General features: G+C 34.8%; 5 protein-coding genes across 9 annotated transcripts; 2 read left to right on the top strand and 3 right to left on the bottom strand.

Moving 5' to 3' along the window:
• Positions 1–27332: 27332 nt before the first annotated feature.
• On the bottom strand, positions 27333–204699 carry LOC125065878. The gene is made up of 7 exons (XM_047673734.1): positions 204532–204699; positions 128014–128381; positions 113482–113627; positions 75817–76021; positions 48115–48255; positions 32985–33166; positions 27333–27490 (listed from the first exon to the last, which is right to left on the bottom strand). Exons 2-7 carry the CDS (start codon positions 128130–128132, stop codon positions 27333–27335), a joined length of 951 nt encoding a protein of 316 aa, XP_047529690.1. The 5' UTR covers positions 128133–128381; positions 204532–204699.
• LOC125065604 lies at positions 121334–123795 on the bottom strand. The gene is made up of 5 exons (XM_047673317.1): positions 123748–123795; positions 123104–123250; positions 122403–122586; positions 122208–122324; positions 121334–121601 (listed from the first exon to the last, which is right to left on the bottom strand). The coding sequence occupies exons 1-5, from the start codon at positions 123778–123780 to the stop codon at positions 121348–121350; spliced, it is 735 nt and encodes a 244-aa protein (XP_047529273.1). The 5' UTR covers positions 123781–123795; the 3' UTR covers positions 121334–121347.
• LOC125065603 lies at positions 124510–125973 on the top strand. 4 transcript variants are annotated; one of them, XM_047673314.1, is made up of 3 exons: positions 124510–124625; positions 125014–125170; positions 125313–125973. In XM_047673314.1, the coding sequence occupies exons 2-3, from the start codon at positions 125017–125019 to the stop codon at positions 125936–125938; spliced, it is 780 nt and encodes a 259-aa protein (XP_047529270.1). In that variant the 5' UTR covers positions 124510–124625; positions 125014–125016; the 3' UTR covers positions 125939–125973. The 4 variants fall into 4 exon arrangements, with proteins under 4 accessions (XP_047529270.1, XP_047529272.1, XP_047529269.1 ...); XM_047673316.1 differs by lacking the exon at positions 124510–124625 and adding an exon at positions 124659–124821 and having other exon boundaries at positions 125340–125973; XM_047673313.1 differs by lacking the exon at positions 124510–124625 and adding an exon at positions 124661–124846.
• An 11279-nt stretch (positions 204700–215978) lies between the features above and the next one.
• On the bottom strand, positions 215979–221737 carry LOC125065744 (eukaryotic translation initiation factor 3 subunit B). Its single transcript, XM_047673539.1, has 10 exons — positions 221556–221737; positions 221040–221355; positions 220579–220765; positions 220020–220246; positions 219312–219488; positions 217921–218497; positions 217500–217618; positions 216690–216843; positions 216283–216391; positions 215979–216209 (listed from the first exon to the last, which is right to left on the bottom strand). The coding sequence occupies exons 1-10, from the start codon at positions 221680–221682 to the stop codon at positions 216115–216117; spliced, it is 2088 nt and encodes a 695-aa protein (XP_047529495.1). The 5' UTR covers positions 221683–221737; the 3' UTR covers positions 215979–216114.
• A 5203-nt stretch (positions 221738–226940) lies between these two features.
• On the top strand, positions 226941–239391 carry LOC125065873 (multiple inositol polyphosphate phosphatase 1-like). 2 transcript variants are annotated; one of them, XM_047673724.1, is made up of 10 exons: positions 226941–227080; positions 228107–228279; positions 235344–235489; positions 236717–236893; positions 237374–237493; positions 237569–237667; positions 237761–237889; positions 238339–238489; positions 238579–238790; positions 238939–239224. In XM_047673724.1, exons 2-10 carry the CDS (start codon positions 228117–228119, stop codon positions 239080–239082), a joined length of 1341 nt encoding a protein of 446 aa, XP_047529680.1. In that variant the 5' UTR covers positions 226941–227080; positions 228107–228116; the 3' UTR covers positions 239083–239224. The 2 variants fall into 2 exon arrangements, with proteins under 2 accessions (XP_047529680.1, XP_047529679.1); XM_047673723.1 differs by having other exon boundaries at positions 226942–227080; positions 238579–238777; positions 239009–239391.
• The last annotated feature ends 10775 nt before the right edge of the window (positions 239392–250166 follow it).

The following is a 250166-nucleotide window of genomic DNA, read 5'->3' as shown; positions in this document are numbered from 1 at the left end:
ACGTATTAGATTTTCAACAATTAAAATTGTAATAATAATTTTTTATTTAATTTTGTCTATTGTTATAAAATATGATGTGCAATTAAACAACTGACATTCCTATTTATTTTCGTACTAGATGAAAATGAAATGTCTGAAAAGTACATAAAATTGGTGAAAAGTTGTTGACGCTCGGAGCTGAGTTAATCCATCGTCCATTTCCAACTTACTGAATAAATTAATAATTATGTTGAAACTTTCTCCAGTTTAATTATTAATTTAGTTATAAAATAGTATAATTTTGAACTTAGAAAATAAAGAATCGGGCTAGTCAATTAATAAGCTTAATTATTTATTAATGTGTGCTAAAATAAATTAAAGCTTTTATTGAAAACGGTTATTTTATATCAATTACCTAATAAATTTCTTATATTCAGACACTAATATGGTGTGTATAAATGTCATAAGTGTCGAGTGGTTACAAATTTTCTTTTGGTTAGTATGAAACATTACATCAAAGCCGATAAAAAAAGATTCTACCGAGAAGAACCGGCAAGATACTTCGTCATTCGTCTTTTTCAAATATTAAAAAAAGTAATTTTAATAATATAATATATCCTGCCTAAAAATCAACAAGTACTGACTCCATGCTTTTATCAACTATGTAATCTTTGTTGAATAATGTGTTTTATGTATTAAAGTTTTTTGTAACAAAAGATTTTTGAATGAAAAAGTTTAAAATGTCTGCGGAATTTTAGTATAAAAGTAAATACCTTGCCCAAAGAAGGACTTATTGGCTCTACGAACGTGTTCGTTAACACTCATTTTTAACACAAACTCAGAAAACTTTGAACTTTGAAAAAACGATTACTTGTTGAAGTCTACTTAAGTATGAAGCAATGACAAGCTTTACATTTAACATCGTAATAGTTTAGTCTATATAAAAGTGTTTTCGTGTTCTAAACAATCAAATGCTTGACAAATCAATTGAAATTTAAATATTGTATTTTCTAATGCTACAATTTTAGGTTTAATTCTTAAGCTTTATAAACCAAGGCCGCATACAAAATAGACGAACCCACAAAGTCACATCTTATTAAAATATTTTCATTGTGCGTACGGGGGTTGGTACGTAATTTCATTGTGCGGAGGCGACAGTGAAAGTAACGCGGAAAAAGTGAAAAATATGTTATTAATTGAAAACAACAATGTAATTATATAATAACTATGAATATAATCATGATTCCACCAATGAAAATAAATAACAGTGAACTTCAAGATGTTGAAGAGTTGAATTCAGTTTAATAATAAAAGAAATATTATATTTATTCCCAGGCTATATATTTATATACTTATATAAAAGATTTTACATTCATCCCTAAAAACTTGTGTCATTTCCTTGTGTGTCTAAACTATTTCTTTTATATATATACATATAATACATATACATATATATAAGTATTTTTTGGAAAACACTTATATACATATATGTATATTATATATCGCAGCTTTAAATTGTACACACAAAAGGAAATCACACAAGTATTTAATACAATAAAAAAATTTGGTAAAGGTAATATTAACTCGGATCTTATGATGTTTTATCTTTAAAAAAGTGTCACGTTATCAAACACACGCGGCAATTTGCAAAGCAATTTTCCACGGCAAATGTACAGAGTTATGGGACAATTGTATTTCATTGTTGGAACAATACAGTAGGCCTAGGGTAGTGAATTACGATTACGCAATTTGGTCCTTTGTGCTGAGGTCTTCCGCGGAAATAATTTATCTGCAACACATAAACGACCCTTACGTGGCATTAGTAAAATAACAAAATAAAAAAAAATAAAGGGTCTTACAGTAGTCGCACATGATGTAATATTTGACACCTCACCTTGGTAATTAGCATCATTAACGTTATATCCTACCGGCAAACAGGTCGGCACCATCTGATGATCAGTTCGAACACCGTACGCAGTTCACTGGGTAAACCAAATAGGACACGCATTTCCGGTTTCCTGGTACAAACTTTGCACGAAATCACTCAAATTATTAGAAGGTTACATCACTTAATTTTTGTACATTTATAGATATATAAAAGTTACTTCTTAGTGACTTTTATATGGAACATTGCCGATGATGGATTGGATCGTTTTCACGTACTTATGTGTATTAATGAATGATCTTGTGCTCGTTGGTGACGGAGAACTTTGTGAAAATAACTGCATGCTTCCTATTAACTAATGCCACTAAGCCGGAGAGGAGCAATGTGGTGGAAAAAGTTCAAACATTTTCTTTAGCAGAAGAGAATATACGTAGAAGATAATATAAATTAAAAAATAATATACATACCATATAATACTAATAAGTAAATTGACATTTTTATTGTTATAATTGGCAGAAAGATCAACGGTGTATCGAGAGGATAATATTTCCTACACTGCACGTGTACAGCTCTTGGTTAATCAGTCAACTTACAATGGTTTACTAATTATTTTACTTAGAAAAATACTACGACAGGAATAAAGAAAACAATATAATTGAACTGAAACGGCTTCAAAATTGCTACCCCTACGCGATTCGTCGTAGAATTTAATTGTCTTAAATAACTGTAAGAAATTATTTGGATTCCGCTAATTTTTGTAGGCAAACTTTCTTAATTCCTTTAATGGGAACTATTGTACAAACCATATCATAATTATTCTATGTACATAACAATGATAGAAACTGTTCTTGTGTTTGTCACGTAATTAAGATTGTTTACGATTTTCTCTCAATTAATCGTCAGTTTGGTGAATTTATCTTTATGACTCGGCGCGTCTTAAGACGATATTACATTAAAGATTCGTCGCGGAAACGACGTCCCAACAGCGCCTACCTACTTTTCTATCATTACCACGTATTATTCGTGTTTTCGAAAACAATGCCTTGATGATAACGATTTCATCTTGATAATTATCAAAATGGTACTTTCGTAAAACGAAATTTCTTGTCAAAACATTTTCTTGTCTGTGTAATTTAATTATCTCACAAATGTTACTAAAAACGAGTACTAAAAAGTGTTATTACGGTAGCTGAAGAAAATCATGTAGTCGTCGTCGAAGAGAACGCGGAGCGGCTTTTCAGCTCCACGACAAGCGCAACGTTTGATATGTCGCACAAAATAATACATAAATAATAAAGATGGCGGTTAAACCCCGAATACAATATATTATATAACTCGCAAGAGTCAGAAGTGTACAATTTTCAACTCATCCTTCTAAAAGCGAAGCCTTCTTGAAGATAATATCTGCGATGACATATTCATAAATTTAATATTAGCTTTGAGATGAACCTTCACGAAAAGAAAATTAGCTATTTTTGTGTTGTTATTACGAGTTGGTAATATAAGCATACGGCTAAGGAATAGTCGGAATAATCGTCGGAATAGAAAGAGCTATTAACACTTTATTTCAACCAGCATGAGTCGTAAGAGCCGACTATGGAAACTTTTGGTCAGCATATCCAATGCGTCACGTATCAATCACACGTCACGTCACATCAGCAGCTGACAACCTCGGCCACTCGCATGGTGGAGACGAATCAATTAGCAAAGTAAAGCAGAACTTGTATTAATTTAAGGTGTCAACAAACATATGTTTGCCAAAAGTCGCGTTTCTTTTTTGGGCGTTAAATATATTATTCAAGCAATTTCAGTGTAAACGCACCTTTATACTAATACCATCTTATATCGTGTACTCGTAAAAGGTAAATTACCTGTTCTTTATAACAATGAGGTAGCTTGCCATATTACTGCAGTTTGAAAAATGTATATAACATGATTTTTTATTGATCGTATTATTGACATATATTTTAATAGTATCTTAATTTATACTAGTGGCGCCTGCAGATTTCGCTCCGTTAAAATTAGATAATAGAGTCTCTTGTTTCTATTGGAAATTTAATTCAACCTTTGAAATGTTGGTAGCAATGTGAAGTATTCACCTTAATTTATCTAATTAAAAGTATTGCTACAAGTCTTGATTTTGAGATGAACTTTATTATGTAACGAAACTAAACTGGATTAAACAACGTAGTCCCTGGGCGATGCAAGTTTCGGGTTCCCTTTTCTCAGTAGATCTTTAGGTAAGTTGATAGGCTAACGTCAAAGTCAAAGTCAAAATCTTTATTCAATATAGAAGCATTACTCTAGGCTATTTATAGTCAAAAACCTTCCAGCGGTTCAGAAGGTAAAACCTCACCCGAGAGAATCAATATACATATATTTTCCAATATTAATATTTTTATTTTAAAACGGTGTTGACGCACATTCTAGTTTTAGTGTGTTATCCTTTAGAAAGTCATTAGTTTTAAATGTACCTTCATCTCACGAACATTCATCAACATATTTAAACGTTTTCTATTGTCCTGCTGATAATTACAATAATAAAAATATAAATAAAGTTTTATAATCCTCGTGATTCAAAACCGGGACTTCTGGATCCGAAGCCGTAAAAGCTGATTACTACACCATTGAGGTAATATGTATTAGAGGTAGGTTAGTTGCGTAGGAAGATGAAATATTACTTGGTGATATACCAATTGCTTTGATTCTATATTTAAATATACAATATTTAAATTTAGAATTATTGTATTTAAAATGTCGTGTTTAAACCTTAATCATACCCTCGCGAGGCCAGAGGGTTGAGTAATAAAATATAAAGTGTATTTGCTATTATTTTGTAGCTTCATTCCGAAGCAAGGGTTATAAATTTCGGACTCGACAAAGTTGAACGGAGAGCTGTAGTGAGCAGTTATTTATATTATGTATACATCGTCCGCGGGGTCTGTTTCGGTTCGTTAGCGAGACCACTGTGGCCGTTTAAACGTAGCCTTTTCAAACAAACTGCAAATCGGATTTCTACTAATTAGCTTTGAATTAATGGCGAGAATTGATTAATTAATTGTTTACTTTTGCGTTTGCTGAGTCCGTTTGCTAAATTGATAATTACCAAACTAATATTATAAGGGCGTAAGTAGCACTGTCTGTTCGTATCACGATTGAACCTCTGAAACGATCGCAACGAAACTTGACCGTGAGGTAACCTGGGACTTAGCCCCTGAAGTACATGTACAATAATATGGGATATATTTTTCATGTATTCCTTATGCGTCACCGGGAACATCTGGTTGTTAACTTATTATTCAATTATTTATTTCATTTTATTTTTTTTATTTAAATAGGTAGGCTGTCGGACAAGTTTGCCACCTGATGGTGAGTGGTCGCATCATGGCCCATGGATATTGGTATTGCAAGATACCATTTCTTACTAACCCTATTTGAAAGATATATTTTCACCCACATTACTATTAATAATAACAAAACAGGTGCCTATACACACAAAAGGTGGCTGAGACTTCAAAACTTGTACGATTATAATCACAATACGGTCCCTCTCAGTCTCATCACAATGTACAAACTATTTCAGCGCTCTAACCTCGTCTTGTTTGGAACTATGCCCATTTCGCCTTTTATCGGCACCCTCATATTGCTCGAGATACTCTCGATATGTAGAAAGTATGGAGCCAAGGTCAAATGGTGTCGGTCGCTGAAACTTTAAGTATTATACTCGTGTTTATTATACATGTATCACAGACAGAGTTGGATGGAAAAGTGTTGTTTTCATTTATATCCAAATGGCTTTCAACAAATAATTACTTGTTTAAAATATAAAAAGTTTCAATCTATAAAAATTAAAAATCGATGTTGTTTTGTCTGCTTTAAATACGTTCCAAAGTCATTCATCTCTGCTTTGGTGGCTTCTGCGTACGGCCGACACTGTAGCCCAAAAGCAAGATTCTTTGTGTTTATCCAGAAATATAAACGTATGTATTGCTAATATTGTCTTAAGGTCAGGGTTGTTTTAGGGTTTGGTCGTCAGATGTTATGATAAAAACAAAAGTCTACATCTTCCTGAACTCCATCCAGCTTCTTTCATGCCATATTTTACAAAGTCGGTTCAGTAATTGGCCGTGAAACAGCAACAGTTTGTTTGTTGCTATTTAACAACATACAGAGTTACTTTCGCATTTATAATATTAGTAAAGATTATATTATTTTACTTATATTTGAAAGATTTGGGTCACAAGTAGATATATTACAGTCAATTTGTTTTATTTTAGTAAATGGATTAAATAAAAGCTTGATATTAAAAAGCTATCTTTAATTTTATTCGTGAACTCTAAAATCATAGGCCATATGCTTCTGTCATGTCATGCCGTATGTCATTTTGTGCATCGAACCGTGTCGGGCGAGGGGGTTCTTCCACATCACCTGTTTCTGTTTGGGAATGTGGTTTTCTACAATTTCTCACGTACGATAATAATATTGGACGTTAAACTATCTCGTAATATTTCACTCAACTGCATACTGCACTAACTACGAAATGTACATTCTGTGATTAGCATAAAATTAAAAAAAAAATTCAAATGACTATGAACAGTAATTTCGTATTGAACTTTAATATTATTGATTATAAATACACTGATGATTTTGTTTATGGGTGTTTTACTAAAACTAAGCTTGAACGTATTTTTCTCTCAAGCAACGCAAGAAAGCTCAAAATTAAATTGTCTTTAATAGCTTTAAAGATTTGCAGAATTCGATAAGTCCAAATTAAACAAAATGTGATAAAAATAATTCATAATAAAATGTACGCAGCCAGTGAGTGAGTGAGTTGAGATCAAAACAGGTGCAACCACCTGCATTAGTATATATGCAAGTTACAACACAAAGGAAAGCTGAAGGTAAAAAAAATATAGAAAAAGGCTACGCTCCCTGTTAAATTCCGAATATAAATAAACTAGAATATTTTTATCGTGAAAGTTTATCTACAGAATGTATCTAAAACGGATTCCGAATATCGTTATAATGGACTAGTATCACTAAACCGCAAGGACATTACATATTTGAATAAATTTCTTTGTTCAATAATTGTTTGAATGGCGTTAAGTTATCACACAGAACGTCATGTCGCCTGTCAGTTAGTTACATGTCAGCTATGACATTGAAATAGAACGGGAATTAAATAAGAGTATCCTATTATTGTTTATGAATCTTTAACTACCTTGTTGATGTAGTCGCTAAATTACAGACACTAGATTCTGAGGCAATATATAGTTTTCGTGGCTTGCGTTCAAGAAATTTTCAATTGCAGCCAAAAGTGGTAACCTTAGTGATAGTGTCACGTTGCATATACTCTCACCTCTGGGCGGGTGCTCCCCAGTATCAGCTCCTTCCATTTAACCGTATTCAATGCAAAGCGGCTCGAATTATCGACGATCAAACCTTTTACGACCTGCTTGATTCTATATGGCTTTGCGTAAAGATGTTGGATCACTCTGCATCTCCTAACACAGTTTTCACGGGGAATGTTCGGAGATATTGTATTTGAAGGGCCGCCTGACGATAAACCCTCTCGGGAATGCATTTGCCGACGGTATGAACTAAGGTCCTGATCGGTAAATGCATCTTATAAAAGTCCTCAGTAAACTTCACGAGAAACGTATCGTTTGAGACGGAATATTGTTATTCTGTTTCAGCAGGAGCACAATCCAACAAATATTAAAACATATCTAAGACACATGTAGTAAATTCATAATAATAATATTTTTAATGAACTTGTAATATATATTTATTTGGCCGTATAATTAAACAAGAAGCGCATGCTGTGTCTACGGATGACGATAGGGGTTAGGAAACGAACCTGCGACATTTACATCTCTAGGCTGCCCGTGAGTCGTTGCGATAGTTACGCCCAAATAATTGAAACAAATTAAGGATTAAGTTTTTGGTATTCGATTAGCTATAAATATAAATACGCAGACAAACCAATCAAACAATAGTTATAATTTTGTGCAAACAATTTAATTGTTGTTCGCGCACTGACAGGTCACGTAAATATTTCAATTAGTTTTACATAAAATTAATCACTATTTACTTTCCAAGGACAACAATAGCCGACAAGAAAATATATTGTTATGTTTTCTTCAAACACGAGCCTTACGAGTTTCATTTTTCAGATTAAAAGTTACATAATGGTTGGCTCAGTGTTTGGTTTCAAATGAATCCAGAAAACGGAATTCCTCGTCAGAAGAAAAATATTGTCATACAAAAATTAAAACATTCAATAAATAATTAGGTATATTATATTCCATAAACTCGGGGTTAAAGCTACGGTACAAGTGGCACGGTAGTTTATATTAAAACGTAATAATAATGTCAATAATGTTGTGCTATATTATTGCGTAACATGGTGGGTTATAAGTTCCAGATTTTTAAGAGATGCGTTGTGCTTTTTTGAAATATATAAGTAGAGTAGTATAGTAGGAAATTGGCAGTTTTACACTCTCGTGTCTTAAAAACGACGAAAAACCTGTATCCTGGTCCTGCCTGATTTCTGTCCGACTGTGTCTATGTTTCGTCTCGAATGGCCTTTGCGATAATAACAGCGAAAAAGTAGACGGTGTTCCTGTTTTTGCTTATACACTTGGGCACTAATTTGTTTCACAGTTGACTTGTCTCCTTAGGGAATAGTCAGTGTAGTTGAAGTCGGTTAGGAGGTCAGTATGATTACCATTAATAATTATTAACAACCAAACTTTTTCTTTCCGAAAACAAATGACTACGTACAATAAGAAACGTATTTACGCACACTTTTTTATTATTATGATATCGGTAGCTAAACCACCTGATAGTAAGTGGTCACCACTGTCCATGGACACGTAAAAAATATTAACCATTCCTTACATCGCCAATGCGCCACCAACCTGGAGATCCAAGATGTCCCTGTAGTTACACTGGCTCACTCACACTTCAAACCGGAACTCAACAATACTAAGTATTGCTGCCGCTTGCCAGACGCGCTTTCATAATCCCTACGACCAAGTAAACTTATTGGAGTTATAAAAATTTCGAATTCAAAACTGACTCATATAAAAATCTAAATAGATAAAAATATTCTCCACAATATACATAATGAGATTGGTTCGTTGTTACAATTTGTAGATATACATATAGTTCAATGGCCTTTGGAGCAATCCCAATGAGGTTATAGGATTTCGATAGCCGTATTTATCTCTACTAATATTAACGACCCACTAATAGCGACTATCGTTATCAAAGTAGAGCGAACCTGCTTTTGACGCCGTCGTTCGATTCGCTCTTCAACACGTATTTGTGATCTTATCGTCGACTTCGTGTGCGTTATTGACATATTTTCGCATTTCATTCTTTTATCTTAACTCGTAGTCGTAATTCATTGTTAATAAAAATATAAGGTACATCGATCCGAATGATAAAAAATAAGGCTCAGTTGGACGGTACCTTCACATTATTATAGTAAAAAAAAGAAAAAAATGCTTAAAAAGTCATTATTGATTTTTAAGTTTGACGTAAACTATGAATATTAATACTGTATATGTGTGTAGTATATTATACAGTTTTAATTTCCTTCTCTATATAAACTTTTATGTATCATTATGTTTATATTAAAAACATAATGACAATACTCAATATAGATTATTCATAAACATGATAAAAAAGTAGAATCAGTGTTTGTTGATTTCAAGACGGCAAATTTTAATTTTATTGCATTTTATTTAAATCAAATTAAAACGAATGTAATTTATTCAAGAAAACTTTACAGTAAAGCATTTTTGAATCGTCAATTTTTCCACCCTACTGCTCACTATCATACTTATGTCAGTTAATTGATGAACATGACATTAAACAGTAACTACTAACACTGTCATCGGTATTTTTGGGCTAAAGCTACCGAACCGGTGATGGTACATTTAATTCACTAAATCAACACAAACTTACATCCCCTGTTAAAGTCAAGGGCGAATGGTACTTGATACACGTATTTATGCTAGAATATCAATTTAAATATCAACTACGTATTTGTTGAAACGCAAGGAGACCGAATTATTTCTGACAGGACTAAGCACCGCTTAGCACCGCTCATTTGTTTTATGTGTCTTTACAATAAATCTCATGCTCGACTATGAAGGCGACCTGCAATTTGTTGCTCTGCTCACTGGAGCAGTATTATGTATTCCTCTTAATCCCAATAGTGGGGTCTTAAGCTGTTGTGTACCTTAATGACATTGATTTATTAATACGTTTGTAAATAATCATTGAGTCGTATGTACGCAGGCCGTTGCTTGTTTATTATTGGTTATTTAAATATTTATCGAAAACATTGAATATGCGGAACGTGTAGGAAATATACTAGGATTGAAATTTTAACATTCATATCTTTCATCCGTCGGTCAATCTGAATTGGGACTAATTTGAATGTTTTTTGTGAAGGACGTATTGGGATTGCTATTTATAAATTATGTTATTTATAACATTCCTACGAAATTTATCGTAAACGTTCAATCTATTATTCAAAATTAAATTTTTTTAATCATTATTAATCGTTAAAAAAAATGTGATATCGCGTGCACAAATTATTCTTTGAAATTGGCAGCCATGGTTGAAATTTGGTCAGAAGGATATTATTTTTACTTGGTGGTAGGGCTTTGTGCAGGCCCGCCTGGGTAGGTACCACCCACTCATTAGATATTCTGCCGCCAAATAGCAGTACTCAGTATTGTTGTGTTCCATTCAGGCACAAGGGACATAATATCTAAGTTCCCAAGGTTGGTGGCGAATTGGCGATGAAATGAATGGTTAATAATTCTTACAGCACCATTGTCTATGGGCGATGGTGACCACTTACATCATCAGGTGGTACCCATTTACTCGTCCGCCAACCTATATCATAAATATATATATATGTGAAATACTGTTAAATCGAACAATCGTTAACTATAATTGATAATTTATAACCTATATACATATATTATATCTATAACGCAGCTGTACGGAAAAATGATTTTTAATAAAAGAACGCATCCACTTCATCACCTCATTGAATAAAGTAAATTTTGTTTGTTTTCATAAATCACTAAACCTCGTTCGCGGCTTTACTCGCGTTTAGGGGTGGATTGTCAGGTATTATACACATAATATATTTATAAATTATAGCATATAGCTTATGTGTTATCCTAAGGTATGAGCTATATTATATTACTAAGTTTCATTAAAATATATTTAGTAGTTTTTTAGTTAAAGATTATCAAACATCCATATATAAAAACTTTTGCCTTGATAGTATTAGTAAGGAAGTAAGGATTGATTAGCGGTCGTAAGCGGTGGTAGGGAACCAGGCCCCCGGTAAAAGCATTTCTGACGAGAGTTATCTTCAGGCAGGCGATCAGCTATAATGTCTATCAAAAAGTCATGCAATTTAAATACCGGTCTTCGCAATGAACAGAGAGGCAAGTGAATAATGATGAATGATGAATGAATGATAGGCAAGGCCAATGTTTAATTTTCATATTAATTACAATTATAATGATTACGTGTGATTGAAATATTTACATTCAAATGTCCTCGTATTTCTTTATTCGATGGGACGTCATAATTGCCATCGTAGTCTACTCTCGATATTTATTATGTCACGTCATTATAATGAAACATTGTACGTGTCACGTGTGTTCGCACGCGAGCAAGTTTTGCGTCCGTTAGTTGACCCGAAAATCGCATCAAGCGGAGAAAGCGACCAATTCCAACTTGTACAGCGATGTCCAATGTGATGTGGTTCAACGCCTATTGATTATAATATGTATAAGGACGCTCCGGTCAACGTGGTGACTGCCGCCTACATAATTAGTGCCTGGAAATGAACAATAACCTCGTTAACCTACATATATGCGAAAGTGAGAATGTTTGTTTGTTACGATTTCACGACTTATCTACTAAACTGACTTAAATGTTATAGGGGTACAAATTAGGACATGTGGACAGGACAACTTACATTTAACACACGCGGGCTAAGCCTCAGGTGGAAACTATTATTTTAATTGGGTTCGTTTAAGAAGACAGATTTGAGATTTATTCTATAAAGGACGATTTTGATTTTTGGAAAAGACGAAAATTACGCTTTATAATTTAATCAAATTAAAATTATTGTGATGTTACTGTTGTCCTGAATTAATTAAGGTAACAGGCCATAACAATGAATGAATTGAATTGACTTCGAGTTCAAAGAGCGGGAATTTCATTCACTCATTCACAATGGATCTTGATAATGCGCTGTTCCTGTTTTTAATATTCTGATATTTTAACAAGAAACAGATTTAAAAACTTCATAATATCTGCGTGGATAATAATTAATTCATTTAAAAAAATGGATTTCTGATTTAGAAAAAAAATCCTTATGTATAAAATTTGAAAACAATCCTTAAGTGTAGACACACCTCCATCTTAGAATAATCTAGGATAATTACACATAATATTCACGTGTAGTTAAAGATTTGTGCAACCCGTCAGGGTGAGCACCAACCACTTATCATATTATTTTCTACCATCGAACAGTAGTATTTAGTATTGTTGTGTTGTGTACATCTCAGTTTCCAAGGTTGGAAAAAGGTTGGCGAATTGATAATATGCACGAAATTGTTAAAATTTTATACGGCGCCAATGTCTATGGACCTTATCATAGGACTACTTACCATCAGCTGACCGTAGTTAAGGCCGCAAATTTGTACAAGCGATAAGGTTATCGGTAATTGTGGTGATACCCGTCTAGGGTATATAAAGCGAAATTTTTATTCATAAATTATAGTTCGTGTTGAGCATTCACTCTAGCGTGAATGCTTTACTAAGTGAATTATTAAGTTCTACAGTAACTACAAAAATTTTAAAATCAGTTGAACTACGTGCATTCCGAGGACGAGGAAAGACCGTCATCGCCCCTTCCAAACAGTCAAGAATCCGAGAGTTCTATAGTCGAAGTCCGAGACTCGGCGCAGACGGATGACCATACGACAAATGAGGACATCATGGCGAATACGCAGGCAGTGCTGGACCTTCCCATGCAAAAAAAAAAGAAAAAGTAACGAAACCGAAAAACAAGGGAATAGGAAAGTCAAGCGTTCAAAGGCAAAAGAAACAGGTGCAAATGATGAGCTTTTTCACATGGTTGAAAAATTATTGGGACAATGACAGCACGATGCAGATAATGGGCAAGTTCATCGCAGCAATAAAGAGTCACGCTCTATCGACTCAGAATGCCAACCTGGGCCGTCTAATTCGTCCCCTCAACCAGATAATGAAAAAGTTCATCTTGGATACGCACAAGAGCTCAATTTAAAAAAGATCTCGTGGGACACTTTCGAGTCATGGGCCTTAAGTCAAGGATTATCCACGATGTATACGAACGGCCAAGCGATGGTATGGGAGGACGATTTCGATAATCTGTTATTCAAAATATACGGTCAAACTTATGCGGAATGGCAGACTATGATATATATATATATGACAGAACGTGTCAAGCGACGAGGAAGAGGATTGCTCTTCATTACGGAACACCACGATCACTTCCATGTCATCCATGATTGCACCTACAGTGGAGGAAGCTGTAGATGTCGATTTATGCGATACATTGCGGAATACACACAATGCGGTGTAAATACACAAAAAAGAAAATCCCGCTGAGTTTCTTTCGCCGGTTCTTTTCAGGTCCGAGGTGCTAAATTCCGATCTTGGAAATAGCTTTCGGTGCGTGTCGGTGTCCATAGAACTTGCTCCACCGCTCGAGCCAACCTTAGATGCACTCGGAGCATTTGGCAAATTATTTTGTATATCAGCCATGTCAGGACAAATATCGATAGGACTAGGAAAATCTGCCAAATATTCACCGATACTAATACTTTCTTGACTACCTCCGGATAAGGGGAAGAGTACTGACGATGGACTCGGAGTCGTCGGGTCGTACGGTGGGATCGGGGGCGGCACTGGGTCCTGAAGCTTGATCTCGTCGCGAAGATGTATCACCTAACCGCTGCCTCGTACCAGGGCCTACGTTTAGAAAACGGACCGTGGTTTCGCACAAATTCGCGAGTTGCGTGACCGCGTATCTTCTGCCCTTCTTCGGATTTTATCCAAGCGTGATAACCGCCCAAACGATGTTTCTCGTTCTTATGTTTCTCTTTCCAAGCCGCGGGAAATGCCGCCTCTACAGCTGCGTATAGCGATTGGCCTTTATGCTTGCTAGGCGGAGACATAATGATGAATTACTCGTAAAATCCCAATTTATACACAAAATGCGGGGAAGTGGGAGGATAATTGGGCAAACAAAGCGGCTTAAACTATTAGATAAGTTTCTGATTTTTCTTTCTTTGAGGGGCCTTACTTTGCCGTCGCCGCCGCCAAAAACACAATTAAAATGGTCGCTTGGACAATCAGCTGTGCCAAGCACATAGCTATGATTATGTCCATAAGCCATAAGCAATAACGATATCTCCTTCCTTATCTGTGGAACATCGTCTATGCTTCCATGGACTGACGCAAAATATTCAATTAAACTGTTTGAAGGTAAATGCGTTTATTCGACAGTGCTTTTGACAATACACGAGTAACAGGAAGTATTAGCCGATGAAATTGTGTCAGATAGTTCAGTAATGATTCATTAAAAACCATCTTAAGATTGTTGCTTGAGATAAACAATGATATAGAATTACACAAGCAAGTCTTGCAGACTTCATGTTTATAAACGGTGTTATGTATGTTTGTGTAAATGTTGAAATCTTGTACTTTTTACTAACTTTACATTTTCATTACTTTATATATGAATGGCTAGCAATAAATAATAAGGCAATATATACCTGTATGTAATATTTATGTTGAAAGATTATTTTTTAGTAAATTTAAGCGTGTTGAAAATACACGCTTGAACGAACTAAAAAAGTAAAATAATGTTTTATAATTACAAAAGGAAAATTATTTAAAAAGGTATTTTTACGTAATTCGAATGTCTATTTTTAATTTTAAAAATCAGTATTTCATATATCAACCGAAAATGTATACCCTTTAATAATCCATTTTTTCGATCCGCTAAAAAAAAACATTTTTTCTGACGGAGGGAAAATCTTCGAAAGACACCTGGACCCAAGGGTTGAAGCTGGTTAGCAACCGAGTAAATCCCCTGCGATGGCCATCCTCGACGTGAATTTGTGGGATCGCTCTCATACACGCATTACGCCTATGATGTCGTCGCCGTAAAACTATTGAAAATTCAGAGATTGCCCTAGGAGGGATGTCATATATTATAGGAGAACATATGTAGATATAAAATACAATGAGCTGCGAATGCTTATGTTTGTAACAGATATCTTCTGTTACAGATTCTCAGCCTTGAAGTTGGTTTTCTGTTACGCTGCTAATATTTCAACTTTGAATGTCACATTAAATAATATTTTTGTAACTCAATATTGTTTATAGTTTGTTGCCTCCCTTTGATTTAATGTTGACTCAAAGTTTTTCAAAGCATTTATACAGGATGGATTAATAAAATTCTTATTGGTTCTTAATATATAATATAGTAACTAGTTGATAAGTTGCACAAATATTACTTTTTGGTCTTTGTTGAAAACTACTCAGTAACATCCAGAGGTTTCCTCGGAAAGCATGTAAATAAATTGGTTCTGTGACTGAACTCTCTCTAATGGTGTCGGATTGTCATTGTGATTAGAAGGCCCCAGATAGGGTGACTATTTATAGATTCAAATTGTAAACATATTTTAATTATAATTAACATTTCTTGAAGTATTTTGAAATATGGCAAAATTTGAAGTTGTACATAAGTTCTTTGAATAGATAAGCTGTAAGAATGAGGAATGTGTCCACGTGATTATAATGCAGGACGCGGCGTCACCGGCAGACGCGACGACCGTTGGCAAAATATCAACCTGGGCGCACGACGATATCCATTTTACAAATATTATAATAAGCGTTGCAATATGTTTTGCTTTTGAATATTGAACGTATAACTTTATAATGAAAGTTACGTACTAAAGTAACTCTCAATCTAAGGTTCTTAGTCGGAAGGTTAAGATTTTTTTAAATGTTAGCATTTAATTTTACGTAGACGAACAGATCTTTACCGAAACGGAGTTAAGTAAACTCAACATATTTTGTTAAAAACATATGCTATTATGAAAGTATATTTATAATATGTTTGTATGTTTATATATATATATATATATATATAATTAAATATGTATATATATATATATATATATATATAATTAAATATGTATATATATATATATATATATATACATATTTAATTATATCTTGTAAAACTTGCCCGTACAGATACCGTCACATGCCATAAGGTTGCCTGGAAGAGATCGCTCTTTAGCGATGTTATGTCGTATCATAATATATTTTAATATATAATTTTCTCTCTTAGTGTGCAATAGATCATATTAATATTAGTTTTCTGAACACTTTATTCCAACTTAATATTAAAAAAGATTAAAGATTCACGCATTCGCGTACTCGTAAATCTTCTTGTAATTACTTGGTTTATTCATAAAATTAATCTGGAATAAATCTGTCTCGCTCGACTTGCGACATCCATATGGATATTATATTTGAATTTTAAATATGATCTGTCGCTTATGTAACTCGTTTCCACGGCATTGACCGCGGTGTATTCGATCAGTGATAAAAACATTACTCAAATAACTGTGAAATTCCAAGCGAAGGATATTTTAAGGAAAATGCCGAAACTAGTTACGAGTCGGCGTCTTTGATAGTATGTTCCAATGACATCAATTTAAATGCCAAATATAACATCGCACGATTTAAATATGCCATTAAATATACGATGAACATCATCATCAGGTCGCGTTCGTCCACCGTTAGACTTCAAGCTTCGTCCAAAGTGCGCACTCAGCCCGATCTTTATTTTTCAATCACTACTATTTTACACGCCACAATAATTAAACGTATGTCAAAGTTCGTTCAAATCGAAGCCCAATCGCTGGTTTAATGATATTTTAAGAATTCAGATGCTTGGGTAGTAATTGTTATTGATCACTATTGTCCAGACATTAACCTTTTTTCGCCTTGAAATGGTGGATTTCAAGTCACTTATAACTTTGTCGCACAACAAACGTTCTTCATTTCATCATTTCAAACCTCTATTCGACTTCGAAAGTTGGCTGATACGAGTATACACGTGTCAGACTCATTCGACACATGCAGCATTCCTTTCAATATTGTTCTTCTCTATCGAGCACATATTTATAAGTACGTGAAGACTTAGTGTTTCTGTTCCGGTTTGAACTTTAATTACCGGTTAAAATTCACATGTTCTAATGACGGGACAATCTCGGTTTTGAAATACTAACTATACCTTATACAGTAATTGCGAGACTGAGCATGGGAACTGAGATTCCCTTGTGTCTACGACTACTCTGTCTGACTCACTTTTCAAACAAGTAAACAGCAACACAAGTACTGTCTGTTTTGCGGGAGAATAACGACGAAGTGGACCTCCACGGAGTCCTTATTATTACATGGAATTTTTATGTTATAATTAATGTAATATTATAACTGTTTGTTTTATATTAAAATATAAAAGAAGTTTCTATTTTTAATATACGTATAAAATGAATGAAAAATAAATACAAAGTACTCCAATTAAAATTAAATACGTTTTATTTTATGAGCAATTTCTAATCGTAACTTAGATTCACTTTCTTCGTAAATAATGTTTTAACCTTTTTTGTAACAATACAATGGGTAATGGGATAAAACAATAGACTTTAATGTATCGTATATTTATGGTGTTTCACACTTATACACCATAAAATAGATTTCTTTGAAAGTTTGAAAAGTTAAACGACGTATGTTATATATTTATATATTCATTCGTATTTCATTACCACATTAATATTGAAAATTGTTAATTATTGTACCGTGCCAATGTTGTGCACAAAAATATAGAACTTACCAATCGAACACGCATACTTACACTAAACGATTTAAGTTGTAAACAAAGAAATTGCTTAGAAGAAGGTAAATTGTTTTCTGTTTTTTTTTTTTTGCAAGGCATGAAACTTGTATAATTTCTCAGATACGGTGCTCCAGATGTGCACAAAACATGTGAAATGGGCAAACATCAAATTATCGTTTGAATAAATAACCTGGTAGTATTTTAGCTTGTGATTTAGATGGCGTGATTGTTTTTTTTTACTATAATCATTAACGTACTTATTTTTATGTTTTTAAATATAGAATGAGACAATGCATGCGATTTTATTTTGCTGTTTACTTGACGCAACTAACTGTATCGAGACAAGGTTTTTATGTTATTGCTTAAATGATTATATTACTTATATGATTTTTTCAAACATTGACTTTTCACACAGTGTATTTAAAAAAGGTACTTTCCATGTATTATACCTTCCATTAACATGCATTAATAAATTCACAAATGTTATAAATATATCGATAAAATTGAGTATTTTATAATTCGTTGCTATCTAAATCAATTTATTAAATTATTTAAGAGCTCTTCCAGAAATGAAAATACAAAATGTCTACTGTAATTAAAAAGCTAATTAACTGCTAAATGGAAGTCAATTACTAAAATGTTTAAGATGAATAATAATTAGGTGACCTTTAAATTATTTAGTACACGATCGACTATAGTTTATGACTATTTAGATCTGTTTAAAATATTAAAATCATGTTAATTCATGTTATCGTAAAAAATAAATTAATTTTTAATCGTTTCAACAATTAATTTAAACTTTATTTTGTTATTGTTATTGAATTTACATAATTGTATTAGTTTTAATTGTTAAATAATGTTAAAACACTTCAAAAGAAAAAAAATATAGATATTTTTTTAAATAAAAAAACTACTATTAAATTAAAGTTAAGAGAATACAAATCTTTAGGTTCAGATTTATGAGTGTTGTTTATTTATGTTAGTCAAAACAAAGTAACATACGTTTTAGCTTTATCTTGATTCTGTTCTTCGGACTCCAAGTCAACAAACCAGTCAAGTCAATACCGCGAACATTCATTTACTGACACAAACACATATTTATATCTCACACACACTCACCACGAACACAAACATATGCGGAACAAACACTAAATCGATACGAATTATTAAATTTAATACAAATTTACCGAATACAAGTATAATAAGCACTGGCGAATACAATACAAAGACATGCGTGTAGGCAACTGTCATTAGGTTCTCGCACCGGCCGGTAGCTGGCGCTCCTACGTGAAAGTGAGACGGAATGAATTACACAATGTGCGTGAAAGGGATAGAATATTCGGAGCCTTAAAAGTTAAAAGCTCGTACACGCATAGCTATGTGTTGACGTATATGCACTGTGCACGCAGGTCGGCTCTGATTACTTGTAATATACGCTATACTTTTGTGCGACTTATTGTGTTCACATAACAGGTCGCGACTCAACTTCGGTGTATTTTATGATTAGATTAGAATAAGTGTTGTTTAGACTGCAATGCGCGTTTTCCACTTTCTATATCATGTTATTATAAATTCAGAAAATCTTTTCAATATAATTTGTTTAAAATGTTATATATTTTTGATATCAACCTTTTTTAGTATTTATATTATACGGAGTGTAGGTTTATTTTAGTACAAAGCTTTTGTTAAGTCTGCCTTAGACTTTATATTCAGTTTTGATTAATTTTAAATGAAGGTTTTGTGAAATATTTTTATAACACTTTCTTTGCTTTGGCGTTTCTTTATTTAGTATTAATAATTAATGAAGTAAAATGAAAATTATATCATACATACCTACATTTAATTTCAAATTCACGATCGCTTTGTGCTCGGTAATACTGCATTACTTAACAGCTAAGTATTAATATAAATTACAGATAATTATTATATTAGTCGTTATAATATGGAGCAATTTTACATCCTAAGTTGTGGGTTCAATTCCGGGCATTGAATAAATTAATTGTTTGTATATATTTGGTATTAAAAAAACTAATATGTGTACTTATGCAAAATAGTTCATTAATAGGTTAGTAGAATTGCATATAAATAATTTGTTAAAATAAAATAATAACAATCTACTTATTAATAATAAAATAATAATTATAATCATGATACCTAGATATATTTTATTATTTCAACAATACTATAATACTCACTAACAGATGATGCCCATTTCAAGTAACTTGACATTTAATTGGCGGTATAGCGAGCAACCTCATCACGTTGAAATTATCTTCGTGTATTAACTTATAGAATTAAAATATATAATTTACGCTAAATTATCGGCTTGCATAACTATGAATGACGCTAGCAAAAAACACAAATTAGATTATAAATTTGTACGCGCTCGGATAATTTAACAAAGAGGGGCGGGCCTTGTAACTGGATAGATGTATGTTTAATTCTCTTGGTCTGTGTGTCTGTGCATGATTCTTTCTCCTCGTATATCGTCAATTATTATTACGTCTGGGTTAAAGGGTAATTGTACAATGACTGCCGAATTGTATCTCGATTGAAAAGAAAATTCCATAATGTGAAACTATCGTCTTAAAATATATGTAGCCTTCAAAATTAAATTGGATCTGTAATCTTGACCAATCTCTATCGTGTCTTTTCCATCACACGTGACATTGACGAAATACTCTGTGGAACCTAAATCTTCTCGGCACAAATAAAAGCCAAATAAATATGTTTGAAGTTGATAAGGTTGCTAGCAACCAGACAGAGCTATTCTTTCATACTTTTTATTTACTACAGCTTCTATACATTATGTGTAATGATTATGACGTCACAACAGCAGTGGTCGCTTGGTGCTTACCAGTTTAAAAGCCTGTGACTACAATCTTATTTACAATACGGCGGCTGAGTAAGACCAGCGCTTTGTACATAATAACATACAAGGATCTTGCTTCCGCTCTTACTGCTCATACAATGGATGAATGCAGGCCACGCCTTTTGTCTGTTTGTATTTTTGTTTTCTCATGGTATAAAGGATTGAATAGATAAAGAAGTAGGTAAAAAAATATTTGTGGTACAAAACTTAAGGATTATTAATAAGAACTAATAATCTGTTAGGTCCTTATAATACAAGGTTTCTCATAAAAAGAAGGGATGAAGTTAGTGAGTTCAAATCCTAGTAAGCACCACTCATTTTATTCGTGTGCTAAATTTTTATTTATTATTCTTTTGATAATATAATTATGAAGGGAAGCAGAAAATCGCGGCATAAAACCTTCCCATTTATTATTTATGTTAAGCTCTTTGTAATAACAATTTATACTTAAAGAAAAAAAAAATCAACTAGAATTAGTAATAATAATATAGCAATGCTAAGCCTTAAAATGGCACGATGGCAGATTTTAAAGGATTTTCTCACAAACTGAATGCCACGCGGCCAAAGCTGGGTTCAGGTAGCAGCATTTATAGAAATGTTAGAGCGCAGTCGGCTTTACGACACCCGCGGGTTGAGATGAGGCTTCTCCATTCTGCCGCTCGAACTATATGGTGTATTCTTATTATACTTCGTATTATCTGTACCTAAATATACACAGATAATATAATTTTATCGACCTGTGCCTCTATTAAACGTTTTTAAATAATAATAAGTTTTTAAAGGCCGGCAACGCACCTGCAAGCCCCCCGGTGTTGCAGATGTCCATGGGCGGTGGTAGTCACTTTCCATCAGGTGAGCCTCCTGCTCGTTTGCCACCTTATGACATAAAAAATAAAAAAAAAAAAATCTGGAAGATACGTATGCGGAGTTTACTTTTGAGAAATTGTTACACAGTAACTAAGATCCTAAATAAATAAGTAGAGAGCTGTTTAAACCTTTCTAGGAAACTTCAAGTATTTCCTTAGCATTTTAATCCAGTTTTATTGCTGTCGTAAATCAATACTAATATGAATGAATAGTTTATTAGCTCTTTTTAGACCCGTGCTAATCTCACGTACATCATACAATTAGAAAAAATGTTTGTTAGATAGTCGATTCATTTATATAGTTTAGTGTTTTTTTTTAACATCGTGATAGGTTCAGGGAGGGGGAGACCAGCCAAGTCAGTAAGTGAGTGTAAGTCGAGTATCACCTCGCGGAGCAACTAGTCAATTAAATAAATATCTTGTCATCGGCTTCGCTTCATTGAGAGCACGTTACTTGTCGGTCGAGATAAAAAGTAGCCATTTCCGTATCAGTGAATCGATGCATCCGTGTGCTGAATTTCACGTCGGTCATTTGATGCATGGAAGCACTTTCAATTATAATAATTATAGTATCGCCTGCCTTGTCGGTGGTGACTAACTAATAAGGTCTCCGATCCTGATCATGAATTAGGTTTATATCCCAGGTACAAATCCTTGGCCCGGCACCTAAGCACTTTTCAGTCGTATCGGATATGACGTCATCGGTATTAAGAGAGAAGGGGAATAGAGAGTTCATATGTATTTGCGTACGCACTCGAAATCTTTTATGTATCCTGTGCTGTCTTGTCTCCCTTTTGTATGACCTATAATTATAATACCAGGCACCCGCTATTTAACTCGCGTATCGCATATCGCTTAAGACAGGCCGTACCTCAGATAAGCACCACAAATTTACCAGTTTTATAGTATAAATAGAAAGCACGAGAAGTACACGTCTTCTAATCCGGGCACAAACCACTGAATAATTATGTGCTTCTGGTGTTCGGCGGTGAAGGAAAGAAAAACATTGTGAGAAAACCCGCTTGTTTTGGATTCATTTCTGCGATATTTGGTCGTGGAAGTAAACCTATTCTTTGAGATGAGAATAATGGACATTTATCAATTCGAAATAAAACATTTGATTAAAAATCTGATCTGAATTTTATTTTAGGACTAAATAGTAATATACATTCAAATGGAGAAGTTACGAGTATAACGGTAGTTTAGGTCGTTAGATCTTACGGAATGTCAGCAAAACTGGCTGTCTCTAACTGCACTAAGCGCTGAGGATTAATAGCCAATAGCCAATGGCCGTGTATCTGTTTGACAAACTGGTTACGCGAGGTTTCCGTTTGCCAATACATAAATAAATATGTGGATCAGGTTTTATAATTACTATAATTCGTGTTGGATAATACGGATTATATTTCGATCTGCATATCATATTGTCTTGGAGAAATATGGAAGTTGTTTTTTTAGATTTACTACTACAAAATTGGATGGTTTAAATGTTATTATATTGAGGTAGGTACAGCGAATCCCATTTATTTGTCTTTGTTGTATTTGGCAGTGAGGGAAAACCATGTTTATTTAACAGATATCAACATATGATTTTCATGATTTTTCTTTTATCAAGTCGTGTATTGGATCTTCTTTAGATTAGTTTTATCCTCTCAAATTATCATTAGTCATGAATATCGACATTGTAAGGCGTCCTGTATATTTTATCAACGAAAGCGAAACACAAGCGCCACCAGGTGGCAGCTGTGCAGTCTGAGTGGCGAGTGGTCGGCGTGCTAAGCTGTTTTCTATAGAGACAGATTTGCCATTCAATCGGATTATAAGAGTTGTGTTTGAGTACACATTTACGCACTCCAATATGAAATCCTGCGTACTTGCTAAAATCTGATAGCAGATTCATCACTGTGAACATAACATAAAGTCAGTATCCTAAAAAGCCGGTTCATTTTAAGAAATAAATGGTTCCTTAGTTAGCATTTTTCGATAAAAGGAATGAACACTTGTTGGTGGAGTTAGTATATGAAAGGTCACAAGTCGTAAATTAAAAAAAAATCACAAACCATGACCGCGATGGGAGGAATACCTGACAACTTTGAATTTTTAAATTTTGTAAGATCATTGTGATTAGTTTGATAGTGCAGATTGAGTTGTTTTTTGCTAATGAATATTGAAATAGACGATAAAATAGTTACAATAGTTGTAGATTTAATGTCATTTTCTGTGCCGTTTGTATGTGGAGAAATCCAAATTTATTTTTTAAGTATGAATAGAATTGAAACGATGTTGGATATGATACAGACTGATTTTTTTTTGCATTTTAATGAAATAGATATTGCTTTCTGGGTTCAAATAAATACAAATATTGACGATCGCTTTTCCGTTCATATTTCAAATATCGAATTTTCTATAAATCGTCCAAAATTTCATGACCTATATAAAATAAAAAGCTATTTTGTTTGTTATTAGATTACAGCCTAAAAGATGCCTTACGAGCGGCAGATCGTTAAACAATCTGTGAATAATAAGAAAGAACATATATTATACGTGCGTCGCAAATGTTTCATTTTCAAACGTTACATATTGAAAAGTTGCACTCAAATCCTTCACCAAGTTTCAATCTCCTTATTTAGGTGCTTAAATCAGCATCAACAAAAAATAAAAACAAAATTTAACTTTACACTACATTTTCCTACAGATAGCTATTCATTATAAAATGGTATTGGAAATGCCAACGTTGACCGGTGTCATGGAAGTTAAGCGATCGTCTTCAAGACACACCCGATCGAAACTTATCCGCAATTATAGATCGTTGAAAAATAATGATTTTTTTAGTCGACAAATTTGTACATTGGCAAAATTCGTATAATCGAGATATTTCAATATTAAATTCTTGATATTTAATGACATGAAATTCAACGAGCGAACATTTTTGATGTTTTTCTGTGGTTCTTCTCAGGCCTAACGTATTTATTTCCAGCTGTAGATGTACGAACCAACGAGCGAGTGTAATGTTTCAAAAGATTTATTTATGACATTCCGTATAGTAGTAGTGAATTTTGTAGTTAATTTTTTTTTATGTTCACGACATTGTCTGTATGCCAAAAATAACGAGAAATAGGACCTCGATCCAATTAATCGTACTTTTATTTGAAGAACTAGGAACGCCAACGCGTATTAATTCAGGTCACCTTTCCCCGATTTGCGGTGAGACAAGGTAGGAAAGCCTTTCCAGACACATTTACATTTAAATAGAAACCACAAACAACATTTTATTCCAATTTTTAAATCAGCTACATTTATATGTACATATATTTTCATTAATACATTTATTCATTTGTTATTTCAAGTAACGTAAGAAATAAAACAAACCTTACCCTAATAATTGTCCTTAAAACGCTCCGCCGTGCCCTGACACGTAGAAAACCAACTTTATGTGTTATAATTATTATAGTAAGCATTTGACTACCTCGTTGGTCTTGTGGCTAGTATATGGGCGTAGACCCCCGATGTCCTGTGTTCAAACCTCTGGTCGGGCCGATAAAAATTAGCAGCCCGTAAATGTCCCACTGCTGGGATAAAGGCCTCCTCTTCCTTTGAGGAGAAGGTTTGGAGCATATTATAAATAAAAGATACAAATATATTGTGGTTTGTGTCAAAGCATATTCATTTACATCCCTGAGTCGGGAGCCAGAGCTTCAGAAAGCTAGTAAAGCCGTTAGTCCTCATCATGGCCATCAACATCGTCGTCATTACAGTCAAAGGCGCTAATCACTTTAAGTCATTTCTCGATTGGGTTACGGCCAGTTTCGAGTTTGTCCCAACAAAATACTTCGACTGGTTCTAAAATTTTGGAATGCCAAATGCGTATCCTATAATTTTTTATAATTTACTTGACTTCGTACTGGGACAGTTAAGGATAAATGTCAATTTTTATGTTATGATATGATTCCAAATGTCAATGGCAAGTCATATAAAGGGAAAATAAAATGAAAATGATTTTAGGAGATGGAATTTCAAGTAATTCCAAAAGTCAGCGGGGCTAAGGAAACAAATTAATCAGTTAAATTCAACGTTTCGCCACGAGTTGTCGAGTACACATCGGAGTGTCGGCTCTCCTAGCGAGAATTGTGTTTTGAGGTCTAAGTCACAACATTTTTGACGAAGGAAACTTTCAATAAATCATATAACTGACCACCACGTCACGACAGCTTATTATAGCGTATTATGTTTTTAAATAATAATGAGTTTTCCATACAGAAATTAGTCAAAGTTAAGCGTATTTTACAAGCGGTTGTCTGACTATGATATTGTAAGACTATGAGAAGGGAAAATAGATATGAAGTGCATCTGTAGTGGCCCGTACTGCATGCATTGTAATATATTTTATTTTATCGTATTAAAGTTATTTCCTGTGTAGTCGATTTCCCTAAACAGATTTCCTCTAATAGGTATACTCGATGAGGAAAAAAATAGTATTGTTTTTCAGTTTAAAGCGTCACGTATGAAGCATAAGCGTTAACGTTCGCTTGTGAACTGGAACCTTCGACGGAAATTAGTCCATATTGCTATAGTGATAACTTGATTTGCTCCATTTGCGAGAGCCCGATGGAGTTATGGCGGGTAGTTTGAGTTTCGTCCGGAAAAGTGCTTTAGGTTTGATCAAATTTAATCATATAATCCTAAAATAGATCCCGCACATTTCATTGAAATGCTATTATAACTTATTTATAGCCATGACATATAGATATTAGATGGGAAATACGAATACCATTTCTATTCCGTGTCCCACCCTGACATCTTTGATTCCACGTCAGGGGGTAGTCTATACAATAATTCTGGTTTCTTGTTCAGAGAATCTTTGTACGAGTTCAAAGTTTGAAAGCCGGTAGCATTTTTATTCACGTGCATTTATTAAGAGTGTCCGTAAGGCCAACGTGAACGTGCTTTCACGTAAAGCCGTCGGTCCTATTTCAGAACTCTTTCCGGTCTTATCGGATTATGAAAGTGCACCTGTGACTATTCACACTCTAATTTACTACAGAATCTTCTGCGCAAATGGTTAATATTCGAGATTAGTCTCTAAATTTGGCAATTAATTTTAATATCATAATTGTAAACATGTCTCGAGTTTGGACCAAACTAACCGCTAGAATATAAATGATTTAATTTTCGATTACGATCTCCTGAAATGACTACATAACAGCATATGTTTTCCTTTTATCAAATGGAAAATTACTTATCATCAGTAACTGTTTTTATTTTTTTTAGTCTTTAATATTACCTGTACTAAGTCAGGAGGGTAACTCGTAATACATTTTAGGTATTAGCAAGGGTTGGCACAGCTGCATTATATTCTATATTTTACCGTGGAATCCTGAATGTTAAATAGGTATTTTATATGAGCTGTCGTGTTCCGATGCTCTTTCAACATAATTACTCCATTTAATCAATTAAATATTAATGCAATTCCACGGTTAAATATGCTAAGTTAATATACGACCTCGTTACAACTGTGGCGAGTGATTTAAATTAGCAAATTGAACAATTTGTATAATTGCATTGTAAAGATAATTAAGATTTTTTTTTTTCATTTATTCATGGGACTTTAAAATTACCACCCCAGATCAGATTGCCGAACAAATTCATAAAGGTAAATCCTGGTTCGCGATTTTCGACGAGACTTTTCACTGCGAGTAATCGTGTCTGGGATGCTCAGCAGGGACTCAGCGGTAATGGCAAGCCTTCTTCAGTGAGATGGACTAGAAGGGGATGGTAGGCCGGAACCGGAAAAGAGCCGAACTCGCTCAGCGAAGGCGGGGAAGGAAACGATACAAATCTCTCCGTTTCGTGCCGAAGACGTGGTGTTTTACCTGGTCCGAAATATTACGAAATATATATATGAATTAAAATTTTTTTTATAGGAAATGGGAATTTTTACAGAAACCGAGTGTTCCAATGTTCATGTCCATCCAATGGAAGCGCGGTGGCATAAATACAGCGTCATCATGGTCTCGGTGGAGTAAGCTCCACATCTTCTCGTTTAGAGGCGACAAAACCTTCGTTAAGCGATCACTACTAAGTTTTCATGTTCTTATTTATGTTTAACAGTAAACTTTACCAACAATGAGATATATGCAATACTTAACTTAATACCTATTTACCTTCAATTTTTAGGTACCGTAGAGATTTTTTAACAACGTATCTCCTGGGCCTGTACCTCGCTGACTCGCTTAAAATATGCGAACGGACATAATTCAATCAGTAATTTAATTTGCCCTTTTTACATTAAAGCTTTTCAAACTCAATATAAGCAAAAAACGTTTTTTACTTTCTTGATCATTGAATGGACGGCTTAGCTCGAGAATATCAACAGGATTATCCTTTGAATTTTATAAAAGACAAGAAAACCCCGTAATGAAGAAATTAAATCTCTTTTGAGGAAGTAGTTGATAAGAACAATTAGGGGTTACTTCTTTAATAAGAGTTAGCGGAAAGTTTGTATTGATGCTTCAGTAAAAAACCCTTTTTTTATTGTTGTTTAGAACTGGAATTTATTTAACGTAGAACTATTACGATGTTTGCCGCCTCCTTGGTCTAGTAGTATTTACTACAAGCACAAGGGGCATAACATCTTAGATCCTAAAGTTAGTGGTGCATTGGCGATGTAGGGAATGGTTAATATTTCTTACAGTAAAAATGTCTATGTTAATTCCACTTACCACCATCATTAAAATCACATACCACAGATACGTAAAATTACGTACCATAGGTACATATGAAATGCCGGAACTCATGATATATTAAAGAACGATTAATTTCCGTGGAAAGCGTATTAGGTACAAACCATATTACAAAGTAACTTTTAAAAGAGTCACAGACAGAAGCGCGGTTTATTACGTTATCCTTTATAACTCGCCGGTAAAGTGAACGAGAAACCATTTAAAATATATTGTTAAATTTATTAAAGCTCCTTATTCAAATTGTTTTTATTTCAATATTCTTGTTCAAGTATAATTAAGTTCTTTTGTTTCACGTTATTATTAAAGTATGCCTATGTAAATTTCTCACAGCTCGGCTAATGGGTATTCTCCCTTTGAGGTGAAGGTTTGGAGCTTATTCCACCACGTAACATCAAAGCGAGTTGATGGATCCGATTTCATACAGGTTTCCTTTCGATGTATTCCTTCCTATTACTTGTATATGTTTTAGCCTTTAATGGTAGGATATACGATAAGATTCACGAGTTTTTACCCCTAGATAGTGTTGCCTATAGCATTACAACCAAAAATTCTATTATTTTGAGAGCTCGAATTCGGGTCGTGAAGAAAAATAATGATATAAACTTTGATAGAATTTTATGAAATTTTGATTTGAACGGAAATTGCCAAGAACGGAACCAGAGTACAAATGTGCTGGGATGTTAATATAAGTAACGAAGCCATTACCTTACAACGCCTGCACGAGTTTCGTCCAGAAGCAATGTTGCTTATTGCTATAGAAAAATGCACAGGCGATACATTATACATTTGTTAAAAATCTACTAATAATTCGGAAAGAAACACCTCAGACCTGAGGACGAACGACGTGTTATTTACACAGATACATATGTACTGTGTATAATAGAATGACATAATAGATTCTTACCTGTTTTTCTAAGTATAATTTACATTTCGATCCGGTTGTAGCGTGTCATTTAAAGCTTATTATAATGTATATTTGAATAATTTAAAAACCGTCATTAATTCTTCGTACTACCCGTAGTTTCCCAACTTACATATAATATGCACCCTGACTAAAACAGCCCCTTTAAGACACTTGAAAAAAATAAGGGCTTGCGGTGAAACTACGACGTTAGGGTAAGTCATATTGACTTGTTTCGTGATAATATAAGATTGAGATTTGTTTTTTTTTTCGCATGTTTTAAATATTTTATAGGCAAAGATTGACCAGTAGAGAATTTTGATGAAATGAAAACTAAAGAATTCCTTTCCCGGATTTTAACTCGCGAACTATGCTAATGTCATACAAATTTTCATTTAAAAATACCTACAATTGATTAATTGATTAGTTTTTATGCTGTTTTGTTTGTTATGTATGTCCTACATATTAATATAAGAGCTTAAGAAATAAAAAGAAATTTTAAAACGTTAGGAAATACTTATGAGGTACTCTTCTGGAGATAAATTATTCCAGAGAAAGCTAGTTTTAGTAGTAATTAAAAGGCAAGACGTATTATCGAATAATACGAATATGAATCGGCGTCGACAAGATCAAAGTGTGTGTCAGTGATCACAGAATGTATGCAACATGGTTTCAGCTTCTCGGAAAACATGTAAAGATTTAAGAAAAAGAGATTGCACTTGCGCACAACAATGTGCTGTGCAGTTAGTTCGGCTTAGTCTCCCTTAAAAATCGGTACATCACTATAAAAATTATAAAAAATGTTTTTATAAATAAGTCCATCAAAAAGTTTTTTTTAATTCTCGACAAAATTTTCGCTCATCATTTATAAACAAGCCTTTATAAGCCAAGTTGTACATAAATATAAAGCAGACCGCGACGACCAGGGGCAAGTCATTATCATATCAAAGAAGGTCACTGTTCTGGACGTGAAATACTTTTAGCTGGGCTTGTAAAACATAACACACGAGCTAAGGTTTATAGCCTACTCGTGGTTCTTTAACTCGCATATATAATTATGATAGATGTAAAGTTTTAAATGGGGTATAAGTTTTGATGTAACTTTTCACGAGTTGTGCTAAGTTTATTAAAGTCGAGATAGCTCAGTGGGTAGACCACGTGGATCCAAACCGAAGATTGGATTTAGTTTGTGTTTTAAATTCCTCTTGTGCTCAATAGTGAAAACATCAAGGGGAAACCTGTATGTGTGTCTGTCACCTTGTTGAGCAGCGCGGTTGAATAAGCTTCGAACCTTCAAGTGAGAGAGTGCTTCATTAGCAGAGCGACTTTCCAGCGCTAACTTTTTTACAAGCTTTTATTTTACTTGCTGTGTTTGTTACTTAATCATATCAGGTCATATCAGGTCATATCAGGCAATGAATTAAAGTGTATTTGACTTATCTTACAGACTTGAAATTTCACATGTTAGTTCAGTTCCGATGACAATGCGTGTTATGGTGGAACTCTAAGGATGTCTTTAGCGGTCAGCAGGAAATACCTATTTTTTTTTTCTCAGATTCTAAAATTAAAGGCAGATGGAACGCGCGATACTATATAATGTAGCCACAAAATAAATAAAATTCCGCGTTTTAGGAAACGATGCGTTTTTTGTTAATACTTCAATAATTAAAGTGATAACACTTTTGACAGACTAGTGAAACGGGAAACAGGAACGTACTACCGGGAATTTCCATTCGGTTTTGATGTTTTATTCGCTTTTGTGGCTTCACTATTAAGGTCCGCGCGTTTCATTAGCCATTCATTACAAAGGTTGAGGTTTTTTCTGTTATTCATTATTATGTCGATTAAAGTTCCGATAATTGTGATATAATAAAATTAAAATTAACGTATTGTCGGACATTCGCGCTATTTTGTATCGGTTATTGATTATTTGTTTGGAGAAAATGGAATTTCAATGCAATTCACACAACATGATCGAATTATATTTCAATTAATTTTAAAACCGAACACAGATATTGCTTGTTTTATAATTACAATATACTGTTAATTGTAATAGCTTGAATGACGTACTCGATTAAATATTAGTAAAATTGGCCAGATTACAATAGCAGATACATCATATATGTATATTATATAAACAGTAGACGTCAATTCAATTCGAAATGTTCAATAAAATTTAGTGAGTTCTTATTATTTTTTTAGCAATTCAGAAAAGTATGTGTCTGTACGTAACAGATCCCCATTTTCGCCTTGCTCTTCACACGTTTGTTGTATTTGCTCTCATCCCTCTGACTATGTTGGTTGATTGAAAAGGAAATATTTTATTAATAAAAGAAAAATCTATTCCAGTAAGTTACAAATATATATTGTATAGTGTAAAATTATAATATCGATCTTTTGTGACTCAATTTATATACAATCAATTTAAATTTGAAATTTTTTGCAATGATGTCACGAAAAAATAATTATTTATTTTGATTATATGAATAGCTATTTATATTTTACGAAAATTCACAATCCATCGCGAAGAAACAGCAAGAATCCCCGAGTTAATCTTCTTCGTATCCATATTTAACTAACAATCCTTACAAGTACAATAACATTCGTTCACCCTGCATGAAAATCAATGAATATTCATTCCACACTTTGTTTTCAACTTTCTAATACTGTACGGTAAGTTGGTAATACAGTTATAACGATATTATAATTTAATGATTTTTCAATGCAAACTTCTAATAACTTAAACAAAATATCTACGTTATAATTTGTTCCTACAAACTTAAAAATGACCCCAGAAGAAGGACGTAGTGTCAGAATGTGAATTAAATGTAAATGATATACCTACGCATCAAAATAACGTATTACCGAACGTCAGGATTTGTAATTTTACGAGTGAGATGAAGTGAGTTTTACAGAATAGCACTGCCGATATCAAAACGGACAATTCACTGAATTCGAAGATAATTCGTATTAGAACGGACGGGTCCTGATGTCGAGAACAAATTAAATTACCGAATAGTCGAACGTCTTACATTGTTTGTTCAAAACATTTCGAATCGAAATTTAGAAACGATCACTTTTACGACGAACAATAGCTAACTATCATAGCCTACTTATGAAATCCAAATAATCTTGAATAACCTTTTGTTATTCGTACTACTAGTTGTGCTGTTCAATTGAACGCTTCAACGTTGAAAATATTACAGTTAAACACTGTTGTGTGACTTAATTTTATTAATCGTTGAGCGATAGTAACTTTGAAAACAGAGAATTTGACAGTTACTGGGTGGTAATATCTTAGTTCCTGAGGTTGGTGGCGCATTGGGTATGTAAGAAATGATTACAGTTTCTAACGGCGCCAATGTTTATGTGTGGTAGTAATTACTTACTATAAGGTAAAAAAATCTAATTCGTCACCTAAAAGGGGAAAATTTTAAATCTTTAAGGCTCTTGCGCTCCGCTCACGTTATATTGGTCGGAGACATCCATGAACACAAAATATCATACACTCTACATCCCTTTGTAGCGTTTATTAATTAGATTGTACGAGTTTTGGCTGGATGTTATGGTATCAGTGTTAATTATAACATCAATTGTAAATAAAATCTGAAAAACAACTCGTATTGCAAAAAAAGAATACGTCACATTATAGAACATGTATCTCAAAAACTAAATACCAACAAAAAATATATTCAGTATGCTAATATTATTATTGCTACTTACCGGCTTGTCCTCTCTGAGATTTTGCTCGCCTGCCGACCGCAGGGGAGACAAGGCTCAAGGCTCGATCAGCTCTCGGCAGCTGTAGCGTGATAGGACTTGGCTCCGAGTGTCTTGCGCAAATCGCTGCTTCCACCATGGAGTCGATGCTGGCTGAACGAGGTAATTGACCTCCAGATTCACGTCTGCAACAATCAATAAAAGCTGGAATTTATATGTGAAATTCTTAAGAGTGTTAAATATTTGTAAGGTAAACTTTTTCAAACAACATGGCGTGCAAGATGTAACTATAACCTTAACAAAAAAATGCGATATCAATATATGTGTAAAGGCATCAGGCGTATCAGAAGATCGCGCCTTTACACAATCAATATATGCGTAAAGGCATCAGAAGATCCTGCCTCTACACATTCGCTTGACCTACAAGTTGAATGGGGCACGATTGCATAGAAGACGAACAATTATCGGATACGACTCCAGCGCCAACTATTGACTATTAAACGTTGATGGCGCCACTTGTGTGTCAGACACACTTATGCATGTGTCATTAACAACGAAGACTAAGCTTTAACTCAGTCGGGTACACGATCTGCGAGCGCATACAAACCGAATAAAGCAAGCAGTAAGTTGAACATTACTTAAGATATATTTATAATGTTAAAAGCTGCATTCCAACGGCTGACTCCGAGCTAAGATATTGAGACTTAAAGTAACTCTTGTTTGTAGTCTCTTTTTGCCATGTATTTTATTTTAATTTTATCCTGTAAATTTACTATTGAAAGCGGTTTGCACGAATTAAGTATATTTTGTTTATGTTTTTTGTAACGAAGATCTTCTACGCGGCTTACATGAGATTGAATTAGCAGAAATCGTCACGTGCGGATAGAGCGGTATCCAGTCAACATTGCCATCTCTTTCTCTCTTTCTCTTGTATACGGTTATAAACTTATTTTATTGCTTTGATTCACACGGGATTTTTAATAATATTTTTGTCATTTAATTATTTTCGAAGGTTTTATTTTTTATTTTAATGTGTTCGTTATTTAAAATGATTTGACAAACGCAGTATTGACCTTTGTATTTGTAATACCGTATCACGTTTTCGTGATACTGTATTTAATGCGACTAAATTTCCAAACGCGACGGAAATATGTTACAGGAAGTAGGGAGAAGTGCGCTATGTCATTTACAGTGACATAAATTAGATTAAATGTTACGTTACATTATTGGTGACCCGTATAAAGCTTGTGTATTTTTATTTTTTTATAGTTGAATGGGCCATTGCTTAAAAAAAACTGGAATACTTTGTATAGTATTCAGTTTGAAGTGTGAGTGAACCAGTATAATTCCAACCAATATTCCTATAGTGACAAGGACTTATAACAGCGACATAAGAAAGTCGATTTTTCTAGATTGAGTCACCACTGTTAGAAATGTTATAAGAGATGGTTGAAAAAAGGGGAAATGAGATAGTTAGGATTCAATTAATTGTAATGATTTCAAAAAGTTCGTAACGTTTTTGGTAAAATTAAGATTTCGTCAAATTTAACTTCAAAATTCACAACGAAACTTGAATTTTCAACAAATTCGTTTAATTTCGCACGCAGCTGTTACAATTATAAATTTTAAATAGTTCTTCAATTATGAAAGCTGTTTGAAAACAATTGCGGTTCCCGACTCAACGCGGCAGCACGGTTACCGTTTGTACTGCGCCGACCGGTAGATGTCGCTATTTGCATTTTAATTGAATTCAAACTTTGTTATACCTCGTTAGCGCTAAGCGTGAAAACTATTATGTGAGTTAATGCACGATTGATTTTATTTTTACAAGTTTTTATATTATTTTTTCAGGCTATAAGTATATACTGTAACCTATTTTTATTACTTTTCTCTGCAATATAGTATTTTGATTTTTTTCCGTTATTTTTGACAGTTTTTTATTTTTTATTCTTTAATGTCAAATAAGCATGTGGCTCATCCAAAGGTAAGTGACTACCACCGCCCATGGATATCTGCATCATGGTGGCTTGCAGGTGCAGGTGAGTTGTTTTTGAGTTATGAGTAGGCTTGAAGGTTTCTAAGTCATACCGGTCTGCAAAAACCGCCGGTAAGAGCTGTTTCCACAGAATGGACCACGCGCTGTTGAAGGGTGCCGGAGTTGAAATTCAGCGACTGGGATTATTAATGATTCATCGGAACATTCCCCGTGAAAAATAGTGTAGAAGATACAGAGTGATGCAACATCTCTACGCAAAGTCAAAATATTAAGCAGGTTAGTTATAGAGCTTGATCGTTGACCTTGATTATCGATCGTCGATCCGCCGCTCCACTAATCAAGTTTATATTTAAAGATTTTATTTGGTAGTGTCGTGGTCTCGTCCCATTAGGTCGTGAGTGTGAGGGGAAAGAGACTGCAATTGTATTTGGTCGCACAATTGCGTTTACATATTCTGCAATAGCTTAAAGTGACTCTGTAACAGTCGCTAGTTAACACTTCGATTTTAAATAAAAAAAATTAAAAGTTATTTATTTATCATTACGAAAATATAAGGAAAATAACAATTTCTCTCAAAAAGAGGTTATTAGGTAAAATTAATATTAAAATTGTGCTGCAAAATTGCAAGTGCTGTCGAAGAAGCGCTTAGTTGACGAATTTAAGTTGAATGTATGGAGGAACACGTAGTGTATCTACCTCTTTGCCCCGCTTTCCTCAATCCCCTCCAAGTGAAGTTTGAAGCGTCGTCATTCACTGTCATGAGTATGTTTTTTTTCTCTTGCTTAAACTTAAAATATTTCTTTTCTCTATTGCTTAATATGACACTGTGGTCATCACGTAATCCTTGAATTTTTGGTTATCTTGCTTTTTAATAATTTTTATCTTAACTTAATATTTCTTGTGATATCAAATCATTTTGCATTATATATTCTTGTCACCATGAAAGAATCGAATATTGAAACAAAATTGGCAGTAATGTCTGCTGTTCTGTAGAGTAGAATATACAAAATAGTCAAGAAGAATAAAACATTTATTAAATATATAATCTTACCGTTCTCGGTATCATTCGATGAGTGCTAATGTCTTTAGAAAAAGATGCAAGTAATATTTGCCAATAAATAATGGCAAAATATATTGATAAATTGAGGTTCTTAAAAAAAGATCTATCCAATAATGTATATATTTACGAATATCATAAAAATCAAAAAGAAAAGACTCGATCCAGAGCGAGACTTTTTATTTATCCGTGTAATTTTATATCGAAATGATTCTACGCACGACAGACTTTCACCAGGTTTGTCGCGCGTTTGTTTTGGATTAGCGCTAATGTCCGTAATGCATAAAGAATAAACAGTTACACAAATATTTAAATATGCATCTAAGGCTAAGCACGATGGTGACCTCAATAATGGATAAAAACTTGGGTTAGGATCAACTCGCGGTAGGTACGCGCTGATGTACAAGTAAGTCGACGAGCAAATTTAAATATTTATGCTTGAGGGCTCTTTGATCGTTGTAAGTTTTTACATTTTTGGTGTCTGTCTTAACTTTTAAAAGGAATGTCGTAAAACAATTTGAAATTTAAGATGCCTTCAAATGATTTTAGTACAAGACCGAAAGGTAAGTTGAAAAAAGCTCAACAATGCGTTTTTTTTTTTAAATAAATTTGTAAGCATCTTTGCCAACATAATGTCGATAAATTTGAGATTGAATTTGATCCAGCTTAAGTAGATAAAATTGTTATCTACTTAAGCTGGATATGGGGTTTGTACCCAGGACCTCGGGAGCTGCTTTTAAACTACCTACTGTAAATTAACGTCTTCCGAATTTGTCGACTATAATTGACTATCACAGATTAAACTTTAAACTACACACTACATAAAAATTACACAATTAAATTACTTTCTGCTTGGATACACTAACGACACTCATTCACAAAAACAAGTGACAGTATCGCGATAACACGTGATCTAAGTCAGAGCTAACGTTTGCTACGAGCAGCACCCGAAGAACTAGCCTCAAGTTATTTTTGAGGTCCTTTTTACACTTTTTTTTCATTTGTAAAAACGTAGGAGATCCAATTTTCTTACACTACTCAATTAACGAGTCTAATCAACTATTAGTTGTTTGTGGGATTATTTCTATATCCAGTAATAACTGTACGCAACACTGAAAGCTTAACTACTATTAATTAGAAAATTGTTATGTTCTGTCAAGACCATTACTGCAGAAAATTAAACAGTTTTCTCTTCATTCGTTCCGAATGCAACCTTAAACATTTGAGGCTAAATTATATAAACAAGCTAAGTTTAATCACTGGGTGATATTCCTCGCGTCATAGCAATGGATTAATAAAAAACATACCACCGCAGTCAAAACAAACACTAGAGACGGAAGAATAAATGGTTTACTTTATCCAAAGAATTAGTTTTTGCAAAAGTCATTAACAATGGACGTAAAGGAATGACTTTCTTTGTACTTCGCAAGAACACAACGATCTACGGCATTAACAATTTTTGTATTCACTGAGCACAATGACTTAATTGAACGAGACGGTTCGGTTTAAAAAATAGTATCACAAAATCAAAACCCGATAACAATTGGTTAGCGGTATATTTTATTACTCTTATATTCAGCGGGCGAAGCTTTCGTTTGCTCTGCTGGCTTTTGAATATAATTTATACTTTTCAAATTATTTGTCAAACGGTAAAGATATAACTTATATTTTTATTACCTTCCACAATTTTCACAATCACGAAATTAAGAGAAGGAATATAAAATAAAGTCGTACGCTTCCTCATTAATTCTATCTAAGGCTTGATTAATTTCTTACGTGTCGAGCTGTTTTTGAGCAGACTTATTTTATATTGGTCTCTTTGATTCGGAGACAAACCGCACGTAACGGATTAAAAATTCTGAATTTTTTACCATTGATAAAAAACATTTCGACAGCAAAAAGTATTTTCAAAATGCCATGAATTCGAATGAAAACATTCTTCTATTTCCCTCTCGGCATTGGCATTGAAAGATTTTAATTCATCTCTCCATCTCGCACAAAGACAAAGGTTTTTCGCGAACGAACTCGTAACTCGTAACTCAACACTCGTCTCTCTTCGGCTATTTGGGTCGACTATCTACGATGTGGACCAGTCTTTGGATTGTGCTTTTAGCGTGAGATTGATTATTAATTTTCTGCATACATTATATATGCTAACTTAGTAAGTCCATTAGCTAGCTCATAAAGTCGCAGATGAAGCTAGGCTCTGGTTTCGAGCCAACGGTTAATAGAAAATTATTGTTATCTGCCGTCCCATTGGAGTTGGAACATTGACGATTCAAATACACTTTATTGTAAATTTTACTTGATTGAAATATTTTTGTATTGATTTGATTTAATTCGAAGGAACTTGTGTTTTTACCACTGCGGCCGATATCGGTCAACGTCAAATAAATAAGTTGTACGGTAGAATGCAAGGTAGAAACTGTGAAGTTTGGTGAATAGAATTTGACTAGGTATATAAAGGCTTATTATTGAAATTATATAGTACTTGTAAACTTACGCGTTATAATAAGTAGTATATAATCGAAAATGTGTTAGATTTATTAGAAAAAAAAGTAATTCTGATCATATCAAGAGTTATTGTTGGGTACAGTGTGAGACGCCGTCACTTTTATATAATATTTATTATTCCAAAGGTCATATTGAAAGTGCCCGGCCGAGGGCTTTTTCAGAGCTAATGTAGTTTGGCCTGTTCCTTTTCAAATCAGCAAAATGTCTTTCGTTACTCACCGAAACTATTTCTTTTCTTCCTTGAATATTTCAATTAAATCTACGAATCCACTGACTCGGAATGTTGATTCTACGAGAAAAACCGGAGGAAAATATTATTAAATAATGTTTCTCTTAAATGTAGTTATTTAAAAACGTGTGTGTGCATGCTGCATGCAAATTGTCGACTGGGGTCGATGACTTCCACTTTTTTATTGTCTTTATTATTATTTATTTAGACTTTGCATTTGAAGTCAAACATTGTAATTTTATTATAAAATTGGAGGGCCATTTCTATAATAAAATACAGTCGGATAGTCTTGCCGTATATGTCGCCATATTATTTGACCCGCAGTCCTTATCTATATCTCCTCACATCGTATGCCAATTTTGAAATGTTGGCAATTCGGTATTACGGCGATACTCTTTTAGTCCATGTCGCAATTCATTTTTTCACATTTTATGAGCGTATTACCAAGTGAGCTTTAAATTTGTTCTTACAGAATAGCTCTACAGATACGTCATAAGAAATTAAGAAACGTTCGTAGTACGGCGGCTTTGTGTCCCAGCAAATTAAAATAATCTTGTCACAAAGCATTGAAATAAAGGTTGTAAATACGCAGGATATACTCGTTATTAATCTCTTCTTGAGAATAATTTAAATCCGGAGACTAATGAGTGATACATATGTACCAAGTAGTCAGTTTGAAAGTTAAAGCCGTTGCCGTTGGCCATATTATGATGATACGGTTGGCAAAACTTTATATATTTATATGTGACATGTAAGCCCGGAACGAAATCACGAATCTCGCATATGTTCAATGTTAGAGAGTTGTAGCATAAAAATAAATAAATATTGGACAACATCACATACATAATTCTGATCCCAATGTAAGTAGTAAAGCACTTGTGTTATGGAAAATTAGAAGTAACGACGGTACCACAAACACCCAGACTCAAGGCAACAAAGAAAACTAATGATCTTTTTCTACATCGACTCGGCCAGGAATCGAAACCGGGACCTTGGAGTGGCGTACCCATAAAAACCGGTGTATACACTACTCGACCACGGAGGTCGTATATATGTAGACAAACTAAAAATAGAGCATTTTTATTTTATATTTTCTTAATAAAACATTTTCATCGTAAATATGGCGATATATGAGGCAATACTATTGAAGTTTATCCGACTTCAAACCTTTCGTTTTGTAAACAAACAACCTTAAGAATTGTATATGAGAAGCCTCGGTTCGGTTAGGTCTTTGTTTACCAAATGTCCTATATTTATTATTCATACCAGCATCGCAGGTCCAAAGCTGTAGAATGATAATGCTATACTATATAGTTACGAATGTCGATAGATAAGACACAAAAATCTATAGCATTCATTAGCAGCTGAAGGATTGCGATAGCCACCTAATGCAACCTTTTATTTAAGACGCGTGTCTGAGTATAGGGTGTCTGAAACCATCCAGCTAAATTCGAATCGATGCTCGTAAATGTGATTCAGGGCTTATTAGTTCAGTCACGTTCTTAACTTAAGGTAAATAAATCACAGGTGCCAATAAAATACCATTTAAAATCTTGCACTTTAAACGTATAGTTTCAATTATTCATTTTTAGAGCAAAGCCGGGGTTATTTTTGAACAAACTCCTTATTATGAACATTGGCAATACCAGGAATTTATATAAAAAAAACCACTGAAACACATCTATGCGCTGCCTTAACACGAGGGATTTATTCCTCTGCAGCCTTTACACTGGCTCACTCACCAATCAAACACGTCAGTAGCCCAGTAATACAGAACATTCAATATTAGAGAGTATTTAGTTTGCAAATGTTATTAAATCACGACGCACACGAAGAAGTCTAGCGCTACGATTTCTAAGTAAGACTTGAATGTATCACGTAGAAGATGCTTCTAGATTAATTTAGTCAGCCCACGGCTAAGAGGCTCTTTCATTATACATGCTCCAGGACAAACTTCCGACGCTAAGTTAAATTTAAAAGTTAGAAACTTGGTTTCGAGAATTCGGGAGTGTTCGCTTGAGAATCATAAATATTATAATCTCTGTTTAGTTGGATCGATTCGTTTGACATAAATAAAAACATAATACGACTGAGGCGAGTGATAAGTAAGACAATTTATTTGTTTTAATTTAGATTTCAGGATTGAACCAATACCGTAAGGTTTCTAATGATTATTTTATTGAATGTAATAACAGCGTTAGTTTCCAAATTAAAAAGGATTACAATTTCGATTTAAAATATTTTTGACATTTATAAATTCCGGTTGGATAATATTACTAGATTAGACTAGGGTGCTGAAATAATGAGACTAAAATATAAGTCCGACTATGCCCGAGCTTAGACCTTTATAGTCGGAAATACGGCTCACACAGCTGTATTTGCGGGCTTAGTGGTGATCTATATCTGCATCCAAAATCAAATGCTGTATCCACGGTCCAATAATTTGTAAGCGTGAAACGGAACTACAAATTGGATGATATGCTTGTCAAGCCTCAGTTACCCTAAAAAATCGTCAACAACCAAATTAATGATCACACGCTTTGTTGATAACATGAAACTTTAATGTTGGTGATTAGGAGGATAATTTTCCTACTACTGACTTTATATTTTTATTCTAGCATGTGATGTATTATTCATAAACCCTCAAATTCTAACACTTACGATGACTAAGTGACCATTGTATATTCAATTTAGTCAAAAATATGTTTACCTTTATGTAAATTTAAATTAAATATTATAAAATTAAATATATACGTAGGTACGCGTTCAATGGAAAATAATAAAGGATTCTTTTTATAAATATACTCATATGTCCATACTAACGATAAAAATAAATATGAACAGAGATTTGATATGCTTTTGAGTTTTCGCTTAAAATATATCATAATATATAAATCGAGACAAATGAAGTATTTAATTTTGTTTTTAAAATATTGAAATAATTAACTTTTCGTCGCGTGGTTTCCAGAATAGCAGAAGAGACTCAATCTCAAATAGAGGGGAGTCATGACGATGATTTTTTTCAGACTGATTTCAGCTACGATAGTAATAAGGAAGACTAGCTGACAATCACAAGTAATTTTCCATCGCTCTTTTAATCTGATGTGGGATGGGAAATCCGACTGACCGCTTAGAATTCAATCGCAGGACTTTTATGTGTCCCTTGGAAACCCAATTATTTTTTAATAGTCCAACTCATAGTTTGAACCTAGGGCCAGATGCTATTACCATATGCTGCTCAGCAATAGTGTAGTAACACGAGAGAACAGCTATTTGATTTTAAAATATATTTTTCATACCTATCGTATCTGTTTTTCCATTTTATCTGCAACGGCGGCGATAAATCGTTGTGGATTCTGTGAAAGTGCTCTAAAATGCTGCAGGAAAATAGAGTTTATAACATTACAAAAATAATTTATACCTCAGTTGACAAAATTATTTTCTCAGTGGGTCGAATGAATCTATCTGTTCACATGAAATATCAATATAGCATTGATGATAGAAAGGTCTCGAGGCCCTGGGTCAAACGCCAGCTAGTCTAGCTGGTAAATAATATCAGGTTTTGCTGACGTTAAAATTTTAGTCTACCCCAGAGTCTGGTTAGCAGTGCTCACATCACGTGCCTCGAAGACCATGTTAAGCCTATTGCTCCCAAACTATTTCAAGTTCTATCGGGTCTGTCGGTCCATCGAATTATGAGAATAAAGTATTAGAAAGTACACTTGTGTTTGCACACACATGTGCACTATAATCCTACGTCCTGCGTAGTTATCTTATCTGTGGCAGCATTGGCAGATTTTATCATATTATTAATTTAAAAAAAAACTGAGCGTCCTTTTCTATTGAATCCTGTACCGCGGGAACTCAAGCGTGCTTATAGGATTCTTTTTTTTTTTGATGATATCGAGCAAATGGGCCACCTGATGGTAAGTTGTCACCACCGCCCATTGACAATGGCGTTGTAAGAAATATTAACCATTCTTTACATCACCAATGCCCCATCAACCTTGGGTACTAAGATGTTACGTCCCTTGTGCCTGAGTTACACTGGCTTGCTCATCCTTCAAACCGGAACACAACAACACTGAATACCACTAAGTAATTCTACTTACATAAAAAATATTTATATTTTATAGTTACGATAGGACATATTAGTGGTTATAAAACTAAAACACTGGAGCTTGTGATTCTATTTATTTTTGCTCTAGAATGTCCCAATACAGTCTATAATTGTTAAGTCAATCAAGAGCTACGCCTCAGCAACTAATTGAACACAATGCCTAATTGGCAATTAATATTATGTCTAGGGGTTTGGGTTCAAATCTAGTAACTTTTCAAATTCATTCCATAATTACACATCACGTTATCCTTAACATAAAGAGTAAAAATATATAATTTGACAAAGCAAATGACAAAATAAATAATTAAAATGGATACAAGTTATTCCGTAGACCTTTTTTAATTCTCGAATACATATGAAGTATTCATCATCGTTCATTATCATCATTCGTGTTTTTTATTCATGCATGGCTGTCCTCGACACTGATCGGAGGGTCAGTCGAGGATTATCTCTTCTCTAGATCGTCTACCGTGCTCTTCAGCAGTCTGAAAAAGGACATGCGAGGTTTCCACTTCACTATTCCACGACCTGAGAGCGCGCCCTACATGTTAAGCCCAGCTCATCGGGAATTTAGGTTTTAACCCTTCGAGTCGAAGCTGACTGTTAGTCGTACCAAGATAGAGCCACTTAAGGCAATTATAGCTCCTCATCAAGGAAAGTCGAGCACCTAATGATAAGTCACCTTTAGCTGCTATTTATACTGGGGACAGTAGTACCACTGCAATAATCTTTATATTGCAATGAGATCTAAGATGGTATATCTCTTGTGTTAATTATTCTGGTTCATTCGCCTTTCAAATCGGAGCACATCAATACAAGATTAAGCGGGAAAATGCATAATGAATAGCCGGTCCTAAAGGCGCACAAGCCACCGGTGGAGGTAAACATTAAGATAATAAATGTTTTTATCTAGACAAAGCATTTTTGCCCAAGACAGCCTGAATGATTTCGAGATCGTTAGCTTTAGGGATTACGGCATAGATTCCTATTTAGTGGTAATAAATGGAACGTATCTTGACTAAAAACCTTTTTACCCAGGGGCATTGATGGATCAGCTGCGTAAACGATTTCACTCCGGTTAAATGTGGTCGAACAAGTTACTTCAAGTTACATAAGTTGCTAAATTAGTAAATACAATTTCACCGTTACGATGTTTTCTAAGTCTTTATTAAACTTCAGGTGGTTGATAAGACGTCCCTGTTATTATCTATTCTTTTACAAATTATTAATGTTTCGGGGTAAATTGTCACATCAGGGTAAATTAACTAACTACAGTATAAGACAACTCTTATTCTTTGAAGTAGTTGGTTATACGAGTACATAGTAACTGTCACATCACGAAGCAATTTTTTGTGTTTATAATTCATGTTCTCTCGTGCTCCCTAGTGAAGGAAATCATGGAAAATAGGTGAATTTTATCCTCTAGGCAATGCTATATGTTTGTCTATTGAATCTCGTTATAGAATAAGTTGCAAAATCCCTTTTCAAGAGTGGTCGAGAAGTATTTCCAGCAGCAAGATTGACAAGATAAGTGTTACTGTATGATATAATTATGTGCATATTTTATCTAAAACAAATATCTAACTTCATTGCGACTCTGCGGGTCCTCTGCGACTAATTTTGTAGCTGTACAGCTAACAGATAAGTTAATGAAATATGTTTACAGCAAAGTTTCAATTGTTATAAGCATCCTGTGTATATTTAAACAGTCGGTTACGAGGCTGCGTTTCAACTAAGTAGTTGACTGAAGTTTGTACTTTGAGGGTGTTTTAAGACGTTTGAGGTTCCTCACATCTTTGTATATTAATATTATGCTAATATAAGTTTAATGTATACATCATGTCATTATTTTGGGGTAGCTTTAAGTATTCATACAACCCTGAGAACCATAAAGTCAACCTAAAATTTAACTTAGGAGGCGGGGTAAATATAATATTCTTAAAAAAGACTTGACAATCACGAGATGTCTGGTAGAGTATGAAATACTGAAATTTACTTTCACTCTCTCAGAGGCACAAAGTAAATAGTATACGCGTAACGCATTCAAAAGGGACATGACATAAAAGAACACGGCATACGATTCGGTTTTACCCCAAAAGTGTGTCCAATAGGTATTTCCATAAAAAAATTCTACGCTAGATTTATTTCAGTCAATAAGACTCCAAATTGCAGAAAACGCACACAATTAATTACTTTAAATATTTTCAATACGATGTAGTAAAACATGACGTCGTTACTTTGACTTATCTATTAAAAATAATATTTATCTTCCATTCCATTTATCCTAATCCTGTAAATTTATATATTGAAGATCTATAAAATCACTAAATATACCTATAATGTGATCTTCTAACCGAGCCGTTACAAACCATATTTCTTTCCGTTCATATAAGAACATTTTGTCGTGTCGTATCGAAAAGAATGAACATAAATAAATCTGGACTACTTTCCTTAAACTTAATCAGAAAATCGGATCTTCAATAATGTCATTAAGAAATCTTAATTCACGTAATGCGGAATACTGCATTGGACTCAGATCGCAAGTGAAAGCTTTGCACGAAAATATTTTGTTCGAAGAGAACTAGCTTCATCCCAACTCCTAACATTAATGCGCTTCGAAAATCACTTTAGGAGAATAGTGGGCTTACTCGTAGATACGTAGAATGCTTTCGATAGTTTCGCAGCCATTTTAAATTTTGTTTTCTTCAAGAGCTAAACGAATGGAATAAATGACGTAATCATCACCAATTCTTCGCAAGAGAAATCTTTTGTAAGAAACTTTATGCCGGCTTAACGAGGTGTACTGATTCCGCTGATTTATTTTAATTGTCCGAATAAGGTAACGCTTGCCTTACCCCTTCCACACATTTCAAATTTTTATTTAAGTTATCATCACCCTCCTGCTCTTATCCCAATTTTACTTGGGGTCGGCGCAGCAAGTCTTCTTCCATATTTTTCTGTCTGACGTCATCTCACAAGTAACATTCTTTTTAGCCATATCGTCTTTCACACAATCTACCCATCGCTTCTTTGGTTGTCCCTTACCTCTATATTTTTTATTTAAGCATCCGGGATGTCGTTTCAATGTGTCGTAGATTCTTGTGGTTTCTTTTCAGACTAAGACGAATTACGGTTAAAATGTATTATTAGAAAGCTGTTAAAGTATAATTTTTTGATAAACTGTCAAGTATAAAGAGAGAACAGTCATTTAAACTCCATATATGCACTTGAAAATCTTTCAAGTGAATGCGTTGGAAGGGCGGGCTCTTACGGAATGACGAATGTAAATAATCTGTGTACATTTTGGGATATTAAGAACACAATTATATGAACATCTATAAGTACGAAATTTTATTTAAATGAATTATTCCAGATATTTGATTCAATTAGAGCGCTGTTATTATGATTGCAACCTCGACATTTATGTATATTATCAATTCAACGCAGCAGTCCATTCTCCTCGCATACTTCATTAATGTTATCGTTGTACGTTTCGCGCGTCTAAGATAAATGGCGCGATATATTTCCAGTAGCCACGACCCCATTGTGTCAAGAGACGAAACTTATAGAATCCGGATAAACAACTTGATTACGGATACGTGCTTTATTGAAACTGTAAGGCGACCCCGGTACAAAATATCCGGTTACAATGTATTCAATACTTACTACATTAATTAGAAATAATGTGTGCGAACAAAAAGGCTATCATCCCTTTACTGGAAACATTGTAGGTGTTCTGTCATCGGGTATTCGATTATGTTTGAAGTTGCAACGGTGTATGAAATAAAAACTTTATTGCAGTTCGAAAATGGAATACGCTAACTGGTTTTAACGAGAAAAAAAAAATAGCTTGTTTAAAATTTAGAAGCGGTACTTTCGCGCCGTGATCGAACGCGACACCCGGGATTCAAATTACGCGTTCCAATTGTTGTTCGTTACAGCCTTCGAATAATAGGTGACTCCGGAAAATAGTTATCTGTAGCAAACTATGAATATATATAGTTAGTTAGTACTATATGTGCGGAAATTTAAGTAATTAACAATATTAGTTGTTATGTACTCTTATGTGTGTGCATTTGAATAGCAGGACATATTTTGTTTAGGTACGGTATTCAATCAAGAAAGACTGATAAAGATTCAACTGTGAAAATATTAGTATTCAGTGGCTTTTATTAAATTGTCTGGCACTGGCCCACTTATCCCTCAAACAACCATAACGTAATATCTTAAATCCGCCGGTTAGCCATTGCCATAATTAAATGAAGAATTGATGATGCAAGGAATTACTCTTTTTATAGTACCAGTCTATAGGCAAAGTGTCATTCATCATCAGATTTCCACAAAATAGATGGCTAAATAATATCGAATAAATGTCATTGAACGAGTTTATTTCAAACAACGAATATGTAAACAACACAATCACTGAAATTATGTTCAAACAGTAAACTAACCAGAGAGTTAGATCAGTTGTTACGTCACGTCTGTTGAAACATCTGCCGGTGCTGAGTGAGGATTAGGTGATGTGTGTTTGAATATACATGTACGACTCACAGGCATTCATTAAAAGTTGCTAATGAACAGCCTGAGGAATCTCATTCGATTCAATTGTATTAAAATATTGTATCTAACATTCCCTTGTAAACATTATCTATGAACTTGAGGCGAAACAAATTTTCTCATCACATTTTTTTTTTTTTTATGTCAAAAGGTGGCAAACGAGCAGGAGGCTCACCTGATGGAAAGTGACTACCACCGCCCATGGACATCTGCAACACCGGGGGGCTTGCAGGTGCGTTGCCGGCCTTTCAGTTTTCAACATCGTTACGAATTTGTAACTAAGGCGTAATCTTGAGTTCATTTTTATTAATTTCGATATTTTGTGATCGTTATAGTAATTGACGTGTGAACAAAACATCTTGAATAAGAAGATAACCTCGTCATATTATATTTAAATAAAAAAATAATAACCGCACTTTCTCGGCACTGACACAGTGACAAAAAATAGGTAATAACACGAAGGTTACCGGTAAACTCTGCCCATGTCTATGGGCAAAAATTGGGCAAAAATGGTGAAAAGGCGTTTTGCCTATAATTGGCTACGAAATATTTAATTATTTTTTATTAGGAAGAATATCAAAATCCAAACTGGTTTTCAAAGAATAGGATGTTCACTGGCCCAAGTCTCTGATGTAGATATGTCTGATATTATTACGATACCTTTCCCAACTGAGTCGGCGTGGTGTATCAGCGCCAGTTTCCTCCGTAGTACCACGCACGCCTTGAGTGAGCAGTCGCGCCAGTCGAGATCCCGTGCTGCTCCCGCCTGCGCTCGACACTGAGCCACGCGGTGTAGGTACTCTACAAGAATACATTTGAAATTGTAATTTTTAAGTTGGGATTCCGCTAGTTTTGATTCCAGCAAAACTTCGAAAGTCTAGGGATGTTCTTTAACAGCTTATCAACTTCGATTTCTGACGAGCAAATTATCGTATAAAAAAATATTTTACTTAATTTACTACATTTTATTACATATTACTAAACTGTTATGGATCATTGGAAACTAAGATCTTGATTCTTCAAAATTTTTCAGATTCTTTAGTGTAGGAATTCAATTTAAAGGTCACAGATGAAATGTTTCCGATATTTCACAGGTGCCACTTGTACTGAGTTCCAAGCGCTCTTTTAATATACCTACCTATTTGTACATCTTTCAACCGTGACTAAAATCTAGCTTAACTTTATACGAAAATAGATATCTTAAGGATTCGAAATGATAGAAAATCACATATTATTAATATTAGTAGATTATATCCCATCAAAAACATAAATGTAAAAATGAGAGCCAAGTTAAATATTATGATATATACCTTGGTTGTTGTCTTCAATGACAAAAGAAGTGAGATCTAAATTTGTGCCAAGTTAAATAGTCCTTTTTGAAATTTATTTATAACTACATAAAATATCATTTCTTCTTATAACTTGGGGTAATATATTGTTGCCTAAGGTCTGACTTGGCTAGTTCTTATATGTTTATAAACACAAATTGTAGTTTGTGTTTAGAATAACAAATTATAACTCAGAACATCTAAGAAGAATGGAGGACAGCTCAGTATTGCTTAGTTAGTATTAATGTACATTAAGAGCTGCGATGGTGCAGTCACTAGAAAACATGAATCTTAACCAAATATTGCGAGTGCATATCCAGACAAGTACCATTGAATATTTGCGTGCTTAATTTGTGTTTATAATTCATTTGTAACAGGCTTAGAACTTACGAAGGCTATAATATAATTTGTATATGAGAACTAGCCAAGTCAGACCTTAGGCAACAATATATTACCCCAAGTTATAAGAAGAAATGATATTTTATGTAGTTATAAATAAATTTCAAAAAGGACTATTTAACTTGGCACAAATTTAGATCTCACTTCTTTTGTCATTGAAGACAACAACCAAGGTATATATCATAATATTTAACTTGGCTCTCATTTTTACATTTATGTTTTTGATGGGATATCACTACTTTTTGTATATAAATTATTAGTAGGTACTTATTAATAACAAAATTAATACCAAATGGTTTTTGTTAAGCTATTCTATTTTCTTATGTTTACGGGGTATAATTGTCTTTTTTTTGATACGTTCTTATTTTTCTTGTAGGTACCTCTTAAATGTTCGAGTGAATTGCCCATTCAGTGTCCGGATATTTTTTACGCGTTTTCTGTTTATATTTAATTTGCCCAAGTAGGGGTGGTATAATGTGCGCAGACGGTTGTACTCTACAATGGAGCTCTCTTGTGTCTTGATTTGACTTGGACCTAAATTGATAAAATGTACTCCATCAAGTTTTTAACTCTAGAGAGGCCAACGTAAGCCTGCTCTTTACTTTATATAGAGGAGCCTATGTCGAAAAGAGCACCGTCAAGTGCTTGTGATTTGTATATAGTAGTAGAATATGCTAAGCAAATAGAGAATTGTTTCATTTGAACATATATGTACATTACTTAATATCTATAACTTGGTTTGGCTTCTAGTTCGCAAATTAAATTATGTTTAAATTGAATTGTTATTTTACATGCGCTATTGCTGTTGTCGACGTCCTCAATGTACTTTCTCTATTTTTCCATTGGACCCATTCACCAGTCCTTTGCTGACATCAGCTTGCTCGCTCGATACTGTTCTTCCAAGCAATAAGGATCCCCGTTTGTAGCGCTAGAGTACAAACTTAAATCATTCCTGTTACGATATACATACTCTACTACAGTCTCATGAAACCTATTTTATTGTTGTATACTCAAACAAAAAATATGCAGTCGAATAGACTAGGCAGCTTCCATCGGAAGGCATTGAAATAATTCTTATGAGCGCGGTTGCCACTCGCTCAGACACGTCCGCGTTAAGGTTTAATCACAACGCTTCTAACCCGCTGCTTCGGCGTCACATCGCGCGCCGTGTACCGAAATGCGTATTTTTTTTTTTTTAAAGTATATATATAGATTTTGCACCATTGATGTGCGCTAAATGCTAGTTAATAACGTAATAAATACCAAAGTCGGCTATACTATTAAGTAATAAAACGGAAATATTTGGATTTAAAAAACTTAAGGGTGGTATTCAACTTGTTATATATTCACGTGAAGACCTTAAAGTCCACACTAAGACCGGCTGTCATAAGTTTTGATTGCTGGTTCTTACATCATTTTTTTTATTACAGTTATTACAGGAACTAAGTATATAAGTGTTCCTATAGACCCAATAAAATGAAAAATTATAATATAATGATACAAAATTACCAGTTTCAGATTTTTTCCTTTATATTTGCCTAATTATCTACCTGCATGCCAAATTTCAACTTTCTAGGTCATCTGGAAGTAGGTTATAGTTTTGATCTATAGGTCAGTCAGTGATAAAAATGACGATTTTTAGACGTTAATATCTAAATAACCATTTGAGATGCGTTTATGAAATTTGGAACACATATGTATCTCGCGAGTCTCAATATATGAGCCAAATTTGACACATTTATGTCAAATAGTTTTTGAGTTATGAGGAGGTCAAAAGTGACTCCAAATGGTTCGTGTAATATTACACACGGTGCTGCACGCCAGTTCTGTTACTAGAACTTGGCTGACACGCTACCGCGTGTCTAGAACACTAACAGCGAGTGTAAATTTACTTGACTTCGTACACAGTCTTACAAAAACACTCCCCAGAGGACAATAGTGCCGAGAACAATGCACTCTTTGCACACTATTAACGTTAAATATAAAATAATGTTATCATAAAACTCATTTTACAAAGGAGTACTCTTCGACGCGTTAGGTTAGTAATGAATAAATTTACACTAAGTGGTTCAAAAGTAAATTATAAACTGAAGCGATGGCAGTATTATTCCCTTTGAAGCATTTTTTCGTGATAATCGTTTTTAAAGTATATATTTTTATTACTACGCATGTATATTAATAGGTAAAAACAAAATATGTTCTCTTTTTACGATAATTACTAAAACAAAAGAGACAAATTATACACGTATTGTTGTATCAGTTTTTATAAAAACTGACGTTGTAAAAATATTATTCTAAATTTAATACCAGAAATGAAACAAAGCTTGGGTTCAGCTGAACAGTGAACATTTATAAAGGTAGTACTCGTAACTGCTGTTTCACCGCTCAGTGTATACCTAGTAACTTTTTGTGATTAATTGTGACTTTTGTTGCTTGTTGGATATACAGTGATTTTGTACAGAGTCATTTTTCGCGTCACCCACGTACTGTCCACGTAATGTCGTCCGAAATTTATCCGGCTTTAATTAATTCTGACCAACAGCCCTACATAAATACAAGCTACAAAATTATAAGAAGAAATAATAAAATAAAATATTTAATTTGAAGGTATCTTACTAATCAAATCTGGACCTCACTTCACACCTCAACCCTAAGAAGAACAGGACAAATAACCTTTCTTGTGTTTCACTTTATTCTTCAAATGGTCCGTGTAGTTCAGCGGCGGACGTAAAAATCTGAGAGTTACTGAAAGGGTGAAATATTGCGGAAAGGTGCTCATCGTTTCAATAAAGGAAAAAGACTAGAATAGAAGCTTTTTATTCATCCTTGAATTTGTTTTCTTTATAATGGAAGATAATATATTTGGCATGGCATGACATTTCGCTGGTCTGAACTTCCTTACTCTCATAATTGGTTCCGTAAGCATTTCTCGACAAAAGAAAAGCCTATAATTTTTTTTTTTTTACTGAGTCCTAAGGCCTAAGTCCTCCTCTCTCGTTGAGGAGAAGGTTTTGAAGTATATTCCACCACGCTGCTCCAATGCGGGTTGGTGGATACACATGTGGCAGAATTTCATTGAAATTAGACACATGCAGTTTTCCTCGCGATGTTTTCCTTCACCGCCGAGCAGGAGATGAATTATAAACACAAATTAAGCACATGTAAATTCAGTGGTGCTTGCCTGGGTTTGAACCCGCAATCATCGGTTAAGATGCACGCGTTCTAACAACTAGGCAATCTCGGCTAAAATATTATTGGCTTTTTGTTATTAAACCCAGCGCCTCGCAATTTGCAGCATTGTAAGCTAGTTAATAATAAAATATTAATGTACACATCATTCATTATTTTACGAAGCAGTCAATAAGGCACAAGGGACTAAACATCCTATATCTCACGGTGGGTGATTCATTAACAGTGTAAGTGGATTGTAATTCTTCCAGCGCTAGTTTCCGCGAGCAAAGGTGAACACTTACTTTAATACACAGTGGACCCATTTACTCGTCTGCCGTTCTAAATTTAATAATCCATCCACCCCAACTCCGCCCCCGACGTTTGAAATAGAATTCGTCGCGATGATTTAACATTAATATTTATAATATCATTATGGACGCTCAAAACTCAATTACATTAGCGTTCCAATTTGAGGCTGTCACGACCACGTGGGCTTACTCGGATCATATTAATGATCCGAATATACTCCGGTTCCCTTATTACAGAACTTGAACGAATACTCGAAAGTTCAACTTTCTTCATTAACTTCCAAAAGCCTAGTCTCTCTGCTTGCATATAAATTTCTTCATAATATCACTTTAATATATTTTATATATTCTGACGTAGCCACAAGTATAAGGGACGTAATATTTAAGATCTCGGCTTAGAGCGGAGAAGGAGACTGGAGAATTGGAGTGATGAAAAGTGGTTTCTACTTCTGGAGGTTCAATCATCTTTAGTTAAAAGCGTTGTGTTGTATTTGCTGCCGTAAAATAATTAAAAATAATCAAGACCTATCAATAAAATTATACCCGTCTGGACAATACTTTTTTTTGTTCTTAAAGTAGTCTTTTTGCTTTTTGTTCTTAAAGTAGTAGAAAACCATTCACATCGTTAAAATCGCTGCAGTACTTACAGTTCGTTTCGTAAATCTCATCTCATATTTTTAATTGGGCAGTTGCGAGCTAAAGTAATTCAACTCCTAATAAATTTGAGCGTCTTTAAGATATTCTATATGACAACGAAAAATGACACCACCTACATTTTTTGAGAAAACTAAATATTCTCTCTTTTCTATGGTGTGTGGTGGTGTGTTGCCATTGCCTAAGCGCCCCGGTATACCTTCAAGTTCTCGCATACCAGCAAGTTGAGTACGTTAGAAAAATCGATATTTATAGGATTTGGTGACATTCTTTCTCCTATCATCATTCTTTTTCATCCATCATCATCTTCTGATCGTTAAAAGTAAATCATTTAACACAATGAACCATTAAATTTCTAACAGAGATCAAATTAGTTTTTACTATTTTTTCTTATACATACATACATATATATGCTGATTGCATGTATCTATTTTTTGTACTATTATATATTTCTGTGTGTTAGTGTGTGTGTAATAATGTATAAATAATAATATGCTTGAGCTTTTGTTTCATTATTAATATTAATATGTTTATTTTGAAAAAAATTATCCAATTTATAAATAAAGAGCGTATATAAAATCCTGGGTCGCCATTTATGAGCAGCATATATTGAACTCAGCAGCAACAGATTCAGATAACACCCCCCTTTATTGGCGTATGTAGCCTGACCTTATTCTTAGTATGTTCGTGTTGATACTAAATAATGCAGCACATGTTTTTGTTAGAAATTATGCTTTATGTTGTAGAGAACTTGACCTCAAATAAAAATATTGTAGTTTATTCATTAGCGTTGTTTAACGTTTCAGTAATTTATCATTTTATCATATTTACAATATTGCATGTAGCTTTTTACCAATCTTGAAGTTAAAAGAAAATAATAAAGCTGATTTAAAATGTTGTCAGAATTTATGTTAAATTAAAAGACGGCAAATAATAGTTTTGTAGTTAAAGATGAAGTAACCTTTATCTTTAATTTTATATTCATTATGGATGAAATGTGAATTGTAACGAATATAATGCGCGTGCGATCAGAACGAAACCTAACGTTTTGGAACAGAGACGCGTGCGCTCCGACAAGTAGTGCTAGTGGCAAACTCGCGTCGATGCTCGTAAAACGTGCAAGTTATTAATCATTATTAATATATTTTACATGGGCATTATTTTAAATATTTCTGATATCACGATAACTTTTCTTTTGAGAGCCGAGGTGGCCCAGTGGCTAGAACGCGTGCATCTTAACCGATGATTTCGGGTTCAAACCCAGGCAGGCACCACTGAAATTTCATGTGCTTAATTTGTGTTTATAATTCATCTCGTACTCGGCGGTGAAGGAAAACATCGTGAGGAAACCTGCATGTGTCTAATTTCAACGAAATTCTGCCACATGTGTATTCCGCCAACCCGCATTGGAGCAGCGTGGTGGAATATGCTTCAAACCTTCTCCTCAAAGGGAGAGGAGGCCTTTATCCCAGCAGTGGGACTTTACGGGCTGCTAATGATAATTTTTAGGATTAGATTAATAATGAGTAGAGAGCGAGGTAATATTGTTAAATATCAATCATGTGAAATATCTACATTGACATAATCCGCTTAAGACAAGTCTCTCTTTTTGGCTTTGGCTGAGTCTGATAGTTGTTCAGAAATTCTTTGCTAACGCTCCCTTGCTCGATAACTGTCATTTCCGATATACTTTGCCAAAGTTCCACCCCATTCCGACTTCGCGCACTACACACAAACTTTCCTCTTTTATTGTACAACTAGCTGATACCCCCCCACTTCGCGGGGCGTTTTAAAATTTATTTAAAATTAGTTATTTATCATAATAATAATAATTATTATAAATGGAAGCCATACTTTTTTATTTTGAATATATTTATTGAATGTATAAGATAATAAAACAATAATTATATAATATTGGGGCAATGTATACGTTTTTACAACAGGATCCCAGAAAACGTTCAAAATTATTCAATTATAAAATTCAAAAGAGTCGTTAAAGAGCGTTTGTGTGCTAAAGGATATTACAACACTAATGACTTTTTAGTTGACTGCACACCTTGGGAATGAAATGATCGCCTCCAGGCTGTTTCAAATAACTAAAATTGTACAAGAAAAAAGGTTAAAAAAAAAAAATATATCCCGCTGAGTTTCTTTCGCCGGTTCTTCTCAGGTCCGAGGTGCTAAATTCCGAACCGGTGGTAGATTTTTGACAATCAATAAGCAAGTGCAAACACTTCTTATTGATTGTCAAAAATTACACATGACCAGTAATATTGACAACTCGACCGAAAAATCTGTTTCAATTTTCAAATTCAAAAAATAATTTAAGTAATTACATGAAGATAGAAATAATAATTCAAGAAAACATTTACACATACGATGCTCCTTGCCGATAAAACGGAGGACGTTGCACGTTCAGCATGTTTTAAAATTATAAAATAAATTACAAAAGTAATGACGAATCAATTATAATTTTTTACGAATGGCAGATAAACAGATTGGACTGTTTTTTTTATAAAATAACTATATTCGTTTTACAAATAAAAACAAAGTATACTCTGCAATCGACTTCACAATAGTCGAATTTATCTTTGAGAATATTATTTGAGTTCCCGCTATGAAAATTAAGATTTTCAAATAAACAATTATGCAAACAATTTGATTTTATTAAATATTAATAAATAACTTTACCGAATATTCACTACTAACTATATTTCAATTTCGTCATAAAACTGTACAACACGCGCACGCACACACACTCATACAAACACACGCACACACACACATTAACTTAAAACAGGTGACTAATGCTTCTTAATTTATCTATAATTTACGCAATCACATGTTCTTACTGTCTACAAATTTTTATAAAGTTCGGTACAACCGTTCTTGAGGTATAGCGGGACAAACAGAGATAGAGACAAAAATTTCAAAAATGGTAAAGTTGATGTTACAAAAAATTGAGTTTACAGACTCTACAGATTTATATAGTAGTAAAGATAGATGTAGATATAGATAGATTAGGCGTCGATAATATACCTATATCGATCTATATACATATATAATTATATGTATAGAGATCACAACAATGAAGTCTTCGCATAATATAACTTCGACTTTATAACCTCCTTCTTTTTATAGTCAGATAAAATAAATGATAAAGAAATAAATTCATATCCCATTGTATTCGAAGTACCGTCTCAGGTCACAGTCGAAAGTTATCATAACGTGATCATTGTTAATACGCAGTCGGAGCTAAGGAAAAGGTATTATTGCGCTTCACGAACCTTTCCACGAGTCGGAAATCGCTAACGACAATTTATATAAAGGGGTTATTCTATAAATCATTACACCCATATTATTCTTTTGATCTTAATACAAATAAAAATCATTTATTTGTTTCGGTTAAAAGATAAGAAATATGGTTGGCAATATGATTCAACTTGGATGGCTCTAAATTACCATTCACGGACGATTCACACTCACACACCCAGACGTATACACACTGATAATTTTATTTACAAATCTGAATATTAATGCACTTAACGCTTAGATTTATTCAAATTTAATTATATTTGCTGAGTAGATTTAAAAAAAAATAATTATAACATAGGTGGTCAGATTGACTATAAAAAAACCTGCTCTGCCGCCATCGATTCATTGCGATTTCGATGTTCGTTGCGGTAAGTAGGAAGTATGTTGATTCATTGTTCGTTCAGTGTATTGTTGTTCTGAATAGTCTTTATGTGATTTGAAGTGTAAACGAAGTGATAATTTAAATTAGAACGTTATTTTGTTTCAATTGAGAAACAAATAATTGTAATTATGTAGGGTCCTTCTATATATATGTATATATATATATATATATATATATATATATATATATATATATATATATATATATAATATTTTTTTCGTTATTTTGAACCTAAATATATATGTCGGCGGAAAATTTAAGAAAAACACGTGCCCGGAAATTATTGTTTAATTATTTTTAATAATTGAAAAATGTTTGATTATTAAATTAATAATATTTAGTGAATTTTGAGATGTTAAATTAGTATGAAATAATATATAATTTTTTTTTTTATAATAATTCATAAATAGGTGTTATATTGAGTGAATAGTGCCCTATTTTTGTAATAAACGCCCGCCGGTATCGGGAGGCTTGTTCGAGTAGTCGAAGCGATCGGACTCTTAAGCTTAAAATAAATCAAAGAAGAATATTTCCTGCGCTTAATTTCATACATTCGAGGATGAATAGATAGCCAAACCCTGACATTCGTGACGTCAGCAATGCTGACGTCATGTTTTTAAAAATAGCCTGGGACAAGCTCCTGCGTCATACATAATACCTGCTTAAAAGGAGACCTCAACCGCAAACCTTGTTGTGTTAAATTTAGTATAGAAAATTAATAATTTGTATTGGATGTAGTATTAAATGCTATTACATTTAATACTACATCCGTCTATTAAAGCAATTCTACTGGTTGGATTGTTATTTATTTTACAATAATCTTTGTATAGATATTGTACACACAATCGTCAGTGCGCCTATTAGTGATCGTGTAACTGTTTACCGACTTGATTGATTGGAGTTATATATCATAATATCGAATATGTTTTGTTAATGGTTCATTTGTTCGTGTGTTGCAGTTATATCATTAGCAATACACAACACCAGAAACTAATAGAACGATTGGTTTCCTCGCGATTTATTCCACATAATATTTGGGTTAAAAATATCTATTATATTAAAAAATGTAAAAAGCTTACTTTTCAAATATCCCACAGCTGGGAAATGGCCTCCACATATCTATAGGAGCTTTGGATCCTATTACACTATGCTGAGTTTGGTGAGTGAACATGAGGCAGAAAATAATCCACTACAAGCAGGTTTCTGCCCGTTCACCACTGAACACAAGATTATGTCCTTATCGAGCTATCTATGATACGAGACTTGAGACTTTAAATTTGTATGGCCATAAAACTAGTGATGTCTCCAGAATATCAACTTCAGTTCCTCGTACTGTTCCTAGATATCTAATTAAAGAATCCTTTTGCGCTCCAACCTACAAAACGAATATAGGTAAATATGCAGCCCTTAGCAGACTCATGAATTCGTTGAACGAATTCACATCTAAAAGCGATGTTGACATAATTTATAATAATAAAAATATTTTTTGTTAAAAATTCCACAGATCTCATATTATTTTAATTTTCTAATTTGCTTTACATTCTCCATTTTATCTTTGTTATGTCTTAATTTCTAATATTATATAATTTAGTTATTAAAATTTGATTTTATATATGTTAGTTTGGTTTATATTTTAAAAGTTCCATGATGTTTACACCTGAAAAAACGATTCAATTCGAATGTTACCTATACTAGTGTTTAGTGATATATTGATGGTATAATTCATTCGATAAATAAGTACATGAAAGCTCCACAGAGCTTGCATCTCGATATATTATGTGCTTACATGTAGCCGTTACAGACTTATTATGTGTAAGTTCAGTGATAAAAACTGGCTAAAAGAATATATGTGGCTTTTGCCCTTTGCTCAGTCCTCGCAAATGTCTTGGAATTTCGCGTATTTTCCAATATAGCCCGCAGTGTTAGCTAATATTATTTTTATTAAAACCACTATAACATATTATAATTTAGTTATTGCGGAATTTGTAATAAGACGTTAGGCTGTTTTAACTAACTATTAGACTTTTTCGTTTTTAGTCATCCATTTTTTATAACGAATTCCGATACTAAATAAATTCCTTATTTATTATTCAAAATTTATAACTCTATGATTTCAATCGAGATTGTATGATTAAATTTGTAATGGATTTCATGTTTATACCAGCGTGGAGTAGCTAGCTGCGCAGAAGGAGTTATAGTCAACAAATGTCTTCAAAAACACTGTTTCACAAATCTATTTCGTCATTTTCATAGAACGGAAACTGCCACGACCATCGATAATTTACTGCGCTTCTATATGACCCAGTGGTACACATGCGTGCACCTTATATGTTTGAAACCACTGAATTTTATGTGCTTAATTTGTCTTGTACTCGGTAGTTAAGGAGAACATTGTGAGGAAATTCACATGTATCAGATGAAAATCTGACACATGTGTAATGCGTATACACTAACCCATTGGAACAGCGTGGTGTAGGGGGCTCCAATGATCCTTATTAATTCCCAAACTCCAGGCTGTATGTAATACTTTAATCTTAAGTAGAAAATTTCAATAATTAAGGTACTGATAATTGTTGGCAGAAAACCAAAACATCTTCTACAGCTCTACGCCCCTACGCGTACGCGGCTCTACGGCTACGGTATTCTACGGCTTTTTTTATAGTTAACCGCTAACAAACGCTAACAATTGTCAGTTTAACTAACTGTTATTATGTCAATATATGAATATATTTATAAACTTTGTTTTAAGATTTAATTATATACTTTTTTAATTCGTAACATAATAATTAGTACTGAGTTACATCCTATAAAAGCAAGTGTGACAAATTCCCATATCATTTTCGGTACACTATAATTTTACTGAATCGCTTACAAAGATAAAAAAAGCATTAAACGAAATTTTCAGTTTCATCTCGCAGCATCCGACGCAGGCAATTACAGAATTAAGTGAAACTTGCTGAGATGAATTTTCGTTTGTCTCATTTTGAGCCTTTGCTTTTCTTTTTCATATAACATTTAGTACTATTTAATAAACACCAAGTGTTTTATCGATTGTGGTTTCAGGCGAATTAGGATACAATAGAGCCTCCATTTTTACCGTGATTTTTTAAGGATTGGCTGACGGGTTATGTTTATGCTAAACGGAACTATCAATATTTTTTTATATTTAAATTGAAAGACTGCTGTGAAAATGGACCACGCAACGTTTGTCGCCGCCGTTTATAGACGTTGAAATTGTACGATACACATGTAAGTACATTTGTAAGTACATATAAATCATTTCCTATTAACGTTTAATGTGTTCACAAGCCATAGGACCTAGGTTTTTTAATAATACTAAAATGAATACTCCACGGATCGAACACCATTGTCTTTTTTAAAAGCATGTCTGTTAGTCTGCGTGGACATAAATGCACTGTATGATATTGATTTTACGAGTTTTAATTTCCGTCTTAAGTATTTAGCAGTTGATTTAATAAATAGCTTAACTTAAATTTGATTTTGAAACGGTAAGCGTACTGTGCATTGTTGATCTCAAAATGTTCGTACATTAATGTGTTAACAAACAGATTTACGTTTCCAGTGCGGTGCTCGGGAAGCGTAGTCTGCTTATGATAATTCATACTTGTGTTCACATACACTTCGCTATATTATATATTCTATTATGTAATGTATGACATTCTATTCAAAAAATAATACATAGTTAAAATAATAAAAATGATTTTGTCCTACTCCATGAAAAGATTAATACGTTAAACGCAATAACACATCCCTAAGCTTCTCCCTCTTTCTCCCAAAGTTGAGTTCCTATTTCGTCCTAAATATTTTTTTATGGTTAGGTTTAAGCTCGTACTTATTCACTGCGACACAAAAACATCTAATCGGACGCGGCCGTTAACTGGTCACAAATAAATACGGTCCACCGTACGGACATTTAAATTCCTTTTTTAATAAACGAAAATCCCTAGGTGTATGTTGTATATCATTACATTGATATGAATATACATACATACTGATATTTTTACGAAATTTTTTTTCGTAAATATAACTTTTATGTGATAAACGTGGGCGGATAGGCAAATAGACCACCAGATGGTAAGTGGTCACCATTGTCATACATTGACGCTGTGAGAAATATAAACCATTCCTCTCCTAGTCTAGAACTAAATGTTATGTCCCTTGTGTCTGTAGTTTCACTGGCTCACCCACCCGTTCAAACTAGAACACAACGTTACTAAGTATTGCTGTTTGGCAGTAGAATATCTGATGAGTGGGCTATACCTACCTAGACGCTCTTGCAAAAAGCCCTATTCCTAATAGTCTCGAAATCATACCAAAGATATTAGTATAATTTTATTTATAGCCCATTCAGTAAATAAAGATTGTAAGTATGATGTTAATTAATGGACTTGGCGAAGAATGTAAAAGTTTTGAACTTTCTTCAGTGATTAATAAGCGCACGATACAGTATCGATTGTATCAAAGCATCGACCCAGTCATCCATCAAAGTTAAACTTCCAAACTCGCGGCGAGCTATAATCACTGTAATAATATCATTTCCTTGCAATTTTATTTACAAATTATATATAATTTTATTTTTAAAGTTTTTATACATCTGCTGCTACATTACCTAATTCAATTTTCGTGTTAATAATAATAATAATAATGTATGTAAATTAGCATTAGATATTTTATATACAAAATATACTCTCTAATACCTGGGGAGCTTATTTTTAGAGTTCAATAATTAGTTCCGCAGATTGTCCTCTACAAACAAACAAACAGATGCTACATCTTTATAATATTAGTATAGTTATACATATTGCATGCGTCTATTTATAAAAATAATAAATTAAATGAATAGGTGATAATAGGTTATCACGCTTATTCATGCATTTTACTATGAAAGTGATCAAATCAGTCAGATTGGACGATATGAGTATAAAAGCACCACAGCGCTTGATTGTAGCAACTTACCAATAATTAAAAATAATACCTCTAGACCAAGTAGGCCTGGATCTTTGAGGTCTGTTTTATTTTATTAAATAGGAGGCCAACACCATAGACAACGTACATATGTCAGGTATATGTAGGTATATCTTGCAAAAATAACAATTTTAAATGTCGTTGCATTTGCTAATGTCGTACATCGCTATTATAAGCTAACTCAGCAAGCACTGGAATCAGCAAAACTAGATCTGTATAATATACAGATCTAGTTTTGCTGATTCCAGTTAAACATATTTCAGTCGAAACCATAAAATTACTTTTTTATATAAGCATGCAATAAAGTAAAATTTTATGTATAAAAGTAAATAAAAGAAGACATAAATTAAATTGAAAAAAGAATTAGGTTTATAATAACGTTTATAATGAGAAATGCAACAAAAACGAATTAGTCCAGCAGTGGGAAATTTACAGGCTGTTAATTTAAAAATGTAATGTTTATATAGTTATGTATATAAATGATCGTAATATTTAATAAATAAAATGTCTTAATAGCTCAGTTCTTAGTCTGATTTAAGCCAAAAAGGAAGACCCCCACTGCTCCTTCTTCAAGAAAAAATACATATTAAGTGCCAATGTTAACTGTGATCGGTCAAACGTTGTCGACGTCTGTTAAACTAAATGATAAGCATATACCAACGCCCCTACTTGTGTACACTTCAATCAATAACATTTTTAGACTGCTTGAACTCTGGAATCCCGCCAGCTAATTTATTAACGAGATGAAATTAACTCGCTGCTGGCTGAGCGCGAACGTATGTTAATATCAATTTCGTGTGAGTCGTCTCGGAGGTGCTTTTAAATTTAACATTACAATTACACGAAGCCCTAGTAAAGGTCACGAATTACGGCAGAAGCCATCATCTTGAATGTAGTACTAAGATAATACTTAAGTTAAATAAAACAGAGAATGTATACTAATTTGACCTTTACATCGAATTGATGAACAGCAGCAAGTGGGTAGGTTTGATTTTTAATTTACAAAACAATAACTTCTCCTCGTAGTTATTTCCACCTGTACGCTTACGCTTAGATCTTTTGAACTACGTAACGGATTTTAATAATAAACGGAGTGATTTAAGTGGAAGGTTTATGAGTCGTCTAGATTTGGAACGACCTGCCTGGTTCTATTTTTCCTGATAAATTGAACTCTGGTGGAGCCTTTAAGAGTAGAGTGAACAGGTTTCTTTTGGATGGGCGTGTGACCAACTTCGTCTTCATCTACAATTTTCATCAGGTGAGATGGAAGACAAAAGCCTATTCCATTACCACTATATAAAAAAATAGAAAATAATGCATGCATATTTTAATAGAGAAAGGTCGAGAATGTCAACTTAGCAAGCTGAAAAAAAACTTTTTATATTTGTGCTTCAATCTATACATTGTATATATGTTATATTATCTTATTGTATCCGTGAAGGCGGGACGGGTAGCCTTAATATAATATATAAACGACATATATATAAACTAACAAAATGTAACAAATACACAAAATTAAAATACACATTCAAATCTCACAAATTAAAAGTAACTTTCACAATGCGAGCGCATGGAAGAGTCGTACAATTGTACGAATGCATGTTTATTTGAATAGAACAATGAATTTTTCGGTACTTTAGAGGTTGCCAGAGGAAAAGCGAGGTTGGGCTTTCATCATTTGTTAAGCATAAAGGTTATTTTCTTTCGATATCACAGGTATCGCTACTCCCTTTTAACTAATACAATCACCTACAAATACAAAAACAATTACGTCATTTAACTCGCTTTAAAATCTGGTAAAGTAAAGTAATACTTATCTTTGTGCCATGAATATGTCACCGTTACTAAATGCGTTAGTTTGTTTGTTAATAATGGTAGGTTGTAATGTATATCCTGATTTTCTAAACGATTGAATAATTATGATCCGTAATATACTGCTTACAGTTTTACGCATTATTTTCTGTAGATTATAATATATCAAATTAATTTCAGTTAAATTATTGATATTCTAAACTAACATAACCGATGTATTACAGATCATCGCAATTTTATACGTTTTATTGTAAGTTGAATCACCGGTCACAATCTTTCGACAAATTTTAGTGCGACGTTTCAAGATAAAGTTTTAAACGTAAAAATGAGTTGAACACGCTGAATACAACGGTAACAGCAATATATGTTTTATAAGTATTGCTAATATTTCTATTTTCCACTCCAATGAAGCGAACAGCTTCTGTCAAGATAGAAGACAAGAGTTAATAGTCTACAGGATAAGATCAAACTTGCGAGATTCATGACATATCGACATAAGGGCTTTGTATCCAATTCTCTTTTGTATTTTTATTGTAGATAGCACACGGGCCACCCGATGTTTTGTGCTCACCACCTCCGATAATTACCACCACCTCCATAGAAATTGGTGCTGTTAGCCATAATTCATTCCTTTACATCACCAATGCGAAACTAAGATTTTGTATCCCTTTACCCTTTAAATCGGATACTAAGTGTTGCTATTCGACGGTAGAGTATTTGGAGAATGAGTGCTGCCCCTTGCCATCTTAAATGTACAGATGGTTAATATTTTCCATGTGTCCATCAGTGATATTGTATTGTGGTTATAATTCAAAACATGCCTGGTCAGACGAAAGTGTGTATCTAAATGACCTTCAAACCTTCTCTTCAAAAGGAGAGGAGGCCTTCGCCCACCACTGAGACATCATCATCAACAGGCTGTTACTTTATTATACTTACAAAAAGAGTACAGCGATGTTTTAATTTTCTCAATGCCAGCAGCAGTCACCGCAATCTCATGTCGGTCTCAATTAACGCGTCAATCAAAATGGCCGCAAGATATCCATTTGCTATGGCACTGTTTTCTGGAGTTTAATTAAGGTTAATGCCAGTCCCTTTCATTTAAAACCCTCTTGCGGTTACTTTGTGTAGACACAGACGGACAGACTGAGGTATAAATATATCTCCGAGTCAATAACATTATCGAGGACGAGTAAAGTAGAAATAAAAACAAAATCTAGTTTTGTATTTTATTATGCTAGATTCACCCAAAAGTGAAGTGAAGTCTGCGTTCGTAGCCATTAATAACAAGCTCTCATAAAACGTCTGTTGCTGTATTTAAAATATATGAACTTGCATTTTATGTGCTAGTACACATTCTTAAGGAAATCAATTTATATATATTCAATCAAATTCATCCACACAGGATGTAATTAACTCCTCATTAAACGTAGGACCGCTTTCGATGAAGTTTTTTGTATGTGTTTGATTAAAGACAAAAACAACCATTCTCAATGTATATAATGCAAACAATTTTCAATATATAATGATTATGTCCTGTATGATATTCGATTCGCCTTTATAAAGACATGGCCTTGATTTGAATCAAGACGGAATTTTCCTCGAAAATGTTTTTGTGTTTGTAACTTAGCTACTCGTTGTGTCGTAAAGGAAAAACTATAGATTTTTTTTGTATTAATTCAATAGTGATAATATATAAGGAAATATTGTAATACAATAAGGGTTCCGTGTGACTTTCCCGATTGTACTCTCCAACGTCTCTCATGCGGATATTTAAACCAGTGGTCGCCTATTGGTCGAAATTCGATCGTAATTGATTGGATTATCATTCATCGAAGTATGGGATTCGTCGTTTTGATTTGGCATTGAATTACATAAGTTTTTTATTTAAAACAAACAAATTAGACATCATAACCTGAAACATAGTCATTATTATAATAAAAAAATCCAAGAATAAGATAAAATGCACATTATTGGCATTTGAGCCAATTTTTGAATTAATTTAACGAAATTGTTGCAACGAAATAAAGTAACGAATGTTTTGGCTTAGTTAAAATTGTAATTCTTATGTAATGCCTCCACTAACCGGTAATTACTCCACTAAAAAAAAATAATGTTGTAAAGTTTGCACGACCGAGGCAACTGATCCAATCAGTTAATTTAGTTTTTTCAACATCTGTGTTTGTGATGGTGGTGTAAGGGCTTACGGGAGTCTGGTCACCTTATAAAAAATTTGGAAAATGTAAGTGAAAAGTAACTTAAAATTAATATCCCTTCCAAAATGTAATATTTGACATTTGTGAAGCGTATATCAGTTCAAAGGACTTCATATTTATTTATCAGACTTAAATTCTATGAATTTTGTTTTGCACAATACTTTAGCTTTGAATTTCGTTTTTAACTAAATTTATTACAGTAACTGTATTAATAATCGACCAATCAGCGAAAGCTTAGTATCGTCAATATATTCAATTTAGGATTAATTCACAAATCGAAAATAAATCCGAATTATTACCGTTACTAAGTTAGCGAAATTATATAAACGTTAAATTAATTTGTCAGTTATTTATTAGAAACTATAAAATCTATCATCGATGTTATATTGTTCGGAATTGAATGCAAGAGATTAATATAATCCAAACGATATAACTCAAACTTAGGAAACAGGAGACGGCGACGTTGCTAGTTACTTGTGACATTATATCCTATTATATATAACGTATATATAATGAATAAGAAAAAAGAATTTATATCTAGATATGCTGACTTAACTTTTAAAAGTTTGTGATACTTTTTCTCAATATAATTTGAAAATGACGTAACAATTAAATTATTGTTACGTCATTTTCAAATTATATTATAAATAATATAAAATAAAGATAGTATAATATGATAGTCTTGGCTTGGCTCGACTTGCCTACAATATCCACGTAATATCTTCACAAGGATTCGTTACTAAAAACTTAAAATGGACTAGATATACATGACCATATTAGGCACTGCAGTTATTTTGTATATTACATAATAGAACATATTTCTGTACAGAAACACTTATAAACTTTTTATTGATTTCATTGTAACCCCAATTAATTTTAAACCCAGGAACCCTGGAGTTGCGTTTGTTATTTATTATATATTTGTACCATTTTATTAAAACCCCGTTTAAATTAAATTAAAATAAATAACTATTCCCCGCTGTATCTCTCTGCCTCAATGCTATAAACTTAAAAACTACCGAAGGTATTATCATATGGTATTCACGTGGTTTTCACTAATGGGAGCAGTAGCTCATGATACAGGCTTAGGTAGTGTATTACTTATTCATGTTTTGTGGAAATTGGCTGAAATAGTGCTATGAAGGTGACGAAAAATAATCGCCCCAGCGTGAGCTTTACTGGCGCTACGTGAACCAATAGAGTTATATTTATTTTATTTTATTTAAACCCTTATTCTTATCGTGGGAACTCGTGACTGGTAGCTGGTATCGCATAAATATACAATATAATTATTTTTCTTGACGGTAGACACTATTAACATTTGTAATAATACCCACACGTGCATGTATACAAATCAATAACGATATATCGAAATCGTAAATTGAAATATTTCTATTTCCAACCTTTCTGTCGATAGATGTTCATGTATCGCTACTCAACGCAACACCGATATCTAACAAATGCGATACGAAAGTAAAATCATCCCGTGTTTCCGTTCATCCTCCACAATTGCCATTCAATTTCGAGTCGAACAAGACTCACGCGTATCCCGTGTAAATGTTCTCAACAATTCGTACGGCTGAGTGCTCGTGAAGCGGTCCGAGACTAGAGTTTGATGTAGTGCGGTATGCGGCGGCGATGATTTTACACCGGCCATAACCAATTCCATCAATCGCTCTATAACCGGCGGATACTCGCTCGGGAGCGTTGACCGATCAACTGGCTGATGGTATGTATGAATTTCGATTTATTTCATTGATTTCAAGGATACTGACAGCAAAGACACGAGATTTATTTTGCCAGCAATGTAAGTTAAGCAGATTTATACACGGGTGATGCTGTGGCTGAACTATTTTATTTATTTTATTTGGGAAACAAACAGTACAATTCATTCTTAAAGCTATGACATAAAAATTAGCACATATACCAGTAAAGTTTCCTCTTATAACTAAAAACATAATAAGAGCAGATTAATTATAATATCTAATATAATAATAAGAAAAACCTAACTATGAAAGAATTTAAAAAAAAAAAGATCTTGGTTTTATGGCTCTAACAAAGATTTCCTGAAGTTAGCAGCTGATTCTGTAAATATATCAATTCTGGAAAATTTAGTGTTGTTTTCATTACAGATTCTATATATAAACGACAAATGACAATAAGTATGACAATGAGCATAAAAGTGTAGAACAATAAGTTCAATGGAGACAGTCGAAACCTCTACTATTTTTTTATATTTGAAAGAAATTTGGCGTGAAACTGACGATCGACCCCTAAAATGCGAATGAAGCCGCAGTAGTAATATTATAATCAAAATAATATAAATGAAAAGGTAACAGCCCCTCTTACCGACTATTATTCTCTTTGTCATGTCATGTTCTTTCAAAATCCTGCTTATTCACAAAAATCTATTTGGAAATACAAGAAACATAAATAAAAAAGGCACAACGGAATAAAGAATAGGCCAAAGAGATGCCGTCTTTTCGACTAAAGCGGAACTAATAACGCAAACAAATCGACTCCTTTATAAAACTTTCCTCACGCTTGGAATATTTATATAATAAGAAAGTATTAAACGTTTCCTCGAAAAGGACCTGCTCATGGCGGCGAAATTGCTTTTATTATATTTCACCTTCGGAATGGTTCATACTTTATTGGAATCGAACACCAAGTTTTATCAATAACTGACGCCCGATAACGTCACGAAAACGAGTCTATGCTTTTTTAAAGTTGTTGTAAATTCGAGTTTAATTTATCTATAAAGGCAAAATCTTTCAAGCCTCTCTGAAATGGATGTTAAGTACAAACTAAGCACATGAATACTTGGTGGTGCTCACGATTTTATACGTGTGCTTGGACGCAGGTCTAACAATTGCAATTAAAAATAAAAACGCAGTGGTGCTCGGCTAGATTACAACCTGCAATTTTTGATTCCGATGCACGAACTTGTATGGTCACTGACGGCCACAATATATAAATAGATGGTAAAATATGTTTTTTTAATTAAAAGTATTGCAATCTTTACTTAAAAACATAACAAAGAATTTGCAGCTGATTGGCTCGCTGGCAGTTAATGGTCAAATAGATGAGTTACTATATCCATATTCTCCAATACTAATCACTGCATCGTACTTTATACATAAACTGGGGCGAAAGTAAAACTATAAAGTAGCAGTATAAGGGCTATAAGGTAGTTATTACTGTTATATCTAAAGTACACACAATAACAAAGTTTTAGCGTTCTGTAATCATCCCGTTGGCATCGGCGCGGATCATATGTACGTGGGCGGGTTGTTTTCTCATGACGGTAGTAAAATTGTGGACATTTCCGCAAACATTTCTGAAGCTGCATATCGCCCCTTAAAGTACTGTGAAAGCATTATTATTCTGAATGCGAATTATTTGTCCGCGAAGTGTGCTCAACTCGCAACCAACAAACCTCGTTCCTTGTCAGTTATATACACCGACATCACCTACGTATTGACGTATAATCGCGCAACGTTATTGTGTGGTGGGATCTTTTTTATTAGGATTCGATTGAGACGCACTTTAGTAGGTACACCTAAGTAGGTGTAGTTTGCAAAAATAACAAGTAAATAGCCCTTACTTGAGTTAGTAGTAATATTAGGTAATCAGTTCTGTTTTATCTATAATAAAGGTCCTTCTGTATGCGATACAACAGCAGACCGATGCTTAATTTAAACAGGTCATAGCTGTTGACGCATCGTTGGATCGCTGCGAGGGAGCTAAATTTACACGGCCTTGCTGGTTCTAAGAAAATGACAATTGCTTAACTAATTGCATGTCCAAATTTCCATGTCTAAAGTCTAAAGTCTATGTCTAAAGTGTATAATTCAATTGTTCTTGCAAAATGCTGCAAAGTGAGATAAAAATATAGTAACAAAGAACAGCAACAGTCTTGTAAGTACGGGTTAAAATATTGAAGGAACTCTAGGAATTACTTTTATTATCGTTTGTTATTTCCACGATTATAATCCGGCTTACAATAGTAATAAAAAACATACTGTTAAAAATTTGCGTGGCCTTACCCGCTTCTTTTGTTGATAACCGCCCTCTTTTTTTTCTTTTGTATATTGAAGCCTACAATACACAATCAACCGATTATTATAGAGAGGGTCTGTAAGGAAACATAATTTACATCCCGTAAATGAAACGTAATCGTACGAATCAATGGATTTAATGAAAACCAATATTCTATAATAATGCGAGTCTGTGAAAACATTGACATTCGTTCTTAGGATATTTAATGAGGATAAGTTAAATACGCGCGTGTATCGGCTCCCGAAGGACTGATTCCAATCGTATCGTATATTCTACAAATAAGTATAAATTTATTGGTGTGCTTCAATGCCGCCATTAAACAAATTTAGTGGTCCAGGAGAGCTATATGTAATAAATAATAAATAAATAAATAATAAATAAATGTTGGACAACATCACATACATTACTCTGATCCCAATGTAAGTAGCTAAAGCACTTGTGTTATGGAAATCAGAAGTAACGACGGTACCACAAACACCCAGACCCAAGACAACATAGAAAACTAATGAACTTTTTCTACATCGACTCGGCCGGGAATCGAACCCGGAACCTCAGAGTGGCGTACCCATGAAAACCAGTGTACACACTACTCGACCACGGAGGTCGTCAAATATGTAATAGATCTCGACTCTAGATTTAATCCTAATTCCATAGTCAACGTTGATGTATGTTTATATAACAATAGGTCATTGGTCTAGAAACTCTTTGGTGAGGCGGCATACATCGGGTCCAAATATCGAATTCGAATTATAAATTATGATTGATTTTTGTCCTTCTAACAACACAGCAGGGGGGAGTTGGCTGTGTAACACTAATGCGCTCTGAATATTTCTAATAATTACTTTATATAAAATTTAAATAAATATTCAATTTAGTAAAACGTACTCTTTTGTTAGAAATTTTACACTACAGAGTAGAGTTATTATTTCTTGTTTTTCTATCATCTGAATCTAAACTCCGAATACCTGTTTGGTTTTATTTAACATGTAGAATAACAATTAAAAATATCAGTACGATTTTATTATTTAAAGTATACTTTGGTTTTAATTTAAAAAAAAAAACCATTTTTTTCTGAATAAATTAGTTTTTTTTCCTACCTTATATGCTTTAAATTTTAGTGATGGTCAAATTTCTATGTGCATTATGCTACAACTGATTTACAAAGAACTTTAATTTCGTGTAACAATTATTTTAAATTTGCCGCAGCGTTAGTGTGAATAACAACATAGGTTTGTTCCAATTTTCACCTGTTGCAATATAATACACTCGTAAAAGATTTCGAGTATCATAGCTTTGCTCTGCTTCGTCACGCCGTGTTTGGAAAGAGCAGGATTATTTTGTCTCGTGTGCTTGTTCAATTAATATTTTTGAATTAATGTACTTTTTTATGGTATAATTTTCTTTTCGAGTTGGTTTTGACATTTTTAAATTACTAGCTCTATGTATAAAATAGCAATTTTCATAGAATGTTTCATTTTAAAAATTAACTCTCTGTCGGTCGTATGATATTAAAATAACGAACGCTTTGTATTTTCTCTTGAATTTCACAAACTACGATGCAATTTAATGCAATGCAATCATTTTTACTTATATTTTGGCAAGCTTAATATAAATTAAATTGTTATAAATATATATTCAAAGTGTATATGAGAAAATGTTATTGGAGAAGTCTACTTATGGCGTTAATCTTTTGAAGGCATGCAGTTGCAAAATTTATGACTAGAAGCACTCCCTTAACTTTTACCTGATTTTTTTGGGCTCGGCGCAGTATGTGCGCCACCTCCATTCCACGAGTCGGCCATACATATCATCCTGTATTCAATCTATCAATCTTTGTTTGGTCTCCACTTCCCTCTCACTTTCAATCCATCATTACTCATGTGTGACACTCTTTTAGTCAAATGTCATTCATTTACTATTACTTCTTTTATCTTCAAATATTTAGATATTTTGCATACATGTACATAATTAAAGATTATGAAAGAGATTTTATTATATATGAAAATGAAAATGTAATATGAACTAAAATATTTTTCCAACAACCGCTTATGAAAAGCTAAAACTGTTGCTATAATTTATCTCGGAGAAAACATTGAAGCGTGCAATTATTATAATAATAACAAGGTTTTAAATTAGCTTTTATTATACATCAGATTGCTGTCTAGATAATTTAATAACTTTATAACTAGCTCGGCAACATATAGTTTGTATTTAGTTCCTAGCGTCACTCGCCAGGTCGTTTAAGCCCCAATTAAAATGTGGACGGTCTCCGGGAAATAAAGCCGACCAGCCACTGGCGATGCACGTGCAACGCTATGTTGAAATGTTATATTTAACTAGTGTATTTTTTATAAATTACCTAACAATGACGGGATGAGAGTAAAGCTCCTCACGAATTACTACACTACACGAAAAGATTTCTCAGCCAGATAGTTACAGTCGCGCCGACCTCGTGCCAGGATATAATCAAAAGTTGAGGCGCGTTTAACTAAAACTCGTAAGTTTGTTATACATTTTATTAGAAAAATTTATCATTGTAATTACTTTACAGAGAATTTTCTGTATTGCATCGCGAAATTATGCGCATAAAAGTTTTAACTGGAATTCGTTTTTTTTTTTAGAATAATTATTTTCTTTGTATATGAAAAATATATGTTATCTAATGAAACAAGTGGTTAATTGATAGTAGGGCTCTTGTGAAGAAGGTGTCGTGGTATTTTTATACGAATTTACAGAGAAAGATATAAAAATAATAACCTCTGTATAACAATAAAATATATTAATGAAGAAAACACATGACGTCACATTCGACGCCATTGCGTAAAAATAATTGTGAGCTGAGAAGAGTAGAGAGTTTTAAAAACATGGTTCAGTAACAAAGTGAAAAAGTCAGGTCGCTAGAATACCTACTGGATCATTTGATTTCGTTGTTTTTTGTTTAGCTTACGTATACAGAAGACCAGTGTAGACTTTACTAGTATTTTTTTTCTCCGTAGGACTGTAAACACGAGGCTCAGTTCTATCGGTTAATAAGAGCAGCTATTGCTCGATTTTTGGATATTTCCTTTATAGATTTAATACTCTTAATTTTTTTTTAATATTTTTCAAAGATTACCAAATTAGAATTCACTTAGAGGTAAGGCCTTGTGACTGGATAGGGACCAACCACACATTTTATATATTACCGGCATACTTAGTAATGTGTACTGGTTTGAAGGGTGGGTTAGCCAGTGTGACTATAGGCACAAGGGACACAATATATTTTTTCCAATGGGTTATGGTGTAAATATATTACAATGTCTATGGGTAGTGGCGACCACTTAATATCAGGTGGTCCATTGCAAGTCTACTGATGATATAACGAATAAATCGTTTAGAATTCCACATACAAATAACATATTTATTCTTGAAGATTATATAATATAGGTTTAAATTTGTCATCGAATTTACTACCGCTAAAATTTAGAGGAAAATTCACAAAAAGTAATGCTCGCTACGATAATGTTTGCTGTTAAATCTTTACTTAAAAAAAAAAGAATAATAAAAGTAAGCCAAGCAACTGATGCACTATACTATACTAGGCGATGATCATGTAAAGAAAAAGGTTTACGGCTATGTATGTACAGAATATTAGTTCTAAAGCTAGCCCGACTTGAGACGTTAATCCTCTAAGTTCAAATAGGTATAGCGCTGAAATATGTATCTTTCGTCTAATAAATCTTTTCTGAAGATTAAACAAAGTTGCTACTTAATATTTGTTCATTCTCGAAGGCGACTAGATTACATTGCGAGATCTTTGTGGTCGGAGTCGGTCGGTCGCGGGGTCAGCTGGGGAATTCGCGTCGTGATTTTGATTATTTTTTATGCGGCCCCCACAAATGCGTCGTGAACGAGAATGTAGATTTTTGCGTCTATTCACGACTTTTATGCATGATAGTAACTTGTTCTCAGTAGATCTATGCGCTCATAAAGGCGCGCGTTAAATATAATCTAATTTGTTTATTTTTTTTGTTTAATTTATGTTTAACGCTTCACGCAGATTAATGCATCTTGGAAGCACGAATTTCAGTTGCTTCAGTATTACTGACACTAGGAATCATTTTAAATAATTATTTAACGAGGAGGGACGCTCCTTCGTGACTAGATCTGACCGGTATCAAAGGATTTTCTAGGAAGGACGTAAATATTTTAGCGTCCAAGCTCTTCGAACCCGTGTATTAAATGGAGCTAGAGGTAATGAATACCTTGGAACACACTGGTCGGTCGGTCGGTCGGTGTGGATGCCGCATTAAATAAAGCAATTTGACTAAAGTGACATGAAAATATCAAAACGTAATGTACGAGCTTGAGATTAAAATGTTATATCAAGAGCTCTGCTGTCTGTTGCGTAAATCTTGCCGGTGGCGCTACAGTTGCCGTACAACTTACTAGGAATCATTTTGTAAATATTCTACGTTTATATGAAGAATTCTTTCGAAAGACATAAAGCTCAGTGGTTAGAACACTACGTGTCCTTAGATTGGATTATTGAAAATTCTAATTTATCTAGATATTGTGTCGTAGATACATCAAAACTCTGCAAAAACTTATTACCTCTGTAACTTACCGACTAAACAAGCATACTAATTCTTACGTTCCAAAATTAAAAGTTGAAGTTGTAAACTTATAAGCATCTTTAGTAAATTTATTTTGCTTAATGGTTTTTGTTTTTTTTTTAAACTTGCATTTTTAGATGACAACACACCGGGAAAAAAGCGATGGTCAGGCCGGATCAGTTTTAAATTAAAATAGAATTAAATAGCTACACTGTAATAAAATATAAATAATCCCCGCTGAGATTCTGTCGCTGGTCGTTCTCAGGTCTGAGGTATTTATTTATTCGTTTATATTGAATAAAGAGTGACCTTGACATATCAAGTGACTAATGAGTTTTTCATGAGCCAACGGCGAAGGAAATACAGAGCATATTGTTCTAGATTAATGATAATATAGACAATAATGAAGCGTGGAATTAATATTCGTCATTTGCAATCGTTATACGGTAGTAGTTTTACCTTTAGATATAATTTTTAAAATTGTATGCTTGTGTAACTTTACTGTTGTCTGTATTAAACAATTTGTATGTCTGCGATAATGTCAGCTACTTGTTGAGTTTATTGAACTTCGGATTGATATATCGAAGAAATCTGTTCCAAGTGTAAATAATGCTTACCGTGCACAGACATAAATTCTTGCCACAAGATAAGGACATCTGGCACCGAGTCATTTCTAACCAATAAATGCATCAAATAATCAACATCATGAATTTCTTTACGCAAGTAGATGTCGTTGGCATGTTGAGTGATTATTCAATATGATAATTATGTGAAAATCTAGTGCGGGTTCGCAATGTAGATTTTCCCAAAAAGAACCAACAAGAAACTAAGTAGTTGTTATCCCCCTAATACATTAGTTATGGTACATACTAAGGTATGTTTATAGATATAAAGCATATTTAAAAAAAAAACGCAATTGTCTGACTAGATTTTTAACCTGGGATATTCACGTAATGTCCATATACAATTTCGGTTCAATACTTCATAACATACGCGAATTCAATTGAGTTCGTTCAATCATAAGTTTTAATAGTATTATATTATGCAAATATATATCAAGTTAACCAATCAGTCAAAAGTTATCTACATATTTGTGAAACATTGGCAACAAAAACGTCACAGCCTCTTACTTACCTAAGTACCAATCCATCAGCTCGGTCATCGCTCGCTATACTGGACCTTGGCGAGTTACCAAGTCGACTGGTAGCTGACTTGCGCCTAAGTTCATGAGGATCGGGTTCATCTTTGTTGATGAAAGAAATCCGGGGCGCATGAGGTCGTAGACCGCAGACTTTGTGCGTTGATACTCCTCGACAGAGAAGTTGACTTTGAGTAATTTCTGGAACAATATTGTAACGTTAAAATTATATCTAGAGATGAAACAACATTCGTTTTCATAAGATCCGACGCTTTAAAATGTTTGATGACAGTTATTTAAAATTGTATTTAATTAAATTTATATCATGACTGTTGATAACTTGCGAAGATTTACGAATAAGAAGGAATTATTATACAGCAGAACTATATGGTGAGAATGTGAACAACAGAGATATGAAATATCAGAGTGACATGATATGCGACATTGATTAAAATAATTATAGAATTGATAGGATTCACGTATCAAAATGGCGTATCACAGTAAGTTGTTCGTTATAATTTGACGAGTGAGATACGAAGTGAATTCTTATAAAGTCGTACTGAAGATAATAAATTTATCACTCGATCTAATATATTCATACAAAAAATATAAAAATAGTAGAGATTATATTTGTTTGATGACAATGACACCCATGAAAAATACACGAAAAAAACATATTTAAAGAATTGTACTTTTAGTTAACATTAATATAATGAACTTCGAACGCTATTTGTTAAATAAATAAAAACGATATGTACGGCGTAAGTCAAATTAAGAAGGAATCCCCATTCTTTATATAAAGAACAAAAGCTTAAATACCTAAAGAGTGGTAATATAAAAATTCCTCGTAAATTTTTGCGTCTTCACGCGGCGATGGCGGTTTTCGTAAATATTTGTCGATAGCTGCCGTGAAAGCTTTTTTATATTAAGTATATTATATGGATTTAGACTCATCCATCACTCTCATTAAAGATGCTTTTTTTTAATCTTTGACGTCACGAAATTTCTCGTCATGCGGTTATGATAAATTGACCCACATGAACTTAAAATGAACATTCAGCAGAATATATATCATTTATACGGAAACACTAGAATCAAAATTCTGTCATCGTAAGAGTTCTATTGGAAATTATTTATAGGTGTATAAATACCAAAAGGGCAAAGACAAAACAGCTCAGGACCTTTTTCTCCTGTGTTTGACAACCGATTATATTATTGACATTTCGGGAAAACTGTTGTTCCAGTCGACCTTTCCACGATACGTGATGAATGGCGATGCTCAAACCGACGCCTTTATAATAATAATACTGAATCTTAGTAATTATTGAATATATTTCTTAGTGAAATGTAATGTTATTAGAATTTCGTGTTAAAACAACGGGATTTTCTAGGTACACAATTATCTGGACAGAATGAACTGTCAGAAGATCCAAGGAAATGTCTCCAAGAGGAGTTCATTAAGTTAATGAGTGAAAACGAAGCGCTTCCGATTTCATCATGAACGACTAGCGCCAGCTCCGTAAACATCGGGTGCCCTATTTCAGTAATTTTTCTTTCCATTTCGCAAATGAAATGTTGGATTTTCTCGCTACGTAATGGCTGTGCTAGTTGACGCGGAACAAGTGAAACCAATCGGAGTTACCGATCATACGGCAAAAATCGACGAGTTTTTCTTGGTTCAAATTCACAATTTATCACGTTTTTTGGTTAGCGGCGTTATTGAATACGTTGAAGGATGGCTTTTTAAGTTTGGCTTGCGAGGAATTTGTGATAAACGATTGGAGGTGTTCTTGCTGACACTTTATGCTTGCTTCTATATTGAACAAAGATTTTATGATCTTTAGATCTTTACATTCATAGTAAAATAAAGACTGGAAATAAGAAAACCTAACTGGTGAGTATTTCTTCCTAGATAGGTTGTTAATGTTACCTTTCGGGTGTAAACATTTATTTAGTGAAGAGGTTAGTTATTAGCTCGGGTTGGGACTTTCAAATACTTAATTGCATATTTCATAATAATATTTTTTTTTATTTATAGACCAAGGTATAAACAATAGTGAGTTTTTATTTTATTTAAAAATCAAACGGTATTGTTACCATGGTCATCAATTTTTCAAGGCTGCAAGCCGACGTTAACGAAAACAATAAAATTAATATAAAATGCATAAAAAACAATTTATAATATTTCCTAATATTTGTTTAGTGTTAAAGATATAAACAGCGACGGTTTACAATACAAGAATAATAAGAAAATGATAAAAGTCGTGGAGTATCGATATGATTTATACTGAACAAATAAATTTAATATAAATTGTATATTTATTATTTTCTATATAGATTGGAATGTCCTGTATACCATTTATTTAATTTCAGAAAATTAAAGGAAATACCTGATATTCTTGTTAGTAAAATGTACATTCCGAACCGGTGGTACCAATTAATGGTGCTTAGATACTACATACTTGAATTAATGATATTTTGATTTTGTTCAAGAAGACATTACCACATGAGAGGAAATATCCAATACATTTAAAGTCTTATAAATTGTGCGAGGTTCGTGATACAAAACCGAGAAACTAAAAAAAAAAAAAAAATGACCTTTGATTTTTATTATATGAAATAAAGACAATTGTCGGGCTTTTGACAATAGCCCGCAACATACGAACGAACACATATATTATGTCGCTAACATATATTCTACGGCTTCGAAGTTGTACGTCCTTTACGAGCGGTCTATGAATAAGTGAATTTGAAATTCATCAGTTTCATTGACACATCCAATTGAGACATGATCGATTTAACTCTGGCGCGATAATTGAGACATTTCCTTGTTCGGATCTGATTCGAAACTAGCACAGCATACATATAGTAGATTAACCATCTATATTATTTATAAGTCACATTTAATTCAATTATCATTAAGTCCCGACAAGACATCTCAGTATACAACTAGTTTTGAAATTCTACGTTATAAACCATGTCAAGTTATAATTATTATTATTTGCAATTCGTTTTCGCTTACATTCTTGTCTGCGCCTTGTTTCCATCACGTCTGATGATGAGACCTGCAGTCTTCTCAAAATATCGAGCATTCCTAAATAAATAACGTAATTCAAATAACGGAGTTTTATCACTGATAGAGCGTTGTCAGTATTCAGTATTCACACAGGGAAATAAACAAAAAACGAGATAGAGACTTAGATAGCAGACAATTCCATGTACGGCACAGAATAGGCGTAAATAATAATTGTTATGGTTATGAAAAAGCCTATTTAGACGTAGCCTATTTTATCCATCTTACAAATATTCAAAAGTTTGCAATATCAAAACCATTTGATATTGCAAACTTTTGAAAAAATACCAATTTTAAACCATTTTACAAATGCTTCTAGGAAAATGGATTTTATTTAAAATATCTAAGTCCACATCGGTTGCACCCAATGCAACTTTGTACATTCCGTAATGTATTGTAAATATTTTATGAATTGTCGCACATAATAAATAAATAAGATGTATTTTCTCCTGCTGAAAGTAGCTCCAGTTTTGGTGAGGAATACAAGAAGTAGATTTTCAAAATATTATGTAATTTTTTCACGATGTTTTTCTTCACCGCCGAAAAAGATGTTTGGTGTCACAACAGTCGTTATACAACCTCCCTTGTGAAAGTGGCTTAGCGGATGATTGGTTAAAAACTGATTTATTGCTTCTCAGTGGTATTTTCTCCACGTCAAACCATTGATTTGATTTGAAATTAGAAAAATCAGTAATAGTCACTATATAATTAGAAATCTAATTTTACCGTTAACATAATATTAATATCTCAAAATATGTCACCAGCAAGCCGCCTGATAACGTGAAAGCCTCTTAGCGACTGATTAAATATTTAAGCGCATGCGACTCAACGTCTCCGTCAAAATGTTGGTACAAATCACGTAATTTATTTTTTACCTCAAATAATTCGAACTGAACATTACATGTAAAAGTGAAAAGTTTCAGCCTTTACATATGCCACTGATTGGCTAAGGGTATCCTCTAATTTGGTCGCGAAGCTTTGGAGTCTATTCCACTACTTTGCTCCAATGCGGGTTGATGGTTTTTCCTTAGAGACAAGTGTTCTTAACCACTGGGTCATCTTGGCTCTTTTATTCACTATCAACACCACTACAGATACAAAAGAGGAAACTTCTGTTCTCTTTTTAAGAATAAAGTTCGCAAACATTACGATCCAAAGTCTCTTTTCTAGAGTATTTTCTCGTCGCTTAATGTAACCTTTTAGTGTGTCACGGTGTATACCGTATCTGCATAGTAAACGCTCGTAGCCATTAGTCGTATATTCGTATTCGATGCATCGAAAATCGATGTCATTTTAGGTCTGGTCCGAATAATTTGTGTAGTAAATTCAATACGCGTGTAATTTCAATGCCTGTTAGGTATTAAATGTTAAGACTTAATAAAATAATGGTCGTAAGTTCGATATAGACCAGTTGAGTTATGTGGTTGCTTTACAATTAACCGGAGCGGAATTTAAATGTTGCTTGTATTGCTTACGTATTTATTCTTAAAGATATATCAACTGCAATGAAAATAAAACTTGCCTTAACAATTTCCTTTTCTGATTTGTGAAGTAATGAGATACATATATACACATAATTATATCAAAATAAAGACAAAAGTGGAGACAGTGGCGAAAAAGCATTTTTTTAAATGAGAAGCAATTGAGGAGAATCAGTGTAATGGACTATTTATTAAGATAACAAAGAATAAAGCGCAATCAAAATATTCTTTGAGGATAAACGCTAATGCTTTGCTAAATCACATATCACGGCTCGAGTCTACCTCGCGCGTTATTAAATTTATAGATTTATAACAAAAAACTAACTGGTACTAATTGCAAAGTATCAATTACAATTTTTATTTACAGAAAAAATAAACAAATAAAGTCAACTAAGGTTTTAATTTTTTTTCTTATATTTTGTAAATGGAAAAAACAATGAAAAGGCTACTGTGACTTAGCTTTAAAAGGCAAATGTATTATGTTGCCACGGACTTTTCTGTAGACATTTTGGAGACAAAATAATTTACGTACAAAGTTTCCGTATATATTTTCATATCTCACTTGAATATAAACAGTGTCACTATCAATATACATTATAGACATAGCACGCATATTAGTATTGCAATAAAGCGTATTCAACTACAAACTTACAAAGGATGGATATTTAAAAGGAAAGACTAAAGGTTATTATCAAAAATGGATACAAGTGTAGACAAAACAATGTTCAGCTTACGCATGTTCATGTGTTTTTACACCAATTTTTCAATAATGTATTTGGTCGAATTGCCGGAATTTTGGCCACTGGGCAACTAGTAAAATATTAAATAGCTTGATCAAGCCAAGTTGAATATGAGAGGTGTGATTCGCGTCTACCTTCAACGTCTACGTCCAATTAATGTTACCCAAATTGTATTATATAAATATAATATATCTCAACACACCAATTATAGTGGCGCCAGTCAGGTCAATGCCTTTTATACATTACTAGTCGTGCACCCGGTGGGATAACCCTGATGGGTTTTTTGATGAAAATTTTATACATAACGCCACAGAATTTATAAATGAGTTTTTTTGGTAACTTGCATTGCCATACTCTCATCTGATCTCGGTCACTGCTCTTTATCCACATTATCAACAAAAAAAATCATTCATTTTTCAATTTTTGAAAATTCATCCCTTAAGAGGTTAAGGGATGAATTTTCAAAAAAGCTTTACAACAATTTCCATATTTTTAACAACAAAAAGTTTAAGAAATTCCGTACTAATTTTCACAATTTTACCCTCTTAGGTGATGTATTTTCAAAGACGCTCTAGGAATATTCTCATCCTCATAAACAGAAACCTAAACACCTATTTTATTATTTCTAACTTAAAAAATGTCAAAATTTCCGAGCTGCATGTTGTCAGTCAGTCATTTTCAGATGTTATTATTAGTACAAGTAAAAGTAAAAGATCATATAAATATCTATATTGCAGGTTAATACAATTTTATTTATATTTGCAATCACCCGAGGCGGTCGTTTCATTCCAACATATGTCGTCATCTAAAAATTCAAAGGTTTTGTAATATCCTTTAGCACACAAACGATCCTTAACAATTCTTTAAAATTTTACAACTGAATATATTTGAACGTTTTCTCGGATCCTGTTGTAAAACCCTTTGTAATCGGCAATAGAAACATTTATGCTCGTTCCTCGTGTTAATAGAATATACATCCCCATTATCTTTTCGAGTACAGCCATAGTATTATCAAGTATATATGGAGACGGTCAATATTTGAATTTAATTTCATTTACTTCATTTAATTTTGTTATCCTCGACCTGAGTTGATTTATAATTTTAATTTTCATCCTCCGAAATTATGATCTTGTTTCTTTATTCCGCTCTAAGCTTAGAATGAATTCGCTAGTAAAGTAAAGTAATGTAAAATAGCTTTTTACTTTGTATTTTTATTCTTTACTCTATCTTATTTAACCCTCTCCTAAATTTATTTGTAAAGATTGGTACAAATACAACCAAAGATTGCGGATTCAAATCTGGACAAGGAGAAGCTGTTTAGTGATAATAATTGATATTTACACCTTTAAAGACGTATCACTTTGAATGATACTCATATTAAATAATAATTTTAAGTTCTTAGTGATAAGTTGATGGTGTAACTTTTGCAATAAATAAATAATTCATATTGGACTCGGTATTAAATTTATGGGTCGTCTTATGGTGAATGGTAACCTTCGCCCATAGATACCGGTACTGCAAGTAGTATAAGCTACCCTTACCGGTCCTGGTTAAAATGCAATTATTTGTTTCAATATAAGCTACATGCAACACATTTTTCAGCAAATGTAATAAATGGAATTCTTTCAAAGTATTGCTTAAGGTCTTTCGCTTCGGGACATCTCAAATTATATCGCTTTGAGGCACGTCGCGACTGTTTGAAATTACAAAAATGAAAAACGCTCAAGCATATTTAAATTTAATTAATTCCGCTACAAAACGTATCTAGAAATAGAAGTATCAAATAGAATAGTGCCTTAGATATAACTATTCTTTGTAGATTACATTATGCAAGTACAGCGAGTTTTAGTTATTCCGTCCGGATCCGTCTCACCATGCCTGCATCAAACTCACTTGCGTGGCATGGCTTGCTGAACGTGGTGGAAGCCCGTGTCGAATGCGAAGCCGCGTGGCAGGGTTCTATTTAAACTTATTATCATTATTACTGTACAGCAGGCAAGGGACAGATTAAAAATCTGCAGCTGTGAATAAACTCCAAATATTCACCTAGTAGAAAATGTCTTTTCCTAGCTTAGAGATAGTTACAGAATGTAATTTTATAACAGTTACTCTATATCTTTGACAAAAGTCTCATTTAACTTTTGGTCAGAATTTTTTGTTGCTATGGCAGCGAAAACGTTCGTTATATTAACAACATTAAGACGAGGGACAAAACTTATCACACCGGCATTTTCTCGACTTCATAGAGGTGGAACTCTTTTGTGGTTCATTTACACAGCTATATATAATGTTGCTGAAATAAAAATGATAAGTGGAATGAAGGCAAGTACTAAGTTTATATATAAACATCTATCCTCATTTTGGAAATTAACCGTTGGCCTCCTGGTCATATCGTTATGAATAAATAGGATAAGATAAATTAAAAGATGATGATGAATTTAAATTTAATTGGATCCAGTAACGCGGCCATTCAAAATACTTACAACAGCCTACTTGGATAAAGAATATTTTGATTCTGATTAGACTAAAATAGACTATCTAATAAGGCCGCCGTAATTTGATTACTGTTCAGTTCACCCTCGTAAATAACGCTGATCTTTTGTACAATATTTTTAATTCTATGAATATAAGCAAATATTATTATAAAGCTGTTTCCTTGTGTAATCGAATAATGAAGCTCAATTATGTAGTTATATTCGTTGTGTATTCGAGTTACCCTGAGCCAATTATATTAAGCACGTTATATTATAATTTAATTCTCTAGATTCAGGACGGAACAGAGATTAAAATTATGTTTTAATTGAAGACATGGCGCGTAATTCTTCATTAATAATGTAATTATTTTACATTAAAATTGTTAATATTATGAAATTTTGCACAATCTCATTTACTTGTGAAGATCATTATATAAAATTATTATAAAAAATATGTCCTTCTCTACAATATTTTTAACGTAGAACTGCTGCGCATAAAAATATTGTAATACTTATTACTTTGTAGAATAGTGAACGTCTGTAGACGTCAAAATAACTACTAACACTAGTTGTTGTGTCCGGTGTCAGTACAGTCTGCGTACACGCAGGCGCACTCTATGTTCCCCCATTGACCCGTGGGGTGACAATGTACCATGACTGGAGATATTGTTTTATAAATTGTAAATGATTAAAACGCAATTGTTTTAATCATTTACAATTACATATCAATACTTGATTTTTAAAAAAGAGCGAGAATTTAAAGGGGCGGCATAAATTTATATTATAGAATACCGATTCAAAAGTGCTTATAGAGTGCAACTCTAAATGTTCATTCAATAACAAATAATAATTTGTTTGTTTAATATTGACGCGTTTAAATTTCAATAACCATGAAATTTATTTCGTTTTTAAGTCTTGTCAATTATGAGTTACCAAAAAGTATAATACATATTATTATAAAGTATATTCCGCTCAAAAATTGACACGTGAAAAAAACTATATTCTATTACATGTATTTTGAAACATCAAATAGGTATACATACGACAGCGAGACGAATAGAGACCTCGACGCAATTACGACGCGACTAACCCACGGTTACAATGCTGTGTAAAAGGAAATCTCCTACACGTGAGACCATTTATAAGCGACGTGTTATGAAACTATTTTATCTACTATTTCATTTCATATTCCAGCACGTGATTCTAGAGATATAATAATAATAATAAAACATTTATTTTCAGACTATAATAAGTCCATTTTATTAGTAACAATTTTCTTATCCTAGTAGAGTAGAGCAGTAGAGTAGTTAGTACAATAAATAAGGCTAAAAAGAAAAACTATTAATTATCATTGTTGCGCCGTTCCGTAAGAAATTATATAAGAGTGATTGATATACAAGTAGTCAAGTCTGCTGGCGATCATGCAAGGGATCCTATTGGTGCTGCGACTGCGTTTTTGGTTGCGCATTTTTTACTATTCGTGGTATAAAAACTATATTTCCAATATTCCGCGAACATTTCCGATGCATTACAGAATCGCGGCAGTCCTATCAGCAGCCTGAACGCAGTTTTATATTGTACCCAAAGGGTGCTGTAGGATTTTTGGGTATAATGAGCCCACGGGCTGCACGATTAGAAAGAATTACAGTACGATCTGATCAGAGTAGTTTTAACATCTCTAGAGTATCGCGCAAACCTGCGGGCTATCATATCATATCAGCCCTTACTGCCAGCGCCTTTCGTTCGCGTTCTAAGTCATCATTGTCCCTGAGGTCAGAGGTCAATTAGGTGTCCTAAGTATTTAAATTTCTGTAACCTTCGCATTACCGTTCCATTTCATTTAACTTCCGGAAAGTTAACCGTACTCTTACCTCTGGCCTCAAAGATCATGAGTTTTATTTTAGTCCATGACGTTCTGCGAATACCCCACAGACGGCGACGAGTTTTTTTAATACCGCATATTGATGCACTCAACAGCACCATGTCATCAGCATAACATATATTGTTGACACTCACTCCATCTCTATATGACAAGCGATACGAGTGCTACTGAGCGCGACTATTAGGCCGTTGATATAAAGGTAAAACAGATTGGGGGGGGGCAATCCTCTCTGTCTTACCCCACATTCTAACCTATATGGCTGCTACATGGTTCCCGACCATTGCACGTGATTGATCTGATTTCCGTACTACTACTTAGAGATATTAATGAGGTCTTATGGTTTGATATTATACGTCCAGCGTCGAATGAGCAAAATGAACCAAGGTGTCCCAGTGGCTAGAACTCTTATCTTAATTGAAGACTACAGGTTCAAGTACGGGTTAGCACCACTAAGCAATACCACTACCCAATACAAATTGATGCCGTAAAAAAAACATTCCTTACATCGCCAATGCACCACTGACCTTGAGAACTGATATATTATGTCTGTTGTACTTGTTACACTGGCTGGCTGGTGGTACCACCAGCTGTGTGCTGTCGTGGTCAGAGTAAATCAAATAGATCAGTACGACAACATTGCGCTCAAAGATCTCTAGGGTGCCTCCAAGCTGGTATACCATCTTATCAAATTTCCTATCGAAATCTAGAAGCTATCTTTATTTGGCTGAGGTCCAAATAATAAGCTTGAGCGACTTCAAAATCTCGCCATCCGATTTATATTCCGCCTCTGCAAATACGACAATGTTTCAGAATTTCATCTAAATCTCAAGTGGCTTTCTACACCGTGTCACCGGAACTTGCATATTGTAACCCAGATTCAGCTACTTATTGGAAGGATAAGTTTGAATAATTTTGGTATTCATCCTGCTCAGGAAATCAAAGTAGCTTATGTTTAAAATTGAATTTCATGATTGTTCTTTTACTGATCAGGCAATCAAATCATAAAATGAACCTGCGCATATGAAATAATACAAACCCAAGAAGCTTACGACATTCAAACACTCTATTAAAAGTTACTATCTAATAACTATAAGTTTTATTAGTATAAATAGTTTGGAAATATTCGTTTTGCTACACAATAATGAGTCGTAACAGTCTTATTTTATCGATGTGTCGATTTATACGTTATAAATAAATATTTTGTATTTAAGTAGCTCTATACAAAAATACGAAAGTAATTATATATTTTGCTTACGGCGACGGAAGTGGAGATAGAAAACCGTCACCGAGCAAGCGGGTGCGCTATAGCTTTGATTTTATTAGTGCTTACGTGATTTCGAAATTGCCGATATTATTTATTTTGTTTACAAACGATATCACAGTTATTTAGTATAATTCGATGCTAAAATGGTCAAACTAATTAACCCGCCGCCAAATCTGAGCATCTTAACGTACGCACATGGACAGGCCGGTGGTGTGTAGTCATAACATATGTGTGTGTTCGCTCCCTTGACTCGCTTTGTTTGTCCTCACTAACTATGTTTGATTGCTTAATAGTATTAACGAAATTGTTTTCAACGAATCCAAAGCAAATACATAAGCAATGTCAAAGAAATTCGCAATGTAAACATTGCTCTCAATTTCATTAAAGATAGAGACACATCTGCGCTGGTCTTGACAAAGAAAATAAAGGTAAGTTCACACTTGTGACACAGTAGTACGATGTTGATTGTTTCTTATTGATTTTTCAAAGCATTTATATCTTAAATGTAATTATATAAATTAAGATATATAGCCAACATGGATATTTTTTAAAATTTTGATGATGATCATGTATGCAATATTAATTAAATAAGTGATCGCTGTCTTTAAATAAATAAATCGGTAGAGAAACAAATCAAACCTTGTGTCAGCTTCCGATACGATGCGTGTGTGTAACTTTAACGAAATTCTTTTATTTGACGTTCCGTGTCCTGACAATTTCAACTTCAAGTTTGAAAGTATGTGACAGTTTCATAACGGAGAAGTATTTCCACTGAGCTTGCAGCGAAATAAAAGTTTCCAGAGCGGAAGTGTTGGATATATTTCGAAAGGCGGCGTTTCAGCCTGCTAGTAAGTACTGTCCAGTATGTGATATCATACTTGCTGAAGAAATACGACATTTGTTTTTAGCTGGATAGTTTCAAAGTCAAAGATCAGGCACCAGTTTTTAAGGTTTAAATTCTATGAAGGACCAATTCAAATACTAATTGTTAGTCGAAATAAATATTCAACCATTCGGAAAAAAGTACCAGATCTGAAAGAATCGGCGAAAGAATTTCGGTGGGTTTTATGTGTCTTTTGTAATTATTTACAATTTTCAATGTATCAAAGAAATAGCCAGAAGGCGATTCGATCCTTGCGTTCTCAAAGTGTGCTTTCGTCCATGAACTCACTTTTTGTGTTAAGTCCTTTCCCACATAAAAGTTTCTTCATATTTTATTTTAATTTAACAACAGGAGTTCTATACTTTCTGGAATCTTATTTTGAACCATAAAATACATAACTTATTGGGTTTTTCTATCGAGATATCCTCAGTAGCAGCCCTGTTTGTGGCGCCAGTTGGTACCGAATTAAGATAATGAATATTTCCTACAGTGCCAATGTCCAAGCTGGCGTAACCATCGGGTATGTTTGCCAGTCTTATAAATAAATATATATTTCTAATTGAAATCAAATGTTGAAAAAATGAATATAATGGTTGACTCGGGGTAAGTTTGTAATAATATTAATGACTGGTCTCTATACGACCTTGTAAACCTCCTCATGGTGATACAGATTGTTTTAGTCATATTTTGTTGAATATCAATTATAAATGTTAATGTTACATTCATTATTTACAAAAATCATGATGTTTTTCGTTTTTTTTTCAAATTCGTAAATTAATTCGAATAGTAAACAGTAAATGCAATGTTCACCGAGGAAATAACGACCACAACGTAAAGCGAACGTACAATTTGTTTTAAAAGCGCTTCAGCTGCATTATTCCCTCTCCACGGCCAAGTTTCAGAAAACTCATACATTCTAAGTACAACTTACTATGATTAATTGCAACGGTTGTTTTGATAAAATAGTTTTAACGAATTACACAGAAGTTTATTTCGAAATATTGTGATTCATATTTGCGAATGAAAAATGAGTTTGCAACAGCAGAAATAATGACTATATAGGTATGTAATATCAGGAGAACGTGACGGGTACTCCTCGATACAGATTATTTTATAACTTTGCTAGAGTTCAACACTTCACCCGCCCATGAATAAAGTTTGTTAAATAATACTTAATATTTTTTTGTTTTACCGTTTGCAAACGTACACACGTATTCTTCTGCATTAATAAATGTGAACTCATCGGTGATTTTAGTAATAAACACGCCTTTTCCTTAATAAGTATTTTTCTATGTTGTTGTAAAACTAAAAGTAAGGTTTGGAGTTCCAATGGCCACCTACATTGGGAGAGCGGGCATTGGATAGACATGGGGCGGATTTGATTCGAAGCCTTCACAAGGGCTTTAGTCCTTTCCCATTTATATGCCGTTACTTATTTAATTTACGTAACATTGGTGTAAAACGTTGTTGACGTTTAATTTTTTTTTAATTATAATTTGATAATAAGCGCAATATGTTTTAAAATAAAGCGTGGTGTGTACATGCGACCTAATTAATTGATAAGATACACACTTATTATCATCTTGATAAGGTAACTTTCTCCTCAGAAGTTCATTGTTGTACCAGAAAACTTTCACAATTAAGTTGCCTACACGAATCAGTGACAACGAGGCCGTGGAGTCGAATGTTTCAGCTCACGCAGTACAGGTTTGCCAACCTTATATTTTCCTCAGACATGTTACGTTATTATTGTTATCTAGACATTTATATTTGTCGTTGTAAAAGTCAATTTAATCCATTTTATGATGTTTATTTCATTTTACACGAGTTCTTTATTATTATGTTATTTTGTTCCATGTTATGTTATTTTGTTTTTGTGCTATTTTTGTGATTATACTAGTTAAGTTTATGACAAAAAGGTTAAGTGGAAGAGATTATGGAGAGAGTATATCGATATGGCTGTATTTGTACGTGTTTACGTTATTTATATTCTGTATACTATTGTACACAGCATAAAAATAAATATAAAACATGATACCCTATTATTGCTACAAACAAAACTGTCACTGATATTTTATTCGCCAACCAAGTCGCTTATTTTACTGCGTCTAATTTCAATTGGAGAAGTATCTTCTTATCCCGCTTGCCGAAACTGATTGGTGACAACCCTAGAGTGAAGTAACGAAGTTTATAGACAGCTGCTTGTGTTGGACACAATCTAATCCACGAGTCTCTCTAAATTATTACGAAATATTCTTAGTAAAATCGAAGCTAACTTTTGCTTAAATATATAATTGGCTTTCCTCTATTTATTAAGAAATCTGTTTTTTTGATGAGATGAATTTGAGATTAGGTTTAGAACTTCTTATTATGGTGGTTATTGTACTTTTATCTCGAATGTCGAACATAATTTACAACTACTCTAGAGTTCTTAGCAGAGGTAATTAATGTAAGAGATAATTAATCTTAAATAATAAGGAACGTAAATAAGACCAGTTTATGAAAAAAAATAAACAAAAAGATAAGTCACGTAATTAAAAAATACTAAGATACTTGTTAGTATTTTTCAAATAATATCTTTACACCTCGCTTATATTATCAACGAATAGTTACAAAACCTCAAATCTTACATAATATTAAACACGAACGTTGCATTGCATGTTATTTGAAGGATTAGTATTTGACCTTGGGCAGTCGTGGAGGACGAGCTAGCAATATATTGGGTGAAAATAATCTTCCAATCTCGCGTTAACGACTATTTCTCGTGCTTTATTAAACTGGATCGATGGCGGTCAGACGTCCCACATGAACAGCGACGAGGGACATATCTTATACGTTAATACAGGTTTCTTTTCTAAAAGGAACTAAAATACGGGGATGTTGAATGGTCGTAGCCTGTCAATGGTGGGTGTTGTGTCGCTAGCATGTGTGGGTGGGTACCTTTCACTTATTTATTCTAGCACCAAACATAATTTTGTAGTGTGGTGATCTGGTTTAAAGGTTGAATCGTCCCGATCATCATCTAAGATTCTATGGTTCTGCTGGTTATAGTTCTGCTGGTTATCTTAAGATATTTTGTCAAAATATTCGTAGTATATATAAAAATTTCGATCATTTAACACTTCAGTTGTCGCGCTTCAAGTTTGAGAGTGACATTATAATACTAACGGAATGCTGGTTAAATAGTCACAAACCTATTCCTACTATTGATAACTATGATTATTATTACTCGGGTAATTGCCTTAATCAAAACGATGGTATAGTCATATACGTGAAAAAAGACATAAAATGTTCTATAACGGAACCCAAAGCAATAGGAGGCAACTTTTTACTTATTAAAATTGAACCAGACATATTCATTTTGGCTATTTATAGATCCCCGTCCATACAATGCACAGACAGTTTTTTAAACTCTATTGATAATATTATTCGTCCCATTAGCCCGAGAAATAACTTGATAATTGCCGGAGATATAAACATTGATATTAAAGCCTGTTCTATTGATAGGAACTGTGCAGCTTACCTAAATGTAACCGCTGAACTGGGGCTATTGCCTGGGCACACATATCCTACTAGGTTGCACAACTGTCTAGATCATATTATGCTAAAAACAGTATTTCGAGCATCGGTATTTGTAGTTGATTCTACCATAACGGACCATGCCTCAGTACTGCTCAGCATTGACCTCGCCCCCTGTAAGTCTAAAAAACCAATCACTTACAAAAGAATTAATTTTGATGCCTGCATTAAATACTTAGAGACAGTGGACTTCTCTTTTATCACACCATCTTGTGATGCTAATGAAGCAGCATCAAGGTTTGTTGATATACTGTCTGGTTCTGTTAAACTGAACTCTGAAATTAGCCGTATACCTAGTAAGAAAAGAACACTTAAACCATGGATAACCACTGGACTCCTACGCTGTATCCGGAATAGAGATAAACTACACAAAAAATACAAAAAAGAACCAAATAACGTAATGCTCGAGGTTACATATAAGCGATACCGGAACTTTTGTAACTCTCTGTTGAGAAAGCTTAAAATAAACTTTGAAAAAACGCTTTTACGTAATGCAAAAACTAATAAAGAATCTTGGAATGCAATCAAATCAATTATAGATTATACGAAACAGAAAACGTCAGCTGAAAATCTTTTAAGTCCTAACAATAATATCAATAATAGCATAGACTCTGTAAATAATTACTTTTCTAGTATAGGGAAGCAGCTTGCCGAAACTGCAACTGCGTATAATGAAAATAACACCAATTCATACAATTTTACGTTTCCTCCAGAGTGTAATTCCATAGTAATACTACCACCAGATGAGGCAGAGATAGAACTGTTAATAATGAACCTCAAAAATAATTGCGCTACAGGCTGGGACTTAGTACCAGCCCAGCTTCTAAAATTATCTAAGCATATAATAGTCCCAGCTCTTTCTAAGCTCTTTAACCTTTGCATAATTCAGGGAGTGTTCCCTGAGGTCTTTAAAAGATCGCTTATCACTCCTGTTCACAAGGGTGGGAAGCGAGACCAAGTTTCTAATTATAGACCTATATCAGTTCTGTCATCCCTTTCCAAAATATTAGAAAAACTACTAAATAACAGACTAATTAATTTTCTAGAACACAACAAAATTTTATCTGCCTCACAGTTTGGTTTTAGGTCTGGGAAAAGTACTGAAGACGCAGTCATCAAATTAACGAATTATGTTACTTCTCAGGTAGATAGAAAACAAAAGTGTTTAGGTATATTCCTTGACCTAGCCAAGGCGTTTGATACCGTCTCAATTCCCATTCTTGTGAACAAGTTGGAATGCCTCGGTATTCGTGGCAAACCGCTCCTGATATTTAAGGACTTTTTGGTTAATCGTTCACAACAAGTAAAAATTGGTGATCACGTCAGTTCTCAGGCACCTGTCATTTGTGGCGTCCCTCAGGGCAGTATTCTTGGCCCAACTCTCTTTTTGATCTATATTAATGACCTATGTGAACAAATTTTAAGAAATGGTAAAATTTTTACCTACGCGGATGATACTGCGCTTGTATTCCACGGAGAGACTTGGGACAAAGTACGGTATTATGCTCAATTAGGACTCCACAGAGTCAATCAATGGCTTAGTGTAAACCTGTTGACATTGAATCTCTCCAAAACCTCATTTATTCAGTTTTCTGTGGCCAAAACAAAACCAGATAACATTAGTCTTAAGGTTCACACATGTAACTACCCCAGTGATTCTCTTGCTTCCTGTTCATGCTTTGAGATAGCTAAATGTACGACCGTCAAATATCTAGGAGTTATTTTGGACGAAAAACTCAGCTGGCGCTCTCATATAGACATCACAACTACGCGCACCAGAAAACTTATTTGGGTTTTCAAGAAGTTGAGGCACGTTGCTGATTTAGATCTTCTGCGCACAATATATTACGCACTAGTTCAGTCAGTCATTGGATATTGTATAAAAGCTTGGGGTGGTGCTTGTAAAACCTTTATATTAGACTTGGAAAGAGCGCATAGATCTATCTTAAAAGTCATGACCTCTAGCCCATACAGATTTTCTACAACTAAGTTGTATGAAAAATGTCAACTCCTAACGGTTAGGCAACTATACGTCTATCAATTAGTTATCCAACAACATAGAATAACCCCCTATCATGCCGATGAATACAGTAAACAACGTGTCATTAAAAACGTATGTCCACCTGTTATATGTCGAACAGCTTCAGCCAAACGACAACATGATTATAAAGCAGTTTATTTGTATAACAAAATAAATAAAATAAAAAATATCCATCCCTTATGTAATCGTGAAGCTAAAGTATATATTAAAAATTGGCTACTAGGACTAGATTATGAACAAACTGAGCTGTTGTTGCTATAATATTTTGTGAAACAATTTACACATACACATACACACACACACACACACACACACACACACACACACACACACAGACACATACACATACACACACATACACACTCTACTATAGTGTACAGTAAGAAATAGTTATTTATCATTTATTTTTATTTACATAGAACGATATGACACTAAAATATGAGAGAGGACACTGATTTCTGTAATACAGGTCTTTGAGCCTAGCTCAGAAATCAGGGACTTTATTATACTTTGTAACTTTTTATGTGAATAAAGATTATTTATTATTATTATTATTATTATTATGGTTCCCGGCGACAGTGATAAGTAGAGATATATTATTCAACAGCGACATCTATAAATATGAAATACAAAAATAGTAAAATGTATTTATATTTTTTTGTATTGTTTTATTTGGTCTTTACTTTTCTTAATTTTATTTTTATTAAGAAATAAACTGTTTTAAATTAAAGAGGAAACTTTTGCCACTTATATTACATTCCTTAAATAAAATCGCATAGTGTTCGTACCACCATTAGCTTGGGATGTAGATTTTATCGAAAACAACTGGCAATAAGCTCAGTATTTAGATAGTGCCTCCTCTCTAGTGGCACTATTTCGAAACCTACTGACTTTTAGTTCAGCGACAAAATATTATTCTATTTTATATTTTAAAAGTTGTATTCTTTTGACATTGAACTCTGGCTGTCGCGAACTTGGAGTCCCAACAGAAATTCTTCTATTGCCAAGAGAATGCTTCATTTCCTTGTCGTGCGCGATAGAACATTATTATAATATTTTATCTGCTGGGAATGCTTTTTTCTTTAACAGTAATCTTTTATTAACATCTGAATCGAACAATTTCATTAATATTTCTTTTTAACATATTTTTATACGTTATTGTTGCTTGTAAGGCTCCGAATTTTTAAGTTCTGGTTTAAACACAGGTAAGGTCTAGTAGATAGCATTGGACTTGCATGGCAAGAAATTGTGAGTAGCAACCCGAAGTTTGGAAAGCACGTAAAGAGATTGGTCCTGCAGCTGAATTTGGGTATCCAGTTCTCTAATCCGGTCCTGTCAGAAATGGATGAATGGCAGAAATAAGTCAAGAGGACATCCCATCATTACATTTTAATTTTATGACATATATTATTATTGCATGTATAAAGTGGAAGGAACAACAAGAGTGCTACATATGAATGTGGCTTAATTAAATCGAAATGAATAGACTGTGTTAGGAATCAAAATCAACATATTCCTAATAGTCATATTTCCTAATAGGTAGGCTCGTAAAGGCACTTTTGAGTTGTCACGTTAAAGCGTTGAATTAAACGTAAAGCTACCACAGGTCCGGAAAGTAGATTCTACTGAGAAGAACCGGTAAGAAACTCACTAGTTACTCTTTTTCACGATTTAAATTACTTGGTTTATAAACATTCAACCTTAACAAACAAGAAAATGTTGTTTATGAATCATTTCCGAACAATAGACATAATTATAATTAAAATTATAATTTCTATAAATATATAATTTTTGTGAATAATCGTATAGTATAAATACATGTTTTTATTTTAAACTAAACCGATATATATTTTTTTACATTTGTTAGAATAAAAAAACATCTTACGTACTTTCACTGATCATGTTTCATTCAAGTATCGTTTTCAAGCATCTTTGATGTCTCAGTTACTTTACCAGATTCATCAAATTGATTCCCGTAAATTCGATATATAAACACTACCAAGAAGGACTGGCAACTAACTCAGCAGTTTGTTTCCGCCAGTTAAATTATCTAGTTATTGAAGTTGCTATCCATCTTTCAGAAAAATGTATTCATGATGTATGAAAAGATCGCTAAACGTGGAACGATCTCTTTGCCCAACTTACTACTTCTATTAAGTCGAACAAGAACTAAAACAGAACTTGGATCGTATACTGTTAAATCGAGACACTTGGAAGTCTTGTTCAGAATGTTAAACATCGATTCCTTCCCTATACCTTCTGGTGTAACTAATTTGATCAGTTAAGTTATCTGTTAATCTGGAAATTTTCATCAGAGATTTATATGACGTAGATAGGTGAACGCGTGAAAAGTCAAAGTGAAAATCTTCATTAATTATAGAAGCGTTACACTTGCTAATTGATTATCAAATCTTTATCAGCGTGTTGGAATTAAGTCAAATTATATTTTACAATACGGTTGATAGAATTAAATTTTTGTAATAGAAATTGCCTGGAGATTGTTTCATTTTAAAGGTCACTAATTCAAACCCTTTAAAAGGAAAGGAAGGAATTTAATTACCATTTACATTAATTCTTCCTTCCGAAGGGGACTTCGTCGTATTCAATGTGCGTTGCTAAGTTTGAATTGAAAAGTTGATGACATAGTGTTTGACTTCGTCTGAGAGCTCATTTTGAATTCACGATTTCCTCCGCACTTTAAGGTTAAAAGGGTGCTATGTGTGACTTTAGATTAAAATAAAAAGTAAGACAAATATAAATATCATCTAAATGCAAGTGAATACAATTGGTTGACACTGGAGTTAGGAGAAGTACAAATCCCTGGAGCTAAGATGTTTTGTTTCTCATACCCCTCATATACTAGGTTACTCGCCCTCTAAAGCAGAGCACTGCAAATCAACACAATTTGGCAATGGAACAACATCACCTCTTTCCATTCAAATTCGTTCATCATATAAAACTGTTTATAATTCATCTATAAGATGTAATTAGGTAAAAAAATGTAAATGAATGCACATTTTTTTATGATATAGGTAGGCGGACGAGAAAATGAGGCACCGAATTTTAAATGTTCACCACCACCCATAGACAATGTGGCTGTTAAATAGCAGAAATATTAACCATTCACCAACCCTGGAAACTAAAATGTCCTTTGTGTCTGTAGTTACACTGGCTCACTCATCTATTAGTCTGGAAAAAAAACAATACTTAGTATTAAAAAAACAATACTTAGTATTGTTTTTTTGCGTTAGAATATCGGACGAGTGAGACGAGACTCACTACCACCTACCACCAAATCTCGACAAACACAACCTTCCTCTTTGTAATATCAGTAATATTGAATTCGATCAATTGTTAATCAGAAAAAGTCTACTGAGCAAAGTGAAAGGCATGTAAAATAAAAATATAAAATACAATAACAAAACACCAAAAATAAATGCAAATTTCATTCATAAATATTAGAAATATACAGGGAACAAGAAACATTCGGCTCGACTGTTTCACGGTTGTTCTCTTGATTTTGGCCACAGCGACCACTGTCGAAATTCGACACAACCGGTAAAGAAAAGTCACAGGACCATAGGATTTATGTGGTTTTGGATTTATTTTGGCTTACACGGTAAATATTGCCACCTTGTTATTGGTCCGACCCGCATTATCGACCATGGACCTCGAGAATTGCACCCTTTTAGCCACTAGCCTAACGAGGGAGTGAAAAAATATTTGCAGAATAAAGATATATCTCCACCGAGTCACCGGTTCGGAACTAACCTACGACTAGGGAGCCTATTTCTTCTGCCTATAAATAAGTGTGATTTGTATGCGTGTGTGAACGCATGGTATTTTTTTACTTCTTTGTTTTAATAATGCTTTATTGGGTGGAAGTGGCACGTAGAGGTTTATCCAGTAAATATATAGGACCTTGATATTAGTCGATAGTAGATGAGTTCATCAAACACTCGGTTAAACTCTTGTTTAACTGCTCTTCCAAAAGAATGTAACAATACGAAAACATTTCTTATTTATGGTGTAATAAATAATGATTAATACCCACTTCTACCGTCAGTAAAAAATATATAAAAATATATTTTTTTTAAAAAATAAGTGTTCTCAATATTAGTTTCACTAACGTTATTTATTGATGAATGTCCCACATAATACGAGAAGACTACGGTGCCACGGAGTTGAAATTATGTCGTTCATTGCAGACCACCGCGCACGCTGCTCGTATTTTATATATTCGTATATTGGCGCTCGATAACTTCCCGTACCTTCCGAGATACCAAGACCTATTCCGACGACAGTAGAGAGTTCTTATCGAATCCGATGCTATGGCCCGCCCCTCTTTAGTCAGGTTCCACCATAGCGGACTTAATCCTTTGTAACTTCTTCAAACTTCGTATGTAATTGGTGACCGTAGTCGTTATACTACGTCTACGTATCATATTCTGCCTATCACAAAGACCCTGGTTTATTTTGAGGGCCCCGGTCTCTGGGGATCACAGCTTTCAATTCTGTCTAATAAAGGTAGTCTTGTAAAATTTATCTGATTCTCAATTTATGTATGTGTAAGTAGGCTGAAGATTTTTGTACTCTGAGCCCTCGTTGACGTTTACTATAAGCTATTCTCATTATTATTATATATAAGCTACTTCTCTATCTTTTTCACCAGTTACAACTATTGCCTTCTAACGCGGCTCTTAGACTTAGCTCGGAATTAATGCGTCTCGGATCACATAGCATAGTAAAGTCCGGTTAATTAGCGATGTTGGCAATTAAGACATCTCACTAGATGGATGATGGTCTGAGTCATCGTGTAAGTAGTAACAATTAAACTAAAATCCCACCACAATTATCATATTGGGTAATTATATATTAAGCCTTACATATGAAATTAGCGTTTTTCGTAATGACCACTTTGATCTGAAATATCTCCTCTTTGGTTAAGAATTCCAAATTCAAATTTATAAATTCATTCAGCTGGTACGTTTGAGTTTTGAAAACAGTCGTTATATATACATGTTTTTATATATATTTATATGTTACACAAATTTGCATATATTAAGACAAAATGATAGAATAACGATGCATATTTGACTAAAAACTGAGCGTTCTCTTTGAAAGACGATAGGGCCACCGTCTTTGGTATGAAGCCACGGAATGTCTATTAGGTGGCTTATCCTATGGAGCTTCGGAAAATTCCGTGATAGCATTTCTTTCTCTAAGCTAAATCTGGATTATTCATAATACAACGTAGGCACATGTCGTGGGGTCGTGTGACGCGTTTTGTCAATTTAAAAATAAGTCAAAAGAAATAATTTACTTTAGAGTGCTGAGATATTATAGTTAAGATTTTTCACTGTGGGCTAATAAAATACCTACTGTGCGAAACCTAATCAAAGGGAGGCCCCGAGATTTAACAATATTCAGTATTGTGCAACGACTATTAATTTTATACATGATGTGATGTATAAAGACGTTTATCAGCTAACAGACAGCAACTTTACAAAAATATAACGTGAAGTTATTTCTAGCTACGTCAAGCGACTGTAGAACAAATTGACAAAGTAACGCGTAGACTTAATCTAATTCCGTTTATTTGCCCAATATAAGTATAGACATTTTTTACTCGAGTGGAATTCTTATTTGACAAACACACGAAATATATTGAGGAGAGCTAAGAAATGCATGTCACTTTTCATTATGGTTTCGAGAAAATTCAAATAAATATAAGAAAATGTCATAGCTGTAATTTTTTAATTTAAACATCTTTTTAAAATTATGTATTTCCCTACTTGCTACCTTTTTAGTAATTAGTGTTATTAAAGAACCGAAATTATTCAGCGGCATACATTAGTACATTATATTAGCAGCCTGTAAATTTTCCCACTGCTGGGCTAAAGGCCTCCTCTCCCTTTGAGGAGAAGGTTTGGAGCATATTCCACCACGCTGCTCCAATGCGGGTTGGCGGAATACACATGTGGCAGAATTTCGTTGAAATTAGACACATGCAGGTTTCCTCACGATGTTTTCCTTCACCGCCGAGCACGAGATGAATTATAAACACAAATTAAGCACATGAAAATTCAGTGGTGCCTGCCTGGGTTTGAACCCGAAATCATCGGTTAAGATGGACGCGTTCTAACCATTGGGCCATCTCGGCTCACTCATATTCAGCGGCGAGAACACTATTTTTTTTGGTCCCCTCATGATTTGCCGCAGCAAACGAAACGTCGCGTCGACGCGAACGGGTCTGACGAAATTGCTTTTATTTCCAATTTTGTTTCGGAAAGGACCAAAAGTCTAAAAAGTAAAAAGTCATGAGAGACATATCAATATTAAAATACATTTATAAAAAATATATTAGCATGTCTTTCGGAAGTTTAATAATACATTCAAAAGAAAAGTAACAGTCTGAAATCAATTATAAACACGACGTGTGTCACGCGTTCTCGTAAACACAACTGTGTTGGTCCGGGTGTGAACGCGCAATATTCGGTTTAAATTCAACTGCTTCCAGTGGGCTACCTCAAACAATAATAAACTGTGAGCGAGTAATCATGTATTCAGCGATATGAAACAAACTTATATATACCGACGTAAGGCGGCATAGCAAGTATGAGTATATAAATTAACCGGCAACTAATAGTTTTCCAGACTTTGAGTGCACAGCCGGCTCAGAGGAAATATTCTCAAAGAACTATTCGAGAGTATGGTTCGGAAAGTTTTACTCTATAAATTTGATCATGTATAAAATAGACTAGATTCTTTCGAGAATTTTGCCCATAATCGCCAAGATTAATTTAAATATAACTATATGCAGTTTGATTCAATTAAGTACGCATAAAATGTCGTTTGTATTTATATTGAAAATAAATCTTAGACCAGAAAGAATGGAGGGAAAAAATTCAAATACTAATGTACTAATGTGAAAGTAAGCCAGTTCTTGAGACCTATCAAGAGTAATATCCCTTTACAAACTGCGGGAGTATATAAACTCGAATGTGAGTGTGGTTTATCTTACATAGGCCAAACAAAGAGAAGTATCGGTACTAGGGTCAAGGAACATATAGGAGATGTCAAAAATAGGCGTTCTTCAAAGTCTGCAGTCTGTGAACATGCTCTGGATAAACCTAACCATTTTATTCGATTTGATAAACCACAAATCCTCGCTAGAGAACACAGATTCATTCCTAGAATGATACGCGAGGCTATTGAAATTCAAAAACATCCGAACTTCAATAGAGAAGATGGTTGGAGACTTTCGAACACTTGGGATCCACTTATTAAAAATTTAAAATCCCAAATCCAACAGACTGCAAGACCTAAAGATACAGTTAGTGCCTTCTGCGTGCAACCGGAACACTACTCAAGATACCAATTAAGAAATCGTTAGCGGTAGTTGTAAATAATATTTCTTTTTAATTCGAACAGACAAATGTCACCTTAGTCTGCCCGTGACCACGAACACTACAAAGTGCTCGAAACGTCGGGATGTTAAAATAATTATTATACGCGATTAAATCCGTTAAAAACTAGTTTTATTTCAATTCAAATACTATCCTACTGCACAGGTTATACGTATTACAGTGCACCCGTAGAGTGCGAACAAACACAAGCATGCTCTTCTTCCTTAAAGAGTCCCCTGTTCCGCGCAGAGTACTTAAACTACGAGCTTACTGACTCCTGGGCTTAGCTGGGTGCGATTAGAAGTGTCAAGCTAGAAAAACACAATGAATTATATTTGTAAAATCATGAACCGTAAAAAACGTGTGTAGAAATATCAAAATAAATGACAAACAGAATTACTGAACCGTCAGCAACGTCTGCGCTTTTATTGCCGAGACCCTGTCTATTGTCCGCTGTCCGTCTCGTCCCTAGTGCGCCTTGGAGGTTGTAACCCTCAATAGCGTTTTATGTGATCTAATTGGGTATTAAGTTGCGTTCGAATAGAGGTTTCGAAAAAAGTATCTGATGTTATTGGCTGTCTGCGTCACGTCAATAGTTACATGGATAAACCATGGACACTTAGTAAAAGCGAAAAATATAGACAAATTTCTATAATTTATACTGTAACTATTTTTGTATTTATTGCTTTTCCCACAACAGTTAATTGTAACTTGTATCGAGAGTCGGTACGATCATAGTCAGGATCGAACTGACGACTTTCCCAGCCAAACTACAGTTGAGCTTTCGAGACGTTTATTAATTATAGAAATAGATTATCCCTATGAAGAAGTCTCAAATATATGATAAACGAATAAAATAATTCAATCTTGAGTCTAAAAATAATATATCCAATACATAGATGTACTTGGTTGTTGGTATTTGAAGTTTATTAGTGACTGTTTAAAATTATATCGACAGGACAAGACAATACTACATGTAGTAAGCCATCTGTGTTTATATAATTATCCCATGAATAAATTTTATCATATAATTATGTAACAATTAATCCTCGATTTAAAAAAATATTTTTAAAAAAAATAAAGGTCATTTACAAAAAAAAAGTATCATTGCACAAGCGTATGTAAATGCATGCATGCATGCAATGCAAAAGGCGTATCTCGAACGAATACGATATACATTTTGGAACGATTCACAACAAATTAAGGTGTAAATTGAAAATAAATACAAGTTCGAGCGTGCGAATTCGAAGTAATAAAAAATAAGTAAAGATTTCCTTTGAATTGTTTATAAATAACCCAATGAAAAAGTCTCCCAAGAATATGAGAATATAATGAGTTCAATGAACTCTACATGTAAAGGTGCACTTATTATATTTTTTATATATATATATCTAACCAGATTGTAATAATTTTTGTTATTCTAAAAATAAGTTCCTTATTTCCCTCAGAATCAATAACGAGTTAAACCTACCAGTGCAAATGGTAATCTATTATAAATATTTTTTAAGCCTGTCGGAAAGATTTATTCACATGAACTGGCACAACTGACAGGACAACAACTCAACATAACTGAAACACTGATTGTATCTAACCATAATTTTTATAGAAAATCTTGTAAGCGTGATTTAGGCTCATAGATTTTAATCAAAGTCACTTTCTGTATCTGTCTGTTGACACGGTCTTCACTAATAGAAAGAGCGATAAACGAGGAAGGTTTGTAAATATAATTGCAAATATTTTGGACAAAATGGCCCAACTATGGCGGTGTATTATTTGAAAAGTTGTTTCATTAATAATCCTTATTCAGAAAAATATGTTAACATTCGAATAAAAATTAGACGATAATATCGTCGTTTCCAAATTTCATGCAACGAAACGAAAAAAAAAAAAAAGTTCGCTGCGTAACGGGCGATCGGATAACTGCTCGGTCGCCTGTAACAATAGAATTTCGACCTTGGCCGTTAAAATTATCCAAATTTCAATCTCTAAGCCGTGGACATATTTTGATTTATGTTTCACATTAAAATTATAATTTATGATAACTATATAAAATACAGACATAAACTAGTAAATAAATAAACCTTATAAAATAAATATTAAATATTTCTTGCTGATGCCATCAATATTCACCCTTAGCTTATATATTGCACCCTTATTTAACAAATTCATATTAATGCATTTTCTATTAAATGTATAAAACCGGAGCTTAGTACACGTGGATGTTTTTTTATGTAAAAAAAACTGTTAATTTTTAGATAGGAAGTGATCGATAAACGCTTCAAATAAAACGAACGAAACGTCTTTCATAAAGTTTAGCTTTTATTTTATATATTATTAATTATCTCGAGAAATGACCACTGTTGAAGTTATTCATGTCATATTAATATGTAAATTGAAATAGAAATTAAGAATTCAGACTGATCGCAAAGTTGGTAATGATATAAAATATTTTTTTTTTCAATTTCCAAGGTATACAAATTTAGTTCTGTTCAATCAATCCGTAAAATTAATCTTGTTTCTTTAAATAAATCACATTTCGTTACACACTGAATCAAAGCTAAATTTACGTGAACTTTTAACAAAGGGTCAGTTCAACGTACAGATTCCATTTCATCCCCTCTAAATATATAAGTTCTCCCCTTTCATCTGTCCATTACAGGACTACCCTTTTATACTGACTTGTAATTAATTTATATAAACAAAAAATGCCCTTAGTCAAATAGCAGAACACATGGATCTTAATAGTAGACTGCGGGTTCAAATACCGTTCAACAGCATTGAGTTTTCAAGTACTTCAATTGTTTTTACTGGTAGTGCTGTCTGGGTTGGTACCATCTCATATATATTCATTCGACATTCTTCTGTCACTTAGTAATACTTATATGTTCCGATTTGAAGGGTGCACTCATCATGGCTCACTAGCTAGTGGAATTGCAAACTTAATCAGTGGTGGCGGCGGTGCGGTGTGATGTAGGGAATAGTTAATATTTAATACAGCGCAAATGTCTATGGGTAGTGAGCACTTACCATCAGGTGGACCGTTAGCCTGCCTCCCTACATATGAAATAATAAAAAACACATTAAAGTGCACAAGACTGCGCACACACATAAATGCACTCTCCATTTCCTCACTTTCATAATCCACCCGGTCGTATTGGAGTTTAAGTGCAGACTGTACATTCATCCAAATACCAGACTCCGCTGCTGCTAAAAAAAATTCGTTAGTATAACTCACTAACTTTTTATTTCTCGCCATGGGGTTGGGACCCAGGACATCGGAATCGGCCTTATATCTAGACCACTAGACCAAACAGACAATTCTTCTTTACGGAAAGTAGACATGTTATTTGACTCAATCGCATTTAAAGCAATCGCAAAGTTTTTTGAATATAGTATCCGGGTTTTAGCGTAAACAAGTCGTAGCCAATAAAAATTCTTTTTGTACTGCAGATATTTCAAATCCCACTATGCTCGCCGCATTCCTGAAGCAGCCGCCGTCGTTAGCTGACAACGAGAATTTTCGACGAGAATGCACTTTCTAAAAGTACTTTTATATTTTATATTTTATTTATGCATTCGGCGTCGTCCCGATCTCCTGGAAGACTGCTTTGGTGCATCCGATCCCTAAAAAGGGCAACCACTCAGACCCGTCCAATTATAGGCCTATAGCCATCACCTCCTTGTTCTCCAAGGTAATGGAGTCCATTATAAACTGCCAGCACCTGCGGTACCTAGAGGAGTACCAGCTGATTAGCGACCGCCAGTACGGTTTCCGTCGGGGTCGCTCAGCCGGTGATCTTCTAGTTTACCTTACTCATAGATGGGCGGAAGCAGTTGAGAGCAAGGGGGAGGCATTAGCAGCCAGTCTGGACATAGCGAAGGCCTTCGATCGCGTGTGGCACAAAGCGCTTCTTTCGAAGCTTCCTTCCTATGGGCTTCCCGGGAAATTATGCAATTGGATTACCAGTTTTTTGGCAGATCGGAGCATCAAGGTCGTTGTCGACGGTGCATGCTCCGACTTAAAATTCGTCAATGCTGGTGATCCACAAGGCTGCGTTCTATCACCCACTCTGTTTCTTCTGCATATCAATGACTTGTTGCAAATCAGTAACATTCGCTGCTATGCAGACGACAGCACCGTAGACACCTCATACACCGGCCATGCTAATATTTCTCGGGAAAACGTCGAAGAAAACCGGAACAAACTTGTGTCTGAAATCGAGTCTTAGTTAAACAAAGTGTCGAACTGGGGTCGGCTAAACCTAGTCCATTTCAACCCCAAAAAGACGCAAGTTTGCGCGTTTACTGCTAAAAAAAAACCATTTGTCGTATCTCCACGATTCGAGAACATTCCGTTAGCCGCCACAGCTAGTATCGGAATACTTGGCGTCGATGTTTCGAGTTTCGTTCAGTTCCGCGGTCAATTGGAAGGCAAAGCCAAATTGGCATCAAAATAGCTCGGTGTGCTCAGCAAGGCAAGACAGTATTTCACGTCGGCCCATCGTCTAAGACTATACAAGGCGCAAATTCGGCCTCACATGGAATACTGCTCTCACCTCTGGGCGGGTGCTCCCCAGTACCAGCTCCTTCCACTTGACCGTATCCAACGTAGAGCGGCTCGAATTATCCACGATCAAGCCCTTTCCGATCTGCTTGATCCTTTGGCTTTGCGTAGAGATGTTAGATCGCTCTGCATCTTCTACAGAATCTATCACGGGGAATGTTCCGAGGAATTGTTCGGATTAATCCCGGCTGCTGAATTTCACCTTCGGACATCTTGTCAAAATTCCAAATGTCACCCGCACCACCTAGATGTCCGAAAATCCACAACAGCGCGATTTTTAAGACATTTTCTGCCTCGCACAACCACTCTGTGGAACCAGCTTTCGCCGGTGGTTTTTCTGAACCGATACGACTTGGGAACCTTCATGAAAAGAGCGTACTCTTTCCTGAAAGGCCGGCAACGCACCTGCAAGCCCCCCGGTGTTGCAGATGTCCATGGGCGGTGGTAGTCACTTTCCATCAGGTGAGCCTCCTGCTCGTTTGCCACCTTTTGACATAAAAAAAAAAAAAAACATTATGTTTTTCTACCATGTATTACCTATATATACCTAGTTGTAGCCAAAATATATACTAATAAATTATTCATTATCATATTTAATCAAATCAAAAGGCAATTGTTTTTTAATATTATTATTAAGTACGTACAATTAGTTGGGTACTAATAATTATAGAATTTATCAATAACTCAAAGTTTGCATTTTGCAATGCAATGTATGTACATATATGTATAGAGTTAAGAAACGATCAATTGGTTAATTAATTAAAAGTTAATGACGTCAAAACGGGTTAATCATGATTTATATAATACAAGATTATTATTTATACGACAAATAAAAACCCAATTCAAAATATCGGCAGAATCGTTTCCACAATAACTAATACAATAATAGGAGGTGAATAGTATAATTTAAAATATCTTTTTTTTTTAATGTGACTTTACTTATGAACATACGTAAAGTCGCATTGTTGTTGTAAGTAATGGTTACATATTATCCATTCTTCACCATACCATTCTTAGGATGCTAATATCTATAAGCAAGATTGACTACTAAACATCGATGTTATTTGGTTAACACCTGTCATTTTTTTTTTATATTTTTTTTTATAAAGCAGCGTGGTGCTAAAAATTTAAATAAAAAATCCTATGGCTCGACTAAAATAGAAATATCATAGTATTTGCAAGTCTAAGTGGCTGGCGGTGATCCAAAGCGTTTTTCGAGGCTACGTTTCTGCACGACGGCTATATTTTCTAGACAATTAAACATGGCTTATCGGTGCTTGTTTCAGTTTTAATGTACTTTGTGGCATTTACCTTGATTACCTTCTAAAACATAACCCGGTTTCATGTGTGTATCTACATATATGTTTATATAGAAACATTTTAAGGAGAATATTGTAGAGGTGTACTTAAAAATTCAAGTAGCGCCCCGTTTCATTTATATAAAAAGTTATCAAAAACATAAAAAAAATCAACTATAAAGTCGTATAATTAAGAAAAACCTAAGTTTTGAAGACTTTGTATCGTACATAATAATAGTCTTCAATCAAATAAATTCTACTCTTCGTGGAACAGAATATTCCTTTTTTTTCAGTAAAATGAAGTTCACTGTATATGATACTTACTTATTAATATATGTTTTATAAGTCGAAAGCGAAAGCGGAAAGCGAAGGCGAAGGCGAAAACTAATCATTAGTTAATGACACTTATAAATCCACGACTTTTACGCAGTGTAATCTTATAACAATCAACTCGTACTGACGCGAACAACCTTGGCGCGCTGCAGACTTATGGAAACCTTATCGAGCACCCAAAATTAATTACGAAAGTTGAATATAATAAACTGATCAAAGTTTCGTTATAGCAACGGACTATAAATTCGCTTAGCATGCAATCCAGCCCATCCCATACACCAACAATACGTCATGAACTAAGAATATGTTGGTGCTTCTTGTATTGTGACTGTAGTTAAGCCATACAAATAATCGCAGCAGGGAGCGGCAATCAGCAGCCTTAAACAAAGCTCTCTCATCAAGATCCAGTGCCTTTTATATATTTAAATACTTTTTTCATAAAGGGGCACGTGAGTACTGCGCTAGAACAGACTTATCTTCTCACGACGTAAGTAAAGTTAATTTGCAAAGTAAATAACGACAAACGTTCTCTTCTGTACTCACGGTTTTGAATACGTAAGCCGTTTGGTCTTCACGAGCGTTCATTTTGGTGACAACCAGAGCACTCACGCATTCATGAGAGGAAAATAATATCTTTATTTTCTTGTAGAAATATCTTGGTCTCGGAGATATTCGTTTGCGTTAAAGTAGTGCTCGGTACATCGTTAAGTCAAAATTGTTGTCCAATAAAGAAGCCGTACACTTGCTCATCAAACCGAGTTTCGAGTCCTAAGATCATTTTTATTATCTAGGTAATATTTATAGGTTTTACCTTTTTACGAGACTTACTTTCACGATTATATAACATCCCATTTTAATATATATTACATCCAAGATTATCTTAAACACTACAAACAGTCAAGTTATAAAGACACGTCGGTCGAGAATGAATAGTTTTTAAAATTGTTGATTGTTGTAAAGTCTTTTCAAGTTTGTTTGTGATAAATAATGCATTACAAGTCTCGCGCCGCCTATTGTTATTGGTACATAAGCAGGAACCTCAAAGCAAGTGCCAGCCACGACTGCTTGGAATCTCAATATTTGTCTGAACCAGATAAATCATTTCGGAAAGGACACGGCGCCACACATTGTGGCATTATTATTGAATAAAAATAATTGGCTCATTTATAAAGTGAATTAATTGTACCTTTTTTTTTAAATAATCTGGAAGCGATCTTTTTATGTCAGTTAACATAAATTTTAACCCTAAATTAAAAATTTTAATACCGAAATATTGCCTTGACGAGTTGCTTAAGTGCGGCGAATACACTTTGCGCACTAACATATAATGCTGAATATATTTTTATCCGAACGAAGTCTTGCCGATAAGAATGAATATTCGAATGAAAACCCTCGCTTCATTCTTAAACACACAGACCTAATGTTGAACCAAAATACAGTTAGCACAATCCTGAAGCTGTTATCCCATATCCCATTGGTGGGCAACAGCCTTTATGGAATGGAATTGGAGCTTCCACTAAGATACTCCAATTGGGAGACCCACGTGTATTATATATATGAGTTAATATACATATATGTCAAAATGTCTATAATCTATACATAGGAGTTTCCTTATTATTCTTCATCACTGTTACGTGCAGTTCATATTTTATAGCTTCATAACTTGACACAATCTACTGAGCTGAAGTTTTGCACGATCTTTTAATTCTGATAACACAAAAATCATATGTGTATATAAAAAAATCGAAATTTGTCTCAAAGTCCTGTCGAAAAAGCTTCTTATTACTAATATTTTTATTATAAATTTGCATCTTCTGTCTCTGATTACTTTTATTTCAGTTTATTTTGTTTAATTTAAGGCCATGAGTGCACGAGTGCCTCCCTTACACGTCTGATTACTAGCCCTCAATGTACAGTGTGTGCTTCATAATTTACTTTTGCAGTGTGTTATTAACGTTCTGTAAGTAATAGAATAATTGAATTTTTAACGTAACACGGAATCAGACGGTTATCTTCATGTCACAAATCGATAACAAGTATTGTGCTGTACGCCGTGTTTGTCTACGACTCTATTACAACTAGTTCTGCTTAAGAAATGTGTTTTGAATAAAACCATTTATCAATTATTTCTTTTTTTATTAAGAAAAGCCTATAAATAATAAAATGAGATTTTGGAGACTACATCTGGTTATGTCTAAAACGTTAAAGGTCGACAAACTGTAAGGGACGTTAAAACTTATTTGTCTTTGAATAACGTGTGATAAAAGAATAATTCACAATAAAGTCAAAAGTTATTGACATCGACGTGCAAGCCTATTGTCGTTCCAAATATAAACAATATAAATAAATAAGCTCCCTTGTCTGGGTATCACCGAATCACAAGTTGCTCTACCGTGCCAATCAGTATACAGGAACAAGGAACGTAACAAAGATCCTAAGAATATTGCACGTGTGCTGACGATGTAATGAGCTTATATTTCGTATAGATTGGGCGGTTCAATGACCGGTTGTGACGATTTACCAGTTAGAGATAACATCATTTTTCTTTTCCATTCTGATACAAAAATAATATGAAGAAATCGGTACTAAGCTATAAGACAGCCTTATTCTACATATTAGCAAGTTTTGTTAAATAAAATAAATATATATTTATTTCGTCCCTCATAGGGTCACAGGTTATTAGTAAATACAAGGTGTTTATTCAGAAACCTAACTTAAAACAATTCTACGCAACTTGACTTATACTTAAATCTACCACATTCCTCTGACAAGTCTTATTGGTATATATGGCATTTGTGTGCTATGGCTCATCCTATCAGCTAATGTCTTCAGTATGCCATTGGAACTAGCCCATAATATCAATTTTGAAAATTTATGTATTATCTTTGTGTTGTACAATAAATATTACTATTATCAACGCAATTTTATTCTTATTAAAAGTGAATAATATACTGAATTCAATTGAATGTCTTTCCAGATTTGATATATTTTGACGTCTGTGTGCAGCGATAGCAAATTTCTCATCGAAGCGAATGCTTTCAATTCAATTCGCTCCGAAGGGTATAATATTGGCCCTTTGGACATTTGGCGTGATCAGAATACTGTTCTTGCTGACCTCAAACTTAACTTAGTTTGATTTTCGAATGTTATATTCAAAGTTTCATCACACTGATGGCATCATGATAGAACATTTACACACAAAATATTGTCAAAGTTAAAACATACAAATGAAAGAGAATATAAAGTTTGACAGTTAATTAATTATAGGTATTAGTTATAATTCGATGTCAATATCTCTGAAACTAATGGAGATAATGGATTGTACTGAGTGTATTAAGATTATCCATACAATACGAATTACCTTGAAACTACAAGTCTCTGAAACTCAACGATACAAGTCTAAAATGCCTTAAAATTAAATTTTGTGGCTTCGTTTAGCATTATTTGATACTTGCCTACAGAATTACAGACAGAATTTGGTAGGCGGATAGATAGAAAATTATCAGTTGCACAGAATAAAATAATGGATTTGAAGCAGATTTTATAGGCAATATATAAACTGAAATTTAAGTTTGACCCATGGATAGTCCCTGAAATGAAAATTCAAAGTGTCAATGGTTTGCTGATCAAAAGAGAGTATAAATGTGAAAGTCATGTTCATTGTATTTTTATAAGTTGGGGAGTAGTTTACAGTCATGTTATGTTTAAAAGGAACTTGTGAAACTTGTCAAATATTATTATTTACTTAAACGTTTGTGAGAAGATGTAGAAAGATAGGTGGGAAAAAAGGAACTTAATTCCGAAACCCATTATGTCCATTACCCATTGTGAACCACACACAGCAGAATTTGTAGAAATGTACTAAACAAAGTTAAGATATTAATCCTGACAATGAGAGGTCCAATTCAAATCAGATGAAATAAGACTTCCAGATATGATGGCGTAATTGTATCGCGTCAAGGCGTTTTCTTTTACTCAAAATCGTATGTAAGTTTTATTACTTTGTTTGTGACAAAATTATTCACCGCATAGTTTTACTGAGAGGTGTTACGAAGAATTGGAATAAATAATACGCAAATAAAACAGAGACCGCTATTGAATTTCTAACTGCTATAGATTTATCTCTCGAAAATACTGAAGTTTATTTCACACTTCAAATATTTATACAACATTCGGAAGTATTTTTTCAATCAAATTGAACTGAATTATTTGCTTTGCGGATTTTAATAACATGTATGTAATTACTTTCAGTCGAAGTGATTGTATCATTTGAACTTTATGTGAATATTATTAATTGGTCTTAGTTTATTAGTATCGCGTGCCCGGCAGTAAAGGTAAACGTGAGGAAACCTGCATGTGACTCTGTGATGAAGTCCTGCCACATTAAAGAAACGCAAACAATTAAAGAATATAATATAACAAATGTTGGCCGCGGCTTTGCTCGCATAGAAGTTGAATATATTTACAGATTAACTAAAAACATTACGTTAATTTAAGACCTATTTGTATACTACATTCCACCAATGTTTATTTCGCCCCTTAGGGGTAGAATATGCAGAAACGCTTAAATACATATCTATTCATTTTTTAATCAGTGTTCCAAAAATAAAGTTGCATGTTTCTAATTTAAAAAATGACGAACTTCCATACAAACTTTCAAACCCTATTTTGCACCCTTAGGGGTAGAGTTTTCAAAAATCCTTCCTTAGTGTGTGTCTCAACTCAATAAATACTAACTAAATTTTATGGCGCTAACCTTAATGTTTACGCTGGGCTTTGATGAAGCAGTCACTCAGGACATGTTATTTAATAAATATAGATAACGGAAATTAAAAGCTTCGATTTCAAAAGTCTGTAACAACAAGTCTTGTTAGGTTATTGTTATTACAAAAATAGTGATATCTCCACATCGCGGAATTCATACTTTGATCTATGAAAATAAATATGAATTATTTGTAGTATAGCCATTCTCAAATATTAGTCAACTACAAAAGATTTTTATATATATTTTGTAGAACACAAGTAGCGCTCAAACACAGGTAAACTCTTTATACTGTCGTCATCACTGTCGGGATATGATTCGTCGAATTCGCGGCGAGCGCCAAAGCGCCCACAATGTGATGAGCCGAAGATCAACATCTTTACGTATTTGCCCACGCATAGGAGTATGTCTGGCAATTTCCTTACTCCAGGATGATAGTAAGGTGTAATTGGGAAAAGAAATCTTACATTGGACCTCGGGATTCGAAATCTCGAGATTTGCTGCTGTTATAAGATAGATCAACGAGCCGAAACTATTTTTTGTTTGTTTCATAAAATCTATAAAATATAATAAATTCATATTATCGTAACTATTAATGAAAGTTAAACAAATCTTAATTTATGGCCCAATAAACTTTTGAATTATAAAGTTTAACAAAACGTTAGTGCGGAAGAACTGATAAGCTATTGACTCGGCACATATTTATAATGGTATTCTAATGTAACCGACTACACACCAGCGTATTATTTCGGCAGGGTCCATCTTAGTGTCTGGAAGCAACTTTACATCGCGTGCTCTCTGAATTCACCGACTGAATTGCGCCACACGTAACGGCTTTAAAACACGCTAGGGCATGATTCAGGTCGTTTTAATTCGAATGATAGAACCATTACGACACAACTATCAACGGAAACCGAGTTCATTTAGAATTATATATTATTATTATCAAAATTATTAATTTGTCTCGATGCTCAAACAACATTGGCACGAATCGTTTGGATAATGAAATATAATTGGTCGAAGATACAATAAACGCCGATTCATTTAATTATGAATTCTATTTTAGTCGAAACTAGAAACCCGCCATGACTTCATTCGAAGAAATTTAATAATTCATATAAGTAGAGTTACGAGCAGTTCGAGTTAATATAATGTAAGTAAATATTATTCAACGTGCAGTGCGATGTTTTCATACCTTATACAATCAGCACGCGAGGAATCCCCGCACCTGACGGCACTCGGCAATGATGCTGCATTATTCTTTAAAGAATCTCCACAAATACAATAAGGCTGAAGAAGAGCCGGTTTGACTATTATTTTAACACTTTAGTCTATTTCAATTGAAGGAGGAAAAAGGTGAACAATTCGCGGGAAACAATGTTAATATGATTAAATACTCATATTAATGTCCGTCCAATTCGGTACAAACGCTTCTTAAATAGTATCTTATATTTACAACAACACAATTTAATTACAAAACATGATTGTTTCTTCTTTCTGAGTTACAAATTCAAAGTTAAAATCTTTGTTCAATGTAGAAGCGTTAACTTGCTTATTAATTCTCAAATTTAACATAGTTGCGTTAACAACTTCGCCCCTAGCCTACACGCTACTCGCTTCCTTAACAGTGAATATCACAGTGCACAGAATACGGCATGTGACAAAATTAAAAACCACTAATAACTACTATGTTGTACCTCATTTTAATTTATATTATTTACTCCCCAGCATAAAAGATTAAAAACAGAAAAATACGATGACAACTAATAATATAATTCATATTAACTCAGATTCTTATATAAAGATAAAGGTACTTTATGCATTAATAAGGATTTTATTATTTAATCATATATATAATAAGAATCTACCCCAACTTACCTGTAGTTCTTTGCGGATCGATTTGAGCATGCAATATTGAAAAGCCGGGCGCAATGATGGCGGGCAGCGTGCGCGAGCGCAGCAATGGTGGTGGCCCTCGGCGACCGACAAAGGGGTCGACCGCCGCCGCAGACGCCGCCGCCGCACTGCACACATAAAAATAAATTACAATAACATTTATCAACTATTCTACGTCCAAACATCAATAATCAGTGTTCCAATTTAAAAGTAACCCGTTTAAAAGTAAAAAACCAAAACATCTGGAATTTCACAGTTCAACCAAACATCGACATCGAGGAAATATAAGAAGTAGCTTCTCAACTTTTCAGTAGCAGTTTCTGTGGACGAATGTGACTTTGCAAATATATATATATGTATGTATGTAATAATAGCTGGGAATTATTTTGGAAGTTATTTTATATTTATAAATGGATGACAGTTTTCAGTTTTGAGATTAACAGAAATTTACTTGGTGGTAGGGCGTTGAGCAAGCCCGCCTAGGTAGGTACCAAGCTTGACGTTCACCCTTCAAGCCCTTGAGCCAGTGTAACTACAGGCACAAGGGACATAACATCTTAGCTCCCAAGGTTGGTGGCGCAATGGTAATGTAATGTAGGGAATGATTATAATTTCTTTAAGCGTCAAGGTCTATGGGCGGTGTTGACCACTTCCAATCAGGTGGCCCATTTGCCCGTCCGTCTACCTATTACATAAAAAGAGACTTCAGTACTGTTTGACCGATCACAATGATAGTTGGCACAAAATATCTATTCTGCATATGCGAAAATGTTTCTGAGTTAAAATAATAACTATAAATAGCGCGATCCTAGACGCCGGAGTCAGTTTACTGTCGGAAGTAATAGCGCTCACATCTTTGAGAAGTGAGATACCTGCGACTACAGCGAAGTCTCTGAAACTTTGTGTACAACTAACGTAAGCGATTTGGTATATCGAGTTACTAGATTTTGTGCACTGTGGTAATAAATCACTACTCATTTTCACTCAGTATTTTATTACGCATAAGTATCGTAACGATATGAAATTACTCATTTGTAAAACTCTATCATATTATATTCTATTTAAATTATATTAATTAAAATTTTAAATAACAATATATTTAAGGTGAAGCGTTAATAATTTATGTTTAATCACTACATAGTATAAAACAAATTTGCTTCCCGCCGTCTGTCTGTTCCCAGGTCTTCAAGCTACGCAACGGATTTTGATGCGATTATTTTTAATAGATATAGTGATTCAAGAGTGATTCATATGTAATACATGAATATTATAGTAGAGAAACACTGACAATTTTAGAGGTTTCTAATGTGATGACGTAAATAAACACATTTTTTGCGCTTACATTGCAAACACCGGCTGAACCCTAAGAGATAGATCAAAATAATGTACTACAGTATTGTGCACCTTAAAAAGGTCTGCAAAAAAGTCTATGGTATATGTCTATCTCTGAGGAATAACCCACAATAACCATTTTTTATTATTTACTTTTTACGAGAAATAATGGCTTATTTACGAAGCGATTTTAAGCAAAACAACATTAATCCTTATCCAACCTTAAATACATTGTATATATTCAATTTAATAAAGATCAATATGGCTTTAAATAGAATAATATATAATAAAAAGATTTAAATGAATATTTCCGAAGATTTAATCAGGTTTAATCTTTTAATATATTTAATTCAAATCTAAAAATCATCATCATCCTCCTGCCCTCATCCCTATTTTACTGTTTTATTTTTATTTTTACAATTTTTTTAATTCAAATCTAATACAAAGATACATTATTTATTTAGAGTATCAATAATGTCATAGCAACGATTTAGATTGTTTTATGAAATAATATATGTGTTACGACCTAGTAACTCTCCAAAAAGGCCACTTTCTGTAAGATGATGTCCAGCGCTGAACAAGAAAATCCTCGTGATAAATTTTACACAAAATTTTTAGAGAAAACTATAAAACGAGACACGAGAACTCCAAACTAAACCAATATAATATTGCTTCGCAGACGATTTCAGCGTCACGAGTAGTGCGCTCGGATCGTTTCTAAATTTGAACTTGTATGGACACTCACGTGTTTTAAAACTTACAGTATTTACAATGAAAATACCAGAAAAATGAAAAGTGCTTCCATAGCTGGGCAACGCTATTTAATTTTTTACTGATGATTAATTAGTCAGTTTTTATATTTGGTGTTTTTATCTCGTACTCTTAGGCAAGGGAAACACGTGGGATAAAAGTCTGTCACATTTGTATAATCCTCTTCCCTCCAAAGGAATAGTATACTGGAATTAAGCTGAGATGGCCCAGTGGTAAGAACGCGTGCATCTTAATCACTAATTGCGGGGTCAAACACAGGCAAGTACTACTGAATTTCCATGTGCTTATAATTTATTTCGAGCTCGGTGGTGTAGGAAAAAATCGTAAGGAAAAATGCATGTCTTAATTTACTGAAATAGAAATATATTTCTCTGAACTAAACCTCTCGGAGAAAAGCAAGCCTTTCATTTATTCTTCTTTTTTTTAAATAAGAATTTTGTTCGTTGTAGGAAAAATTAAGGAATATGTTTTGATTTTCCTGCCGCAAGAGTGTAGTAACAGTCTCGTCGCCCTTGGGTTACGACTGTTGATACTATTACCGGAGTCTAACGATCCACAATGTTTTTATAGCGTCCATCATCTTGGGCTTTTATGCAAATACTTCAGTATTACTGTTGCTATAAAATATTACCGCGAGTGAGCGAAGTCTTGATTTTTTTTCACTCGATACTGGCTGCAAAATGTAATCATGCTAAAGATTTAATATGATATAAGAGTTACTTAAATTACAATTGAAACTCCTCACGAGGTAGATTTTACTTTAGAAGATACTGTGTTACCTAAAATTTAATAATCATATTCAATTAAGCTTATAATATAACCTTTGGGTTTGATGAATAAGTAATTTGTATTTGTACACAGTAGTGTACGTCTTATTCAGTAAAACATTTTTAACATAAGCTTCAAAAGTAGCAATCTACATTACATAAATACATGTATTGGGGGATCTTTGCTTAATATGGGGGTCACCTTGTTCGCAAAGAGCTTCTTTACGATTGGTTACAGTCATTAGCGTTACTAATAAATGTCTTTTTTTGTAAATAAATTACTACGCATTGTACTTTGGTGTCTTATCAATCTCTACAATAACACGGTGCCGCTACATATAAAAGTAAAATAATTAGGGATACAAATTGAACAGCTTAAAACACGATACTGATGTAAAAAATCAAATTACGGTTATTGAAATTTATAATTAGACGAAACAAACAAAGAAATGTAGAGCAAAATGTATATTCATAGCGTTTCGTTAATTAAATAAATACATTTCTCTCATTATTATATTAATATATATCAACGCAGAACATAGTATACATACGTGCCATGCACACACAGATTAGGGGAGGGCACGTCACAGAGTAGCCATGACAACGGAAGAGCGTCATAAAGTTTGCCGTTACGGCACACGTGTCGTTCTATCCTCAAGGCGGCAATAGATGTATGTATTAAAAAACATAAATACAACAAGAAGTTGTTGACGAAGACCAATGTGCTGAAATGGTTAGTACGTATAAATATTAAATGGCACTTGGCGCCATCTGTGGTCGACGAGCGCGTGCCGGTAATAAAGAAATATTACAATGGAGATTGTATTGAGGAAACAATCTCGAATGAATAGATTGTTACAATAAAATTGTGTATTAAAATGTTGGTATTTAGTTGTTAATCATTCATAATAAATATGTGCTGCCGTTATAAAAACGTCTGACTTTGTTACGAATCGATAGTATTGTATATACTAAAAAACGACTTCATCCGCCTAAATTTTGTTTAGTCTGTGCAGCCTTATAATATACACATATATTATAAGATTTAAACTAGGCCTCTAATTTATCTCATCGCGCAGCACGCTCATAATATATCTCACTTAAAAGAAGATTGAAGAAGACTTATTTCTTCAATTACTAACTTAACTTTCTGTCGGGCAGCGAATTTCTAGATGTGGCAATATAAGTATTGAGATTTAGATCTAACTATATGCGAGCCCATATAGGCTTGTGATAGCTAATCAAGCTAATAGGCACCTATTACAGATTTATTATTAGAGAATAATGGTTCACGGTTTATGCGTAAGGTTTAGGTTTATGTAATTAAATGTATTTTTTTCTTATTTGAGTTGATTGAATGACAATTAAATTGGGATTTACGTACGATTTATGACCTATTAAAAAAACTACTAACTAGATCTCGTTCACACCAATTTTCGGTTAGTTAAGGGAGTTAGCATGATAATGTACATCATATATTTTTTTAGTTTTATCATTCTCTTAATAAATATAAATAAATATAAATAAATATTGGACAACATCACATACATTACTTTGATCCCAATGTAAGTAGCTAAAGCACTTGTGTTATGGAAATCAGAAGTAACGACGGTACCACAATCACCCAGACCCGAGACAACATAGAAAACTAATGAACTTTTTCTACATCGACTCAGCCGGGAATCGAACCCGGGACCTCGGAGTGGCGTACCCATGAAAACCGGTGTACACACTACTCGACCACGGAGGTCGTCATATCTTCCTAAATAGTCTCTTATTTAGGAAGTTACAGGAGAGGCGAGGAACATACATTTCACCACTTAGGAAGTGTCTCTCGCGCAAACTATTCAATTTAGAAAAAATGATATTAGGACCGCAATATGAAAAAAAATATTTGAGTTTTCATTCTAAGTATGGGGAACCACCAAAATTTATTGATTTTTTTTACTATTTTTGGGTGAAAGTCTTAATGCGGTTCACAGAATACATCTACTTACCAAGTTTCAACAGTATAGTTCTTATAGTTTCGGAAAAAAGTGGCTGTGACATATGTACGGACAGACAGAGATAACGAATCCATAAGGGTTCCATTTTTTACCATTTGCCTACGGAACCCTAAAAAATATATATTTTTAAATAAATTGTTTATTGTTCCTTTTAATTTTTGAAGACAATACATACTTTACCTTTAGTAGTATGTAATCAAGTTTTATAACAAAGAAAGAAAAAGGAAGACGCAAAAGAAGTGTCTCGAAATGTCTCCGGTCCGCCGGGGAAAATTCACGTTCCGAATTTTTTCTTAGCGGAAATATTACAAAAATATTTTTTGTATGTAAGCGCCTCGTTTATCACTCAACTCTCAGGTCACGTAAAAAACGGCCTCCTTTGATGCAAAGGTTTTAAAAATAAACTAATTGTACAAATTCTGGGAATTTGAGTGTTAATAAGGGTGGACTTCAGTTCTTATATAAAATCAAAGTAAAGGTTCTTTGACGTAATATTATTTTAAAAAAAGACGATTGGACAATTTGATGATAATGGATCCATCGCCCGTAGACATAATATTCGAAATATTGTCAATTCTACACTATCTGAACGATCGACATCCAAAGCACACTGTCTCGTTCACGCATTCCTCAAACTGAAACACACCGGTGCAAAATATAAGGTAAAGTAATTAATGAGTTAGCAGTGCCCAGACCCTAACGTTGGAAGTGATAGTAAATGTCAAATAGGCGCCTCTGGCAGTATATTTTAACATTTTATTTTATCTGTGAAGGCTAATTGCAATTCAATTAAATACATTTAATTGGCAAATTTTTCATGTAATTATCACATTAACTCGCCGCACCATCCAATAAAAACCACAACATACACTATACTACTAGTATACTTTACTTTCATTATTGTTGTTAACCAACCCAAACTGATCAAAATTGACACTTATCACATTAAGTCTAGGCTTGTCCATTGACTTAATGACCTGAATCGTTCCCCAAATTTCATGCGATCATTTTCCTTGAATTTTGTAAGTATTTCTATCATTTCAATTTGACAAATTCTACGAATTAATATAAATACCGGGACAATTATAAATTCCTTACGGTCCAGGAGGAATTAGTCAATTATTTAATTACTCTTGTACTTGTACGAAACGACAACCAATCGATTTTTCTGAAAACAAGCTAAATAGCTGAACGAAGAAACATGCGTAGAATCTACACTTTAATTTGGAAACAAATAAATAATTAATAAGGAAGAGAAATGCTTTTTGTAATTTAATTAATATTAACTACATTATCACGACTCTCTCCAGCTCATTAAAATTTATATCTAATTAAGAAGCCAACTTGGGTCATTGAACGACTATTTGCTGCTTCTATGTCAACGATCTTCAAGATCTCTTCAGCATCGTAGAGATACCGTAGAGCTCGTTTAACATTTTTCGTATTATCCAAGAAAAAAGTTCATGGATTATGTGTAAAATATTGATGTCATAAAATTTTCAACGTCTTAGGATATTGTAAAAGTCAAAGTCAAAGTCAAAGTCAAAAATCTTTATTCAATATAGAAGTGTTTGCACTTGCTTATTGATTGTCAAAAATCTACCACCGGTTCGGAATTTAGCACCTCGGACCTGAGAAGAACCGGCGAAAGAAACTCAGCGGGATATATTTTTTTATTTTTTTTTAACCATTTTCCATGTAGGTACAATGATAAGTATATTTTAGTTGTTTGAAACAGCCTGGAGGCGATCATTTCATTCCCAAGGTGTGCAGTCAACTAAAAAGTCATTAGTGTTGTAATATCCTTTAGCACACAAACGCTCTTTAACGACTCTTTTGAATTTTATAATTGAATAATTTTGAACGTTTTCTGGGATCCTGTTGTAAAAACGTATACATTGCCCCAAAAAAGAGTTACTAACCCTGTGTAATCGGGTACTTGGAGTAACAAGTTTATTCTTGTTCCTAGTGTTAATAGAATGTACGTTTTCTGGGAAAATCATTTATGTTTTTGCGTACATACATAACATTATCAAAAACAAATCGAGAAGCGACAGTCATTATTTTAATTTCTTTAAATTTACCTCTTAACGAATCTTTTGGGACCAGGTTATAAATTGCACGAATACAATACTTATATTGAATACAAGCTATTTGGATTTAATATCATTTTAATTTTATTTCGAAAAATATGACTTAAATTGCAAATCAATCGAAAAATCACAAGATCAATAAAGTTGTCAAGAATTACACAGAATACTTATTATTTATCTTAATATATATCTATTTAAAAAAAATGTCTATCTATTATATCTTAATTATGTCTTTTCATGACATTATAACATCTAAAAGTATGAGACGTAAATGTCTACATCATATTTTAAATATATTTTCGCTTACATATATTAATACAAGAATACTTAAATAATGAACAGACACTTATTGAGCTGAGTCGCTAGAATAAACACTGTTCGATGTAACGTAATGTATCTTGTAACGTGACGATTAATGAGTGTTTATCTACTTCTGAGTTAACTTGAATACTTTGATTTAATGTCTTGTTAGCTTTGATGGTTTTATAAAAAGTACGTAATTCAATAATTACCATCAGTACAAAACAAAGAGATTTCTGATATATTTCCTAAAATTCATTTAGGGTCGTTTGAATTTCTCGTGACTGGATTTCAGCCATGGTATCTAAATTTAAGGATTTTCCAGCTGTTCATGAGATATCTGCAGCTTAAAAATTATTTATTAGACTAATAAAAAGTTGGGTAGATTATAAGGCTGACCCATACAAAAAGGCAACTCCGAAAATTATTATAGAGATCATTATTACACAAATAAAAACAATTTGAATATAGAATTTTATATTTTCGTAGTTAAGTAGAATAAAATAATAATAGTATTAAAAAATCAAATTTTGGTATTATTGTAATATCTTTACTTATTGACTTTTAATCACTCATATTTTACTCATCCGCAGCTTCCGTAGCCGGATCATCTGAACCTAATAAGCCGACTTCAGTAGCGTTAATTATTTGTGGATTAGGTGCTGTTTCAGTATTTGATGTTTCATTAACATCATTAAGTAAAGGCGTATTGTTAAACTCTATGCTTCTTCTAAACTGAGATGCGTCATCTAAATTGATGTCATTAATGTTGGTTTCATTTTCATTGTTGATTTTAATTTTTTTATCGCACGGATTTCTGTGGTCTGAAAAGCCTAGAATGTACAAGGACGTCTATATTTTTTTTATTTTTTTTTAACTTATATATACTAATCAAAAATAAAAACACCACACTTAAGAAATATGTGCAAATTTTGTGTGCAAAAGCAAGGCAAACTACATATGATGCGATAAGGTAAGGAGAGTTACCTCGATTGACAAGCAGTACGGGCTCGAATCATTTTGTGTCAAATCTTTTGAATTCAAATTTAAGCTTACATTCGGATTTTGAAGGGAACACCTTTGCCTTATTAGTGAGATAAATAGAACAGGTGAATTTTAATGCAGATCAAAGGATGAAATCCGAGCCAGCAGGGCTGCCTTGTGACGTACTTAATTTATTTATACATTATATTTTTCTTGATGGTAAAACACCTGCTTATGTTAAGTGTAGTTTAGTTATTATTCCAGCCGTGCGGCATTTAACGTTGTTTTCTTATTATAGTTGCCTTTTAAATGATTTTACATAATCTATGGATGTATATACCTAATTGTGTATTTATGTAAGAATGACAAATGTAAAAATCTCTAGCGAACCTAATAAATAAATAAGTAACATTATTGTTAATTATATTCAAAAGCATTCAAAATACACAATGTACCTCTTAATAAATTATTTAACCCCGGTATATATACACTGCCGTCACCAATATCTAATTTCAGTTGTGTTTTTCCTATATTGGAAATGCCCGTAGCGTTAAATTTTAATGTATTGTTTCCTAAAATTTAAAATATAATCGATTACTAAATGATTAATATACAAAAAAATATATTTTATATAATTCACCGAGCTTTACCAGATTCTCCAAATTTTAACCGTACATCAGTTTCACCAACAGCTATAATTCCATTTGCTTTTAAATTAAGATCTACATCATTCGGCGTCAATTCACATTTTGTTTCTGTAGCGTCATTACGACTTTCAACTTGATCAGTCTTTTTCTTCTTTTTATCTCGCACTTCTTTTAACTTGGCTTCTAACTGCAAATGAATATTACTCGAGGATGTAAAAACGGACCACCTGATGGTAAGTGGTCAAACCAGAACACAACAATACCAAGTGCTGCTGTTTGGCTCTAGAATATCTAATGAGTGGGTGATACCTACCCAGAGGGGATTGCACAAAGCCCCACTACCAAGAATTTGAGTTTATGAACAAATTTTATAACTTTTTAATATAAGTATGTTATTTTCTAATAAAAAATAAATGATATCGTCCTGGACGATATCAGCCAAAGCTACCGATCTCAAGGAAGACCAGTTACCCACGCAGAAAATATCATAGTGCACAAATGTGTGCGAAAATAGAGCACCATTTTCATTTTCTCACTTTCATAATCCGATGGGACGGAATATCTGACAATTTCAAAGTTCAGACCCAAGACCAAATGTATATAATTTCTGAGGCACAGGAGTGCGTGTAATCCAGGATATAATTATATACCTAACCACTAGAGCAACGAGGCAGTCTCAAGTAAATATTGGATCAATATATTACCATATCTAGTAGAATATCTTTTTGTTCTGAAAACGCTTTGCCAACTATATCATTTCTCCGCTTTGGATCTAAAATTGATGCTGTAGGTGTTGAAGATGAACTAGATACATTTAATTTGTTCCCTCCCACTACATAATTTGAAGATATCTAGAAGAAATATTAATATTATTATAATTAAATGCTCTCGCCCGATATATTTACATTACCTTATTCTTTAAATATATTTAAATGACGTCCTCGTGTCACAATAATGCCTGTAAGAGCACTCGGGCAACGAAAGCGTCTTTATTCAGGATCGGCTTCTGAAGGGTGTTCAAATAAATCCAGTCACTTGACATCATTTGTATTCCCAACATTGTTAAGGCGTTTAGCAAATTTAGTCAGATTTACATTTTAAACGAATTTACAGTAGACATTGGCACTTGGAAACTTCGTGGAGTTACTTTGATTGTACCCGATGGTTATTGAGGAAAATTAAAAGTAACGAAACGGGCAGATTTTTCAAAAAAAATCAATATAGTTAGAGTTTCACTATTACATTCTGGTTAAAAAAAATAGGAGACACACTCATGGTGAAATGAAAATTATATGAAATATCGTAAGAGTGACTTTTAAAATAAAATCAATTGCGAGTAATGACATACCAGAATAGCGAGTGGTAAATACGCGAGGGCCATACGTGCGTTTTGCTGTTTCCGACCGAAGGCAATATAGGAATTTTACGAGCCGTTACTGAAATCGACGTTTATAAATAAATACAATTTAAATGAATTTTATCGTCCGTGCAACACGAGTAACGTTGAACGCATTTAGCTGAAAATAGGGATAAACCTCGCAGGGACACTTCAGTGCACCATAAAACTGAAACGTTTAAGTACGGTCTCTCCAGAGTATTACAGATGTCCAATAAAATCATAATAAACGATGGATTACTTTCTTTAATGATCACAAATATGAATTATTTATATGAAGGTTTCATTTTATTTACAAAATCTGCGAGTATTTTCTGATCACAATAACTCGTCAGGAATATTTTTTTGTATTATTGTGAAATCATCATGTGAATCAAACGTTCCCTTTTTTTTGTAAAACTATGAATTTAATTCTAAAAATATCGGAAATCTTTCAATTGTTTCTGAAGTAGCATAATGATGATATTAAATTAAACCGTCGTTTTAATGTATATTATTTTACATGATACATGATACATGATACAATTGAATGACCGGGTGCGTTCAGCAGTAATTTATTATAGCCCATTTATATTCAAAAATATAATATTAAAGTGTAAACAAAATATCCGATTACACCTACTACGTAAGTGATTATTTATATTTCGAATCAAATTACATTTGAAATCTTTGTGACTGCGTATTAGATATGTCATTAAACTTAGAGTCATAAAATAATGTAACACGCGAATACAAATGTTTCAATAAATAATATTATAAATATAAAGTGATTGTTTTTCAAAAGTAAACATACATTCTTTTCTGACATGTAAATTTAAGTGGACTCGTAGGTAATTTAGTGTTACGCAAGGTAGACTATAAAACACGCATCCAATAAACAATGAAATCGATGTTGCGAAATGTTCTGAATTAGATTCGAACGGAATTTCAATCGCATTTTTATTCCTATTGCCCGTGTCAGACGAATTCAGCAAAACTTGCTTTAACTTCTGAAACACCGTATTAAAAGTTTCTGTTTAAACAAAGGTCTCTTAAAAGGACTTTTATTCAAGAATAAGTTTTGTAAAACAGTCATTTTGATTAAGGGATTTGCTAAAATTAATTTTGGCCTTTAGGATCTTTTGCAAATTAGTTCTTAATAGCTAAATCCTTGTATTAACTTAAATTATCTGCTGTCTTATTTTAAAGATTGCTTTATTATTAGTTTTTGTTTCGTAGGTTATGCTGCCTCTAATTGCTTCGCTGCTAACATGGTTAGCTGCAGCTGGAGCCAGAGACGTGGGTAAAGCTCTTAAGACTATGCCCATCGTCACTAACTCTCTGGTTAATTTGGGCAAAATGGATATTGCTTTCTACTTTAATTCCCGACCTCAAGGTTAGTCAAATCAATTATTTTTTTTAGATTTAACTCATAAATAACATTGGACAACTGTGTTAATATTATATACAATAACACCTTGTAATATTTATGATATATATTGCTACTATATTTGAAAATATTTTTTTACCATTTTTAGATTTAGCAATGCGATCTGAGCTTCCAGGTCACGGGTCCAGTTCATCGTTTGGTCCAAAAGTCGAATCCTTATTAACGGAACCCTGTCCTTGTTCAAGTTTAAAATACATAAGAGATTCTTCACAAAACAACCCATCTGAGCTCTTAAGCAAAATTCTAACTGGAAATGACCTGTTTTCTTTTAAAGAGCCCGCTACCTCGACTCTTTGTTGTGATTCACATGAAAATGTACAAGAAGATGTACTTTTAGAGTTCGGTCCGAAACAAAGTCAAATTTTAGCGAATCAACAAAACTCCTTCCCATTACTGCCATTTTTGTTTGATAGCATTCAAAGTAAATCTAATTCACCTTTTGTGCTACCAAAAGCAAAGACTGTAGAAATTTTGATATTCCCAAAGAAACGGGGATTGTCCATGGACATTGACAAATTTACGACTAAAAAGAAGGATATTATAAAAGTAGTTGGAGATAAAGAAATTAGAAATGAAATTAAGTCCAACAAATATGTTCCACCGATTGTAACTTCTATCAAGAAAGATTTAGCACTTCAAGAAAAAAATAAACTTGTCACAAATAAAGCAGACGAGACCAAGTTTACTGTTGATAATAAATCAAACATAGTGTGATGTTCCAATAAAACATAATCGTGTCACTCTCACCATCCTGCTTTTTATTTGATATAACTTCATAAGGTTAATATTTCATCATCTAAATCAAACAGTCTAACGTTTTTAAAACATCAAAAACTTCGAAGTTTTTATTATATTTTAAATGATGGGCAATTCCATTAATAAAAATAAAACATGTTATTTGAAAATTCTAAATTGAAATAAACAAACGAAAGTATCATTTTCCTAAATAACTAAAATATAGGATAAGTAAAATGTATTTGTGTCTCAACACTGCAAAGAAAGAAAAGATATATACGCGTAAATACGCCCACAGAATTCTGTACCAAGACGAGTCAATTTGGCAAAACAATGAGTATTAGGTAAAGTTGGGACGTGAAATGAATGTCACGGTCCTCATTTACATAAAGTTATATCAGCAAGAGCATTTTGTCAATTACAAAGCTCAATAAATTGAAGCACAATGTTACTTTTAAGTGTATTAGAGCTTTAATTTATAATCAATGCATATAAGATCGTTCCGAGTTACGACTTTTCTCGGTTTAAAATTGGCTGTGCTGCGCCCTACCTTTCTCAATAAATGGTCTTTTTTCAAACTCTTAGATCCTTAGCTTAGCTTATTCATAAGAATAAACATAATTTCTAGTTTTATAGATTTGCATAGATTATTTTCTCCCAGAAATAAATATTTCCCAACAATAAAATATTCTATTTAAATAACGCATGTACCTCATAATTTTTTCGTTTTAAATAATATTATCAAATGTTAAAAGAATTACAAATACATCCTGACAGACTGTATAAATCTCGCTATAGATGAAATCAATCAGATCAAAAATTCGTCGTTTATAAGTAACCGAACAATACGAGTTTTATTTTTTATAAAACAGATGGACGGACGGAAACACTGGCTTACACGGGCTCTTCAAACCGAAACACTATAATATTAAGTATTGATGTTACAAATTCGGGCTTGCACAAAGCCCTACCACCAAGTCAAGTTCAAGGCGTAGCTTCAATAAATATTATTAAAAAATGTTTATATATATACATATATATAAAACTACATCATAGAAACTAATTACTAAGGAACGTTGGAACTTTGTACAAACACCATTTACACGTAACAACCCATTTATTTTATGAAAGGAACCGTAACTTAATTGCGTTGTTTTACAGAAGGATAAAATTCGTTTAATTTATTTAGTTATTTAATTTAACACTCTTAGGGAAGACTATTCATCATTGTAACATAAATACTTATATACTTATATATGTAAAATAAATATTTTATATTTATAACATTGTCCATTTACCTCACTGAGTTTTGTAGAAATGGGCAACTTGATAGTACATAGTCCCAGCAGAGCAGTCTTCAAACTGTGACACTAAGGCGTATATAATGTGTGTGTAGACTGGGCTTATTTGAGTCGAGATAAAAATCTTTTTTCTCTTTAATCGTTATTGAAAATAATTATAACAAGAAGTATACGTTCATTTACGTAATTTATAGGATTTTTGTTCGCATTAAAGCTATAAAAGGTAATAAAAATCAAATCATAAATGATCAAAGTCCCATTTGCTTATGTAATTATTCCCGTTGTGCTCTAATGTCAACTATCACAAAAAATACATTTATCGACGTCAGCGAATCAAATAATACCAAGGGAACCTTCGCCTTATTTATGCAATATATTTTTCATATTTTTTTTGAATATTTCAATTTTACGTATATGATGCGCGTAAAATACTATGCAGCGCCTCTTTACTTATAAATAAAGGTAATTGAATTATTTATTATTAAAACAAAATGACAAAACTATAAGAACAAATAGTCTCGCAAAGATCCACGAAGTCCAATTAACTTGCTCGACTGAAGCTCTCTCTTTATATATGTATATGTCGGGGAAAAAATTGGGATCCATACTATCAAACACCAAGTCAATATAATATAACCAAGACAAGTAGGAATTAATGTCATATACGATACGTGTACAATAAGTTATACTCTACATTGCGAAACAGTGGATAATTCTTAAAATGAACTACTTACTATCATTAAATTAACTTACTGCTTTTCCTTTCTCTGCTGCCGTTTCTTTTTGAACGCTCTCCTGACCCGCAGGAGAAGAAACGCGGCGCGGTCTATTGTTAACACGGACGGCCGCTTGGCGGCGCTGGGCTCGTCCATTCCCTCGTCTTCGTCTGCCGCTTCATCGCACAACTTCAGGCCGAGCCATCGCTGTTTTGTGGCAGTCCTCGTGGTGGCTCCGAGTGAAACGCACGCAAGCAAAGCAAGCACCCGCGTGAAATATTTTGTTTTAGTCTACTAACTTATATAACCGAGTAAAATAATAATAATAAACAGATATCACTTATTTACACTGACTCACTAAATCACTTCGTTAAAATACTTTCCATAACACTTTGACACCGCACCCTGGAACAAAAAAAAAGGAATTTGATTTTTCATCGCGAACAACTTTATCCTTAGTTACACAAATTTAATTATTAGTTAAACTTAAATAGTTACTTATTTAAATAGTAAACAATTAAGTTTAGTTTAAAACTATAAAGATAATATGTAACAAATTCGAAATTAACAAAGCTAAATAACTTAGTTTAGTTTGGACTGGAATCAGTTATATAGTTTTTATTTATGTAAATAACAAATGTAAGGAAGTAGCATAATAGTTGAATTAACTGATCTACACTAAGGAAAGGGAGGATATCAACGAAGAAGGCGCTGAGGAAAAGGGTGATGAAAGGTGTTGGAAGTTCCTTATTTGATTTTTGTCTTAATATTTTTAAAACCCAGTTTCTATTTTATCTATTCCCAATATTCCAAGTTTCCAATCTTTTGTTACTAAATTACTTCCATCCTTTTATTTTAGACACAGAGAAAATGCTTCATATTTTTTCCTAACGAAGCTCCAACGATATTACAAGATCACTTTCAAGTCAGCCCGGTTATTGGATGGTCATTAAAAAATACAGAATCTTGGCGCATCGAGTTGAGAGACGACTATGGCTAATTAATATATAAAATAATTATGATAATATTAATCTTTTTTGTACACTTGATAGTAGAGCTTTGGAAACCCCCTCGCTCATCAAATAATTTACCGCCAAACAGAAATACTTAGTATTGCTGTGTTCCGAGATGAATGAGCCAGCGTAGCTAAAGGCACAAGGGACACATCACCTTAGTTTGTATGCCTGGCACATTGACATTATTATGACAGCGCCAATATTAAAGGCCGGTGCTGACTACCGTTATAAAAAATGCCTAACTATATCATATACAAACTGTTTTGAGGAAAGAACAAGTAAGTCATTCGGTAACATCTGATCGCTTGTGTGGTTGGCGCTGATTATTTTAAAACTTACTAATCCGATTGATTGTACACATCGATATGATGCCTACACAAAGCTGACCTTTCCGACTTCATGCGGTTACAGTGTAGTACTCAGAAAAGCTTTTAATTTAAAACTCAATTAGAGTTATTTCTCGCTTTCTAGTGAAATTACTGCTATTTTGGATGTCGATTATATTTGTTTTTTGTTTTTTTTAATTCGAGTACGAAGTAGATTCAGATTGTTCAATTGTATATTAAATATAACATATATGATATAACATCGTCCCGACTGACTGATTCATTATAAACTGTTAAAGTAAGTGTCATAAAATTTGGTGAGTAGAGTAATTTTTCTGAGAAAACACCTGCTAAGAAAATAATTATAAAATATCTACCACTAAGAGGATGAAATAGGGGTTGAAAGTTTGTATGGAAGTTCGATATTTTAATGTTTGAAACATGAAACTTTATTTTTGGGCTACTGATTAAAAATGAGTATATAAGTATTTAAGCGTTTCTGGATATTCTACCTGAAATACACACAAATGTGGTACATTTTATCATGTCTTAAATTAACGTCATACTTAAAATTAATCTGTAAATATATTCTACTTCCACTTTTACAGAAGCAACGTTTCAAAGTTAACGTTGATTCCGATAAGTAGAGGACACACACGAGTATATTTAACGGCGAGACACTCATCATATTAGAGTGTCACCGTAAGTCGCTTTTCAACAACATACGAAGCGAATTCTTACAGAATGGCGCTCTAGGCACTGGTACTGTTGTTGCTTGCGACCTCTTTGCAATTAAATTTATTTTAATAATGCATATTGTACCTTAGAAAATCATAAATCACTGAGGTTATTCAACTTGGTACTTTCGTTAACAGCGGGGGCGGTTTGAGTTCCTCCACGGCACTAATAAGCGGCCTCGGCTCGAAATATAGCTCTAGTTTGAAGATACTTACCACTTTTCATCTTTACGTAAAGTACTTTCAAGTTTTTGAAGTTTTATACCTTTACCCATAGTTTGCATTTATCGTCTTTCCCATAAGAGTATTACGTATTAGGAATAGTATGAGGGATGCGTAATTATTTATTTTATTTTGAGTCTATAAAAAGACTAGTCTGTATCGGTTACTTATGCTGCATTACCTATACGACCATAAGTTTTGTTTAGAATCGTTGAATATTATCGTTTATTATCAAGATAATCGAGATAGTCGAGAAATAATCAAGATATACTTGGTAGTAGGATTTTATACAAGTCAGTCTGGGTAGGTCAATATTTCGTACAACACCAATGTACCCGGTGGGCGGTGGTCACTGCTTACCATCAGGTGACCAATTTGCCCGCCCTAAAAAAGATAAGTCAACAAGTTCTTATATAAACATATAAGTTGTTATTTAAATAATGAATAAATAACATAATAATAATAAATGTTTAATAATCTACAAATCACATCCTTCCGGGGCAAGCACTGCTTGTAGAAATGTATTGAAATGTTATCTATATTCATAATTTCGTGCAGGTAGACTTGATGGAATCTTACCCACGATAAATTATAGACTAACAAACATGAAAAATGTATATGTTATATGAAAAGTAAATATTAAACCGCAATTGTTTACTTTTATTCATTTTACCCGAGCGAAGCTGGATTTTAATAAATAGTGTGGCGTAGTTTATATGGCCATTCAAGAATTTTATAAATGTAAATCATAAAACGTGTGAAATTCGTATTCGTTGATTCCCAGATGTAAAAATTCTATTATTTATAGCTAACGATGTATTTCATTAGAAAAAATAGTACAGAGTTAATACCGTAAATGTACGTATAATACGGTTAAGAACTGTGTTAGTTGTGCATTCAATCTATAGGGACTGGCTCATACTGTGTCGTCGTATGCAAGAGAGCAAATGGCATTGGCAACTTAATAAACAAATATATCCACAGCGTGCCGGGTACTCGCTCTAGTCGTGAAACAGCGTGTAAGCAACTGCTCCGTTTTACAGGCATGTGTATCAACACCTTTATGGAGAAGGTATTATTATATATTCTTATTATATATTATTAGCCGAGTTCCGCTTTAAATTTAGACTATTGACGTGACAGGGGCGAATTTAATGTTCTTGTAATATAATAATACAAGCGACTGCTTGTTTTAAAATAGATAATGTTCAGTCACGCTCGTAAATAGTCCAATACGACCAGCGGCACTTAATTTTCTTTAATGGACAGTTTCATCCGAATATGAAGTCGTAAAATTTACAACTAGTGTTTTTATTACGGTTTAACGTTTAAAGATGAGATGAGATTTGATTATACGAAATCCAATGAAGCAGGAACATTATATATTGGGGATATTGCTTTTAATACTGTCATGCGATTAGTTTATACAAGCTTTAATTGATTGATTGTGAAACTGTGCTGTGCCGATATAAACGAATGTACCTTTTGTAACATAGTGGGTAGACTGAAGTGATGTATAACATAATATAATTATTACAATTAATGTATCGATCATTCAAACTAAACTCTCTTTTGTAACCATCTTTAATTCCAACTGCCAAAGATGTTACACATACAAATTCTCTTTTTTGGGGCAAATTATACGTTTTTACAACAGGATCCCAGAAAACGTTCAAAATTATTCAATTATAAAATTCAAAAGAGTCGTTAAAGAGCGTTTGTGTGCTAAAGGATATTACAACACTAATGACTTTTTAGTTGACTGCACACCTTGGGAATGAAATGATCGCCTCCAGGCTGTTTCAAATAACTAAAATTGTACATGGAAATGGTTAAAATATATATATATATATATATATCCCGCTGAGTTTCTTTCGCCGGTTCTTCTCAGGTCCGAGGTGCTAAATTCCGAACTGGTGGTAGATTTTTGACAATCAATAAGCAAGTGTAAACACTTCTATATTGAATAAAGATTTTTGACTTTGACTTTGACAAAACCATGTTTGTTTTACAACACAGATTATATAATCATTATTTTTATAAATGCTTTTATTTATATTAATTTTATTCGTCAACTTCACTTGGCACGGCTTGGAATATTTAACATAGATTTTAATAGAGGAACTCAAGGAAAGTACACTAACAAAATATTTGTATTAGAGTTATAAATTCCCAAAAATACATTTTTTTTAAAATAAAATATACAAATATTTCATTTACAACACATAAACACGCTTAAATTGTCGTGGTAGATTTTTGACAATCAATAAGCAAGTGTAAACACTTCTATATTGAATAAAGATTTTTGACTTTGACTTTGACTTTTGAAAAACATTACTAATATTAGTTTCTTTCCAGCGCCGTCATTACTATTTTAATTTGTTTTCCATCCAAACCAGAATTGCGGTCCCGCGAGAAAATACTGCCTTCATTGAACGTGATCGCATGTTGTAATTTTTTAAATTCAACCCGGATGAATATATTAAGAAAGTATTATATAGGTATATATCAATAATTTATTTGACCACCTTATATTATTGTCATTTTACTAGATTAAGAAAACGTAAAGCTAACGGTTAGAATTAGAATTATAATTATCCAGAAGACTCGAGCATCAATATTTTAGATTACCTAATCCATTTTTTTGTAAAATCCGTTATCACGAACGATCAAGCTTCATTCAAATCAACATCATTGAATCAAATCGACGTTCAAAAAAAATCATATTATGGTGTGATTGATATGGAATGATGAGTGAAAATATTGAACCAGCGTCTTTTTTCACCTAAGGCGAATGATTCCAAATGAGTTTGGTAAGCCCACGTTTTAAGAGTCAGATTCAGTCAGAGAGAGAGAGAGAGAGAGAGAGAGAATATTTTTTCTTTTTTATAAATTCCATTAATCAAAATGTATATTCTCGTTGATTCTTGGCCTCGCTATGTAAATAAAATAATTAATTCATACGCGTGTCTTCGAATATGAACAGCCTATGAATGTTTTAGCCTTATTCTCGTGATAAAATGAAATAATTTATCTTTATCTTCTTGATTACACTAGAGAGCGAAAAATACCTCGTGGATACAAAACGACGAAGGTGCGCGAAGGTAGAGAGCTCAAATATGGATAGGCTACGAGTGTTTACGAGCTAAATTTACAAAAAAATAACATTGATGTGTCGAGTGAGGTAATACCACATGTAGGTATAGCTGTCAATGCACAATTGAAGATTAGCCCAGCACGGCGGCATTGGTCGAGTGAGTGTAATGAGTCTATCAATGTAATTATAATTTGCCTGCTCCTATCCCGTCTACTCTGTGTCAACGCAGTAACCGCGTGGAAAGGATTAAACAAGCTTGGTTCCCCGCTACCACGAGGGTTGAGGTCACGCAATGCAACGCTTAATAGTCTTTGAAATTGATTTGCTATAAAATTATACATAGAAAGATTTGAATAAAGAAACTATTTAAACAAACAACAAATTATAATAATAACAATCATCATTATATAAGATTTTAAATTAACATGGTTATTTTTATTACTAACAGTAGTCTCGTGAACAAGACATTCGTAGATAATGTCGAAATATCGAGCTCCAACAAATAAAAATAAAAAACATGGTAAATATCCCGTTTTAAATACTGTTAGTAATCATCATTATTCTTAGCAGATTTAAATGCTTCACAATATTAGAAGTAAGGAAATATTTTTTATGTTTTCTTGCTACATTTATAAAAAACCATGTGTGACTTGTATTTCCCTGCTGGTTGGGCGTTTTGTTAGCCCGCCATGCGAGAATGAAGCAATAAAATCACAGGATCTAATAAAATATCTCAGACTTTTTATATAAAAGGGAAACTTTCGACTGACTGACCATCAACGTACAGCTTAATCATTAAGCCACAGCCTACACTTGAAATTCGAAGGATTGTAATATTAATCTTCGACTTCAACCCTCCGACCCATTAAAAGCGTTATTATGTGTCGTATCCGTTTTAGGGATTACTAGGAGCCGTGCTGAAAAAACTGTACATGTTTTTTAAATAAATCGTCGCGACCAAGCTGCGACGGGTATCGCCGGTTTAATTATAATAATTGTTGAAACAAGACACAAAGGTACATCAAACTCAGGGTTCAGCGCTTCAGACAAGTAATAATTACAACGATCGGAGCGTTACGTCACGTTTCATCTCTAATTAAACTTCGTAATCCGCTTAAAAGTTAGCTGGTCACGTCGAAATTAAACTGTTCGCTTGTGTCCTGGGGAATATCACCTAAATACAACCTGAATATTATCTGAATTAATCTGAATATCATTATCTAAATTGTCGTCTTGTATAATTATTTAATTGTATGTAACGCATACACAAACGCGCGATAGGTGGCGTGCGACATCTATTGCACGCTGATAGTACTATGAACCACACACTTTCCAAGTGCTAGTAAAAACTGAAAAAGTTTTGTCTTGCATCTCTGCAGACCAAAGTGGGATCTTACCCACAGCATGCGAATATCACTTATAAAGGAGCAACACAAATACATAGACTGAGAATACAAATCAAAAGAGTTTTAAGTTTTAAACGTAAGATTATTCCTCGCACTCCCTTTGTCAGAAATAATACCGAAAATATTTCGTCTCGACCCCTAAGAACACTCACTTAATACTTGGATGCCTCTTAATAATTTAGATATTCAAGTGAGACAAGTGGCCATAGTCCAGTGCGCGTGAATCTTGACCGAATATTGCGATCGAACCCAGGCAAGCGCGGCTGAGTGTTGACGATGAGATGTTCTCGTTATTTATATCGTTATATCCTGCATGTGCCGGGTAAAACTCTGCCTCATCTGTACCCATATACCGACAAGTATTAGAGCGGCCTCGTGAAATAAGTTCCGAAACTTCGAGTCGAGAAACGAAGGAACCTTTACCCAGAAGCCAATTAGAGGCTTACTTTATTTTAATTTGATAAATTTTATTTGGAAACATTGATAGCCATACAATACTGAAATAAATAACCACCTCTTCGTTTCCACACTCATCGTGTTCGGTATGTTCTGCGAGCCGACTACATTATCAGGACTGGCGTGCCGCCAGGACGTACATCACCAGATAATCTCCATAGACATGAACTGCGCTGAGTAGTTTAAAATTCATTATTGCCTGCTTATCGCGCTGTGTTAGATTTAACTTGATACTATTCGAAACTCGAAGCTACTTTATAACTTGGATAAATTTCATACATTCCTATTAAAAAGCATAAAAGTTTTGAATAGAATTGTATTTCAACAATATTACAAACATAGAATTAGGCAGTTTTATTTATTTAGGCAACCGTTATTGTCCGCTTTGGCGCCGCTCCTTATGAGGTCGGTGTCCACCCGAGATATTTCATCCTACAGTCTGTAAATCAAAAATCAATAAAAAAATATACTTCATTGGAGTAGGCTCTTGCAGGCACTTTTGAATCGTCATTTTATATAACTATATCAAGTAAAGCTACAACCGAATAATATTTGACGAAACACAATTATGACTTTTTGACTTAGTAGAATTTTTCGAGTTAGATTTTCAATGAGTTATTTCACTTCATTAATTTCGAATTATATTATGTTTTATATTAAATATATCGTCGAGTTTAACACAAGGTAATATCAAATGAAGTAAAGAGGAGTATTTAGTACCTTTCACGCTTGGACAAAATATTTAGATTTTAGTAAAGAATATATTCACATGACACCGCACATCACCTTAACACATACCTATAATGTACATTTTTGTATTGCGAATCATAGAGTTATTTTAACAAGTAGGAAGTTAAGAAATTTAAAGACTCGTTGAACATATTTCTCGTATATTAACACGACAACGTTAACATAGACACGTCTCCTTCCGACAGAAGAACCGGCAACAGCAACTGACCAGAATTACATTGTTTTGAAACAATGGTTGATTACACTTAATATGATTAATTTCAAACAACCGGATGACAACATATCTTAAGGTGCGTATCAGTAAAAGGTGTTAGGATTTGTGTTAAAACATAACCTTTGAACGATACTCAAGTTTCACGCTTAAATATTTTTAAAGCGTTGAAGGAATGTTTCTCTTACAAAGAGAAAATAATTTTAGTAAATATTAAATGACAATTGCGTATGCAACATTCTTTTAAGTTTATTTAAAGTACCCGACGTATATATTCGCAGCTGTATTATGCTGTATTATGCAGCTGAGCGGTACAATTCACGAGGGATTTCCGGTAACGTGGAGTGGATCTTATCAAAGACGACGTCTCCATACGAGAGAGACAGGATTTCCAAGTTTTTATTGTAATAGTTGTACTAACTTAATTTTTAATCTTATGAAGTTTTTATTATTAACATACCATGCATAATTGTTTTGGTGAAAAAGAGTAAATTCCAAAATATTTTTACTGGCCCGATCTAGAATCGAATGGTTCGGAATCTGCAGCATTATCTCGGTATACGCTAACGATTAAATAACGCTGCAGCTTAACGATGTAAAAATGTACGAGACAACCTCCAGGTCAAATCCAAGCAAATTTACATTGTCAAGTATCTGCCAGCGCCAAAGGCACTGAAGAGTTTCGCTTAGGAAAAAAAAACCTTAAAAAAAAAGGTTCAAGAAAAACAAATAGTTACATTTAAGTATAACCGCAGCTACAGCTACACAAGAGTGAGTGCATGGAGCCGTGTTTAAATATTTCTCTGTGAAGTCTTAAAAGGTTTCGAGTTCTCTAGTTGTAAACGTTTTCTAGATCGTTTTAGAAACAGTAAAAAAGTTGCTGTAATCTATGCTCCGAGCTTTCCAGAAACACTGATATTCCATTACAAACGAAAACGTACAAAGCTTTAATACAACTCGGTATTTTATACATTTAAATTATTTCTCGGAATTTTATCAAACTTTGTATTTTATTCTGTAATTTGATTCGGGGTTTTGGTTAAGATCAACAGTTCAAACTTTGTATTCAGTGTTATATTCATTCAGTAAACAGAAGATTTTATTTCTAAAATGAAAGAATATCTGATGTGCTATTCAAAATACAATCCAAGTCCATGAGAATGAGGGCGCAGGCACATCTGCCAGCACAGCTTATGAGCAAAGCAAACGCATTATCCTCTTTAGTTGTCCTGGAGTCGGACGATCTTTTCCGTCCGCGTTTTCTGTATTTATATTATCTGCAGAATACATTCTACGACATATCGCAGCTATCCAGCAAAGTGTTTCGTTATATCATCCCGACTTTGACCTCTGAAATATCATTCCATTCCTAGTATACGTTCGTCTCAGAAAATTGCCGTCAGATAAAGAGCTCGAAGGAAATGATTATCCCTTATCCCGAGTTATTATTTTACGTTGACATTGCAGCGGAGGCCGTCTTTACGATTTTCTGATATCGCCTTTTAACTGACGCGTCACTTCTTCAATGGAACAAAAATTCTTGTTATTAATAAATTGAGTATTAAACTTATTTGAAAGTATCGCTTAGTCATTATTTTATCAAAACCGATTCAATAAATCAAAAGTTATAATAAATTAATGTACGTAAATATTGGTTTATTATTACGGGATTAACGCGGGTAAAACCGCTCGGCATAACTAAACGAAAAATAAAACTCTTTCGAAATGTAGAAACTGACAAGTCAGCTTACCTGGACAATTGTTCAAATCATAGAATCTAATTGAAATTCCGCAGTGAAAATGTCGAACTTGATACCGCTCAAAGTTTCAGTCTATCCAAGGGTATCCGGGGCACCTGGGACCGTTTTCATCAAACGCTTGGAGTTGATTTGACTTAATCCTTATATTGTAACAAATTTAGGGGTTATCTTAAGATGTTTGTAGCAATCTTATAAAGCGAGACCATTTCTCACAAGATTGACTTTCAAAATTACACAAGTTATGTATAAGAGAAACAAGTAATGATGTTATAAATACGAGTACAGGATACGCTCACCGTAGACTTAAAAATATATACCGAAGTTGATATTAACAACATTTTTGGTAGTTTCAGTAATACCGGGTGCGCTAAGGGGCTATATATAAAATGCCATATAAAAGAAAAACATTTACTTTAAGACCTCGTCTGGGTGAAATAAGAATTTTTATACTAACAAATCGCAGCTTCCCTTACCGCCTCTGCTCACACACTCAAAATGTTGTCTAAATTGAAAATGTATATATATATATATGTCAAATAAACACAAAAGTCGCCTCTAACGTTTATCATTTTTTATTCTCTGCTTATCTTGTTCCACACGACCTTGAACTATGAACGTTGAAATTGTCTCTTCCTTAATCCGTAATTTCTTTTCTTTCTGGAGCAATTCGCTTATTGACCAATCATAGTCTTCGTCTTATATCGAACATTTATTATCTCTTTCGCTCTTGTTATCGACAAATCTTTCATCACAATTTAATCGTATAGTTTGAATGGAAATGATGAAAAATATATTATAATTATTGTCAAAATGATCAAAATGTTATTAATGTTAACTATAAATAATAATATTATTTTTCAAAATTTATTACTCGATATAATAATTATCATTTGAAAAAAATATTCAGTTGTGTTGAGAGAGTTAATTTATTCGGACACGAGAAACTTGTTCGAAGGTTCAAATTCGGGCAAGCGCTGTTCAGTGTTCTTGTACTTAATTTGTTTACGCGATGTGCGCTCGGCGATGAATGAAACCATAAACCTGAAGTCGGCTGTAATTTTACCACATCTACATCTATCATCCTGCACTTTATCAGACTGGCGGAATAAACGCTAAGCCTGGAGGCTAAGAGAAGCCTTTGCCCGGCAGCGGTAAAGGCGTTCCTGCCTTTATTATACTTTAATTAACCGAAATATTAAAATTTTGTACTCACTCGAAAAGTGTTATTTGTTGTTATTGCACGCTGTCAACATTATTTTATTCTGCAGCGGCTTTTACTCTCATTTCGCTCTGCGTCCACAAATCCCGCAATCTCTCATATGTACTCGACGCATCCTTAATTGCAATTTTTCCATGAGACTTAAAGCTGGCGTCGGATCACGCGTTTATATAATTAACAGCTTGTCGTATTTACGAATGTGTTTTATTCTAAGCACTTTTTATACTAAATAGTAATGGCGAAGGCGATACTAACAATCGATAGGAAACCCAATACATTAATCATTATTGTATCTAATAATTACACTTATGTTGGTGATTTCAGCAGAGTGTAATAGATAGCCGGGTGTCGGAAGCACGTCACGCCTAAGCCACCCGTGTGACAAGGAACCAATAAAAGTATTCAAGGGTAGATCGTGCGAGGCAGGCAGTCGGCCGTAACAGTCTGCCTGCCTCGCACGATCAGCCTGACAGCAAATCGTTATCTCGTGTTAGTGGCGAGCGAATGATGAGGCTTTTAATACGAAATAGTTTTGGGCGCCTAAAGTTCATGTTCGCGTGTGTTTTTTTGGCTAACGATTTTTAAATAATGCACTTCTGTCACTTGTTCTATAAGTATGCACTCTTATTGTTTTGTGTGTGTGAAAGAGAGAAAGAAAGAGAGACAGAGACATAGTAAACTTTCTTTCTTATTATTTTGTAAATAAAATCATTTCTTTTACCTCGGTACATTATTATTAGCAAAAGTTTAGAAACAATTCTAAACTTTCTCGTGGAAATACAATGGAATAATTATGATTTTTAATCCTTCGTAATACTGATTTTTATCTGGAGTAAAGTTACAAAACGGAGTTTCAGATTCATTTTCTTTAAAAGAAAATGACGCAACGACTAAAGTTGCTCTCAATCTGCTACAATTTAATTAGACGTACTGGTAAAGTTCAAGATCACAAGGAATTTACTCTCTTTAAAGAGTAGAGTTATTTATTCATATTTAAATGTTCATATATAATATGAATGACTGTTTGTTAAGTGCACCTACAATATAGTGGGTTACATTGGAGGTCATTGTATTGCTCGAACACTGAAGTCGAGAATGCAGTACTCGTTTGCCCTGTTCAGAAATAAAATGAAAATGAAGTACTTAAATTTATCACATTTTATGCTACTATTTTATCTCAGACGTTTTAAAAAAGTTCAATAGCAAATTTTAAAACATCGTTAATGTACATTTTAAGTAAGTGTTTAAGGACATTACAAAAGTTGTGACTTCTTAGAGCACGACTCGCGATTGAAACGGTCGCCTCCAGCTCGTTTCAAATAGAATCTTGAATAATTGCTTGCGTAGATTTTTTGACGGTCAATAAGTTAGCCTAATAATATTTAATAACAAATTCGAGTTTAACTATATTGATCGCCTCCGCCGCCAATCATAGCAAGTTGTCTGACGCCGGTTTTATGTTAGATGTGTTTTTCATTATTTTCATTTAAAACAATCAGATTTGCCGTACATGATTGGAAATTGTTTCGATTTAATTTACTTAATTTATCTAGACCACGTATCTATAATTTTCGAATTACAATTTCGAATACAGATTGTATTTGATAGCAAACCAGTATCCTTTTGATTAGAAGCTATGGATCTCTACTAAAAGTCGTGGACTCATATTCAATATACTTATGATATTCAACACATACTGTACAGTCGTCATGTGAAATGTTATTCGCTACTAATACTATATTATATTATCGATGGATTTGAATTAAATTTGGAGTAGAGGTAGCCGCGGGCGGAAGCGAGTCGAAGATATTTTTGTAATAGATTGAATAATACCTTCATTTGTTACCAAACTCGTTGCCAATAATCGCCAGCAAACGACTCAATTATCAAATCCGATATCAAACGAGGTAATTAAACATTTAATTTAGAATAATTTTATTGTAATGCTTTTATTATGAAATCTATGTCTAATTCTTGGGGAATTCCCGTAAAAATAATACAAGCCGTAGAAAACAAGCAGAATAATATGAGAGAGTTATTTGAGTATGTCACACACGCCATTTTTGAACGTTGATTTAATAAAGATTACTGGTAACATTATATCTCATCCCATTTTGTTTCTTGGCTATATAAAAACATTAAATAATAACTTACTTAACCTTTTTCTCGAACTTTCGGTGCGCTGCTAACAAAAATTTGGATCCGTTACCCTAAATTGCTTTATATTGCATTTGTTTTATTTCCCGCGCGTGAAACCGCGACGAGTGACTCTTGTTGTACATACTCTTGTCTTGCTAATAATAATATTTATTTAAGTTAAAATGACACAATGAACGATACTAATAAGCAAATATATTTATATATCATATAATTATACTCGCTTAACAAAATAGTTGTGTTCATCGAGTCATATAAATTTGTATTTATATACCATTTTCAAAATATAATGCCTAAATATTAAAACTTTACCTTACAGACCAGTGTTAAATCTAGACGAAGAATAATAATGTCCTCCGGACCTTTAGCCACGAATACAAAACTCACAGACTAGCGCAAGTGTAGTGTGTAGTGCACAAGCGCAGATGGCCTCCCTATTCCGTGACTGAAGAGACCTCGGGTTTCGGACGCCGGGGAACTGACTCTACGTGTGTTCCGAGGTTGAGCTATACCGCTAATTATTTCTCGGCTACAGAGACTTTCTTGGCAGAAAACTAACGAGTAAGAGTTCCGAATAGAGATTTAAACTCGGATTCGGATTCTGCAGATTCTGCGGATTCTGCAGCTAGACCATCGAGACGGTTATGTCTCGTGATATAAATTCGGATAGATTATGTTTCCAGCAACGCACAGTTGAGCACAGTAACGTTCAGTCAGCTTCAAACCTTTCTATCATTGTTATAATCTTATGTGCTTAAATGTTTTTGTACTGTCCATAAAAATAATTCAGAAAGATACTAGAATTATTGTGTATATTGAATACAAGGGGAATTCAATGGCTTATTACCGATGTATAACGTATCAGTTGATGTTATCCGGGAGATACCGCACTACTTATAAGGTAATGTTTGTGTTTTTCAAGATGGCAGCTAATGCTCGCTCCGCCGACGAAATCTCGGATTTACGTTCAGCTGAATTCATTATCAGGATCTTCACGTCTGCAATAGCTTATATTTTCTAAAGTAAGCAATTTTCCTAGACTTTCAGATTAAGAATGAAATTATTCGTGGAAGTTTTAAATAATTCAACAGTGACCGCCGCACGTGGGATGTGCAATCACTCCTGCTATCAGGAGCTGAGGTGACTTATTCAAGAACGGCGGGATTTAGTATTGGGAAGCAAACATCAATTGTTAGCACGTGTCTTTATAAACCGTATGTTAGCACTGTATGCAAACACACTGTTAAGACTAAGCATTTTTTAAGCAGTAACATTTTATTATATTTTTCCTAGCTTATGTCAGTTTTAGGGCTATAGTCGCATATCATATATTTTCTTTAAGCTAGACTAGGTATTTTGTATGTTTAAAGGAACTTCGATGTTAGCACTATAACCATAAATCGCGACTGTGAGTAGTTAATCAGTTTTTTTTGTCTTTGAATACTGAATAAAATGACACTTGATAGGAATTAAGAACCTTAAATTTTTCGAAACGAATGTAAGAGTATTTGACATTAATGATCCATTTAAAAAAAAACCAAGCATTTATACGCAATGCTTATATTATATTTTGGAAGGCACGGCCAATTGTCCCCCAAAAGTATTATCCTTCTGCCAAAATAATAATGTTCTATTTTCAAGTTACATAATTTTACTATTTATTTTATTAATAAATGCTTTCTTCTCAAAAATTATAGACAACGAAGAGACATTTAACGAAAATTCATAGAAGAACGTTAGAAATAGGAAGTACAAACAGTTTGTTTCATATCAGAAGACTTATTTTAATGCTTGAATAGCGGTTAAAGACTATATACGTATATAACTCCTCACACACAGCCGATATTTTACCAAGAAAATGTAATTGCGGGTCCAAGTCAACCCTTACGATATCGAGGGCCACTTCGTCTGGGATAGCAGGATATTGCTTCCGAAGATCCCTTAGATCTTCACTAAAGAAGTCCGCTGACATTCTTCGTCAATTCGATTGGTGTGTATCGATTCAGGATAACAAAACAGCGATTAGCCACTCACGCCATCTGTTAGGTTTGGGAGATGTTAATGTTTATTAATAAAAAAACGTAAATGCAATATTATCAAGCCTAATAGTTATAGTTCTTTCTTCAACTTCGATTATTTTGAAATAAATAAATATAAATAGCTGGATGAATTTTGATGAAAGTTTGCGTAATGATAGTTTGTAATCCGACTTATTTTATTTTATCTAAACTTTTGTTCAAGGAAAGTGATAAAAAAGACTCAAGATCAAAGACAAACACACACAAAGCACGAGAGAAATAATAGCATAGACGAATTATTTTTATGCAATCTCAGTTGTTCTTATCGGATTTAATGACCTTCGGTTATTAAATATAGTATTTATTTTTTCTCCATGCATAAGAAGAATTTATGATATGAATCCGGACACTGGGGGAGAGCTGGGTTATGTTGCTTACCCACTAAAACACTTGCAATGGCCGTCTGAGGCACCGGCCTGAGAGGCTAAGAGTTCGTTCCAGTGTCTGAACCTGCTATGAGTCCCTGCTATGTCGTTCTCCCCTCGTGGTTTTTTTAAAGCTCTTCTCTGACAGCGCGAGCCTTTTCCGGTCGCCATCCACTTCAGAGGAGTATTCTATCCACGGGCCACGTTAATTCTATAGGTAGAACACGTGAAGTTTAACCAACGTCCGCGGCGCTACTTAATTTTGTGCATAATTTGTGTTTATAATTCGTATCAAGCTCGGCAGCGAAGGAGATCTTTGTGTTTTGGATGAAAATCTACCGAATTTCCAAGCTTAGCAGAGAGACATCATATGTATGTATATAGGATGTTACCTCACTTTACTCTTTTGCTTTATACTTTATCTTTTTTTTAGGGTAACATTTTGTAGCTATTTTGGAACAGAGCAAAAATATTCAAAATTAATATTTAATTTCCGTGTCTATTATCTCGACTGGCTAAAGGAGACTCGGTGAGGCTAGTTCGTCTATCGACCAGAGAATACAAATTGCAATTCAACAGGGAAATGTTGCCAGCATTCTCGCCATTCCGAGCGGACATGATTTGTACGGCAAAAATTTTAGAATTTTGATTTTTGTATTATGTATTTGGATTATTAACATAAAAATATATCGAATTAACGTTAGTTCTCATTTGACCTCCCTTACCATAATTTTAAGGTATATAGATAGTACCGCGAAGAACCAACCAGAAGCTACATATAAATTACATTAGTAAGAGTATTACATGAATATATATAATAAACCTGCAAGACAATAAACGATAACAAAATATAGAACAAAACCAAATTCTGTTTACAATAATGGATGAGCCGTGTATTCCCTGTAAGGGAATAAATGTAGCTGTCAAACGCATCGATCACTATCATCAGTAGGCTTTTACGCACACGACCAGTATGTTTGCGGGAAATACTTCCTCCACTTAAAGTATTTGAAAAGGGATTTGGTGATAGGCACGCTGTCTATAGAATTCTGATTAACCGAACGACTTATAAAACCCACTGCATATATTGTAAGTAAAATATTATTATTATAAGGAATGTTTTTACTAAACTTAAAGTAAGCTGATACAGAATGCTTCACGTATTAAGTCTTTCTATGCATTGTTTGTACTGAAACTATTAAACACAAACTAAATTGATGTCTTGAATTTACTTAAAACAAATGTAAACAATAAACTCGGTATAACATGTTAGCCCAGTAACCAGAATGCGTACATTGAACTTCGCGGTTATTATATGCCTACAGTCGGAAAACTAAAGATAAATGTACACATTATTGTGTACAATCTACAGCTAATATTGGCTTTACCATATACTCAGTCAGAATGGAGCCCGCAGATCGGCAGATGCAACGTACGACGTAGGCGAACACCCGGGAGCTTTGACGATCTTTGGCAGAGGCCTCAGCAGCGGATTATGATTGGCTGACGATTATAATTATGATATTCGCAATGTCTAAATGAATATATCTAGTACAATAATATCGAAGGAAATATTAAATTATTCTATAGAAATTTAATTTTCACAGGTTCAAACCTCTGAATTATCATATGCTTACTATATGTTTACAATTATTGACAACGTGGGAAACTTGGATAATATGACGGATAAGATTGTACCATTTTTGTATTGACACAGCATGGTGGAATATGCTCTAAAATTTACCCAGCACTAAGATTTTGGAGTACGATAAATATGGTTTTGTACACGTTTGAAGATAAGAGTACTTATTTAAAAAAATGCATGAAAAACCATAATTAAATAAGAATATCAATATATTCTTAAAACTATTGATAAACTAAGTTTACATAACTTTGTTTTTAACTTTTAAGTTTAAATATATTCGATAAAAAAAAACCATCTGTAACAAACAGTACAATAAAAAACTGGCGAATCAATAGTCTCCTTTATTCTCGAAGTCTCCTAAAAAGTATTTACGTTAAAATAAGAGTTGAGGAAAGGAAGGAAACTAATGAAATGAATAATTGCTCTCTCGCGCTTAATCATTTGTGAACCGCAATTTTTTAACTGAAGCTCCTTTGATTTGGTTCCCTTTGTTTTAGCGAAACGCGTTTCTTACTACTAATATATAAAGTATGTGAATACTAGTCACGCAACGTGAACTTTTTAATTGTATATAAGAGTTATGACATAGACATATAACATACCGTTTATATTATGTTGTCCGACGGCGACTTTCCTTAATAGAATAAATATTGTCTTATGACTACATGATTATGGTCCTAGAGCGACGAAGGATATAAAACTCGCGCCACGCACACAGGGGACCAGAGCGTGGCGGCGATGAGTCCAACAGAGTTTTAGTAATTGTCAGATTGTTGCCACGTGATGCCACATTTTTGTTTTACGATACCTTAGCCGACGGGTTCAAATCCAGGCAGGCACCTTGAAATTTCATGTGCTTAATTTGTGCTTATAATTTATCTCGTGCTCGGCGGTGAAGGAAAACATCGAAATTCTACGACATGAGTATTCCACCAACCCGCATTGGAGCAGCGTGGTGGAATATACTCCAAACCATCTCCTCAAAGGAAGAGGAGGCTTTAGCCCAGCAGTGGGAAATTTACAGGCTGCTAATGCTAGCCGACGAAATATGTTATATCGAACCGATCGCATGCAAACAATAAGTTTCTTTAACGTTTCGTCCTATAATGATAGATATACTATTTTATTATGAAGTATTTTCTGTATCTCGCAATCTCTGTTTCGGCTGAATTACAAACAATCCCGAGGGTGAACTAAACCCGACCCGAAACCCAGCGAAGTTTGGAAAAAATAAAATTAGAGATGAGATCGAAGAATCATAAGAAGACATTCCTGAGAATTCTCTGAAGACGCACTGAGCACTGGAACGAATTGTAATAAAATTATTTATTTCTTAGCAAATAGAATAAATCTATTTATAAAGAGCCGTTTGTTTCCTCTCTACTGATGTATCTATTATAAAAGATTTCCTTCTTCTTATTTAATAAAACAAAATACGATCAATGTCTATTTTAAGAAATGGCGATTACAATCCTGTTGTGTTTTTTAAAAGTATTTATTAATTCATAAGGTGTTGTCTTTAATTTATAGAAAGAATCGATCGATGTTCGTGCAAAAATAATAAAAATGGCTGAAATTCGACCACACGCGATACTTGACCTACGTTATTAATTGTCATCGCCGTAATTTTAATAAAATGAAAACGCGAGTATCTGGACTGTCTCGAGTGACCTTCTACATCTTCAATTAATTATTTTTCACAATAAGTCACTATTTTTTGTTATTCAAGAACAAACAATCTGTCACGTTGAAGTTCAATATGACTCGAGACTGACAAGGGTTTCGTCACAGCGTGTAACGAAGCCGACTTAACTTTGCCTTTTGTAAAACGTCGATATCGTAAAACTACTGAAAATGTGTTTTCTAAAGCTTTATCCTTGCACAAATTGGGTAACACCAAATATTTGACAGGCGTTTTCATTAGCTAACTAACTTAGCAACGGTAGGATTTTGTGCAGATACGTCTGGATAGCTACTGCAATTGACTATAGTAGACTTATGTTTTGCAATCAAAATTTGAATTTAATTTAAATATAAAAAATGTATCATCAGAGGTTGGATCAGAGGAGTTCATAGGTTATTTTTTTAGCGACAAGCAGTAATACTGCTGTATTAATGCTTGTCAGCAGCTGGTACACAGAACATTACACAAGAACTGGTTGTTAAAGGTGTAAGTAGACAAAATTAATCGCATAGAAAAGTTCAGATCCCCGACAATATTATAGGGATCACTGTTAGGGATCACAAAAAAATAAATATAAATTCTTAATTATTTATTCATTAAATTGTCTCACAAACAATTTTAAAATGATAAGTGACAAGGACAAAAGTACGAAGAAATGTCAAAATCAAAATTGATTCGTTTGAACATTTAACAATTCTGACATGAAAAGCGTCTGCTTGATTTCGCCGACATAGTTTTGCTTGTGATCCCTGGTCGCAGTTTCCATAACTATGCAATTTACGAGCATTGGAGCACCGCATTTCACTCCTTCTTGACCCGCTTCTCAATGTTTCGCTACAAATTTTTAACGGGTCTCACGACACAAACTTTCTCGAACAATATAAGAGCCATTATAAGGCCTTTTTACCGAACTATAGGTGAGTGATTATATTGCTTTTAGGATACTCGTATATAAGTACGAACGTTAGGTCGTCATGCTTAAACGCCATATGCCGGGGTAATTTTGATAACACCTTTAAGAAATCATTGTACATTAGCTACAACTAATGAGCCATTTGTATATTTTTTCGCAAAACTTCGAGACTTACGGAACATTCTTTACATTAGATATTTTTGAATAATGCCTTGTAGACAATTCTTAGATTCGTAAGAAAAATCGATCGGCAGCTTAAAGGGTAAATGTACCGGTGTAACTAAAGGCACAAGGAGTATTTAAAAAAAAATTGTAACCGGTAAACAATTGACTAATAAAAGTGTTATTAACTCCAAACGGTATGTTTGCTCACAAGTACTCTTTTTATACCTACTCATAAACCGATAAGATGACAACCCGCTACGATCAGCGCAATCAAGCGCAGGACCAACGGCTTTACCTGCTTTCCGAAGCTTCCACAACCATTTATTGAACCAAATAGGGCTATGAATCCGGGAACATGAAACCTTCAATATGAGCGAGTAAATAAACCATCGAAGCAGTCATTCGTAAAACTATTATAGGCTAACGTGCTATTCAGTTAAATAAACATGCGTGAAGTTCTCATCAATCATGGTAATCACATAATCTCCTATTGTACTGCGTGTTTGTTTTATCACTTCTCATTTATTTTTTGCCTTTTATCGTTCATTTATAACGTAAACGAAAATCTAAATAATTCTTGGTATTGAGGCATGAATAATATATATCACTAAGAGTTAGCCTGGAGGAGTATGCTTGAGTGCACTTAACTCAGGAACTGCCAAACCAATATTTGACAGTGTCTGAGACACAGCTAGGAATTAATTTTGATTAAGTTTTATCAAGAAACGAGTCAAATTAGACCAGTCTGACAAATGAAAAGCTGAAGGCGAAAGGCTGATCGTATAAATCTTGATTTTTGTTATTTGCAAAAGTGCAATTATATTTATATAAAACAAAAAATTAACTTTCTCCTGAAGTGGTTAGGAGTAAGAGAGCTAACTTTTGTTTATTTAATTATAAGTATTATTACATAATTTATATTCTGAACCGGTTTAAGTTTACATCAACATCACTGAATCAATGTATATTACCATTACAATGTTGTCGGAGTAAACGTGTTGTCGTTGGTGTTGATTTAAAACGATTCTATAATATAACCAACTGCACGTAATACTCACTCAATATTAAATTCCGGTAATAAATGAATAATGTGTCAAACGGGAAAAGGGATTGCTGTGGGAAATTATTCAGCAGTTTTTCATAATTAAACGCGTGAAGGCGTTCAGGCTTCGGCGCTAATGAGAGAACATAATTTACGTCAAATCGTTTGAGGTTGGCGAACTTTTCTCTGCCTTGTGTCGTGATTCCATAATTTCATAGTTTCTACGAATAACACGTTCAATAAAACAATCTCAAAAGGAACCAAGTAAGGTTATTAAAATGAAATGTATATTTTGAAATTCACTATCACTATCGAAAATGGGATTTGAACACAAAGTCGAACGAATGTTCAAGATGTTCAAATTCAATTAATGTACTGGAGAACTATCTCAATGTCTATCACTAGATAGAGGACTAAAGTAAGATCTTAACAAAATGGATCATGCACAACAGAAGTTCTCACGTACGTAAATCGTTTTCCTAATTTGTGTACGGCGGTAAATGAACCACTATAAGGAAAATTCTATGTGGAAAAATTTTGTAACATTTAATCCGCCAGCTGACATCAACAAAACGCTGATAAATACGGAGTAAACACGGATACATCACGAAAAAAGACTCCAAATCTCCTCCTTAAGATAGAAGAAGAAGAAAGATAGAAAAAGCTGTGGGAAGTTAGTATAATTTTAAGTTAATTTGATATTAATAATTGTATCTAAAAACGTTATTAAAAAGTAACGTAATCGTATAAAAAAAAATGAAAGTAATGGTTCTCAATTCAGCACTTTTATAAACCGCTCCATTCCATCACATTTGAATATCATTACCAAAGACGGCAGCGAATATAATTTACGGGGAGGCGAAAAGGGGGTAGGGATTATCTCACATATCGGTGGAGCTTATCCACCTCCATCAAATTCGGTCCTCATAAGTAGTCCCAGTCGCGAAGGTGTGACATAAACACGCTCTAACTCCGGGGTCGCATCTTTTGTGTTCGCAAGATGACGCGGTGTTAGAAGATAAACGAAATGTCTACGTGCCATAGCTGTACAATATTGTACAGTACGCATTCAATTTGAGTAAAAATAAGTAAAATATATTATTTAAATAATTAGTTACTAAAATCGTTAATTATTCAAATGGTGCACTTTTATCGGCTGTCTATTTGTAGAGGTACACTATACCATATAAGGATTTGCCATAATATTGGAAGTTTTGTCCAGAAAGCTTTTAATGATTCACAGGGTACATAATGATATTCGAATTGAATGTATTTATTTATTATGTTGAGTAAAAGTAAAATGTAACAGCCTGTAAATATCGCACTGCTGAGCGATGATTGAGTATATAGTAACCAAATTCGATGTTGTTTAAAGGAGCTTTAAGATTATTATGTTTTAACATGGCTTAGGTTGCTAAATTAAATGAGATTAACCAGATATATACAAGGTATTTGATTAAGCGGTGTGCGGTAACATGGATTAGCAGTACAAGTGTATTTGATCCTGATTATATTGTAAGTAGCTGCTAACTAACGCGCTACTCGTGGCTTGATATTATATCCGCCGTAATATTTTCACAATAAATACGATACCGAAACAAACTCGTCAGCTTCATAGAACATATCTCATTATCCATCCATAGATATTCTACCGCCTAACAGCAATGCTTAGTACTGTTATGTTTGGGTATAAAGGATGAATGAGTCTGTGAATCTACAAGCCCAAAAGACATAACATCTTAGTTTCCAAGGTTGATGACACATTAGTGAGTTGTAAGGAATGTTATTATTGCGTTAATACCATTTACCATCTGTCAGTCCAGCTACCTATTACATTAAAAAAAGGCTTTATACGTAATGATATAAATGATTACCAGAAATGAAATAGACCTAGAATAGAGTATAAATAGACCGAACATATTATACATCAACATCTTAGTAATTACAAAAATATAAAACATACATAACTCGGTAATGAAGTCTGACGGTACGTGGTAGGAACATTAACCGTGGTATGTAAGCCGTGACCTCTGACATAAAAGACAAACTGCAGTGGCCGCTGCGGCAAATGATCCATCAACATTATGTAATAGTGTTGCGCGGAGGCCGGAGGTGGTGGCGGCAGACACAGCCATGAAATGTTATAACGCCATTTAATAGCGCACCTACGAAATCGCCCGAAGTAATTGCTCGTTAATGTTGCCTCCAGATTGGGACGGATTCTTTCGGCCTTCGTAGCGTGTACTAGTCACATGTTTCTGAATTACTTTCTCGTATTGCATTCTAATTGGCTAACATCTGCTGTCATTCTGGTCTTTAAAAACAAGTCGTTATTCTATCTTAAATGTATTGTACGAGTTTCTTATTTCAGTTGGGAAAAAATCAGGTCAAAATGTCTGACAACACCAAACGTATGTTCTATATGTCACGAAAAATATATTTTTCGGAACATATTCATATGCATATTTGTTAGTGGATAACGATTCCCAAGTCAGTAACCGAATCAAAATTAAAATATACTTACATGTGTCTTAAGTGTCTTAACAGATAATAAGTGTCTTGCCCCGTTCCCCTCAGAGGCCCGTTGGCCCGTTCCCCTCAGAGGCTTCAGTATCATTTTGAAAGACTCCCAATTTTAAACAAAACCTCTGCGCTCTACTTCTCCACAACATGAGGAAATTAAAAATATATATTTTTTTAAATATTAATTATTCAGTGAAATATTTTAAATTTATCAAATTACCCAATTTATCTAACATTTAAAAACTCGCATATCTTAGATTTTAAGCTAAATAAGCTTATTCGCAGTTTATGACATAAATACATCTAGGAACTCGAGTCAGATATTTATGAACAGATATTCAATACTTCCTGCAATATTGAACAAGCTTAAAGTGCTTATGAGATTATTTAACTGTAATACAGTTTCGTGTCGTTAAAATATTGTTACTTAGACTCAGCACTGAGTGTCGCAAACTTGGGTTTAGTTAATCTTTTCGTCCTTGCAACTGGATTTACGCTTATGCTCATCTTCATCTATACATTTTTTAAGTAAGTTTTAATATCCACAATTTATAACTACTGTGTTACTTAAATTTTAAAGATGTTACTTCAAACCGATTTCTACCGAAACCCGAGCTCACGACCAGTGTCATTATCCAGTCCCCTAATTAATATATCTCACGGAAACGTAAGTCGATGTCATTATTTTATATGAAAATCGAGCAAGACCCGAGCACAGGACCAAATTATTTGATTAAACAGCCTTATAATCACTCGGTCGTGGCGACTAATTGTAAAAGGTTTTTAAGTGAAGTAAATAACGTTGTTGAATTTAACGAATGTTAATTATAAGATAACACATCAACGAACGTATACTATATACAAACGTTTACATACGTATGCTCGTATGTAATAGTAATTGTCGGAACATACAATCAAAATTAAACATAATATTATTTCACCTGACACAAGTACTAGTCCTTACTTGTAAGGTTTTGATTCCTTATCTGTTTTAGATTAAGTATGTAATACAATAATCTTTTTATTATTATTATATGAATTTTATTCGTAATACTTTTTTCCGTGAATTTTAGTCACGTTTTATATAATAAAATTTAAACATCAAAAATTAAATTATGCCTAGCCGAGGCTTAAACTGTGGCCTAGTATGCTAGCCGCTAGACCAACGAGGCAGTCAATACAAAAAGGTTTTAAGTAGAGTATTAATTTAAACTATCAATTTTGTTGTAAATGTAAATCATTTATTAAATAGTTACATACATTTTGATATTAATATGACTAACTAAATAAACTGAACATAAGTCCCTACAGATTCGATCGGCTGTCTAGCAAACCTCGCAGGGTGAATATTTGTCCTATTATTATGTCGAAGCGCTTATCTCAGTGATTTTCGTAAAACGTACGTGAGCTGGATAATTCGATTTGTAGAGACCTACGGAATAAATTTGGCCTTTTCAAACATTTCACTAGAACATATTAATATGTACAGCAGTAAGGTATGTAAGGTGTGCGACAAACAAACGTGTCCCGACGCGGGACGCGGGACGCGGGATGAATGAGCACGGTTTGGAATAAAATTACCGGACAAACTTTGCCGTCAACATTACTTAAAGTTTGTTTCAAAGAACTAGGTTTGATGGAAATGACTTAAGTTTTATAAGCTTCCGAGTTTGACATCTAAATACCAACATGAATATTGTATCAGATATATTTTTAGATTTAAATAAAAAATCGTTTTGGATTTCTCAATAAAATAAACATCAAAATTCAGGAACTTGAGGATCGGTCTATTACGTTATAGATATATACTATCATAAAATGTTTTCTGCATTATAAGAAAGGAAAAAAGGTTGAACGTATAAGTAGAAAATATAATATTTGCATAATATAGATTGTCGTGTTTGATAATGAAAACGAAATGAACGTCATAAAGATGTTATAATCAGGATTTTCAAGTATCTTGGAATATATTATATACTAATAATAATAATGTCCACCTGACTGAAAACTAGCGCAAGTGTGTACTCAAATGCAGGTGCGGTCTCTCTCAAAGCCCGATGAGATGGAAATCTGACGCGACCGGAGATCCGGAGTCGCACGTCCGACTGCCTTTGCTGGATTCCCGAAGCGCGTCAGCACAGCATCTTCAACTTCCTAGACTGCTACTGAGAATTAAGGATTTGGGTCCAGGACCACGTGAAAATCAATGAGGTGGTTAAATCAAAAGGTTTAATCTTAAAAATTGTCTCAGAGGATAGACTACAAAAATCTCAAACTAAGGTCTGTTATTCCAAGCGGATACTTTAGTGTTTGTAACTGTCTCGCGATCGGCGCTCGGCTCGGCCGACAAACGTAGTAAGACTGTCACCAACCAGCAATGTATAAAGCAGCCCTTTTCTTCGCAATCCAACCGAATCAAATACGAGAAGCGAAATTAGAACATTTGTTTCGCTTAATGTATAATTTTAAATAATGATTACTCGTATCTCTCAGCGCTGCGATGTTGTTATCCGATATTTGTTGTTGGATGTAATTTATTACAGTTTCCAACAAAACGTTCATTTTTATCAAAATAAACGTACTGTGTCGAATGCTTTCATATCCGATAGTGTTTGATAATATTTTAGAAGCTTGTTTAAAAAACAAACGGCTACCAGCGCCGCTTGCGTTCGGTGTTTAATTTAATATTCACTTAAAATCTTTGTCCTGCCTTTAAAACTTCCATTAAAATTCTTTAATTTGTAAGATAAGACTAATTAACAGATTTAAATTGCATATTTAGTGATGGAATCAGGATATTCATTATAATCTGACAATTTTAAAAATAGTACAATAAGGTATACTATGATTGGTGTAGGAGGGCATAAAATTACTTATATTTTTAAGTGGAAATGAAACATCGAATGTGTAAACTAGTCCGTTTAAATAATATTATTTTATATTAAAATATCGTATTATTTAAATATAGGACATTAATATGCAATCATCAAATACTCGTCTGGCGAGCCTGGCGACTGGTCCCGTCGCGTCTCGTCTCGTGTCTCAACGAAGACATAACGACAGACGCTCGTAGATATTTTTAGACCGAGAGCTTTTCACGTTCGAGTCGAAAAGCACTTGACGCGTCTTATCTAAGAAGGTTAGGAGAGTACCGTGAGGTCATATCGCCTGTATTTTCTTATGCGTTATTTCAACTGTTATTTTAAGATATCTTTAAAGTATTTTTGGTGCAGCTCGATTCAAACGGACGGGGAATCCCCGTCACAATACGTGAGGGTTGCAGAACAGACTGCGACTATTTTGTAAAACAATTATCAAATGTCTCATCTTTCTTAAGGAGGGTCGAGGGCAGGTGGCTGGCAGAAAAATTCTCGAACCTTTTTCAAATAGAATTAACTAATAATAAATGTAAGAAAACTTGCAAATGACGCGACGTAATAACTGAAGGGTGCATCAAATGCAGTCACAGATGTGGTCATTGAAATTACAAGTATGAAATAGTGAAGTCCGTTAGAAGCGTAGCCAACTACAGAGAGTCAAAATGACTTGGTAACGTTTAAAGTGAAAACATATTCGGGAAAAAAGAAAGAGAAGAAAGTTGTGTTTGAATTATTCGACCAAAGAACATTGTTGGTTTCGCTGAGATTCTTCATTCATTTGTGGACTGGAGTACATTTTAAAAATTCACACATGCTATAATATATTTGTACTCTCAGGCAAACGATTTACAAAAAGATACCTTCTACAACAATAAGAACTTATTCTTGTTTTTTATATAAGTCAAATTATGTTTTTCTGCTTCGATATTCCAATATTGTGTATCAATGTTTATATCTCTATTAGAGCTATAACTCGTAACAGGATGTTCGCTGTAAATTATTTGTTGTGACAGTCTGTATGGGTGAGCGCTCGCTTGCGTCAAAACCCTATCGCGCTAATTAATAGATAACAAATTTACTACAAACAAGTTAAAAATACGTGTAACGATAAAGGGATTTGTGTAAAGACTTCAATATACATTTAATAAAAACAGATAAATATGTCACCTTGCACTGAAGTTGTTGACGTCTGCTTAAGTAAAACAAATGTTGGCTACTGAAATAAAGACAAAAAACAACTTTACTTTTCGGATCCACGCAGTTTGATCCAACTGCGAAAAAAAAACAAAAATTTTATTTCTGTTTTCTGTCTGAAGAAGTAATACCGCAGTGTAATAACAGTGTCAGTATTCGGCGTATATAGTACGTTATAGTTGGCGGCAAAAGATGATTTTATTCCTTAAACCAAAATTTCCTGGATAAAATATTTCTAATATGACAAAGTGTGACACGGCACTTTGTATTTACAACCGACAAGCCCCACACAACGTTGCACTTATTACAACCCGATAACTCAGCAGAATCCATAAAACTACGGATGCGAATTTTATGTCCATATTGTTTTTTGTAAGCTTAGTTTTCATTTTATAATGTCGTTCGAACCGATTTAAATCATGGCAGTCACTTTCAAGCGAAACTAGTCAACACAACCACGCAGGAGATATTAAAGTGTGCAAAAAGGCAAGTCTGACATGACCTTAAGACATGAGTTCGATCGTAGAACCTACGCTGCACGTGCTTCCGAAGCACGGGAGTGTTTACACTGTCAAATACCAAACTCCAGTCTGATACTGAAATCTTCTATCTATATAAAACTGCCGGAACGCGATTCAATTCTGTGTTAGGAAGTGTTTCAAACCTATTAACTCGAATCTAGATCTGAGTTCCTTTTAACTTGCCACATTTTAATAAGAATCACGAGTTGTGTATAATTTGTAGCATACATTTTATTAATATGATTTCTCTACCTAGTTTTGTTCAAAGATCAAACGACATAGCGAAAATTAAGTTAGATTGTGTTATCTTCAATCATTGAAACGCTAATTAGATATTACGAATTCAATTTGCATCTGATTGCGAGCGGCGGCTAAATACATTAACATGACTACACTCGACTAATCACGTGGATCTGCTAATAGACATTTTTAGTATCGTTGTTATATATAAAATAATACTATAATAACGGCTATGATTGCGATGTCCTCCTGACCGAATCTTGGCTACCATATCAAGAATTAAAGACTAACTATAGTAAGTATGCGCGCACGAGAGATTTTTTTCCTATATTTTCATAGTCCGACGATACGGTAATAGAACATGACAGAAGAAAGAAGAATTGGAGGAAGGATGAGCACCTAAAGAACGAAGAGACGCTTACAAAAGCAACTTCCCAGCTCCGGGCTGCTGGAGAGAATTCCTTAACAGAAGTAAGTTTTTCAAACCTGACCTGCAGCCGAGCATAAGCTTGCTATTCTATTAACCAGCCTTTGATAATACTAATTAAGACTTGTATTATACAATGAATTAAATCAATAATTTTTGAAATTTAAATTTAATTATTTTCTAGATGCAGTCGAGTTCAACTAATAATTTAACTTTAATAATGTATACACAATAATTCCCTTAAATAAAAGTAACATAACAGCATGTAATTGTTCAACAGCTAGATAGAGCTACATCCCCTTTTAGACCAAAGATCTCGTTCCCTCGACCTTCAATAATATCCACGTGACCGGTGTTCTATCGACTGAGCCCTCTCGGCTCACATTAACAACGTGATATTCAAAAACGAAAAGAGTCAGTCAGCAATAACAAACTTACATTCAGAGCCTTACTCTTAGCTGGCGCTAGTAAAATGAAACCCAAGGGTCGCGGTTCCATCAGCTATTTGTTTGATTTATAATATGTGACGTGAAACCAATGCGTAAGCCGTTTTATAATTCACAGGTCCCTCATGTCCTTATTGAAATATTGACATCGTCTTATTATACCCTGTTATACTACCATTAATGGTAACAGTCAATGCGTCACATCACTTGAGACATTTCACGATCATGTACGTACGGTAAGTTTCCGTTTGGTCTCACGGATTAGCTCAACACATTGCAAATTTCCAATTTCAATTCATGCGAACTTAATTTGTTTTTAAAAGAACGCTTAATGTCAAGGTGACTTGACAAAGAAAGATTATTATGCAATATCAAATAATCATAAATCAAGGTACTGACAGTTGCCAGTTAAAGATTGACCGCAAAATTCGAGTGACGGAAATCTTTTTAGCAACTTTCTTCTTTGTATTTCTGCACATCAATCAATGTCGAAGGGTTACGGTGTAGTTTAACTGTTTATAATTGAGCATTCAAAAGAAATTAAAGTTTTGATGTAGTGCATTGCAGACATTAGTTTATTTTAATTATTCTAGGCGTCCACATATTTTTCTACAAACAAAAACACGAAAAGAGATTAGTCATACGGTCGATGACTTCGAGGTTGCAATGTATTTCAATTTAAATCAAACGAAAATATGAATATCAGTAGAAATTTCGTCTTTAATCCTTTGCCTACAACAACGTATTTTAAAAGCTTAAACAAAAAACTAAAACTAAAAATAAATCTAACGTCGAACGAAATTGCGTGAATAATACATAAACGGATTTCGTTTACTATTGAAGTTGAATATTTTATTTTATTTTTTTCTATCCTCTATAACAAGCACCGTTCGTATTGAAACACGTGTTTAAATTTCAAAAAGATCGAATGATGACCATGGGTTAGGCACACTAACTAACACTAACACTCGGTCCGCTGTGAGAATGCGATGGAACATTGTTGAAGTATAAGGGAATTGACAGTTCTGTAACGAAAGAAGGTTTCTGAACGATCGGATTATGACATAACCATATTCTCTGACGAAGCTGACCTTTCCAGAGTAGACACACGGGTTTTTGTCTAAGTAGAGATATCTGTAGAGCGTTTGTATGTTTAACAGAAAGGTTTTCAATATTTCCCGTGATCGACTTCAAAACTTTAACTTTCCCCCCCCCCCCCCCTTTATTATTAATCAAATCACTGAAATTAATATTCATATATAAATAAAATTTATATCGTGATTTAAACAATAGTTTCGCAATACCGGAAAATGGCATTCGCTTTTGGTTTTGTATTCGCTTTCGTTACTTCACTATAAATATTCCGCGCGCTCCATCTGCCTTTTGTTTTACATTCTGAGGTCATAATTTTATGTCGTATACTTTACCTACCTTGTCGTACCTTTACGAACTTAAGAATACTTTTGTTTGTGGATTTGGATTTTACCGTACGGGTTATTTAGGCGGTAAATGATGCAGGTATTGATAAGTTGTGTGTAGTTGTCCCATCCGGTTAAAGTCATCACCTTTAATACCTTTTACTGGATGTGCGTAAGGCCAAGCGGCCCTTTCGGTCAAAGTGCTGCCACCATGTAAGCCAAACGAGCGCCATTTATTATTATTTGATGAATTCACGCGTAATCGTTTGATCGAAACAATAGTTAATGAGCTACAAAACCGATTCAGTTATCATGTTACAAAATGCCGATTGAACAAAGCCTTCGCGCTATTTTACTGGAAATGTGATATGAACCGACCGCTCTTTATTTGAATAATACACGTTATGTGTTAAACGTTTCCACCCCCGCGGAACATAATCGATACAATAAAGTGAAATAGCTCCGACTGGTAGACCGCCATATTTTAAAGACGCTTTAGGGTTCTAAGAGCCGGTATAGCGCACTTCATAGAACACGTCAAAATTGTTGGTTAAAATAGGAATTTTAAATTCTCAAGTTGTATTATAAATACATACATTAGTCTCATTTTTTGTATACTTTAATCATAATGACATCACCGTCAGTACATTGTCGTTTCTTACATACTCGTAAAAGTGACGCAAATTAATAATTTTATTCTTATATTCTAAATACACGCGCATATCGAAATTCTTTAATAATACTTATACGTAGAGGCGGTATTGTCACCAAAACAGCGACGTCGTCGACCTTAATCTAGTGGAACAGAAAGAAACGGTGAATATGTAAAATGCACATACTACGTATAAATACATATTCAAAGAAATAAATTATCACACTATAAAATATACTAAAAATAAAAAAAATGGATAAAATTTTATTAAATGATTGTGGAGCAGACATAATATGAACACAAAATAATGTTGTGTTATTATATTTTTAAAATAAAGGGAATGACTCCACTTTTTGAGAGGAAAAGGGTTCAACTCACGAATAAATAAACTTGAACATTAAATTCCTCAATTCAATTTCTTGACCTCAGATTAAAAAACATTTGTTTTATAATCTTGGGAATTGGCATAGAATGTTAAATAAAAAGAAATGTCTAAAAGTAAAGTCTGTTAAAGATTAAAACGTCACCGTACACAGGGAATACGTCAAATCTATTCATACTTTAATATTCACATCTAGAGAGATGAAATAACATGAGCATTTGATAAAGCACTGTTTTATTCGAGCGGGTATTCCGACCACAAATAATATTTAAACCCAAAAGTTTCTCCCAATCTACTATCCTCATTTCACTGAGTATAAAATTATCATCCTTAGGGATGGAACCTAATCACTAAAAACCAAAGAATTCCTAGAAGTTAGTCAACAACTAAATCAGTATCGAACCCTCGTCCGCAACATTCACACAGAGGCGGAGCCACAAGCTCATAGATTAATAAACTTCCACGCCCTACCTGAATTCGAACCGCAAACATTTAGCAACGAGTACATCGTCTCAATAAGCTCCACGGGTTTACGATCAACAAAACGTATAATGTAGAATGCGAGAATTCCCCGGAGCCACGATTAATTAACCTTGCCGAGTAACGCGGGTTTATTGCTTTTTTTACCTAACTAACCAGTATCAATCGGATTTTAATAATTAAATTGTACAATGAAACAAAACGACTAATAAAAATAAATCATTCCAAAATTACTTCCATAAATAAATACAAGCCTGTTCATAGTTCTTTAATAAAACTTTTATTTTGATAATTTAACAACAATAAGGTGTCTAGATAGTTCAACTTATAATCAATTGATTATCATAAAGTGGAGCTCAGGTAACTTCAGACTCGGAATAACAAAGTCCTTTGAAGTGAAAAGCCAACCCAAGAAAACATGGCGCCGCTAAAGCTTAAACACCACAAATATTTGTAATGTAATGATGCGTCCACAATGGAAAAATAAATCTATATTTTGTACTTGAATTACAAAAGCCAACAATATATTTTTTTATACTTGAAAAATATACAATAACTTTATTTAGATTACGAAAATAAATATTACTATTAACTATATATTTATTAAGTTTATTTTTTTCATCCCTAAAATAAATTAAGTATGGCATAATTATTAAGAGCTAGGTTTTGGGAAATGAAACGATTGCTTAAATTTTATTTACTCCTAACGACCTTAAAGGCTTGACGATGAAAGGGGACGTCGACCGCTGGCTGCGAGGTGATATGTGATGTGCAGTGGTTAAAATAACGTGTGAGACATGTTTCTATACGAGCGTTGCACCGACATTATGCGAAGATGAAATACCGATTATAGGCAGAGACAAAATTTAATGTTCTCCGTATCCAATATAATAATTACTTCAGAAAGCATTTGGGTCTTTTCAGTTGGCCACATTTCAGTAGCCTAGGATCGTTTGCAGAAACACATAGGTTTCTTATTCTATGGACTCTTTTCTATAGTTTACTCGTAGATGTGGCAAAATATTCAATAGATATCAATGTAATGTTATTGTTACATTTTATTACATAAGATATCTGTTAAGTTTGAATTAAATTACTTAACCAATTAGAAATTAATTAGATCAATGTTTTGTGAAAAAAACCAATATTATCGTATTATAAAATAATTTAGGAACAGTTTTATATAGGATACTACTAGAAAAAATTCGTCCATTATTTTCTGATATTACTGCTCGTTTATTTTATAAAATAAATTCCCGAGTCAGAAGTATGTAAAGCGCTGCGTCAGCGCTACTTAATTATACTCCTCAGAGATAATATGAAGAAAAGTGCCGCAAATTAAAAGAGCGACAGCCGGCTGCGCTTTATTTTTAAAATATTTCTCATAGTGGGATTAACTCTAAGGGCACACACATATATACGAAGAAAATATCAAGACAATGTAAAAAATAATTCAACTAAAAAAAATTGCATACCGCGGACTAAATGGTGCAATCTAATATCTTCCGGATTCCATATAATATGCCTGAAATATGTTAGTATATAGCTATGAAAATATTTGCAGATAAATAGACAAGAAAATATAAAAATAATTATTTATTCAGCTTGGCATCCAGTTAGTTATAATTTTAATAAATAATAAAGTCTCAACGAAGTTGCTCCGTCTTAATCATAGAATAGGATTACACTAATGAGAACAGTATTATCACTTACATTATATGTATAAGTATCTTATTAAATTTTATATAAAATATAGCATCACTAGACCGATCCTCTGTCTTGAGTTTACGTGGAAGATCGTTCTTTGGGCGGCAATTTGACATGATATTAATCGTATGATATTTATTTATTCGTTTGTGTATGTGTAATTCTTCTGATTTAGTGTGCGATAACGTGTATTATCGAAACGTGTTTTTTTTCTGCGTTACTTAAAAGAAACATTTAAAACATTAAACGTATTAATGTAGTTCTCTTATGTAGATGCACCCTTATCTTCAATTTATGTTTCATGTCTGGAAAGAATATTATTTTTTTAATTCTTAAATCGTAACGAGGTAAATTCAGCACTTACGTGTCATTTATATCTTATGATTTTTATTTATAAGAATTTCAAAAAGATTTCAATTAAAAATAATAATATAAATATCACACAATATAAAAACAAAATCAGAAACGATGGCCCAGTGGACAGAACATGTAGACCTTAAACAAAAATCTCCGGTACAGATCAGGCAGGCAAGTGTGTTAATATTTCATCTCGTATTTGTCTGCAAGGGTAACATCGCGAGCGAACTAAAGGGAAGGCACGAACTCCGCTTTGCTCCCGCGAAATTTGCAGTGAAAATTTTAAGCAATGTGGAATTAATTTAAATTTTAAGCGAAGTGTTCTTCTTCTTTATTTGTTTTTTTTATTTGGCTTGACTGAGGCAAGGCGCTTATGTTTATAACATTATTTTACTTTTTTACTTCAATGTTTTATTACCGCTTACGCATCTAAGTAAGAGCTTAAATTTATATGGAACGTTTCTGAATGATTTTCTAATTTTCAAGACAACTGTGAAACCGCTATATTTTTTTAATGAACTAAGCAAAAACTTACCGATGTAATAAGGGAACGAATATAATTTCAAAAATATTCAACACAATTCCACGTTAAAAAGGAACTGAATTTTTTATATTAAGTTGGCAACATTTTTTGTCCATAATATCGTACATTTGTAAATGACTTACAGATAATTCTGAGGTATAGGCATTTCAGAGGAAATGACGTACTGTACGAATAGCGAAGGCCTTGAGTTATCTACATGATAATACAATACATAATACGCATAATGTACCTACATACATATTGTTTGTATATAATATTATGCGTTATGTCAACAACTTAGTTGTTCGATATTTTAACGTTTGTCATCTGTCAAATTATTTCATTTTAAAATGTTTTAAGTTAAAAAATATATAACTATTTTTTAACGTCAAACTTAAAACATTTTAAAATTAAAAAATATATAACAAATTTATCAAATATAAACACAACCAAACGAACATTAATATATTAGTTACCGAGTAAACAATTTTATTATTTCTTTGACAGCCCTTTTTCAGTACCGAGTGACGTAAACAACAAAAATGGAAACATAAAAGAAATGGGAAGAAATCATAAAATCCCAATAAATGACGAAAATGCGCGCTAAAAATCTTTTCATACTCTGAGGTGTCAAAATCTCCACATACAAGTCGAAGTTATGAAAATAGACGGTATAAATGTATTTCTCAATTTTAATATTAGACACGTCAGAAATGGCGGGAACTGTGTCAACGACTCCGCTCGCGCCATCGTTGCATTTGATTTTAGAACGTTAGGAGCAGTTATTCAATTTTGACTTATGTTTAAAAATGATATAAAAAGGAAGAAAAATAGTTTTAAAACAATATTAAGGAGATGCAGCATCGGCCCATGCATACTCGGCCAGGAATATACATACAAAAACAACTTGTAGAAATATTAAAGTATTGTTGCAATTTGTCCCGATTTTTTTTTTCATGCTAATAGTACATGATTCAGAGATATTATCAAATTAAATGTATTTCACTCAAGTAAACTTCACAGTAAACTTCACTTTGAATTTGAGTTTGAGTCTGAGATTTCATTATACCAAATTATTTATGTGAAGAAGAACCTGTGACAGAGCACTGCTTACAACGTTTTAGTTGTTTATTTTCCTGACGAGTTTAAAAACAAAGGATGTATATTATCTGCAAACAGTACATTGTCGCAAATCTTATTTACAATATAAGATAAATAATTTACATATATTAAAAACAGCAGGTCCTAAAATTTAACCCTGTGGTACACACATTTGTGCTAGAACGCCATTAGATTTTGCAGCCTTAACAACCTTCTAAACTCTTTCATTAAGTTAGGAAAAAATGAATTCTCTAATGAAGGGTCCTTGATTCCATAATATTTAAGTTTTTCTAGAAGAATATCATGCCTAACGTAATCGAAAGCTTTTGATAATTCACAAAAAACTCCAATAGCATTTTGTGACTTCACCCACGCATCAAAAATGTGCAAAACAAATGTTAAACCCGCATCAGTAGTCGAGTGACCTTTGGTAAAACCGAACTGTTGAGTGTGTAATAGTTTGTTCAAGTAAAACTATAATAACAATTAACTAAGCATGACGAAATAATACCAGATTCTACCAGATTCTGTGGTACGAGTGAAATTGAAAGTCCAAGATGCGTAAAGCCGAGGTAAAGTGTAATGCGTAGATCCAGTGGATAAGCAAACCATAGAAACGTACACATACACAGCGCCACAATGATATGTTTTAACAATGAATGACAAACTTAATAACGACAGATATAAAAGTTTTTTAATGCTTTTGTTCAATGATACTGGTTGTACCTATCTATTGATTTATAGAAATTCATATCCTTATATCAGTCAAGCGTTATTATTATTATCGTTGTGTTTTCTATAAAAGATAGAATTCTCTACCAAATACACGCGTTCCTCTCTTCTTATAACCTAGGTTCCTTCAAACGTTGCGTGAAGAGGCATCTTGCGGGGCGGCATCGCGAGGGCGCCTAGTGCAGTTCATTCTTTCTGACTGTACTTGCCATCTTCCCGTTTGGACTCCACTACCACTGAACATCAGGTGGAGTGGAGTCACATGCCTACCCAGTTAATATATTTAAAAAATGCTCAATATTAAACAATAGCTTATATTCTAAGTATTATAGTAGTGGGAACATATTATATTTTAAGAATTACATTTAATAATCCTTTATTTTAAAATATTATATCGTTATTATTTAATATTATTAACTCTTTGTTCATTACATAATTAACACTACTTCTTTTATTATAAGAATCCGAAGTAGGCTTAGGAGTTAAGATATTAATAACCCAAGAGGTCTGGATCAAACCTGCGATTTACACGCTAGGCGACCGGCAATAACTCGATAGTATGTATTAATGTACCGTTATTAGATATTAAGGATTTTCCATTCTCAATATGGAGTGGTGATACATTTTTAATGATGTCTAATAGGTTACGTAACATACTGAAAGACAAATATACTCTTAGAAATAAATAATAAACTGAGAAGGATGCTCCTAACCCGTTATGAACAGCTCATTACGTTTACAAACCTTCAGAGAGTACTGTGCAACATCCCATAACTGTGTAGGTATTGCTATTTAGTATATACATGACAGATGCTACTGGATAGTAAATATGGCCTATTGACTCGTGGATAAATAAGTAGAAATTGCGTTATTATATGCCTAATTTGTGCATAATTCATGTCGTGTTCAGCGGAAAAGAAAAAAAAATTGTAAACCACAATTATGAAGTAGTAAGGATATGCAAATATACCTAAGTCTAAAACTTACATTTCCTGTATCAAATAATTTTCAAACAAACAGGGAAAGCACACATCGTAAAGATACGATACTATAATAAAGCGTACTCAGAGCAATAACGACATAAGAAATAGAATTATTCAGTTCACCGTAATCCTTAATTACTGGGGCAATGTATCAACGTCTGATACGAATGCTGCCTTCCTCGTAACTTTGACGGGGGCTGGGATATTAAATAAGATAAATCTGATAGTAAATTTATCTTTACGTACCGTCCCATCCCCGCTTCCAACTATCCAACTTAGGAGGAGATCTCTCGTATTCATAGAAAGCAGACGTACGCGTAACGTTTAAAATATGTGCTGTGAATTTTTTTCTTTAATACCAGTGATTTTCTAAATTCGACACTCAGTACTTCGTTTTCTTATGTTCCAAGGTAAGTTAGCCGATGTGCTAAAAGGGACCAGAGAAATGCCCGATCAATCCAAAGTATGCAGTACATATTTTCAATATGCGCATCCCCTTAACTTTAGCCTCATCGATTATTCAGTTAACAATGTCGGCCTTTTCACATGAGTATTTCTTCAAATATGTGACATATTTGAAGAAATAATTCTTTTGATTCAATCTTAGTGAATGATGTTAAAAGCGACAAATACTAAGGGGGACGACCGATAGATTTTTTTAAAGAAATAACGTCCAAATAACCAGCGCGTCTCGTCTTCTTCTACACGAGGATAGCTCAGAGCCTAAAGATCTCTTGACCCACTTCATCTAAGATCGCGGCTGCATTAAGTTCTCGTCTACGTGACACTTCACTTTGCGGGTAATCGGGAGACACGCCATTATAACAGACATTTTTTTACAGAATTTGCAATGTGCAACATAATTCAAGTTTCATAATATTAATAAATAACATCTAAAATGTTTGTAATTTATTCCCGACTATCTGACCACAGCTTGTGCTTAGATATGTAGCATGAGTTAGTAAAGAATTTTTCACTAAATGAACGATTTAACAAAAATAAATAATCCCCCAATCAAACTGACAGATTCTTAGCTTATTCAACTATAACTATCCGTTTTTTTACAAAGCTAAGGAGTAATGATTAATGTATGTGAATGCCAATTATTAGGGTACATCGTGGTTTCCTGCAAAAATTATGTTTCCGATTTGAATTTCAATTGTTACGTGAACTGGGTTCGAAAGAGCAAGAACAAAGATTTTGGAACGATAGTTTTTATAAGTTCATAATTAACTTTATATGTGCGTGTGTTAGTCAAATTCTGCAGCTAAGTTTTGAACCAATAGCGCCTAACCAATACAGCTGTAAAATTGACCACACTTTTATTGCCGGTGACGTAACAATATACCTTATATTTTTTTTTTATGTCAAAAGGTGGCAAACGAGCAGGAGGCTCACCTGATGGAAAGTGACTATCACCGCCCATGGACATCTGCAACACCGGGGGGCTTGCAGGTGCGTTGCCGGCCTTTCAGGAAAGAGTACGCTCTTTTCTTGAAGGTTCCCAAGTCGTATCGGTTCGGAAAAACCGCCGGCGAAAGCTTCACAAAGTTCAAGTTCCACAGAGTGGTTGTGCGAGGCAGAAAATGTCTTAAAAATCGCGCTGTTGTGGATTTTCGGACATCTAGGTGGTGCGGGTGATATTTGGAATTTTGACGAGATGTCCGAAGGTGAAATTCAGCAGCCGGGATTAATCCGAACAATTCCTCGGAACATTCCCCGTGATAAATTCTGTAGAAGATGCAGAGCGATCCAACATCTCTACGCAAAGCCAAAGGATCAGAAGCAGATCGGAAAGGGCTTGATCGTCGATAAAAACTTGTTTTTTAAAAATTAAAAACGTTTTAAGCTAAACAAATTATATTTGTATCACTATTGTATATTTTTTATATCTGTTACATGGAACGGTCCGACGCGCGCAAATACGTTCTTCGACTAATGACGTTTGCCTCACTATCTGTCTTCGAATTCACATTCAGACCCGACAACGACAGCGACAAGACATTTTCTTGACAGATCGGCGTCCTATCTCCGAGGGTAATTGAAGTGAGAGGTCTGATTCAGAAACCACGCTTTCTACCCAAGAATAACATTATCTAGTACTATTGTATTGTTTTCTATATTTTCCCGTTAATCTTTTTCTGTATTTGTAACAATTTTAGCTTTAGCTAAAAAAGCTAAAGATGTTTTAAGACCACTAAATTCTATTATCTGCGTTTAGTAATAGAATTATGGCTTATACCTGATGAAAATCTGAAATCATTAAGGTCATGTCACATCGCCTCGACGAGGGATTCAAAGCGGAAGATGTGACAGTTCATTGAACCGCTTCACGCGTTAACAAGTTATTTTGATTATACATCGGTTACACTAGGGAGCCTATCGATTGAACTAATATTAATTGACTAATGTAATGTTATTATACAAATACATAGATGAAAAAAAAAATGTAATTTGCCTGGTGCCTCAAATTTAGAATTTATCGTAAATAAATATAGTGAATGTCTCTATTATACGAAACAATATTTTGTAAAGAAAATATATGTAATAAAAAAAAATCCGACTAGTACTTATTTATGGTTTTAGGTAAGAAACTTACACTCACAGCGCAACAGTAACGTGGCCCTGAGCGTAACAGTAGCCATAAATAAGGGGCACTTCGTTATGTAGTTATCGAGGACGCAGAAAAGTCATGTGTGTCCCAAATGTAGCGCAGGTTTTTATGGCACGATCTTTAAATAATCGAATCAGGTTTTTACATACTAATATTTTCTCTATAAAATTTTAAAATAATCATGCTTATTTTTATTACTATAAGTATTTGAAACGGGATATTTACCATGTTTTCATATTTATTTGGTGGAGCTCGATATTTCGACATTATCTACGAAAGTCTTGTTCACGAGACTGAAGTTTGTGGGTAAATTTTGACGGCATTAAAAGAGTCAATTTCGGACTACCCCCTTACTCGTACGTTTGCTGCTTAAACACCGGTCACCACTACCGTTGTCACTTTCACCGCCACTATTTGTTTTATTTGTTTTATGTTCTACTCCACTACTCCACCAAATAAAAATAAAGAACATGATAAATATCCCGTTTCAAATACTTATTGTAATATTTTCTCCTATAAGAAGAAACAGAAAACGTAATTATGTAATTTAGCTGAGTTTTCATTGAATAAAGTTAAGTTTTGTTTTAATGACTCATTAAATACACCGTAAAATTGAACATTTTGGGCGACAAGCGCAAAGCTTAAGAACGGTTGTTGATTTTAGTAGATAAAAATAAAAAAGATCCTAACTGTCCGTCAGCTCAGGCGCTACTCTCGTGCTCTATTGTCAATTAAATAATCACGCAATTTACAAATTGAATGATATAATAAATATGCATTATCTCTGAAATACCTAACCGAACCGTGACAGATAAGATGTTCGGGTAATATTGGAAGTGACAGTTTAGGGAGCGGCTGGTATCCGATGCGTCCGCTGCCAGCTCGTGAAAATGAGAAGCTAAGTCCCTTGGCTGTTATTACATTACATCAAGCACATTTGAAACCGGAACACAGAGATACAAACGCATTCACGGTTATATATTCAAAAACGCTCCATTGTGAAGTTTAATAAACTTGAGTAAAAATACATTTGATTTGATTTGAAACGATTGTGACTCTTCAATTAAGTTTTTTTTTTTTAAATATAGGTTAAATGGGCCACCTGATAGTAAGTGGTCACCACCGCCCATAGACAATGGCGCTGTAAGAAATTAATCATTCCTTGTATCGCCAATGCGCTATCAAGCTTGGGAACTAAGATGTTATCTCTTGTGCCTGAAGTTACACAGGCTTACTCACCTTTCGAACTGGAACACAACAATACTGAGTATTCCTGTTAAGCGGTAGAATATCTGATGAGTGAGTGCTACCTACCCAGACGGGGGACAAAGACCCTACCACCAAGTAGTACCATTGATATGAAACGTACAATTTTTCGTATTATACTAATAAACATTGTGATTTGTTCATTAATTGCTTGTTAATTGTTGTTATTGATACCTATACCTGTATACCGTCTATATCGTATGAGTCGTTGTTTTTTTGTAATTATTCTAGGATCGTGACGAAAAAATTACATTTATGCAAACTCTATTATAAAAATAAAATGTTAATCTATTTTTTCTGAAAATATGTAAATCTGCAATTTAAAATATTCATGGCACATCCGTCACTCATAAAACAATACCTGACGCGGGTGACCGGCGATCATACGATGCCGGAAATAATCCTTTTTAAGGCATTACCAAACGGATAATAATGAAATCATTAAAATATTTTAACTATTAATAACGTCAATTGTCAAGTGATACTTATAAAGCCTAAAATATATTTTTTAAGCCCTAAGGGCGTGGACCCATGTCTACGGTGTGGCGCCGTTTGCCGTGCAACGGCACAGAACGCTGTGGCGCGGCACGGCGCCGCACCATCTGCCGGTGGCGGTGCCGTACCGTTGCAACCTACGCCCTAAGATAAAATGGTGGAGACAAAATATATATATAAATATATATTTAATATATATATTAAATTTCTTCATTTAAGTTTAGATAAAAACTTAAATGAAGAAAGTAAACGCAGATTTATGAACACGGATGTAATAAGCTTAAACTCGATTGGTTTAATATGGTTGGATAGATATTCCAGGGTTCCGTCAGCCATATTCCAGTACCATCATCTAATCAGGTCAGTGATACCATATTATTAGTTTTTCATCACTCCGTGACAAGTATGCACAGTTTCAATTGGAACCGACGTTTGGAAGTGGGTGAAAATCACGTCCAAAGATTCCGTACCGGTGAACCTAACCAAAGCGAGGGAAACGAATGAACATTAATAAACAAGACATATTAATAGTGAAGCTGATAGATGTTTTGTAATATGTCGATAAGATAAGAGTATAGTACAGTAAGAGATTATTGTTAGAGTAGATAAGAGTAGAGTATAGTACAGTAAGAGTGGCATTGTCTTTACTATTTAATCTAATAAAACGACAATTCAAAGTGCTCGTAGGGCTCCGTGAATAAAATACACTTTGCTTGTGATTGTGATCTTCTAAACTATCTAAAATAATAACGGAATGGTACGACGCGGCTTCAAAACTATTAAAGTACCTATAACAGCCATGTAATAGCGTGAGTGACCTCAGTCGGTGCTTTGATGAAAATAATAAAGTGATTGAGTGCATTTAGCTCTGCGACCCTATAAAGATTTTATAACGCCTTTTATTGTTACGACATATGGTGCGGAAAGAGGTTTTATATCTTTCCAGTACGAATGATTGTGGCTTTGGGAGTCACACTTGACTCCACAATAATTAAATTGCTCATCGGATCGATCTTCGTTACGGATTTTCGAATTTAGACTCTCTTTATAAAAAGCTATGAACATTTTTTAAGCCGTCGTTTTTTATAAAATGCTGTTATTAGATCTTTACTTATGCAATTACCGATTTTTATCACCGGCCACTAAGGATATTGTTTTTTTTCATTGTACTTAGATTTCTAAATTCAAATGATTTTTAAGACATTTCCTGCCTCGCACAACCACTCTAGTTAACATACCAAAAGTGCAAAGACGATAGCGGGTCATACTTTGATTTATTAAATGTATCCTTTGAAGAAAAATGTTAATGATTTTCACATGGAACAGCATCAATATTCAACTACAACATCAATAAGCATCAACATTTCATATGGAGTAATTAATAAATTGATAATAAGTTATTTTAAATAATATAATCAATAGTTAAATTCTTCGACGAAATCTGGCTAATCTGACTTCAGATTAAAATATATTTATGACTATTCCTTATTTTAAGCTAGAATCAATCAGCACTTTTCAATTTATATTTGACGACGATCAGACTAATTATTAAATTATTACGAGGCTACGGACGTTCTCCCTAACGATTATCAGCTGTATCGGCCATTACTAACGGAGACTCGTCAACGACACTGTGCGAAGTCACGTGTCTATTTCCTCACTGTTATAGTTTCATAATATCCAGAGGTGAATTAGAATCCTGACGAAACTACCAAATTTATACCATCACTCCGAGGTGGTGCTGATAATTTTGAGACAAAAGTTTTTTGACCCAATATTTTTTATTACCCGAGCCGAGATTTAAACTGTGAACCTCGAGATCAGCATGTTTGAAACACGTCACTACAACAACTTATAAACAAATAACAACTATTATTCATGCATTAAGAATCCATTTGTCATCCATATCTGTTAATTCCTTAATGCTTATCATATAAACAGAATTCGATTGTCCATTCAAACGTTCCGATTAAAAAAAACAAACATACGATTTGTTTTCTACTTAAGTTAGTTAGTTTACAGTAAATAAAACAAAAGGATTTCAAGATAATAATTGAATTAATTATTTGTAGAATAACAACAATTCATAATATCGTAACGTCAATCGTATAACATGACGTACTTAATATTTGCGAAGAAACATAAATAATACTGAAATAAGTTTACCTTAACGATTCAGAGATATTTGATTCGTTTGTGATTCATATAAGAAAACGCTACAATTTATAAATGACAGCGTATTTAATGAAAATAATGAAATCAGTTCTGTCAGAGAACAGCTTAACAGGATTCACCAGCAGGTACAATAAGGAGCACTAGGTGAATGTGACCTTATTTGCGTAATTAGGATTCGAGACTCGCGAGGCGAACGTATCCTCTTCAACTGTCCTAAACACCCTCATCCTGTTTATTACGTTCTTTCTTGTAAGACCCTCACGTTTCAATATTGAACGTTTTCTATGTCTGTATTATGAGGCGTTTCCTATTTTTATTATTATCAGGCCGTCATCCAAACAAATTAAATGAATGAAAACACATAATAATACGACTTATTACAAAATGCAAGAATATTTTCGCAGATAATAATAAATGTAGAGAGTTTCCGGTAGAGTCTATATCGTAACTCGCTGTAGTTTTACATCCAAATTTATATGTAACAGTGTCTTATCGCTTACTGGCATTTTTTTTAAAAGGATCTGCTAATATAATATACTAGCTGTGTCCACGGATTTATCCGCAGTTATTTAAGTTTGTAACCTTAAGAATCTTATTGTTACTGAAATTAAATAATATACTTTTTATTTTAATAATAAAAAATCCATTCTTATAATAGTAAGTAGTTGTTTTCAATAATTTTTATACTAAAATACCATTTAAAATCCTTCTGCCATAATTAATTTAACTTCAATAACAGTGGGCTTTCATACAAACTACCATCTCCAGTTTTAACCCTAAAAGAGGGTTGATTTCTAAAGATACATTATTTTTACACCTCCACACCATGTATACAATATACATTTAAAATTTTAAGTCTCTTACTTGCCAAAACTTAAGAATTTCATACAAACTTCCAGCCCCCGTTTTACCCCCTTAGGGGTGAAGTTTCGTAAAATTAGTGATTAGGGAATGTCTATACCCTATAAAGAACCTACCAGCCAAATTAAAGTTTGTAGATTTATAGTTTCTGAGATTTCGTGATAAATCAGAATATATATATATCTATTTTATTTATGTAAAGTACACCTAATAATAATAAGTGGCCAACCTCGGCCTTAGACTTTGAAACTGCCAGAGATATAAACCACTGCTCACCACCTCCCTATAAGGCGAGGCATTAGTCTGGTACACGTGATCAAACTTCAAGCCAAGTATTAATGTTCAGCGGCGAAATAAACCATAAATGTATTTGCCAACTTCTACACTGACATGTTAATTAATGCAGAAATAAAATTAATATTCTACATAGACTGAATTAAAGTTAACTTGACCTTACTTGGTCATAATTTACAATATATTAAACTAATAAAATTCTAGGAAATCTATGACCTCTACTGCACGTATTATTCTACGTTGGACGTAGATCGATCGTCTTCAAAATTTAATTGGCATAGCACGGTCGGCCTACCGATCAATCTCTCTCGCGTATTGGACATCCCGCGTGATTTTGGCGAAATAATCTCAGCTGGTGTGCTTGTCAGTAATTGAAACACACCATATTTTATTACTAAATTAACATGAAAGTTATCTCTTATGCTATTATCTAACAGTTTCAAAGTTTCAGTTGTTAAAGTTCTATTTCTAGTCACATAATAAACAAATGCCACTATTTTCACACTAAAACTTCTCGGTTTTTCCTTTCGCTCCGTCAGCGTTAAACGCTCTTCAGTTTTATATTCTTATTTCTCACATCCGGACTCTTAGCTCGGCACTTAAAATGTATCGTCAGTCATGAAGCCAGCTTGCGTAACGGCGGAATTAAAAAAATTACGGAGAGAAATGGTATTGATATTTAAAAGTGCTCTTCAATGGACGTTCGCTTCTAGAATATTTTTAACAGTTAATAAAAGACTACTTCACTATATTTGGAGTTCAATTAAGTAGCTTCGTTTCAATATAGATTTACAAAAAGTGATAAAGGTTGACACGCGTGATGATCGAGTCTTATCCCGACCACACCACATAATACCATAGTTATATTTGTGAATTGGTATGCAATGCAATTCTAACTAGTTTCTTTCGCCGGTTGCTGTCATATATCTCATTTGTTTATGTATTATTCTGTAAGTGTTAGACTTTTGTTGGTCAATAAGCCTAAAATTCCTGTATATTAAATAAACCTGTTTTGACTTTGACGTCAGTTAATTGGCAGGCGTTAGAGGAGTTCCTGGAGCATATTCATCCATTACGCTCGTATCCAGTGTACATACAGTTACATACCTACTCAAAACATTGATATAATGTTCCTTTTTCTTTTCTCTTTGACGTGTACCTAAGTCAGTTGAACGAAAAATATTCTGCAAACGTTAGGTAGTACTAGATAATTATCAATACCACGTACCACGAAGTGAATCAAAGGCTTTTTTAGAAGTACTTCGTTCTGATTCAACTTCGACCAACATTTTAATTAAATTTAATCCAAGATAATTAATATTTTTTAAATATCCTTTTTCCATACATTTAAAATAATCCATTTAAAATATTAAAAGGCGTGGAAAAGAATTCTAGAAAACATTTACGACACATTAACTTTAAATAAGCTCAAGGGAGTTATTTGCATCTTTAGAAACAGCTGTAAAACCTAACATAGAAAACTACCCTCTCGGAAAGTGTACATACGTCACTATACTAGACACATCGTTGTCAGGGTGCAGTTACATACAATAAAAACAATGCCATTAACTTTTCATATAAATACGTACGATTGCGTTTGTCAGCTATAACGGAAGTAGTTGTTTATTGGTTTAGTACTATATATAGCTAATCTTATGTACAGACTTATATAGTAATTGATAAGTATTGCAAGCCTCTCTCTGTGGGTTTGTCTGGAAGATCACTGTGTAAGTAATAAGTTCGCGCCTTACATGCTTGAATCAATATTATTGTTCTAAAGACGTCTGTATTATGTTTCACTTATTTATTGTTTGCAATAAATATATTTATTATTTTTGTTATTTAATAGTTGATATTTACTAGCCATTTAAATCGAGATTCTTATGTCGCTTTTGGCCACCTCCAATAACCTGGCCTTAATATACGACCTGCTAGATACGGCCAAATTATTGTTTTGCATCAGTAATTACTTGCCGGAGTTTGAACTCGCATTATAGCCTTCTCAGCTCAAATGTTTGTCATCGTAATCAAGCCGTCAGTGCCAAGAGTAAAAATAACATCTCCAACAAATCATAAAACACACGCTGAATACCGTTACCTGCAATTACAACAATGTATTCGAATCGTAAATCAGATTACGGATTTAATTAACGTGATTTAACTCACAGAGGTGTAATTAAGCTGTGATATCGCCTTCATTAGTCACCGCAAGAGCTTGGAGTACCTTTAAACGAATCTCTATAACTAAACTTCTTAGGACTTATTTTCTTTGAAGTATTAATTGACTAATATGAAAATATTTTTTTTTAATATTGGCAAGATTACCGGCTTCAAGTTAATTGAATAAAAATATACTTTATTAACGAACGTACTTTTGTATCGTCGTTTTGATAGACGTTCTGCCGGCAAGAAACTCACTCCTTAATTTTTTCACCATGATCATATTCTTACTCGAAACCAACGAATATTGAGTCCTAACATCATCACAATTTAGTTAATCTTGTACAAATTAAGTAAAGTAACAGCCTGTGAGTGTAACCACTGCTGGGCTAAGGCCTCTGCCTTAGATGAGAAGGTTTGGACCTTATTCCACCAGGCTGCTCCAATGCGGGTTGGTGGATTTGTAGAAAATAATATGACGACCTCCGTGGTCGAGTAGTGTGTACACCGGTTTTCATGGGTACGCCACTCCGAGGTCCCGGGTTCGATTCCCGGCCGAGTCGATGTAGAAAAAATTCATTAGTTTTCTATGTTGCCTTGGGTCTGGGTGTTTGTGGTACCGTCGTTACTTCTGATTTCCATAACACAAGTGCTTTAGCTACTTACATTGGGATCAGAGTAATGTATGTGATGTTGTCCAATATTTATTATTAAAATATCATTTTTAATATTTATTAAACATGATCTTTAAATTGTTTGGTTGGTTATTGGTAAAAGTAAAATGGTCTGCGATATTTCATTATAGAATCTAATATCGAGCCCCACGAACGATGTCGTCGTTCGATCGACTTTACGAAGTCGAATACAACATTATTTTCTTTACTTATTATGTTAATACTATTTTTTATAACTAAATTAATAGTTACGCTTAACTTGGCTTAGCTTTGGATATGTTAGAAATATTAGCCATTTCTAACATCATCAATGCGTTGCTAACCTTGGCAACTGAGATGTTGGAAATTGGAAAAAAAATGGTTGTCTTCCGGAAACTCCAGCACTTGACGAGATAAAATTAAGTTGGATTTTATATGGCGTCTTCATTAACGGTGCAAGTTATAAATTTGTGCACTTCTAAAGAGTCTTGCGAGAAGTTCGTGTCAGTCAATAAAAGGAATTGCGTGTCACGCAACTCATTACATTATCACGTCGGCGAACGAGGTTAACGAGAAACTATTTAATTTCCTCGTGGTTTATATGACAGACAAATGAACCCCAGAGTTTTGTTCTTCACACTTATAACCCTATAAATTTATTTTTTGTAGTATTTTAATTTTAATAAAAATATTGTATTTGTCGTTATGAATATTATTAGCAAAACGTCAAAAAATTAATCGTCACTGTCTTAATATTTATTATCTGTACGTTTTGAGGGATGACGGCACGGCGTTGTCTACGTAGTTCAATTTATCGTTGTGCAGGCGCCGGTCACCTACCGACACTTCTCAGTTTATAAAATCATTTGTAATCCTTGAGTATATTCTGTGAATATTCCAGAATATTGGCATTTAATATATTATTTCTGTATTTCGTATATTGGTTTTTACATTCGCTTCAGAGTAGTCATCAAACTATATGTAACGGAAATTAAGCAATAATTTCCGGTATTTTGGCACTTTAAATATCCAATTGAATAACTTCAATATTATGAGCTATTACTCAATTTTGATAACTTATTTTTACTTTGTACCTATATCTAGGGCATTCTTAGGACCTTCTAAGTGCTTACGCAAGATAGGTAATAAGTTGTTTTGTTCACAGGAGTGCTTTTTTTTATACTTTGAAAATTAAATTCCGAAGTATTAAATATTGCTTAGTGGATTGAACTGAAGAGTTTTTGCCGAGTTGAAGTTTTTACGGTTTGTGGAAGAATTGCTGCTTGTACAGTGCTCTGCTGCTGCGGCTGCTTCTGCTGCCATCTATTGCCGCTTTGCAAAACATTGAAACAACAGTTGCATCTCATTTATGGACTATGCGTTCAGAGTTTGCACTACCTGCTTATTTACTTTTTACTAAATTCGAAATTTAAAAAGCACGCCAACCCATATCTTTTCTTAATTCATAATTATTTAAAAGTTTAATTAAAATAGTACATAGTGCTTACTAAGAAACAACAGTAGATACAGATTCCATTGTGTGTTGATGCTATACTTAATTAGTACCTTTCATGACCAGATACCGTCAACCCCAAATTTTTGTGCATTAGTGAAGTAATTTTAATTTAATAATTTCATGCCATAACTTTTTTGGTAATAAAGCGGACTTGGTTAAGAAAAAAAATTTTTTTTTCCCTGTGACACACTATCGAAAATTGTAAATATAACACGCAAATATTATAATATAATGAAGTATTTACTAGTACGTTAAAGTATATCGTTATTAAGTAGGTAACATAGTGTGACATCGCGGCTCTGTCGGTAACGCCGGGCTCACCGGCAGACAGTGCAAGGCTTATCGTATAAGTAAAATTGTATAAGTAACATTGCGTACTGCAAAAAAGTTTTTAATGTTACATAAACTCCATTTTAAATGCTCGTGAACCGAGTCATATCTAATAATATAACTTAGTAACGCAAATTGATCAATCACGGATCGGTATTTTATACAGGATGTTCTTTTAATACAATAGTCTATTCATTACCAGTCAGTAAGCTAACAAATATATTTTTTTTAAATATTCAAATCGGAATATTAACTAGCCGAATACTAAGGGATCCTTCGGCATATCTTTGCATGATAATATGTCTCTTTACTCCATCTTGTAACGATGTTTCACGCGCGATATGAAACGCAACCCTGATGTCTCTGTGCTTATTTTCGGGTTGTGAGGCTCACGAGGTTAACAACGTTTATCCACTTCTTAAGCCTCAGACGGCGGATGAGACGGTGATGCGACGCAGGCTGACAGCGGCGTGGCGTGGGCCACCCGGCCGACTCAGAATGGTCTCAAACGTGTTGAAACAAGCTTTCAAGTAATTCTGACGTGGAAGCGATGTAGGTTTAAAGCTAGCTTGTTTCTGTTGTTGAAGGCCTAATTTATAAAAAACCTGGCTGGGAAATGTTTCGATGTCCATCTTTGTAAATAAATACATATTTTCTGCCATTTATGTAATAATAATAATAATGTAACAGTAATAGAAAAAAAATAAAAATTTAGTTTTTATTATAGACCTAGCAGTATGCAACACACATGCTCTCCTTAATACACACGCTGAAAAGATTTTAAAATACGTAGAACTGGCTACCGAAATCAAAAGGCAATTGGAAGTAGGTACGTAAAAATCTTGCCCATTGCAACATCTACAACGGGCGTTGTCCTAAAAACTCTCTCGACTAACCTAAACGCCTTGCGAATGCCCGCATCCACCATCACACTTATTCAGAAAGCAGTTATTCTCAACACTTGCCATCTCACACGTAAATTCTTGTCATCATCATATACTTAACTCTACAAAGCCTGATACACTTGAGTCTGGTTTATTACCCCTCTAAATGTGAGAAAAAAAGAGGAAGAAAAGAAAAAAACAAAAATAATAATAATCATGTTGTTATTGCTATACAGTATGATACATACATCAAAGAGGCCCTGTACTCCTAAACTAGGAGATTCCGTATCTTAGGGGCCAGTGACTTCCCAACCAGTGGTTACATTTGTTAGACTTGTTGTTACTCTGAATACTATAATACGAATAGTCACAGAACAACGCGCGAATAATGCCGCTGCCGTTGTATTCCCACCGGGCGCTGCGACGGCGCGACGGGACACGCCGAGTGCGACTGTGCTTGTAACTTCTATACTATGTCTGTCCGTCTGCTGTCTGAATATCCAATTACCTAGTATAGCGTTGATTCCACGCTCACCGAAGTGAAGTATTGACTGTGAATATCGGTGTATGTCCGGAGACTTACCGAGCAAACCGAAAAAGGTCCGTACGGTCCGTCCTTAACATGAAGGATGTACCACAAAAATCCCGCTCCTATGGTGTGGACCGGACTTAAGGCATCGTGTGATGCTGAACTCATACTAATATAAAGCTGACACGTATATCGTTTAGTTAAAATCAATCATTCTTTTATAATAAGGTCAAGCGATAAATAAAAGTGACTGAATCATTTCCCTAGGCACGGATCTTTATATCGATAACACTAAGAATTCAGACTGTGGAAGTATTTGAAAGCTGTATTGTATTCAATGTGGGACAAAAGGATATTCGGTGTGTAGTGGAACTTGTGTGATAAAAAGAAAAATTTACATCAAATTTCCCTCGACGCTGCTGAAAGAATCGGGAGTCATATACGTTCCTCGACATTTTTATATTATGACGATATCAGTGATGGATGGGTGGCAGAGTAGTGTTTTTCCAACCGACGACAATTTTTGATATAAAATAAAATATTCATTCCTTCTTTATAAATTCTATCGAATTAAATCAATGAAAACCAATCAAAAAAATTACACACAAACACACGCCCACATGTTCACATAAATACACAAAATTCAATCACAAGAAAAATTCATAATAGTATAAAAGGAACTAATTTAAACAAACCTAATGGAATGAATTGATTAAAATAATTAATGTAATGAAATATGATCTAACAAATTGAAAGTACAAATACTTTCTGGAAACGAGCAACGCTGATGTTCTAAGCATTTCCATATGGAGTACTTTTATCAAACATCTAGGAAAGTTATATGAACATAACAGCGGTGAGAAAGAAAAACAATGCTACAAATTAGGCAATCAAAAGATCCCCTTGAACTTTGTCTTATTTGTAAAGTTATTATCGCAGGAGAACAGCGAGTTTAAGGTTCACAGCGACTGCGGCAGACTATGTATAATAAAATATGATTAGGATGAGTGAGCTGCAAAAATACAGCACATTTACTTGAGTTATTTTACAGCGCGACGCCGCTGTTTATCTCAATTTGCTTGTACCTTACTGCCTTTTTTCTAATATTTCTATTGGAATGGACGCACTGAACACACTCAAAAGAATTTATAACAGTAACAGAAATGCACAATACTTAGTTTTAAATTAGGTAATTTCAGTAATCGTTTAAATTACATTACTTAACTCATTTAGTAATAGTATTCGCCCGCGGCCTCGTCTACTTGTGAGGGGAGAGGCAGGTGTTATGTAGCTTAACAGTCTGTCTGTCTGTCTGTGTTGGTCTAGCAGCTTCATATAAGGCCACAGATTCCGTGGTTCCGGATAAAAAAGACTGCCGTGTCTCGGAAAGCTGGTATCGCGCCTGAACGCTTTCTGGTCGTGTTGGATTGGCCGTGCCGGCGGATCATGAGAGTGACGGAATAGAGAGTGCACCTGTGTTTGCGCGCACACCTGTGCTCTATACGATGCGCTGCGTAGTTGGCTGGTCTCCCTTGGGGTTGGCAGCCGTGACCGAAGTCGACCGGACGACATCAAGTAACTTAATAAGTCTTAGGCCATATGAGGGTGTTAAGTATCTTTATCCCAAATTTTATTTAAATCGGTTAATGTATGTGTATGACAAGTGTATATCGAACAAACATAGACATTTTCACATTTATAATATTACAACCTAGGAGACGATATGAGTTATAAACACATCAGGCCACAATCATCGGTTGATATTCTCTTCTTGTAAGCACTGCGTCGGCTTAATTATCCATTCTTACATTAATGTCAATATTTGCAATCCATTTTTAGCAAATAACTTAAAATCACCAAGCAGATTTAAATCAAAGAACGATTCCAATAAAGGTAGAAATCGGATTGCCAAAATTTCACTGCAAATTGAATTCGAAAAAGGAAAAACGAAGTGAAGTCATGTGAAAAAAAATATAGCGCTGCGCCGGGCGGGAGAGCTAATCTGCCCAATCGATTCTCTCCTACACAATTGCTATCTGATTTTCCTTTATCACTAAATAAATTAAAATCACCTTTTTTTTATTATGAATGACTCGAAATCAAAGTTTTATCTAGAATGGATGTCGAATCCGCTGCCAAAAGTCCGTAAGCTAGTTGCATTTGGTACTTTCCTAATAAGCTGCAATAATATACCTAGTTCTTTATTATCATTTTTCATAAATTCTAGTCGCTCATAACTCAGAAATTAATTTGTCTTAAATCTATTTTTGTTAGAGTGAACCTTCGATAGTGTTAGTGATATTTTTTTGTAGATTTTCAGGTTGTTTTTTTATATTTGAGAATATGATGAAACTCCATGGCAAAGAAACACGTATTTCAAAACGGAGGTCTCCTGCTGGTTTTATATCTAGTTACAGAAATGTTCTAGAAACGAAACTCGTTACCACAACAAAGAAAATAAGTACTGTGAGCATTTGTCAGAAACAAGTCGAACAAACTTCAGCTTCAGTACAATTTAACGATATATTGGATTTGCGAGGAAATTGTAATAATAAAATAGAAAAATATTGTGTTATCGAATGGCTCATGGAGCCTTTGCGTATAAAACTTTTGCTTACGTCAAAATGTCTTATATATTATGCTATTTGACAAATAAACTCCTAACTATTTGTGGCACTCACTGCGAAGAAATGCCAAGACCAGCGCTTACCTTTTTACGACTTCCATCACAAATTCACATATTTTTTCAAATAAATGTACATAGGCTACTAGAAAATTAAAATGTGAGTTTTATGTGTTAGAATTTCATTCTACGCATCGGTGTTTTTTACCGCTGTATACGATATTAACAGACGGACGAAATCTTAATGCTTGCTCGGATTTTAACATATACATACATCTTCGCTTAAGATCAAGTCATTTCTTCCACTGTCGTCGCAGCTTTCCTTGTATGTTCACTAAGTTAATATTTATCGGCTATAAATTCAGTACTAAATATTTGTTTTAATATTCTCTTGACTTTTTTTTACTTAAGTATCAAACCTTGAAGACGAAAGCAATACATCATAAACAATTAAATTTCTAAATCAGTAGAAGATATTTCTTAGCGATCATTAATCCTTGGAGAGAATTTACAAGCGAAAGGATCCCGGTATCGTGTGAGAGCACTCGCTAACGACTTTCATACGTTTTGTCAGTCGGCGGGTGTTGCCGCGCCACCTAATGTGGCACTCATAATACAAACTGAGATGATCTTCGACTAAGTGCAAAGATATATATATGGAAGGAATAAGTATAACACCGCTTACTATATTATTGTGATTCACCTTCACCAATAATTACACAACATTGTATCAATTGTTATGGATACACACAGATAGTAGGACAACAGGTCTATTTAATGACCATATTATTATTATGCTTGTGTGTGTGTGTGTGTACTAGCGAAAGCAATTGTACAGACAGAAACAGAGAGTGACTTCGATTTATACTATTTGTAGATAGATATGCTTCATATTTGTCAATCCTTTTTTTTTGTAGGACAGTGTTGGCACTTCCTGCGCGATTGATTTTTATATTTAAATAGATAAAAACAAAAACAGCCAAGCTATCCATTCAATCCTTTAATTCTATAAACATTCTTGCGCAATGAAAAGAAATAAAATAATCTCACAGAAGTGTCCGCCATTTTCTTAACAGCTGATAATAAACGTACAAATTTCGTGCACCTGCAATGCCTCGTCAAGATTTTACGATACTCTTCGGGAGTCCTTCGAAACAACACCTCTCCTCAACATTTTTCTCCGTTTGAATTCTTTCAGTTTTTTCAATTAACTGTTTACTTATTTTTTATTTTATGGCGGCAAACGAATTGGCCGTCTGATGGCAATTGTACATTTTTAGCAATAAGCACAGGATCTATATGAAATAATAGCCATTTCTTACACAGTCCAATGCGCCGTGCAATTCGCTACCCACCCGGTTGATTATAAAACTATCTAACTAGTAATATGCATTTGGAAATTAATACTACTATAACTATTGACAGACACATGACCTTCAGTCAAATAGAAGCGCTCCTACAGCAACAAGGCAATATTGTCAGCAATCTGGTCGAATTACATATTCAACTTTGACATTTATATAAAAAATAGTGGCACATTTTAATTTAGTTCTTTTGAGGTGCGACTTTCTAGCTAATATAATAATAATCCAGGATCCGATTTTTACTCATAACTTTTAATAACTGCACACACATATTTATAATAACAACAACACGATAAATAATGTATTGATTAAAATAAAATAAAAAAAAAATATTCGGATTTCCGGCACAAAGTTTTTTAACTGTTGGACCTAACCTAACCTTAACGAAAGGAAGTGTAGCAATATTAAAACTTAAGACCGCTTTGCATTCTAAAGGGATTCCATTATTCTAGCGAATGCTCTGCTGTTCTATATATCTCGTTTCATTTTAAAAGATTATTTTCTTGTAAAGTCGGCTTATTATAAATATGCACGAAGTATATCAACATTATTGTTATTCATTGCACTATTGGTCGATGACGTGCTTTCGATGTGTCTGTTTCACGATGTTGGAGCCGTACGGGAAGTACATTAACATGTCGAACATCTTACCATAAGAAATATTGTCAATGGTTTTGGAACATTTGACAATAATGCTATAATATATAAATATTAGTTGATTTTAAGCCGTTATGTGAAGAGAATGCCTTTGTTTACAAGTGCAACACAATTTCGTGCCTGATGAACGAAACGCTTTCAATCGCCGTAGTTTAAGATGTTACGTTTCCGCAACACCGGCGGCGGCGCGGGCGAGCTGTGATAACAAAGGAATACTAATTTCAGCTACCTGAAGGTGGAATAAAAAAATTGAAAATGTTCATTGTATTATCTTCATGTTCAATATCCTCGTCGTAATGTCTGATATTGTGGCAATTAACATACGGAACTAAGGAAACGGAAAGCAAAAAATTACAGAATTTGTAAATATTGTCAATATAAACATATGATTCAAAGAACAAAAACGAAATCCCAATAACAGTCGCAGTCAATCACGCCGGCTAGTTCCGGTTCCACACGGATACAACTTTTATACTTAAGAACAAACATAATAGAAATAAAATGGTTTTTTTTTCGGCTAGGAAAGCTTAAATTCTTGGCGCTTCTCTACTATAACATGCATGTACTATTCATATAAACCTCTTGAATCATTCTATTTATTGATGAAAAATGCATTCAACAAAGCGGACAGACGGCAGGAAGTGACTTTGTTTTATACTAGGTAGGTAGGTAGGTGAATTTTACAGAATTCTAAATAATTAGCAGCCCGTAAATGTCCCACTGCTGGGATAAAGGCCTCCTCTACCTTTGAGGAGAAGGTTTGGAGCATATTCCACCACGCTGCTCCAATGCCGGTTGGCGGAATACACATGTGGCATAATTTCGTTGAAATTAGACAAATGCAGGTTTCCTCACGATGTTTTCCTTTACCGCCGAACACGAGATGAATTATAAACACAAATTAAGCACATGAAAAATCAGTGGTGCCTGCCTGGGTTTGAACCCGAAATCATCGGTTAAGATGCACGCGTTCTAGCCACTGGGCCATCTCGGCTCTCATTCTAAATAAAAAAAGCTGAAATTATTGTACAACTAAACTAATCATATTATTACATTCTAATTACTACATCAACATTAAATGTTTACAGGTAGCGACCTGAAACTTAGGTTATCGGCTCCGTGATGATTGAATAACATACAAAGGTTTTTTTTGAGCCAATGTCCTTTTCGCGCATAGGTACTCAAAAACAATTACCAAATATAAATAGCTTAGGAACGCATAGAGGTTAGACATATCAATATTATTTTTTATTTATTTAGTTATAAATACTAGAAATATTGAATACTTCATTGCTTCATCAAAGAAAAACCCACCGACCCGTCACGGCGTGTGCGGCCACCTTGTACTCAGTTACTGAACAAATAAACTTTGCAATAAAATTTACCCAACGACCTAAAATGTTATGAGCAAAGAAAGATGATCTCAGGCAGTCTTACAAAGTAAATAAGTAACTGAACGTTAGAAATGTGTGATTTAGCATTACGAATCGCGCCCAACTTTATACGTTCATCAACGTTATTCAAACGAGCCGCGCCTTTCATTGTTCGTACAAAGGCTTTGTCCTTTAAGGAAATACCTGCTGAAACCGGATTACTTTAAGTGTACTTTTGTGCAAACAAAACGCGCAAAAGAAAAGAATAAAGTTTAAATCGTTTCTAAAAGTTTTTCAGCTGTCTTAAACTAAGTTGTATTCGAGGTTCGAGGTTTCCTCATTGATTATATTTACGATGCAGTTTATATTTACTCGTTAGAAATTCTACCGGTAAACAGCCGTACTTAGTACTGTTGTGTTCCGGTGTGAACCAGTATAACTACACGAGGGGTACAACATCTTTGTTCCCAAAGTTGGGGGCGTCTGTCTATATAAGAGATGGTTAATATTTCTTACAATACCAACGTATGGACGACGGAGGCCAGTTGCTTGGCTGCCCAAAAACTCTATTTAAAAAAAGGCTACTATGAAATAATGGTTTCGTAACAAATTTTTATCTAACTTATTCATTACTCCTCCATCACCGACTAATACTTCAATGAGATTTTAAGTTGATAACTATTTAATACTATCTATATCTTCTTATTTTAAAACAATTTACATCATTTGTAATTTAACTGAGATTATAGAACTTTTTGCTAAGTTGTGTGTGACCCGCTGTAAAAGTTTAATTAAAAAGTAAACATCAATTGTTACGACGCAAACCTTCACAATCGTATGGATGCCAACTCCAATCAAAAGTGTATTGTGCGTGGATGGTACTTCATGTAATGAAAATTGAAATCACCCTATTCTACATATTACATAACGAGTAACGCCAGCGATTGCAGTTCGGGGAACAAAAACCGCTCAGCTTGTAGAAGTTCAGAATTTCATCGCGATCAGTTTTAGTTAACGTTGTTTGTGTTTCATTAAGTACGAGTATGTACAGACGTTGCTCCCGCGGACTCGTCCGTAAATATCAAACTTGGACATATCGTTAGTGACTATCCGCTGTGAATCCATTTCTGTCCGCATAGACAATATCCTACAAATTGTATTCGCTTCTGTGCGTAGTTTTATTATACTGGAGTGTGTGCTCTATACTTACTTGCCTAGAGGGAATATTTTAATTGCTTTTTGGTGATTTGTCAAGTGGATACCACCCAGTCTGTATTCATAAAGTCCTTCATAAGGACCTCGTAAGTGCATTAAAAACTTCACATAAGATATAATTTTAAAACACGACTAAAAATATTATGTTCTTAGCGCTATTAATATATATACATATATATATATATATATATTTATATTATAATGAATGAATTTAAAGCGCGGTATTTAAAATCCTCGATCCGCGGTCGTCAGATATCAAAAAGATTTTAAAAGCCCTTTGCACACTACTGGTCTCGGCTTAGTGTGTCAAGAGTACGTTCTGAACTCAAAGACTGAGGCGAGGCATTCAGAAACGTGTTATTTTAATCTAAAGCATATAAACGTTTATGACTCTCTAATTAAATGCTTAAATACATTAAAAATTATTAAGCTAAACTTAGTAATTAATACGTAATATATTATTGATGTAGATTCAATACTTGACTGAGTATGGAACGACGATAGAAGGAGACAATTACTACTAGTGCTCTTATACCTACTCATGGCCCAAACGACTTTCAAACCCCGAGTCGTTGAAATAAAACTTTATTAGGTTTCTCTCAAATGTCCAGGGACGGAATCGGCATGACAGGTCACTATCTATTGCTTTTCGATGTTTAAGTTTAATATAATCAAAGTATTATTTATAACAATAACACACTTTATCAAATAATAGTTTTAACACAAATAACAAGTACGAAAGCTCACTCGAACACGACATGTGTAACGTCATTATTACCTTGTATATACTTCACGTATCACGTATCAGGTGTCAGCGTCATGTGTATAAGTGATTGATCGTTTCATGTAACACATCTTATCGCAGTTGTTACTGATATCTAGTTGTACATACGCCACATCTCCCTGCACGCCGCGGGTCCTTCCACGCCGGCGTACACGTCGGGACTCGGGGTGCAGTATGTAACAAAAAGTCAAAATCTCTTCTCTCTATAAATATCATTTGAAGTCCAGTATTATTTGAAAATTCTATTCTTCATTTAAACTAAGAAATATTATGAATTAAAAAAGACAGGGAAGAAATATTCAATTTGGACCATTCGTCATAAAGTCATTTATTAGTATTTGAAGAAGAAAAGGAAATAAACCTTTCTTTCCACCAAAATATCTTAACTCAGAAATCAAACTATTATATTATACATTTCATAAATATGTAGATTGAACGCCGTCTGAGTTGTGCCAATCGTTTATTCAAGAATTTAATTCTTGTATCCTCGACCCGCGGTGGACGATATAATATTCATCTTGTTCCAGAACATTTTGAACACTTTGTGAGTGATCTCTGGTTTAATGACAGGCGATGTTCAGTTGCAGAGCATAGATCTCATCTTCACTTAAGGTGAAGATCGGACGATTCCTGGATGTACATATGTATGATATAAACTTGGATATAATCTCTTCTCTTCTTCATTCAATTTGCTTAAAGCCGGCTTAGCGAAAGCTTAGAGCCGACTCCACTCAGTAGCAAAAATTATAAATCAAGTATTTACATCATAACGTTTAAATTCAAATAACCTTGCGAATAAAGAGATTTTTTAGAAATAATTCATGACTTATCTTTACAGATTTCAAACCCCTTCCTTCGCAAGCTTTACATTGAAACAGCTGTGCCCGGAGGTTTCAGCCGTATTATTTTTGGACTATACAGTTTGCTATATTGGTTGACGTTTTAATGACTGATCCGTGGTCGCGCAGCAAACAGGACAATCTAAGAAATTTATTCGAGTAGGCTTATAAAAGCAATTTAGAAGTATCACTTTAAAGTATTGAATTAAATGTAAAGCTAAGATGTCAACAAGTAATGTCATTAGATTTTACCAAGAAGAACCGCCAAGATATTTAGTAATAACTCTTTTTCACCTCTTTAATTACAGAGTTTAAATGAAGAACAGTTCAATTTATATGCTTGTCTGGAAATCGGCTTACTGAGGTACGTACCAAGTCCAGGAAGGTAATTCCCGTACAAGTTTTCATCCTGTTCGAATAACCGTAAACTATTTATTACCATTGATTAAATATATTTACTTCGATGAAAACTTTACATGTCACTAGTGCGGGTGCAATATCACGTCTTTGCCAATCACGCTGTTCCTTTAAACCCAATCAGCCTAAAAGCCCTCTGCTATTTACTAAGTGTTTGAGTATTAAACATAAAACTTTGAAGGCTAAAGGGATAGTTGAATATATGAACCTTAGGAAACTAAAAACAATAAAATATTTGAATTTTGGTATAGACATCGCTGAACAAACGGTCATTTAGCGGTAAAGTTGAATACGAACTGCAATTCAATGGTTTGAACACCACTGGATTGTGCGTTACAATTCTATGTTATATAAAACGGCAACTTACTCACCGGCCGTTTTTACGCTTGGTTATTCAAATCACGTTACCGGCAAATGCTTTTTTTTTTCAATGGAAATGATGAAGGTAAACCTCAATTTAAAAGTTTGTAAACCGCTGGTACGGATATAGTATATACTTGGTAATAGGATCCTTTCAAAGGTTAAACCAAAAATACTTCTCAGTCAGGGTATTTATACACCATTCGGCCTGTAAATAATTGTACGTAGATTAAGTTTATTTCGTTTGCAGGTTTCTGTAAAAATTCTCAAAAACCATATTATGCATTTCAAAGGAAAATTAGATATCAAAAAGTGTGTCGTACGATTGATGGCCCCACCTCTTCAGAACTAAGACGCGGATTCGCCGGGGAGAGTAGTCATCGGCATAGCGCTGTGATACCGCACGATATCTTACGAGGCGGCAACAGTCCTAGCGAACATTCTGGCAGATATGGACGCGAGAGACTGTCAGCTGATCCAAATTAATATAAAATAAAAGTTGATACAGTTAAATAATACTTGCAGTATTATTTAAGCCTTTTATTGGTTGCCGAAGCGATGATTATAAGTTATGCGAATACGTGCATATGTATTTGCACGAACGAATAACGAACGAATAACGATAACGATACGAATGCAAAATGAACAAAATAGAATATTTACAATATAAAGCTTACCAACATCAAGTCCTCGCAGAGAGACTGTTACATCAATGTACTTTAAAAAAAAAATTAATATCTGATTCGTAAATCTGTTGTTCCTTGAGATCAGATGCATTATCTTACCTGTAGAAACTGGCTGTTCAAGAAGTAATCATTGCTAATTACAGCGTTAACACATTGTCAACCAGAGGGCCTGAGATATTATATCCCCCCTCACGTACCCTAAAGCAGGTATTTACGATCAAATAAAGAGCGGATTGTCGAGCCGTGCCTACACAAAGCCTTACTATCATTAATATAGGAAATCAATAAATTTAAATACACTTTCTTGAAGTAAGCTTTTACGAGCACTTTTATATCGTCATTGTACACGTCACATTACAAGTTATCGCGGCACTTGTATCGCCCTATAAAGATTTTAGTTGTCTTAAAACACGTTTCAACTTCCCAACTACAGCGTGACAGTATTTCCATCGTCACGCCGCGTCAGATTAACTTTTCACTATTATATATGTACAACATTCACTTACATTTTTAATAAACACGTCTGCAAAACTTTGTTCGCGCAAACTTTATCAATATTAATAAAATTCAGTAAAATTTGAAAAGTTTTTGTTCGATCGAAAATAAAAATATTACTCTCGTTACGATATGTTTGATCTAAACTGTAAATCATTTCAATGTTGCCATTTTACGAATGATTTAAATATCAAATTATGATTTATTCTTTATTAGATACTTTTCGGCGCTTATTAAATTAAAATTAAATCAAAACTGTTTTAATATAAATTGTATGTTTTTTGGTTTGTTTCAATGAATTTGACCGTTATCAGCTCGGTACATTGCGTTCACTGCATACGTACTTTAAACATGCGTCGAAAGTCGCATCCACTCTGCCGGAACCGCCCCCGGCTTACGCTTTCTTAATGTTTCCCGTTGTTTAAGTTTGATAAATTATTAAATTAGAATACATCTAGATGAAAGCTTCACATGATGACGCGTTCATTAATGAGGTCTCGTGACGCGCATCCAAAGATAATGCACTTTGTTATAATTCCCTCGTTGTGTACTTTCCGCTCATAAGCGGCTAAATGAACAATATTTTTATTATAATAGAATCATAGCAACATATTTATAAAACTGCCAACCCTATATTGATTGACCTTTGTCGGATACGTCGTATACGACCACGACAAAGGTTAATGATCTGACGGTCAAATGTCTCTCGCTTCGTGTCAAAAGACAACAAATACGAACGTCGCTTAGACCAGAATGTTACAAAACTATTTAAATTTACGTCAAATCCTAAAATAACTTAAAACTGTTCACACAATTATGAGTTATAGCCAGTTAAATATAATAGATTCGCATAGTGTTGCCATTATTGAACCCAGGCACCCATAGACACATTCAATCTTGTACTTTCTCGTAAAGTTCTAAAAGTAGGAAGAAGTTAGTCGAGTTAAAGTGCTCGTAAAACTCTGGGATTTACACGCAATAAATTGCCCAGTCTGGAATATAATGTAGACACTTCAATCATGAAAAGAACTGACTCGAGAGATTAAAAGGGAAAATACCTCTTGAATATCTACATTATATTATAAAGAGGCCGCGACAAAAGTTTTGTTCTCCAATAATAATAGACAATCCTTTGTTTATCCAATTACTATACTTGTTTGGTTGACTTAATAATAATATAGAATTTCGAACAGTGGACGAATACTAGTTTGAAGTAATAGTGAAAAAAATATGCTGGAGCAAAATTTTAAAACTCCAATAACATTTTTTATTGAAAAGTAACAATAATTCTATTACCGTACGGTTCGTAGTGTTCGTAGTTCGTTCGTGGGTTTTTACGTAAACCTGTGTACGTAGACATTTACGTAAATCTCCGCGGCCTCATGTCCTGAAGCAAGAACAATTTACTGTACTAGGTTGTACTGTCACCAGAACTGTTTCATTACAATCGATTGAGTCAATCTGTTTCTGAGTTCAGTTGCTCCATAAAGCTAAAGCTTGTAAAAAGACTAATCCCTGGAATTTAATGTAAATATTTCCTTCTTACTTAAAATTCAAAAAAAAGATTTCGCTCCCCGTGAATCTCTCCTGCAGGCACATATTATTCTCGGTTAACGTCCACTGACAGTGACCTTTGAAACCCGAGTCAGCTGTTTACCTTAACAACTCAATTCGGTACTTTAACTTTGATTAGTTCAAAGGTCATCTCGCTCGTCAACGTTCCAACCTCAAAGGTTAATTGGCCAAAAGTACTAAAGACAACAACCCGTAAATTGTCCTATTTGTTCGCAAACCTCGCCTAATTGTGACAGAGAAGGATTTGCAAGCGGTTCCACTTCGCGGCTCTACTGCGGGTCGGCGCACGTGCGTGTCATTTCTGACACGGAGAAGTCGCGAGACATGACATGTGCACGTGCACAGGAGTCTGTTATCTCCTCTACCAACCTCCACTTTTAAATTACCAGTTGATAAGTATTACTTTTGCCTGATATTGAGTATGTGATTTGACTCTGAAATTTATTATAGATTTACAGATGAGCAAAAGGCTAGAGGTCAGCTTTACACTGTGCTACGGTGACCACAAATCAAATTGTCGTTAATTGTGAGATATATAAAATATGTGTCACAACATCCATGTGCCGAACGAGGATTTAAACTGGTGCCGAGCAAAACTGAGTATTATCATCGTGTGCTGGTATAACAAAGTGAGCGAGCAGCACGGGCCCATCGTGACGGCGTTTATATTAGTAAAAAAATAAATAAGCAATAACTAATCCCGCGGAGTTTATGTGCCGTTGCTAGTAATATTTGCCATTCTTGCGTCGTTATTTTAATAAGAAATTCTAGTTCTTCTTGGATTTTATTTTGTTCTGGCCGCTTAAATTACTACTATAAATATTAAATAGATATTACTTTGATCTGGAGCTGTTGTTATATCACACGCTACTTTTTATGTTATCTACCGCGAGCTGCGAGATGTAAACTTTGTAAGTTGAGCAGGTACGTAAGTACCTACTCCTAAAAATGATAAATAGATTTATTGCTCTCCTGGCGCAGTCTGACAAAGTTTATGGGGTGTGTTATTATGTTATTGAGCATTAATTGTTTCTATAATGTGTAAAAAAATAAATAAAAAATAACACGCATTAAATGACCTTCTGTTGAGCAAAACTTAACATTTTGTAATAAAATTATTTTAAATCTGCTAAGCAAAAATTACAAAACAAAAATTAAAAAAACATTTAAAATAAATATACTTTTAAAATTAAATTTACATTTTTAATTTTATTCATTTTTAATTTTTGTTTGAATTTTTGGTTTTTGGTTTAAGTAAATCTCTGAAATTAATTCTTAGGTGTAAAAAAAATTTAATGCGTTTTTCTAGTCTCAGCTGTTGGCGACGTCACTTGAAGTAATCTCGTCTTTATATAAGAAAGAAAAATGTGCAATTTCTCTCAGTGAAACCTAATCTGTATGCTGATGCGCTAAACCACCGTCATTACGCCGAAGCTATTTGATTAAGTTTATCCGGATAAATGTGTAAAGGCATGCTCTCTGTACGTAAAATATTTTAAATTATTAATATTGTGATGTATCGGTCTAGTGGTCTAGCGGCAGATCCCGATACCTTAGTTTTAAATTACAGTTAGCCCAAAAAGTACATTCTGTTTGGTCTGCACCTGATATTTTCCTGTCCTAACTATAACCTTGTATACTATTAAATGTGGACATCAGTAATTAATTGTTTAAAACTACGGCAACGATTTACCATCTCCACATAGTCTAAAACAAAATCACTTCCCACCGTCTGTCGAAAGATCTTTTAATAAAGAGTAATTCAAGAGGAAAGTTTATATGTATAATACTTGCATATTATAGCAAGTAAAAGTCGAGAATTTCAACTTTCCTGGACGGAAAAAAGTTCTACAATCTAACAATTGTACTGTATACAACATTTAGATTGACGGACCCTCACTGTACCCGTTCGAAACTGGAAGAGGCAGCTAGTTCTGTGACCAGTGTACTCATATTGACATCGTAATCATATTGACAAGGAACGAAATTTAGCGGAGAGTTCAATTAACCCGCTTGTCGACGTTCCTCCGACGGACGAAGCCTCGAACAAACGAACCTAATGATGACAACATTCAATTAACTTCCCATTCATAATAGTCGTCAAATAGAAACATTTCCCTCTTATAATTATCCTAACATAGCAATCTCTACATGTCTTTAATTATTAATTTTTCTAGAGAGCCGTAACCAGGCGTGCCCAGTGGACGCGCGGAAGCGGCGCCGACTTTTCGTGTGCTCCTCAGTTGACCCGCATGTGTCGGATAACATTTGGTACATAATAGATGTTTAATCGAATATATATATCATCCAATCTGCTTTGGGGCGGCATAAGACCAAACCCATCTAAAGCTGGGATTTTATGTTTTTCAGCTTTTGTAGTCAAAAAGAAAATAAGCGCAACTGCTGGCTGACGAAGTTTGCGTGATAATATCCCTTTTATATGGATATTATCAAAGCAGAAGGAATTAACGCCGTTACTAGGAACGTCAAGACATTAGTTGAGACATCCGCATGTCGAAAGAGTTGAAAGAGTCGAACCTTTCGTCGAGTTTTGTTCAATATTATAAGAATGAGAAAGCATTTATTAATTTTTTAAAAACTAAAATTACTCGTTAAATAGATCATTGGGGTAGTTTACAGGATAATTTATGTCAAGAGTTTGATAATGCGACTCCACTAGTCCGCGACGCGTTGGCAATCAATTAAGAAAAGACCGAGTGCTTGTGACAATATATTATATAGACCGAGGCCGACTGAATGTATAAATGCCGCAGTACACTTTACATACAAGTCGTATTTGTTTTCATCGATCAATTGAAATAGTTACACACTGCAGTTTTTCACAAATCTGTAATGCAACTTGTTCGCGCCACGGCGTCACTGTTTATTTGGTTTCCTTAGGACGGTCCCTCATCTCGGAAGCATTCGCTCGTATTGTAACAGTTCAGTTTCGAGCATTACATGAGTGAGAGAGAGGAACTGACTTACAGTACCGAAGACCGAGCGTAAGTATTAAAACAATCGACTCGGCTGCAGGCGAATACTCCAAATCGAATCTTAGATCGTTACATTACAGGCGAGTGCTATCGAGGAGAGGCTGCACTTAGATTTCTTTTTCTATTAAGTGTCCCGTGCCGGGTGTCCCGTTTTATATATAAACATCTTTAAAATAAAAATAATAAAGTTATATTATAAGATTTTTTTATTTAGACACAACGTAATTATTACACATTATTTTAACTATACAAATAAAAAATGTAAATAATATATATAACAAAAAATAAAAATATATATATAAAATAATACAAATAAATGTCTCGAGGTTTGGGGTAACCTGATTGTAAGTTAAAAATCAAAATATATTTAATTCAAGTAGGCTTTATAAGTAATTTTGAATCGTCATTTTATGGAACTATATCAAAAGTAAAGCTACCACCGGTTCGGAATATTCTATCAAAGTGATCAATGTTACTGTGAATAGACATAACATTGTTGTAAATATAACCACCACGCCCTTGTAAGAAAAAGTATTGATATTTCTTACGTAAGATCACAAATATACGATAAAATTAAGATTTGAAAAAGCGCGGAGAGACGCGCGTGTCCCGAGGTGCACTCGGATGCGTACAGTTAAACTATTTCCATGGCAACGCTGCCGCTACCCGCACCGCACTGCGCCTACCGGGAACTCCCCGCTTGTTAACTCGACGTTATTTGTTTGAGTAAACGATACTCTTTATTGCGTTGCCGATTTAATACCGCAGTTAAATAGTTGAATCATTAAAGTGTGTGAACTTCTTCCATTGAAGTGCGTCAATTAATGTCTTTGTCGTGTTTTAATCATGACCTCCTGTCGAACGCCGATTTACGAAACCAACCAAGTGTATATCATTTTTTTTCGATACTTACGTAATAAATATTAAATAATGAGGTATAGTCGGTCTATTCTTATTTATTCTATTTAAGTAGGAGAGGGGGTCAAAAAATAGTAAAAATAGTCTTACGCAATAAACGAATGATCCCTAGACAAGCGATATCAATATAGTCGTCTAACTTTTTTAACAGCGAAAGCTGTGGAACCGAGTCTTCCTCTTAGGGACGATAATTGAGAAGTCCACTAACGTTTAGAATCTAATGTAATGTAATGTAAATATTCATAAAAAACCGTAGTATCGGTTACATCAAGCTTATATAAGTTACTGTTTAATGATATGTTATAATTTTACTTTCTAACATTAGATATTTGAGATTTTTACTTATGAAAGTACCTTTAACATAGAAAGGAAGATAATTTATATACTAGAAACAGCAAATGAGCTAAAAATACTACAAAATCAAATAAATAGCTAAAAATATTCTTTATTCCAGTAGGCTGACAAAAGCACTTTGGAATTGTCATCTTACACTGATGAATTAAAATTAAAGCTATCATCCGTCCGGAAAATAGTTCGGAAAGTTAAATATGCCTTATTTGTCAAAGTTTTTTTGATATGAGCTTTAATTTTTTTATTAGGTCAAGTTAAAAATACATAAGTAACATTATACCTATATAGTTTAGTAGCCCTATCATAAAATGTAAAAAAAATGGACCATTCCACCTGGAGAACTAAGATGTCACGTCCCTATACATACAGTAGTTACACTGGCTTACTAATCATTCAAACCGGAACACAATTATAGTTTTGGCGGACGTGCCCAAAGCCTTACCACCACGTAAAAGTTGAGTTCCAGAACTCAACAGTGAACACCGATTAAGACATCCGATATGGCCGTGACGGGCTGTGAGTTTTGACAACATGTTGGGATTACAAAATAATTAAGTAGGTACTACGGGTCGCTCGCGAAACTTCGCTTTTTTAAAAGATTTTTTAGGAATTTCGAAACCTATGCTGTCATAGGTTATCGGTTTCATTTTGATTCAATTTCATTTTAAGCTGACAACGTCTGTTCGCACTTTTTAAAGTTGTTTTTATTATACAGCCATAACGCTAACCGGCTAGTAACGTTTTCCGCTCTCTAAAATAATTCTTAGTTAAATCGTAACAATTTAGTAAATTGCAATCAAAAATCATCTTTAATTTTCTGCACATCTACGGTTGGAGCTCTTCAAAATGAGACCATAACCGATATTTTATGTGCAGCTATTTTTGTCCCATAATCACTGGGACAAGAATCAGCTGACGCTGTTAATATAAGATAAATTATAATATCGTAATAATATGTGAAGTCCAAAATTCATAAAATATTTTTGTAGTGTGGACGTGTAAAACCTTATTATAAGTTAACACTCGAAGTAAATACACATAATGAATGAGATACATTAGTGTGATAAATATTTTTAAAAGCCTTAATTCCGCGACTCATTGTCCCCGCTGGCGAGAGGAGAGAACATTTATTTCTCGCTGCGAGAATCGGGTTGTGACACAACTGCGAAATGCTACTGCTCGTAGCGCTACCATTCCACGCGGTCCTTATTATAGGGTACAGTCAATGTGTGTACAGTCTATTTGTAATGAGTCAAAATGTAACAAAAGTAAATGCAATGCACGTAGGCTTATATAAATAATTAAGTTAATTACATCACAAATCTGTAATTAAAATTTCAAAATGGTCAAGGTAACGTCATATACAGCAAACCATAATTATAATATGTATTATTAAGTATTTTCTAAACAAAAGGGATTCAACGCGACCCCTTTCCAATAAACTTTGGCTTAGCGTAACTTTATTATGTACTCTCGATCGTTTACATGAACATTTCCCAAAGTGTTCGATTATTCAACCAAAGTATACCCTAAATTTATGGGAAGCATCATTTAATATTGCATGTAAAAGCTAAATCAAAGTGAAAACTAACCCGAACTGACTAGCTGAACCGGCAAACTCAGAAGTTTACTCTTTTTAATCGACAATATTATATAGTAACTTTAATAGCGTGTAAATGCTCAAGAAGGGGGAGGCAAAGGGCGTCTCTCCTCTTAAGGTGAAAATTTGAACTTATTCCGCTACACTGCCTTAATGCGGATTGATGGATACACATGAGGTAGAATTTCGTTCACATGCAGGTTTGCTCAAAAAGTTTTCCTTCACCGCCGAGTTATCGAAGAGTTATGCACTCTGAGATTATAACATCTAAATATTAATTATTCCTGTTGTCGTGGTGTGGATATGCAGTATTATAGGTTGTCACTTTAGTACTCAACTAACATTTGAATGTTATGAACAAAAATGTTCGTGAGTCAAATCAGATTGGTTGTTCAGAAGAGCCTGAAAATCCAACAGACGATCCTTTGGTTAATCTCTCACCATCACCAACACCTGTCGCCAGCAGAATGGAATAAGCATCGCGATTATACGAAGCGCGCCGAAGCAGAGCCTTTGTTACGTTAGCCTCGGGATAGACTATTCCAGAAATAACATTTAGCGGCGGTCGATGAAGACAACATTAACAGAACAGCTATATATACACTCGATTAAAACATTTTCGTCACACATTAGTCCTAAGAGACAAAATCTAATTCAACGTTGAAGTATTACTTTCTCGTTAAAAATGTTCCACTGGGTTCTGAAAGAAAATACTTCAAACTTGAGGGGGACAGCCGAAATAAATTCAAAGGTTCTTTTTTTGTCAACGCGACGGTTTAGATGCTTTGTTTGAAAATGAAAGACGTGGAAGAGATCCTTTAATTTTGATCGTTTGGCGTTATCTAGTCTCTGATTGTATAATAAGTTTAAGTCTTATGTCTTATCTCATTCTACCCTCCATCTTGTGACAAGCTTCAAATGTAGATGTCGAAATTATAATAGTTGTTTATATTTCAAGTATGTTCTTAAATATACTTCAACAGTATATTTAAGGACATTTTCTCATTCGCTGACTGATATTTTTAATACAAAAAGTACATTTAATATTTTTTCCGGTTTAAATCGAAGTTTCATATTATATGTACGAGTATAATACGCTGCGACACTCGAACGGAGTAATAGTTATTTGAAACAGGCTTGTTCAGATTATCTATCTTATATCTATTCTTGAAATTTTTTATTCAATTCATTTTAAACTTCACATCTTTACTAGATGGTTGTAATTCTATAATAATAAGCTGGACTACCAATCAATAGAAGAGGCAGACGTGTAATGTATAGCTGTGGGTATCCATTACGCGTCCTCGCACCGATTAGCTACACACCGTTACACAGCTTCGTTACGCATTCTCGTACCGCTTAACGTTCACGCATATCTCTGGTGAAAAAAGTCTCACTTCTCAAAGCTCTGCTACAAGCCCTCGCACCGACTATCGTCTTCCTAAATCTGGTGGATGCTTAGACTAAATGACACGTATCTCTCGAGGATGAGCTTATGCCGCCTCGCTTATAAGATTTCTTGGATACACGTACGATAAAATTTTATCCAACACAAGTAGGTTTCCTCGCGAAGTTGTCATTCACTGTCATTAAATCGAATGATAAAAACATTCATTCAAATTGACATGTTCTACCGCGAAAGAGAAACATTCAGTATTTTTGAGTTACGGTTTGTAATGTGAGTAAGTCAGTGTATGAAACTTACATGGTATGTCCCTTGTACCTTACCATGTTAGTTCCAAGGTATATAGCGTATTGGCGTCGTGGAGAAGGTATGGTTAATAGGTCAATATTTCTAAGAGCGTCGATGTTACAATGCTAGGTGGCTCAAAGGCTCGTCTGCATACGATTAGAGCTTTCAATCATACGAACAGCTGTATACTACTAGTATCTGCACCGCGCTAATACCGCAGCGCAGCGCCCGTTGGTCACATGATATGTGAAAACGCCTAGTGTGATGTTATGTACTCTATAACCTTTTTCCCTAAAAGAGCTATTTGGCGCAATGGATTTTATCAAATCAGACTGGCAGGGCCGGTTTGTTTGTTTATTTGAACTAAGCGCTAATCTGAGCGTTGAAGTAAACAAACAAACTCTTCAGTTTTATAATATTAGTTTAGATAACATAAACATAGATTACATTACTGCTAAACGAAGCAATGATTTTATAAAAAAGCAAACTCTCCGCATTACATTTATTTAATGATGCCCAAGTCGTAGTCTTGCATTCCGGTAACGCGAAAGATATAAAGCACATACTTTACTGACGTATAAAAGCTAATTGTTAAAGATCTTGTCAATTTTAATTTTCATAAACTGTTGTAGTTTTCTTTTTGAAAGATTGCCAAGTGGAAACTTTACCGAACGTCGCCAGTTCAAACGCGAGCAAATACTTGAATGTTCACGGGCTTATTTTATGAAACAAGTAATATAAGAAATGAGTGTGTTTAAAAGCTATGAACATGTATATAGAAATTACCTGCGGATTGAGTTTAAAGAAATTCGTTAGAGTGACCGCGACGCGATACCATTCAGTTGCTCCTTCCTAGATATAAAAAGGAATCCAAAGTTGATCTTCATATTTTATTTAATCCTCATAATATGAAAAAATTCTCTGCAAAAATTAGTCATTAGTGTACAACGACGAATCTTATTTATACAATGAAATAGATGAACCAGCAAGTTGAGCGAAGCAAACAAATACAACAGCTATAAAGTGATTATATTTTGTATTTTTGGGATACAACTTATTATTTCAATGATGTCCTCTCGTTGGCAAAGTAAGAGATATACGAAATATTGAAGTTTTGTTACACTTGAAGATCTTTAAAGCGTCTCCAGAATAGTCCGCGCCGGCTCGCCACCGGTCTGTTTTCTACATGAGTCACAGAAACCATTTTACTCTAGAGAAAATGGGAAAAAATTAACGACAACTTTAATTTAATTTGGAATATTGCCACACACTTCACACTTGATGATTAGATCAGATGATTAGTTAGGGATATAATAACGGGATAATAAATAAAATAAAATATATGGGAATCAGGGTTTACCAATTCCACTGAAAAACTAAACTTCTGAGTCCACAGCGAGGACTGTTCATCCGCAATGCACTGGGATATCGCACTATACCTCAAGAAGTACCTCGTAGCTGTGTCTTGGTTTAATTTTTCTTAAAAATTCTTGTAGATATTATCGATACGAGATTCAAGAAACAGATTCTTCCAAAAAAGCCTGTCCGAGGTACTTGTAATATTTAACAATCTACAGTTGCATCGTTATTGTTCGAACAGCGCCACTGTCCACTGCTCAGCAGAGGTATTTCTTATTCATGGAGTAAACAATAATATTAGCGCCGATGTAACTCACCGTATATATTCATGGGATGCTAAATTCTTCCAGAGAAAAACATTTCAATATAAATCCTTAATGTTTTTTTCATGCGGGGTTGTGTCTGTTTATGTCTAATTTTAATACTCACCTTTTTGTTATCACGAAGTGTAGGATAACACAATGTAAACGCTTGTCGTATCCTCGATTTCTGGTGCTTAAGCAGATGAAATTTAAAGTACAATTTGCGCAATGTACTTCATATAAACAGTAATTAGAAACGGTTTGCGTTAATCGGAATCTCCTGAAAAGTTTACTTTATATGTTTCTGTTGGCTTTCATTGGATACAAAGCTAAAATGTGAAAGTTTAAATTCTGTGTTGCGATCAAGAGATATAAATTATGTAATCTAATCATGTTTTATTTACCCTCGGCGTGATGGCGGCGGCCGGAGGTCAGATGTAATCGCACGCGTTCACGACACCGATAAAGCAACACTAGGCCAGTTTGAATAACGTAGTAAAAGACTTACTACCAAATTTTTGAACACAAAGTCTAAACTGAATACCTTCACTCTTTCGAAGTCGTTACTATCTCCGAAAACTACCCAGGCCGATTTATCAACTCAACCGTGCTGGTCCAAGTATCGCGGTGAGTACTGTAATGTTTTGACTAAAACGGTGAAATATAATAATATCGTATTAAAAATATGAGTTACCAAATTACCCCATTGACATGGGACCGTCCAATTACAATCAATATGTTCAATCAATAAATTATGTTAATGTGAAATGTAAGGTCATGTAAAGATTATTTTTTGCAAAAGCTTAAGGTCCAGTTCATGATCAGGTTAAAATCTTATTTTTAACATTATTACTTATTTTCGCGCGTTTGCACATTGCGCGTTACGCGTGCGCGCATCAGCCAACCGATCGAGTTGACACTTTGTGGAGTTGCTGGCACTCGCTGTCAATGTTTACAAAATAATTATAAACAGGCATTGATTGCAATGCACGCCCCGCGTTAGCTACTGTTTAATATTATAGAATAACTGCCTAACGAAACAGCGAGGCCACTTTATTTTTTACACCTCCATTATTATTACTTACCGCAAGTAATTTATTTTTAATACATTTCGATGCGTTAAGCATTGACAATGTGTTACTCTTACCGCCTAATGCGTGTGCATAATACCTTGAAGCGTTAATAAGCCCAAGCCTCTGCAGCGCGCGCGATCGCTTGTCACAGAGGCGCGGGGCTACTTTTTGGGGCGGAATTTGCGTGCTTTGGGTGCCGAATCATATAAAACTTTGTCATTTTTGTTAAATTGTAATTATTATTCGTATTATAACATCAGATTTCTTTTTAAAACTCTTGTTCACTTCTGGTTGGTAAGAGTATATTATAATAATTTTATTATAAAGCAACAACAATGATATCCTCGACAGCGTCACAACAAATCCTTGCTAACAACGTCTGATTACTCCGGAATCCCAGCGCCGTCGAAAAATTCAATATTATGTAGAAACGTTATAATCTTATTTATTTGTTAAAATATAAGAAGGAATAAGAAAAGTCGTTGCATTTTACAGTTTTAGTTACTTGTGACTTGTGGGCAAGCGTGTCCTTTATGGCGGTCACCGAAAACCAGCGCTAGTAATCATTATGGTTCCTAATGGCGCTGCCTGCAGACTTTAGCAACTCAAAACAAACTGTATACCTTTTTAAATATAATACGAATTGAATATTATCTGTTTATTGTTTGGCTCTATAATACAGTGTGTTATTTGTAAGTCAGTTGCCTCTCTATGATAACATCATCTATCTATCACCACATCTAGGTATGTACCCATAAGTGACTTAAAAAGGAGTTTGTATCGAAAATATTAAGTTTTACGTCATTTTTAAACAACAGAAATTAATATACAACAAATCACTATTGCAATAACACAAGTGACAAAAACTCGATCATTCACCAGTCACGCCTGAAGCCTGTCGCGTTTCCTTGCGATGTTTTTTTAATGCCTAACAAGAGATTTATACCTCTTCATCTCTTACAATAAAATTAAGCTCATAAAACTCAGTTACGTTTTAAACTCGCGTTGTTCGGTTAAGACCCGCATCAACTAAATATAAACTGATTATCATTAAACAAAAACGTTTCTACTTAATTGGAATACATTAATCTCCAGAATTCATACTTATCAGAGCTATTCTCTGACAGACTTTAAATAATAAGATATGAACCAATATTCAAGTACAATTACTATTAAACCAAGCGATCCATTCTACTTTCCTCGTTAGCAAAACTATATCGCAATGATATGTAAACCTGCAGCCACGTGATCCGCTTGGAAAGTGTAAATGGAAATTTGTTTCACCAAACACGGTTAAATTGTTTTTGTTCTGATTTCGATTTTATTTAACATTATGATCAAGTAAACCCCGGGCAGCTTGTATCGCGAAACATCTTTTAATTGACGAAATGACAGACCAATCAATATTTTCGGTTGAGATGTTCCTGCGGACCAAGTACGAGCACAGCTCTGACAATAAATTTTATAGCTCATCAATATGGCCGCTACCACCTCCTGTATCAGAACTGTGATGACGTCATAACCTTTAACTTTCAGAACATTATATCTAGATGTTTAACAAAGAGTTAATTTTTAAAAACGATCGAATGATAATATAATCGTCAGAATCACGGGCTCGGAATGGATGAAAGTGTATCGCTCGCGATTTCGGCTGATGATGATGATGGATGGATGACACCTGCTCAATGTGAGAAAGTGTCAGGCGACACATCCCGTTGTGTCAGCGCGGACCGTTGAGGCGCTCATGAAGATGGATTTCTTCTGAACCTTTCTCTTGACGTATTGGCGACAACTTTTCAATTTGCAGAAAAACTTACTAAAATATCATAAGTATTGCACGAGTCGAATAGAATCACACATGCGATAATGAGGGTATTTGTAAATGTATTTTTTTCTAATAAGGAGTCAGATAAACTGATTACAACAGTTATAAAAACGTTTATAACATGATTATTAACGTATGAAATGTGTTAATCTTGACATAAAACTAAAAATCTGTTCGTTGTACACTTACTTCGATGTCTTATCACCTTCAGAGATAGTAATTAATGCGTTACAAGCGAAGTTAACAATGTAAAACTGTAGCGTAGGTTTTTATTACTGAACACCCGCTGCACGCACATCACAGCACAAACCATGATATATATATGTTTTAATTTAACTTTTAAATTCGTTCGCAAGTCAATTATGTATCATACGTCTCGCATGTTAATTAAAATCAAACAAAACACTTAAGATAATTATAAAATGTACCGATAGTGTGAGGATATACAATAACACTTACCGGTTATTAAGAATTATTGTAGAAGTCGATAAAAAAACACTCAACTGTATTTATTTCACTCAAAATAATATATGACCTCTTCTCACTTCACTGAAAGCCGGGCACAGATAACGAAATAAATTTAAATGAATTCGAGTTTAGTTCGAATGGCGGGAGAGCGAGGTCGTGCGTGCGTTCACAGTTTTTCAGGCAAACTGAAGGGAGACGCGCTGAATGGGCATCACCGGGCGCTACGCTCATGCGCGTTCATTCAACGAATTTTCTTCGGACTTTCGTATTTAGAATGAAAACAAATATTTGAATAAAATATTTAAATAATGTCAATGCGTTATTCTCATCGTATTGACTAGAACAATAAAATAAGGAATACACTTTAAATGTAGAAACTGAAATGAAAGAAACTTCATAGGAAGTCTACAATGTATCGCGCCTTAGATTTAACTAAAACATAATATAATCTTAGGTTTAATTTAATAATAATGTATTGTGACGGAATAAAAAAACCATGCTGTTCAGGATCTGAGGTATAAACAACATAATCACATAATATTTGGAATAAAACTCTTTGAATGTTCATATGTAACATTATTGATTAAACAAAGTTGTAATGTGCATTTATTTCCAAAAATTTTAAATCAATCAATGTAAAAAAGAGACAGCAAACGAAATCTCCTAGGTTCCTATAATTTAATTGAGATTTAAAGTTAATAAATAATTAAATTTACTTAATAAAAATTAGTCATAACAATAATCCCACTGAGTTTTTCACTTTGAGAAAATATAAGCGCGGCTTGAAAAAATGATTCATACAAAAATAGTTTACCAGGCTCCTAGCACTATTACTCGTACCGTCACAAAGCAGCCGCAATGGGTTGCGCGGGAGTTGAGTCGGGCATTAGCTAAGGTAGGTGACTTCGACTTCTGAGTCGTGTTAACATTTGTTATTTTATTAAAACTATGCTAAAATATCTCCTGTTACTGGGGAGCGTATTTAACTAACAATGACTCTTCTGCATCAGTGTTTTAATATTGTAATATTATACTTCGGGCGGGCATTGCAGCAAATAAGTATTCATATTTTTCGACATTATCATATCGAATAGTCGTTCTGCCTGGATGTGAACCCACGATCTTCTGGACTAAATTATTCTATCCACTGAGCCATCTCTTCGATTTTCCACCAAAAATCTTAACCGATTGCAATTTATCAGTAAATTAATCTTCAGATGCAACGAAATTACTACACCACAATAAATATAATCTACTAAAAATGACCTCTATAACAGGCGCCAACGTTAAAAATATTACAATGAGTACTTATTCTAACAGTTCCTTCTATATTCATTAAGAAGACACGTCTTTTTCATTAGATACACCGAATCCAAATCCAGCATAAACATCTTAAAGCTGTAAACATAAATAATAATGACCCAACGTAGTCAGTCGGGGAGTCGCAGATGACAGATTAGGTAAGAAATTATTAAATAATTAGATGATTACAAAAACGCTTACATTTTGTGTTAAATGTTTTAATAAATTGTGTAATAATAATAATTAGATTTAAATTATTTTTGTATTTCATTGGTAACATTGATACTAAATATGAGGGTACTTTGACTTTTCCGTTCAATATTGTAAGTCACGTGATTTGCAGTGAGACTTATACAAGTGATGGAAGCTCCGTACAGAACACTTACTTTACTGTTTCCTGGAGCAGCAATGTGTTAACATTTAAGGGATGATATATGAATTGTGTTTTGTCCAATTATCAAGATACAAAGTTAGTATTAAGGTAATTGGTGTTAATGTAAATATTAATGAATACAATATTACGATTACTACAGCTATTGTAATGGTTAAATACATATTTGTGTTTCATAAGTAATATTTTATTGTCTTATAACCTTAAAATATAACAAAGAAATTGAAATTATTCTTAAAATATTCTGACGTAATGTACTAAGTCACTATAAAAAAATAAACATAGACGGGCTTATTTCAGCTGTTGACATTGTGTGTAATTGTAGATATTTAAAAATGAGCTGCCTTCGTTAGGGTAGCGTCGATAAGTCATATTAAAATTATTCAATTACCGTATGGTAAGCGAATATTCGCTTAGTAAATACACCCTTCCAGGAACAAGCTGTTCCATAATTATATGCCCCAGAAACATTTAGAATTGTCAAGTAATATTGAATGCTTACCTTCCTATCGATTAAAGATCCATTAACTTATAATTATATATTATATAAGTGATGATGCCGTGACCGAATTCGGCCACGGCCGCAAAACTCAAGGGATACCAGCCAGCAGGACATCTTATGGTGCATAAGTGTGTGCGCAAACACAGGGCACACACACTCTCTTATCCCTCATTCTCATACATATATGTCGTAATTACATATATGTTGTCGATTATGAATAATTATTACCTTAGATGATTTTGTTGTATCTGTGGGATGTGAACGCCGTGACACGTCACGGCGTTCACATCCGTCACATCAGTCACGTGATCGGAATCGTTTCAAGGGACAACTGGCACATTTTGAATTATTTCGAGAACGATGAGACCGAAGCTAAATATTATTATAGAGAACGATGGGATAGTTATAATATACCTACTTTATAATTTGTGATTGCTGATTACCTACATAAAGTACAAGAATTGTCATATTGTATCGTTGTGGTTAATTGCCTGAGACGTACGCCATGAACCCTGTACCAGAAGCTCCTACCGATGACGGGCGTGCCGCTGATCTATCGCAGTCGCCGTCATATATATTATACTAATCTCAATGGATTATATGAGTACATAATAAGTAGATGGAGAGTTAGTATTTGCTGATGCTTTTCAGGAAGGATAGCTTATTTAATTGTATATATATCATTTGGACCGAGTTATGCCAAAATGTACCAACCCACTAATTGTCAAAAGATGAGTTACTGACACCAAACTGATCAGAATGTGATATATTACTACACAGCCAAAACAGCCTACAACAGCATGTATTGACATTTGACAGAAGAAACATATGTATGAACCAAGCCACACATAAGGACTATGTTTAAAACAGTTCTGCTATTATGATCCAAAAACATGTGGTGCACCCTTGATAATATAAATATAAACCAAATTACTCTGGTTCAATGAATTAAAAAAAATATATTTTGTATAAATGTCTCAAACCATTATGTATGCAATTTATATATAACCAAGGTCAGCGGTGTTCCCGATAGGACAGAGCACAGATGCCCGTGAAGAAAGGAGGTGAACTTTTTCAGATTACAAGAGGTCTTTCTTGTCCAAGGAGTTCAGGTAGACTTTTCCGCCACGGTTCTCTTAATGATACAATAAAACGGGGTCTTGCCACCATCGTACATTTAGTAATGATGGTCGCAAGAGACATGATGGTCTGTCATTGGTTCTTTGGGAACGAGAGTGGCCCCTGGAGTGGGACACTACTTGCGTTGACACGATTTCATGTGAGAGGAACAGTGGAACAATGTTAAGAGCCGGAGTCGCCGCAGAAAAGCTGAAGCAAAAAAATGATCCAAATATTCGTCTCTAATTCCAAATTATGTCTTTGTCCCATTTGCAGTTGAAACACTTGGACCTTGCAGCAGTAGTGCAAAAACGTTCATTAAAAGTATAACACTTCGACTTATTTCCTCCGACACCGGTGACAGGTGGGCTGATATTTTCACACGGTAATGATAGTATCTTTTCTTATTTGTTTATAGTTATAAAATGCCATAATGTTAATGTATATATATATTTATGGGTTAAAAGGATTAGTAATAATAATAGCTCTTGTAGAAGACAGACGATAATAATAATCAATACTCGCAGACTTGTCACAATTTTCTTCAATGTGAAACACACATTGCGCGTCAAAACGCCCACACAAACGCACTATAATATCTCATTCAACATTATACGCAAGCCCTCGTCGTACCTATCATTACAAGTAAACAGCAAATTCATCTCTCCATCTCCGAAGTCCGGGGCTTAATAGGACGTGACCCTGGGGTCGTGGACGCGTGAGGTGTAGGTCTCACGTTTCCTATTTCAGGCGACCATGAGAAAGACGGAGCCTCGTGCTATCGTTCGCACTAGGGAGAAGTGCAGGGGGGCAGATCACCTTCGCCCCCCGAGAAGAGCTCCGCCGAGCCACGTTAGCTGCCACGGGTGCTTAATACCGACACGATCCCGCAGTGGTTTCACTGGGTAGGAATCCTACATAACCCAGTTTTCACCCTCCAGGGGCTCAGCCTACCTGAAGGACTTGCTTCAGGAAGGTTGAGGCCTTAAATGCTTTATATCGACGAGGACCAGCAGCCTCTAGCCGAAGACATCTGTGATCTTACTGAATAAGTATCCCACATAACCAGGATGTCCCCCAAGGGACGGGTGCCTTTATGAGGGCTTCCATTATATTATTGTTTTTATTAGTTTACAATAAGTTACATACCTCGAAGAGGCCCTATACCTCTAAACTAGGAAATCTTAGGGGCCAGTAACTTCCCAATTCAGTCCTTCTCGGTAGAGTCGTGATATTCTGTCTGTCTGTTTCTCTTTCATGACCAAACCACTGAAACGAATTTGATGAAATTCAGTATGAAACAGGCTAGAACTCCAAGGAAAGAAATTTCCTATTTTTTATGGCTTATTTTTGATAACTAATCACTAGATCGCGAACGAAGCGGCGGACGACAACTAGTATTTAATATAATTTTATTAATTTATGGTTGCGTTACATATACATATACATTTTTTTATAATATTCTTAGGTGGACGGGCAAATGGGTGGGTCCCTTAACGGTAAGAGGTCACTATATTAAACAATCCTTACAGCACCATATGTGATGAGTGGATGGTACCTACGAAGAGAGGCTTTTACAAAGCCTTAATGCCAAGGTTTTGTATTGCTTTACTGATGTGTGCATTTTTGGCCAAACTGTGTTAGTCGCTTACTGTGCAATAATGGGTTAAAGATTAAATCGGAATGACTCGGCCTTTAGCAGTGGCAGATCATGGCTGCTCTAGGTCTACTTTTGGGAGTTCTCTAACTCAATGTAGAGATCGAAAATTTTAGTGAAGTTTAGGTTTAAGAACTACAAATTGAAATTTTGTACTCAAACTCACACTGAGGGTAGAGTGCCTCAAATGTATTTTTTCAACACAAACTATCACGTTTGCGTTAATGGACATTTATATAGAGTAACGTGAGTCGTGCACGACTCCAGTGTATAATTAACGAAACGAGGCCTCTCCTTCGTTTAAACTAACAAAAGTAGGAAAGTTTGCGCGAAAGACACGTTCGTCCCGGTAGCCCCGCATTAACGAGCTCTGTGCCCGCAACTTTTTTTACATGATCGTCGGATATTCACAGAGGATTCGAATATCCCTTGGAAACTTTTGAATTTCCCGGGATATAAGATATGTTATACATAATACTGCAATTCTTGTAATTACTTATAATACTATTTATGGTTTTTGAATGTAAAGTATTTATTTACTTTACGATTCATAAGCTAAACGTACACGTTAATTAATTATAAATGTAGGTACTCAGCTAGTTTTACATAACTCACTCACTCATCTTCTTCAGAATTCCAAAGAACGCGAATTTTTTTAACTATCAAGAACATCAGTTCAAATTTTCACAATGGAATATTATATAAAACATGCTACCTCCCGGGACATAAAAGCTATCGCTTACCTTCATTGGAACCTTTTACACTTAAATGTAATATGTATTAGGTATATCCCAAACTATAAATACTTATTCCGGCGATCGAGCGATATTTCAAAGCTTTTATTACGTTTCCCGTCCCCTAACCCCGTGTTCGCTTCTACCTTTCATCAATTTATTTACTGCTGAAATAAATTAATTCCTAATTTTATGTAGTTTATATTAATTTCTACATTTATATATTATATCTTCGTTTCGTTTGCCGTACAGCAAAATATAACTACGTTTTAGCTTCTGAAGTTTATTTTATAAATTAAGTGATTATTATATACATATATATATATATGTTGATAATATCGAGATATATTTATATCTCAGGACGTACAATAATATAGAGCATATCATTGTGATGATCGGATTTCAAGTTCAGTGAACCTAGCGTTGGATATTCGCATTAGCGTGACACTGAGACCACACCGGACCGGCAACGCGAGGATGTCAGGGGACGCAGACGAGTATCGCTACCGTCCCGGCAGGATGTGTCGAGATTGTATTCTCATACAGTGTCATTTTTTATATTTTGCAACTGGTTACATATTATTTGAAAAACAAACAAATTTATATGTATATTGCAATGCTTCTATAAATTCTCCCTTCTAAATTAATTAAGGACGAAAGGCGGCAGGGGAAGATACAGGGCTTTATAAATACAGCAACCTATAGGTATTTTATAAAAACGCATATTTATGCATTTAAACCCAATTAGTATATATATATATATATATATCTATACATAGGAGATGTTTGAGAAGAAATATTATTGGGGGTATGTATTAACGCAATAGATCACATAACTATGATTTTTAGAAAATCCGAAACGGCTTCACCGATTTGGATTCGGTTTTCACAGATGCTCTGTAATGACCTTGGAGTAACATATAGCGTTGTTTTATTCAAATCATTCACAAATAAAAAAGAAATTTAATCGTTAATTAAAGTTAATGTACACACTAACTAAAAATAGTGATTTGGCTTATGAAAAAACTTTAGGTACTATATACTCTGCTTGGTTAGTATATATATATTACAGGTTAGGTTGAACATTGGTTATATGATTATTATATTATGGATAGGTAAGGAGGCTTTCTTTATTATTATTGTCTTTGTTAAAACCTTCGCTTACAATTATTAGTATTAACTCACAAGATAAAAGTATCACGACGACAGTTAGTAGGAGGTATATATTATGATGTATATTTAAAAAATATCAAAATATACATTAATTACTAAAACGACTTAGATTTTATTTTTACTACAAGTTACTCTGTTTTTTTATTTATCAGGACGACATGAATTTAGGTTCAGTAGTTATGACTTCGACAAGTTGAGTTCCTTTGTTTCGTTATTTTTTTCTTGGTATACCTACAAAAATTTTACTAAATAGTCATATCCGTCAACTTATTCATTTTATAAACACGCCTCGTAAAAAATCAAACCTCTCTCTTCGAATTCGACATACTGACTTATACTATATAAAAGTTCATCAGATTAATCAGAAGACTCTATATGTTAGGCAGAAACTTCTTCCATGGGCTATCAAGGAGAATTGAAGCTTTTTGTATTCAGTTCAGATTCTCATCGATTTAGAAAAGAAAGTCGCAGTTTCTTGAAAGTGATTTCAAGAAACTGCGACTATAATATAGGATGAATGCAGTATAGCCAAATGTGAAGCGATGGAAGCAATAGATAGCATTAGCATTAGCAGCCCGTAAATGTCCCACTGCTGGGATAAAGGCCTCCTCTCCCTTTGAGGAGAAGGTTTGGAGCATATTCCACCACGCTGCTCCAATGCGGGTTGGCGGAATACACATGTGGCAGAATTTCGTTGAAATTAGACACATGCAGGTTTCCTCACGATGTTTTCCTTCACCGCCGAGCACGAGATGAATTATAAACACAAATTAAGCACATGAAATTTCAGTGGTGCCTGCCTGGGTTTGAACCCGAAATCATCGGTTAAGATGCACGCGTTCTAACCACTGGGCCATCTCGGCTCAGCAATAGATATGAAGAACCAAAATAAAAAGAGTAGGGTAAAGGGTATGGACTGGGGTAAAGGGTAGGGTAGGTATACAGTACTTTTATGTGGTGACTGTTGACACTCAGCAAGTCATAGCGCAACCAGTGAAACCAGGGCTATGATGATGAGGTTAAAATCTTTTATAGATTTCCACTGGTGTTACATCATCGCTCTACATTTGACACTAAATATACGAGCGCAAATCAAATGAAGCTAATCTAAATACACAAAAGTTTTCGGATTGATTACTAGATAATGGCAAAGATCCATGTCCACGGAACAAGGAAATATCGTCCTACGTGAAAACCACTGCTGTACCGTTTCATTAACACAAATTCTCATATCATCCGGTTATATGAAAACTTCTGGCTTTGCGAAAGAGTTCTTTTGACCTTACGTAACGACGAAACCGCTACAATTAATATTGAAATTCTGCGATTTGTTCCAAGGCATAATGTAGAGTATATCTCAACAGAGTTGTAGAGTGGAACAGGTTGATTCTATTAATGAAATTTAAAAAATAGATTGTAGAATCCCTGAACACCTGTCAGCTGATAAGACTGATTTGAAATTCGCCGTGCCTATAATATACTTTAGAAATTTTAGCCCACTAATGCAATGTAACGGTACCTACCAGATTAAAAATGATAAGATAGATGCAGATTTTAACGGGATGCGGCGCATGTGAATCTATACTTATACCTCGCGGATCCCTCTTATTACAAAAAAACTTTTCGTTTACTTTAAAGCGAGTCCAGTTTCCATTGCGCACAACCAGCTTTTATGTGGCTCAGTCACGTGTTAGCAATTCCAACAAAAGCTATGCCTTAATCCGCGACGGTACTAGGTACGTGTAATATCGTTTGCAGAGAAGCATTGTGATTGTAACGACAACTATTTTCTATTTTATTATTCATTAGGTAATTAAAAAATTACATGATTTACCAACAAGATTAAATTATAAATTTAAAACGTTCTGTCGTCGTTCCCACTACAACGCCCATATTGCACACAGATTTAATTAAGCAACTCGAATAACCAACGAGACTTCTACGTGTATCGACAATGCGTTTTGTAATGTAATGGCAAAACAAATTGTTAATTAAAAAAATAACATGTAGGCCAATATCGGCTAATAAAGTTAATTGTTTTAAAGATATTGTGGCGCGTAAATTATCTAATCTATAATTTAATGACACAAGATCCAAATTAACTTTATAATTTTTGAACTAACATTAAATTAAATTGATAGAATATTTAAAATGAAATCATTTTATAGTAATAAAAATTAAAATACTTATAGTGACTTTGCTACTATTGGTAAATATAAAAATAGAAACAAATTATGTGACTTATACACTATGTAGCAGTGGGATCGTATTAGTCGATTATTACCTAATATTCAGAAATATTATTAGCACAATGTATGCATTTTATACATAAAAAAAAAAAACAAATCTAAAATTCATAAAATGATTTCTACGTAGGATGTCATTGATAGGGTTTGCAGAAAATCTAAAAAAAATGGTACCACTCAAATTGAACATAATTTAAGGTAGTGGGTGTACAAATTCAGAATGAGTAGTTGAAAATTTCATCATTAGCAGCCCGTAAATGTCCCACTGCTGGGATAAAGGCCTCCTCTCCTTTGAGGAGAAGGTTTTGCAGCATATTCCACCATGCTGCTCCAATGCGGGTTGGCGGAATACACATGTGGCAGAATTTCGTTGAAATTAGACACATGCAGGTTTCCTCACGATGTTTTCCTTCACCGCCGAGCACGAGATGAATTATATACACAAATTAAGCACATGAAATTTCAGTGGTGCCTGCCTGGGTTTGAACCCGAAATCATCGGTTAAGATGCACGCGTTCTAACCACTGGGCCATCTCGACTCATGTTGAAAATTTACTTAATTTTTTTTAATAATATACCCAATAAAATAACATTTCACTGAAAACCATCACCCATCGCATCGACACATGTGCAAAGAAAACAAATAAAGGGCATATCGTGATATCAAAAAAAGGACGTAGCGAATATAAAAATAACTTAACCTTCATCAAGAGTGGCTATGGCTATCAAATGCAAAAATAATAAATTGTTTCCGACAGGTTCCTAGTCAACTTGTAACTCGTAATGTGCCAAAATATATGTATGTTATGTAAAACAGAATACCTTGCTCAAGAGTTACGTTTGTGGAGCTCTCAAGAATGTACAATAAAATATGTTTTTTACATTTCGTACAGTTGAGACCACGTTAGTAGAAAGAAGTACAAAGTACTGTAGGACGCCCCGTGGCGAGGTGGACCGACGATTTAAAAAAGGTGGCAAGTAGGCGTGGGAGGTGCCGGCTGCCCAAGATCGGGATGGTTAGCGTACTATGGGGGAGGCTTTCGTACAGCTGTGGACGGTAAAGGGGTGAAACAAAAGATAAAACTCCGTAACACATAATAGGTACTTACTATGAAAATAACTAATATAAACTAATCGAACAGTATCAATATCAGTCAATATCCTTTTAAGGACGATTAATGAAACTTTAGTAAAATGGTATAAAATACTAAAGCATTCCCATGCGAAGTATTATTATAAGCAATATTATTTAAAGCCAGCTTCAAATGGTTTCTTATAGGTGCCCTTTAGAAAAAGTTAGCAATCCTTACTGACATCTTAGCGTCTCGTTGAAATTCCACACAAGATGGTTCACTGTACGCTGGATGAGAGGTACGGCTTATAAGTCTTCACGAAATTCTCAACTGTCTGCAAAATCTTTAATGTAAGTATGGAAAGTCATTTCAAACATAATACAGTTTTACTTTCGTAACGTACTTGTATATCGATTCATCATTATTGTAAAATGTAAGTCGCGTGTTATACGTATTACATATATTATAAATAAGTTTTGTCGGTTTTGAATTCAAAGTAATTACTTCTTTTTTTAATTTGGACCTAGCTCATTATATATCCAGGTATATTTAGCCTTTGCCAACCACAGGAATAAAGACAAATGAACAAGCTTCACGTTGAATTGACGCCATTACATCGGTCGAGAACTCGAGATCTCGAATAATCTAGATATTAATTATAGATTCGCGAAAAAATTGCGTTTTTAAAGCTGTTTGTATATTTCTTCTTGGATCGAAGATTTTATTTATCTATCATAAAGAACAGATTTAGAAAAATGGAATGAAATGATGCGAGGTATACTACTTACGTGTACCGTAAGATATGGATGTATATGTATACACAAATACATCCATATCTTTATTTTATACGTACCATTAAAATCAAGAATTAGCTGTTGAACGCTAATTAAAAACGTATGTAGACTTCAGAGTTACTTTCGAATTTATAACATTAGTATAGATTGTTATAACGGGCGACATATTTGAGTATCCTCATATCGCGTCCGTGCCGTGGCCATAAAAACAAATTTGTTTTGATGTAAAATATATATTTAAAATACACACTACAGGTAGTAAAAGACCAATATCCATTTGAAACATATAAATTTAATATGATTTCTATAAACATTACCTATTGTATAATTTATAAACCGAAATCTTACACCGCACATAATGGAAATAATATCTCCGTAGACGATTATTTGTGACTATAATAATAATAATAATATGTAATATGGGGTATCGGTACAAAAAAACTGTCAGATGGTGTTTGTCTGTTTATTAAAAAGTTATCTTTGCTGATCAAAAACCGGCGAATGGACCGGTCGGAGCCGGCCGCGACCGGCTATCGAGGAGGTCGGGGTTATCCCCGACCTCTAGACGTGCGGAGTCCGGCGACTACTCGATGACCGTTTGTTCCTCTTTAATAAAGAATTCTATAACCTCCTCCACAGTGTTCGTCGGGTCCGTGTCGAGACCGTCCGTGTCTACATCTGAAACGGAAAGGCCGGCATTAGTGACTCCGGTCGGGAGCGGCCCGCGGGGCGAGAGTGTGGCGCAGCTTACAGTTCCTGAGCTCGAGCCGGCGCGGCTTCTGCTCGGCCCACTCGCGCGCCTTCAGCTCGCGGTACTCCACGTACTTCTTCATCTGCTCCGTGCGCTTCGCCACCAGCTCCTGCGACGACACACATGTGTTTGTAAACGTTCTATTATAAAATGCCACATCAGCTCGTTCGATGAATCCTAGTCGGAGCGAACTGAGAGTCAAGTATAGCAGGGTAATATATTACATGTATTTGAATGTTTATTGAGTAAAATGATCGACGAAGTATCGATCATAATAAATACGTTAACCTCAAGCAAACGGTGGCGCGACCGTACGCTCGTTACATACACTAATCCATACATTGGTAGTCAAGTATTGCAGTGATAGGTCTGCTGGGTGAGAGGGCCAGAGTCGTGCTAAATCTCACCTTGCTGGCCTTGCTGCTACGCATGCGGTCCTTGGACTCGAACTGCGAGTAGTACTTCTTGAGGTTCTTCTTAATCTCCTTCTGCTGCTTCTCCGACAGTAGAGTAGGCGGTCGCGGTCGCCACAAGAACTGGGCGAAGCCTTCCTTCATCACTCTGCAATTTGCAAGAGGATTTATTTATATATATATATATATATATATATATATGTCGGAGGAAGATATGAGTCGGGTTGATTGATGTTTGCATGTATAACGCACAATATTATTTGTTTACATTTTAATATGTTTTAAAATTCTTGAGTTAATTATATTTGATTTGTTACATTGTTTTAAGAAGTTATAAACGATATTCATTTTATAAAAGTTATGACGACCAATCAGAGCGAAGCATTTGCCTCGAGCGGGGTCGAGGCGCCATCTGGTTGACACAGGTGGAGACAGTTTTGACAGATGCATTTTGTTTGATTAGTAAAAGGGACAAATTGAGTTGGATCTTGAAAAGTGTAGAAGACTATAAAAGGTCAGATCGGTGCCCTGAACCCGCTACTCAGTGTTGTTACTCGTTAAAGTGTTAATTTGTTGACTTTATATTAATTAAAATACCGTAATTACGTGATAGTTGTGTTTTGTGCTTGTTCTTTACCCTAATAAGCCCGTAACCATCTCTTTATTCATGGTTCGTCTTTATCTGACGAAACAACACTTATAGTACTATTAATTACTATTAATTAGTTGGGAAATAAATAGTATACTATTAATTACTTGGCAAATAAACTAATTTATAAAATTTTGTAAAACATGAAATCTTACCTTCGAATGATCTTGCCCTGGAAGGACCACAGATAGTATCCACAGTCCATCTTGCACTTGAGTGACGACACTCCAGTCACAACGTAGCGACCTGTTGGATCCCATTCTATGCCCGATACCTAAAACAATAAAGTCATGCTTCATTAAGCTAGTTATAAGCTGATTGTTACTGTAAATAATTCATATACTGCTCACATTTTTTGGTCTATAAAATTTAAATAAAAAAGGAGTTAATTTTATGAAGTCGAAGACTACAAATAAAAAATATATTTAAAATAACTTGTGAAAATAAAGTTTTTTTTGAGATTTTGTTAATCTACATTAAATATTCAAAAAATACTGAAGATTAATCTTTATTTAGGGACTTATCAACATTTAATAATATTATTACTTATAACGAAATGATATTTATAAATGATACCTGGTAATGGTCAGATATATTCATGATGGTAAAGTCGTTGGTGTCCACAAAGGCCAAAGCTCCGCCAGTGAGCCCAAGGTTGGCTAACACAATGAACTGCCCCATCGGAGACCAGAACAGATGATTAAACGTTCTGTCCAGTTTTTTCAACAGTGTCGGAGCTTGACCAGTGTTCACTTGATAGAAACTTATACAATTATTTGCAGCATCACCGTGAATGATTGAGAATTTGGAGCCAATTGGTTCCCAAGCAAAAGCTTGAATGGGCTCCTTTATTTCCACAGAGTCGACGGGAATCTCTTTTTCTCTCATATGGAATATTTCAAAGTTATAGTACATTCCAGAGTATTTAATTTCGTTCTTGTCTTTCTTGACTTTAGAGTAACGGTCTACTTTGACACAGAGATAATCACCACTCTTCTGCCAATGTATTTTGCAGTCGGCTACAGAGAAGAGATTTTTAGAACGTATTTCAGTGCGATTGGGGAGTTCTAGAAGTGTGACACGCGCAGGCACGTCCTTATCTTCAGCTACCCAGTACGCTAGGACATTGTCAGTTGGTGACCAACAGAAGTCTCTGGAAATTTAAAAAAAAAGGTTAAATTATAGAAAAAAAAAAAGATTATCTCAGTGTCAGTAGTTAAATAAAACAAGTCTTATTTGAACGCTATTGCGTATAGTCTGTTATTGTCGTGTGACGTCTTTTGCTGCACCAGTAATTTTGATGTATTTTTTTACTCATACATAATGGTGCAATATTGAGACATCTTGTCTGGTGATAAAAAAGTACCTTTACTTTTATAATAATTTGCTGCTCCCAGAGCTTCTTTATGCATGCGTAAAGCAAGCAATCACAATTTGTAAACTAAAGAACAGATGTCTTAGAAATTTCGGTATGTATGATGCCGACAGTTTATTACGGGCTAGAATAACAAAGCGACAAAAGAACTTACACATCTGCGCACTTTTTACTAATTTTCACAACTAAAAATTAACTTTTTATTATTTAATGTTTCTTTATAGAGAGGGGGTGTAACGCTATATAGAGTATATCATTGTTTAGTAGACAAGCTGAACCAACCAAAGTCGAGTAATTTCGAAGCTTTAGGGTGTTTTTAATTAAATCTAGTGACTTTACATAGAGCTTACACTTCTACAAATTGAAACATTAAAATACAGTTGTTTGATCAGCAAATAAAGTTTTATATATGTTAGTTAGTTGACCCATTTCAGAATTCTAATGTTTTAATATTTTGTGATTTTTTACTTTTTATAATAAATTTTATTATTTAGTTAATTCTTTACTAAAACCTAGAATCATTTCATGACAATAATAAAAAGGTAGCTATTTATTATTGTCATAAAATGAACTAAAGAGATGTTTTACTCACCTAATACCAGGTATTTTAATAGATTTCTTATCTAGCAGACCAAAACTGGGGGTCTCGTACACAGAAAGCATGTCAGCACCCAGACGAGCAAAGAAACGATCATCCTTACTCCAACGGAATATTGGCCACGTCACATATTCCTCGGGTGGAGGGAATGAACGCTTTTCCTGTCCTGTTCTGTTGGATAAAAATATAAATTATTGCTACAGGTTGATTCTAAATTATTTCATTGCAATTTATGCTGTGATATTTCCAGCTTAACAAATATCTTAGTTTATGATTATTCAAGGCACTCATTGTTTATAGTTTGTCCACAATAATTTACTTATGATAATAATTGATAACTTTAAAATATCCCTGTGTATGTGATGTGACATTATTAAGGATTCAAAGATACAGATTATGTTTAGAACTTAAATAATTTTATAATTTCAACATTTTCATCAAGTCATATTTAAAAATTATTAATAATTGTTCTTAAAATCTATTCCAATTGAATGTTTAAAATGTTGAATATTAGAAATAGCTGCATGTGCTTCATAAACAATAAATGTATTATTAAAGTAAAAAAGCTTTACTTTACAGTTGTTAGTTGCTACTTTATTATTGACACCACAAATATTCTCTCTTAAAATGTATATGGATATATTTTAATATAGATTTTTCTTTTTTTTCAGAAAAGATTGATGAGAAGTTAAATGTATTTACCTAATATCCCAAATAATGAGTTTCTTATCATCACCTCTGTCACTGTTTGGTGAAAAGGTAACAATATAGTTCTCACATGGTGAGAAGGATATGAATCTCGCCTCAGGATGGTAGAACTTTTGAAACTGACTGAACTTGGGGCCAGCCCATAAGGCCACTCCTCGCCAATGGAATGTAGCCAAATATGTACCAAGGGGTGACCATACTGCATATGTTTCCGTCCAGTTCTGAAACCAAACATATACATTTAAAATTTATATTATATAAATAATTTTAAATGTCACATCTAAAACTTAGACAATATTTTACATATCGACAAATTAATTGAATGTGTAAATATACCATTGCTTATTCATTAACTTAATCTAGACAAACCTCAGTAGGGTAACTAATAAACACATAGAAACACATGACATTAGTCACACAATGTTGACTAAATATATAAATGTATTATTAAAATAAACCAGCAATCATATAAAATGACTTCTTTAACTTTTCATGAGTTTGAACTTCTAGTATTTTATCACATCCATATGTAGACATGTTGTAGTATATTTACCGGCCGCTCCTGTAACACTATAGGCTCTGGTAAGGTGTTCTGCCACACTTGTAGCGCAACCCCAGTGCCAATGCCCACAAGGAACTGGTCGTAAGCATCTGGGTCCATGAGATACCATTGCAGGTCCGACTGCACTTTGAACGGCTGAGGTGCTGGTGGCTCCCATTCTTTAGGAATATCTGAATACCTGAATGTGTTTGGAAAGTTAATATCTGTATCAACTTGTGTTAAGACTTGTTTAATGATTAAACTCACGATGCATTATTACTACAGATAACAATTACAAACCGACACTAAACAACTAAATGTTATCATTACTCATTACTTAGCTGTTTTATTAAAAGCATACTAAGATATGACATTAAATATTTAAATCAATCACTGAGTTTGAGGGCATCATTTATCTAGTTCATATTAAGTTACCATAGAATAAAGTACGAATAATATTAACTGATACTCACTTTTTAAAATCAGTGAAAAGGTTCACCAAAAATGTATGTTGTTTATCTAATTTACAATTATTAGTGGCTTGTACAGCTTCAGCGGCATTCTGGGGATTGCTGTATTCTAGGAAAATGTAGCCCGTTGTGACTCCCGTTTCGGTGGTTGGATAATACTCGTTGACGATTTTCCCAAACTTGCTAAAGATCTTATTTATTACACTCTGGAGTTTTTCCAGACGCTCAGGCCCGACTTGAGGGCAGCCGTCGACGATTATCACATTTTCATAACCGTCAGACTCCTTCGGCTTCTGTTCCAAGAGGTCTGCCAACAGTTCTGCAACGTCAAAGTGAGGTTAGGAAATTTATTGAAGTCACCTTTTTCGATGCACAATTAACAGTCAATCGACTGGACGCCATACAGTAATTAACATCACGATTTCACATTGCTTTGAAAACATAAAACACCACAGTAATGCTTAAAGTTGTAGGTGACGCATATGGCCGGACCAACCTCGCAATAGTAGATTTACGTACCCTCATCAGTTATGTCATCTACGAATCCCTCGGGATCCTCAAAATTGGGCTCTTCGTCAAAATTCTGTTCCTCATTATCACTTTGAGGTGTTTGATTCACTTTCTCGTCGCCTTTTTTCTTTGCCATTTTGACGTTATAACGTGTGTTACCGGAAGACACGCCATTAGTGAACTAAATCCATAGATTATACGAGCGACACAAACTTAAAATTGTTATCAAAATGGCCTCCTTTCACCTGCGTTCGAATTAACTAACTCCAATATAACAACATTATTAACCCTATCAAAAATGTACATCATGATATCTTCAATTAAATCAACTTTTAAAATACATATAAAATATCTCAATCAATCTAATATTACAATTAAAAATAAAAATTATTTGAGCCATAAACAAAAATAATCTCTATAATAATATTATGCTACTATTATTAAAAAAAAAACTAAAATTACATAACATTACATTACCTGAATAAATTATGTTTAATTAAATAAAATTATTAATAACGTAATGACGGACATAATATGTTTTCTGTAATTTATGTCTGTTTTGTTAAAACTATTTTTATTGTTATTTAATTTGTCAGTTGGAAAAAAAGGTTCATTGCATTTATTTATTTTATTTAGAATTTATATTTAAAAATTCTTATTCTGTCAATTTTTTTTTGTACAATATACAATTTTTGTCACAAAATGACAATCGTTTTCTTTATTACCTAATTATAAAATACAAAAATATTTCTTAACAATGTCCATCCTTAAATTATAACTTAAATAGAACTTCCGTTTAAGTTTTATGCCGGAATGTCTTACTACTATTAAATAGATGTGTTTCAATCGTGAAAAAAAAATGATTCAGACATATCAATGATGAAATGATTCATATCAATGTCTGTCAGTCAGACCAGTTGATCACTTAGTAAATATTTACAAGATTAGAGAATATGAACAAGTATTATTCTTTCCTACTTAGCTTATACTATTCAACGAAAAGGGCCTCGTATTTAGTCTTATTATTATTCCTTCATATTTATTTATACAATTAAAACGCATTTTTATAAATTAAAAAGTAAAATTTTTAATCCGTAAAAAAGTAGCCCTAAAGTTGACTTTATTGTTTTATAAATCGTTTTTAATATTAGTTTGGACATGCTGTTACACTGTGGTTTCAACTTTTCAAGGTAAAAGTACATGCCGTACTAGTAACACCGATTTGTTAAATGAACATTAAAAAAACATAACATTTATAGCAGTGACGGCGGCGTGTAACGCGATATAATATTATATATTCTTGCAATCTAGTACAACTTGTATCGTTTTCTAATAAGATGGCTTATAAGTAAGTGAAAAAAAAAACAAAAGAAAGAAAACAGCACACTCGCTTTGACACATTATTTTTTATAAAAATGTTGTAAAAAGGGTTGATTAAATAGAAACTAATGCTATTTAAAATTAAATCAATGATCTGTTTTATTTATATATCTAAATTAGTCGTCGTAGGCGCGAACAGTATATATCCATCTTACTCTTTATCAACTATGTTACAGAACTAATAACCGAACAGTAGTTGATATACAACCTAAAGATTAGCGAGTCACTTCATTATAACAAATATAGCTAACTTAATAACATACTAATTCACATATTAACTTTTTTTATTTCTAAAAGCATTAGAGAGCAACGTTGAAAACTTTAAGAACTACGTGTAGGTTAAGATGGTGTACTGAGAACTCCATCTCTTCAGTCGGTTCTAGATCAGTCCTTGGAGTCTTAACGCACCTGTTGGTGCTTATTTAATTTGTTAACTCTTCTTTATTTACTCTTCGTTAGTTTCGCGACGCTTTTTAGGATTCCATACTTCTGGAAGAAAAAGGGTTCTTCCCTTATAAGCTCACTTCGTTCTCCGTCTCAACCCATTTTCTTAGGAACGCGTAATCAAACCTAAAGGGTACTTCCTGTTGACCTAGAATCATGAAATTTGGTAAGAAGCAATATCTTGTAGCGCAATTATAGGAAAATTGAAAATTAATTATTACAACAATGTCTGTTTGTCTTTCTGTCTGTTAGTACGGAACCCTCAGTACTGGAGTCCGAATCATACTTGGTAGTTGGCGTCTTGTTTATAAATGACGTCACGATGATCTATCTGTTTGAAGGGTGAAGGAGCATAACATCTCGATTGAAGTTGGCGGCACATTACATTTCTGGAGTACGCTTCATCATTATCAACTTTAAAATTACGATTCAAAAGTATTTATATATTACATAATATATTTTCCTTTTATATTATAGCGCTAACAGGTTGTCTGGTTGGTTGCAATAATCTCGTAAACCACGAATCGCAATAAATATTTTACTTAAGATAAAAAAAAAATATTACATTTAAAGTTATTTATGAAAGAGGCAATTATCGCAAATTAAACCGCGAGAAACAGCTTTTAAAAATATTTTGGTACTTCTTTAGTGCCTTATGTTTACATACCTATGTACACATAAGGTACTAATAGGTAGGTATTATACATAGGTAGAACTTTAAATGCATCCCAGTATAATAGAAGCGGTATTAATAGGAACGTTGCTGGGTCAGCGGACATGAAAATCGAGGTCGCTTGCAGGCTGCATACAAAAGTTAACGATAGGTTATTGGCTCATGATAATGGCATTATATACATAGGTGTGCTTTGCGTGACGGCAAATAGTTTTTAAGTCACAAATATGATATGTTTGATGCAAGTAAGGTAAGCAATTTGTGATATAAAAAAATATTCAAAACATATTTATATAGTCAACATTGTGTCGTGGCACTACCCATTGGAAAAAGCTTCAAACCGGGGGGCTTAGGAGACGATAGAGGGTATTTTACTCAGCATCGGGATATTTTATAAGATCATAATATTATTAAATGTTAAGTTGCACTGGTTTGGAATGAAGGTTCTATTGAGATGAAACGACCTTTTGTGTTATGTTGGTAAGTTAATATACAATAATGTATATTCCTGCATGACAATCAATAAATATTTATCATATTCTGTATCTGTATAATCTTGTATTGAAACATATGCTTCTTTTTGCAATTTGTAAATACGTCGAATTCTTGGAGCTTCCGTACAAACAATACTTTAAAAGCAATTACATAATTAGCAGTTCTTATCAGTAGAACGCGGAAATTCAAACATCGTTATCAGAACGATTACGAGCCTAGAAATTTCGTTCAACAATGAGCTTACGTCCCACTTTCTACGATATCTACCAGCCAACGGGGTCGCGACTCGCGACGGTGTTTACAGACAGATGCATTCGTCATGCTCACACCGCTGGTTCATTGAACGTTTTACCCGTGCTTAGTGAGATTGTAGTGTCGTGGTCAAGATTATAATTGTCATTTAGAGCTATATGCAGTAGCACATTATTCATCTGATATAATATGCACCAAATTCGCAAACAGATTTAACTGCCACAATAATGTTTACATTGTTTATTGTTTATATCATTTTGCTACAGTAATACTGTAAAAATGTTCTCTGAGTGGCTTGTATATATAAACATGTTCATGTCATTTATATTGAATAGACTCGAAGTAAAAAACATTCTCACGATAATCTTCCATTTCAAGGCAAATACACAGCGGAAAATAGACCGCACTAGCGAACAGTTTGCGTCACTTTCTTTCTTGTCCTCGCGAGATGGCGGTACAATGAGTGACGTGTAAAAAGTTACCGGTATTTGCTTCTATTTTCATTGAATGTACTGATGAACGGATGGCACTTAAATAATATTATGAGTATTTTATTATGAAGTATGAGCGAGAGAGAAACATTGGTGGTTGTTATCCCCGAAGAGCGCACTCGAATCTTTACCAGAAACAGAATAAAATAATCTAAAATTATTTTGGATAAATATCTACTGAAAAAAACTTTCATAATTCTGAAGTACTGACAGTGAGTAGCAAACTCTATTCATTGCAGGGCCCAGTGATACCAGTCTCTCTCTTTCTGTTTTAGAGCTGTTACTTGATACCTACTGCTCTCACGATAATTACATTATACTTATAGGTAAGGGTAAGGTAATAAAATACATAAATATTACAGTAATGATTGTTAACTCTTGTAAATAACTGATTCGTTAGTTTCGCAGCTAAGTTATTATAAGGCTGCAGATGATATTATGCAGGTACCGTAATTCTAGAGTTGATAATATTTGAATATATGAGAAGTCATCGGATCCATGGTGCAAGCTTAACAAAAACAAAGGCGGTGTTAAGTTACAGAATTACAGATACATACATATCGCCTCTCTAAAGTCAGCGGCTAAGTGTCGGTGTACATAAACAGCTTAGTCTATTAATTACATCATTAGTCATTATTTTCCTCAAGGGATCGTGATGTCATCTAATGCGTGACTATTGAAGCACCCACGTTGTGTTACGAAGGTTTATTTATGTTACGCGCTGGTTAAGAGAGAAGTAGGCGGCCAATGAAATGCTACATCTTGCTTCTTCATCCTCATCATCATATTTTGTTTGCCTTCGCTCATTCACTGAAAATGAGCGCAGTATTTTATAATACTGCCTTGATGTTAGCGATAAAACGACCGATTTTACCGCTGGGCCGTCCGTTTTACCATTGTCCGTTACTATGATTTTGTTGGTTGAGTTTTCTGCTACCGTACGGGTACCGTGGCGCTAAGTGCTGATGCTTATTATGGTGATGATGCTCTGGGATACTATGCTGGAAACTACATGGCTCTTCAGCCTATGACATAATGTACGCAAAGTTATATAATATTTTTCGATACAACGATATTTAATAAATGTAAATTGGTAATATTTGCATAACTCGTCATCAACCTCATAACAATGTCATATTATTACCATCATTGGCAGCCGAACTTCTTCAGTTAAACTTTCGTAAAACTATAATAAAAACAGGTTGAAATTTACAACAGCAAGTTAAAATGACATTAATTATCATTTATATTATAGAAGTGTATGTTTGTATTTTAATTTACGTATATAACTCACGTTAACTGTTCAATTCGAAAAAATAATTAAAATTAAAAAAAATGAGAATTAATGTATCGGTTTGCAATAACATAAAAACGAGTAGCAAAGTGTAATCATTTATATAGCACATATGTAAATGTAAAATTTTCCATTCGCGATGTCATCTCAGCGGTGTCTTATTAAAGATTTTATTTTCTGTAACGTCAATACAATAAGTATATCAAAAAGTTCTAATAGTTAAGAATGTCAGTACCTAACGTCTGATAGACCTTTCATTGCAATCGCTGGTACCGTAATAATGTGTATTCATTCATTATTATGTCAGCGTGGATTCATTTTTTGTTAACATTCGAATTTGTAGTACAAGAGACACGACCACATGTACGTACAAAGCCTGTTTCATTTTCTTTGAGGCCAGCTAAGCCCAGTCCGTTCTCTATATCGCAGTGGGGACGCCGTGTTTCCCGCTATTTTATAGCCACAGATTATTAAATCTATTGCACATTATATTCCCGCGAAAAAGGTATTTTTGTTGTTGTTTTTTATGTGAAGTGTCTGAATACTGTTTTTTAATTTACGTTAAGTTTATTTTGTGAAATATAACAACTATTTATGGTAGTATTTGTGACGCATTTGATTTTGCTCGAGAAAAATCGCTCGTTTCGTTCACGGTAGTAGTAGTAGTTATTAATTAGTTTTTATTCAATTTATTACGGTATACGTTTTTCTCGCAATAATAATTAATGTATATTACAAGAATTAAAAACTGTTTATTTGGACTAAGTGCAATTGAACAGCTGTGTTCACATTAAAAATAATTTCATCGAATAGAAATATTTTTTTGGTTTTGTAATTTGTTGATTATTTATGTTCTAATATTTACAATTATTTTTATTTGCCCCAGATAACAATCAATGACAAATTTAGTAAATATATAAAAAGTTTAATAAAACCTTTTCAGTCTTACATCGACGATGTCCAGGGCCGATCTTGTAGTATGCGGAGAAGATTTAAAACTCATTCGATCAGACTGATTTATTTTTACGAGCTTACTTGTTACTCTTAAATTTTAACAAAATGTAATTATTATAAACAAAGATAGCAGTTTTATACATTCGCAATTTTAATATTGGGTAGCCTGTAATAACACATAAAATTCGATTATTACACTACTGTCACTTTATATTATTATGTGTCCGGTGGCCCCGCGGAGGTAAACAAACTTCATTAAAAATAATACTTTCTACCTAATAATGCATACAAAGTTTAAACTTATGTTACGTATGAGTACATACATAGAGGCGGCTTAATGTATTATTATACGGTAATATATCAAACTCTATGATCTGATCTGATAAAAAGTGCCAAATTCAAAAACAAAAAAGTACATCCGTTTTAAAAAATACCACTGGCCAACTCTACCTTTGTTTAAATATTAAAGCACTTTTAACAAAATACGAGCAGGCTTGTCTGCATTATTATGAACCTATCATCCATCATCGTGGTGCTTTCCTCGCAACCCGTCTACAGCCACATAACTTATTTACAGCTAACTAAGGATGCGCCTAACATTACTAGGCGTTCTGGCGCTCGCCACTCTGGCCTGTTGTCAAGAAACTTGCCACTCATCTGACGAGGATCCCTACGTGCTCTTCGGGACTAAAACTGCGTACACATTCGCGAACCAGGGCATCCCATTCAACAGAGCACACGATGTACCAGGTAACGTTTATATTTCATATATCGCTTATTACTAACCTGCCGGAAAATATTACTAAAAAACACATTGAAAATTATACGTGAAGTACCACAACATAATAAACAGGAACATTATTACAAGATAATCTGCAACATTTATATCACTTAATGCGATACGGCATTACTATATAAAACGAACTACCTAATTTACATAAAACACGAAACGCACCGAACATATTGCAGAGTAATGTGTCATTGTAAGGTACGAGCTGCTGAAATAAACTTATACTTGTGGCAGTGTGGCACCTGTGTGTGTGTGTGGTTTGGGTACTTCAAATGAGTACATGCATTTATAAAGTTACTTGTTAAATATAAATTAAGTTTTTTATTTTTTCTTCTAAAAACAATACAAACAAATCGTAAGTTAATCTCTAGCTATATTAAAGAATATTCGGCAAATATTTGTCGTATTCCTCGTATACCTTCTGAAATAACCATTAATATTTTAAACAATAAAGCAATGATTGCTTGCAAATATTCTATTTGAACTAAATAATTTGCTCCCATGCGTATATATTATCCTATGGCGTCAACCTAACACACACAGCGTTGTTATGTTATATTAGGATATTTTTTTCAAAAATATACAATTGGAAGGCAGCCGAGATAATGGGCACGGGAGTCCTGCAGGTAGTGAAATGGGCGCCGATGTAAATGCAGCCATTGATGTTAGCGCCATAAATTTAACTATAATATTAATTACTCCTCGAGCGTCCGTGCTCCACTAACACCGGGATATAAAAAGTTATGTCCCTTGAGCCTGTAATATTAATAATTAAATAAAGTATTGTTAAAAAAATTGTTATTGGAGGCTAACGTAACTATTAATGCTGTATATACCTATTAAGTGTTTGAAATTGTATCTGTCATTTTATCGTATTCTTGTTTTAAGTGCTATATTTCAAATACTGTGATGTATCGATTAAATAAATATAATAAAAAAAATACTGGCTCACTTCAAAACGAAACGGCAAGCAAAGATGCCAAGTTACGCAGATACTCTAGATATCTCATAATCCCACAGGTGGAGCTCGCACAAACCATTCAACCGCTCCACCACTCTACCTTTGATCAGGAACAGGATATCACCGTTGATGTTATCACTACCTTACTATATTTATTAATTCTGTTATCTTTACTTTTGGACAACATCCAAATAGTTTAACGAGGCAGTTAGATAACGAGGTGACGGAAATGCAAGTTTACGAGCCCCATAGCCTGGCCATGATGAAAATAACTGAAGGACGTTGAATCACACGTTGTTATTTACAATAGCCGTTTGTCCGTTTTGCTTCATTTTGACCGGACGTTTGCTCGTACATTTTAATTTGACAATAATCAAATGTGTACAGATTTTGTTAATGTTTTTTTTTTTGCCTTTTTTTATTTATGATACTTATACAGCCTATATAAGCAGTGTATTGACGATCGCATTTGTTACAGCTTATTTAAAAAAAAAAGAATAGTCAAAAGTGTTTTGACTATTCTTATTTTTCGGTTATACGACCAGTTCCGTAATACAAATAATAATTGACACCTTCAAAATAAAAGCGCGTCAAAATCAAATAATATCATCATGTACGTAATGTTCGCCTTGGATTGTCCGCGAGGTATCATCTGACCTTGAACGAGCTTAGCATGGTATTTACATTTATGTTATAGGTATTATTTACCCACATCATGCTTAAGAAGGAAGTAGCATAATAAACATTGCCGTATAAAGTGAAATTATACCGCAATGAAAACACATTGGAAATTTTTAACATTACATAACGTCTATAAGTCCGAGGTTAATATATTTTTGAAGACCGTGATGAGCATAGCATTATCGATGCAGGGTTAACGACACATTACACAAACACGTTTAACGATTCTCAGTTGCATGCTCGCATTTCCACACGGATGCCATTATATATAGCTTTTTACTAATTAATTTGAATTAACCAGTGTACATCCGTACTGCACTGAAACATAAACTTACCAATGTTACATTTTTTTTAAATTCAGACGAGAGCAAACCATTATATTAAAGTAGTTAAACTCCTCCTCTCCTCTTTTGACGGAATTTGAGAGCTGATTGCATCAACAAGCCTCCTTATAATGGCTTTTCACTGCCGAGAATTAATTGAGCATAAGAAAAACTCAGTGGCACTTTACGGATTTAAGCCCGCGTCTCTGAGTAATCCGGAAGTACTAAAGTTACTAAGTCCTCGATAAATAATCGAGGAATTCTTTTACATGAGCAGTAAAATTTGTAAGCGGAGCTGTTCCAGTCGGGCTCTTCTCGGTAAATAATGAACTTAATCTGTATTAATTGATAATAGATAGAACATTCCCTGTGTACAATGTGTACATAGCTATTTACTGGAAATAAATATTGATTGATATTCTTAAAATAATCGAATAACAAAAAGGCATAATTTTATAAATAGATATGATTTTAGAGAGCATGCCTTCGTTATTACTTGGCTGTTCTCTCTAATCTATCGATAAGTACTTAGGAGTTCGTCCTCCGTTATGGAGGATGCGTCAGCTGAATCAGTTTAATTACACAAGGAACGTAATAACCAATGTCAGTGTTGAGCTCCGAGACTCACAGTAATTAATAATTAACACCTAAACATTCAGCACACCATTCGTTCTAATGCCTCGACTCTACTAGTTTATTTTTACATGATTCATATAATACGCTCAGTAGTTGACCTTTTGCTTGAATGAATCTTTGTTTAATGTTAATTTAATTAGTTCAGTTATTTATAACCTTCCGAAAAAAAACTACACGCGCTGACGCAGGTCGACGCTATTATAATGTCGACGAAATTACATTACAAGCAGAGTTAGTTAAACGAGTATGATTTTAATTTCGGTTTTGATATTAAGCGTCTACTGCCCCTCCCGCGCCCGCGGCGTTACTCTGCCCGTGGCAGCTTCCCTCAATTTATCTTGCTAATTTTTTTCGTTTCATTCTTACAATTCAAAGTATTTTAAAATTCACTGTCATTAAGCACATGATTACGATATATTTCTTATAAAACCACCCTATGACTTGAAGAAGTCGTTAAGAGTCACCTACGTTCATTTGTTCGTTCGTTTTTAATGTAATTATCATATTATTATAAAATGCGTATGTAGAGGGTCCAGGCGTCCGAGGTTGCATCGCAGTTGGCGGGTTAGGAATTTTCAATTAATAATATTATTTGCATTACACTATGCTTCAAAATAATATGATCCTTTTTTATATGTTTACTTCTCTCTCATAAATGACTGCTTCGGTGGTCTAGTGACTAGCTCAGGATGCTGCAAATCGCGAGGTTCAGTGTTCGAATGCCGGCTTGGGCTAGTGAGTTACTGTACTGTCAGTGCCAATACGTGTAAGGGAATCAAAGGCTGCCTATGCGCAAACCAGACTCCACGCTGTCTCCTGAGCAATTAGCTAATTAGTCCTTTTCATTGGCCGCCGTGGCTGAATTCGGTCACGGTCAGTCGCTCGCGAACACAAGCGATGTGCAACGGGAAAATAAGCCACGCGACGCATATAAAAAGGACCATTAGTTTAACATGGAAATACTACTTACAGCAGTTGTATTGACATAATAATTCTCCACGAGATACCCACATTAAAGATACCTCGTAAGCTTAAGTTATTAGTTACGAACATCGTAAAACGCGATGCAGAGATTAATTATGATAAAGTGAAAAAATACAATAGGTATACAACGCACGCGGATAACGTTTGCACGTGAGAGTGCATTAGGTTGTTGCATATTATCTCAGCATTTTATATTGCATAAAAAGTTTAATCGTCTCTTGATTGTATTCCCACAGCGAAACCTCAAGATACAGTTCAGATAACGTTAACTGTGCTTAACCTCAGACCAGCACCTTCAATAGAAGTGCCATTCGAGAGGATCGATACAATGGGCACCCATACTTAGTATTTAATAATAGATTACTAGCTATCCTCCCCACTTCGCACGGATTTCTATCTTTACCGGCGTTCTATCTTCTACATAATATATTTTTGTAATGGTTGATTGATTTACAACGCTCGTTTTGAGCCGGAGGATTGAACCAAATTATATTTTACACAGAAAAGCTATACGGTACGTCCCGTAAGGAATTGTCCCTGTAATACAGGAATTTGTAATAGTCATATCCTAAAGAGGTAGTTTTGGGGATGAAAATTAGTATTATGTAATTATTATTAGTAATTAGTAGTATTTAATTTTTGAAGAAGATTTGTCCATCAATAAGAAAGTGTAATACTTCTATATTGAATAAAGGAATTTGAGTTTGAGTTTGAGTTTGAAGAAAAAACATGAAAATCGGTGTTTCAGCTTCTGTTTATAACTAAAGGATGACGTCGCATGTTCTCCTATGGTATACGGCTAGTTATCTTTAACAAGTAAGTATTTGGTTTTTATTAGTATTTGTTTATGTTGTTTATGTTCTAAGTATATCGGTATGTAATTTTAATGCTAAATAAAACTGAACAATTTGGGAATCTTAATATTATCGTAGTATATTATACAACATTCGCCTGTTTGACGCCTGTAATGTAAGTATGCACTATTTGTCGATAGCTATTAGAAGAACATATTCTCCCTCTCGAAGTAAAACCTATCATAACAATTGCAGTTGCATATCGATCAGTTTGCTCGATCCGTCCGGAAAAAGCAAACAACAAATGTCATCTCAACATACTAATTGTGTGCATTAATTCAGCGACCGCCGCGACGTAACCGGTTTAATAAAAATGTTAATAGTGTTATTGTTTTGCTAAACGCGGGGAACGTTAGTGCCAGCAACATTGAAATTATTTTTATTCAGATTTTCTTACATTAATATTACGGCGTATTATAATGTTGTATAATATGTACGCATATCGTACTTTAATACGTTTTTGGTGCCAAAATATGTAGAAGCAGTATTTCATTCGGAAGGTTTCGCCCACAATCACACAGAAGATATTAATATTGATACAGGTCAAGCACGAAGAGTCGACGATGGCGGGAGTTGGTGCCGAAATCTTCTCGATCATTGTATTCACTGGGCTATCCTGACTTTTTCCTGTACTGAACCTGATAATATTCACTTTCAGGCGTCCTTACAATTTGCACATCCGGAATCTAGACTAAGAAAAATTTCACAATTCCTTATTCCTTTGTATAAATTGGTACACATTAGAAAAAATATATATATCATTGATTTACATAAGGTCGCAAAACGTAATATTTAATGTAACGGATGACGCGTCATGTACGAGTATGAGTACTTTATAGCTCTGATATTTGCAATACTGGCTGATTAAATCTTATTTTCCTTTTTAGTACAGGCGGGCAACGCAGAATGCGGTCTCGGCTCTTGTTGACCAACCGTGATTTAAAATATTGATACATATTAGTATGAAATGTACCTGATGCGAATCTTTTCAGCAATTAGTAGATTACTTTCATCTTAATATCTTTACTTTTCTAATATAATATGTCATCAGGTGTCAGCCTTACATTAGCAGCGGCCCCGTATTTTATGAAAAGTGCCATTAGATGGCTGTACGGACGCACATCGCAAATTATTCTGCTTCAATAAAATTAGCACATCAATAGATAACAAGTGAAAGAATATTTACATGTGAATGTCTGAGCGTGTGGTCAATTGCTGTTCCGTTATTCAAACAGAACATGTTCTCAGCGATAGGTCAGAGCACTTTAAATAATACACTTGTAATTATTATAAATCTACAAACATTCAGAAGAAGAAAGAAAGAAAAAAGTTATTGTATAAAAGATAAAAGCCAAAAATCACATTTAAGTTTTGAATGCTAAATTTACAACGAGAGTGGCAAAGTTATTGGCGCAAGCGCGCTCCGGCAGCATCCTCTGGCGCGGGGACGAGGAAGCGGGTTAGAGCAATATTTACAATACTTCTAAATTATACTATTCGATCTACAAATAAACACTAATATTTATATTGTTTTATTTATGTTTAAACTTTTAAACGAACACATCAACATTCTGTCCAGGGTCGGTCCATCAATGACGAAATATCAATTTTGAATAGAGAAAAAGTAAAATCAAGTCTTGCGAGTTTAATTTATTGAGAAAAGAATGACATTTCGGGAAGATTAAATCGAACTGAGAATTGCAATAATATTAACAGTCAATATTCAACAGCGACGTGTGTTTAGTATTGTACGCTCGAGTTTGTTACATTGGGTGCATTGTTTTGTTAATTTGAAACAAAAAATCTGTAAGGAATACGGATGGCTGAGTCGAATGTAAAACTAAGTTGAGATAATTATTCGCAAATGATATGTGAATATCATTTGTGAATCACTATTTACTTTATTTTTAATCCGTTTTAATGCAGTTTAATAAAACTCAATGTGCACGTTTTCAGCTGAAGACTGTTGAACATTGTGCACGACCTAGATTACTCGAGCGCACATGAGCGGTCTCCCTATTCTGCGATGCAATAGGCTTAGCTTCTAATCCTATATTCACACACCATGCGGTATGTGCGTTCATCTCGGTGGCTAATCTATGGGCGAGGTCTATTTCATAATACCTTTTTATCACGGCAGTCTACATTTAACTAACAAAGTTTTGTTGAAACGTACGTTCCATTTATTATAAAATAATTATACCATTAATCGGTTGAATTATACCATACTCTTGTAATATCCCAAAATTGGGATATATATATTTCTCTAATCAGCTGTAAATCAAGTCCTAAGTTCTGACCCCATTAGTCAGCGGAATGCGCCACTAATGCAATTAACGTCAAGCGCCACGACCTTTATTGTAAGAATGATATAATAGTAGTCTTCTATGCGAGTTCGAAGCTGTGTTCAATAGACTAAATATTGATAATTATGTTGATTGGTATCATTTCACGCCTATACATGATTACATTTAGAAAGATAAATGTAATTCTAGCGTGTTGTAACAACGAGTGTGGTGATGATCTGAGTGATATGGTGAGTGTATCGGCAGTTCAATCGCTATAAACATGGTTCTCTTTTACAGGTTGTCAGCCCATCGCGATTTGGTTGCTGAACCGGCACGGCTCCCACAACCCGGAGGCGGATGAAATCGCCGACCTTCAGAAACTTAGCGATTTAAAAAACAACATCATCGCTAATTATAGAAAAGGAAACTTTAGAGATACAAATGTACGTACATATAAAATTAGGAGAAGAGTATTTGGAAATATTTTATACAAAATAAAAGACAAATGTAATTATTATGTAAAATGGAGTCAGGAAGTAGAGTATCTGCAAACACAGTTGCACTCTCCTTTTCCAACTTTAACTTTCATAGTCCTGCGAATGACAAGCCGACACGACCAGAGAGATATTAATCGGAAGAAATGAGGGCGTTTTTATTTTTAAGAAAATCTCAGCGCACTTTGGCGTTCGCACATTTCAAAAAACGCTTATACTGCTTTAGCTGCAACATTTAAAACACATGTAAAGGAAAAGTTCTATGTAAATAAGTGAGTTAACGGATAGCACACCTCGGGAATATACGATCGCCTCCTGGCTATTTTTTTCAGTTCTCTTCAGGCTAGTGTGTTTGAACTAGTGGTTGTGTTATCTTTGTCTACGAATAAGCAAGAGTAATCATTCTACAGGAAATGAATTAAAGTGAATTAGAGTAACACTATCCGTAAAATATTAAAGTACGCGTCTTCTTAGTTCTTGCAACTCTTGTTAAAACCAGTTCATAACAAGTTCCCTTGCTACGTCTCCATCTTATACTAGTTTGGTTATTAATGATGTCTCCGATAGTGATTACGTAAGCCATGCGAGTGCTACATTATAACATTGAAATATGCAAGCTATGTGTGCCGGTAATGACTGAGTTCGCATTACGTGCGTATCAGCGTTGTAATGAAATCAGCTATCGAAATTGTCGTAATGTTAACAACACTACGTGACCAACTTGATGTTGTTTTGCTCATTATTGCTTTTTATTGCTTATATTTTTATAAATATTGATGGAGAACGCGTTCATAGGTAGGTAGAAAAAAAACCCCCAGGATTATGAGTTTCTCATGGTAGGGCAAGGCTCGGCGATATCTCAAGGCGTTATCTTTAGAGAGTTAATTAGTGAGCCGCTCATAACAAATCCTCAATATCTACTTATTTAAAATAATACGTTCCTATATTAGTATATAGGAATATAGTATAAAATTTGGATTCAAGCTTCGTAAAGTTATTTTAAATATATTGTGAGAATAAAAATATTATTTTCAGAAATAAGTATATAAAAGCACTTATAATGCAAGAACTGTAAATGCGCCACTAATCTAACATACGTAAAGTGTTTTCTTATATTCTAAAACATAAAGTTTGAAAAATAAAGAGCGGGCTTTTAACATCTTAATCTGTTCTTAGATTCGCATGTGCCCGTCAGACGTTAACCTGCTCGAGAGGTGGGAATGGAATCCTCGTCAGAACATCACTTTCGCCGGGGACCTCACCAGCGACGGCTACATTTCGACACAACAACTGGCCCAGGCTTGGAAACAAAAGTTCCCGGGACTGTTAACCGATAACCTCCATGATTACGTAGTAAGTGAAGCCTAAACCATTAAATTTACGTTGATTTCTAAATCCGATGAAAAAGGTTATTTTGTATTACATTTACGTTTTAATAAATATAAGTTTTAGAAAATATGAAAATATAAGAAAAGTTACATGTAATATTGTGTAACTAACGAATGGACTTCTCTAACTAAACTCTGGTTTTTACTTAAATATCTATCAGTAACTGCACATACAAAAGATTTCTACTAAATTTGAAAGCAAGATAACTGTATTTATTTAAATCAGTTGATTTTTATGTATTTCAAATTTTTATTTATTTAATAACGATTTCTCGATGAATGTAAACCTGATAACACATATCTAGTTAGAATATTGGGTTCAACTTCAAGGACCTCGTGACCTGATATTTTAACACTTTGCCTAAAATTTATTTGTGCTGACTCAATTAACTAAATAAATACATTATTTCCTAGTATGAATGTTTTATTAATTCTTTAACTTCAGTTCAAATACGTAAACGATCAACGGTCGAGCACAACGTTCCGTGCTTTCACTGAAGGATTATTCAGAGCCCGAGAAGACACGTATGACATTACAAAGGAAAATGACGAGAAACTGCTTCGCGTAAGTTATTTTTAGTTAGTTAATTTCTATAAAGTTTTTTGAAAATCCTTTCTTATAATTATTATCATGTTCCAGCCGGAAAAATTTTGCTCTTCATGGATTAATAACGTTGAAGAAAATAACGATACTTTGACACAATTACGAACTTTTGAGTCCAAACAAGAATACAAAGAGGTAAGTCACATTAATACAAAAAACATTTTTAATAATGTTTACACTTGTAGCCCGAAACCTATTTATGTAAATATAAAAACCGGTAATTTTCAGATGATAAGCAACATCTCGTTACGTTTGGGCTTCAATTACGATATCCAGAAAGAAATAATGAAGCAAATGTATCAAATGTGTAGATACAATAAGGCGTGGGATGTATCGCAGATCTCACCTTGGTGTGCCGTGAGTATTAAGAGATGAACCTTGTCAATAAAAAGTTCCGCTAGTACTTTATTGCATATTAGAACTCCTTGTATTGCCGCGTTACCGTTTCAGGGGTGAACTATGCACCTCCAGAGAAACATTTAGATTGTATGGGTGACAGTCCGTTTTTGTTTTCATTTTATTTTAATATTATTGGCCGATGGGCACATAGATCACCCGAGAGTATTTGGTCACAGCCGCCTACAGACATCGACACTGCAAGAAATATTGAAATAATGTTATCATTATTAAAATCACCAATGAGTCAACAATCAAAGGAACTAAGATGTTATCCTGTTCGTGCCGATAATAATGCTGCCTCACTCGACATTCGAACAGGCCCACGTCATCAGTCGCGTTATTCCATGCACTTGCCGGTACGTAAAAATGCTCACATCAGACAGCTCAAAAATTCTCATTTCTCGAAGGCATTCTCCAAAGATGACCTCAAGCGGCTAGAGTACGCAGAAGACTTGGAAACCTACTACAAATACGGCTACGGAACTCCGATGAATCAGCAACTCGGATGCACCGGCATCAAGGACATGATGGACTTCTTCAAAACACACGTGGAGCGAGGTAGCACGTCCTTCATACTTACACTTTAATGTCTACGAAATGAATCGTCCACTGGGAGCGAAAGCACTAAAGCGCCGCCGCGCCCGCAGCCGCGCCGCAGCAGCCGCGCGCGCGCGTGCAGCTGGCGGACGCGGCGCAGCTGCTGCTCGCGCTGGCGGCCGCGGGCGCGCGCCGCGACGCCGCGCCGCTCACGGGCGACAACTACCACTCGGCCGTGGCGCAGGCGCGCAAGTGGTCCGCCTCCGCCATGGCGCCCTTCAGCGGCAACTTCGCCGCCGTCCTGTACAAGTACGTAGCTCGCTGTGAATCTTGCGACCACGTCGATGTATGGATGTGACCGAAAAAATATTTATCGTACAAAATTCCGATTATATATTTTTTCGGTTACATTTAAAAAAATAAACGAATCTTTATGATTATGGAATCAAAGAACGTAGTATTTTTTCATAAAATATGACTCGATTTGCGTCATTACAGTACGTCGCAAACGACTATTCATACAGAAATGTTCGATTTCAGATGCACACCGAACAGTAATTTACAAATCAACGACCAGTATCAGGTGCTGTTCATGGAAAACGAGAGACCGTTAAATTTGGAGGACTGCAGAGTCGGTCTCTGCAATTACACCTTCGTCAAAAACCGTTTCGGTCTCATCGCTGATAACTGTAATCTGGACTTCTGCAACTCGGCAACTAAAGCGAGCAGTATTATTGGATTAAGTTTAATCTTGGTATTCATTACTAAATTACTTTAAAAAATAGTAATATTTAGCTATGACGTTAATTTCGAGTACCTTATTTATCACCAATTTCCATGTAAAATAAAAATAGTTTCAAAGATAAAAAGATGAATATATTTATAACACCGAAAGTGGAATTTTAAATAAAAATATATAAAAGCCATAAGAAATTTAACCGTTTATTTACAATTTGAATCAATATCAAAGCAAACAGAGACTATACAAGTGCAATACATTTAAATTACTACAAAACCAAATACAACCAACTTTGATAATTAAATAACGTAAGGAATAACAAAATGGCTTACGTGACGTGTAATAACGACCAACGCGGTTTATCAAGAAACGTCCGAACGCCACGAGCGCTGACGTGCCAGTGTCCACTGTCCTGATACTTCTGAGTACTCGCGTTATATATCCGATCCCAGGGTCGCTTATAGTAATGTATGGAGACTCCATTTAATATATTATCAATATGAATACAATAATTGTTGTTCACGCTAAATTTTTAAATTTAATAAATATGTTATGCTATGTTTTGCAGTATGTGTATGACCTTATATCATTAAATACAACCCTAAAATAAGTGCAATGTTATCATATGACACTTCTAGTGGTATGGATGTTTATTTTATAACACTAGTTGGTATGTTTTATTTATGATTTTACATGAAATTAAATCAAAAATATAATTTCAATGTTTAAAGTTAAGATAAATAATTATGTTATAGCTTGCATAAAGCTTGAATTTCCCATATTGTATATTTGTATGTAATTAATTTAAATAGTCACTAGTATATTATAAATTAAAATAAAGTTGTTAGTTTTGTTAAATATAATTTCTATATTTAAGTAATAAAGCTTTTTTTTATTGTGATTAATATCATTTCAATGTTATCACATAATTTGTTTGTTTATTTTACTTACTTGTAATAAGTAGAAGTTTTAATTTTACCAGCAAAGTAAAATAATATATAATTTCAGAAATTTACTAACTGTTATTGTAAAATAATAAACCAATATTTTTTTTTTAGTTTTGTAAACGACGCGTGCTGACAAACGTTGCCAATTGTCTTTACAAAGCTTAACACAAATTTATGCTTTAAATGTCAGAGCACTGAATAAAATAAATATTGTAGTTGTTATATAAGCACCAAATCGTGTTTGAATAAATTGATTTAAAGCTTTTTTATATTTTATTCGATATCAAAATCCTCAGGATATCCAAATCTAAATATTATTTATGAATGTTCATGAAAGCACTTTTGAATCGTCGTTTGAGTGTTGAATTAAATGTTAGTTCGAAACTCAGTATATCCACCACTCCAAGTGCAGAGTATATCAATAAACTACAAAAGTACAAGGTTTTACGTATCATACCTAGAAATAAAAAAAATACTAAGTCCATACTTTTTTTTTCATTTAAAACTAAATAATTCTTTGTAAACCAACTTTTTGTGAGTGATAAAATATTGTTTACATCGTCATAATTAGCTTTTTTCTGTCAGAGATGACTTTATTCCTGTAATAGAACCTGTTGAATTATCTGATTCAAGTAAGAAGCAATAAGATCAAGAACTTTACTATTAAAGCTTTAATATTTTTTTATTTGTCATATGATCAAAGCGTTTTGTATTGTACAGAATCAAACGCTTTAGATAAATCAATGAAAACGGTAATATCGAATAGCGATCCATGATTATGTTGCCAATGTGAAGTTTTGAAAACACAGGAAAACTACAAATGGTATGGTATATGTAATTTTGTATTAAAATGTGAAACATTATTTTTTTGTCAAAATTCCGGAAAAATGGTAATCTGTTGGACCAAGGTCCGGGTAGTAAGGTGGATGTCGTAACTTTTTTTTTAGTCAATTTTCGTTTAGAGCAGGATTTGTATCGGTTGAGCAATCAAAGTAACACAGCAGTCGAGGCGTGCTTGTAAGTTCGATTCACTCAATTCATGAGGTACCCATCGTTCAAGTGTTCATTTTTTTCTTTTACTTTCCCGATTTGCTTCAAGTGAAATAAAACTAGTTTTTAACGGATTTAATCGCGTATATTAATTATTTTAACATCCCGACGTTTCGAGCACTTTGCAGTGTTCGTGGTCACGGGCAGACTGACCCGTTAAAAACTAGTTTTATTTCAATGTGTAATAATCGCGAAAATCTAAGACAACATTGCTTCAAGTGGTTAATACAGTTTAATTACTTACCCCGAAGCCTGCAGCTATCTCTGAAGTGCTTTGTGATGGATCCGCTTCAACAATAGCCTTTAATTCTTTATTTTCCACCTTGGTCTCAGGCCGACCACGGGCTTGGTTCTGAAGGTCGAAATTTCCGGAACAAAAACGTTGAAACCAAAAACGTACCATGCTTTCTTTTGCGACACAAGCGCCACACACATCATTAATCCTTCGAGCTGTTTCTGCAGTACTTACTGATGCCACAGTACCATGGAACTATTACTCGTAAATATACCGATATGTCGGTAATAAACGACGCCAATGTAAAAAAGTAAGGAGGAAAAAACAAATGAATTACTGTTTTCAAAACTTTTAAAATTCAGAATTTATAAATTTGAATTTGGAATTCTTAATCAAAGAGGAGATATGTCAAATCAAAGTGATCAGTACTCCTAGTACGAATTTCAATAGTTCATGCGTTAATAACGTATCGACTTCTCGAAAACGTTTACGAAGTGCCTATTTGTATTCGGTAGTATGCGTTTGACATTACAGTTTGCGGTAAAACCATGATAACCGTCGAGCTACTTGAAATAGATTACACCACTATTTATATTTCCATCTCACTTACACGCGCAATAAAAGTGAGGAAAATATATTCGGCCATTTTTTTTTTTTTTTTTATTGTACCTATTTGACATTTGTCGCAAAGTGTTGTCTCTAAATTTTTTTTTTTTTTTTTTTTTTTTTTTTTTTTTTTTTTTTTTTTTTTTTTTTTTTTTTTTTTTTTTTTTTTTTTTTTTTTTTTTTAAGGTTATATTAACTTATTTTACTATTTATGCATGATATCTTCAATCTCCTCAATCTCCCATCATATCTTCAAAGCATTCTCAACTGCCATAAATCAATGAATATAAAAAAAAAAAAGTAAATTATTTTTATTGTTTTTGAAAATACTCATTTGAACAATATACATATCACCAATGATATTCTAATACATGTTTACTAGAACATCATTGCATATCACAATTTTATCTTTTATTTTAATATTTCGTTCTCTACTTTAAGCAATTTAATGACTTAATTCAGATACATTTCATTAATGTAAGTCTGAATAAAGCATACCTTCGCGCAAAATATTGTTACAAAAAAAAAAACAAAGAAAAGACAATTAATGTCAACGTATGTATGTCAACGTACGTATGTATTATACATTTAAAAAGTCAAGCAATATAATTAATTAAAACATCATTAAACTACGATATTAATTGAATTGAAAATTAAAATTACATATGTTTCTCTTTATTAGGAAACCCTTGTGATGGAGTAAATAGGTACCTAGTTTTCAATATTTGTTTTCTACATTCGGAATTCAATAGCGTGTGTAAGAAATCAACAATGTATCATTATTAAATTTTAACCTCATCTACTCCTTTCACTGGTCTTAGAGTGCTTAGTTTATTCTAACGTGATTATTCTGCACATTCTTTATATTTCGTGTGAATTGACGATATGATAATAAGGTCCATCAGTATGTATTGGTCGAAGTTATTAGTTTCAAACGCAAGACAATCGCTTTTGGAATAGGTAGGTAGGTTAGGTAGGTAGGTAGGTAGGTAGGTAGGCAGGCAGGTAGGCAGGTAGGCAGGTAGGTAGGTAGGTAGGTAGGTAGGTTAGGTTAGGTTAGGTTAGGTTAGGTTAGGTTAGGTTAGGTTAGGTTAGGTTAGGTTAGGTTAGGTTAGGTTAGGTTAGGTTAGGTTAGGTTAGGTTAGGTTAGGTTAGGTTAGGTTAGGTTAGGTTAGGTTAGGTTAGGTTAGGTTAGGTTAGGTTAGGTTAGGTTAGGTTAGGTTAGGTTAGGTTAGGTTAGGTTAGGTTAGGTTAGGTTAGGTTAGGTTAGGTTAGGTTAGGTTAGGTTAGGTTAGGTTAGGTTAGGTTTCGGAACGGCTCTCACCGTGGACCGTATGGGAATGCTGGGCTTGAGGGTCTCCATATCCAAAACGGAGGCCCTCCTGTTCCACGGTCCACGGCAAGGACCCCCACGAGGGGCGAGTATCACCGTCCGGGGGACGGTGATCAAGGTGCAGGCCCAGATGAAGTATCTGGGCCTCATCCTGGACGGTCGATGGAGCTTCGGGCAGCATTTTGTCCATCTCGGCCCGAGGCTCATCAACGCCGCCGCCGCTCTCGGCCGCCTCCTTCCGAATGTGGGGGGGCCGGGATCGCTATGCCGGCGTCTATATTCCGGTGTAGTGAGGTCGATGGCGCTGTACGGTGCCCCGATCTGGGTCGACGCCCTCACCGCTGACAACCGGGCCCTGCTGCGTAAGCCGCAGAGGGTCATAGCGGTGAGAGGCATCAGAGGGTACCGTACGGTGTCGTGGGCTGCGGCGACACTTCTCGCGGGCGATCCGCCCTGGGAGCTCCAGGCGGAGGTGCTCGCGGAAGTGTACCGGTTCCGGGTCGAGGCGAGGAACCGCGGCGACCGTCCAGGGTCGGCGGAGGTCGGGCGGATCAGGGCTCTAGCCCAGCGAGCCCTGATCGCCCGATGGCAGGAGGATCTGGGGTCACCCACGGCGGGCCTGGCGACAGTGGAGGCGATCCGGCCCCACTTGAGTCGCTGGGTCGAGAGGAAGAAGGGCACACTCACCTTCAGGATGACGCAGGTACTTACCGGGCACGGATGCTTCGGTAAGTACCTGCACGGGATAGCGCGGCGGGAGGTGTCACCCTCCTGCCACGAGTGTGGTGCGCCAGTCGACACGGCGCACCACACCCTGAGTGAGTGTGCTGCGTGGGGGCCCCAGAGGCACACCCTTGCGGCGACTATGGGCGGAGACCTCTCGCTGCCGAGCATCGTCAACGAAATGCTCGGTAGTGAGACGTGTTGGTCGGAGATGCGCTCCTTCTGCGAAAGCGTGATGTCGCAGAAGGAAGCCGCGGAGCGGGAGCGGGAAGAGGATGCCGCTGCAGACCCGCTCCGCCGAAGACGACCGGGGAGGAGGAAGAAGCGCTACGCGCACCTTCTCCCCCCGCCTCAATAGGCGTCGCAGGGACTAGGGGGGGTCTCAGTACCCCGAGAACCCCCTCTAGGTGTTGGAGGCCCGCATAGGCGGGCCGACCGTCAGGGCGTCACGGTAGCATGCGCAAGCGATCCCGTGGCGCCCGCCGAAAGACGGAGAGGGTACCGCTGGTTTTTTAGTGGGTAAACCCGGCGTACCTGGGCGCACTCGGCGTCCAGGGCTCCGGGGAGTCCCACACACCCCCCCACCTTCCATCACGTGGGGGAAGCGCGTAACGCGTTTTTCCAGCGAGAAAAAAAAAAAAAAAAAAAAAAAAAAAAAAGGTTAGGTTAGGTTAGGTTAGGTTAGGTTAGGTTAGGTTAGGTTAGGTTAGGTTAGGTTAGGTTAGGTTAGGTTAGGTTAGGTTAGGTTAGGTTAGGTTAGGTTAGGTTAGGTTAGGTTTACGAGAGGTCGCTCTTAAATCCTCCAACTTAAAAGGAGGATTTATTAAAAAGCTAAAAGACGCAGCGACCTCTCTGGAGGGTGTGGTCGAGGCCCTCGCCTCTCGGACGGAGGCCGAGGAGAGCAGGAGGCTCCGGGCGGACAACAACCGCCTGCACAGGGAGGTTGAAAACCTCAAGGCGGAGCTAAAGGCCCACCGCCGTGAGTACGCGGAGATGCGTACCACGGTGGCAGCGGCGACCGAGGCGGCCAACACCCCGCGAGGCGCTCCTTCGATGGAGGAGCTCAAGGACTTCATCGTCAGGTCGATCGGCGCGGCGATGAAGGACCAATTGGCGGGCCTGGAGGAGCGCCTCCCTGCGAGGATGCAGCGACCTCCCTCCGCGGCAGATAAACCGCAAGAGGTGACCCCGTCTCACGCGTCGGCGGCCCGTCAGCCGGCGATTCCGAATAAGGCCAGGAAAACGGCCACACCAGTGGCACAATCGCCGACCGCAGGCCCTCCATGTGCGACGGTAAGCGCCCCGGTTGCACCGGCGACGTCCCAGACACCACCGAACAAGGAAACGTCCTGGTCCACGGTGGTGAAGAAGGGCAGGAAGGGGAGCAAGACCACCCCTTCCGCCGACGCTACGGCCGCAAAGGCGCCGCCGAAGACGCCTCAGGTGGCCAAGCTGAAGTTGGCCACTCCGCGCACGGCTGCCATCGTGCTCACGCTGCAGCCGGCGGCTGAGGAAAAGGGCGTCACTTACGCTCAGGTCCTTGAGAGGGCGGAGCAAGGAGTGAAGCTCCAAGACCTCGGCATTTGCGGCGGCCTGAAAGTGAGACGGACTGCGACAGGGGCCAGGGTACTCGAGATACCGAGGGCCCAAGCGGAGCAGGCAGGGAAGCTGGCTGAGAAGCTCCGCACCGTGCTCGACGGGGTCGCCAATGTCGCACAGCCAGTGAAGAAGGCCGACCTGAAGGTGACGGGGCTCGACGACTCCGTCACCTTGGAGAAACTGGCCGCGGCGATCGCGCGCGCCGGTGACTGCTCCTCCGAGGCGGTGAAGTGCGGAGTGATGCAGCGCGGACCCGGCTATATGGGGATGGTCCGCGTCACCTGCCCCCTCACGGCAGCGAAGAAGCTGGCCGCTGCCGGTCGCCTCCTCGTCGGGTGGAGCTCGGCCAAGGTGGCCGTCGTGGAGCAGCGCCCTATGCGCTGCTACAAGTGTATGGGCCTGGGCCATACACGGGCGCTCTGCCCGTCGAAGGCGGAGAGGGGAGGCCTGTGCTACCGCTGTGGCTCGGACGGCCACAAGTCGGCGGAATGCACGGCCAAGATGCGCTGCGCGGTCTGCGCGGAGGCCGGCAAGCCTTCGGGGCACCTGATGGGGGCCAGGGATTGCAACCCCCCCATCACGAAGGGTAAAGCGGTCCAAGGAACCAGGACCGCCCCGCGCGAGGAAAGCCGCCAGGCTACGGAGGAAGCTCAGAAGAATCAAGTATGCCAGCACACCTGAGCTTCCTACAATCGAACGTGAACCACTCCGCCGGAGCGCAGGACCTTCTGCTGCAGTCCATGGCGGAGTGGCAGGTAGACCTGGCGGTGGCCTGCGAGCCCTACTTCGTCCCTCCCCTACCTCACTGGCTGGGGGACTCGGACGACACCGTGGCGGTTCTCACGAGGAGCGGAACGGGCCCCCCCCTCTCACTCATCGAGAGGGGCTCGGGATACGTAGTGGTGGGGTGGGGGGAGTACGTCGTCGTCGGTACGTACTTCTCCCCTAACCGCAGCCTGGCTGAGTTCGAGACTTATCTCGGCTTACTCAGAGCTGCGGTGGCCAGGCAGTCGCCGAAACCGATACTGGTTCTCGGCGACTTAAACGCAAAGTCGCGTGCCTGGGGCAACCCCGCCACGAATCCGCGAGGGAGGGCCGTCCAGGTGTGGGCCCTGCTCTCCGACCTGTCCCTTCTCAACAGGGGGCAGGTTCACACCTGCGTGCGACATCAGGGGGGTTCCGTGGTGGACGTTTCGTTCGCCACCCCTGTCGTTGCACGCAGAGTGGTCGACTGGAGAGTGGAGGAGGAGGTGGAGACTCTATCGGATCACCGGTACATCCGATTCGAGATCTCCACCTCTCGCAGGCCGGCGGAACCCCAGAGGGTGCCGACTACGCTGCCGAGGTGGTCTCTCGGCCAGGTCGATCGAGAGCTGGTCAAGGAGGCCGCCATCGTGCAGCGGTGGGGTTCCGCGGGGAGGACGGAGGGCGCCAGCGCAGAGGAGCTGGCGGGCCGCATGCGCAGTTCGCTCAAGGAGGTCTGCGATGCGGCCATGCCTCGGACCCGGCGCAGGGTTCCGCGCCGGCACGTCTATTGGTGGTCGCCCGAAATCGCCGACCTTCGGGCGACGTGCTGCCGGGCGCGGAGGGCCTACGTCCGCTGTCGAAGGCGCAACGGCCTCGACACGGACCTGGAGGGACAGATGCTGGACGCTTATCGCCAGTTGAAAAAAGATCTGCAGCTGGCGATAAGCAAGGCCAAGGAGAAGGCCAGGGAGGAGCTTCTGGCGGGTCTCAATCGAGACCCGTGGGGGCGCCCGTACCGCGGCGTACGCGGAAAGTTCCGCACCCAAGGCGCCCCCGTCACTGAGACGCTGCCGCCGGAACTCCTCCTGCGCCTGGTCGGGGAACTCTTTCCCCATCCAGGCGAGCATGTCCCTCCGCAGATGGCCCCCCGCTCCGTGATCGAAGACGCAGTGGCTCCACCACTGATCACGGAGCGGGAGATGGAGATGGCCCTCGGCCGCTTGAGGGCCAAGAACACGGCGCCGGGTCCGGACGGGGTTCCAGGGCGTGTTCTGTGCGACGCCCTGGAATTCCTGGGTGCAAGGCTTCGGGAGCTGTTCGACGAGTGCCTGTGCAGCGGGCAGTTTCCGAAGCCTTGGAAGGAAGGAAAGTTGGTCCTGTTGCCGAAGGAAGGTCGGCCGATGGATTCCCCTTCGGCATACAGGCCAATAGTGCTGCTGAACGAGACGGGCAAACTCTTCGAGAAGGTCCTCGCAGCCCGTCTCGTTCAGCACCTCGAGGAGGTCGGTCCGGGTCTCTCAGAGGCTCAGTACGGGTTCAGGGCGGGCCGGTCGACGGTCGACGCCCTGGACGCCCTGAAGACTCGGACGACGGAAGCGGTGGCCCGGGGGCAAGTCGTCCTGGCGGTGTCGCTCGACGTGGCGAACGCCTTCAACAGTCTCCCTTTCGAGACGATACGGGAGGCACTCCGATACCATGGGGTGCCGACCTATCTCAGGAGGCTGCTGGAGGCGTACCTCCAGGACAGGGAGGTCCTCTGGGCGGGGGTCGATGGGAGGCTGGTCCGGCGTCGGGTAGGCTGCGGCGTTCCACAGGGGTCGGTTCTCGGCCCAATCCTGTGGAACGTCGGTTTCGACTGGCTCCTGCGAGCTCCCGTCCTTCCCGGGATGGGGGTGTTGTGCTACGCTGACGACACCCTCGTCACGGCGACTGGGCGGGACTTTCGGGAGGCGGCACGCCTCGCCGAGGTCGGAACGGCTCTCACCGTGGACCGTATGGGAATGCTGGGCTTGAGGGTCTCCATATCCAAAACGGAGGCCCTCCTGTTCCACGGTCCACGGCAAGGACCCCCACGAGGGGCGAGTATCACCGTCCGGGGGACGGTGATCAAGGTGCAGGCCCAGATGAAGTATCTGGGCCTCATCCTGGACGGTCGATGGAGCTTCGGGCAGCATTTTGTCCATCTCGGCCCGAGGCTCATCAACGCCGCCGCCGCTCTCGGCCGCCTCCTTCCGAATGTGGGGGGGCCGGGATCGCTATGCCGGCGTCTATATTCCGGCGTAGTGAGGTCGATGGCGCTGTACGGTGCCCCGATCTGGGTCGACGCCCTCACCGCTGACAACCGGGCCCTGCTGCGTAAGCCGCAGAGGGTCATAGCGGTGAGAGGCATCAGAGGGTACCGTACGGTGTCGTGGGCTGCGGCGACACTTCTCGCGGGCGATCCGCCCTGGGAGCTCCAGGCGGAGGTGCTCGCGGAAGTGTACCGGTTCCGGGTCGAGGCGAGGAACCGCGGCGACCGTCCAGGGTCGGCGGAGGTCGGGCGGATCAGGGCTCTAGCCCAGCGAGCCCTGATCGCCCGATGGCAGGAGGATCTGGGGTCACCCACGGCGGGCCTGGCGACAGTGGAGGCGATCCGGCCCCACTTGAGTCGCTGGGTCGAGAGGAAGAAGGGCACACTCACCTTCAGGATGACGCAGGTACTTACCGGGCACGGATGCTTCGGTAAGTACCTGCACGGGATAGCGCGGCGGGAGGTGTCAACCTCCTGCCACGAGTGTGGTGCGCCAGTCGACACGGCGCACCACACCCTGAGTGAGTGTGCTGCGTGGGGGCCCCAGAGGCACACCCTTGCGGCGACTATGGGCGGAGACCTCTCGCTGCCGAGCATCGTCAACGAAATGCTCGGTAGTGAGACGTGTTGGTCGGAGATGCGCTCCTTCTGCGAAAACGTGATGTCGCAGAAGGAAGCCGCGGAGCGGGAGCGGGAAGAGAATGCCGCTGCAGACCCGCTCCGCAGAAGACGACCGGGGAGGAGGAAGAAGCGCTACGCGCACCTTCTCCCCCCGCCTCAATAGGCGTCGCAGGGACTAGGGGGGGTCTCAGTACCCCGAGAACCCCCTCTAGGTGTTGGAGGCCCGCATAGGCGGGCCGACCGTCAGGGCGTCACGGTAGCATGCGCAAGCGATCCCGTGGCGCCCGCCGAAAGACGGAGAGGGTACCGCTGGTTTTTTAGTGGGTAAACCCGGCGTACCTGGGCGCACTCGGCGTCCAGGGCTCCGGGGAGTCCCACACACCCCCCCACCTTCCATCACGTGGGGGAAGCGCGTAACGCGTTTTTCCAGCGAGAAAAAAAAAAAAAAAAAAAAAAAAGGTTAGGTTAGGTTAGGTTAGGTTAGGTTAGGTTAGGTTAGGTTAGGTTAGGTTAGGTTAGGTTAGGTTAGGTTAGGTTAGGTTAGGTTGGGGTACATGTCAGTCGCCTCCTCGTGGCGTACCCTGGGCAACGGGGCCGGCTCGAGTTTACTCGCCGGCCACGGCTAAGACTGACGCGGCGGTTAGGCCACGGGTCGCCCCCGGTCCTTCTCTGATCACCAGAGTGGACTGTGTGCGCGGCCTCGTGGCAAATGAGGGTGTTGTATATCTGTAAATATATAGTCGTAGTTTTTATACATATTTCATGTTTATTTTGATTATTTCTTAATTAGGTAGGTGTATATAAATTT

The sequence above is a fragment of the Vanessa atalanta genome, chromosome 8 (genome assembly GCF_905147765.1).
Source record: "Vanessa atalanta chromosome 8, ilVanAtal1.2, whole genome shotgun sequence".
NCBI lineage: Eukaryota > Metazoa > Arthropoda > Insecta > Lepidoptera > Nymphalidae > Vanessa > Vanessa atalanta.
The sequence above is the reverse complement of the archived record's forward strand: the minus strand, read 5'-3'. Positions and strand labels throughout refer to the sequence as shown.

Bases quoted from the DNA above. Each gene is read 5' to 3' on its own strand.
- LOC125065604 (XM_047673317.1), bottom strand. From the start codon at position 123,780: ATGGCCCTCGCGTATTTACCACTCGCTATTCTG. The intron at 122,587-123,103 runs GTAATATATTGA...ATTCATTTGCAG, and splicing joins AAGATATTCTACTAGATATG to TTAGAAGCCAAGTTAAAAGA. The intron at 121,602-122,207 runs GTACATTGTGTA...TGTACATTCTAG, and splicing joins GTTAAATAATTTATTAAGAG to GCTTTTCAGACCACAGAAAT.
- LOC125065603 (XM_047673314.1), top strand. From the start codon at position 125,017: ATGCTGCCTCTAATTGCTTCGCTGCTAACATGGTTAGCTGCAGCTGGA. The intron at 125,171-125,312 runs GTTAGTCAAATC...TACCATTTTTAG, and splicing joins CTTTAATTCCCGACCTCAAG to ATTTAGCAATGCGATCTGAG.
- LOC125065878 (XM_047673734.1), bottom strand. From the start codon at position 128,132: ATGGACGAGCCCAGCGCCGCCAAGCGGCCGTCCGTGTTAACAATAGAC. The intron at 113,628-128,013 runs GTAAGTTAATTT...TTATGTGTGCAG, and splicing joins CAGCAGAGAAAGGAAAAGCA to TGCGGCGGCGGCGTCTGCGG. The intron at 76,022-113,481 runs GTAAGTTGGGGT...ATATTGTTCCAG, and splicing joins CGATCCGCAAAGAACTACAG to AAATTACTCAAAGTCAACTT.
- LOC125065744 (XM_047673539.1), bottom strand. From the start codon at position 221,682: ATGGCAAAGAAAAAAGGCGACGAGAAAGTGAATCAAACACCTCAAAGT. The intron at 216,844-217,499 runs GTAAGATTTCAT...TGCAAATTGCAG, and splicing joins CAGGGCAAGATCATTCGAAG to AGTGATGAAGGAAGGCTTCG. The intron at 216,392-216,689 runs GTGAGATTTAGC...GTGTCGTCGCAG, and splicing joins GTAGCAGCAAGGCCAGCAAG to GAGCTGGTGGCGAAGCGCAC.
- LOC125065873 (XM_047673723.1), top strand. From the start codon at position 228,117: ATGCGCCTAACATTACTAGGCGTTCTGGCGCTCGCCACTCTGGCCTGT. The intron at 235,490-236,716 runs GTACGTACATAT...ATCTGTTCTTAG, and splicing joins GAAACTTTAGAGATACAAAT to ATTCGCATGTGCCCGTCAGA. The intron at 236,894-237,373 runs GTAAGTGAAGCC...CTTTAACTTCAG, and splicing joins ATAACCTCCATGATTACGTA to TTCAAATACGTAAACGATCA.